Raw genomic sequence first — 280,939 nt, forward strand, 5'->3', positions numbered from 1 at the left:
GTTGGCAAGGTGATGTCTCTCTAATAGTGCCCACTGTGGTCTAAATACAAGATTGAACTTATAGAGAGCTGCTCTCAGAACACACCTAGAGATAAAACAAAATAAAAAAATTCCTTCCAGTAGCACCTTAAAGACCAACTAAGTTAGTTCTTGGTATGAGCTTTCGTGTGCATGCACACTTCTTCAGATACACTTCAGAAGTGTGCATGCACACGAAAGCTCATACCAAGAACTAACTTAGTTGGTCTTTAAGGTCCTACTGGAAGGAATTTTTTTATTTTGTTTTGACTATGGCAGACCAACACGGCTACCTATCTGTAACCAACACCTAGAGATAGATACTTTTTATTATCTTCCTAGAGAGCTTGGGTTGCTCTGAATCTGCTTTGGTGGATCGGTGGATTTGGTTGCAGGTGCATATTCTAAAACTTTATCCCGGCGTGTATAATCCCTGCTCCCGTACCTGTTCACGTCTTAGGCCCTATCTGCAGAATACATGGAGAGCAGTATGGCTTTCCCCCAAGACTTCTGGGAAATGTAGTTTGTTAAGGAAGCTGAGCGCTTTTAGGAGACCCCTGTTTCCCTCCCAGAGCTACCTGCGGGGTGGGGGTGGGGAGCAGGGCCATTGAGGGATGTAGCCTGGGGAGAGTTCTGAGAACAGCAAAAGAGGTGGAGGGCCACATTTGGCCCCCAGGAGCCTCAGGTTCCCCTCCCCTAGTGCATAGATCATCTCTCTGACTTCTAGCAGAGCTGGTCAAAGACTGTGCCTTCAGGTCTGTTCTCAAATTGCTGAAGTGTTTCCTGAAACTGGATTAAAGCTGGTGTCCAAAGTACAAATATCCTAATGATTTTTATTTATTAATGATGATGTGTAATTATTCAGTGAATTGCATCCATTATCAAAGAAAATACAGTTCCAGTGCATTCTTTTCTTCTGAGCTGAATTTCTTTGTTGTTGCTGTTTTTCGGGCTGAATGAACAACTACTTTGGCGATGGGATAAACAACTCCACAACAGTGCAGTTGCTACTAAAGTAGATGTCCTAATTTACAGTATTTATAGTTTTAGTCATTAGATGTGGAACATGGACTTCGACAGAGAGCCAGAAGGTTTATATGGTAGCGTGGCCGAGCGGTCTAAGGCGCTGGATTAAGGCTCCAGTCTCTTCGGGGGCGTGGGTTCGAATCCCACCGCTGCCAGCAAAATTCGTTTTATATTTTTGAGAGTTGATGTCACCCTTCCCCATAAAATATCACTTGCGTATAGTTTGCTCTCATCTTTTAAATTACAGCTGTATGAAGGTAGTAATTAATTAATTAGTCGTTACTGAGTCAGTTGTCAGCATTTGAAACAAATCTTTGCTGGCACTAGGTTTTAGCTAAAGCAAATGAAATCAGGGAATTTACTCTTGCACAGGCCGCAACACATTATTAAATGAATGCTTAATTAAATTAATAACTTACTCTTGCTGTGTGTAAAATAAAATTTCACGTTGTTTCTGCCCGGTTTCGAACCGGGGACCTTTCGCGTGTTAGGCGAACGTGATAACCACTACACTACAGAAACCTACACGCCCCCTCGCTTTCCTCAATGCTACCTAAACCTAATCGCAGTACTTTTTTTTTTTTTTTTAGGAAAGTTAAGGATTTCACACAGTATTTAGATATGACGATGCTGAAAACTGAGCGCCTCGTGACTTTTAAAAGAAAGTTAAAGTCATTTTGTGGGTTCAGAATGCCGTTATCATATAATTTAGAAAATCTAGAAAATTGGGAATTAGATGCAGGGCCACGCAAATACTTCCACGACAGTCACTTTCTTTGTCCGGCAGCAACAAACTCCAGCTTTGTACCCAAAAAACTATGTTATGAACTACGTGCTAAAAAGGAAACAAACCCTTAGATCTGCATTTGTCTTGGTCTTCCTCTTGTTTCATTCAGGGTGCCCAACCCTTGGTCTAAGTGGCGGGGGGGCCCTTCTTAGTTTTTCCCACGGCAATCACAAAGTTTCCCCGGTCAGAGACATTACACAATCCACATCGTAACTTGACCCTTTTCTGAAACGAAGGTTTTCTCTTGAAAAAACACATAATCTGCTGCAAACAAAGGTGGTTTGTAACATGCACCACTTATTTTTAAAAAAAAAAAAATTACGACATGCGCGCACCCGAAGACATATTTTCGAGGGAAACATACTTTTAAAATTCGGAAATTAAAATTGCGTACCAGAAAAAAACGGGCTCGTCCGGGATTTGAACCCGGGACCTCTCGCACCCAAAGCGAGAATCATACCCCTAGACCAACGAGCCGCCCCGTAGAAAGTTGGGCGCAGTAAAGTATTTGAACCTCGCAGGTGACTTTCTGTACTGACTTTCTGTACACATTATTCACCTCCTTGTTTTGCTGTTTTTTAATATTCGCGTTGTGCTACTACCTCTATGTTTTTACTTTCCTCTTCCTATATTTATTCCCCCCGCTCTTCAAATCAGTTACCGGTAATTGATGGGAGTGCGGAATGGAAGTTCAGTTTGGTATAATATGTCCTCTCTGGATACTTAAAAGTTCTCGTATTACAGCTTTGCCCAATAAATTAATATACAGTATGTACATCAATCATAACTGCAGAAATGCTACCTAAGGCAGCACTTCTGCTGACGCTTATATGGAAGTAACACATGAGCAGACTTGCAATGGACTGAACTGTTTAGTCTGGTATCTATAAACAGCTCCTTAGCCTGAAAAAAAGGGGTGGTAATTTATATAAATCAGGCAACGCATTTATTTTAATATCTGAGCCGGAAATTTCAGGATATGTTAATTTGAGATTGGGTGGTAACAAAATCCTAAAATCACTAGTTAAGACATTTTAAAATAATCGACGTAACATTGTCGATTTAAATAAAACATTTAATGCACAATTGCAAAGGAGATTTCAATGTACCAATGCAGGAAAAGGATTGCCGTGTTCATGGCGATTTATATAAGTGGGAGAAAATGTAAGGCCCCAGCGAGATTTGAACTCGCGACCCCTGGTTTACAAGACCAGTGCTCTAACCCCTGAGCTATGGAGCCTACATGTTAAACATGGTGCTGTTTCCTGTAGACAAAGCTCCTTGCCGCTTGCGTGCTGCTGTTCCTGCCTTAATGAGCAATGCTAATTTATGCTTCCACCGACGCTGAATCGTGCTCGCTGGCTAATACAGGCGAGCTCCGCAGTGGAATTCGCCCCGGAAACCCTGCAGGCGGCCCTTCTCATGATCGCTGCAGGCAACAGCTGCAAAAGGCAGCGAAATAGCAAAACAGGCTCGCCTTCGCGGCGGGGAGGAGGGAAGTGGGGAGATTGTGAATGAACAGTGCCACCTGCCGACCAGAACGTGTAATTACAAGCGTCTGGTTCTGGAGCGCAAGCCGGCGTGTGTGACGTCAGGCAGGCCACACTCTGCTTAAATCTCTTTTTATACAGGGCTCCCCTGCCTCCCGCCGTTTGGTCAAACTCATGCTGGTAGCTTCGAGAACACCGCCCAGCCATCTTGTCCTCTGTCGTCCCCTTCTCCTTGTGCCCTCCATCATTCCCAACATCAGGGTCTTTTCCAGGGAGTCTTCTCTTCTGATGAGGTGGCCAAAGTATTGGAGCCTCAGCTTCAGGATCTGTCCTTCCAGTGAGCACTCAGGGCTGATTTCCTTCAGAATGGAGAGGTTTGATCATCTTGCAGTCCATGGGACTCTCAAGAGTCTCCTCCAGCACCATAATTCAAAAGCATCCATTCTTCAGCAATCACCCTTTTTTATGGTCCAGCTCTCACTTCCATACATCACTACTGGGAAAACCATAGCTTTAACTATATGGACCTTTGTTGGCAAGGTGATGTCTCTGCTTTTTAAGATGCTGTCTAGGTTTGTCATTGCTTTCCTCCCAAGAAGCAGGTGTTTTTTAATTTTGTGACTGCCGTCACCATCTGCAGTAATCATGGCGTGCTCTGTTCCATGGGGTCATGAAAAGTCGGACACGACTAAATGACTAAACAGCAACTACCTATATTTATATTCAAAGTTAGTAGGGAGGGTCCCAAATTTTGTCCTCGCTCGGGGCAACCATATTACCAAAGTTTGCCCCTAATAGGTAGATCTTTGGCCTGAACCAGCAATGTGTTCCTTGAGCTGGCCTTGACTCTCAGTCTGGGGGAAAGGGGCCCTAAAGTTTTGTTTTGTTGTGTCTTCTGGAAACCTGAGGTTTTTCCCTAGTCAGCAGATACCTCCTGATATAGAAAAATCTATATTTGAGACCTTAGAATTCCTATAACACCTCCCTCCTATACTGATAGTTCCATTCTGGCTACATGCTGATGCGTATGAATCAAGTCCATCAAAGGATCAATTTACTATAAATATTATTGATTGGTAGCATAGCCTTAGTATTCTCTGCTCTGGTAACCTCCGAGTTAGACTACTGCCATGCTTTATACGGGGGCTGCCTTTGAAGACAGGTTTGGAAATGGCAGTTTGTGCAAAATACAGCTTCCTTGACTGCCTCAACTTCCCAAAATTCCTTCCTTGGCTGCTGGGGACATCTTTTCTCATCAAGTTCCCAGTCAATCTGTTCCAGGTGCTGGTGCTTACCTTTAAACTCCTTCATGGCTTGGGTCCAGAGTCATGGACAGGTGGCCTATCTCCATCATTTCCCCTGCACTGAGATCATCTTCAAACGCACTCCTTGGTTTGACTCTGACTATACACCATCTCACATGGTACACTATAGCTTTAAAGCACATCCAAAGCACATCCGCCCCCCCCCTCAAATACTCCTGGAAACTGTCGTTTCCCCTGAGCTATAGTTCCCAGCAAATAATAATAATAATTATTATTATTATTATTATTATTATTATTATTATAATAGAAAAAATCAGTTACAGAAAATAATGAGAAAAAGAGAGGAAAGGGCAAAAAAAAGTAAAAATAAAAATATAATAAGAAAAACTAAATAATGTGGTCCACTAAATATAATCAGTTACACTACCATACATTATTATATAGATATATAAGTACTATCATTATCCTAATGCATATATGATTATTAATAACCTACTATATTCTGTATACGTAAACTTGTTCCAAATGTCAATGCTCAGTTCCCTTCACCCTTAACATATTTCAGTTTCCAGGATTCTTGGGGGGCAAATGTACTTTATGTTGTGCACACAGCCTTAGTTCCCATGTATTGTAACTAAGACATCTACAGAGAGATTTCTCCACTTGGGGAACTTCCTGCCTCTGGAGTAGTTGGATGTGAAAAGGAGCAATGAAGGAACTTAGCATACCAAAGCACTGTGTATTTCCACTCAGACCAATTTGTGCCCAATGCTTTCTAATGTAGGCCATATTTTAATTAGAAGCTGTCCTCGCATCCTAATAGGCTTTCCCTAGCCTGAAAGGTAGCATTTGTTTGTTCATTTGTTTTAAACTGTTTTTAATGTTGCATTTTGAAATAGATGCAACCTGTTCTGAAACCTTATGGTGAAGGTCAGGGTAATAAATCAATTAAATAAATTAAAAAGAAATAATGCGCAGCCAAGTAGGGGCAGGAAGGGGCAGCTCCCCCCCCCTCGACAAAAATCAATAAAAATATATAGCTAACGGAGGTTCTGCCCCCCGCTAACAAAAAGCCTGCCTGCCCCTAACAAAAATTCTTGCTATGCCCATGATGCGTACAAGATTGAATATCAGCCTTTGAACAACAATCTGTCTTCTTCTGAGGAAGAAGACATGATGATATCAGGACCATATGGGTGGGAAATGGCTAATGGCTGGCTGTAATGATACCAAATGCATTGATGTCAGTAATTTTAAAAAAGATTACTTCATCCTCCCCCCCCCCCAGTCAAGGGGAAAGTCCAGAGACGTTTGCTTCAGAGAAAAGATCAATACACACTTATGGTGTCTCTGTACTAACCAATTTATTTACAAATGTACAAATTGAGCAAGGAGGATTACAGAGGCACAGAAGCAAGTACACAGGAGAGCAGTTCTAGGTTCACAGCTGCATCAGGGCCATACAACCCCGCTCCCCCCAAAATAAGCTCAACCTCATAGCAAATCTGTCAGTCAAACTGTCTTTCAAGTCTCCTTGCCCTTGCTCAAGCTAAACAAACTAGTTCCATCCTGCAAATAGATGGAATTTGTAGGCACATTCCAAGGTCATATTTAGATAATGAGCAACTTAAGCACCCATTGAACGCTTCCAACAATGGCTAAGCCTAGGCAGAGAGCTTGAATGTATGAAGGCAAAGACAGAAAGAGAGAGGGAGGGATTGGGCCATATCCACAGGTACTGTTTGCAAAGGCCTTTCAACAATCAGCAAGTTTCAAAACGCTCGTCATCATGCGGTCAAACTCCGTGCTGCAGAATTTTAAAAAGTAGGTATAGAAAACCAAATGATGTATGTATGATGCAAACCATTTGAGTCTTCCCAGATGAGACAATGCATATCTCTAGAAACAGTTTTCAGAGTTATGCTATGTCAATGGTCTGCCTCCAACAAAGAATTCTGGGGGTTCTAGTTTGGTGAGGGCATCGATGAGTCTCTGGTAGGGACCCTTCACATCTCTCGCAGTGAAGGAGGAATGACTTGGGTCAGTTAAATCTGTGCAGTGACTCACAGTCAAACTTTGGTTCCCAAAGGCCTCTGGCTCCTGAATGCCAAAAATCCAGACGTAAATGCTCCAGTTTTTGAACATTTTTCGGAACCTGAATGTCCAACGCGACTTTCGATTGAGTGCAAGAAACTCTTGCAACCAATCGGAAGCCACACCTCAGTTGCCGAACGTTTCAGAAGTCGAACAGTCTTCCGGAACGGATTACGTTCGACAACCGAGGTTTGACTGTATGTTGATAGTCAAACCGATCCAATGCAGAGTAAAGAAATGACGAAACCTGACACAAAGTCATAGTGTAAAATTTGAATCCAAAACATTAATGTTTCCACGTAATGTCAGGGAGAGAAACAGGAGGATGTTTTGCCCGTTGTAGCCAATACAGTACCCATTCTGCATTAATTAATGGTGATTAAAAGGGTTGTTTGTTAAACCACTCCGGAAACTGTCACTCTGTGAGGGGAATTAACGTCTCCTAAAGCGCCCTTAACAAAGTACAGCTCCCAGAATGCTTTGGGGGGAAGCCATGACAGTTTAAAGAGAAGAGTTTTGGATTTGATATCCCGCTTTATCACTACCCGAAGGAGTCTCCAAGCGGCTAACATTCTCCTTTCCCTTCCTCCCCCACAACAAACACTCTGTGAGGTGAGTGGGGCTGAGAGACTTCAGAGAAGTGTGACTAGCCCAAGGTCACCCAGCAGCTGCATGTGGAGGAGCGGAGACGCGAACCCGGTTCACCAGATTATGAGTCTACCGCTCTTAACCACTACACTACACTGGCTCTCTGAAGGCATTTCCCACCCCCAAAGCACTTTTCCTGCAGCCATCACAAGGTTATGTGACTACGAGGCCCTCCTTGGTGGTGGCCCCCAGGGACGGACGCCTTGGCATTGAAAGCAAGCGGGCTATGGTTTTCATTGCGCGCAAATAATGTAGCTGCCCACCATCTTGGAACGAAGCACCCTGCTGCTCTCAGGAGCAAAGTTTAATGTAGGTGACAGTGGAGCAAACGGAGAAGAGGGGGAACACCCTCTCCGTAAAGGCGACGTTGAAGGTGAAAATGTGCTGCATGTTGTCAGCGTTGTAGAAGGACACCTCTTCCCCTTCGTAGTCCAAGTAAACCCTCACTTTGTGGAGTCTCTCGGGCATGAAAATTGGGGTGCGCTTGGGGACTGTGACTGCCCAGTACCGCCCTCCCGTTTGCTGCAATGCCCAGATACCCTCTTCAGGGCTAAACTGGGTCAAGCCTTTCCTGCGCACCGACTCCTTGGCCACCCCAAAGGCCCAGCCGTCGGCAGACCCCACCTCCACCTCCCAGTAATGCCTCCCCGACTTGAAACCCTCAGTGGACAGGACGCGGGAGTTGGTGTCGAAGCGCTTGGGGTTGTCAGGTAGATCTTGCTTTCGGCAGCCCATCCTCACGCCCTTGAGGTCCGCCGAGAGGATGAGGAGGTGGTTGGCCGTCTCTGGGTCCAGGAGCAGCTCCTCTAGGAGGCAGGATAAGAGCGTTAAGTCAACCCCCCGCGGGAAGAACAGAGAAAATTAACAGGAAGGCCATATACTGGCCTCGGCCCAGTATACCTGAAGGAGCATCTCCACCCCCATCATTCAGCCTGGACACTGAGGTCCAGCGCCGAGGGCCTTCTGGCGGTTCCGTCACTGTGAGAAGCCAAGTTTAAGGGAACCAGGCAGAGGGCCTTCTCGGTAGTGGCACCCGCCCTGTGGAACGCCCTCCCATCAGATGTCAAGGAAATAAACAACTGTCTGACTTTTAGAAGACATCTGAAGGCAGTCCTGTTTAGGGAAGTTTTTAATATTTTAATATTTAATGCTGTACTGTTTTTAACACTCGATTGGGAGTCGCCCTGAGTGGCTGGGGAAACTCAGCCAGATGGGCGGGGTATAAATTATTATTATTATTATTATTATTATTATTATTATTATTATTATGTATTGAAGTTCTCACTCTGGCCACCAGGAGTATCATGTATATAGTTTTCACTCAGGTCCACGTGAGTTACTTTAGGTGGGAAACCCTGGGTTGTTGTTGCTACAGTGTTGACAGCCGGCTGCCTATAAAAGCAGGCCGGCTGAGCTGTTTGCTGTGCAGTTCTGTTCCTTTTTTAAAAAATCTTTTTTTAATTTTAAAATAATTCAGCATTAATACACACATATTGCGAATATACAAGCATACAAACATACATTTCATACAATCCTTAAAAATATTCAAACATACCTACATTCTGTTCCAGCTTACAAATAAAGAGCTGCTTTGGAGAAATCGCTGCGTCGTCTGCTATGTCTACCCACTATTTAACAATTATTATCTGGGCAAACATTAATTATACAAAGGAGGTTGAAAGATATAGGCAGTGCTTTCTTCTGCGGGGACGCAGGGGTAAATTTTGTGAATTTCTGTACTTTTGTCCATTAACTGTATTTATTTTTCCCAGTTTGAGCTATAAAATGGTGATTTTTTTTGAGTCAAAATGAGAGTACCCCTAAACATTTTTTAAAGAAAAAAAAAGGCACTGGATAAAGGAGAGGAATTCCTTCAGGAACTTCCCCTGGTTGCTATCTGCCTACCAGTTCTCAGGCAAAGGGGATTAAGGAGGCAGAGGAAATATTTAGAGATTTTAGAAGAGCCAAGATGCTTTTGGATTGCTCTCCTGTACTATTTTAGACATGTGGTCTATATATTTATGTATGTTTATCTTATGCAATTATCAACATTTATTCTATATTTGAGACCTTAGAATTCCTATGACAGGTTTCACAATTTGGACATCCAATGCTCTTTTTAAACGTGTTGGAGTTTTTTTGTTTTTATTTTAATTATGTATTTTGTGCTTGTTTCTTGTGATTTTATCTTGTGAACTGCCCTGAGACCTGCGGGTATAGGGCAGTAGACAAATTTAAATAATAATGTTTTAGATAGGTTGTGCTGGGATGAAACACAGAGACATGAGATAAGTAAATTAGGATCACAGCATACATTGAATGCACATTCAACGTACGTTTAAACCACAGGACTCTCCCTCCCTAAAAATTCAGAGAACTTAAGAGCGCTGAGAATTATAGCTCGGGGTGTGGGTGTGTGTAAACTGCACTTCCCATGATTCTTTGGGTAAAGCCACACAATTTAAATAGGAGTTGAATGTGCTTTAAATGTATGGTGTGGGCATTTCTGTCCTAGGTTCTTCATACAGCTCAAGCATTCTCACTTTGCTCCTCTCTTAATTAGGCTGGGAAACCAAGCGCTATATTATATAATCCCTGACAGGTGGCCATTCAGCTTCTGATTCGAGTGTCCACCACTTTCCCAATACACTTCTGCCCAAAGCCAGTGCAGCAACCATGAGCTTTTGAGCCATGACTGTATTCAGTGACATTACTGAAAACAGAGAATACAGGAGACACGCAGAGTTTTTATTACATGCCTTGAAAAACAACCCTTGAAACTCATTTCTGGATATACGTATTAACACACACAACGTCTGCTTTGAACATTCAGGTGTACGATCTGGTTCTTCAGAAAATCTAGCTAATTACCAGCACTTACCTTTCTCACCTTTCCCCAATTCATCCCGCAGGTGATCTGAAAGAAGAGGAAGCCCATTAATGAAAATCAGGGCTAACTAGGAACGGCAGAAAGAGATTCTGTCCAAACACCATATACGTACATATTATACAATACAGTACCCACTATTTTTCATTGGGTACACAGGTTTTTTTTGCAGTGTGTGTGTGTAATTTAACTTCTCTTGCAATTACAATCAGCTCCCTGGATATGCATATACACTGGTACCTCCGGTTGCGAACGGGATCCGTTCCAGAGGCCCGTTCGCAACATGAGCAGAACGCAACCTGCGTCTGTGCGTGCGCGGGTAGCGATTCACCGCTTCTGCGCATGCACATGACGTCATTTTGCGTGTCTGCGCATGTGCGAGCAGCGAAAGTAACCCTTTCCGGTACTTCCGGGTCGCCGCAGGATGCAACCTGCAAACGCGCAACCTGAAGCAAACGTAACATGAGGTATGACTGTACGCAAACACACACACACACACACACAGACCCATACAAGAGAATGGAAACTGTTAGTAACCTCTGTGTCATAAACAAATACCAGTCTTTCCCAAGCCGGCGCCTTCCAGTGGCTGATGGGAGTTGTAGTCCAAATTATCTGGAGGGCATCAGCTTGATGAAGGCTGGCACAGACCAACTTGTTCCATGTTCCAGATCTGCTGGTTACAGCTCTCTGCATCAGCTGATTGTCGGGGCTTGCAAAATCACATGCACAGGGCTTCGTAGGGGCTGCTGAACATGTTACCTGCAACCTCCCCGCCCCCAACCCTGCTGTCTCTTTACCTGCCCCATACCTGATGCCAGGTGTAGGGCAGGTGGGCGTGGCTAGGCCAAAACAACCTCACTGGCCAAATGATGGGACCAGGAAGCCCGATTTAAGACCAGAGGCCACAGGTTCTCCACCCCTGTAGTACAGCAGGGCATGGAGGCAGCTGCTCCCCCCCCCCGTTATTGCCCCCTCCCTCTGAATATGGAGGCTGCTCCTTACAGCCACCATGATTAATAGCCTTTGGTAGAGGCAGCAAATCCCACCCCTGTCCGGTGCAAAAGAAGAATACACAGCAGGCACCCCACAAACTGCTGGCTACCAGGAGAATTTGTCTAAACCCTTTCGGAAAATCCAGCTAGCACAGAGGCCATCACTGCACTACAACAATGCATCCCATTAGTCCAGGGGGAGTCAACCTTTTTATACCTACCGCCCACTAATGCATCTTTCTTGGTGGTAAAATTTCCTTACCGCCCACCAGTGCTCAATGGAAGGAGGATTCCGCTTGTGCCGCAGAACCCCGAAACGCCCACTACTGGGCGGTATAGACCAGGCTGACAACCCCTGCGTTAGTCAATTAAGAAAGCAGTTCTTTCAGGCTGTCTTCTGTAAAATCAATAATGCAAATTGTTATCGAGGCTGAAAGAGACTACTGCTCTGTGCTGGGCCATGGCATGCCACAAGGCAACGCTTCCGCTTTCAGATGCTAAAATACCTAGAATGGATTTGAACGGAGAGGTGTTGCTTCTCTTTACCTTTGAATTTCTTTAGCACTCCCTTGAGGACCACGGTCTTCAGAGAGAAATTGCAGGTGTGGCCCTTCATGTCAGAAGAAACGGGAACCGGCCTCTGACATTTAAGGTCATCGCTCCTGACATGTTGCGAAAATTAGAAGAGTTACCGTACTGAGAGTTACGACAGACAAAAGAGAAAAGCTTTGCCTCCCAGTTTAAGAGGGTTTTGTTTTGTTTTTTTACATATGAGGCTTCAAGGGTTGAACTTCACCCCGGTGGCTTCGCTGCTGCACAAATAAACAAGAAAATAACTCTTCCTTCTCCCTAGCCCTCCCCACACTCCCTATTTCTGTCTGAGAGCTGCCAGTCTGGCTGCCTATGTAGGTGATGGAAAGCTGAGATTGGGAGGGTGGGATCATATTCACACTCAAAGTGGTTATAAGGAGCCTGGGATTTGTAATGACCCGAGAGAGTCATCTGGGCTGCAGCCTGCAGAATATGGCTCTGAGACTCTGCTGCCCTGAATGGCTGGCACTGACCTTTCAGTTGGTTCATGAACACAGAACAAAGAGGGGGTGAAATTGCAGCTCCGTACCTGATCAGGGCACTTGTCACATCCTGGAAGAGAAAGAAGAAGAGGAGGAGTTTTGATTTGATATCCCGCTTTGTCACTACCCAAAGGAGTCTCCAAGCGGCTAACAATCTCTTTTCCCTTCCTCCCCCACAACAAACACTCTGTGAGGTGAGTGGGGCTGAGAGACTTCAGAGAAGTGTGACTGGCCCAAGGTCACCCAGCAGCTGCATGTGGAGGAGCGGAGACGCGAACCCGGTTCACCAGATTACGAGACTACCGCTCTTAACCACTACACCACACGGGAAACAGGAGAGGGGAGGGAAAGAGGGTTGGGGGAAGAGCAGTCATCTAGCACATTGCATTTCATTCCATTTTTGAATCAGAACCGTCGAGTTGGAAGGGACCCAGAGGGCCATCTAGTCCAACCCCCTGCAATTGCTTCCCCTTTATTCACATAAATTCCAGAGGCAATGGGTGGGATTCACCTAACCAGTCACGTCAGCAGAACCCCACACAATTTCTGCTCTCGCAAGAGAAGAAGAAGAGTTTGAATTTAAGATCCCGCTTTGTCACTACCCGAAGGAGTCTCCAAGCGGCTAACATTCTCCTTTCCCTCTCCCCCCCCCACAACAAACACTCTGTGAGGTGAGTGAGGCTGAGAGACTTCAGAGAAGTGTGACTAGCCCAAGGTCACCCAGCAGCTGCATGTGGAGGAGCAGGGAAGTGAACCCGGTTCACCAGATTACGAGACTACCGCTCTTAACTACTACACCACACTGGCTCTGAGGGCTTCCCCCATCTTCTCACCCCACCCAGCAATCAACTTGAGCGGGGGGGGGGGGCATTAGGGTGGGTATTGGTAGCAGGTCAGCAGTAACTCTGAATTTAACCCTTTCAAAGAAACAGCAGCTCGGGCCTAGTGAGCCCAGCAATTCTTCCCCGTGGATCTTGCCCCGATGGGGCAGTTGCGGGGATGGAAGGTCCTTGCCTTCCCACAGCTCTCTAAGCCTCCTCCTCCTCCCCATGGTCTTTCCCAAGCAACCTGAGACTCCGACGCCTTGTCTGTCTTTGCTCCACCCTCTTCATACCTCTTTGGGCTCTGGGAGACCAGGGGAGAGGGCAGCTGGTTACAGCAGGAGGGGGAGACTCCCTGGCACCCTCAGCAGCCTCTTGGTCCCCCTCCTCTCCAGCCTCCGCCTCTCTCTCTGGGCTGCTCTCTGCCACAGCCTCTTCCTGCTCACTAAACCCTGGTGTTTTCCCCCCAGTAAATTTTTCCAAATATTTTAAACACAATACAGCTTAACAATATTATTCTCCTTTCAATCTATATCTTATCCGAATTAACTTCCCTCTGCCCCTCTTCTGGCTTCTCTACATTGCTCTTAAGTGTGATTGCTATATATACCGTATTTTTCGCCCTATAAGGCACACTGGCCCATAGGACGCACCTCGTTTTTTGGGGGGGAAATGAATAAAAAAAATTATTCCCCCCCCCCGCCGCGGGGCTGGGGCTGGGGAAGCCCGAGCCCGACCACCCCCCCGACCCCAGCCCACAGAACAGGCTGCCGCCTCAAGCCTTGCGCGCCCAGCGGGACCTCCCGCTGGGCGCACAAGGCTTGCGGACAGCAGCCCGAAGCACGGGGAGTGCTCTGCAGCCCGCCCCTTGCTTCGGGCTGCTAGCTGCTGCCCCAAGCCTGGCGCGCGAGGCTTGCAGACACCTGCCCGAAGCATGGGGCGTCCTCCGGAGGGCGCCCTGTGCTTCGCGCTGCAGACTGCTGTCCGCAAGCCTTGCGAGCCCGTGGGAATGCCCGCCGGGCGTGCAAGGCTTGCGGATAGCTTCCTGAAGCGTGGAGAGCGACAGGGGTCGGTGCGCACCGACGCCTCTCGCTCTCCAGGCTTCAGCGAAAGCCTGCATTCGCCCCATAGGACGCACACACATTTCCCCTTCATTTTTGGAGGGGAAAAAGTGCGTCCTATAGGGCAAAAAATACGGTACATTCTATAAATGTCTATAATTCCTTAATAAATTTTTGTATTCTCCTTTAGACATACATTCCTTATTATATTACAGCATTACATCTTGTGGTCTAACCAAATGTTTACAATAAACGTTATGAGTTTTATTTCAGTCCTGTGAGTATCTTTATTTATGTACAGTTTTCTCTAAGTATACCATAAATTTGGACCATTCTTTTTGGAAGTTCTCATCATCCTGCTGTCGGATTCTTCCAGTTAGCCTTGCTATTTCCGCATACTCCAATACAGTGGTACCTCGGGTTAAGTACTTAATTCATTCCAGAGGTCCGTTCTTAACCTGAAACTGTTCTTAACCTGAGGTACCACTTTAGCTAATGGGGCCTCCCGCTGCTGCTGGGCGCGATTTCTGTTCTCATCCTGAAGCAAAGTTATTAACCTGAGGTACTATTTCTGGGTTAGCGGAGTCTGTAACCTGAAGCGTATGTAACCTGAAGCGTATGTAACCTGAGGTACCACTGTACTTTTTGTTGCCATTCTTCAATTGTTGGAATATCCCTGCTCGCTAAACCCTGTTACCTCTTTAGCTTCCGACACCTCCTCCTCCTCCTCCCGGTCTGCTCCCTCTGGCCACTCATCGTCGTCCCACCACCAATCCCCGGGCTCTGAGCCTTCTTCCCCTGGGGGTTCCCATGAGGGTCCCCCAGCTGCTGCCTCCCACCACTCCTCAGCATCCAGCCAGTCCTTGACACCCTGGAACAGCATGCAGGGGGAAGAGAGGAGGAGTGTGTAGAACCAAACTGTGAATATTTGTTCCTTAAGGCCTGTAAAAGCCATCTTGGTAGTCAAGATAACCCCAAGACTAATTAGTACTTTCTGCAAGAATGAGCTCACTATGTTTATCCGTTTGCTTTGATCTATGCTAATTGGCCTGCTTTGATGCCACACTTATCTCTGTTGTCTTGGCACACTTGGCTATTGGCCTAGGAAGAGGAGACAGAGTTCGATGCCTGCCACCTGTGGACCGAGGGGAGATTCTGGCCAAACTGACGTATGGCGTTTTTGTCAGTTTCCATTTCTTTGTACAGAAAGTATTGATCTGATATGCAGATATTTTTCCTATTCTGATTCGTTCTGATTATAAGTTCTTTTAAGTGTAAGTTTTATTGTTTTTCGCTGTAACTGGATTTTTATGGGCAGTGCCAATCCTGATTGTACTGGATTTGTGACCATTTATGCTCATTTGCCTTCAGTAGAAAGTAAAGCTCTGCTAGATGAAGTACAATTGCCTGTGGTCTGTTTTTTGGAAACTCTGCTACATGTTTACGATTTTTCCTGCTCCCCCTTCATGGGCGACAGTATTCTGTACAGGTAATGCATAAAATGTTTGCCCGGGAGTCGAGAGTCATGACAGACACTTGCTGTTTCTGTGTTTGCCCCAGCAGCGTAACTTCTGCATACGCCAACCAGGGTGTGTGGGGTGAGCTGTGGGGTGGAGCTGCGGCCTGCTCAAAGCACTGGATCCCAGCATTGGAGAGGGGCATCACTCTGGCACTTCTGGCATCTTTCTTTGGTATCCCTGCATCAAACCACTTGCACAGGTGTTATGTATTCAGTGGTCTGTGTTTGCCTGAGCTTGAGTCTGGACCAGGCATCCCCAACCTTCGGCCCTCCAGATGTTTTGGACTACAATTCCCATCATCCCTGACCACTGGTCCTGCTAGCTAGGGATCATGGGAGTTGTAGGCCAAAACATCTGGAGGGCCACAGGTTAGGGGTGCCTGGTCTGGACTAAGGATTCTGAGCCCCTGCATTCTGATTCGATACATGATATCCAATCACAGTACGTATCAGGATTTGGGCCTATGCCATTGGCCCTCAAACTCTGAGTCATGATTCGCAGCTTGGAAGTTTAGATAGCCAATCACGTTGGGAGTGGGAGTGGCCCAGGCCTTCAGAAATGTATATAAGAAGTTGCTTTGCCCCTGTTGTCCAGTTCTGTTAGTTCAACAAAGGTTCTTGCTGTTATCACTGTGTCTTGCCTCGTGGGAACCCACCTACACTTCAACAGGCACCTCCTTTGGGCCTGTGGATCAGGGCAAGGGTCATTCCATCTGGCAAACCTAAGCGCTTGTCCTGACGGAAGGATTGCCTTAGTGTAGGACATTCTAGTTTTCTAGTTGCCACTCCATCCTGCTGCATCTACCGCCATATAGATGCAGGAGTCACAAATGCTTTTTAAAAGGGTTCTTCTGCTGCAGTTCCAGACAGCTGACTTCTGTGTATAGCGCCAGCTGTCTGGAAAAAGGCTGGAAGCCCGCAGAGCATAGCTGTCAACTTACAGATTTGAAAATAAGGGACCAGCGGTCAAAATAAGGGACTTTAGTCAACCAGCTCCCGATCCAAAGGCAGAAAGCCCAGCCAGCCCAGCAGCCAAACGAAGCCTCAAGTGGTGGTTCCCACAGCGCAGCAAAGGCAAAGGGGGTGCAGCAAGGAAAACAAGGAAAACCACTGTCACCTCTCCGCTGGGAAGCGCTGAGCAAAGGCGAGTCCCCAGGCAACGCGGCTGACTTGATAGGCACAAGGCATGCAAGCTCCATCCCCCAGTCGATCTTAGACTCCTTATTGGGTGGCTGGCAGGGAGGGAGGGAGAGGAGCTGCTTCCTTTGAAACCCGGGAAATTTAAGGGACATCATCAATAAGGGACAGCAGTGGGACACGGCGCCAGGATAAGGGAGTTTCCCGCCAAATAAGGGACTGTTGACAGCTATGCCAGAGAGAGAGTGTTCAAGTGTTTAGTCCACAGCCACAACACCGCCACCAATGCTCATACCAGAATTGTCCACCATTTGTGGAGTGGTGGTTCGGATTTGATAGGTAGAAGACAGGGTGCAGCAGCAGAAGAGAAACAGCAACTCTATTGGAAAAGGGGTGGGATGCCGGCAAAAATTAGAGAAAAGACAAAAATGCTTTTTGACTGTATATGTTTAAAATGTTGAAAGTTAATAAAAGAGCGTGTGTCTGTGTGTGCAGTGGTATTTCTCATGATCGCAATCCTTAGTACAGTATGCTATGTATAGAAAGAGACCACAGCCATCTGGGCTACAGCCATCTTCAGCGAGGAATTCTGCAGCCTTTAAATAGGTCAAAGAAACTGCCTGGCATGGGAACATTAGGTGCAACATGAGAACGGTGGCAAACAGAAAAATCAAGGCTTAAAAATCAACACCACAGAGCACAGCTTTTCTGCAAAGCAATTTTCAAGTGATGGGGGTGAGGGGGAGTATTTTTCTCCAACAATACAGAAATCAGAAAATATTGTTTCTGAATCAAAAGAAACTCAGTCCTGTTTTAATTCAATTTGTTGCAGATGTCAGGGCGACTGACATTCTTCCTAACTCCCTGGCTCCTCTGCTTTTGACAGCTGCTCAATCCGCAGATGTTAGCAAGTAATAATGCTTCACTTTGTGCTGTAAAAAGCTTCGCTTGCAACTCTCAGCACCCTTAATGAAGAGTTGTTAGGAGATCCTTACCTCCATGACCTACAATTTCCAGAGTGGCTTAACAATCAATCCTTCTCCCCAGGGAACTCTGGGAATTGTAGTCTGTGAGGGGAATAGCAGTCTCCTAACGACTCTTAGCACCCATAACAGACTATAGCTCCCAGAATTCTTTGGGGGGAAGCTATGACTGTTTGAGATGTGGGTGGCGCTGTGGTGTAAACCACTGAGCCTTGGGCTTGCTGATCGGAAGGTCGACGGTTTGAATCCACCCAATGGGGGTGAGCGCCCATTGTTTGGTCCCAGCTCCTGCCAACCTAGCATTTTGAAAGCACACCGGTGCAAGTAGATAAATAGGTACCGCTGCAGTGGGAAGGTAAATGGCGTTTCCATGCGCTGCTCTGGGTTCACCAGGAGCGGCTTAGTCATGCTGGCCACATAACCCGGAAAAACTGTCTGCGGACAAACATCGGCTCCCTCGGCCAGTAAAGCGAGATGAGCGCCACAACCCCAGAGTCGTTTGCGACTGGACTTTACTCTTTACCTTTATACGACTGTTTGAAGTGGTATCATGGTGCTTTAAAAGTATGGCATGAATGTGGCCTAGGAGACCACCCTAAATGTCAATATTCTGGTCAAATCCAGCACTGCCAAGGCAGAGATAACATGACTTTTACTTTCCTTGAGGAAAGCACATTCCTGAGGCGAGGTTTCTAAGTACTTGATGAAGAAAGTACAACAGGTCTTGCAAGTTCTGCAAGTGTGTACACATCAAGACATCAATCGTGGTGCAGTGTGTCAGATAATTTATAGGTGACGCTGGTGATAATAGGCTTGGCTTTGCACAGAGGTTCTGGGATGCATGCGTAATTTTTTTTGGAAAGTCTTACCTTGAGGAAATCAAGCACTGGCTCTTGGATTTTGTCTTCCAGGTCAGCAATGAGTTTGTTGAGGAGAGAAATCTCCTTGGAGAGCTCGGTGATGTTTTCGTTCTGCCTCTTGGTGATGCCCTTCTCCATCTTGTCCAGCTGACCCAGAAGAAGCTGCTCTTGTTCATGCAGAAACTGGCGCATCCCTTCAAATTCAGAGAGGACCTTCTGTCTCTCAGTCTCTATAGTTTTCTTAAAGAAACAAAAACAAGATTGCCAGTTAACAGAAGGGCTGACACCATCAAACGGTCTCAAAACACAACTTTGGCCAACTAATGTCAGAATGGTGTCAATAAAAGGGCCCTTCAGAATGGTGGTTTTGAGGTTTTTGGTTTGGCCGCTTGCCTCTTATAGATTCTAACCTCATCTACACAGGATCACAGGTTTGTAAGGGACCCCTGGGTGTCATCCAGACTGACCCCCTAAAACCTGTAACCTTACCGTTACTCTGCCTTTAAAAAGAGCCTCTCCTTAAATTACAAGTGAGGGCATCTACTGTCGTGTTTTGGGATGACAGCCAGACCTACACTTTCCAATACATGCTGCCATCACTTTCCTTATTGCAAAAAGCATTATGGGATGTGGGCTAGTTGCTTACAAGCTCCAAATCCACTTTAATCATGTAACCTGAATTTGCCGGTATGTGATTTGAATCCTGCCCCTCAAAAGGGAAGCATCCAGGAAGCATCTTTTCGCTTCCACAAAGGCTGTAGATGGAGAGTAATGATAAATAAGTACAAACAATAGATGGCAGCAGAGGATAAGGAACAGAGTTATAATTTGCAAAAATTACAAGGGACACTCCTAACCTTTCACCTAGTTTGTCATCTGCACTATAAATTTGTGCTCTGAGTCTGTTATGAGTTGAAACTGCTTTAAGCAGCCACGTAAGCAAGGTGTCTGCCCATGAAGTCAATTGGCACACAGAACAGAGGTCTTTGGCTGTGAACCTGTTGCTGTGGAACTTATTCAGATACCCCTTGTATTCTACTGTCATGTAACCCAAGTGAGAGCTGGACCATAAAGAAGGCTGATCGCCGAAGAATTGATGCTTTTGAATTCTGGTGCTGGAGGAGACTCTTGAGAGTCCCATGGACTGCAAGAAGATCAAACCTATCCATTCCGAAGGAAATCAGCCCTGAGTGCTCACTGGAAGGACAGATCCTGAAGCTGAGGCTCCAATACTTTGGCCACCTCATGAGAAGAGAAGACTCCCTGGAAAAGACCCTGATGTTGGGAAAGATGGAGGACAAGATGGTTGGATAATGTTCTCGAAGCTACCAGCATGAGTTTGACCAAACTGCGGGAGGCCGTGGAAGACAGGAGTGCCTGGCGTGCTCTGGTCCATGGGGTCACGAAGAGTCGGACACGACTAAACGACTAAACAACAACAACCCAGAAGCAATGTTAATGCACATTTATATTCTCTCTTCTGAGTGAGGATGTAGCCAAAGACCTCTGTTCTCTGTGTAGCAATGACTGACTGCAGGATTTCAAATTCAAAATTTTCAAATTCAAATTCAAATTCTTGTCATGCTCTGCGCCTTCAAGAGGAGCTAGATGGGCAGACATGTGCAGTGCATGATAATGCTTATCTCTGCTTTACCAGCTCCACACTTCATCACAATATTAAGCTGTTATGAAAGGCAAAAGAGCAGGGCGCCCCCCATTCAACCCTTTTCAGCTCTGTTATATTATACCCCCTCATCTGAGTCAATGCTGTACCCATTTGCCAGCTTGCAAGTCACAACTGATACCCACCAAAAGGTCTTGACTTTTCTTGTCGTCCTGTGTTTTGAATTCCAGAAGCTCCTGTCTCTCTTTCTTCAAGAAATCCAAACGGGCCTGAATTTGTTCCTAAGATCCAAAAAACATAAAATTGATTATTTTTTTTAAAAAAGTTCCTGCATTTTTCGTGTACTTTGGGATCTGTTCCACAGGAGAAAGTCCAATCCATACCTGGAGCCGCCAAACATAACTGATAACAGAGAGATGAAGCAAAAGGCAGCCCTGTTTAGGGAAGCTTTTAATATTTAATGCTGTATTGTTTTTAACACTTGATTGGCTGGGGAAACTCAGCCAGATGGGAGGGGTATAATTAATATATTATTATTATTATTATTATTATTATTATTATTATTATTATTATTATTATTATTATGAGAGTTGGTGCCATCACATATTTTTTGCTGCATCAGGCTGCAGTTCACCATCGGTATAAAAATGGCACACGTTTTGCATGCAAAATATTACAAGTTTAACATCCAGCTGGTAGGGGTGGGAAAGACCTGCTCTCTGAGAAAGACTCTGGCTATATATATATATATATATATATATATATGGCCATAAAAACAGTACCAACTGTTATGTTGTGGGTGAACATATCAGACACAGCGATTCTTCAAAGCAGCTCTTTATTTGTAAGCTGGAACAGAAGTGAACAGCAAACAGTTCAGCCGGCCTGCTTTTATAGGCAGCCGGCTGTCAACATTGTAGCAACAACAACCCAGGGTTTCCCGCTTAAAGTAACTGATGTGGACCTGAGTGAAAACTACATAGACGATACTCCTTTTGGCCAGGGTGAGAACATAATACATAACACCAACCTAGACGGACCAATGGTCTGTCTCAGTTTAAGGCAGGGTCCAATGCTACTAATGAGAAGGAGGTGCATTAAGTGAAAATCCAGGCACAGAAATCTTGGTGGGACAGTGATGCAGAAGGCTTAACCTCCGGAATTGCTGCTTCTCGAGCAACCACGGCATTCTGTTTATTTACTGCATTTTTATCCCAGCTTTCTTCCAGGGGGCTCAAGCTGCTCTGAAATAATTCCACCCACCTTATCCTTATAAAACAGCCCTGTGAAATAGAGTAGGCCGAGAGATTGTGATAAGTCACCCATTTGGGGTCCATGGTGATTGAGGAATTGAACCAGGATATCTCCAGTCTGATAAAAGTGGGAAATCCTATTGGCAAGAGGAACGCCAGGTTATGCAGAATTAATTGGACCCGCCCCCCCAGGACCACGCCATCCCTGACAGCAACTTGTATATTTGCAGAGATTTGAGTAGGTGTGGGTGTGTGCGCTCCAATACTTTGGCCAAGGCTCAATACTTTGGCCACCTAATGAGAAGAGAAGACTCCCTGGAAAAGACCCTGATGTTGGGAAAGATGGAGGGCACAAGGAGAAGGGGACGGCGGAGGACGAGATGGTTGGACAGTGTTCTCGAAGCTACCAGCATGAGTTTGACCAAATAGCGGGAGGCAGTGGAAGACAGGAGGGCCTGGCATGCTCTGGTCCATGGGGTCACAAAGAGTCGGACACGACTAAACGACTAAACAACAACAAGAAGTGTGTGCGCGCACACACACACACACGCAGGGCCAGATTTAGGTTTGATGAGACACTAAGCTACTGAAGCTAATGGGGCCCTTTATATGCCCAGCTGTCCTTTGTCAACAACAAATTGCCACCGTTTTTTGTGTTGAATATATGCTATCTGGTAATTGATGGACCTAATAGGTATCTAAAGCCATTTGCCATGTTGCCATGCAACCAGTCCGTGCAGAATGTAGGCACCCTATATCTAGAAATGAGCAATCCAGTGATATTTTAGGGAGCAGGCTAGCAGGTGGGGCCCATCACTTACATAATAGGAGACAACACAACCCTGTTGATGTATGTAGGTTTTATTTTATTGGTTTTTTTATCTTATATTTTGGAAATGTAAATCCAGTGGTGTTTTTTTTCTTTAATTTTTTTTTGGGGGGGCCCCCAAGAGAGTGGGGCCCTAAACTATAGCTTGTTTAGCTTATATGTCAATCCAGCAGTGTGTGTGTGAGAGAGAGAGTGTGTGTGTGGAGTTGCAATTGGCAGTGCCCATTAGGGTTGCCAGGTGTTTCAAGCCAGCGATCCTGCCTCCACTCAGAAGCTGAAAGCAGAGAAAAGCGATGCTTTTGCCTTGCTATTCCACCTGGCAGGACTAATGCCCACATGACAAGGATTTATTACACCTCCAATGTTTAATTTCTAAAATTAGATGCTTCTGGACTCAGATTTGGCTCAAAGCTGCAGTCTCAGACTTGGAGGAAGGGGAAACAATTCTCACGTAGGCCACTGTCACAATGATGATTGACAAGGGAGATGCAGTCCACAGTTGGCTCTGTGTTATTTCACATGCTTAATGCTGATGGATACCGAACACAGGTTATGAGTTTCAAACCTAGTGATCCCTGACTTGGATGAAGTCCTGCTTTCCGTTTTAATGCCCTGACCTACAATAGACATCAAGGAGTATTAAAAGGAGGGTCATCTTCTCACTGTGCTCAGGCATGGAGAAATGATGACTAATGTGCAGCCATGTTGCTTCCAGACTGACTGCATTTTGCAGGAAATGTAGGTTTGCACAGTTAAAGCGGTCTGCCAGCCTTGTGCAACTAACCTACTTTAAAAAAAAAAAAAGCAGACTTTTTGCAGTTAGGAAAGTGATGGGGAAATGCATTGAAAAAATGTGGGATGAACCTTAAATGTACACCTGCACAAGCAAGATGAATTGTCATTGTTGGTACCACCTTTCCTGCAAATAAATCAGAACAAACGCTCAGTAAAGATCAGACCTAGTCTAACCTCTATGGAAGCCTCAATAAACAGGTCATTTAGAGGAGCCCTAAATGTCAATTTGCCCTGCTATCTGCACGCCCTGACAGATCCCTGTTCCTTAGTACCTCCCAGCTTGGCTCCCATTCAGAGCTGGGCCAGGAGGCTTAGCCTTGGTATGTTTCCATTGCCCGTGCTAAGTGATGGCCCATATGGACAAGCTCCCTACATTCCTATTAGAAAGCGATACCTGGAACTAACCAGTGATTCATGCATGGAGCGGTAGCTGTTCTAGCTAAATTAACCTGAAGGCCTAAATATACATTGCCCAGGAGATCTGTGACTTGATCGCCCAATGTTTGTTTCTTCTTTACATTAATGCAATTAGCCAGGGGACTCCAAAAATGATCAGAGCAATGGCACAGTGGCGTTGGGACTGGTGTGTTATTCCTGCTTCCACACAGTTTTTCAGCGGTGGCTGTGGAATGCCCTCCCCTAGTGAGCTGTGCCTGTCTCCTTTGTTAACTTTCAGGAGGAATTTGAAAACATTCCTGTTTTCCCAGGCATCTGGCGGTCCAGCATACCTGAAGGAGCGTCTCCACCTCCATCGTTCTGCCTGGACACTGAGGTCCAGCGCCGAGGGCCTTCTGGCGGTTCCCTCGCTGCAAGAAGTCAAGTTACAGGGAACCAGGCAGAGGGCCTTCTCAGTAGTGGCACCAGCTCTGTGGAACGCCCTCCCACCAGATGTCAAAGAGAAAAATAACTACCAAACTTTTAGAAGAGATCTAAAGGCAGCCCTGTTTAGGGAAGCTTTTAATGTTTAATAGGTTTTTGTATTTTAGTGTTTTGTTGGAAGCCGCCCAGAGTGGCTGGGGGGACCCAGCCAGATGGGCGGGGTATAAATAATTTATTATTATTATTATTATTATTATTATTATTATTATTATTATTATTATTTAAGAATACTGTTCCTGGCAACCCCAAGGCTATTGGACAGAAGGAAGTTTTTTACTGTGACTGCTTGTTGGGTTTTTTTTAATTTAAATTGTTTTTGGAATGTTTTAATCTGTTTTGGAATGTTTTCCTTTGTTTTCCTTTTCTTTCTGTCTTATTTTTTCTTTTTTAAAATTTTAGTTTGACAAAGTAATAATCATACATAAATAGGAATAAAAATGTGCACCCCACCACTGGGACCATTCCATTGTAACTATCCAACCTCCCAAAATTTCAACACCTCTTGTGATGGTTTGACTCCTTTCCGTTTTAGAAGTACAAATTCTACAAACACATTCCATATCTCCTCAAACTCGTTTCTCCTGCATGTTCCCCATCTTACCTTAATGGCACATAATGTATCGTTAATGGCTATATCCCACAGCTCTTTATACAATTTTTCCATTTTATTTTCTGCTTGCCCCTTCCACTTCCTAGCTATAATAATTCGTGCAGCTGTCAATAAGGGGTTTGGTGTTTTTTTTTAATGTGTATCTGCTTGCCACCCTTGGGGAGGAAAGATAGGAAATAAATTCAATTCAAAAAAACAAATCACTGATCTATTCTTTGTTTATTACATTTACGTCCAACCTTCCTTCAAACAAAACTAAAAGTGGCATAGCTTTATTTTGTTTCATTTAGGTCTCGCTTTCTTCCAAAAAGCTCATATTGGCATGTGGTTTTACACAAAAACACATACACCCCCTTCAGGTTGCAACAGTAATTTGGCAGCAACAGATGGAGTGCTGCTGCTGTCAGTTCCTGCATGTGGGCTTCCCATAGGCAGAGGGAAAATTCTGGTCGAACAGAATGCAGACCAGAATGACCCACCAGGGTTCCTCTCATGTTTGTTTTAAACTCACAACAACCATGTAAGGTAGGTACGACTGAATGGGGGCTGTCCCAAGGTCACCCAGTAAACACTGTGGCCGAAAGGGGATTTGAACCCACAACTCATCAGCCCTATTCCAACACCTGGCTTTAACCTAGGGATGGGGAACCTGGTGTCATTGGACTACAACTCCCATCCTCCATGACCACTGGCCATGCTGTCTGGGGCTGATGGGAGTTGTAGCCCATCCCTGCTCTAAGCACCGGATCACATTAACCCTGGGGTTCCCCTGTAACTTCCCACGACAGAACAACGTAGCTTCAACAAGATTGCTATGTTATGTGCAGTCAGACCATAGCCCCGATTTGAATCACTGCCCTTCGCTGAAACTGCTTTCAAACACCCTTGGGTACCTATGTAAATTGGGAACCCTTCCTGGCAGCTGTATTAAAAATAAGAATAAAAAAGGAGACCCAGCTGCAGATTCCCACAAAATAATAATAATAATAATAATAATAATAATAATAATAATAATAATAATATATTTATACCCCGCCCATCTGGCTGAGTCTCCCCAGCCACTCTGGGCGGCTCCCAATCAAGTGTTAAAAACAATACAGCATTAAATATTAAAAACTTCCCTAAACAGATGTCTTCCCTAAACAGCTGCTTATTTCCTTCACATCTGAAGGGAGGGCGTTCCACAGGGTGGGCGCCACTACCAAGAAGGCCCTCTGTCTGGTTCGCTTGTAACCTCACTTCTCGAAGTGAGGGAACTGTCAGAAGGCCCTCGGAGCTGAGCAATGGGGGTGGAGACACTCCTTCAGGTATACAGGACTGAGGCCGTTTAGGGCTTTAAAGGTCAGCACCAACACTTTGAATTGTGCTCAGAAACGTACTGGGAGCCAATGCAGATCTCTCAGGACCGGTGTTATGTGGTCCCCAGTGCAAAGACCACTTGTGTAAAGGGACGTTGGTGGAGGACCCGTAGCTCAAGACAGATCGACTTGCCCCAAAATCTTCCAGGGCCAATGGACCAGCCTTTCTAAGCCTGCAGCCATCCCTCCTTCATCAGCTGGAAATTCTATTTTAAGTAGCTATTGGCACTGCACAGCCAAAGAGCAAGCTGGGCTCCTGCTCCCCAGTGAAACAGTGTCAGCCTGTGACCTTATTCCCACTTTGGGAACTCTCCCTCCCAGAAATAGATCGGGAATTTGGTTACTTGCTTAACCTTTTCCTGCCTGACAAGGACAAGCTGCACAGGTGCAACTTATGCCTGCCCTCTAAAGGGAAATTCAAGCTGCAATCTATGCACCCTTACCTGGGAATCAGTCCCATTGAGCTCAGTGGGGCTAACTAGGGAGCAGAGATATCTAAGCAGGCATTGTTATGCATGGCTATTCTAAGAAGCCACATCCAGACTAGGGATGGATTCATCTGTCCATTTTTCTGTCAGCTTCTGTCAGCTTTTTTTTTTCTATTCCCAAGACCTGCCCTCCACAATTCCACATCAGTTTGTGCATTTTTGTAAACATACGAAACATACGTCCTTATAAAAACTCAGCATTTCAGTGCAAATTTCCCCCTACCGACACAACTTCGTATGCACTTTTGAATAAAATACACATCTCTTCTACAATGCATTCCTGTATACTATTTTCACTGATATATGCACTTGTATGCACACTTTACTCTAGTATGTGCATATCTGTACACATTACGTGACTGGAGAACTGCACTGCAAAATTTGGAGACATGCAAATTTGGGAAGATTGCTGTGTCTGAGTTGCGTACTGCTTTGGAAAGTGCAAATTAGGTTTGCTCATAAATGCAAATGGAATCAAATTCTCTATGTTCATCTTTAAGACCTGCAGCTTTCAGCTTTTGAGATCAGTTTCTATCCTGTGCCTTTAACCAAAGTCCGACATGGAGCTTTTACAATTTAAATAATATTTGTATCCTGCCCTTCCAGGGGCATCAGGGGGAGAGAGAGAGAATTCTGCCTGGGTCCTATCTAGCCATATGGTAATGGGGGCAGGAGGGGGGGAATATTTTTTGGCTGGAGGGCCAGATCATAAACTCCTGGACCCCTTGTGGGCCAAATCTGACAGGTGGGTGGGCTCTTATGTGATGATGACAACATCCTGAGGGGGCTCAGAGAGACAAGCGCCAACGCCTCCTGCTCTCGTTCTAGGCCTCCTGGAAAAGCGAAAACCAAAGGCAGTTGAACCTTGAGATCCAAGGGTCTGTCATCCCTTCCCCTCTGCTCTCCTCCACTCCCCTTCCACAAATTCTGGAGAGAACTTTCCTCTCAGCTTTAAGGGTTGTCTTCTTAGCAGCAAACAATGTCCGTCTAAAGGCCTGTGAGCAATCCAGCTAAGGGCCACTCCCACCACACCTGCGCAGAACTACCAGCGCATCAGATCTCTTACCTTGTATTCCTGGGCGGCTTCCTCTATGGGCACCACGGTGTGCGGCCTGTGGTCCCGAGACCGGTCGCACACCACGCAGATGGTCTTCTGGTCGTCCTTGCAGTAGAGCTTGAGGGCCTCCTTGTGCTTCTCGCAGAGCCCGTCCTCCTCCAGGCCCTTGCCGCCATGCATGATGAACTGGCTGATGATCTCCGACATGTTGGCCAACTGTCTGTTGGGCCTGAAGCTCTTCTCCTTGAAAACCTCCCTGCACTGAGGGCAGGGGAAATTGCTCTCCAGGCTCTTCCAGCTCTTGGCGATGCAGGAGCGGCAGAAGTTGTGGCCGCACTCGATGGAGACGGGGTCCTTGAAGTACTCCAGGCAGACCGAGCAAGTGGCTTCATCCTGAAGGTTACCTGGCAGGAAGACGGCAGCCATGGCTCCTTCCTGGCCGGCTGGAGTGCCGTCGCCGCTTCCTCCTCCACCACCGTCTTCTTCTCCTTTAACTGCATACAGGGAACGAATGCTTGGCACGAAACACAAGGCGGGCCTTCCCGAGCCAGAAACCAGCTGGTGCCCCGAGGTCATCTCAGGAGTTTCTGGTTTCTTAAATTGGCAACAAGTCAAGACCGGGAAGTGAAGTGTTTAGGCCTGTTCAGAGTTTCAAGAGGAGAGAGAAAAGGAGCAGCAGAAGGCCTCGTTTGGGCTTCCCGTGCCCACGTGACGGGTGGCATTTCGTTTGCCTCAGCAGGGTTGGGGATAATGATTCATTTCTAACATTAGAGCTGAGGAGGCTCCACCGTGCCAGAATAGTTATTCCTTTGCATCTGGACACTGTCCCCAATAGTCTCAGCTGTATAAGGGGGTGTTATTGGGTTGTTGTTTTTGTTTTTAATCGCAACTATTTTGTGTTTTTATATTGTGATTTTATCTTGTGAACAGCCCCGGGATCTGCGGGTATAGGACAGTATACAAATTTAATAAATCATCATCAGAAGCCTGGTTCTAAATAGCCATGTGGGAAAGGCATTCTGTAGAAACTCAAATCGGTAGCTGTATTGGTCTGCTGAAGTCAAAACAAAATTAAAAAATTGCTTCCAGTAGCACCTTAGAAACCAACTAAGTTAGTTATTGGGTATGAGCTTTCGTGTGCATGCACACTTCTTCAGATACACTGAAACAAAAGTCACCAGACCCTCATATATAGTGAGAGGGTGGGCAGGAGTGTTACTCAGAAGGGTGGTGGGAATGGGTGATTGGCTGATAGGTGTGGTAAACCTGTTGACGACTGTTAACGACTGCAATGGTCTTACAGGAAAAAGCAAGGGGTGAGAGGGCTAAAAATAGCTTTATCATGTATAATGAGATAAGAATCCAGTGTCTCTATTCAGACCAGGTCTCTCCATGGTTTTAAGTTTGGTAATAAGTTGCAATTCAGCAACTTCTTTTTCCTATAAGACCAATTGCAGTCGTTAACAGTCGTCAACAGGTTTACCACACCTATCAGCCAGATGGTTGGACAGTGTTCTCGAAGCTACAAACATGAGTCTGACCAAACTGCGGGAGGCAGTGGAAGACAGGAGTGCCTGGCGTGCTCTGGTCCATGGGGTCATGAAGAGTCGGACACGACTAAACGACTAAACAACAACATCAGCCAATCACCCATTCCCACCACCCTTCTGAGTAAGACCCCTCCCCATCCTCTCACTATATATAAGGGTCTGGTGACTTCTGTTTCAGTGTATCTGAAGAAGTGTGCATGCACACGAAAGCTCGTGCCAATAACTAACTTAGTTGGTCTCTAAGGTGCTACTGGAAGGTATTTTTTTTATTTTGTAGAAACTCAGGTGCACAGCTTCTATTACTGCTCCCCATGTTTCGGGGGTGATTTTTGGTAATTGTAAACTGAGTTCAATATTATAATTTTGTGATGCCTTAGAGCAGGCTTGCCCAAATTTGGACCTTCAGCTGTTTTTGGACTACAATTCCCATGATTCTGGACCACTGGTTCTGCTGGTTCTGACCACTGGTTCTGGACCACTGGTTCTGATGACAGGACTTGTAGTCCAAAAACAGCTGGAGACCCAAGTTTGGGAAAGCCTGCCTAGAGGTAGGGAGCACTGGAGGGTGGTGTCTGAAAATTGGACACGTTCATTCAGAGCGCATAGAATCACCACAATCATAATCTCATGGCATCTTGTTTTTTTCAATAGCGATTCAATGAGTAATGACTAGCACTCTGCACTGACTGGAAATGAAAGCGGAGGCAAGTCTAGCAAGAAAGAATTGCAGCGGTCTAAAGAAAGGGTTACTAGGAATGTGTCAGGATCTACAGTAATCTGGGTGCAGCTGCCCCAGGTGATAAAACTACTGAGCTGCAGGCAGTGGTCTTTCCAGTGAATAGCCCTTCTAATCTGGCACTTCTCTGACTCTGCCCATCCAAGTTCATTACTGGCTCTTCCTGGGCAGAAAGGAGTACAAAATGTTAGCATTTCACTCCTCCGTTGCTGGATGTGTGATCGTTACATCACATTTCTGTTTACTTTCTAGGATTGGAAGGTGTGAGAACGGAAGTCAATCTTATCTCTCTTCCACTGTACTGTGCTTTTGTATTTTTCTTTCTCTCTGTCTCTTGGAGAAGAAGTGAGAGAACACCATGATTGCTTTGTCCTGTATACAGTCATACCTCATGTTAAGTTTGCTTCATGTTACGTTCTTTCAGGTTACGTCCCGCAGCGACCCGGAAGTACCGGAAAGGTTTACTTCCAGGTTTCACCACTCGCGCATGTGCACAAGCGCCAAATTGCACCACACACCTGCACAGATACAGCGCTTAAGGTTGCACTCTTTTCATGTTGCTAACGGGCCTCTGGAATGGATCCGGTTCGCAACCAGAGGTACCACTGTATATTACTTAATAAATCACTTAGAATGCTACACTCATGCTCCACGATCGTTTCTGCTATACTCTGCTGATTGAGCATGCACGTCTTTTGATATGTGTTGCTGGTGCGCACCAGGACTGATTTGTGAACATCCCAGGGCTGCGCTTCATCAGGAAGACGCCCAGAGAGGTCTGTTTCATTCTGGGGGCTGAATGTGCCCCCCCAGGCATGTTCCGACATCCTGTTACAGTTTACCAACAAAGGACTTTATCCCTCAAGCCCTGACATGCTCCTACCTGGGAGCAAACCTTATTAAATTTGAGGGGGCTTACTTCTGAGTAGGCACATGCAGGATCTCCACAAAAGTTCACCTTTTCTAAAAGGGCTTATTAAGAATATGGTGCTGGGGAAAGTGCTGTTTATAGGGTGCCGCAGGGATCCATCTCCATTCCCACACTGTTGTTGTTGTTGTTGTTGTTGTTGTTGTTGTTGTTGTTGTTGTTGTTGTTATTATTATTATTATTATTATTATTATTATTATTATTTATATCCCGCCCTCCCCAGCCACATCCAGCCATTTCATGCTACCTGGAGAACCAGGCTTGGTTTTTATCAGTACAGTGGTGCCTCGCAAGACGAAAATAATCCGTTACGCGAGTCTCTTCGTCTAGTGGTTTTTTCGTCTTGCGAAGCATCCCTATTAGCGGCTTAGCGCTATTAGCGGCTTAGAAAAAGGGGGGGGGGGAGGGAAAAAACTCGCAAGACTCGCAAGCCCATAGGGAAATTCGTCTTGCGAAGCGCCTCGAAAAACGGAAAACTCTTTCGTCTTGCGCGTTTTTCGTCTTGGGAGGCATTTGTCTTGCGGGGCACCACTGTAGGTGAATGACACGCAGCCAGCTCTACCTATTTTCATCTATTTCGAAGAACGGGTTGGAACTCCTTCAGCAGTGCCATGTGCAAATATGGCACTGAATGCAGGCCCAAAAGCTGGAGGAGGGAGGCCTGAGAAGTTAGAATTGTGTGCACATTTCCTGTTAAGCAACAAACTCACATCTTGGTTGCACCTTTCACCAGCTGCAGCTTGTACTCAGTTGCTCCCCTTCCTACGAATCACAGTTGGAAAGGACCATGAGGATATAGTCCAAGCCCTTGCAATGCAGGGATCTTTTGCCCAATGTGGGGCTTGAACCCACAGCCCGCCCTGAGGTGAAAAGCCTCACGGCCCACCAGCTGAGCTATCACTCAACCCTTAGTAAATCTACACTGGATGACCATAAAATGTGTTACAAGGGGCTCCCCTTGAACCAGGTGGAGATTTCCAGTACAACTACTACATCAACGTCTGAGGTTAGCAGAATGAGTATTATTCCTATGCTAAGATATCTCCACTGGTCACACGTTTGTTTCCAAGTACAATCCAAAGCACTGAACTTTGAAGCCCACCATGTTGTGTGTTCCTCTCCCATCCAGATGGCCCAATGAGAAGGTGCCACAGCTGGGCTAGAAGTGGCAGAGCGACAAGAGTCTGCACAAGGGGTTGGGACAGCGAAGAGAGAAGTGAACAAGTGACAAGAGCACCTCCACGTTCAGGTATATCCTCTGAAGAAACATCTGCTATTACATTGGCCAGCAAGGTAGGAATCAAGGGCCAGTGTGGAAGTATCAGCACCAGCAGGGGATGTGGGTGGCGCTGTGGTCTAAACCACTGAGTCTCTTGGGCTTGCCGATCCAAAGGCTGGCGGTTTGAATCCCCGCGACGGGGTGAGGTCCCATTGCTCTCCCAGCTCCTGCCAACCCAGCAGTTCAAAAGCACGCCAGAGCAAGTAGATAAATAGGTACCACTGCGGTGGGAAGGTTAATGGCGTTTCTGTGTGCTCTAGTTTCCGTCACGGTGTCCCATTGCGCCAGAAGCGGTTTAGTCCTGCTGGCCACATGACCCGGAAATGTGGCCAGCAGTTTGTGGACAAACGCCGGCTCCCTTGGCCTGAAAGCGAGATGAGCGCCGCAACCCGATAGTCGCCTTTGACTGGACCTAACCATCCTGGAGTCCTTTACCTTTACCAGCAATGGACACACATTGAGGTAGGAGGTCATGTTACAGATGAGTCCCCTGTTGTCTGAGGGCACTACAGCCTGGCAGAGGTGGAGGGTTTATTTTGGAAGGCTACACCAGAGCCTTTCTGAACTCCAGGGACATTAGAATTACTGAGGAAAAGCTAGGGAGGGCAAAATTAGGCATTGTAAAACTTCCATTCCATATATACTGAGGTAAAAGTTCCTTGGTGGTACTTTTGTTCTCGAATGGCTTAGTTGTTGAACAAATTGGGTGCCTTGGGTGCTCAGACCAGGCAGAGATTTGTAGTGTTACCCACAGAACCAACAGCAGGGTGAGTGGGCAGGCAAGCAAAGCAAATAGCATCCCTAACCTGACGCTGAGGTGTAAATGCAGATTTTTCACAATGGAACTTAGCTCCTTGGGCTACTCATCACATACAGATGTGACACAAACCTTTCTGGAATGGAACAACTTTAACTGCAAAGAGAGCATCACACAGCTTAACGCTTCCCCATCCCTCCCACTGCCCCCCCAAACTCTACCTACTGTTGGATCCCTGCTCATTAGAGGAAGAAGACATACGAAGGAACAATGTAATTTGTGAAAACTAGGCCTTTCACCATAGGGGAAATCTGGGTTTATAAACATGTGCGCTGCTTTGCTGTAACAAGCAGGCTGGGAAAGCCCACGGAGAATGGAAGTCCAACGGACTGTGATTTCTTTCCAACTCTTAAACGACACAGAAGTCATTACAGTGGTACCTTGGTTCTTGAACTTAATCCATTCCTGGAGTCCATTCATCTCCCAAAACTGTTCGAAAACCAAGCCGTGGCTTCTGATTGGCTGCAGGAGCTTCCTGCACTCAATCGGAAGCCGCGTCGGATGTTCGGCTTCCGAAAAACGTTCACAAACTGGAACACTCACTTCTGGGTTTGCGGCATTTGGGAGCCAATTTGTTCGACAACTAAGCCATTCGAGAACGAAAGTACCACCAAGGAACTTTTATCTCAGTATATATGGAATGGAAGTTTTACAATGCCTAATTTTGCCCTCTACTCTCCTGATGCTCAGTAGGGGGAGGATGGAATAAGGATTGCTGAAATGCCTTTTTTATTTCTTTTTTTTTTAGAGCCACATATACACATCAAGCTACTTTGGATCATTTTCACACCGTTTTCCTGTTACTGGGAAGGCAACTTTATTAAAACAGGCTTATTTTTTCCTGTGGTATACAAAAAAAAAGCATGGCACTTCTTTCAAACTGGATCCCATTCACTCTAAAATCATGCTGTGTCCAGTTAAGTGCCATGTTCACAAAGGGAAACACCCATTCAGAAAAGATATTCCAAAAGCTGAGAGTGTGAAATGCTTTGAAGAACACCACATGTTTGGTGTGGCTTTTTAAAAAAATGTAGCCACCTCAACTACTGTCCTAAGATTCTTTGCACAATGTTTAGACGCTATGTATTTGTCACCTTCAGGAAAATTGGAACACCCGGTTTAGCATTGTTGTGTGGAGGATTTGTACCATATCAGTAATGCAGGAGTGAAAATGGGCTTCAGAATGAACCAGTGGGAGGAAAGAGATCAATCTGCCCTAGAGAATGGATTAAAAGCTATCCACAAACAGATCTGCCACATCTGAGGATGCCCAATTCAGGATCATCACCTCTGTGCTAGGGTCACCCGCAGAGGAAGCAAAAATTTTCTGGATGAAGTGTTCCATTTTGAGCAAACCCTTTCAACGAAATACAAATCAGCTGCTAAGTATTAAAGCTAAAATGCAGTTGCTTTTAAAGGAAAATAAATAAATAAAAAATGTGTTAAATATGAACCAGCTGAAAATGCAGTTAAAATTTCCATTTTTAATATCTGCAAGTTCCCCATTCCCCACAAACTGAACAAGCTTGAACCTACCACTAGGAAGAGGAGTCTTGACAATCCTTTCTATAATGAAGGATGTCCTAACAGCGATACTATTTTTCAAGGCCTACAAGTCTTCTTCATTCACAGTCCTTGTGCTATTCCATAGGGCAACATCGTAAGGCCTTGGTGCGAGGAGAACAGTTCCGCCACCTCCTCCTATTCTCCCAAAGATCACACAGAGGTAAAACACACAAACTTTCTTGCTCCCAAAGAGCTTGGTTCTCCGCTTTGGCCAGTTAGACATCTCTCCCCCCCCCCCCTTACACTGGGTTCCATGGAAAGAAGTTAAAATCATGGACTCAGGATATCCATCTCATGGACCCCGGCTGGGTATTTCACTCCCATGTGCCTCAAAAATACAGAATGTGCGGGGAACCCCACCACCCACAGCAAGGGGTGGGTACGCGCCCCATTAAAAGAGGCCGGTGGGAACGTGAATATGGGGCTGTCGGTGTCCGCATCCGTAAAGGTCACACACTCCCCCACGTAGTCCAGGGACACGCGGATCCTCCTTGGGGGCTTGCTCAGGGACAGGGCGGTCACAGGGGATGTGAGAGCCCAGTGTTGGCCCTTCCACAACCCCACGGCCCAGATCCCCTCCTCTGGGCTGAACCCCATCATGCCCTTCTTCTTTGACGGGTCTCGGGTGACCCCGACGGCCCAGAATTCCCCATCGCCCACTTCCAACTCCCAGAAGTATCTCCCAGAGGTAAACCCATCACAGCCCAGAACCAAAGCTCTGGAATCCAATCTTTTGGGTGCGTCGGGGACGTAGTCTAAGGCGGGAAGCCTCTCCTGGAGTTCTTCGCATCCTGCGTTCCTTCGGTCCAGTGGTAGAAAAGCACTTGGTACATCCGGATAGAGAGCAGCATCTGCTGTAGGCATAAGGCAAGCCGTTTTCAGTCTGAGGAAGTGAGGGGTGGGACCATCCCACAAACAAGATTTGTTCCACAATGTAGAGGTGCCCCATGCCTCCCACTTGGTGCACACCTCTCCATTTTTACTACATCTCTATTGCTATAATGGCTAGATCTGATAGGAGCTGAAGTCCTAAACATCTGGCGGGCAGACAAAGAGCACAGGGTTCAGGCCCACCACTATGAAAACTCACCTTTATTGTTCAGTGTTTTCACAGTCTCTCCTTTCTCCACGACAGATGTCACATTATCTAGAGAAAGAAAAGGTAGTTTTTCCTCCCAGCAAAATGTCTCTTAAAGAAATAACTTAGCCTCCTACAATTCAGAAAGTAACTTGCCCGAGGCCACGGAGCGGCCTTCTTAGATGACTCTTTCATCCTGGGTTTCTCATGTTAGAAGTCAGTGCGCTTAAACATCATTTCCAGATGATAGTTACTAACGTGGATGCAGCTTGCTTTAAGGCAGCCTTTCTCAACCTGTGGGTCCCCAGATGTTGTTGAACTACAACTCCCATCACCCCTAGCTAGCAAGGTCAGAGCTCAGGGATGATGGGAGTTGTAGTCCAACAACTGGGGACCCACAGGTTGAGAACTGCTGCTTTAAGAGATGGAATGGAATTTAGTGGCTACGTGATTCCCGCATCCTGCTTCTGCAAAACAGTCTGCCATCATTGAACCTTCCCTTTCTCTCTTTTGTTAGCTTCCCATTAAACACAACTTGCAGTCCTTTCCTATCGTTTTCTGCCATCACTGATTTCCGGGACTGATAGCACAACGCCTCAGCAAGAATACAGAGCTCCCATTTTGCCATAACAACTCAGGGTACAAATATTGTAGAGAAGAACCTCAATTTATAAAGCAGTTTGTCTTTGCTGCAAGCAACCCATACCAAAACCAAGTTAAATGCTAAGCTGTAGCAACTGCAGGTATGGAGTGAGATCCAAAGGCTGAAACAGTGGTTCAGCTTAGGGCCACGCAATGAATTCATGACTTTTAGTTCACAGTTAAGTGCCCTTAGCTCCTGGTGAAACCCCATCTTTCCTTGTGCCTCTACAAAATCCAGAGCCACATTCCCTCCCAAAGTTATGTGAGGACTTCTATCTGAACTGGATTTCAATGCACAGTGTCAATTTTTAAAAATGAAAAGCGGAAGACACTTATTAGAATTTAGGTTATTTTCAGATGGTAAAGAGCCAGGCGTTAGAAGTTCCGCATTCTCTTCAGCCTTTTTTTCCTGTACCTTGGAATCTATTTAGAGTTTCCTTCAGAAGCTTCCCTTTCCGTGAGAAGTTCTCCAGCCTCTCTTCGAGCTTAGGAGAAGCTTCTTCGGATGGCTGGAAATGCCCTGCTGCACATCTGCATTTTGAAAGCAAAAAGAGAAAATGCCTAGTGTAAACAGTCCAATGTACAGGATGGTTTTTTCTGGCCACGTGACACTTTTACTGGTTCGAGGAAACGAAGCAGACCTATTATTAAGTAATATATCTCACTGAATCAAATGATAACAGTGTGAAATTTTGCAATTCCAGATCTCTCTTTTACCATTGTCTTTGGTCTCAACATTTGCAAAGGACCGTTTCAAATTTGCAATGAGGCAAATGCCTCAAACAGCAGATTTTGGGTGCTGTGAATGGAGCAGAGCAGGGGACAAACCTCCTTCACACCAGAGAGTTCTCCTGCGCAAGCTCTGCCATGGCTGCCAACTGAATCAGTGAGGCTTGTGCTGGATAATATTATGACGGGCTGTGCTCCATTTTAATATATGTGTGTGTCATTTGTATTTCCCACTTCAGGTACCAACATGCCATGAGCTGGTCTGGGGACTGAAGGGATGCAGTTTTATGTGACAAGCTACCGTGTGAAGCCGCCCCCGCTTCCCAAGCTTTGTTCCTGCTCCGTCACTGATCATATAGGGAACCTGTGGCTGCCCAGATGCTGTTGAGCGGCAACTCCCTTCATCCCACTGGCCACACAAGCAGAGGCAGAGAGAAGCTGGAATCCCACAGCCATGTGGAGGGCCACAGATTCCCTACCGGTGACAAATAGAGCTGCTTCCGGTTGCAAATGTTCCTAGGGTTGGCTGAGCGGCCGTTTTGAGTCCCTGGAAGCAGAGGAATCTAAATGCTGCCTTGAATACTGCTCTACTGCCCTGGTGCTTGTAAGCTGGAGGAGCAACAGGCGCACCACTTTCCTTGGTCTGCAAGCTAGCAGCAATTTGAGGACTAGGAATGGCATTTTTGAGGTTTTGGGGGGGATGGGGAGACACAATAAATCGCCACGTACCTGCTCATTGTTTTTTTAATGTCCTAGAGAGAGAGAAAGAGAGAGAGAGAAAGGAGCTAAGTCCCACAATGCTTTGCACTAGGAGTGAGTCATAAGCTAAAAGGGGAGCCTGCCTCTGCACCCCCCATCTCAGGCTGCAGAGGACTTCCGAGAGTGCTATCAAAGGCAGGAGGGGTGGAAGCTTTGTTCTAGCCTCTGCTGCTTCACAAGGCAGGGGGTAAGTAGCCTGCCCCCCCAGTTGCCCTCAGGCTCTTACCTGAGATCCTAGAGGTGGAACATCTGGTGTTAGCTCCAAGACAGGAGAGGTGGGGGGTGCTCTGGTTACACACGGGAGCCTTCGCGGCACGGTGGTCTCCCTGGTGCTGCAACTGTTTCTCTGAGGAGAAGGGCTGCCCTAGTTTTTAGCAGCCTTCTCCTCCCCGAACTGTCCTCCCACCCCGTCCTGCCGGTGAACAGGCTGGCTTCTCGCCCCCACCGGGGCCTGCCCACCGGCTGCCTTTTGCCTGGAGCCGCTGGCTCCTTCCCTCAGCCATGCCACCCACACGACCTCTAAGTGCGCTGCTGTCCCGACAGGCACACCGCGTCGCCGCTGGAGAGGGGGTGCACCTCGGCAGAGGCAACGGCGCCCCGCTCCCAGGAGCACAGGCCCCGGCAGAGCCTCCGCAATCTCCCCAACCCGCGATCACTGCGTCGCACTCTTCACCATCACCTGTAGTGACTCTCTGCACGCCACAGGTTACCTAAAATCGTCTCCTTCTTGCTTGTGATCAGAGAGCTGGTTTCAAAGTAATTAAAGGAGAAAAAAAAAGATTCTGTGCCAAGGGATCAAGTGTGCAGGAGCTGCTGCTCGTTTTTTTAAAAAAAAACCAGCCTCACATCCTTGGAATAGCTACAAATGACGTTCACCGCAGAGTGGACCACAGGAAGACCCTAAGGAGATCCCAGAAAATGCAGGCTTTTTTTGCAGGCACACACACTCCACAAGCCCCTTTTGTTTTCCTCCAAACGAGTAAGTAAATAAACCCCGCTCGCTGGCCGTAAAAACACAAGCGGCGTCCCTCCCCCGGTATCCCCGCGGCATGCAGTCATCAGCATTATTCCAGAGACTGAAAGCTCAGAGTGACGTTTGTTCCAGTCCCACAGCCACAGCAGTGCCCCGAGTCCCCAAAACACCCTTAAGAGAGAGAACCCATAGGAACAGGACTGTACGTACTAGAGGTCTGCATGGCAGCCATACCCGTTGTGTCCCGACATGAACCTGAAGGAATGAGGTCATCCAGGCCAGCTTCTCAACAGCCTTCAGGTCAGGCTGAGGGACCTGGAAGTACATCTGCCAACAGCAGAGTGCTCTGGTGTCATAGCCTTCCGCAAGGGGAGGAGCTACAGCGTCCCAGCCGTCCTTTGCAAAAGCCAAAGGGCGCTCTAAAAGAAGGCGAGTCGAGATCAGAGGGACGCTCCCCCCCCCTCGGAATGGCCGTTTCGCAGCTCTCCATAAGCTGGAACCATGGAACTCCTCCTTCCCCCTCCCACCTGGCTTTGGTTCCTAAGGAACAGCCTTGCCACCTGCACAGGGGGGACTATCGCAGCTGATGGGGGTCCACGTAGAGACCCCGAATCCAGTATAACAGCACATATGCCGCTGCCTCCAGGAGGCCCGTGCCCCGCCAGCACCCTGTACACAAAACAGTTTGCTGCCCGTTCCAGCAGGGAGAAGGTCTAAGCTCTGCCCGGCCCAAACTCCTGCGGTGGCAAGGAAGCGGCAACTCCCGTTTTTAGATACTTGCGGGCTCTCTAGAGCTCCAGTGCCGGGGCCCCCCAATGGTAACCCACTGCTAGTCTCCGCTCCAGGCCAGAGAAAGAGGTCTCTGTTGTTTGCAAAATCTCACCTGCAAAAATTCGGCTGCTGGTTGCTTACACTTCACCTCCATCTCGGCGATCACATCGCCGAGACGGGAAAGCTCTTCCGAGAGTTTGGTAACCATTTCGTCCTTCCGCTTCTCTATCTCTTTATCGAGCTCTTCTAGCTGGGCGAGCAGGTGCTGCTCCTCATCTTTGAGAAACTGGTGGAGGCGCTCAAATTCAGATATGATCTCCTGTCTCTCTGCTTGGACTGTTTCCTGTAATGACCACAGGTAAAATGGGGAGTTAATAGAGCCCTTTGTGGGTGTACAAGAAAAAGATCGTCATTACAGCCCTAAGAACACAGCAACCAAACAAGACTGTATTACGAACCAGCACAAGGGACAGTGCAGACGCAGAAGATATGAGGCCAAAATAGACTATGACAAGGAAGGCAAAATAAAAATGATGGGGGAGTAGCTGGGGATGGGGGGGGCAGGGGCAGGAGGCATTATCTAAAACCAGCAGGCGTCTGCAACACTTCCCTCCCTTCTCCCTACCACTACCCCATCATCCCCTGGAACGGCCTCCATCTCCCTCCAGGTGGACCTGGAGGGGTTAAAGGAATGTTCTGTTGTATAGCATCTGCAACCCAGCTTCTTCAGTCCCTGGACTTGGCAAAATAGCCAGCCTGGTTGGAGGATAAGGCTGCAAGAGGAGGCTGCAGCAGAAACAGGAAAATGCTCAGCACCCCGCCTGAGGACTGTTATCCAGGACAAACATCCCACTTGTCCACCGTATGGGACCCAACCATGGATAGCTTGCTCTGCAGGATGAAATCAAAATATTTATTTAGGACCATCAGCTAGAGATTACACAACAAGCCACTAAAAGAGACAAACATCAAGAACTAAAAAATGACCGCCTCTTCAGGCAAACACTCAAATATAAAAAGTTTTGGGTTTTTTTACAAGAGAAACAACTTATCTACATTTTTTTTTAATGGGAAGCAAGGTATTGTGTTATTCCTGAGCTTGGCCACATTTTGTGATGTGGGTTTTCTAGAAAAGTTTCTGTTGGGGGGGGGGAATCCTATGCAAATTAGGCCGATTTACACAGTGTAATTTGCTAATTACACAAGATAGTTAGCACTGCCTTTTATGAATCTCTAGAAAAAAATGGGATTTGGGGGCGGGGAGTAATACAGCCAAACAACAACAACCACCCCTCAAGACCCAATGCCTCTCTTCCTGATCACCAATGGCAACAGGTACCTACCATGTAATCCTGAATTTTCCTCTCTCCAGTCAGCTTCTGGCTCCACAGCGTGTTCTTCTCCTGCTTCAGGATCTCTAGTTGTGCCAGAACCCTCTCCTGAGAAAACAGAAGTGGCTTGAGATGGATGGGAGGGAATCAGAGGTATCAAGAGCACAGGAGTTTGTTTTAGTATAGATGTATAAATATAGTTCAGTTGGGCAAGAGGCTTGTTTGCCTTTGGAGAGCGTAAAATATGGTTTGAAGCTCAACATAAAAAAAAAAAAAACGAAGATCATGGCCACTGGTCCCATCACTTCCTGGCAAATCGAAGGGGAAGAAATGGAGGCAGTGAGAGATTTTACTTTCTTGGGTTCCATGATCACTGCAGATGGTGACAGCAGTCATGAAATTAAAAGACGCCTGCTCCTTGAGAGAAAGGCGATGGCAAACCTAGACAGCATCTTAAAAAGCAGAGACATCACCTTGCCAACAAAGGTCCGTATAGCTAAAGCTATGGTTTTCCCAATAGTGATGTATGGAAGTGAGAGCTGGACCATAAAGAAGGCTGATCGCCGAAGAATTGATGCTTTTGAATTATGGTGCTGGAGGAGACTCTTGAGAGTCCCATGGACTGCAAGAAGATCAAACACATCCATTCTGAAGGAAATCAGCCCTGAGTGCTCACTGGAAGGACAGATCATGAAGCTGAGGCTCCAATACTTTGGCCACCTCATGAGAAGAGAAAACTCCCTGGAAAAGACCCTGATGCTGGGAAAGATGGAGGGCAAAAAGAGAAGGGGACGATAGAGGACAAGATGGTTGGACAGTGTTCTCGAAGCTACCAGCATGAGTTTGACCAAACTGCGGGAGGCAGTGGAAGACAGGAGTGCCTGGCGTGCTCTGGTCCATGGGGTCACGAAGAGTCGGACACGACTAAACGACTAAACAACAACAACAACAACTCTGTCATGAGAAAGAGAAGGCAACCTGCACCCAGAAGCCTTTTCCCAATCTGAAGAACAAGGAGGTTGGGTTTCTTCAATAGCCCCATACGGTTGTGTGCGCTCCATAGCAAGAAAAAAGAAATCAAATCCACATGCTGAATGCATTGCATTGTTAACACTTCTGCTGGGAAGAGAAATACTGACGCCCTACTCCTTTCCTTACAACTAGGAGTCCTGCCTGGCATCTCTGTGGCATCCCATAATTTATAACCGGTCATGTATTTTCATACTTATCTTTTCAACCACAAGGCTAAAAGAACAAGGTTCTTTAAAATAACCTCAATATGCTGATTCTGCAGGTATTAAAACCTAGATGTGCATGTTGAGACCTAAATCAACACTAACAATATACTTGGGCTCTTAGAGGCCAACAAGTTCTCCTTAGATGGCCCAGCTATCACTTAAAATTGGGTGGGGCAGTTTTTCGGTATCTGGGACACAGAATTTTCTGTTGGAATTTGGCAGCTGGAGAGCAGGGGCACACGAAGATGAAGCTATTACGTATTGAATAATTTGTGGTGTTAAAATTATTGAGCGTGAAGAAGCCGACAGCAAAAAAGAGTTATCGGAAGCTCACTAATGTGAATTCCCCGAAGCACAAACTAAGAAACTCAACACTGTGGCAAGAACACCACCTTTTCTCAACTCAGTATGATAAATGGCACAAAAGGAAATATGAGAAGAGCTCTCAAAAAAAGATGGGGGGGGGAATCAGTAGAATTTATTTTCAAGCAAGAAAGCATAGCAAAAAAAATAAGTTAGAAAAGTTTGTTTTTCTGAGTCCACTTCTTGTAGATGTTACTGTTCCAATTCATAAGTAATCCAAGCCCCAAGGTCTATAAACAGGGAATATGACACAAAGAGGGGAAAGTTACTATTCAGAAACCTCCATCAGTTGACAGGCCATTGTCACTGAACTGGACCTTAAGAATAAGAAACAAGGAACTGGTAACTTGACACTATCATGAATACAAAAGAATCAGGCTGAATGGTTTCTAATCCTCTATTGATAAATGCACTGACATCATTTTTTTCAGAGGTTGCTAGGCACCAAGATTTGGAAACCTGTTTTCAACATAAAGCTAAAGATCCACAGTTCTTCCAGCTGATTTGATGTCCTGTAGAAACCAGAGATGCCAAAATAAGCTAGAAATCTGATGACTAAAGAGCCCTCCACACACCCTCTAACCCAATTATTTCTCCATCCTACAGCCAAGCATTTTCTCAGAAGATCACAGCTTGGAATTCTACATAGACTCACAACTAATGCAATCAGTATTGCAAGAAAAGACCCAAGCCAACAATATTTGAACATAATTTTCACTCAAGATACAAAAGTAACCAGAAAGTTGGAAGTTTAAAGGTCTATGAAGCATAATTCTTTATCCAGAATAAACTTGTCTTATAAGAAGGAAATTTAATTTCCAAACATGGCTTAGTAAGTGATACTTCTGGCATCAGGCATAAAACAGCCAGAGAACAATGAAAACTATTATTTTACTTCTGTTATTACTTTATTGTACAAAAGTGCCCTGCTATTAAAAGATGAGGAAAGATAAAAAAAGAAAGTAGCGAGTACAGAATATAAATTGGCCATTCTAAAGCATCACTCCAGCGTTCTCTGAACCCATGAGTGATGCAGTCAATCAATAAAACCTTATGTTCATTACAGCAACCAAAAAAACCAGTGATGTTAAATTATTGCAGCAAAATGTTTTCCTACAGCCAAAGAAACATAGCTTTCAACCTTCCCTTTTTTGTGGGAAATCCCCTTATTGCAGCACCATTTCGCGCTGCTTCCCACTATCCCGGATTGTTAGATATCCCGTAGACTGTCCCCAGGACAGGTGAGGCTGCTGGTCCCTTATTTTCAAATCCGAAAGTTGACAGCTATGCTGCTGGTCCCTTATTTTCGAGGCTGCTGATCCCTTATTTTCAAATCTGAAAGTTGACTGCTATGCAAAGAAGTCGGAGGTATAAACATTTTGCTAGAGAATTCAATAACCCCTCCCGTGTGCTGTTTTGTTTGTGCTAACCACGGCACTGCCCTAATTACGGATTTTGGGTGGAGCTGAACGGGCCCCCAGGACTACCCTGCTCCTGCTTGCTTTGCTTGCCCCTGATTTCTTGTTTCCCCCTTCCCTCCCTTACCCTGTAGTCCCGGGCTGCCCTCTCGACGTGGAAGACGGCGTGGGCCCGGTGCTCCTGGGACCGATCGCAGTGCGCGCAGATGGGCGCCTGGTCCTCCTCGCAGAAGAACTGCAGCACGTCCCGGTGCTTCTCGCACAGCTTCCCTCCGGCGCCCTCTCCGCCTCCTCCTGCCGACAACCTTCTGGGCAGCGGGGGCGACGTCGCCAAGTCTGCCGCCGATGCTGCTGCAGCAGCCGCGGGCGCGACGGGCGACGGCGGGGTGGGCGGCGTCAGCGACAGCAGCAGCGGCGGGGGCGGCGGAGGCGCTGCTGTCGCTGCCGCCAGTGGCGGTGGCGCCGGTGCCGGTGCGCATACCGGCGCGGGAGACACCGCGGGGGCCACTGTCATCGGCTGGTGCTGCTGGGGCAGCGGCGGCGGCGGCGCTACCACCACGGGCGGCGCCGGCAGCGGGACCGGCCCTCCGGGCCCGGAGTCGAGCCTCTGCCTCTTGGGCCTGTCGGCCACCAGGCTGGCCAGGAGCGGCGGCGGCTTGATGGGCCTGAGGTTCCTCTTGCGGGCGGTGGCGCCGCATTCCAGGCAGGAGATGTTGATCTTGGGCTCGCCCAGGCGCTGCCCGATGCAGGCCGTGCAGAAGTTGTGGCCGCACGGCAGGCACACCGGGTCCGGGCAGTAGACGCGGCACAGCGAGCACCACGTCTCGCTGGGGCAGCGCGGGCCCGCCGGGATCTCGGCCGGGGTCGTGCCGGGCGGAGGCGAGTCCGGCGGTGACGGCGGAGACAGGACGGACGGCAGCGGAGGCAAGAGCGGCGGCGGCGGCGGCGCCAGCGGGCCGCCCACCGCCAGGCCCGGGTGCTGAGCGCCCCTCAGGCGGCTGCGGAGGAGCCGCTGCTGGAGCTGCTGCTCCGCCGACATCCCGCCGCCGCTCATGACGCCAGCCCAGCCCAGCTCCAGCCTGCCTGCCTGCCTGCCCGCGAGGACGCCGACGACGCGCCTGCCCCCCCTTCCTTCCGGCGGACGCGCGACCCGATTGGCTGAGCCGACAGGCGCTGAGCGGAAGCGAGGGGGAAGCCGGGAGACGTTACGGCCGTAACCCTTCGCGCGCTGGGCTCCAGGCGGCAAAGCGGGAAAAGGCAACGGCCCGCTGGAGAAGCTGGAGCAGCGCGCGCGCCGACGTCACTTGGGCCTCCAACTCCCATCAGCCCCAGGCCAGGATGGCGAATGCTCGGGGATGATGGGAGTTGTAGTCTTTCTTTTTCCCCCCAATTTTTTTATTGGTTTTCACATTATAAACAAACAAACACATAAGACAAACAAACATAAATCATAGCCTTATTGAAAAGTACACTTATTAACATTGTTAAGTGGCTTCCTCGCTTTCCCTTGGTTGAATTTCATTGCATATCCTTTTAACCGTTTTCCAAATCACAGTTCTTATAAAATTTAACTTAAACATTAACATCCTTGAATCTTCACATTATGAAATTAAACATATTAATTCATCCCTTAACATAAATAAAATCCTAAGCCAATTAAGTATCTGCAAGCTGTTTTCAATTAATTTAACTTAACATATTTAACTAGGTAATCATTAAATTTAATCATCAATGGTTCCTCTTCATCCTGGAGAAGAGTGACTAGTGGGGTGCCACAGGGTTATTCAACATCTTTATCAACGACTTGGATGATGGACTCAAGGGCATCCTGATCAAATTTGCAGATGACACCAAACTGGTAGGGGTGGCTAACACCCCAGAGGACAGGATCACACTTCAAAACGACCTTGACAGATTAGAGAACTGGGCCAAAACAAACAAGATGAATTTTAACAGGGAGAAATGTAAAGTATTGCAAAAAAATGAGAGGCACAAATACAAGATGGGTGACACCTGGCTTGAGCAGTACATGGGAAAAGTTGACCACAAACTTGACATGAGCCAACAGTGTGACGCAGCAGCTAAGAAAGCCAGTGCAATTCTGGGCTGCATCAATAGGAGTATAGCATCTAGATCAAGGGAAGTAATAGTGCCACTGTATTCTGCTCTGGTCAGACCTCACCTGGAGTACTGTGTCCAGTTCTGGGCACCACAGTTCAAGAAGGACACTGACAAACTGGAACGTGTCCAGAGGAGGGCAACCAAAATGGTCAAAGGCCTGGAAACAATGCCTTATGAGGAACGGCTAAGGGAGCTGGGCATGTTTAGCCTGGAGAAGAGGAGGTTAAGGGGTGATATGATAGCCATGTTCAAATATATAAAAGGATGTCACATAGAGGAGGGAGAAAGGTTGTTTTCTGCTGCTCCAGAGAAGCGGACACGGAGCAATGGCTCCAAACTACAAGAAAGAAGATTCCACCTAAACCAGGGGTCTGCAACCCGCAGCTCCGGAGCCGCATGTGGCTCTTTTACACCTTTGCCGCGGCTCCGGGGCAGATACTAGCGAGGGGAGGAGGCACATTGTGCGCCCCGACACTCCCCACTGTGGCGGGCGCTGTACTGGCTGTGACGTCGCATGGGGGTGGTGCGTGCGTTAGTCACGCACCGTCCCGACGTCACCTTCCCGCCCGCCCACTACATTGTAAAGGGCATGTACGCTGGTCACTGTTTTGAAGGGGAGTGAAGAACACACACACAAAAAAGGTAACTTGTTAATTTAACGTTTATTTATATGAGGAGGAGTAATTCTGAGGGGTCAAACAAAGAAATAATAAAAAGTGACAAAAAAGTTATTTTTATAATGACGAGTTTTGCAGCTCCCAGTTTTTTTTTCTTCGGAAACGGGTCCAAGTGGCTCTTTTTGTCTTAAAGGTTGCAGACCCCTGACCTAAACATTAGGAAGAACTTCCTGACAGTAAGAGCTGTTCGACAGTGGAATTTGCTGCCAAGGAGTGTGGTGGAGTCTCCTTCTTTGGAGGTCTTTAAGCAGAGGCTTGACAACCATATGTCAGGAGTGCTCTGATGGTGTTTCCTGCTTGGCAGGGGGTTGGACTCGATGGCCCTTGTGGTCTCAAAACCCAGAGGCAAAGTAGAGACTGTTTTATGAGAATTAGGCTTCAGAAAATAGCGATTGTCCCTGGCAAATGAGGACACTTGGACCACATGAGATTGGCACACACTGTCAGGAACAGATCAGGATCAACTCTTAGTATACACTATCAGCCTCCATTCTTAACTGAACTTTAGCCAGAGGCTTTAATGTTAAGTCAGCAAAACTGGCAGTAGAATTGGACTTGGACCTGGGAGACTCAAGGTCAACTCCTTGGCCAGCCACATACTCTCTGGATGCTCCATAGTAGTGCAACTGTTATTGAGCCATTTGCAGTTGCTCAAGCTAGAGTCAAGGTCTACATTTTTAATTCATCCCATATTTTACCAGCAATTCTCAAAGATCAGTATACGGATAAAAGATTTAATGTCTTTTGTTTATTGCATTCACAATTCTCCAGACAATCCTTTCAAATTTGTGTAGTGCTGGTGAATAGGGTTTAGAATCCGAAGCATGACCCAGGACACAGAAATGGCCAGTCATATCCTTGGGTATGATCTTCCAAAGGAACCACTAATGATCATGGTTGGATTATTTTAGAGGTGTAATACTGGAGGAAGACCTGAAAATTGTAGTTCATTTAATAAAGACAGCTAGGAAACACTGAAAAAATCCCAGATCATGTTCTATTGACATGGTTTTCTTAGGTATGGGAAATGGCTTAAGCAGACAAACAATAAGGGTAAGAGAAGGCCAGTTGAAGGCGGAGATTGTGAATAGAGCTTGTTTATCAAGTATAGGAATGATAAAAGTCAAGAACCGATCAATCCACATGTACAGTAATATCTCGGGTTGAAGTAGCTTCAGGTTAAGCATTTTTGGGTTGTGCTCCGCAGCGACCCGGAAGTAACAGAGCGCATTACTTCTGGGTTTTGCCACTCGCGCATGCGCAGACGCTCAAAATGACATCACGCACATGCGCGGAAGCGGCAAAACGCGACCCGCGCACACGCGCAGTTGCGTGTTACGTTCTACTCAGGATGTGAACAGGGCTCCAGAACGGATCCCGTTCGCATCCAGAGGTACCACTGTATTATTAGGGAATATATAACAGAACACTTTGACAAACTGAAATTATATTTTTTTAAAGACAATTATTCTTTATTTTAATTAACTAAAAGGAAAAAAAGATGAATAATTATGTATTTGTGCAATGTATTTATTCTCACATTGAGATAATTTACTTCAACATGACTTAAAATGTGTTATTTACCTCCTCTTACTCTCCTCTTACTCTCTTTTTCTCTGAATTGAAAAGCCCCAAATGCTGAACCTTTTTTTCATAGGGAAGTGGCCTACATATGATAATCACACATTATGACGCACACATCAGAACAATTTCACAGCAGAGATCACTGTAGTAAACCTGTGGCCCTCGAGATGTTGCTGAACTACAACTCCCACAGCCTCAGCCACCATGGCCAAAGATCAGGGATGAGGGGAGCTGTTGTCCAGCAACATTTGGAGGGACACACTGGTCCCCCCCCCCACCCCCACTCTGGTCTAGTTGATAAGTAGATTGAGGAAAGGTGTAGTGAGGTTCTTTAAAAGCTATTACACAGGGCTTTTTTTCAGCTGGAATACACCTATTACACAAGAAACAACAAAAAAAACACCACAAGAATCTTCTCTGTTCACAAAAGGAATTTTAATGCAATGACACAACAGTTTTCTGGATCAAAATATATGCAAATCTGTTGAACCTTAACAAAAAAGAAACACATCTTCCAAAAGTGCAGATGTGTCAGCGTGGGAGCCATTTATAAATCACTTAACAGTGCAATCCTATACATGATTACTAAGAAGCAAGTCTTATGCTCGAGAGGAGTTACTCCCAGGTAAGTGCGTAAGAAGTGGAGCCATAATCCAGCAAATCCCCCTTAATCCTGTTTTGTCGCAGTGAAAACAAAGGACCTAAAAACAACCTAAAAGCAAAGACTCTGGTTCATCTGGTTTATGGATTGAAGCTGTGGCTGCTTTGGTAAACCTGAACTAGGCCAGATTAGCCACTGTGCTGTTCTCACAAGGAATCCCGATGGTGGGAATGGATATTTCCAAATTCTGTTGTGGAAAATCTACAAATTCCTGGGATTCTGGAAAGCCATAACCATTTAACTATGCAGTGAAAATATAGCCAAGGACTACTCCGTACATCCCTCCTTACTTTTCTGGGTTCATCCATCAAGGTAGGGAACTCCTACTGCATTTTAATCTTGGCATCTTTCAAGTCTTCATTCTATTTCAATGCTGTATGTTATCAATTTTGAACATAACTAAGATGCCAGGATGTCCCGCACACATCCAGACCAAGGGGGACAAGTGACTGGGATTTCAGTAATTAGCAAAGCACTCATTTACATAAGCTCCTAAGGTGCAAGCGTTATACATACCACTTTCCGCTAACTAGCTGCCAAGAAAGGAGATTCCGACGAAACATTGGAAAGAACTTTCTGGCAGGAAGAGTTGTTTGACAGTGGAAGAGACTCCCAGAAGAGATGGTGAACTCTCCTTCCCTGGAGGCTATTAAGCAGAGTTTGGGTGGTCATTGTGTCTTGAATGATTGAGTTGACATTCCTGCATTGCAACCCTACAATTCTATGATCCTCAGTGTGCCAGTGACATGGAAAAAGGGAAAGCCTTCCTTTTTAAGAAACAAATAACAATAAAATAAATGGGGTAGGATAAGTACTCATACACTGAAGTGGTACAGCAGCATCTATTTCATAAACTGGTAATAAGAAGCATGTGAAAGGTCATCCGATGGTGTTGACATGGGAGAAGCAGGTGTTGCATTGGTCAGCACTGGTGGTGCCTCGCAAGACGAAATTAATCCGTTCCGCGAGTCTCTTCGCCTTGCGGTTTTTTCGTCTTGCGAAGCACGGCTATTAGCGGCTTAGTGGCTATTAGCGGCTTAGCGGCTATTAACGGCTTAGCGGCTTTAAGAAAAAGGAAACAAACTCGCAAGAACTCGCAAGACGTTTCGTCTTGCGAAGCAAGCCCATAGGGAAATTCGTCTTGCGGAACGACTAAAAAAACAGAAAACTCTTTCGTCTTGCGAGTTTTTCGTCTTGCGAGTTTTTCGTCTTGCGAGGTACCACTGTAAGTCAAACACAGCCACGTTCCTTAGAGCAGGTATCTTCAACCTTTTCAGTCCCCGGACCCATTTTTCACTGCAACATACATTTGGGGACCCACTTCTTAATCTTTAACTGTATATTGGCATGGAGGTAGTGCTCCTTTTGTGACCCACCTTAGATAGAGCCGCAACCCGCCAGCTGAAGACCAGCGCCACAGAGCACACTTCTGTTAGCCATAAGCTTGCTAAGCAAAGCATCTTGTTTTCCAAGTGACAGAAGTACTGCTGCCTGAGAGTTGGGAGGGAAAGCATTCCTGCAGCACAGACAGTGCCCTGAGGGAAGATGTCTGGATTGCAGGGAACAAACAAGTGTGTATTTCATAAACTCCTATACATATGCAAGGTCTGGTTTATGACCGGACTAAACTATGGTTTATTAAACCGTGGCTGAGCGTTATGTGTGAACCCTACAGAAAGCCTTAATAGTGTGTTTACTGTCAACAAACCACAATCTAAAAGCAGAGCTTGCTGCTGGCTTATGAAACTCGGGTTGTTTTGACTATGGCTTCCTACTGAATGTGAACCCAGCACACTCTTCCTTAACTGTGAACTGTTTGGCCATTCCACCCCAGACACTCACCAAGCTTCAAAGGAATGAGGCAAGAGCAACTAGCAAACAAACCAAACTCTGGAGAAACAAGCCAGGGTTTGTCTGTCTATGAGGCAACTTGCAATTAACTCATGGCTTGTTAAGCAAACCATAGCTTAAATCCAGAGTGGGAACCTGTGGCCCTTGAGATGTCGGACTTTGACTCCTATCAGCCCCAGCCAACAAGATCAGTGGGGAGGATGGTGAGAATGCAAGTTAAGTAGAAATATGAAGGCTAGCTGAGATAATACAATATAAAAGTGTATAGAAATGTATTTATAATATTCAGCCTGCACTTAAATGTTTCTTATGATGCAAAATGCTCTTTCTCCCTCTCTAGAATTATGTGAACTTATAAGTTGTTTTCTTTTAAATTAAAATGGTTTGGGGACAGGAAGGAACTTGCTCCTTTACTTATTTAAAAAACCGGATTTTGAGCCTAACTTTTAAGCTGTGAATAGAAGGAGCTTGCGCTCATGGAAGGTGCAACTCTTCTTCCACAAATGAAGGCTCCTTCTCTTCATGGAGTTAAATGAAAATTCTTTGCCAATTTCTGTGTTTCTGTACAAAATTATGAATGGAATGGAATTGCAGAAAGAAGCTGGACCAACATATCGCAGAGGCTGTTTTCAGGGGCACATTCTAAGCTCTGTAGTTAGGCCCCACAATTTAAAGAAAGGACAAATTCTCTCCCCACAGAAATTAGCTGACTGGAAAATAAAAAGGAGGGACATATAACCAGCGTCAAAAAATGCCACCCAACCCCTTTCATAATGCACAAATACCTGGATTTTCTCCGGGGCTTCATCTAGGGTCAGACGAGTCTCGGCTAAAGTGAAAGCCCGGTACTCATTCCCGCAGAGTCCCAAAGCCCAGACGCCTTCATTGGGGCAAGTGACAACAGGTCCCTTCCTTATCACAGACTCTTTGACAACGCCAAGGGCCCAGTTTTGCCCATTACCCACCTCCACCTCCCAGTAATGTACCCCTGAGGAGAATCTCTCACTGCCCAGGAGAATCAGAGTGGAGTCAAATCTCTCAGGGTTGTTGGGCAGTGGCTGAACCATGTCTCCACGTTTCACGCTTTTCCTGTCTTCGCTCACCACAAGGAGGGGATGAGCTGTGTCGGGGTCGAGAGTAACGCTTACTGAGGAGAAACAGACAAACGGAACACAATCAGAAGAGCTTGACAAAAAGGAAAGACATGTTTTTACAATCAGATCCCGGAAAGCCCAATGCAAGCTAGAGCAGGGTCTCAAAAGAAATAAAAGGAAACAGAAGAATTAAAATTTAGACCACTTGATCTAATTGTTTTGGCTGCTCATTTAACTGTTTTAATGGTTACACTTTTTAATGAGCTTGTTTGATTATGGGTGTTTTTAAGAAATTTTGATGGATTGTTTTAAATGTGCATTTTAATTACAGTGGTACCTCGGGTTACATACGCTTCAGGTTACAAACTCCGCTAACCCAGAAATAGTACCTCGGGTTAAGAACTTTGCTTCAGGATGAGAACACAAATCGTGCTCCGGCGGCGTGGCGGCAACGGGAGGCCCCATTAACTAAAGTGGTGCTTCAGGTTAAGAACAGTTTCAGGTTAAGAATGGACCTCCGGAACGAATTAAGTACCGTATTTTTCCTTCTATAACACGCAGATTTTTTCTCCTAAAAAGGAAGGGGAAATGTCTGTGCGTGTTATTGAGCGAATGTGTGGTCCCTGGAGCCAAATGGCGCGAGGGGAGGCAAAAAAAATCAGGCAAAAATCAAATCGCGCGTCTCGGAGAAGGGAAACCTGAAAAGAGGAAGCGGCTGCTTTCCTGCATTCTGCCTCAGGGTCTTACTGCCCACCCACCTCTGTTTCCTTGCTGTGTTTGCTCAAACGGAACAAAGAGCAGGGAAAGCCCCTCCCCTCCAGGCAAGCAGAGGGGAAAGCAGAGTGTCGTCTCTGTGCTCTGTGCTGCTGAAAACATGCAGAAGGGAGAGAGAGAGCGCGCGAGCTGGCTGGCTTGGGTGGGTAGGTGAGGGAAAACTTTTGCCTTCCTTTCCTCCCTCCCGTTATACCCCTCTCCTGCATTCTTAGCCAGCTGCTTCTCTGCACACCCCTCTCGTGCTCCTTGTCCGTTCTGTGTTTTTCCTTCCCTCCCCACTTAAAATGTGGTTAAAAAGCATGGATCCACATGGATCCTCAGGATCTTTGCATTGGGTCAGCCCAAATTCACCATCAGATCACATAGCATGTCCATGGCTACAGCCTGCCCCCCAAAAATCACGCACCCACTGTTGCCTGGGGCTGCAATGGTGCAAAAATGTGGTTAAAAAGCATGGATCCACATGGATCCTCAGGATCTTTGCATTGGGTCAGCCCAAATTCACCATCAGATCACATAGCATGTCCATGGCTACAGCCTGCCCCCCAAAAATCACGCACCCACTGTTGTCTGGGGCTGCAATGGTGCAAAAACGTGGTTACAAAACATGGATCCACATGGATCCTCAGGATCTTTGCATTGGGTCAGCCCAAATTCACCATCAGAGCACATAGCATGTCCATGGCTACAGCCTGCCTCCCAAAAATCACGCACCCACTGTTGCCTGGGGCTGCAATGGTGCAAAAACGTGGTTACAAAGCATGGATCCACAGGGATTCTCAGGATTTTTGCACTGGGTCACCCCAAATTCACCATCAGATCACATGTCTGTGGCCACAGCATGAAGCACAAAAATGATACATCCACTGTTTCATTCAGAATGTTTTTTCCCTTGTTTTCTTCCTCTAAAAACGATGTGCGTGTTATGGTCAGGTGCGTGTTATAGAGCGAAAAATACGGTAGTTAACCCGAGGTACCACTGTACCTGTGGATATTTTGAGTTTGATTTCATACTTGTAAACTGCTTAAGCCAGTCTGGCTTGTTAGAGGTATTATCAATCAATCAATCAATCAATCAATCAAGATGGAAAGAACAAAGTTGTTACTTTGTCAAGAGTGCTACAGTCTGGGCCCCAGTCTCCACTGACCTGAATGGCTACCAGTTCCATACAATAAGAAGCTGGTAAAAGCCCTGTGTCAGTTTGATGCAGCGGGGAACTGGCTATTTCCAGGCCATTAAAGAGTGCCAGACTGTTGTAATGGTTAGAGAAGGGTTTCCGAAACTTGGGTCTCCAGCTATTTTTGGACTACAATTCCCATCAGCCCACTGACCATGTTAGCTAGGGATGATGGGAGTTGTAGTCCAAAAACAGCTGGAGACCCAAGTTTGGGAAACACTGGTAGAGAATGGCTTGGGTGGGTGTTCCCTTCAAATATTGCTGGACTACAACTCCCAGCATCCCTGGCTGTTGGCCACGCTGGCTGAGACTGATGGGAGCTGGAGTCCAGGAACATCCTGAGGGCAACACATTCCCCTGTCTTGTATTAACCAGTGTTAGATTAGGACTGAGAAGGCTTTGGTTCAAATCCTTGCTCAGCTATGAAGCTGAGAAGAGTTTGGGCCAGCATATCTAGACCAATATTGTCTACTAGTACCAGCAATCAGGCCAAGAGCTTTTGCAACATTTGTTACCTGATCTTTTAACGGGGCCTTTTCTGTGGTGGCTTTCCAGTTAAAATGTTCTTCCTGGAGAAGCACTCTTGGCACCATCAATGTCTGATTAACTTTTGATTTTTAACTGGGAAGATGGTTGGCATTTCCTGTACTCATCCTTTAAGTAGGGTGGGTACGATTTGTCCTTTGAAATGTATTTCAGCTTTTGTTTTTGTTATTGCTGTTTTAATGCCTGGTTTGTTATTTCTATTTTTACTGGGCAAGTCGCCCTGAGACACTCTAGTGCAAAAATGTGACCAACGAATAATAATTAGCAATATTAATAACTGGAGGTGCCTAGGACTGAATTTGACATGTACAGCATCCCATAAGTGAAGCATTTGTCTGGAAAATGATCTTCTGCCCAACTGCAGTCTCCTTTAATGGGATTGTGGCAGCAGCAATAGCAATGGGGAAGCCTAAGAATACAAAGCCTCACTTTCTCCTACTCTAAAGTGGAAAGACCACTTATTTGAGGGGGGGGCTAGGAAAAATCTCAGGGATCCCCAGATACATACTACACCCCCAAACTCCAGGTCCTAAGTCATGGACAAGAGCAACAATTTCCTATGTTTACTTTCCCTCACAATAAGGACTTGGGCTGTGTGTTGTCATGGCGACAGATTCCTTCCACCCTCTGAAGGCAAGGAAAGAAGGGGGGGGAGCAAAGAGGGTTAGGTGACTGAAGCTGTTCAAGGCCCTTCCCTTTTCCTGTGAAATTATTGCTGTACAGGATGAAGCCATAAATACCACCATGCGAAGCCATTTCTCAGAGTTGGACAAGAGGCCCCAAATCAACATTGCTCTCAGCTTCTTAGAAAGTGACAATCGCGGTTTATTTCCAAAAAACCACAACTTACTCCTTTTAGCTGATGCTTCCATTGTCCTTGCTTTTGCCAATTCAGATATCATTGTCTCTAGAAAGAGAGAAGGGTTTAAGAATCAGGAATATTTACTCTTGCTACTAAATAAAGGTGAAGCATTAGATATGATCTCAGTAAGGAGGTGAGGAAAAGGCTGGTGGTGCAAGAGATGGAATTATTTTATGTAATGTCACTTCAGTGGGGAAACTGAGTAGGCTGTGAGAGCTACAAAATCTGGTACTTAAGAGTGGTGCTTAAGCATGCCTATTGCCATAGTTCTTTTTCAAGTTTCTAGCCCTCATGGATGCAAGACAACTGCTTCAGGGGAAATATGCAGTAGTGCTCTGGTGAAAAGTCAGAAACAACAAAGCAGGTGAATCAGCAGAAGGTGACCTGCCACAGAATGCTGATGGACATGCTCTAGCTACTGAGAGGAAAAAGGTGTATCACAGAATGTATTCTATAGGTAAAGGTAAAGGTAAAGGGACCCCTGACCATTAGGTCTAGTCGTGACCGACTCTGGGGTTGCGGTGCTCATCTCGCTTTATTGGCTGAGGGAGTCGGCGTACAGCTTCTGGGTCATGTGGCCAGCATGACTAAGCCGCTTCTGGTGAACCAGAGCAGCGCACGGAAACGCCGTTGACCTTCCCACCGGAGCGGTACCTATTTATCTACTTGCACTGGCATGCTTTCAAACTGCTAGGTTGGCAGGAGTAGGGACCGAACAACAGGAGCTCACCCCATCGTGGGGATTCGAACCGCCAACCATCTGATCAGCAAGTCCTAGGCTCTGTGGTTTAACCCACAGTGCCACCCGCATCCGTTAAATAATGTGCATCGGTGTAGCTGCTATAAGCGGAGTGATAGGTGAACTGGCCAAGGGGGAAAGCTTGTGTATGCCCCAAAACAAGAGGTCTTCTGTGTTATATGAGCTGTAAAAGCGGGGAAAGGTGCGAGTAATAAGCATGGTACTTAGGAAACACAGTGCTGAAGTGCTCTGCACAGCCCTTTCATGGCTCTTGCCTAAAAACTCCATTTCTGTTCTTCTTCTCCACCCACCTCTTCACTGCTCTTACTCCTACCACATTACTTGCTTTCAACCAATCATATATTTAAAGGTAAAGGGACCCCTGACCATTAGGTCCAGTCGTGGCCGACTCTGGGGTTGCGGTGTTCATCTCACTTTATTGGCCAAGGGAGCCAGCGTACAGCTTCCGGGTCATGTGGCCAGCATGACTAAGCCACTTCTGGCGAACCAGAGCAGCCCACGGAAATGCCATTTACCTTCCCGCTGGAGCGGTACCTATTTATCTATTGCACTTTGACGTGCTTTCAAACTGCTAGGTTGGCAGGAGCAGGGGCCGAACAACGGGAGCTCACCCCATCCCGGGGATTCGAACCGCCAACCTTCTCATCGGCAAGTCCTAGGCTCTGTGGTTTAACCCACAGTGCCACCCGCGTCCCTAATCATATATTTACTGGACATAAAATTGGTACTTTCCCCCCCAAGCAGAACCCACATTGCTCATGTCCACATGTCTGTGCACTGCATTGTTGGATCTGACGACAAAAGGAAGTTGTATCCCACATAGCACTAAGTTAAAGTCACTTAGAAGTATACTTGCTCCACTGGTGAAATCTTTCGCACCAGCAGAATGCACAAGCAGGTTGCTGTTAACTGTGTTGCAGAACAGATCATGCAATTTGCACAATTTGCACTAGTGGACAGAGAACATTAGATGCGGCCCACAGTACGGAAATTCAGCCCAAAGTTTGGAGATTCTTGTGTATTTTACACGGTCCTAAGCTATCATTTGTCCTTCTCTGTACCTCGACATTTCTCCAGTGCCTCCTTGATAACAATATTTTTCAGACTGAAATGCCCAAGCTTCTTTTCCAGCTCAGTCGGAGAGGAAGCAATTTCTGCCATCTGTGAAATCTGTCCTTCTTTACATCTAGAATGGGAAACATGAAAGCGTTACATTGTGGTCCCAGCATTTTCCATACTCTCAGAGCATTTAAGAGCTGCAAGCCCCCTTTCCCAAACTGCAATGTTGTGATGTTACAGAATGTTCGTAAACATTCTAACTTCTGCTGGGAAAGTTCCACCGCTTAGGGAATGTGGAAAGCTTGTTTTGATGTAGGACCTCTATGCCACAAAAGGGTAAGCTTTGCACATACGGCCCTGGGACAGGAAGAGGAGAAAATGTGGAATTACTGTGTTTGGAGGGCCAAAGAGGCAGGGATAAGCTAGGTTTTGATTAGAATGGATTTGAGGAAAGCTTTCTCAGTTTTTCCCACGCCGATAAAAAGTGAGATTTGCAAAAGTGTTACCTACCTGCTCAAAATGTTCCTGATGTCCTTGAGGCAAGGGAAGAAAAGAAAAAGAAGATCATTCTCACATTTATTATGTCATAAATATTGGCTGAAAGGCTTAGAAATTAGGGAGCAAATGGAAAGAGCACGACTCCAAAAATATTTGTTATAGAATAAGTATTTAAAATCCACTTCTGCCACAAGAGTCACTGGGTATTCTTGTTAAGACCTCGGAGTTTCAGTCTCCTGGCCAAATAAAAAGGGACTTAACTTGCAAGGTTGTAAAGCTGAATGAGGAACTTGTGGGCATTAAATGAAAATGCAGGGCAGGGGAAAGGAAGCGCTTCTTCACACAGCTCATAGAAAACAATGGTACTCCCTTAAGATTACCAGATTTTTTTCAAAGAATTTTTTTTAAAAAGAAGCAATATCTTCTCTTCTATATTCTCCTCTGTCGCGCGGCCTTCCTCTAGGCCCCGGCCTGCTCTCTTGAAGCGCTAGCTGCCATGGAGTAGGCTCGGGTCAGGCCGGGGCTTGGTCAAGTGCCCTTGCCCTCCTGATACCTCTCCTCAGCGGTGGTGGTGGCAGCAAGGTCAGGGCTCCCCTCTTTTTTCTCCTTCCTCTTTCTCTCTCTTCCTTCTCCTCTCCTCCTTCTCCCTGCGTCGGCTCCGGGGTTTTCCTGGCCCCAGAGCACCACTGGACAGTCAGCCAGGTGGCAAGGCGCTCTCGCTCCCAGCTCAATTTGGGTTGCGGGGGTGTATGTCAGCGGTTCCCCCCATTGATGCGCCGGACATCCCCAGTCCCCTCTTGGCAGCAGCAGTCTCAGCACCCTGGAGCCAGCCTGGTAGCGCAGTTGGCTCTGGCTGGCTTCAGGAGTTGCCTGCTGCCGTGGTGCCCGCCATTTCGCCTCACCGGAAGTCCCCATATGATGTGTCTTGTGCCGTTGAACCAATCACACAACATTCATTCCCTACTAATAAATCTACAACACTTAAAATATAAACCCGGGGACATTAAATTAAATCCGGGACATTCCGGGGACGGATTTTGTCCGGGGACAGATTTATAAATCCAGGGACTGTCCCCGGGAAACAGGGACATCCAATAACCATATACTCCCTCCCACAGGGCAGAGTGATGGAGTTAAAAGAAGATTAGACAAATCTACGGAGAACAAGGCTACCAATGCCTACCAGCCTACTGCCAGAGGCATCATGGCCCTGGGTGCCAATTGCTGGGAGTTGCAGGTGTGCAGAGTTGCGCTGATGTCTGGCACTGAACAACAGCCTCCCATGACTACTTTCTGGAGGTAGGAGTGGAAACACTTAAGCACATTGCCCAAAATGCTGACCTCCCCGAGAGTCAGTGGTTCCCAACCTTTTTTTGGCCATGCCCAACCTAGGCATCTCTAAAATCCTGATTGCCCACCCTCGCCCCCCGGTGACATATAATTCTTATTATTCAAAAAGTGAACTCCTATTCACATGGAGGAAGCCTAAAAGGCCATTAACTTGGTCTAAACAAGCTCAAATTGCCCCCCTTAAAAATCAAATTTCCCCCCTTAAAAATGGAATATGCACAAATAGCGAAGCTGACCGGGGAAACCCGAAACCAGCGTGATCAAGCTTTCCAAAAAGAAGGGAGTAAATTTATACAATATTTGAAAGAAAATTGCAAACAATTAACAACACTATCAGGATTGACTTAAGAAGACTTGTAATGTTTATGATTTATACCTTTTTATGTTTATTTAAAATGTAAAAAATTGAAATGGATGAAATGTAAGGAGGAAGAGGTACAAATGCAATGAAATAGATAGGAATTATGGTAGCCACAAGGCTGGGGGGGGGGGGAGTCGACCAGCTCAAACGAGCAAAAATTTATTGTGAGCAATATGGATGTGTTTATATATTATGAAATGGAAACTTAATAAAATATTATTAAAAAATCAAAATCAAATTGCCCCCTTGTGGCGTGTGTGTCTCATGTTGGGAACCACGGCTCTAGAAGGATACCATGGTCAGCAGTATCCAAAAACCATTGAGCGATCAAGGAGAATGAGCAGGAATTTGTTTCAAAATGGGAGGTTTTCAAAGAATATTTTAAAAATAAATATAGTAGTTAAATTCTGTTGCAGCATTCGAGGAACTTCAGTAATAGTTGCAAGGTAGATTTAAGAAATTAGATATATTAAGAAAAAGTTTAATATGATAAAAGTGTGTGTTGGCAATAAGTAATATGAAATCGAAATATGGAATAGACGGGAGGTTATGTCTTTAGTGTTAAGACCAATATATGCTTTATTGTTTGTTAAGAAAATTATGTCTATGGTTATTCTTCTGTGTAATTTGGTATTTGTGTTTTTTTCTTTTTCCTGCTGTATCAATAAAATTTTTAAAAAAGAAATATATAAAAAAGGAGAACGAGCAGGGTTGCACTCCTCAAATCCCTCTCCTAGCAAATGTCACAAACCAAGGAAGTTTCAGTGCATGCAACACAAATAAAAAAAGGTATGGCACCTCTTTTCTTTTCGGGTGGCTGTTTCTGCACTTTTGGCTTTAGCGCTGAAACCCAGGAGAGGCAAAAAGCCCTCCAGAGAATCTCACCTGCAGGAATTCACTGGCAGGCTGTTGGCACTTGTTCTCAACTTCGCTGATCAAGGCATCGAGGCGATCAATCTCCCCTGAGAACCTGCCGGATTCCACGTCTCTCCTGTGCACGATCTCCTTGTCAAACTTCTTCAGCATGATAACCAGGAAGCGTTCAATTTTTTCCATGAACTCGTGGATCTGATTAAATTCAGACTCCACCTTCTGCTTCTCACTTTGTACATCATCCTGTAAGGAGCAGGAGAAGGGCCAGCTGGAATGGTGAAACAGCACAAGGAAGCGGACATACAAATATCCCTGATGTTCTCACATTGGTACCCTAACCAGGGTTGGGTACTTGCTCAAAGGAATATAACGTAAGGCAGTTTCCATTGTTTCAGAGAGTCAGACTATTGGTTAGACTAGTAGTAATAATAATAATAATAATAATAATAATGATAATAATAATAATAATAATTTATTATTTGTACCCCGCCCATCTGGCTGGGCTTCCCCAGCCACTCTGGGCGGCTTCCAAAAAATATTAAAATACAGTGGTGCCTCGCAAGACGAAAAGAATCCGTTCCGCGAGTCTCTTCGTCTAGCGGTTTTTTCGTCTTGTGAAGCAAGCCCATTGATGGCTTAGCGGCTTAGCGCTATTAGCAGCTTACCAGCTTTTAGGCTTAGCGGATAAGCGGCTTAGCGGCTTAGAAAAAGGGGAGGAAAGGGGGGGAAACCGCAGGAACTGGCAAGACATTTTCGTCTTGCGAAGCAAGCCCATAGGAAATTCGTTTTGCGAAGCACCTCCAAAACGGAAAACCCTTTCGTCTAGCGGGTTTTCCGTCTTGCGAGGCATTCGTCTTGCGGGGCACCACTGTACTGTAATACATCAAACATTAAAAGCTTCCCTAAGCAGGGCTGCCTTCAGGTGTCTTCTAAAAGTCTGGTAGTTGTTGTTCTCTTTGACATCTGGTGGGAGGGCATTCCACAGGGCGGGCGCCACTACCGAGAAGGCCCTCTGCCTGGTTCCCTCTAACTCGGCTTCTCACAGTGAGGGAACTGCCAGAAGGCCCTCGGTGCTGTACCTCAGTGTCTGGGCAGAATGATGGGGGTGGAGATATACTGGACCGAGGCCGTTTAGGGCTTTAAAGGTCAGCACCAACACTTTGAATTGTGCTCGGAAACGTACTGGGAGCCAATGTAGGTCTTTCAATGTAGCTCAACATTGTCCACACTGACCAGCAGTTGGGTCTCTGGCATTTCAGCCAGGGGACATACTGGAGATGAAAGACCTTCTGTACCACTGGGCTAAGTGTACCAAGTCGCTGGAGATGACAGGTTCAGTCTAACTGAATCATAGGTACAAACAGACTGAAGAAATAATGGTTCACGACATGTAAGAGAAATTTGATCCAGTTTATTAAGGCACCTGCCTCCTTCAACACCAGAAGAAACAGTCTTCTCTTTCTCCAGTGATGTGGTGCAGAGCTTTTCCCCCAGTGCTTTTTTCACCACACGGGGGGAAAAAAAACCTGTTTCATAAGTTCGTTCATAACAATGAATGCGTGCCATTTGCAAATACAAACATTAGGCAACCTGGGAAGTTTCAAAGTTTTCAGCTTTGTTTACTAAACACAGCTGAAACAGACTTGCAAAGTTAGACCACTCTCTTGGGTTTTCCACAGTGAACTGAAAATCTTCTGATGCAAATTATCCTAATTTGCAATTCAAAACTTTCTAGAAAACACAGTTTCAATCCAATTTCCTGGTCCTTCTTGTAGAGAAGCTCTCACCTGATCAGCCTGCCTTCTGCACTCCAGGTCTTCTTTTAATTCCTTCAGCTTCTCCCTCCGTTCTGTCAGAACTTTCACATGGGCGGCAACTTGTTTCTGACAAAAAATAAATCTGAAAGTAATGTACATACCCTTTTTCTCATGTATGTTGTGATAAGTCACTTAGCTTTCTGCTTAGCCAACTTACTTCCCCCTAGCGCAGAGTACTCCAGCCATTTTTTAAATTATGGGATGGCTTCAGCATACTCGGGAATCAAAAGTCTTGTGTCTCTTGTAGGGAATGTATACTTTTGGGGGGCATTCTGCAATTTCCATTTTAGGAAGATCATTCTAAATGCTATTCAAATGATGGCCTATAAGCCATAACGCATGTCATGTACAGTTGTGCCTTGCTTTTCGAACAGTTTAGTTCTCAAACGTTTTGGCTCCCGAACATTGCAAACCTGGAAGTGACTGTTCCGGTTCGTGAACTATTTTTGGAAGCCTAACGTCCGACGGGGTTTCTAATTAGCTGCAGGAGTTTCCTGCAGCCAATCAGAACCCATGCTTTGGTTTCCAAACGTTTTGAAAGTCGACAGGACTTCCAGAATGGATTCCATTGGACTTCCAAGGTACAACTGTATTTGCTTGTTGTGTTTGATTCTCCAGCTGTCACTGATCTGCCCCAAACTCCAAACAAATTTCAGGCTTATCACTAGTCAATTATTTTCAAAATGGATTAATTTTTGAAAAGAATTCCAGCTCAGCTTTCCACCAGATAAGGCTGTACAGTGGTACCTCGGGTTACATACGCTTCAGGTTACAGACTCCGCTAACCCAGAAATAGTGCTTCAGGTTAAGAACTTTGCTTCAGGATGAGAACAGAAATCACACAGCGGCAGCAGGAGGCCCCATTAGCTAAAGTGGTGCTTCAGGTTAAGAACAGTTTCAGGTTAAGGATGGACCTCCGGAACAAATTAAGTACTTAACCTGAGGTACCACTGTATAGAAAGTTTATAAAAGGGGGGGGGGGAGAGATGTAAGAAATCAAACAGTGTAATCAGCTGTTTTAACACACCAAAACAACCCATACTAACTGTGCGCTTTAAGTCTCAGAACTGACGTATGTACACCAGATGAAGAAGAAATAGGACAAAACAGCAAGAAACAAACTGGGAAGTGAAGTTGTCTTTGGTCTGAAATGTTCTGTTCCTTGATCCCTTTCAGAGGATCTGTCAAAGACTGGGAAGACTGAATGTTACAGAGGGAGCTGTGCATCCTGTCTAGAGAATCTTCCACCCCCTCCATGTTTTTCAGTTGGAAGGGACCCATGTTAAGGAAATGGTTTGTTATGTGTAAGCTGGACATAAAAGGATTTATCTCTTCCCCTCACCCCCCCCTCCCCAAGTGAAGCTACGGGGAGTATGAAACTGCAGCTGGTGATCTCTCTTATCTTGTACCAGGGTGATTCATCACATCCTTGGATAAGTGAGTCTCCCACTCTCATTCCTCTGAACACAGAACTGGGAGAAAGGTGATGATTTGCCTTCGCAAATGCAAAACACTGAACAAGACTGTTACCAGGGGAAAGAGGGGACTGGAAATTGCTTGCTGTGAGAGAGACCTGAGACAAATCTGAGTCACAGAGACTCAAGAGTAAACAGCTAGCCCAGCCGCGGTTCTCAAAGCTTTTTCACTGGACCACGCTTGCAGAATAAAAATTTCCTTACACCACACCTAATTTTCTATTTGGTAAGAAACATACAGGGAAACAAAAAAGAAACAACTCCTAGCAGTGCTTGATTTGTATCACAGAGCACAACTAGTTTATAATATAATCACATGACAGAAGTCAGAAGATAGAAGTCAGCGCTCAGGAAAACAAATCCAGAAACGAAGAACGACAAAGAATCTAATAGCAGCTTAAAGCAGGTTTGGGGAAACTTTGGCCCTCCAGATGTTGCGGAACTACAGCTCCCATCTCCCCTAGCCATAGATTGCCATTCTGCAACATCTGGAGGGTCAAAGGTTCCCAAAACCTGCCTTAATTATTTCACAAGCTTTCGTGGACCACGTCACCAGATGGCCAGAGAGAAATTCTCACGTGTCCTGTGTGGGGACGAGTGAGGGATTGTGAGGTCGGACCTGACCAAGCAGGCCCAGGCCGTAGTTTTCAAGAAGTCATGAATGTTATTAATTTGGTCATCTTTCAGGCACCCAAGACCCTTCCTGGTTTTTCTGCAACACATCCAAGCATGCTCCCCACCCCGGAAACTTTACTTCTACCTGAATATCCTTCCCATCTAGCTGTGGCTGGCACAGCTTGGGTGCTCCAGTAAGAACAAAAAAACATACTAAGCAGAAGCCTCAAGGCTGCCGGCGCCTGGTGTGCATGACTAAGCAGAGGATCGCCATAGAAACCATGAGTTGGAAGGGACCCTGAGGACAATCTAGCCCAGTGGAGTCCAAACTTTTTTCAAAGAGGGCCAGATTTGATGAAGTGAAGGGCCGTGTGAGGGCCAACTAAAGTTGTTGACCTTATTTTTAGGGTTGAAGTTGCTTTTTTTAGGATTTAAGTTGTTGAGGGTTTTTTAGGATTTTACCCCAGGAAATAAACTGCCACGGGGAGGGGGGGGTGGATTGAACCAACCAAGGGGCCAGATTAGGCCCCCGAAATGGACTTTGGACATGCCTGATCTAGCCCAACCCCCTGGCCATAACGGAATAATCATTGAATTTTAATATTTTGTTGGAAGCCGCCCAGAGTGGATGGGGAAACCCAGCCAGATGAGCAGGGTATATTATTATTATTATATTACACTGGTACCTCGGGTTACAAACGCTTCAGGTTACAAACTCTGCTAACCCGGGTTAAGAACTTTGCTTCAAGGTGAGAACAGACATTGCGTGGCGGTGGCAGCGGGAGGCCCCATTAGCTAAAGTGGTACCTCAGGTTAAGAAGAGTTTCAGGTTAAGAGGTTCCACTGTAAATCCATTCTCATTTGGAAGGTATTTTTGAAAAGTATTGCAAAGTATCAAAAAGCGCATTCCGTGTGCATGTATTTTATATCCTTTAATAAGGATAATAATAATTTATTACTTATACCCGCCCATTCTTAACCTGAAGTACCACTGTATTATTATTATGGGGAACAGGGCGGTGGGCTGCTTTTGCCTCCCCATTTCTCCCTCCAATTAAGTTCTTAACCTGAGGCACCACTGTATTATTATTATTATTATTATGGGGAACAGGGCGGTGGGCTGCTTTTGCCTCCCCATTTCTCCCTCCAATTAAGTTCTTAACCCGAGGCACCACTGTATTATTATTATTATTCTGGGGAACAGGGCGGTGGGCTGCTTTTGCCTCCCCATTTTTGCCTCCAATTAAGTTCTTAACCCGAGGCACCACTGTATTATTATTATTATTATTATTCTGGGGAACAGGGCGGTGGGCTGCTTCTGCCGCCCCCCAGCCGGCCGTCACCTTGTAGTCCTGCGCCGCCTCCTCGATGGGGAGCATGGGGTGGGCTTTGTGGGCCCGGGACTCCCTGCAGATGACGCAGACGGGCGTCTCGTCCTCCTCGCAGAAGAGCTTGAGGGGCTCCTGGTGCTTTTCGCACAGCCGCTGGCCGGCCAGCGTGGCGGCCGCGTCCAGCCGCAGCCGCTTGGCCACCTCCACCACGTTGCCCAGCTCCCGGTTGGGCCTGAAGCTCCTCTTGCGCGACCAGCGGCGGCACTGCGGGCACGAGGTGGTCTCGGCGTCCGCCTTGCCCCAGCACTGCGCGATGCACGCCTGGCAGAAGTTGTGGCCGCACTCGATGGACACGGGCTCCTTGAAGTAGCTCAGGCAGATGGAGCAGGTGATCTCCCGCTGCAGAGTTTCCAGGGGGCTCTCGGTGGCCATGGCTGCCCGGCGATGGCAGGAGGAGGAGGAGGAGGAGGAGGAGAAAGGGGGCGGCCCGTGGGGGGGGGGAAGGCTGGGGAGGCTCCACGTGGCTTCCTGCCGGAGCCGCATTGGCTGCGCGGGGGCCGGAGACCCGGGCAAAACATTGCGCAAGGAGGGGGCGGGGAGGGGAAAAGGACTCCTCCACCCCCACCCACCGCCGCACTCGGATGCTGGACCACAACTCCCAGCATCCCTGAGCATCGGCCGTGCTGAGCAGGGGCTGATGGGAGCTGGAGTTCAGCAAATGCACTTTAAAAATGCGCAATTTTCCAAAAATGTGTGCTAACGTTACGCCTCTGCAGTGCCGGATTTACGTATCAGCTAAACAAGCTATATAGCTTAGAGCCCCACTCTCTTGAGAGACCACAAAAAAATTAAAGGGAAAAAAACCTGGATGTACATTTCCAAAATATAAGATAAAAAACAAATGAAATAAAACCTGCATACAGCAGCAGTGTTTTGTATTGTGTAGGCTCCTAGGATGTAAGTGATGGGCCCCACCTGCTAGCCTGCTCCCTAAAATATCACTGGTTTGCTCATTCATATATACAGGTGAAACTCGGAAAATGAGAATATCGTGGAAAAGTTCGTTTATTTCAGTAATTCAGCTTAAAAGGTTAATTTGGGGCTTTCATCAGCTGTATGCCATGATCATCACAATTATAACAAATAAAAGCTTGACATATCTCGCTTTGCATGTCTCGTATATTAGGTAAAAGGTAAAGGTACCCCTGCCCGTACGGGCCAGTCTTGACAGACTCTGGGGTTGTGCGCCCATCTCACTTAAGAGGCCAGGGGCCAGCGCTGTCCGGAGACGCTTCCGGGTCACGTGGCCAGCGTGACATTGCTGCTCTGGTGAGCCAGAGCCGCACACAGAAACGCCGTTTACCTTCCCGCTGGTAAGCAGTCCCTATTTATCTACTTGCACCCGGAGGTGCTTTCGAACTGCTAGGTTGGCAGGCGCTGGGACCGAGCAGCGGGAGCGCACCCCGCCGCAGGGATTCGAACCGCCGACCTTTCGATCGGCAAGTCCTAGGCGCTGAGGCTTTAACCCACAGCGCCACCTGCGTCGTATATTAGTTTCACCTTTTAAGTTGAATTACTGAAATAAATGAACTTTTCCACGATATTCTAATTTTCTGAGCTTCACCTGTATAGGGTGCCTGCATTCTGCATGGACTGGTTGCGTGGCAACATGTGCAAATGGCTTTAGATACCTATTAGGTCCATAAATTACCACATAGCCTATATCCAACACAAAGGACAGCTGGACATATAAAGAGCCCCAATACCTTCATTAGCTTAGGGCCTCATCAAACCTAAATCCGGCCCTGTTCCTCCTCTGCGAAATTGCTTTGAACTGACTGAGGCTGCTCAAGAGTCTATCAAAGCTCATGTTCTTATAGTCAGTGCTGTTTTTCTGGGGGGGGGGGCGCATAACCCTAAACGTTTTCTGAATCCTTGTACTTTTGTCCATTTACTGTCTTTATTTCCCCCAATTTGAACTATAACATGGTGAGTTCCTTGAATCAAAAAGAGAGTACCCCCTAAACATTTTTTAAGAAAAAAAAGCACTGCTTATAGATTACAAAGACATGACTTTTAAGTTTATTGATTGCTTTGCAAATCGGTCCGTAGAGCATGGGGCTCTTGGAATCATCACAGAATAGACTCATAGAATTGTAGAGTTGGAAGGGGTCCCCTAGGTCATTTAGTCCAACCCCCTGCCATGCAGGGATGTCTTAATCTCAGGGTTGTGGGTTCAAGCCCCAATACTGGACAGAAGATTCCTGCATTTTAGGGGGTTGGACTAGAGCTACAGTTCCCTGTGAAGAGAGTTCGATTGTTAAACCACTCTGAGAATCATAGCTCAGTAAGGGGAATAGGGGCCTCGGAACAACTCTCAGCACCCTTAACAAACTGCAGCCCCCAGAATGTTTTTTGCGGGGGGGAGCCATGATGGTTTAAAGTGGTAACACATGTGCTTTAAATGTATGGTGTGAATGTGGTCCAAGAAGCTGTAACCATGTTGTTCCAGTGCTCTGTCTGGAGCTGAAGAGCACCAGCCTTAGCCCAGGAGCAAGCGATCAATGTTGCTTGAAGAGCTTGGTCTACTCATGAGGCATAGCCCTCTACTCCTCCAGAGACCTTGGCCTTCAGGCAGGGACTCTGGCATCAGGCAGTGGAATGGGCTGGCGCCCATAGTAGCTGCTGCTCTTTGGGGCTTGGAAGTGGCTCAGTTTCCACCTCTAATTCTGAGCCAGCGCCGTCTCTGTGTAGAAGGCTGGAGCGCAGCGACCCCAGAAGGCCCTTGTGGCGTTTGCCTCCTAGGTGGGTCATAAGGAAAGGGTTACTGTAAATGTGTGTGAAGATGATTGGCCAGGGGAAACTGATGGGAGCAGTTAGAGTGAGAGGTAGAGTTGTGTGAAAGTCAGCTGAGGGTTGGGAGTTGGAGAAGGAAGAGGGAGGAATAGTCTGTGGGTTGGTGGAGTTGTGCTGTGAGAGAGTGAGAAGAATTGTTAGGTGGAGTCAGATAGTTAGTTGGGATAATCAGTTTGAAGTTAAAACAAAATAAAAAAAATTCCTTCCAGTAGCACCTTAAAGACCAACTAAGTTAGTTCTTGGTATGAGCTTTCGTGTGCATGCACACTTCTTCAGATACACTGAAACAGAAGTCACCAGACCCTTCTATATAGTGAGAAGGTGGGGAGGGGTATTACTCAGAAGGGTGGTGGGATTGGGTGATTGGCAGATAGCTGTGATGAGCCTGTTGACGACTCTTAACGACTGCAATAGGTTTTACAGGAAAAAGCAAGGGGTGAGAAGGTGAAAAATGGCTTTTTCATGTATAATGAGATAAGAATCCAATGTCTTTGTTCAGACCAGGTCTCTCCATGGTTTTAAGTTTGGTAATAAGTTGCAATTCAGCAGCTTCTCTTTCCAGTCTATTTCTGAAATTCCTTTGTAATAGAACAGCTACTTTGAGATCTTGTATAGAATGTCCTGGGAGATTGAAGTGTTCTCCTACTGGTTTCTCTGTCTTGTGGTTCCTGATGTCAGATTTATGTCCGTTTATTCTTTGGCGTAAGGTTTGGCCTGTTTGTCCAATATAGAGAGCTGAAGGACACTGTTGGCATTTGATGGCATACACAATGTTAGACGATGAGCAATTAAATAGTCCCGAGATGGTATGTGTGATGTTGTTGGGGCCAGTAATGGTGTTGTCCGGGTGTATGTGGCAGCAAAGTTGGCATCTGGGTTTATTGCAGGCTCTGGTGCCAGTGTCCGTGTTAAGTCTGGTTGTAGTATTATTGTGGGTTAGGAGTTGTTTAAAGTTTGAAGTTTGAAGTTGTTAGGAAGTTTGAAGTTGTTAGGAACATTGGAGCAATAAAGAAACTAGGATTAAGAAACTGCCAAGAAAAATTAACTGAAACCATAAACATGTTCATGCTTATAAAAATAAACTTGATTATTTGTTAATGTTAACAACTGTCTGGACTCCGTTGTGTACCCGTGAAAAGCAGGTTGGTGGCAGCGAAGAAAGCAATTACAGTGGTGGCACAGGGTCAATAGACCGTCAAACGTCCGGGGACCCTGTGTGATCGCCACAGCCCTCGATCTGTCTCACTCTCCCCAGACCACCTGTTCCTCCGTAATGTTCACTCCTCTGAAGACAATTCCTCCAGCGGGGGCATGACAATAGGATTGCACCCATTACTTCCTCTTTCCTCTACCTTCCCAGTCTTCGCCAAAGAATAATAAAAGATTCGATCTCATTAGCTGCACGTGGTATTTTATTGGTGTCCTCGTTTATTTACCTCACAACAATAATGGACGAGAGACCAGTATTTATTCTCATTTTACACAATGACACAAACCATTCAAAACCTGTTCCTGGGGGTCAAAGTAAAGGCATGCTTTGCAGAAGAAAGTGTGGGGCAGGGCAGGGCTTCAGCCAGTCAGAGTCGAAAGTATTCTGTTCCTTCATTACTACTTCATTTGACTTTATTATTTTTATCCCGCTCGTCTGTCTGTGGGCATAGGAGGCGGTTTACACAATTAAATACATTGAAACATCGTCATGAACAACAACAACAACACATCTTTAATGCAGCAACATAGGAAAACCAAGCAGCCAACTATTCTCCACTTATTGTGTCTTTGGTGAAGGTAGTTTCAGAGAAGGGCTATATAGTTCATTGGCAAAGCAGCTGCTTTGCACTTCCAGATAAAGCTGGGAATGTTCCCTGTGTCTGAAACTCAGGAGAGTAGCTGCCTGTCCGTGTTGACAATACTGAGCTGTGTTAGTCAGGCTCAGCCTTGGTTGGCAAACTGAAGTTCTTGCTACAACAGTGACTTTTGTGATAAGAACTGGTGCTGTGTTGAGTGATTGGACAAAGACTCTCTCTGCAGCCACACACACACACACACACAAACAAACAAACAAACGGCAACCTCCTAATTTATTGAAGCCAAGTGTTTTGAACCTACTCTAGCCTGAACATTACTTTGGCACCATCCGTGTATAATGCCGCATGCAAAAAAATTGCACCCTTGCGATCTCCGTGAATTAAATCTGGAGCAAGGAGCACCACCAAGGGATGGTGCTGTGCTTGGCAACCAATTGTGTGGACTAATCATAACCGTTCATCAGCATGCATTGGAAGGGCAGGTCTACTCCAGCTTTTACCCCTCCTGATTTCAAGTACAATGCAGTGGACTTGAACAGCAGCATTAAGAAGGAACTAATCTGCCTTAAGTGATCTTGAGTGAGGGACCCATCAGCCATCGAGTGTCAGCTGGGCAAGCAGTACCTTAAAAAAGGGGAAAACTCTCTCACCAGAGAATGAAGCCGATGGGAAAATGAAGACAGAGTCCTTTGTGTCAGCATTAAGAAATTCCACCTGTCCCCTTTCATAGTCCAGAAATACTCGGATTCTCCTAGGGGTGCAGAGGGGGGACAGAGGTGTCACGGGGGTAGTGAGAGCCTGGTATTGACCAAAATCCCCTTGCAAGGCCCAGATCCCTTCCTCCGGGGTCAGCTTGAGCTCTATCTTCCTCCTCACAGAGGCCCGGGCTACCCCCACAGCCCAAATGCCCCCATCCTCCACGTTGACTTCCCAGTAATGTCTCCCGGAATTGAATCCTTCGCAGCCCAGCACGCAGCAAGAGGACTTGAATCGCTTAGGGTTATGGGGCACATCTGTCCTGGTGACGTCCCATCTCGCGCTTTTTCGATCCTCAGAGATTATGATTTGGGGGTTTGCTGTGTCTGTGTCAAGGGTTATGTTGACTGCAGAGAGAGAGAGAGAGAGAGAGAGAGAGAGAGAGAGAGAATATGCTGGGATAAAGGAATAGTTTATATTTTTGTCAGCTAATTCCAAATTGGATTTGGATTTGATATCCCGCTTTATCACTACCCGAAGGAGTCTCAAAGCGGCTCACAATCTCCTTTCCCTTCCTCCCCCACAACAAACACTCTGTGAGGTGAGTGGGGCTGAGAGACTTCAGAGAAGTGTGACCGGCCCAAGGTCACCCAGCAGCTGCATGTGGAGGAGCGGAGACACGAACCCAGTTCACCAGATTACGAGTCCACCGCTCTGAACCACTACACCACACTGGCTGTAGTTTAGGAGCCTGTGGTACAGAGCTCATTTTACAAATGAGATGTGTTCTTTCAGAAGCCCCCCACCCCTGCCCATTCCTCTGTTTAAGCTGTTTTTGATATGGAACCTGCTGGTGAAAGGCAGGAAATAAATTTAATGATGTTGACAATGGTGATGATGAGGCACCTCAAGATTTACCGTATTTTTCGCCCTATAGGACGCACTTTCCCCCCTCCAAAAATGAAGGGGAAATCTGGGTGCGTCCTATGGGGCGAATGCAGGCTTTCACTGAAGCTTGGATAGCGAGAGGGGTCAGTGCGCACCGACCCCTCTCGCTCTCCAGGCTTCAGGAAGACATCCGCAGCCTAGGCAGCCCTGTGGGAGTTCCCACAGGGCTGTCTAGGCTGCGGATAGCAGCCTGCTTCCCGGAGTGCCGGGTGCGCTGAAAGCAGAGCACCCGGCGCTTCGGGAACACATCCGCAGAGTGGGGAGCCCTGCAGGAGTTCCCCACAGGGCTCCCCTCGCTGCGGATAGTAGCCTGCCGCCCGGTGCGCAGGGCGCCCTGAAGCAGAGTGCCCCTCGCGCCGGGCAGACATCCGCAGCGTGGGGAGCCCTGCTGGAGTTCCCCGCAGGGCTCCCCACACTGCGGATAGCAGCCTGCCACGCGGCGAGCAGGGCGCAGTGAAGCAGAGAGCCCCTCGCGCTGGGCAGACATCCGCAGCGTGGGGAGCCCTGCTGGAGTTTCCCGCAGGGCTCCCCACACTGCGGATAGCAGCCTGCCGCCCGGCGAGCAGGGCGCACTGAAGCAGAGCACCCTGCGTGCCGGGCAGGCATCGGCCAGCCCCACAAGCTTGGAGGACAGCAGGGAGGCACAGCACCGCCATCCCGCTGTTCCTCGCCCTGGTTCAGTTTCGCCCTGGTTTTTTGGGGGGGGAAATAAAGGAAATTTCCCCCCTTTATTTCCCCCCAAAAAACTAGGTGCGTCCTATGGGATGGAGCGTCCTATGGGACGAAAAATACGGTATCTGTCGCAATCAAACTGATCCAGTTAAGTTCAGACCTCTCCGTATCAACTATGTCTTTCCAGAACCAAACATGAATGAACTAACTTATCTCACAAATGTTTTCACCAGTTGCTTACCCCATTCTGTCCCCAGTTCTGATGGCAGAGTGTCTAAGGGATGAGAGGAGACATGCATGATTTTCAAACAGCAATCAATTTCTAATTTCATTTATATATTCTCAGAAAAGTGGGTTCCATTACCCTCTCTCACTCTCCTTGCTGCAAGTAGGTATATTTTCTGCTGCAAATACTTAGCGGGTAGTTGAAAGGGAATGGACAGGATTGCCAGAAAAAGTGAAATTAAGGGAGACCAAATAATAAACTCAGTCGTATCTTCCAAAAGCTCAGAAAGGGAAGCTTTTAATGTTTGACAGATGACTGTATTTTAATATTTTGTTGGAAGCCACCCAGTGGCTGGGGAAACCCAGCCAGACAGGCAGGGTATAAATAATAAATTATTATTATTAAAGGATCTAAAAATATATATGCATGCAGAATGCACTTTTTGACACTTTGCAATACTTTTCAAGAATACCTTCCATACGAGAATGGATTTACAGTGGTACCTCTGGTTACGAACTTAATTCATTCCGGAGGTCCGTTCTTAACCTGAAACTGTTCTTAACCTGAAGTACCACTTTAAGCAAATGGGGCCTCCTGCTGCCACCGCACAATTTCTGTTCTCATCCTGAGGTAAAGTTCTTAACCCGAGGTACTATTTCTGGGTTAGCGGAGTCTGTAACCTGAAGCGTCCGTAACCCAAGATGTATGTAACCCGAGGTACCACTGTATATTTTTCCGATCATTTGCTCCAGTAGCAAACTCAGCTGACTAGAGCTGACAGAACTACAACCAAAATAAGGTGACTAATAATAATAATAATAATAATAATAATAATAATAATAATAAATTATTTATTATTTATACCCCGCCCATCTGGCTGGGTTTTCCCAGCCACTCTGGGCGGCTTCCAGAAGAATATTAAAATACAATGATTCATCAAATGTTAAAAGCTTCCCTAAACATAGGGGAGACATCAACAAGCTCAGGAGGAAATCCAACGTTTCAGGGGATAGTGAGAGGGGGCAGGTGAACTAATGGGGCACTCCCACCAAAAAAAAAAAAAAAAAAAACAGCCCAGGGGGGAATTGTACTCATGAAAGCTGAATGTCTTTTTTTTTTTTGTGATGGACAGAAAACGGGGGGTGGGGGGTGGGCAGTCTGGAGTATTCTGGAAGACAGCATGGCTGGCAGGAATCCTGAACAGGAGCACTTCGCATTGAACCCTTTAGCCCAAAGTTCTACTTGCAACTTTTAAAGCAGGTCATCAGTACCTTTGAAGTTATTCAGGATATCTGTGAGCACACTGTTTTTCTCAGATAATTCACCGAGTCTTTTTTCCACCTTGGATGGCATCTCTTCAGGTGGCTGAAAGGGTTCCTTGTCAAACCTTGGAAAAAGAAATGCGTCAGTTTCCCACCGTTCTGCAGATGCCCGATTAAGGCTGCGTGACACTTGGTTTTTTACAGGCAAAAGTTGTACTTAAATCTGCTGGCCCAAGATTCAGCCCTGGAAGCTGATGCTGTGATAAAACAGGTGAAATAGTAGCATGTGTCCCTCAGAGGTGGAACTGTACAGTATGAGTACATTTAGCTCTTTGGGAGAAGCAGTGAGATGACTGCAGTTTCTCTGTAAGAGCATCCTATTTTCTGATAAGTGATACTGCAGGATTTTGTAGCTGGGGAAATGTTTTTCTTCAGTGCATTCATTGGTCTTATGACTCTTCTGTTAAATGTGATTTTGCAAAATAGACTAAATCCCACATTTTGCTTGTTATTTTTGCTATGCCAGGAAAAGCATATCCTGGGCTCCCCAGAACAGTCTTTTGTGAAGCTGTTAAGAGCACAGTGCCTTTGTCCATTTTTTTAAAAGCCATCCTGGAATAACTCTCACACAAGGTAAAAGGACCCCTGGACGGTTAGGTCCAGTCAAAGACGACTATTGGGTTGTGGCGCTCATCTCGCTTTCAGGCCAAGAGAGCCGGCATTTGTCCACAGATAACTTTCTAGGTCATGTGGCCAGCAGGATTAAACTGCTTCTGCCGCAACGGGACACTGTTATGGAAACCAGAGCTCACAGAAACGCCGTTTACCTTCCCACCACAGCGGTACCTATTTATCTACTTGCACTGGCATGCTTTCGAACTGTTAGGTTGGCAGGAGCTGGGACAGAGCAACAGGAGCTCATCCTGTCGCAGGGATTCCAACCGCCAACCTTCTGATCGGCAAGCCCAAGAGGCTCAGTGGTACAGACCACAGCACCACCCGTGTCACAGTAATACCAAAGAGTATCCCAAGAGTATCCCAAGTGTGATTGTATGAATATGGAAGAAATAGAAAGCCCATCTCAGCTTGGAGACTGGGAGGAGCTGCTAACAAAAGTGGGAAGAGCCAGAGGTCCACATGTACAAAAGACCCGGCCCAGCTCATGGCATCTTGACCACAAACTTGACATGAGCCAACAGTGTGACACGGCAGCTAAAAAAGCCAATGCAATTCTGGGCTGCATCAATAGGAGTATAGTATCTAGATCAAGGGAAGTAATAGTGCCACTGTATTCTGCTCTGGTCAGACCTCACCTGGAGTACTGTGTCCAGTTCTGGGCACCACAGTTCAAGAAGGACACTGACAAAGTGGAACGTGTCCAGAGGAGGGCAACCAAAATGGTCAAAGGCCTGGAAACGATGCCTTATGAGGAACGGCTAAGGGAGCTGGGCATGTTTAGCCTGGAGAAGAGGAGGTTAAGGGGTGATATGATAGCCATGTTCAAATATATAAAAGGATGTCACATAGAGGAGGGAGAAAGGTTGTTTTCTGCTGCTCCAGAGAAGCGGACACGGAGCAATGGTTCCAAACTACAAGAAAGAAGATTCCACCTAAACATTAGGAAGAACTTCCTGACAGTAAGAGCTGTTCGACAGTGGAATTTGCTGCCAAGGAGTGTGGTGGAGTCTCCTTCTTTGGAGGTCTTTAAGCAGAGGCTTGACAACCATATGTCAGGAGTGCTCTGATGGTGTTTCCTGCTTGGCAGGGGGTTGGACTCGATGGCCCTTGTGGTCTCTTCCAACTCTATGATTCTATGATTCTATCTTCACTTAAAGGGTCACAGCTAGCAATCGCGGGATAGAACTCTGCCTTAGATTCTGGATAATCCTTCACATTCAGAGTTGACAGTGCTGGTTAGATCAGGGATGGTGGAACATGTTGTTCTGCAGATGGTGCTGGACTACAACTCCCATCATCCCTGACAGGTACACAGGCTGGGCCTGATGGGAGCTGGTGTCCAACAACACCTGGTTCCCCATCTCTGGGCAAGATGATCTGTCACAGTATACCACAGTTTTAGTATTTTGAAAAAGCAAACCATCTGCAAACCGGAATGAAGCAGGACAATCTTAAGGGCATATATTTATGCACGTGTATGCCTTCAGTGGGTGTCAGTGCCACATACCTGCCCAAGGTTCTCCTGATATCCTAGAGAGAGAGAGAAGAGGAGCGTAGGTGGATAGGAAAGAGAAAGACAGGAACTCTGCATCAACATGAGCATAACAGGAGATTCTCATTATAGCCACTTATATCTGAGAAACAGAGACAGCGTAGTTTAGAAACTGCACAGCTTCTAATCGTCGGGAGAAGAAAGCAGGGCAGTGGGGAAATGAGTTAATTGGAATGAAATTATGCATTCATCTGCTGAGACAGGGAGGCAGGCATTACTGAGCAAGCCATTTCAACCGCAGTAGAAAGATATATCTAACAACAGTGTTTGCTATTTATGTAGCTCTTTTCTGGTCTGCATACACTTAGCTGGACCCTGTGTATTACTTACTGGGCAATAAGTATAAGGATTCAGTTATGTTAAGGACAGTTTTAGGCTTATTCTTCAGCTTGATGTGTCCTTTTTTCAATTTTACCCCACCCAACAACCACCTCATCTCACCTGCAAGAATTCGCTGTCTGGCTGTGTACACTTCTCTTCTATCTCATCTATCAGGGCACTGAGAGAGACAATCTCATCAGAAAACTTTCCCCCATGTTCTTTCTGATGCTTCATAATCTCCTTCTCCAGCTCATTCAGCTGAAGCAGCAGGAGTTTTTCTTGCTCCTCCAGAAAGTGATGCACCAGCTCAAATTCAGACATCAATTTCTGCCTCTCGGCTTCTGTTTGCTTCTGTAACATAGGGAGGAAAGAGGGAGAAAGATGGGTCAGGGCATTGGGAAGATCAGCAAAAACCAATCAAATAAGCAGAAATTAATCTGAAATACTGGAACTCTTTTGGAAAAGCAAAATATGCTAAGTTTTGATTTTAAAATTCAGCAGCACAACATGACGGAGCCTTAGATATCTGAAGATGGCTATCATATCTCCTCTCAGTCTCCTCTTTTCCAGCCTAAACATACCCAACTCCCTCAACTGTTCCTCATAAGGCCTGGTTTCTAGACCCTTGATCCTCTTGGTTGTCCCTCCTCTGCACATGTTCCAGCTTGTCAACATCCCTTTTAAATTGTGGTACCCAGAACTGGACACTCTGCTCAAGGTGTGGTCTGACCAAGGCAGAACAGAGATTACTTCCCTTGATCTGGACATAATACTTCTGTTGATGCAGCATAGAAAAGCATTAGCTGTTTGTTTGTTTGTTTGTTTGTTTGTTTGTTTGTTTGTTTTGCTGTTGCATCACACTGTTGACTCATGTTCAGCATGTGGTCTACTAAGACCCCTAGATCCTTTTCACATGTACTACTGGCAAGCCAGGTGTCCCCCCCATCTTATATTTGTGCAGCTGGTTCTTTCTGCCTAAGTTTAAAACCTTAAATTTGTCCCTATTCAAATTCATTGGGTTAGTTAAGGTCATCTTGAACCCTGATTCTGTCTTCCATAGCATTAACTACCCCTCTGAGTTTGGTGCCATCTGCATTTAAGGCAGCGGATTGCACAAATCAAAATGCAAGTATAATCAAAGCAACAAAACAAAAAGCTAAAATTCAGAAGCAAGTAGAACATCAGAGAACCTGCCTGCGAGAAAAGATGGGTGTTTTGTTTGATCCAGCAAGGCTCTTCTTATATAGTGAAATGTTGCCATGGGAAAAGAGCTGCATTTGGAACACTACAAGGTCTATATATCCTCCCTGTTCCCAGGTGACTCCAACCACTGATAGTCTTAAAGGTAAAGGGACCCCTGACCATTAGGTCCAGTCGTGACCGACTCTGGGGTTGCGGCACTCATCTTACTTTATTGGCTGAGGGAGCCGGCGTACAGCTTCCGGGTCATGTGGCCAGCATGACTAAGCCACTCCTGGCGAACCTGAGCAGCGCACGGAAATGCCGTTTACCTTCCCACCGGAGTGGTACCTATTTATCTACTTGCACTTTTGACGTGCTTTCGAACTGCTAGGTTGGCAGGAGCAGGGACCAAACAACGGGAGCTCACCCCGTCGCGGGGATTCAAACCGCCAACCTTCTGATCGGCAAGTGCTAGGCTCTGTGGTTTAACCCACAGCGCCATCCACGTCCCACTGATAGTCTTACCCTATGTGAATTTTATTAGCCCACTTTTAAAGCCTTCCAAGCTGGTGGTCATCACTGTTTCCTTGGTCTGCTCATTAAAGCCCTGCATTATATCTTCAAGACCCAGGATGTAAAAGCACATTAAATAAAGATAAACTGTGAAGAGATCCAAGATTTAGAACCTCAAAGCCAAAGTGAGAGCATTTGGGTCAAAATTAAGGGAGAGAAGAATAACAGGGACCTCATTGTGGGAGTTTACTATAGATCCCCAAGCCAAACGGAGGACATAGATGATGCCTTCCTGGAACAGATGGCCAAGCATGCAAAAGGAAGGGAGATAGTAGTAATGGGGGACTTCAATTACCCGGATATTTGCTGGATGTCAAACTCAGCCAAGAGCATAAGGTCAAACAGATTCCTCACTGGCCTTGCAGACAACTTCATTGTCCAGAAAGTGGGAGAAGCAACAAGAGGAACAGCCATTTTAGATCTGGTCCTAACCAATGTTGATGACCTGGTTAGTGGGGTAGAAGTGGAAGGATCATTAGGCGCGAGTGATCATGCTCTTCTGAAGTTTACTATACAGCGGAAAGGAGCAGCCAAGCATACTAGGACTCAATTTCTTGACTTTAAGAAAGCCGACTTCATAAAACTTAGGGAAGTGCTGGGTGAGATCCCATGGACAGTAATACTAAAGGGAAAGGGAGTTCATGATGGCTGGGAGTTTGTTAAGAGGGAGATAGTAAAAGCACAACTTCAGGCAATACCAATGAGACGGAAACATGGAAGGTGCCTAAAGAAGCCAGGGTGGCTATCTAAAGAACTTTTAACTGAGTTAAGATTAAAAAAGGATGTGTACAAAAAATGGAAAAGGGGGGAAACCACCAAAGAGGAATTCAAACAAATAGCCAGCTCGTGTAGACACAAAGTCAGAAAAGCTAAAGCACAGAATGAACTCAGGCTTGCTAGAGAGGTTAAAAGCAACAAAAAAGGCTTTTATGGGTATGTTCGTAGCAAAAGGAAGAACAAAGAAACAGTGGGGTCACTCAGAGGAGAAGATGGTGAAATGCAAACAGGGGACACAGAAAGGGCTGAACTCCTCAATGCCTTCTTTGCCTCAGTCTTCTCCGATAAAGAAAAAAATGCCCAACCTGAAGAATTTGGAGCAAATGATTCAGCAGAGGAAACACAGCCCAGAATAACTAAGGAGATAGTACAAGAATACTTGGCTAGTTTAGATGTATTCAAGTCTCCAGGGCCAGATGAACTGCATCCAAGAGTATTAAAAGAACTGGCAGATGTGATCTCAGAACCACTGGCAGTCATCTTTGAGAATTCCTGGAGAACAGGCGAAGTCCCGGCAGACTGGAGGAGGGCAAATGTTGTCCCTATTTTCAAAAAGGGGAAAAGAGAGGACCCAAATAATTACCGCCCAGTCAGTCTGACATCAATACCAGGGAAGATTCTGGAGCAGATCATTAAGCAAACAGTCTGTGAGCACCTAGAAAGAAATACTGTGATCACCAATAGTCAGCATGGATTTCTGAAAAATAAGTCGTGTCAAACTAACCTGATCTCGTTTTTTGACAGAATTACAAGCCTGGTAGATGAAGGGAACGCAGTGGATGTAGTCTACCTTGATTTCAGCAAGGCATTTGACAAGGTGCCCCATGATATTCTTGTAAAGAAGCTGGTAAAATGCAGACTTGACTATGCTACCACTCAGTGGATTTGTAACTGGCTGACTGACCGAACCCAAAGGGTGCTCATCAATGGTTCCTCTTCATCCTGGAGAAGAGTGACTAGTGGGGTGCCACAGGGTTCTGTCTTGGGCCCGGTCTTATTCAACATCTTTATCAATGACTTGGATGATGGACTCAAGGACATCCTGATCAAATTTGCAGATGACACCTAACTGGGAGGGGTGGCAAACACCCCAGAGGACAGGATCACACTTCAAAACGACCTTGACAGATTAGAGAACTGGGCCAAAACAAACAAGATGAATTTTAACAGGGAGAAATGTAAAGTATTGCACTTGGGCAAAAAAAATGAGAGGCACAAATACAAGATGGGTGACACCTGGCTTGAGAGCAGTACATGTGAAAAGGATCTAGGAGTCTTCGTTGACCGCAAACTTGACATGAGCCAACAGTGTGACGCGGCAGCTAAAAAAGCCAATGCAATTCTGGGCTGCATCAATAGGACTATAGTATCTAGATCAAGGGAAGTAATAGTGCCACTGTATTCTGCTCTGGTCAGACCTCACCTGGAGTACTGTGTCCAGTTCTGGGCACCACAGTTCAAGAAGGACACTGACAAACTGGAACGTGTCCAGAGGAGGGCAACCAAAATGGTCAAAGGCCTGGAAACAATGCCTTATGAGGAACGGCTAAGGGAGCTGGGCATGTTTAGCCTGCAGAAGAGGAGGTTAAGGGGTGATATGATAGCCATGTTCAAATATATAAAAGGATGTCACATAGAGGAGGGAGAAAGGTTGTTTTCTGCTGCTCCAGAGAAACGGACACGGAGCAATGGTTCCAAACTACAAGAAAGAAGATTCCACCTAAACATTAGGAAGAACTTCCTGACAGTAAGAGCTGTTTGACAGTGGAATTTGCTGCCAAGGAGTGTGGTGGAGTCTCCTTCTTTGGAGGTCTTTAAGCAGAGGCTTGACAACCATATGTCAGGAGTGCTCTGATGGTGTTTCCTGCTTGGCAGGGGGTTGGACTCGATGGCCCTTGTGGTCTCTTCCAACTCTATGATTCTATGATTCTATGATTCTATGATTCTAATGCCCACATTCCTTGCTAGGCTATACCACAGGATTCTATACTGACCAGATATTCCTGGTGTCTATTTTCTCCAGCCAGTTTTAACCCCAGGAGCTTCTCTTTCTCTTCCTTTAAGCTCTGCAGACGGCTCTGGATTTCTTTCTAAACAAAGAGAAACTTATTTTGAAATAGTGTTATCGTTAGTAACAAATGCCCCTGCTGCCTCACATACAAGCAACGGGTTACATCCAATTCAACCTATAGTGAGACACACAAAAATACTGATATTCCATAATCAACACGGGAACAAAAGAAACCCACGCAAAGTATTGGAAGACACAAGATCTACCCACCCTGGAAGAATGGCAGATGAAAGTAATGGACTATATGGAACTGGCGGAAATGACTGGCAGAATCCGAGACCAGGGAGAAGAGATGGTGGAAGAAGATTGGAAGAAATTTAAAGATTATTTACAGAAACACTGTAAAATTATTGAATGTTAAAATGACGTTGGAATGAAACAAAGCGGTTTTAGTAATAAGGTTAAATAGGAATATGTAAAAATGGATTAAGAAATAAGATAAAACAAAGAGGGTAAGGATTTGCTGAATTAATTATCTGAACTGGAATACAAAAAAAGGAGGTGTGAGGAAGTCATGAAAATAAGTAAAAGAATTGTAAGATATAGAAAGAGGGACTTATTTTTAACTGTTTTTATTTTTTCTGTAATTCGTATTTTTTGTTTTTATCATTTCTGTAATCTTTTTCTCATTGAAATTTTAATAAATATTATTTTTTAAAAAAGAAAGAAACCCTCTCAGATTATGGAGCAGTGGAAATAAAATATTATGGCATGAACCCAGCATTTTATTTCTCCAACTTCAAACATACTTTCAACGTCACACATAGTTTCAAAGGCAAGAAGGGGGGGAAACCAAGCAACAAGATTCTTCAGACGAGAAGGAACAATGCTACTGCTGCTGCTAATAGCACTAATAATATTGGTAGGTTGGTCTCAATGTCATCGTCATCAACAACATAATGTTGCATTATTATTATCAGCGTTTTCACTATTAGGATAATAACGGCTTCCTTCCTTTGAGTTTCAGTGTTTGTGCAAGGTTCTACCGCAACAAGAATGGGCCTGTCTGTAGCTTGGTGGTAGAGCATCTGCCTTGCAAGCAGAAGGACCCAAGTTCAATCTCCAATGTCTCCAGGTAGAATCATACAAATCTAAAGTTGGAATGGACCCCAAAGGTCATCTATTCCAGGAATCACAAGTAAAGCATTCATGACGGATGGCCATCCATGGTAAAGTTGGTTGAGACTAGGGCTGCCATATGTCTGCAGAACTGATGTTTGGGGGAATTTCCGAAAGGCGGTGCACTGTCCTGGATCTTAGAGAATGCAATTTGGAAGGGGGTGGGGAGCTATTGGGTTGTTGTTTTTATTTTTATTATGTATTTGATTTAGTACAGTGGTACCTCGGGTTACTCCTGTCAACCTAGTAGTTCGAAAGCATGTCACAGTGCAAGTAGATAAATAGGTACCGCTCTGGCGGGAAGGTAAATGGCGTTTCCGTGTGCTGCTCTGGTTCGCCAGAAGCGGCTTAGTCATGCTGGCCACATGACCCGGAAGCTGTACACCGGCTTCCTTGGCCAATAAAGCGAGATGAGCGCCGCAACCCCAGAGTCAGCCACGACTGGACCTAATGGTGAGGGGTCCCTTTACCTTTACCTACCCCGGGTTAAATACTTAATTCATTCTGGAGGTCCGTTCTTAACCTGAAACTGTTCTTAACCTGAAGCACCACTTTAGCTAATAGAGCCTCCTGCTGCTGCCGCGCCGCCGGAGCACGATTTCTGTTCTCATCCTGAAGCAAAGTTCTTAATCCGAGGTAATATTTCTGGGTTAGCGGAGTCTGTAACCTGAAGCGTATGTAACCTGAAGCGTATGTAACCCGAGATACCACTGTATCTTGATTTTATTCTGTGAACTGCCCTGAGACCCCCGGGTATTGGGCGGTATATAAATTCAACTAAGACTAACAATAATAATAAAATTGTGGGTTTTTGGCATTTTTTTAAAAAATTAACAACTTGGGAGTCAACAGCTCAGGGTGCCCTGGTTCTTACTTTTTGAAATATGGCAGCCCTAGGCGAGACTCCTTCCTGAAATCCTGGGGAATCATTGTCATTATACCAAGCAAAATGGACCAATGCTTCTGACTTGGTGGGAGCAGGGCCGGATTTAGGTTTGATGAGGCCCTAAGCTACTGAAGGTAATGGGGCCCTTTATATGTCCGGCTGTCCTTTGTCAACAACAAATTGTCGCTTTTTTTGTGTTGAATATATGCTAAAGGGTAATTGATGGACCTAATAGGTATCTAAAGCCATTTGCACATGTTGCCATGCAACCAGTCCATGCAGAATGTAGGCACCCCATATCTAGAAATGAGCAAACCAGTGATATTTTAGGGAGCAGGCTAGCAGGCGGGGCCCATGACTGAAGGAGCATCTCCATCCCCATCGTTTTGCCCAGACACTGAGGTCCAATGCCGAGGGCCTTGTGGCAGTTCCCTCACTGCGAGAAGCAAAGCTACAGAGAAACAGGCAGAGGGCCTTCTCGGAAGTGGCGCCGGACCTGTGGAACGCCCTCCCATCAGATGTCAAGGAGATAAACAACTACCTGAAGGCAGCCCTGTTCAGGGAAGTTTTTAATGTGTGACGTTTTGTTGTATTTTTAATCTTTGTTGGAAGCCGCCCAGAGTAGCTGGGGAAACCCAGCCAGATGGGTGGGGTACAAATAATAAATTATTATTATTATTACATCCTAGGAACCTACAGAACACAAAACACTGTTGCTGTATGTAGGTTTTATTTCATTTATTTTTTATCTTATATTTTGGAAATGTACATCCAGTTTTTTCCCCCTTTGAAATTTTTTGGGGGGCCCCAAGAGAGTGGGGCCCTAAACTACAGCTTGTTTAGCTTATACGTAAATCCGGCACTGGGTGTGAGCCACCTTCCTATATTCCACCATTCTGAGGAAGGGGTGCCTCAAGGGCGCCAAATTATTATTATTATTATTATTATTATTATTATTATTATTTATTTGTACCCCGCCCATCTGGCTGGGTTTCCCCAGCCACTCTGGGTGGCTTCCAACAAAGATTAAAAATACATTAAAATGTCAAACATTAAAAACTTCCCTGAATGGGGCTGCCTTCAGATGTCTTCTAAATGTCAGGTAGTTGTTTATCTCTTTGACATCTGGTGGGAGGGCATTCCACAGGGCGGGCGCCACCACCGAGAAGGCCCCTCTGCCTGGTTCCCAGTCAAGTGCGCGCGCGCGCGTCCTCCACTATTCACCTTATAATCCTGGGCTGCTTCCTCCACGGGGAACACAGCGTGGCTCCTGTGCGCTCGGGACTCCCGGCAGATGCAGCAGATGAGCTCTTCCTCCTCGCTGCAAAAGAGCTTCAGCGCCTCGCGGTGCTTCTGGCACAGCTGCCTCCCGCCGCCGCCGCCCGGCTCCTCCTGCTCGGCGCGGGAGCCCAGCCTCTTGGCGATCTCCACCACGTTGCCCAGCTCTCGGTTGGGCCTGAAATTCCTCTGCAGGGACACCACCCGGCACTGAGGGCACGAGAAGTCGCTGCTGCGCTCTTTCCAGCACTGCGCGATGCACGACCTGCAGAAGCTGTGGCCGCAAGGGATGGAGACCGGGTCGCGGAAGTACTCCAGGCAGATGGAGCAAGTGGCTTCTTTGTGCAGGCTCTCCACCGGGTTCTCCATGACGGCGGCGGCAAGAGCAAGAAACGGCAGCGGTGCCCGGTCCTCCGGGCTCAGCGGCGCTCCGGAGCTCAGGCGGAGAGGCCGAGCCAGGGAGAGGATTAGGACCGAGGGAGCGTAACTCTCTGCGCGCCCAAGAAGCGCACGCTCCGCCAACCTGGCGCCCTGCAGACGTTTCGGACTACAATACCCATCAGCCCCTGCCAGCGTGCACGCTGGCAGGGGCTGATGGGTACTGTAGTCCGAAACGTCTGCGGGGCACCAGGTTGGGGAAGGCTGCGTTATGGGAAATGGCTGGTTTCCAGCCCAGTCCTCTCTATGCGTCTCCTGAAAAGTGGGTGGCTACCCCCCCCCCACTTTTGTGTTTTTTTGATTTTCAGTCTCAATCGAATTAGATAAAAAGGAGAGAATGCCAACAATAACAACAAATCTGCGCTTCTGCCCTCCACCAACCTGGTCTCCTGAAGCTGTTTCGGACTACAATACCATACCCAACAACAAATTGTTGTTATTGCCGGATTTACAGATAAGCTGAAGAAGCTATAGCTCTTTAGGGCCCCACTCTCTTGGGGGCCCCCAGAAAAATTAAAGGGGAAAAAACTGGATGTACATTTCCAAAATATAAGATAAAAAACAAATAAAATAAAACCTACATATAGCAACAGTGTTTTGTGTTGTGTAGGCTCCTATTTGTTATGTGCAAATGGCTTTAGATACCTATTAGGTCCATAAATTGCCATATAGTATATATTCAACACAAAAAACAGTGACAATTTGTTGTTGACAAAGGGCAGCTGGACATATAAAGGGGCCCCATTACCGTCAGTAGCTTAGGGCCTCATCAAACCTAAATCCTGCCCTGACAACCATCATTACCCCCCCAACCCTAGGACAATAGTGTCTCATACCAAATGCAAACAAACAATGAAAAAGACTATGATTTGAAAGCGGGTACGCCATATGTAGGTTTCCTTGGTTTGTTTGGTTATTTGTTTGGTTCGTATCACAAAAAATAACTTCAGTAAAAACTAATTTTAAAATACACACACAAACAAACGATAGCAACAGGTACAGAGGCATCACCAAAAAGGGAAATATTACTGAAGTAATCCCAGTTGTGGGTCGTTGGATGTACAGTAGTCAGGTGGTAGTGTCATTCCACAATGGCTGTCGATGGTTCCTAGCCACGGTGGCTGTTTTCTGCCTCCACAGTTGGAGGCAGCAATGGCCACTCTGACCTACCCACAGTACAGCAGACCAAGCAGATCTTAAAGCTCTTTCAAGAAGAGTCCAGGAGTGCCATCTGGCAGAAAATATGAGGAGCAGGGGGAGGGGGTTGCCATATTTCAAAAAGTGAAAATCTGGGCACAAAAGTTGGCAAAGCTGTTCAGCTTCTTTTGCAAAATCTTAACACACCAATTTTGTGGTATGGGGGATGCCATAGCCCTGGCCGCAAATTTTTGAGGGGGGGCAAGTCTAGTGCAGCCCAGCACTCCTCTCTGGGCAGAAGTTTTTAAATTTCCTTTATCTCTTTTCTTCTACTTTTTAGTTTAAAAAGTTTTTGGTGTGCGCTTGTGTCTGCAAGCTATTTTTATTTATTTTAATTGAAGCTTGAAAACATACACAAAGAAAACACAGTATACGGAAATAAACATAAAATACCAAGCATGTTTATTTCTGTATACTGTGTTCTCTTTGTGTTTTCAAGCTTTAATTAAAACAAATAAAAATAGCTTGCAGACACAAGCGCAAACCAAAAATGTTGATCAGAAAGCTCTGGAAGCTCCTTACTGAAACATTAAAAGCGGACTCCACTGCTGTTTGGGGCCTTCCTTCGGTATTAAGCCTTAATTTGTTTTGGCAGAAGAAAACTTGGACTCAACGTCAATCCGATTTCCTCATTACAGTTCGCAGGAATTTACTGTCTCCAAGGCAGCCTGGTGTCATCTCAGCCAATCCGGGAGCTGGAGCCAGTTAATGACACGTCCAAGCGAGTAGAGGAAAGTGAAACTTAACTTCTGACTAGAGAATCATGGATGCAAGCGCTCTCTTAGGAAACCTGAGCAAGGAAGCTTCCTGCTCCATCTGCCTGGAGTATTTCAAAGAGCCGGTGTCTGTACATTGTGGGCACAACTTCTGCCAGGCCTGCATCACTCAGTGCTGGTGGGGGCAGGAGACTGGCGTGTCTTGCCCCCAGTGTGGGGAAAGCAGCCACCAAAAGAGCTTCAGAGAGAACCAGCATCTGGCGAGAATCGTAGAAATTGTCAAATGCTTGAATCTGGAAGCTGCCAAAGCACTGGAAGAGGGGAGAGTGTGTGAGAAGCACTTGGAACACCTCAAGGTCTTCTGCAAAGACGACAAGATGCCCATCTGCTTGGTCTGCACTATTTCCAACGAGCATCAACATCACACTGTCGTTCCGATAGAAGAAGCTGTTCAGGATTACAAGGTACAGTGGTACCTCGGGTTACAGACGCTTCAGGTTACAGACTCCGCTAACCCAGAAATAGTACCTCGGGTTAAGAACTTTACCTCAGGATGAGAACAGAAATCGTGTGCTGGCAACGGGAGGCCCCATTAGCTAAAGTGGTACCTCAGGTTAAGAACAGTTACAGGTTAAGAACGGACCTCCAGAACGAATTAAGTTCTTAACCCAAGGTACCACTGAAAGGGGTGTAGCTCAGGCGGGGTGGAGTATCTGGACTGCTTGCAGAACATCCATGGTTCAATCCCTGGTATCTCTAGGGGAGACAGGGGATGTTTCCTGCCTCTGGGGAACTGCTACGGGTTGGTTGGTGTAAACCAGCCTTTCTCTACCTTGTTGTTGGACTAAAACTCCCATCATCCCTGACCACTGGTCCCGCTAGCTAGGGATGATGGGAGTTATAGTCCAACAGCATATGAAGGGCCTAAGGTTAAGGAATGCTCGTGTGAACAATACAGAGCTAGATGGGCTTTGTATAAGGTAGCTTCTTACACGTATTCAACTCAGTTTTACTCAGGGTAGACCCCTTGAAATTAATGAACATGACTATGGTTACATTCACAAAAGGTAAAGTAAAGGACCCCTGACAGTTATGTCCAGTCGTGGCTGACTCTGGGGTTGTGGCGCTCATCTCACTTTATTAGCCAAGGGAGCTGGCGTACATGCATGTGGCCAGCATGACTAAGTGGCTTCTGGCGTACCAGAGCAGCACACAGAAACGCCGTTTACCTTCCCGCCAGAGCGGTACCTATTTATCTACTTGCACTTTGATGTGCTTTCAACAGCTAGGTTGGCAGGAGCTGGGACCGTGCAACAGGAGCTCACCCCATTGCAGGCATTCGAACCGCTGACCTTCTGATTGGCAAGCCCAAGGCTCAGTGGTTTAGACCACAGCGCCACCCGCACATTCATACCACACATTTAAAGTGCTATGACACCGCTTTAAGCAGTCACACCTTCCCCTGAAGAATTCTAGGAGACGTAGTTTGTTGAGGGTGCTGAAAAGTGTTAGGAGATCCCCCATTTCCCTCACAGAGCTACAATCCCCAGAGCACTCTGTGAAGGGGGACTGATTCTTCAGCTGCTCTGGGAAGTGTAGTTCTGCGAGGGTAGCTCTCAGTGCCTTTAACAAACTACAGCTCCCATAATTCTTTCAGGGAAGCCTTGACTGTTTAAAGTGATAACAGCAATTTAAATACATGCCATGAATGTGGTTTAAGTTATTCAAGTGAGTTGACTCTTGCCATATGTAGAACTGGCAGCAAGCACGTTATCCCTTTTGCTGATTATTTCAAGTGAGAATTATGTGACTTAAGCCCCACACAGGTTGCTCAGACTCTCATAAGTTACCTCCCTCTTGTTGTTAATTAAATTTGTATTTCACCCTTCATCCATAGATCTCAGGGCAGTTCACAACATAAAAACACAAAATACATAATAATATTTAATAATAATAATAATAATAATAATAATAATAATAATAATAAAGCACTTTCCCCTTCCTATCTTACTACAGTGGTACCTCGGGTTACATACGCTTCAGGTTACATACATAGGCTTCAGGTTACAGACTCCGCTAACCCAGAAATAGTGCTTCAGGTTAAGAACTTTGCTTCAGGATGAGAACAGAAATCGTGCTCCGGCGGTGCGGCAGCAGCAGGAGGCCCCATTAGCTAAAGTGGTGCTTCAGGTTAAGAACAGTTTCAGGTTAAGAACGGACCTCCGGAACGAATTAAGTACTTAACCCGAGGTACCACTGTATAGGTAAGGTTCCCCACCCCACCCCCATGCCCCACAAGCCTGCTAATAATTTCTCTGTTGAAAAGGAACACTTCCAGATGCAACTGAAGATCTGGAAGCAAAAGACCGAGGAACTCCAGGCCCTGAAATTAGCTGAAGTGAGAAGACGCTTGAAACGTCTGGTAAGTCAGCAGTTCTCAGACGTAACACCTGATTGGAGTTTAAAACATGTGGAGGCCTGCCAGGTGGATGAAAGCAGTCCAAGTTGCCCATTTCCCCCTTCTACCAGGCTTCTGTGCCTTTAACAGGTGCATAACAAACAAAATATTAGCAAGTGGTGCTTTTCCACTATGGATGCTGAGTGATGGGGAAAGCTGGTTGTTCAGGTGTTGATGCCACAACTCTATACCGTAACATTTCCTGTTGACCTTCCCTGCCTTCCTTTTGACCTGCTCTTTGCAGGAAAGGTTAGACTCCGAAGGGAAGAAGATTGTGTCTGAATTTGAGCAGCTCTATCAGTTTCTAGAGGATCAAGAAGAATTCCTGCTGGCCAGGCTAGAACAGCTACAGAAGGAAGTAATAATGGAGGAGAAGACCACCACATCAGAGATTTCCAACCTTCGTGACCTCGTCCGCGATGTGGAAGAGAGATGTAAGCAGCCTGTGAGTGAATTCCTCCAGGTAAGGAGAGCAGGGATCCTTCCTCTGGGGCCTTGGGGCTACTAAATCTAGACAGGCATGGGGTAATCTAGATCTAGCATGTTTATTTGGAGGACAGCTCCTGCTTGTTTTCACGACCTAACTCACTGCCATGTACAGGGCTGGAAAGGATCTGATGATCTAGAATGGAGCAGTGAACCTGGCTTTTTTTGGTCTTCACATGTGGCTTAGTGTTCTCGCTTGAATTTCCTGGAGGGAGCCAATTCAAGGGCTAGTCACACAACACTGGCAAATCAGGGGCGTAGCAGCGAAACTGCTAGCACATCTGCAAAGCTAAGCAGGGTCCGGTATGGTTTCAGATTGGATGGGGCACCAAGTGCTGAGATTTCCTGCATTGCAGGGAGTTGGACTAGGTGACCCTTGGGGTTCCTTCCAATTCTACGATTCTTAGAGTTTCAATTGAGGGACCGAAAGCATCTTGCGGTTGAAGGATCTCTCTCTGCAGATTTGATGTGTAGCAGCAGCACCTTCATGGGACCGTGGGTGGTGCTGTGGGTTAAACCACAGGGCCTAGGACTTGCTGATCGAAAGGTCGGCGGTTCAAATCCCCACATGGCGGGGTGAGCTCCCGTCGTTCGGTCCCAGCTCCTGCCCACCTAGTAGTTCGAAAGCACCCCTAAGTGCAAATAGATAAATAGGGACCGCTTTCTAGCGGGAAGGTAAACGGCGTTTCTGTGTGCGGCGCTGGTGCTGGCTCGCCAGATGCAGCTTCGTCACGCTGGCCACGTGACCCGGAAGTGTCTTTGGACAGCGACGGGCAGGGGTACCTTTACCTTTACCTTTTAGCAGCACCTTCAGGCTCTTCCTGTACATTTGTAAGAAAAGCAAGTATTACAAAAACACCATAAACTTTCTAGATCAGGAATAGGGGATCTGTCCAGTGGGCTGGATCATTATTTTCCCCACACCCCTGGAGGCTGCATGAAAAGTAGGTGGGGCTGCCCCACTTATCAATCACCTTGCATCAGAGTGATGTCAGAGTTTGGCCAGCTGATGAACGTGTCAAAGAGAGAGAGATGGTTAGGACCTGTTGTTATTTCTTTTATCTCTTTATTGTTTGAACAGATGAAAACCTTTTATTTCTTTACTTTTCAAAATAAAAAAAAGCCTTTGGGGGAAATAGCAAAAGGAAGATGGGAGGAAAAGGACTGACAGGGCAGAAGGAACGACTGCAAACAAATGACCTTACAAGTATTTAAAGTGTGTTTTCACCTGGGAATAAATATTGAGACGTTTAAGCAGAGAAAAGATGCAAGCATTGCCCCTCTGCTTCAGGCAAAGTAACCGGAGAGAAGCTGCAAACAAGAGAAGTTAAGAGTAAAAACACTTAAAATCAGAGAATTGTAGAGCTGGAAGGGACCATGCGGGTCATTTTTGTTAGAATTCTTGCTCCATGACTGCAGTCATGGGATTGTTGTCTATCACATGACAGTATATGTTTTGACTCCACAGAGTGGGAAGTGACAGAGACAGGATGTTTGTGTGACTGTGTTCTGTGAAGTGGGACTATTGTCCTTTGTTCTTTTTCTCTTTGCTGTCTGATGCTAGAGAGAGAGGGAGCCACGTTGCAGTGCTCCGTGTGTGTTTATATGTAAATAAAGTAGATTAGCCAAAATGCTGAGTTGCTGAGGTCTGTCACACAAGGTGCGCAAACGCCGCAGATCCCTGAGTGTGCCGATGTCGGTTGGCATAGGTCGCTGTGATGTTCGGGCTGAAGAAAGCTTTTGAAGCTCCCGAACGATCGACCAGGAGGGAGGGAACATGCCAGTCGGGCAAGTGTCTCTGCCAGGGTCCTACTCAAGTGTAGGCTGAGCTCCAGACAATATTGCCCAACCCCCTGCAATGCAGGAATATGGAACTTTAACAATGTGGAACAATGAGCAATGTATGTCTGATTAGCATAATCTCACTTTGTGTTCTCTCTCCCATCTCTAGGATCTCAAAAACACCTTGAGCAGGTACGGTTCTCTCATGAGTTCAGACCAGTACTAGAGACAGGCCTGAGGGTTGCAGGATCTGTGCTGGGGTGCAAGAGTCTCATTGACGCTGCTTCCTTCTCCAAGGGTGGCCTTGATCCACTTTACACACAATCACTGGTTCGGGGGTGGGGGTGGGGAATACGCTTATTCTGGGAATCACTAACTCCCAAGTTGGAGGCACAGGCAAAGAACATGGGTTTGAGAATTCTCAAGTCCGTGGTTAAGGAGAGCCTTTCCCCCTTCCAGATGCGAGGATCAGAAGACTCAGAAACCAGTGGGTTGCTCTCAAGATCTGGAGAAGAGGCTGGATGCATTTTCCGAGAAAAGGATGCATCTGGAAAAGATCTTAAAGAAATTCAAAGGTGCCAAGGTGGGGGTGGAAGGGAAGGGAGGAATTATTATTACTAGAAATAGTAAAATAGTAATTTTTAACATTCGTTTGTCACTATATATATATACACATATATAGGTAAAGGGACGCCTGACCATTAGGTCCAGTCGTGGCTGACTCTGGGGTTGTGGCGCTCATCTCGCTTTGTTGGCCGAGGGAGCCGGCATACAGCTTCCGGGTCATGTGGCCAGCATGACTAAGCCGCTTCTGGCGAACCAGAGCAGTGCATGGAAACGCCGTTTACCTTCCCGCCTGAGCGGTACCTATTCACCTACTTGCACTTTGACGTGCTTTCAAACTGCTAGGTTGGAGCAGGGACCGAGCAATGGGAGCTCATCCCGTCACGGGGATTCGAACCGCCGACCTTCTGATCAGCAAGTCCTAGGCTCTGTGGTTTAACTCACAGCGCCACCCGTGTCCCATATATCTCCCGGATTATTGCAGAGGGCGATTTAGGGGACTGTGACTGGTTCACCTGCCCTGGGTGCCAAGCCAAGAGGGTGTTGCAGGAGGCGCCACAACAAGGAAGCAGGGAGGGAGGGGATTTTGGTGCTGCACAGGGTGCGCTGAAATTTGAAAGCCCAAAGTGCGCCACTGAAATTGGGTTCCCAGCTGGTGATCAGGAGTGGCCAGCATGATGGAGCAATGCTGTGGTACCACCCTTTTGATGGCAGTATTGCTGCTTCATACCTGGACAGCGCAGTGATGAGTCAGGGGAGTGGAGAGGTTGGTGCTATGTGGGCACGCTGGCAGAGCCAACCTGGCAGGGTATTTGTCCATCCCATACTTCTCTATGCATTTCCCCAGTACTTTCCTAACTGCAAAAAGTCTTTTCTTTTTTAAAAAATGTGAATTTGGAGCACCAGGGCAATAGATCCACTTTATGTATTTTGTGTTTTTCATGTTATTATTTAATGTAAACTGCCCTGAGGTCTATGGGATATAGGGCAGCATGCAAATTTAATTAATAATAATAATAATAAATAATTTTGTAAAGCTAAATTTTCCGTATGCTCTTGAATCCCTCCTGCAAAATATGAACAATCTGAAGTTAATAAACAGCTCTTGCTGATCTACTTCAAAATACGCTGAACTCTACCAGTGCCCTGTCTACCTGCTGCCCACCCCTGCTCTAGATCATGTTTCTCTTTGGCACACACACCAGAGCTCCTCATATAAATTGAAGGGGGAAGAGTTCCTTGAATGTATAATTCTGAAAATCACTGGCCCAAGCGCATCAGCTTTGTGGAATCTAATCTCCATTTTTCTCCTCTCTTCCACTAGCTGCTGTGTCAGTTGAACTGGAGAGCATATCTTTGTCCAAAGAGGAACTAGGAGTCCGGAAAGGCAGGACAAGATTATTTGAGTTGCCTTATGCCGAAGTGAAAAAAAGAGGCACAAGAGGTGAGTAGTTTTTGTGCTCAGTAGCGGTTGCACACTTTCTGGGTATGTTGCAGCAGTAGGGACAGGGAAGATTTTTAATTCAGTTATCAGGGAAAGGCAAATCTACATAATTAGCACTTTCTGGAATTCTTCTTCTTTTTCTTTGGCGATCACTCGTAGCCGAGTAAGATTGTCTTCCATAAACATGGTTTTAACAATGAGTCCGTAAGTGACTGTGGAGGCCAATTCTGGATCCACATGTCCTTCCACAGTGGGGACATTGGTTTCTGGGCAGGAGTTGATCACGGTGTGGATTTGCCAAGCATGCCTTCCTCTTAGCACGCTTCTCCCTTGTGTCCTGAGTCGAGTGTCTTCAAAGCCCATGACACCTTTGGTGTCTCCAATTGGAACACTTGCAGGCAAGTGTTTCCCAATTGTTGGTGTTTATACTACATTTTTAAAAATTTGCCTTGAGACAGTCTTTAAACCTCTTTTGTTGACCACCAGCATGACGCTTTCCATTTTTAAGTTTGGAATAGAGTATTTGCTTTGGAAGACGATAATCAGGCATCTGCACAACAAGCCCAGTTCAACGAAGTTGATGTTGAAGAATCATTGCTTCGACACTGGTGATCTTTGCTTCTTCCAGTACACTGGTATCAGTTTGTCTGTCTTCTCAAGTGATGTGTAATTTTTTTCGGACAAATTGAAACACCCACCCTTTGAAACTCCTTCTTCTTTTAATGTTGCAGTGTGGTTCTCCATAGCAGCAAATAATGTGTCACAAAAATACGTATATTGGGGGAAAGCATGGATCAAAATACAATATTAGAGAAAATAACATACACAAATGCATTGTAATAGGGAACCAGTTCTGTCTGTAACATGTTGTTGTTGTTTAGTCGTTTAGTTGTGTCCGACTCTTCGTGACCCCATGGACCAGAGCCCGCCAGGCACTTCTGTCTTCTACTGCCTCCTGCAGTTTGGTCAAACTCATGCTGGTAGCTTCGATAAAACTATCCAACCATCTCGTCCTCTGTCGTCCCCTTCTCTTTGTGCCCTCAATCTTCCCCAACATCAGGGTCTTTTCCAGGGAGGTCTGTAACATACACTCTCTCTTTTTCCTCCCTCCCTTCAAAGTGAACGTGACGCTGGATGGAGACACCGCAAACCCCTTCCTCGTCCTCTCGGCGGATCAGAAGAGTGTGAGACTCGGAGATGCATGGCAGGATGTAGCTGACAACCCCGAGAGATTTGATCCTTACCCCTGTGTGCTGGGCTGCGAGGGACTCACGTCGGGGAGGCATTATTGGGAAGTCGAAGTGGCCAGTGGGAAGCACTGGGCCGTGGGCTTTGCAAAAGAATCTGTTAAAAGGAAAGGGCAGATCACCCCTAGCCCTGAGGAGCAGATATGGGCTCTACAACAAAGTGGGGATCTCCTTGAAGCTCTAACCTATCCTCCGACTATCTTGCCATCGGGCAACTGCCCCAGGAGAGTCTGGGTATTTCTGGACTATGAAGAGGAACGAGTGGCGTTTTTTGATGCCGATACATCAGTGTTAATCTACGTTTTCTCACCAGCAATGTTTAGTCAGGAGAGAATCTTCCCTTGGCTCTGGGTCTGGCCTGGAACCGAGCTGAGGATTTAGCAGCGAGTTTTGATGTTAGTGTATTGGCTAACTGCAGCGAGGCTGAATAACACACACACACACAAATATCACTTGTCTAGGTTTGGGTAGCTATCTTCTCTATGGCATAGGAAGAGTGGCTTTACAGGCCATGTCCCACTTGCAAGGCAAGGATCCTGTTGTGAAACAAATCCCAAATTTCCTTCCGCAAGAACCCACATTTTGTGCCAATAAAAAACAAACCACTAGCAAATTGTATTGTGCTTATTAGTTCTAAATTACACAAACTTTGTGCTGATTTCAACTCTTTTAAACACAGCCAATGTTAGAAGAATACATACATCGTATAAGGTCGAGATAGCCAAGATGGTGCCATCTAGATGTTGCTAGACTACAACTCCCATCATCCCTGACCCCTGGCAGAGGCTGATGGGAGTTGTAGTGCAACAACATCTGGAGGTTTCATATTAAAGGAGCGGCACCGTTAGGCCTGGACTGCTGGGCACATCCCCTGCCCCTCGCTGCAGATGGCTGGCGCCATCAGACAGCACCCACAAAACCTTCCTTTAAAAAACAACAACAGTCTTTCACCATGAGCTCAATGCAGCCAGAGCAAAGCTCTCCACCCATTTAATTCTGCAGGGTGCCTCTGGGCCCCACATGAAGAAGACCGGCAGGTGCCTGTAAAAAGATGTGAGGATGTCACAGATGTCACAGAGACTGCTGCTGCTGATGGCTGGCTGGCTGGCAAGGAAAAAATGAGGGAGGACCAAGCAAGCAGGCAGTGTGAGAAATACACCTTCCCCTCTTTCTAATTTTTCTGGGGTGGGGAGGACCCCATATCTCCCCTCCCCTACTTTTTACCAGGGTTCTTTCCCTTACACATGGCCTGCTAACTGGGTGGATGGAGGAAAGAGTGAGCAAACTGGACTGTGGCTGTGTGTAGAAATTGGTGGTGGAATGACAGACTCCCTCAAGAACTTGGAAATGGATGCTATTGAAGCGCAAAATATTTTCACGGCGTTCTGATTTTATTCAGAATAAACAATATGAATCAATGCAATATGTGCAAGGATAACTATGCTCAACATACAAATAGAAAGGCAGAGTGAGACCTGTTTTCATTCAAGTTTGGGTGTATTTTATCTTAATCCAGTTTGCCTTCCTGCGCAATGAACAGCTTGATCTGCAGCCGTGAGAAGCTTTTCATAGCATGGAGGTGAGCAGAAGCCAATTATTTTCTTATGCCTGCAGGTTAAGCTGCTTTTAAAACCCTTCTTGAAAGGTAGAGATTGATTGATCGACTGGCCAGTTAGGAAATGGAAAAATAAAATGATCTGCTGCCAGGCTGATCGTGGGAAAATGAAAAATTGGGGCTGATCCACGTTAACTCTGGACCTAGTTGTTCCATTTTTAGTTTGGTCCAGCGTTGGCCATTCCCACGGGTACTTTTTGCATTTGGTTTTTACTTGGGGAAAGACCCCTGAAAACCTGTGTTTTCCCATTCATTCTTCCTAGTTCTAAATAGTCTGCTTTTTGGGTTGTCTCCATCTCCACCCACCTTTGGCAATGGCGTTGAGCAGACACTCTTATTCCACACACAGACACACCCCACACTGTGGCTACCCTTGTATTACATTCAAACGTCTTGTCCTGCACACAAAACACTCCACTTTCGGTGATGTAGTGGGGGCCGAGGCTGTGGACTGATTACGTTTTTGCACAAAAACTTGGTTTTGGGCAACCCTGCTACTTCGAGTTCTACAGGTCTCACAGCATTAACGCCCCATAAAGTCTTGCTTCTCCCATAACCACAGGCTTGGATTGCAGCAGAAATCAAGCATGTCTGTCTATCACGGGCTTCAGCCTGCCTCCTCCTAGCTTCCAACTCTTACAACAGTCTTTAGTCCTTCTAAAATACCAGCCAGGTGAGTAGGGGGGCCCACCATTTGTCCTCTGGCACAGAGCCACTTCCTTTGTTATTTTAAGGACTCTTACTTAAGCCACAAGGGACGTGGGTGGCGTTGTCGGTTAAACCACAGAGCCTAGGACTTGCCGATCAGGTCAGTGGTTCGAATCCCTGCAACGGGTTGAGCTCCTGTTGCTTGGTCCCTGCTCCTGCCAACCTAGCAGTTCAAAAGCACGTCAAAGTGCAAGTAGATAAATAGGTACCGCTCCGGCGAGAAGGTGAACAGCGTTTCCATGTGCTGCTCTGGTTCGCCAGAAGCGGCTTAGTCATTCTGGCCACATGACCTGAAAGCTGTATGCCGGCTCCCTCAGCCAATAAAGCGAGATGAGCGCCGCAACCCCAGAGTCAGCCACGACTAGACCTAACAGTTAGGGGTCCCTTTACCCGTTACCTTTACTTAAGAGTCACTACCACACCACGAAGCTAGCCCGGCTATGCCAGCAATGTAATCCTCGCTGGATCCCACTGAATCCAGGAATTGGAAGGGACTCAGGCCCCATACAGCCTAACACACACGCACACTCAACTCACAATAGTATTTATATATACCAGGCATAGGCAAACTCCGGCCCTCCAGATGTTTGGGACTACCATTCTCATCATCCCTAGCTAACAGAACCAGTGGTCAGGGATGATGGGAATTGTAGTCCCAAATATCTGGAGGGCCGGAGTTTGCCTATGCCTGATATATACCCTGCCTTTTTCCTGATAGGACTCATGGCAGGTTACATATAAAAATGAGAACTGCTAAAACCTCTTTTGAACTTGTGTTACCCTGCAAAGGATAGTGGGATGAGAACGATGACCCTTCAGCCAAAAGAAGAGAAACTCAGCATGTGGAAAAAATTCAAATTTATTGCTGAAGAGTAAATCTAGAGACCACAGTGGATATCTCCGAAAAGCTGGAACCCCCAAACAAAGGGTTGTTGTTTAGTTTAGTCATTTAGTCGTGTCCGACTCTTCATGACCCCATGGACCAGAGCATGCCAGGCACTCCTGTCTTCCACTGCCTCCCGCAGTTTGGTCAAACTCATGCTGGTAGCTTCGAGAACACTGTCCAACCATCTCGTCCTCTGTCATCCCCTTCTCCTTGTGCCCTCCATCTTTCCCAACATCAGGATCTTTTCCAGGGAGTCTTCTCATGAGGTGGCCAAAGTATTGGAGCCTCAGCTTCAGGATCTGTCCTTCCAGTGAGCACTCAGGGCTGATTTCCTTAAGAATGGATAGGTTTGATCTCCTTGCAGTCCATGGGACTCTCAAGAGTCTCTTCCAGCGCCAGAATTCAAAAGCATCAATTCTTCGGCGATCAGCTTTCTTTATGGTCCAGCTCTCATTTCCATACATCACTACTGGGAAAACCATGGCTTTAACTATACGGACCTTTGTTGGCAAGGTGATCTCTCTGCTTTTTAAGATGCTGTCTAGGTACACACAGCTTTAATAATATTACAGGAAGGAATGCAACTGTGACAGAAACTTAAACCATCCTCACTGGCTGCCTCTATGCATTCTCAACACATGCTCCTATGTACTACGGAAAGCCATAGCAACAGATATCTTTAAGCAAAGTTATCAATTTGTCCCATGCAGAATATTGCACTTCTCTGCCAGTGTTATCTTGCTACATGAAGAATGTCTGAGTGTACAATGAAATTATTGTTCTGATGGTTTTGAAGCCAGCCCCCAGTCTTCTGACGAAGGTCAGTCAGCCCTTGGCACGCTTTACTTAAGCTGATTAGAAAATGAGAGGCAACAAGACGGAAATGCATTTTCAGTGGTATACTATCTCGATATTCACCGGTGGTCCTGAATAGTGTGCTATGGGGATTGTTGCCTCATAAAACGGTGAGGTGTTGCAGGTCCCTTTACAAGTGCCTCTGCCTCTTCCATGACGGTTGTCGTGAGCTGCTTGGAGCAGAATTTGGAAAAGCACCATAGAAATAAACTAGATCTACACCATAAATACTTTTGTCCAGGCATGCATTCTCTGTCTTGGATCTGGCTCTCAAGAGCAGCAAACACTGTGCTATTCTCATGTTAATAACTTGCAGAAGTCCAGATGTCCATAAACGTAAGACAAACTTTATGAAACTGTTTCAAAATAAATAAATAATAATAAATGGGTCATCTCTGTTTAAAGGAATTCATAGCTTCTCTATTGCTGAATCATTCTCCTACCCCAAGGCCTGTTCCAGGCTCATCTGATTCACTTAAAGTGATAGTACCCTCACAGGTGTGGGGGAAATTGGTTTCTTAATGAGCTAGGAGCTCACCTTAATTTATTCCCCTACATTTATACCCCACCTTTCTTCCATTATAAAGCCTAAGGTGACATATCTCCAAGAGATCTCCCATCCAAGTTCTTAATAGACTCAGGTCTGATTGCTAAAGCAAATAAAATAAATAATAAAATAAAATAAGTTTTCCTGCATAGAGAAAGCTAGGTATTAGAGGAGATTTGCAGCCTAGTGTTCTTCATGATGTACGAGAGAAATGTTGGGTTTTTTTCTCCTGAACCAGTGCATGGGCGTAGCCGGGGGGGGGGCAGCTGTGCCCCACCCAGATTAAGAAAACAATAAAAATACTTAACTAGCTGACCAATCGCATCGGTTCTGCCCCCCCCGCACAAAAAACCTTGCTGCGCCCATGAACCAGTGTGGCGTAGTGGTTAGAGTGTTGGACTAGGACCTAGAGAGATCAGGGTTCAAATCTCTACTCGGCCAGTCACTGACTCGCAGCCTAACCTACCTCACAGGGTTGCTGTGGGAATTAAATAAGGGAGGGGGGAAGCATGTATGCCACCTTCAGCTCCTTGGAGGAAAAAAAGATGGTATATTTAAAAATGGAATAAATAAATAAAATAATTCATTTGGCAGGGCTAGAGGAATAATACAGCGATCGAGCAGTGTATGTTGCTGCTGCTGTGCAGATCTACACATGAGCCTGGGTAGAAGCAGCCAACTGATGGTGATTTGCATGTTCCGTTACTCTTAACTGTTCGAGCCCCTCTCTGCGCAGCAGTAAATAAAAATCTCCTTTCTCTAGAGAAGCAATCGAGTGCACCAAAGAAAATTCAAGTGTCGTGCAAACTACCCTTGCAGCCATTTCAAATGTTCTGTTACAGAATTGCCTGCACTAGAATTGCACGCTGCTTTTGATGTTCTGACTTGCCTCCTCGCAAAAACTATTGCAAGCCAGGGAGTTCCTGCGAGTTACAGCCCCACAATGCTGCCCTTTGCAATGTAATGAACGAATAGAAAAAGAACCTACCCAGTTGGCGCTGACAGAAAACCCCATACATAAGCCCCAAAATGGAAAGCGAGCGATGTCCCAACCAAAGAATGGCAACTTAAGTTGACAAAATATTCAAAACTTGCAAACTTAGCATATAGAAGAAGAGAACAAGAAGAACATAGTTCTAGTTACAGGTAGGTAGCTGTATTGGTCAGCCGTAGTCAAAACAAAATAAAAAAAATTCCTTCCAGTAGCACCTTAGCGACCAACTAAGTTTGTTATTGGTATGAGCTTTCGTGTGCATGCACACTTCTTCAGATACCTTCAGATATCTCACACCAATAACAAACTTATTTGGTCTCTAAGGTGCTACTGGAAGGAATTTTTTTATTTTGTTTCAAGAAGAACATAGGTTTAAAGAAGATTGGAAAATGTTTATTGAATACATGGGAAATAACTGTACAGCTGAAAACGCTGGCAGCATTAAGATAAATTCAATAGTGTAAACAAGTTTTGATGGATGCAATAATGGAATACTGAATGGTATAGCTTTTATAAAATGTGCAGGGATTTATGATTTGTAAAATGAACCACGGAAAGAAGAAGGGAAGCCATTGATATCTTAAGGATGATGCAAAATGAGTCTTTTAAATTGGAAAAAAGAAAATTTAATAAAAATTATTCACACACACACACACACACAAACTATAGATAGATAATTTATGCAAATTGATTTTCTCTGGTGTTAAAGATCTGACTGGGACAAACCTTGTTATGTTGAGCTCGTAATTTGCACAATTTGTATACGATGTCTGTTTGAGAATGTGTGGTTTGCTATGCCTAATAAAGGATATATTTGATTTGATAGATGATAGATGATAGATAGATATATATATAGATACACACACACACACATGTATATAACAAAACTCCACACCTACACTAAATAATAATAATAATAATAATAATAATAATAATAATTTATTATTTATACCCCGCCCATCTGGCTGGGCCTCCCCAGCCACTCTGGGCGGCTTCCATAAAAACCAAAAATACAGTAAAATATCACACGTTAAAAATATAAGCCTCACCACCCCACCCCACCCCACCCCTCCTCTCCTCCCTCTTTTTCTCCAACTTTATACTGTACTCAACACTAAGGGCTCACAACAAATGTAACCGATTTGTAAGAAAGACTGCACAACATGAAAAAAAGAGACAAGGCATGGACTTTTGCAAACCAAGAAAATCTTTAATGAAAATATTTTTTTAAAATAAATAAATAAATAAATGCTGCCCCTTTGCACAACAGCCAATCGGATTGGAGAAGGAAGTTGCTCCCTTTGATGCTGCAGGCAGGGGTCCAGGCAAAGACTCACAACTTGGCTCCCCCCTCCCTGCGCTTGCAGGCGCAGCCCGGCATGGATGCAGAAGAGGAGGAGGACCCTATGCGAGGCCTGCAAAAGGCTGCCCTTTGCTCCATCTGCCTGGAGTATTTCCAAGACCCGGTGTCCATAGAGTGCGGGCACAACTTCTGCCAGGCCTGCATCGCCCAGTGCTGCGACGACGCCCGGACCCGCTTCTCCTGCCCTCACTGCCGCAGGAGGTCTTGCAAGAAAGATTTCAGGCCTAACCGGGAACTGGCGGAGATGGTGGAGATCGCCAAGCGGTTCAAGAGCCAGGTGGAAGAAGCGCCGGCAGAGAGGATGGGCAGGTGCCCGAAGCACCGCGAGCCTCTGAAACTCTTCTGCCAAGATGACCAGAGCCTGATCTGCGTGGTCTGCGACAGGTCCAAGGAGCACAAAACTCATGCAGTGCTCCCTGCCAAGGAGGCAGCCCTGGACTATAAGGTAAGAAGGCAGTTGATAGCATCTTTTTTTCCCTTCAAAATATTTATTAAGAGTTTAAAGATTACAAAAAAAGAAAAAGAATTAAACAAATCAATATAATACAATACAAAAACAAAAACAAAAAGACTACATAAAACATTGAATTAACAAAACCAAACAAGAACAATTAAAAACACTTCCAATATTTTCAATCTTAGCTTTCATTCACTTGTTTCATTGACTTCCTCACGCCTCCCTTTTTGTATTCCACTTCAATTAACTGTTTCAGCAATTCCTTTCCATCTTCCTCTGTTTTCTGTCCTGTAATTAATCTTAACATGTTCTAACCTTGTTTTTTCCCTTTAATACATTAACAATCCATCTATACCTAGTTCCTTATCACATTTCGGCAGTTGATATAATCTTTATTGTCATTGTCCCAAGCAGAACAATGAAATTGAAAAACCTACATAAAACATTCAAAACCCCTAAAAACTCTGAAACCCCATTTTAAAATGCACTATACTATAGAGACCCTTCTATACTTATAGAGACCCAGGTATCTTGCTTTTATATGTATTTAAATATTTTCCAATATTTTTTTTCAATCAACAACATTTTTTCCATTCATCTTAACACCAAATTCATCTTGTCTGACTTCCCCCCCTCACCCCCACGTTTCCAAGTTTCACATTTATTTTCCCTTGCATAAACAACAAAGAAATAAACAACTACCTGACATTTAGAAGACACCTGAAGGGAAGTTTTTAATGTGTGACATCTTAATGTATTTTTAATCTTTGTTGGAAACCGCCCAGAGTGGCTGGGGAAGCCCAGCCAGATGGGTGGGGTACAAATAATAAATTATTTTTATTATTGCATATAATTACTTTTATCCAATTCATTTCCAGTTCTTATTTTTAGCTTAATTATCAAAATACTACATAAATGCTCCTGGCTGGATTTAGGTTTAATGAGGCCCTAAGCTACTGAAGGGAATGGGGCCCTTTATATGTCCAGCTGCCCTTTGTCAACAACAAATGGTGGTACCTCTGGTTACGTACTTAATTCATTCTGGAGGTCTGTTCTTAACCTGAAACTGTTCTTAACCTGAAGCAGTACTTTAGCTAATGGGGCTTCCCGCTGCTGCTGCACGATTTCTGTTCCCATCCTGAAGGAAAGTTCTTAACCCGAGGTACTATTTCTGGGTTAGCGGAGTCTGTAACCCGAAGCGTATGTAACCTGAAGCGTATGTAACCCGAGGTACCACTGTATGCTATCTGGTAATTTATGGACCTAATAGGTATCTAAAGCCATTTGTACATGTTGCCATGCAACCAGTCTGTGCAGAATGTAGGCACCCCATATCTAGAAATGAGCAAACCAGTGATATTTTAGGGAGCAGGCTAGCAGGCGGGGCCCATGACTTACATCCTAGGAGCCTACACAACACAAAACAAAACACTGTTGCTGTATGTAGGTTTTATTTTATTTGTTTTTCATCTTATATTTTGGAAATGTACATCCAGGTTTTTCTTTCTTTAATTTTTGGGGGGGCTCCCAAGAGAGCGGGGCCCTAAGCTATAGGTTGTTTAGCTTATACGTAAATCTGGCACAAAATGCTGCATCAATCCTGCTAATGTTTTAACACATTTACAGTGTTCCTTAACATACTCTTCCCCCCGAGTCTTGCTTACATTTCTTGTCGTCTTGATGCCTGATTTTCACAGTAAGTTTTGCCATTTTGCTCTTATCATCTTGATTATCCATTCTTTCTTTGTTGGTACGCCTTCTTCTTTCCACTTTTGGGCAAATAACATTCTAGCAGCCATGGTAAGGTAAAGGTAAAGGGACCCCTGACCATTAGGTCCAGTCGTGGCCGACTCTGGGGTTGCGGCATTCATTTCGCTTTACTGGCCGAGGGAGCCGGCGTACAGCTTCCGGGTCATGTGGCCAGCATGACTAAGCCGCTTCTGGCGAAGTAGAGCAGTGCACGGAAACGCCGTTTACCTTCCCGCCGGAGCGGTACCTATTTATCTACTTGCACTTTGATGTGCTTTCAAACTGCTAGGTTGGCAGGAGCCAGGGACCGAGCAATGGGCGCTCACCCCGTTGCGGGGATTTGAACTGCTGACCTTCTGATCGACAAGTCCTAGGCTCTGTGGCTTAACCCACAGCGCTACCCGCATCCCTAGCAGCCATGGTAGCGTACATAAACAGTCTCTTTAGATTCCTTGGTATTTATTCCCTTGTCCGTGACCAGAGGTTTCAATTATATTTGTACTGGCAGCTAACATCCCTGACTGTGACCGTGTTGGTGGCGAATTGGATTGTGCCCATGCTATATATTTAAACCATACCCACCCACACCCAAATCCCGGGGACTGTGGTTTGCACTTTAAGGAGCTACAAACCACTGTCCTTAAGGTCTAGGGACAGGATGTGATGTAAATGCATGGTTTGTACACGGTTACTGCTAGAAAATGCACGCAGCAGAAATACAATGGGATTTAGTATGAAAAGAGTCGATTCCACAGAGAAAGTCCAAAACAATACGCTCGTTTTCATGTCACTTTTAATTTGTATACCGCTTTTCTATGTTACTGTACACTAGGTGGTTTGCAGCAAAAAAACTACACAACAAAGAACACCTTATAATAATATGATCCCATGCAAAAAAAATCATAATAAAGCATAACTTTAAAATGGAACAACATTCAATGCCCTTTTTCAATGTGTTGCAGGGGGGGCAGTTAATTGGGTTTTTGTTTTTATTTTGTGACTTTACGTTGTAACTGCCCTGAGAGCTGTGGGTATAGGGCGGTATACAAATTTAATGATAATATCAAATAAAGTAATATTCAATAATCTATTCGAATATAATGGCACACAATAACATTAACTCTTCAAACATCGGCAAGTGATAATTAAGCAGAAATTCCTTCTTAACAATTGCGATAAATAATGAGCAAACTATGATCAATGAAAATAACTGCAAGGCACAACGCAGAAAACACCGCAATACATACAAAACCATGCAAAAGGAACAATTTGAGAAACAAAAGACACACAACTTTTAAAACTATTTTTTAAAAATCCCTAGACTCTTCTCCCGTCCCAGCTGTTTCTGGGAGAGGCTAATTAATTGCTCAGCTGGGCTTGAATGAGCTTGGAGTGGGTGAGGCTTTTCCCCTCTGCTTTGCACTTCCTCACTGAGAAAGTTGACTTCTGAATTATTTTAGAGTCTCTCTGTAGGTTTTCTTTTGGTGGGACTTTTCTAAACAACTTCCAGCCCAGGAGCACTGTGGACATAAGCCAGTTTGAGTTCGTCTGTCCTTTTAGTGAAGCAGTTGCTCGTGAAGAATTCGGCAATAACTTGGGGTGTGTGCCTTTAAAGCATGCATGTTCCCTCTAAAAACTCTTGACCGTTGTACAGTGGTACCTCGGGTTACATACGCTTCAGGTTACAGACGCTTCAGGTTACAGACTCCGCTAACCCAGAAATAGTGCTTCAGGTTAAGAACTTTGCTTCAGGATGAGAACAGAAATCATGCTCCTGCGGCATGGCAGCAGCAGGAGGCTCCATTAGCTAAAGTGGTGCTTCAGGTTAAGAACAGTTTCAGGTTAAGTACGGACCTCCGGAACAAAATAAGTACTTAACCCGAGGTACCACTGTAGTTTATTAAGAGCTGAAGCTCTGAGGGAAGGAGTGTGCTTCAGATGTACAGCGTCTGCATCCTTTCCCTCAAAGAATTCTGGGTAGTGTAGTTTACCAATCACAGAGTTACAGTTTCCAGCAGCCTTAAACAAACTATAGAACCCAGAATTTTGAAGGAATGAAAATGCTTTGAATGTGCTTTAAAGGTGTATACAGTCAGCAGACTGCAAGTGCATAAGCCACTTACCACTAATAGTAATACAGATTGGTGGGGGATTTACTTTTTAAAATAAAACATTCATACTGTTGTTAATTGTATGAATAGCATCTGATTTTTCTGTCCTATCAAAAATAAGTATTTTTCCTTCCCCAGGAACAAATTCAGACTGAATCACAGAGTCTTAAGCAAGAGAGAGAGAAACTGGAGGAGCTTAAACAGGCCGGTAAAAGGACAACTGAAGAAAATCTTGTAAGTTCGTCTTTTAATTAGCGCTAACCCAAACTTTGTGGGGCGGGGGTTGTGAGAACCATCTTGAAAGTTATTTGTGGAATGAATAATATCCACTGGGAGGATTGACGATGATTTTCATTTTCTTCCTGCGTTTGTTCACAAACTGCTCTGGGACTAAGTGATTTCTTAATTATGGTACTTCTGACCCTGCAGTCTCTTGTGATGTGTAGGAGTCCTTATTTACCAGTGCGGCCTATTCTGACTGCTGTTGCAACATACAAATGATCATATCTTATACACACAAGTATTTGGTGCCAAAAAAACCCACCCCATCCCTCATTCTGTACCTTGAACAACATTAGAAATATGTAAGAAAATCTGGCATTTATGTAGCATTTTTCCTAAATGGCTCACATACATTATTACAGTATTTCTGTCCACATAGCAATACAGTGGTTCCTTGGTTCTCAAACTTAATCTGTTCTGGAAGTTCATTCCAAAACCAAAGCGTTCCAAAACCAAGGCTCTCTTTCCCATAGAAAGTAATGCAAAACGGATTAATCCGTTTCAGACTTTTTTTAAAAAAGCAATTTAACATGAATTTTACTATTTAAGGAGACCATTGATCCATAAAATGAAAGCAATAATCAATGTACTGTACAGTGGTACCTTGGGTTACATACACTTCAGGTTACAGATTCCGCTAACCCAGAAATATTACCTTGGGTTAAGAACTTTGCTTCAGGATGAGAACATAAATCGGGAAGCGGTGGCGGCGCGGCGGCAGCAGGAGGCCCCATTAGCTAAAGTGGTGCTTCAGGTTAAGAACAGTTTCAGGTTAAGAACAGACCTCCAGAACGAATTAAGTTCTTAACCCGAGGTACCACTATACGTGTATGTGACATGAAGTATTTTATATAGGGGCACATTCAAAAGGCCGTATACAGTCCATTCTATCCAGGCCTAAGTGTTTACAGGATTGCATTGTTAGTACTTTACCCTTCCTCCTTTACCCTTTAATTACAGGAAAAGTTGGGTGCTGAAAGAAGGAGAGTGGCATCTGCATTTGAGCTGCTGCATCAATTTCTTGAAGAACTGGAACAGCCCATTCTGGATCAGCTGAATGAGCTGGAGCTGGAGATTAAGAACGGGCAGGAGGAAAACGTTGCCAAGTACTCTAAGGCAGTTTCTGTCCTTGAGGACCTGATCAATGAGATGGAGGAGAAGTGTAGGCAGCCAGATAAAGAATTCCTGCAGGTGAGAACATGAATTTGTCAAGAGATTTTGACTGAAGACTAAAATATGTGGAGTCCTGCAAGTCCCGGATTCGGCGGCGATAATAGAATCCGTGGGTTATTTTATAGGCAGAGAATTTTGTGAAGCCTTAAAGGCTGAACAAATATATTTGGGCATAAGCTTTTGCAGACTTCATCAGAGGCCTGAAGTGAAATCTTAGTTAGCAGGTATATAAATGAGAAAATTGGAAGTGAAATGGCATTGAGGTGCAAAATTTACAGTCAGTGATAATGAGACCTTAAATATGTTAAATGGACTAATAATAATAATAATAATATTTATACCGCACCCATCCACTCTGGGCGGCTCCCAATCGAGTGTAAAAACAATACACTTTAAACAATACACTTTAAAACCTTTACAGCAGCAGATTGGGGGTAATTGCTGAACTATTGTTTTGCCACCTGAAGTTAGAGAGCCTTTCACAAGAAGTCATAGATAGCACAGATACAGGTTAGCACTGGAAAGCTAATAACACATATTGTGTGATAGCAAACCTTTGCCTTGATTAAATTCACAAGTGATGATATTGAACTTCTTGAAGAATTCTAATTAAACTGTTTCACGTTGTCTTTAAGATGCTACAAGATACTGTTTCAGTTCAAAATTTGGTCGTCTGAGAGTTAGTATTATATGGCAGCATTGCCAAGTATATACTAGCCACTGCTGCTAACATGGCTCTGGTTAATAGATTGCTAGGTTCTCTGTTTCAGGAGTATGCAAAAAGTAAACATAGCCATATTGGTCCATAAAAAGACCTGACAAAATGAATTTCCTTCCTGGAGGGCCTTGGTATAACCCTAAACCCATTTAGCACTTATCAGAGAGCCTCATTTGCACGTCTCCAACTACATTGCGGGTGGCGTCGCAGGTGGCGCTGTGGGTTAAACCACAGAGCCTAGGACTTGCTGATCAGAAGGTCGGTGGTTCGAATCCCCGAGACGGGGTGAGCTTCCGTTGCTCGGTCCCTGCTCCTGCCAACCTAGCAGTTCGAAAGCACGTCAAAGTGCAAGTAGATAAATAGGTACCACCCCGGCGGGAAGGTAAACGGCGTTTCTGTGCGCTGCTCTGGTTTGCCAGAAGTGGCTTAGTCATGCTGGCCACATGACCCAGAAGCTGTACACCGGCTCCCTCGGCTAATAAAGCGAGATGAGCACCGCAACCCCAGAGTTGGTCACGACTGGACCTAATGGTCAGGGGTCCCTTTACCTTTACCTTTAACTACCTTTCACGTTTCATCTTGGAAGGTTTCTTCCATATTCATGGCTTCACCACCGGCCATTCCCTTCTCACGCTTCCTCCTTGCTATGTTTTGCCATCTAACCCGATGAAGAGTTCTGGAGACCTTGAAAGCTTGCATGGTACCATGTGATGTTTGGGTTAGCCTGATAAAGGGGTTGCTTAAATAATGGATTTGGTATCCTCAACATGTCTGCTCTTAAGATCAGCTGAAGGAAGCAGAATGGCCTTGGAAAGGATTCTATGTCCATAATGTGAATTTCATTTTCCTCTACTTTTTCACCCTTCTAGAATGTCAAGGACACCTTGAGCAGGTATGTATGCGGTCCTTTCCATCTCCTCCTTCTGTAAAGGGGCTGAGGACTGACTTCATATGTGCATGTCCTGGGATAGCTCAGTTGGTAGAAGAGCGTGAGACTCTTAATCCCTGAGTTCAAGCCCCGCATCGGGCAGAAAGATTCCTGCATTGCGGGGATGATCCTCCCTCCCAGCTCTGAAACACTATAATTCTAGGTCCCATCATCTGAGCACTGAATGCAAGATAACTTACAGCGAAATGTGTGCATTGGCTCCGCTGAAAACAAAAGGAGCTGGTTGGATGTTGGTTGGTAAAGACTTGAAATGGTGGCGAATCAGCGAAGATCAGGCTGGAGTTGGGGCACAGCGTGAAATGATCCTAAAGGTTGCTTACAATAGATGGTGATACTTATGCACAAACCCACAGAATCTAGCAGTCCTGAGTCCCCTGGCTGATGGATGGTGGAAGAATAGGCTCCTCTTTGGCTCTGCAGTCCCAGAGTTGAGTAGATTTCCGGCAGGATGGGAATTAAGCTCTCTGCAGCAACTTCTTTTCTGACCAGTGATTGGAGCAAGGCTGGTCATCTCTTTGCTGTGGTGTTCTTCAGCTTTCAGTTCCGCAGTGCCAGAAGAAGTTTAAATAAACAGGATGTGTGAAGTAAGGGCTTATCCACACTTTCCAGGCTCAGGTCTCTGCTTGAAAGCTCTGGGTCCAAGCATTTTTCTTTTTTTGTCCTGGAGTTTCCTCTATGAAAACCGCTCTTTAGCTCTCAGTTGGAGCAAATGTCAATTTGGGCTTTCCTTGGATTGCTATTTGTTCCAAGTGAACTTTAAAGAGTGGGTTTTCTTTTTTCAAATAGATTTTTCTTGGGGTTTAAGAAGAAAAATACAAAGATTACTATTGAATATCTTTTTTGTCCAAACTAAAACATTAATCTAAAGGCTAAAAAGAGAAAGGAAATAGGAGAAAGGAAATAAGAGAGAGAGAGAGAAAGGATGATATAGAGAAAAAGGAATAGGAAATGATTTAAAAGAGTGAAAGAGAAGTTGAGAAGCTAAAAAACCGTTATTGAAGGTTTTTAACACACTGAGCTCTAAAATCCAAACACGTTTATAAAAAGATAATTAAACGCATTACAGTGGTACCTCGGGTTACATACGCTTCAGGTTACAGACTCTGCTAACCCAGAAATATTACCTTGGGTTAAGAACTTTGCTTCAGGATGAGAACAGAAATTGTGCTCCATTGGCGCAGCAGAAGCAGGAGGCCCCATTAGCTAAAGTGGTGCTTCAGGTTAAGAACAGTTTCAGGTTAAGTATGGACCTCCGGAATGAATTAAGTACTTAACCTGAGGTACCATTGTATAGCGAAGAAGAATAAAGAGAGGGAAAATATAAAATAGAATACTCATGATCCTTACAAAACACAATTATATTAAAAATATAAAGAGAAAAAAGAACAAAGGAGACATAATTAAGATAATAGAAAATAATAGAAAAATACATAAAAAGAAGCCCTAAAGGGCAGTTTTTTTGTGGGGAAAGCTGTGGAACAAAAAAGAAAAAAGGTTGTTCAGACATGGAGCTTTAAAGCTCAGTATGTGCCTGGAAAGAGCAGAGGAAAGTTGAGTGTGGATGAGCCCTAAGAGTCAATGCAGAGAGCAGAAAAGGGAAGAAATGTGGGAGATGACAAGAACAGATCAGAGGAACCAATCAAGACAGTAGAAACGGGATTGATGGTAAGAAGTCCGATCAAAAGAGCATTGCATGCCAGAAAGCATTTTGATAAGGTGCAGCAAGGGAAGCCTATAGAAAACCTAGTTCCTAGGCTGTGTCTGCTCCTTAATCCCAAGTTATCTTGCCACAGAATGCCTTCCAGAATAATTTCAGTGAGTTTTCCTCTTGCCTAGGTCTAAGAAGAGACCATTTCCTTTGGAGGAGGTTCCTCCAGATGTAAGAGAGAAACTCAGGGCATTTTCTCAGAAAAACATTTCCCTAGCGGAAACCCTGAAAAGAGTCAAAGGTAAAGGACAATTGGCCAAAGTCCTGTTTCTCCATGATTTCTTGCTGTGGCCTTTCCAACTTTCTTACTGGGTTTTTCTCCTGACGGTCCTACACTTTTCCTCCTTCAGTGTATTTGGAATGTATCTGGTTTTGTCAGTGGGGAGAATAATAAATAATAATAATAATAATAATAATAATAATAATAATAATAATAATAATTTATTTATACCCCGCCCATCTGGTTGGGCTGAGAGAAGTATGCATAAAAGACTCTCCTAAACCTATACTTGAGTATCAATATTAAACAGTACAGATAAATCTGTTTTACATCAGGAACCTTAGGCAAAGGGAGAATAATATTTTTGCACATTGATTCTGCCTCTCAGTCCCTGGTATTCGACACGTAGGATTCTAGACTCTCCTTCTGTCTCTGAACTTCAACTTCTTTCTCCAATATTTAGTATGAAATTGGAAGCCTTATGTCATATTATTTCCCCCCCTTTTTTCTAGAGTCTTTGTTACTTGAACTCCAAGAGAAAGAAGATGATAAGAAGTCTTTAGAAATAGGTGTGTAGAAAAACAATCAGAAAACGATAATATTAATTATATAAAAACAAAATAGAATTTGTGTGGTGGCCCATGGAATAAAAAAACCAATAAAACCAAAGTAAAATGGTATAAAAATGCTTCATCTAAAGGAAGAACTTCCCCCATGTAATCTGGCCGAAAAAAGGGTTATAGGGTTGCATACAGCTAGCTTTTGTTCAGTCACACGGGCATTAATTTCAATGGATCAACTCTGAGTAAAAGTAAGTTGGATGCAGCCCTACAGCAGCACACATTTGGGGCTCTGAAATTGCTAAGCAAGGATAAATTTCTGTGGCATGGAAGGAACTTTGCAGGAAATATAAATACATTCTTATGGCATGTGCTGTTGTGAAAAGCAGTACTGTGGGAGCAGGGCCAGGCCAGAGGAGTCCCTGAACAAGCTGCCCTCTGCCCCTTTGTGCTGCCTTGGTAGATCTTCCATCAAGGACATTAAGATAGTGGCTGCATCTGCATCTATTTTGCCTGGTCCTCCTCTGCTGGGTGTTGCTGCCTTTTCCTGTTGCTGCACATGGATGCCTCCCTTCTCCCCAGCTTACAGGCCCTCCAAGTGCCCCTGTTTTCCAGGGACAATCCTGGATTTACAAAAGCCATCCCAGTTTCTGATTTGATCCTGAAATGTCCCACTTTTCCCTGCTTTTATCGGAGAAATGTTGGAGGGTTATCCAACCCCCGAGCCATCTGAAGACAGCCCTGTATAGGGAGGGTTTTTAAAAAAATGTTTAGTGTTTTTATATATGTTGGAAGCCACCCAGAGTGGCTGGGGTAACCCAGTCAGATGGGCGGGGAATAATAATAATAATAATAATAATACAGTCATACCTCAGGATACAGAGGTATGCGTTACAGTCATACCTCAGGATACAGGTTGCGTTTTTTCGGGTTACGGACAGCCGAAACCTGGAAGTACCGGAACACAAGTGCCAAATCGCACTTTGTGCATGCGCAGCTGCGGGTTGCGAATGTTCATCCCGCACAGATCACATTCGCAACCCAAGCGTCCACTGTAATAGGATAGGATGTCCCTATTTTCATCAGAGAAATGTTGGCGGGTATGAACAGGGGCACTCAACAAAGCTCAAGTACATGATGTTGGGGCCCGTGGCATTAAAAACAAGATGGCTGCCACCCCAGCTACTTTGCTCGCCACTCTGACTGATATATCTTCAAAGTATAAACACAAAGCAGGGTCAGGGGCTTGGCGAAGAGTTGCAAAGGCCAGGCAGAGAGGTTTGTAGGCCTGCATTTGGGGCCTGGGCCTGTGGTTCCCCACCCCTGCCACATGGTTCCTAGCTTTGAATGGCCAGTGGGTGCAGTCAGATTAAATGTGGCTCCTGTCAGTCTTGTGTCTGCCAGGCCCAAAAGACTGCAGGGTTCAGTGAACCCCAGGATGAGCTGCGATGGGTGACGGCAGCGGAAAGCATTGTGAAATATTGGCCGTACAGAGAAGGCTGCGCAGGTGCGCGAGGCCTTGGCTGATAAGGCATTGTTTCCTGGCCCAGCGAGTGCTGACGCCACAAGACTGGGAGAGGTGCCAAAGTGACGTTTGTTTTGACATTTATTGTGGGTAAACAAAGAGTTCTGGGTCAGGAATCTTTTAGGTTTAAAGTAGGTGGGCTGCAGGGAGCATTGCAAGATGTCATTTGTAACATACTGTGATGTGTGACTAGATTTTCTGGTTGTAGCCAACTAAATCACTGCATTTACAGAACAGTTGCCACGAACGCAACAGAGCTTCCCTTTACCCTTTGACACACACCCCAACCTGCTCTGAGTTTTCACCAACACAACAGAGCAGATTTTGGGGTGCTGTGAGGGGTGGAGAGAGACAGGAAGTTCTGCTGCACTCACAGAAGTCATTCTGTGCACACAGTGATAACAGCTGCATGGAAGGAACCCTTTTTGCTTCCCTAGTTGCCTTGATTCTTTATCCACAGTCCATTTGCTGAGCCTTCAGTTCATTCCAGTTGCAATATTGAGCTGGTCTCTCTTACCTGTTTAGCCTCACCCACTGCAGTTCTGAATCCCGATTCTTTTCCGCCCAATGGTGGATTGGCCAGGGAGGTTAGCTGAGACTGGAAGCCACTGTGTTGAACCCAAAGGGGAACTGTTCCGGAAGTTTTGCTTACGCCATCTTGGTAGTCAGGACAACCCACAACTAATCTGTAGTCGCTGTAGCAATGAGCCCATATATTCACTTGCATTGATATGAGCTAATAGACTTGCTTTGATTCGTTACCCTTATCCGGGAAGCTTGGGGTGCTGGGCTCTGAGCCCAGAAAAGGGGAACAATCTGTAAAACTTGGGTATTTGCCACCTATGCCCTCATCTGGGCAGACGAAGCGTTGGGAAGTCCTAGACAAAGTGTATAAAGAATGTTTGCTTGGGTGCAGACAAGCCATCTCCTTGCTGTGGTGTCTACCCCAAATGTCTAACGGCTAGGAGACCTGACAGACTTTAAATTTACACCTTTCTTTAATAAAGCACTGGGACTGAACATACAGAGGGATAACTCAGTTGGTAGAGCATGAGACTCTTAATCTCAGGGTCGTAGGATCGAGCCTCACATTGGGCAAAAAATTACTGCGTTGCAGGGGGTTGGACTAGATGGCCCTTGTGATCTCTTCCAACTCTGTAAATTGTAATTGTATTTTCTCACTCTGTCGTTTTTGGCATCCTTCGGTATACCTCAGGGGTCAGCAAACTTTTTCAGCAGGGGGCCGGTCCACTGCCCATCAGACCTTGTGGGGGACCAGACTATATTTTAAAAAATAATAATGAACGAATTCCTATGCCCCTCAAATAACCCAGAGATGCATTTTAAATAAAAGCACACATTCTACTCATGTGAAAACATCAGGCAGGCCCCACAAATAACCCAGAGGTGCATTTTAAATAAAAGGGAACATTCTACTCATGTAAAAACACACTGATTCCCGGACTGTTTGCGGGCCAGATTTAGAAGGAGATTGAGCTGGATCCGGCCCCCGGGCCTTAGTTTGCCTACCCATAGTATACCTTCACCCAACCGCTCCCATGAGCACTCCTTTGGGCTAGTGGTTCAGAACAGTCACCGTAAGGCTCATGTGCCGCCTTGAGGTAAACAGGAGATGTTAGTGGCAGGCCTTAACCCTCTGTTCCTCTCTTCTCTATTTGCAGCCAGTGTGACCCTGGATCCGGGCACAGCGGGCCCGTACCTCATCCTTTCTGACGACGGGAAAAGTGTTTGGTTGGGCGACACCCGTCAGAAGCGTCCCAGCTCTCGGGGCCGGTTTAACGTGTACCCCTGTGTGCTGGGCTGTGAAGGGTTTGCCTCGGGGAAGCACTCCTGGGTGGTTGAGGTAGAGTCAGGCGGGAGTTGGGCTGTGGGTGTAGCTCAAGAGTCTGTGAAAAGGAAGAAGAAACTCAACTTCCGGCCTGAACAGGGGGTCTGGGCTTTGGAGCATTTGGGAGCCAATCATTACAGAGCTTTGACATCCCCTCCAACCCCGCTGCCCCTAAGAAAGGCCTACAAAAGAATCCAAGTGCATCTAGACTACGAAGCAGGTCAGGTGACCTTTTTTGATGCAGAGAATGAAGACTTGATCTTCGCCTTCCCATCCAGCCGCTTTGCAGGGGATATAATTCATCCCTGGATGTGGGTGGGGCTCCGATCCCGGCTCAGACTGTGTCCCTAACTTTACATGCACTTTGGAGTAACGGGAGTTGATGTTGTTTGGCCTATGAGCGGAGAAAAAGCATCTTAGGCTCATTCACTTCCTTGCAGATTTGTATTGCAAATCTGTATTTTTCCAGGCATTTATAAGACACTGGTGAGAGACTCCAGTTTCAATGTGAACACAGCTTGTGTTTCAGCTACTGGAAAAATTGCACGAGAATTTACTGGCCATCTGAAAAGCTATAAAATTATTGGAATTTTCTGTTAGGCGCAGAATAGGATAATGTTACCCACACAGGAAGGGAACAGGGTGGTGATGGGTGTTGTTTTTTGTGTGGATTATACTACACATTCCCATGTATTCTGGGCCAGCCTTTGCCAGCATGAAACCCTCCATATATCAGCTGCCGGGGGCTTATGGGAATTGTAGTCCAAAGCGTATGGAGGGAGGCTGGTTGATGAAGGCTGCTTGGAATACTTAGTATTGCTAGCTTGGCTGGGAACAGTGGCGGTCCTGCAACTAGCCTGCACCAGAGGGACAGCATTTGTATTTTAATGCAGCCCCAGACTAAAGTAGATCTTCTTGCTGTTAAAAAATAGTGCATACAAAATTTGGGGGAAAGCAAATGGGAAAGGGACAGCACCACATCCCATCTAGGGAATAAATTACTAGATGTAAGATACTGAGCCATGAGGATGAAATAGCTCACTAAGGTCCTTCATAGTGGCCTGTACTCCCAGTTTGCTTCTGCGTGAGATTCGGCGAAGAGTTTAAACCTCAGGTGTAATGCAGCGACAGTAACGTAGCATGGACCTTCTGAAAGATGTTCTGTTTGGTTGGATTTAGCACATTGAGGGAGATTTGTAGGGTTCTTTACAATTGAGGGGTTTGAGGAGAACGGAAGCAGGGCAGCCGGGTAGGGTTTCTTCAACCAAATCTTTACCGTGTCCTGTTAAAGTGAATTAACAATTCATAACAGAAAATAAATGGTTATAACGTTCTTGTCAGTAGCGTGTATGTGTCCATAGAAGGTATTAAGAGAAAAGTGTGGGTTATGGTCAAATGGAAAAGGGAGCCGGGATTTATTTTTATGGGAGGGGCTTATTTCAGTGTTGGAACTGGTGGGAATTTTGGCTTCTCCAGCATTCACGTACATTGCAAGGAAGCATGAAGTTTGCTTTACTCAGAGTAGACACGTGAGAATCCAAGCCCATGTCCCATTTCAGACTTCTCTTGCTGTTCAGACTTCTTGTTGAATGCAGTTGCAAATTGGTCCTCAAGTGTGCAGCTTATAAAACCATACAGTTGTGAGCCATACCCAGCTGTACTGCGGTAGTTAAAACGCCTGGCGTTGTATCCAATGTATCATACTCAAGAGTAGGCTCGTTGAAACGAATGGACATAACTAACAAGGCACATGGATTTCAATAGGTCTGTTCTTAGCTGGATGCAGTGCAAGAGCGCTGAGCTCAAAAGTTCAGAGAGCTCAGGCCAGGAGCTTGGTCCTTCCGCAAGCTGCTATCCCTCAACCTTTCTAAAAGAGGAATACTGAATTACTGAAATAATGTAGATGAAGCACCTTCACCCTAGAAAGGTACCCTAGAACAGGCACCCCTAAACTTGGCCCTCCAGCTGTTTGGGGACTACAACTCCCATCATCCCTAGCTTACAGGACCAGTGGTCAGGGATGATGGGAATTGTAGTCCCAAAACAGCTGGAGGGCCGAGTTTGGGGATGGCTGCCCTAGAAATAGTAACTGCTAGCAGGGGGGCATTGTTAGGGGTTGGCCAAGAGGCTCTGAGCCTCATGTAAATCGTGCCAAGCCTTTGATCTGTCCCTGCCCCCTTTTTTGTAGAATAAAAGTCTTGCTTCCAACACAGCTAGATGCTTTGAGAAGCTCTCAGCAATATTTCTGTTCACGCTTTTTTTAAAAAGCCACTTAAATGCAGGGTGGGGAAGTTGTCGCTTTCCACATATCATAGGGTCAGAAGGGGCACCCAAAGGTGCTCAGGTCCAGCCCCCTGCAACGCAGAAATCACAGTTAAAGAATCCCTCACAGATGGCCATCCAACCTCTGCTTAAAAATCTCGAAGGCAACTCCTCAACCTTCTGAGGGAGCCCGCTCCACTTTTGAACAACTGTTACTGTCAGAAAGCTTATTCCTAATGATTGGTCAGAATTCCTTTCTTGCCACATGGACCCATTGCTTTGGGTCCTAACCTCTGGAGCAGGAGAAGGCTTGCTTCATCATCAGTGTGACAGCCCTTCAGATATTTGACAACCACATACCATGTTGTTGGACTCCCAACTCAACATCGGCCCTAGCCACCGTGGCAAATGAGCAGGGGTGATGAAAGTTACAGGCCTGCCAACGTTTTGAGGGCCACAAATTTCCCATCCCTGCTTGAAAAAGCTTGCTGTACCCCAATACCATATCTCTAAACGTGTGCTTTTGTAAGGACACAACTCTTGTGTTTTAAAACTGACTGATGAACAGGGTTGCTGTAGTCCAGTTCTTAAGAGCAAGGAAAGGTGTACGAAAATATTTTAAACTATTTAAAAAAATTTATTAAGCAGAGTAATACAAGAACAAAAAGTTTGGCTTACTTTACTAACTGTGCCAGAGAAGATTTTTTAAAAACCTTGCACGCTGTTCTGGGGGTGCCCCTGACCCTTGGGGTGTGTTGGGGGGAAAGCTTCCTTGCGCTAGCCGTTCCTTGTGCTGGTGTCTGCCAGTGAACAGGTTAGTTGAATCCAGCTATATATATAAAGGTAAAGGGACCCCTGACCATTAGGTCCAGTCGTGACCAACTCTGGGGTCGCGGCACTCATCTCGCTTTATTGACCGAGGGAGCCGGCGTACAGCTTCCGGGTTATGTGGCCAGCATGATTAAGTCGCTTATGACAAACCAGAGCAGCGCACAGAAATGCCGTTTACCTTCCCGCTCGAGTGGTACCTATTTATCTACTTGCACTCTGACATGCTTTTGAACTGCTAGGTTGGCAGGAGCAGGGACCAAGCAATGGGAACTCACCCCCGTCGCAGGGATTCGAACCACCAACCTTCTGATCAGCAAGCCCTAGGCTCTGTGGTTTAACCCACAGCGCCACCCATGTCCCGTGGCTGTATATATAGATAAAAATACACACACATTCTACAGGAATTATTAAGTGATGACCATGGTCTCTTGGGGCGGGTGGGCAGTTATTTGTTTCCTACTTTCCAAGTCATAGAACCAGAGTTGGAAGGGACCCAAAGGTCATCTAGTCATCCCTTGGTTTTATTTCATGACCGAGTAACAAAACATAGCCATTCATTTCTTTTGTTTAAAAGTACAGTTCCTCTTCCTTGTTAGACTACTGTACTCCTCCTCTCTTAAGATACAAGACAATGGAAGGTGGCAATTAGATGCTGGTTGGAGCATGTCCCGTCCCATAAGCAACTGCCTAGCACTGCCAACATCAAACAGAGGAACCACAGAGAAAAGGAGCTCATTCCAGTGTAAAAACAGCGTAAAAACTCTTTTGGTTTCTGTGTACCTCCTGGGGTCTGAAGGTCAACCTTCCTTCTCTTCCCCCACCACCAGGAAATTTCAAAGGCTGAGTTGGCATCCAAACTAAGTGATGCCACGGCTAACCTGCCCCATGGACTTCAGTGGGACTAAAGTGTGGCTAATTTAAGTTTAGTTCCAGTCCCACTGTTCTACTACAGTTCTCTTGAATTGAGTGGGAGCCTCCACACCAATCCTTCACCATGCACTCCTTGAGTGTTGAGGGTTCAGTGGGTCCCTGAACTGTGAAAATGCCTCTCATCTGCCTGGCTGGAGGAGATGGGCATGGGCTGCATGTATGTAAAAACCTCTGACTTTTGCATTCCTGCAACGTAGCCGCCTGCACCAATGCCAGAGGGCACACCTGTGGCTCCACCCACTCTTTCCTCTGGCTCCACCCACCACTAGCATGGGGTTCCTGACAGACTCCCCAGGAGGGAGCATAACCCTTGGGCTAAAAGAAAAATATGATTCCCCACCTCTAGAGTATATTCTGCACTCGCACAAGGACACAGGCTAGCGCACCGATTTCAGCCACATTCCATTTTTTAAAAGCACCACATGCCCAAGTTTCTAGTCCTTAAGACAGCAACGACAGACACTGCTCACACGTTTCCAGAAGGCAGAAGGGCTGAGCAAGATTTCCAAGGGCCAGAGGGCATAAGCCTCTGCGTTCTGCATCTCTGCCCTTTTCTACGACCTGCAAAATAGAACAAGTTATACTAGAAGAGTTCGGATTTGATATCCCACTTTATTACTACCCTAAGGAGTCTCAAAGCAGCTAACAATCTCCTTTCCCTTCCTCCCCCACAACAGTGGGGTGAGTGGGGCTGAGAGACTTCACAGAAGTGTGACTAGCCCAAGGTCACCCAGCAGCTGCATGTGGAGGAGCGGGGAAGTGAACCCAGTTCCCCAGATTACGAGTCCACCGCTCTTAACCAAGTCACTCATAAGGTACCCAATGCCGCAGAACTCTGCTTTCCTCGGCGAAGGATCGCAGCTGCCTCAGTGCAGAAACTTTGGTTTTTCCAGCACACAGAGTTGCTTCAGAGTCCCTCCGTGCAAACCTCTTTCAGAAGAAAGCCAGATGACGGCCTCCATAACTTACAGAAGCAGTTCCTTGCGGAAAGCGGCCTTCAGGAAGACTCAACTTCCTGCTCAGCTGGAGCGCCGACGTTCGCGTCCGGGTTTTTGGCGGCGCTTTTGAAGTGGACCCTCCGGTGGCTGACCAGGTGCGAGCTCTGGTTGAACCTCTTCCCGCACTCTGGGCACTCGTAGGGCTTCTCGCCCGTGTGGATCCTCTGGTGCTTGTTCAAGTCCGAGTTGCGGATGAAACTCCTGCCGCACTCGAGGCACTTGAAGGGCCTGTCCCCCGTGTGCATGCGCTGGTGCGCCAGCAGAGCCGAGCTGTAGCTGAAGGTCTTGCCGCACAGCAGGCACTTGTAGCGCCGGTCTTCCTGGTGGGACTTGCGGTGGACCAGCAGCTGGTGGGTCATGCGGAAGCTGGCGGGGCAGTCGGGGCAAGCGTGCAGCTTCTCTGTGTGCGTCTTCTGGTGGGAGATGAGGTGGGACTTGTGGCCGAAGCGCCGGTCGCACTCGGGGCAGATGTAGGGCTTCTCGCCCGTGTGCGTCCTCTGGTGGGCCGAGAGGTTGGAGCTGGTGCTGAAGCACTTGCCGCAGTCCCGGCATGCGTAAGGCTTCTCGCCAGTGTGCGTCCTCTCGTGGGCGCGCAGCTGCGAGCTCTGCCGGAAGCCCCTGCCGCAGATGGCGCACTTGTAGGGCTTCTCCCCCGTGTGGATGCGCCAGTGCTTGATGAGCACCGAGCCTTCGCTGAAGCACCTGCCGCAGTCCGAGCAGACGTAGGACTTCTCCCCGGTGTGCGTCCGGCGGTGCACGATGAGCGCCGAGCTGGTGTTGAAGCTCTTCCCGCAGTCGGTGCATTTGTACGGCTTCTCCCCGGTGTGGAGCCTCCGGTGGGTCAGCAGGCTGGAGCTGTGGCGGAAGCTTTTCTCGCACACGTCGCATTTGAACGGCCGGTCGTTCGCGCGCATCCTCGGGGGGCCTTTCTCGTAGTCGAAACAAAGGTCTCCCGCAAATGTGTCCCGGCAGGTTTCCAGGCCCCTCTTATGGGCTTCAGGCTGCTCGGGATCGGGAAAGTCCTCGCTCCCTTCCGATAACGTCTCGTGCAATTGTTCAGCATCCACTCGCCCGGGAGGTTCCTCCTCATTTTCTCTCTTGATCCAATCTTCGCCGGCTGGAAGAAAGATTGCAATCAGTCATTCCCTCTCCACAATGCGGCCACAAGCTACGGGGAGTGTAGCTGAAGAGCAGGAAAGGGTGTTACAAACCGGGAAAGATAGTGAACTTTCAAGGAGGACTTGAGAGGTCAAGATTGTGCTGAGATGCGCAACTCTATGGCCACTAGGAAATAAAGTGGTACCTCAGGTTAAGAACTTAATTTGTTCCGGAGGTCCATTCTTAACCTGAAACTGTTCTTAACCTGAGGTACCACTTTAGCTAATGGGGCCTCCTGCCGCTGCCGCATGATTTCTGCTCTCATCCTGAAGCAAAGTTCTTAACCTGAAGCACTATTTCTGGGTTAGCGGAGTCTGTAACTTGAAGCATCTGTAACCTGAAGCATATGTAACCTGAGGTACCACTGTAGTCAGATTTGACCTGTATAAAAAACCCTCTCTTGCACAGAAACTTTTGTTTTTCCTTGCACCTCGGTTTCTAGATACACTATTAAATCTCCCATCTTGCCTTTCCTCCACCACAGCAAATCATCATCCACCACAAGTGGGGTGGGAAACCTCCGGTTTGCAGGCCATATTTGGCCTGCCAGGCCTTCCCATAAAAACGTCTGCCAATCCCTGCAAAGCCCAGGCTTGAACTGCCTGCCTACCAGCTGATGGGCAGCCAGTGCAAGCCTGCTCGGTTCGGCTGTGCACATGAGCTCCTCGCGGGGAACTCATGCACACATCCCATCCCTACAGAAGCCGACATGAACTTCCCACCTACCAGCTGATGGACAGGGAGTTCAAGCTTTCAAAGCACCTCACAGAGCTCTCTGCAAGCTTTTTGTGGTGTTTTGAAGTCACTACAGTGGTACCTCGGGTTAAGTACTTAATTCGTTCTGGAGGTCCGTTCTTAACCTGAAGCACCACTTTAGCTAATGGGGCCTCCTGCTGCCGCCGTGCCGCCGGAGCACAATTTCTGTTCTCATCCTGAAGCAAAGTTCTTAACCCGAGGTACTATTTCTGGGTTAGCGGAGTCTGTAACCTGAAGAGTATGTATCCTGAAGCGTATGTAACCCAAGGTGCCACTGTATCTTCTTGCATCCCCTGAACTGAGTTAAGGGAGTCAATGGCAGGGAAACAACAAGAGGGCCAGTTGAGAAAGGGGGGGGGGGGAGGGGAAAGGGAAAGGGATGGGGCAGGAGGATACTGAGCGGAAGCAGAGGGCTCTGCTTCGGTTAATTATACTTTTGACCTAACTACACTTTCCAGATGTACACTCAGCATCACTAGTGTGATGCATATTGTGATTTGCTTTTCATTTTTAAGAGACCCAGATAATATTTTTTTCAAGTGGACTCTCCAGTTCCTAATGAGAAGCCTGACAAGTGTCCCACGCTGATGTTCTAGTGTGAATTCCCAATGAAGTGCCGTCTGCTCTCGAGGCACTCAAAAGGCCTGTCTCCAGCAAGCATCCTCAGATAACCAGCTGCAAGCTTCTTGACTACAAGGTTGTTTTCCTGACTGGCCCCTTAAGTCCTTAAATGAAAGCCTGGTGCAACTGAATGCGTGTGAAATCTCGCCACTTAAGGACCCAAAACAGACTCTCCCCAGTGTGCCCTTTTGGATGAAAAAGGGAATCTTAAAACAGTTTACTTACAACCCCCATTTTGGAAACTTCTTACTTGCCGACACATTTAGTTCAGACGCTCACTGTGCCACTTTTTGTTCTGCCTGATGAGGAGCTTTGCGTTACTCAGAAAGCTTGCCCGCTTTTGATTAGTCCAATAGCCTCCTTGCCTATTTTCTGGTTTTAGGCGACAATCCTATACCCACCTGGGAACAAGCCCCAATGAACTAAGTTGGACTTACTTCTGAGCAGACACGTCTAAGGCTGCGCTGTCAGAGGCACATGCTCCAAACTGCCTTGTCCCTTGAAAATCACTACTGGGATCAGCGTACTTCTTCTAATGTGATAAATAATAAGGCTGGGTATTTGTTATCCTAACACATCTATAGGTGAAGCAAGGATTCTAACCCAGGTACACATCACCAAAGGCACAGCCACGGAAGGATCCTTAAAGGTAAAGGTAAAGGTACCCCTGCCCATACGGGCCAGTCTTGACAGACTCTGGGGTTGTGCGCCCATCTCACTTAAGAGGCCAGGGGCCAGCGCTGTCCGGAGACACTTCCGGGTCACGTGGCCAGCGTGACATCGCTGCTCTGGCGAGCCAGAGTCGCACACGGAAACGCCGTTTACCTTCCCGCTGGTAAGCGGTCCCTATTTATCTACTTGCACCCGGAGGTGCTTTCGAACTGCTAAGTTGGCAGGCGCTGGGACCGAGCAGCGGGAGTGCACCCCGCCGCAGGGATTCGAACCGCCGACCTTTCGATCGGCAAGTCCTAGGCGCTGAGGCTTTAACCCATAATAAGGCTGGGTATTTGTTATCCTAACACATCTATAGGTGAAGCAAGGATTCTAACCCAGGTACACATCACCAAAGGCACAGCCACGGAAGGATCCTTAGTCCAAATTAATTGCAAGCATGGGTCTAGAGATTAGGCACAGATAAACTCAAAATTAAAGTAAGAACATCTCAACAGCGTGGTCACAGGAGGCGTTCCTGGGGCATCAAAAGACCAGCAAAGGGTGGGCAAGGAAAGTTGTCAAATGGGAGGGAAATGACGTGCATTTTAAGTCTCCCGGTAGAGGTTTTAAGATGCGGGGTTCTGTATTTGCCCTTGATGTGAAATCTGCAACCCTTGGCCGGCCCTGCTGCCTCAAGAGTCGCCTGCAAAAATATTCCAGCAACAACCGGATTACCATCAGATTTCTTTTTGGCCGGGGGGGGGGCACCCACAAACTTGCCTCAGGCACTTACCGGGGTCCATTCCTATATGTATATATGTATATATGCGTCTGCCTGGGTTTTATCCCGGGGAGAAGCAGGGGTGCAGCGCAGCGGAGCGAACACCCAACCCGGAGCCAGACTGTGACCGCATTCCTGTGGCCTTTTGTACGGCCCCCGCTAAGCACCATGGGATATGTAGTCCTGGTGGGCAAAGAGGGGGCCCCACGCATCGCTCTCGAGGCATTCTGGGAATTGAAGTTCGGCTCGGACTGGACTCTTCCCCCGGCTCGTCGCTTTGCAGACTCGTTGGAAAGTGGTGCTTAATTGAAACGGGTGGGGGAAATGTGGGGAGAAGATCCAACACTTTTGTAGGGAGCAGACCTGCACCTGAACTCACTTTCCCGTGGGCCCTGAGTGTGAGTGCTGCTGGGTGTTCGAGATGCACTCTGCACATGCTTAAAGGGCACTATTCCCTATGGATCGCATGCTCCAAGCCTGCGTGGTTACGCATATGCTCCGATCGTGGGATCGGGCAAATAATGCAAAAACCTGGTGGAAACCGACTGAAACAAGAGCTGGAAAAACTGAGATGGCATGCAAAAGAAAAATGCAAAAATGGGGGACAGGGAGAGCGCCCCTCTTTATCACCTCCTCTTCACTTAGCAAAAGACACACACACACAAAAAAAAACCGTACATATGATTTGCAGATGGGAAAACATAGGCACGTGAACGTTCTTGTATGAGCTCCATAGTGAAAAATAATAATAGCAATTTAGGATCGGAAAGCTGGGTGTTTTGCGTTTCCTTCCAATTGTAAACTCCCCTTGCATGTATAGATTTAAGAAACGCGTTTTCGGGGGAGTGGTGTTTTTGCAGCTGTCACAACTGCCGAGGCCACTGGTCATTTGGGGGATTTGTTCCTAAGGAAATACAGCAAGAATGGAAGAACTTAAAAAGCAAAAGTCTGCGCCCAACGTGGGGCTCGAACCCACGACCCTGAGATTAAGAGTCTCATGCTCTACCGACTGAGCTAGCCGGGCGGCTGGTTCTTTCGGCTGTAAATAGTCTAGTTAATATGCAATTATTGCCGTCTCGGAACTTTTCCAATATAGAATTAAATATGTCGCTCACTGCGAATCATATAGTCAATACTAGCTTAGCATATTACTCTAGTGTACAGGAATCGAGCCATGCCTCAAATATGCACATGACACAGTGCCAACGTGTTGTTTGGTGGTTTAAAAATAAAAATTAAACGAATAGCCTCTCATAGAAAACAGTAAAGCCCCTTTTCTCAAATCATCCCAAATTCTTTTCCGTTGTTTTTATCATGTACTCACAATTTATTAACTATTAGCAGTGCTTTTTTTCTTTAAAAAATCTTTAGGGGTACTCTCATTTTGACTCAAGAAAATCATAATTTTACAGTTCAAATCAGGAAAAATAAATACAGTAAATGTGCAAAAGTACAAAGATTCACAAAATGTTTAGGGGTATGCGTCCCTCCAGAAAAAGCACTATTAGATTTCTCACTGCCGCTACAAACGCCGCCTTATTCTGAAGATTTGCACCTTTAAGGATGTGACGTACGCATATTCCCGTTGTGTGTACCCAGATGAATATTTTTGCGGAAAAAGCTATTTATAAAGTGGGCAGTGTTAACAACTGCAAAAAAAAAAAGACAAAGAGATCTTTTGGAAAAAAAACCGATTGCTGTTTCTGCCCGGTTTCGAACCGGGGACCTTTCGCGTGTGAGGCGAACGTGATAACCACTACACTACAGAAACCAGCTGGCTACCAACTTTTCATATACAGTACAATACTCTCAAAATAGAAAGAAAGGCTGCACAAAAGCGGTTTTGAAATTTTTGCTGCTGCATATCTTTCCATGGGAACAAAGCTGATCAGTAGAAGGGCTTCATAATGTTCTGAACAAAAACATAAGTTAAAGCATCAGTGCCTGAGATCTTATGTTGCATTGCAATTTTACACATGGGGAGGTCATTTTGTCATTACCAGTGGTAATTCACACAGAGAAAAAAGTGTTGATAACACAGACATCCAGGCATTTGTAAGTCAATTAACACATGTAGCGAAATAAAAACACATTGTGAATTTGCATACTGGGATAATATTTAATAAGATGAAATGGTCTGTAGCCCATGTTTAAGGTTACAGAAGACTCTTTGTTATTATGTCCCTAAGAACAGTGTTATTTTAGGGATGGAGAATGGAAAGCTCAGCACAAAATCAGAAGCCGTCAAAGAGAATCAATTGCCTGAATTCACTGGACATCACTGGTTTGAAAAAGCCATAGTGGGATTGCATGGTGAATTATGTCCATTGGTGGCAGGGTTTAATGGGGTGGGCAGGTAGAGGAAGGAAGGAGAAAGCTGATGCTGGAAGTGATACTATTTTTCTGGTGGAGTCTTAGTCGATGGCAGTATAGTTTATAGTGCAGTGTAGTTCTGTCACATTCTGTCCCTATTGCAGGCTGGACTGATGCAGAGCAGCTTAAACATTACAAGTCAGGGGTTGGCTTAAATCTGCAGCCACAACTCCCCCAACACAAAGCACTCATCTGGTTGCATGCAACAAAGGCCTACTCTACTCAAGCTGTCCACTTAAAAAGCCTCTCCCATGCTGCATCCTGCATTCTGACAGCCTTGTTTTTGTAAATTTGAAAACTCAGCAAAAATTAACTATTTCACATGAAACAAGAGCCTGCTCTTTCTGGCATGCGACTCCTTTCCTTGCTGGTAAAATCTTTGGCATTTTGCATCTGCTGCCGCGTCATCACCGCTCAGCTACCCTGAAATACTCGATTTTCTTTCCTTCCTTCCTTCCTTGCAACTCTTGCGGCCATAATCGCAAGCCTGGTGCACTTTTCATCCCTACTCAGGAAATTCCTTCTGGAAATATGCATTCAAGTCCATCCCAGGAGCCCAGCTGGTGCCCAGCCCCAATCTACGGGTCCTTCTGGGCCCAAGCAGCCCAAGCCTTTCCTGGGACCAGAAACCCGCCCGGCGGCTCTTTCAGCCACTTCCCCTCCAAGGCCGGCTGCAGCCCCGCCTCGCCGCCCATCTCACAGAGGCGGCACCCTCGGCGACCATAGACACAACGTAGAGCGGCCCCCGGTTTCCGGCGCATTTCCTCGAAGGAATAGGGCCTTCCTGTTTAGCGGCCGCGGGGGCTTCGCGGCTCTCTGACCCTGGAGCTCCTTAAGTAAAACAAGTGCTGCGAGCCAGCCGGGCCCCCGCTTGAGCCCAGAGGATTCGGCTGAGGGTAGAAAGGCCCCACTCCCCCGCCTCCGCCAGCCACCGCCTCCCCGGCCCCTCCCACGCCGCATCATAGAAACCCCTGTGGGTTGCTAGAGCGGCGCCGTAGCCCCCGCCCTTGTCTTCCGGCGCCGAGGCGCACTTAACCGCCATAGAGACGCGGGCGGCGGCGGTGGCGGCGGAGCCTCGGCGTGGCCAGTTGGGCGGCGGGAGTGGAGCGCGTGCCGAGGCGGCTTCTTGTTTCAGGGCTGGGCGGGGGGAGCCTCGGGCGGTTGTACCTGGGACCAGGTGAGCGGGGGGGGGAGGGGGGTTCCCCTCGGGCGGCGCCCCCACAACTGAGGCGCCGTGAGGAGAAGGGCTCAGCAGTGCCGAGGGCAGCGGCCTTGTGAGCGGGAGGAAGGCGCCTCCCTTCAAGGGGGGCGGCGAGGGAAGTGTGTGGGGCGACTGGGAAGAGCTCGGGGTCCCCATGGCGGCGGCGGCGGCGGCGGGGCCCGCAAGTAGCGGCTCCCGGGCCGCCCCCAACCCGGTGGCGACCCTCCACGAGGAGGCGGTGTGCGCCATCTGCCTGGACTACTTCATCGACCCGGTGTCCATCGGCTGCGGCCACAACTTCTGCCGCGTGTGCATCACTCAGCTGTGGGGCTCGGGCTCGGAGGAAGGGGACGACGCGGGCGCCTCCGGCTCGGACGGAGGGTACGGGCCCGGCTCCGACGCGGGCGCGGACGACGGAGGGGTCGACGACCTGGGGCCGGAGGAGGACGCCGACCCCGACGAAGACGACCTGGAGGACAACGAGTACTTGGATGATGGCGGGGACATGGAAGAGGAGGAGGAGGAGGCCGTGTCTCGGGAGGAGGAGTTCGACGACGAAGAGGACGACGTGTGGGATGATGAAGACGAGAGAGCGTACTGGGCCCAGCGCCCCGGCTCCGACGACATGTGGGACGATGACATGGGGAACGACTTGCTGTTTGACAGCTACGACGACGACGAGGTTATGGATGAGGAAGAGGAGCCAGAGGATGAGTATACTGTGCCCCCGACTCCGCCGACCCCCCAGATGCGCCCGGCTTTCAGCTGCCCCCAGTGCCGCAAGGTTTTCCCTCGCCGCAGCTTCCGCCCCAACCTCCAGCTGGCCAATATGGTCCAGATCATCCGCCAGATGCACCCGCAGCCGTTCAACTCCGTGGCAGTGTCCACGGAGGCCGTGGAACTGGCGGCGGCAGGGGATTCATCCGGATCGCCGTCTGTGTTAGCGGCGGGACGAGCTCTGAGTGCTGAGCGAACCCTGTGCGAGAAGCACCAGGAGCCCCTCAAGCTTTTCTGTGAGGCAGATGAAGAGCCCATCTGTGTTGTGTGCAGAGAATCGCGGGCCCATAAGCACCACAGCGTCATGCCGCTGGAAGAGGTTGTGCAAGAATACAAGGTATGGAGGAGGCTGGGGTCAATGTGAATGTTAGGACTGAACAAAAGATTACAGTCTGAACCTCTAGTATGTGCCCTCTTGCTTAGGGGAACATCTGTTGTGTGTATCTTGCTACTAGCAAAGAGGCAAGGGGCATAGCCCTGTGCTAGAACTTATGCAAAACATCCCAGGTTCAAATCCTAACATTTCTAGTGAAAGCCTTTTATGTAGCAAAGCTAGGATAGTCCACTGACTGAGTTGCTTCTTGTCAGAGTTGACAGTATTGGACTAGATGGACTTAGCTAGATGGACTTAGGGTGTGTCTGTTTAAGGCAGCCTTCTATTCATAAAATCTTTTATTTTGGGATTAGGACTTTAGGAGTTTTCTTCTGTAACAATTGCAGTCAGTTGATCTGTATGATAATTGCTGATATGCAGTAAGAAACAATAGCAAGGGATAAAAGCTCTATTGTTTAACTTCTGTTACTCTTCAAAGCATTTCATTTGTATTTTGTGCCTAACATCCAGTTATATAACTAGAAAACCTGTATGAAGAATGCATGAATTTTATGTTTCACTTTATGCACACCAGTGGCACAAACTTCAGTATGCCACTTGTGAGTGGCATGCAGATGTGTGTTGAACTTTTTTTTTTAATGCTTCTTTTTAGTTTTATTACTACTACTAGAATCTAAATTTTGCACTTTGTTTTTTATATATATATATATTTGGGGACGCAGGTGGCGCTGTGGGTTAAAGCCTCAGCGCCTAGGACTTGCCGATCGAAAGGTCAGCAGTTCGAATCCCTGCGGCGGGGTGCGCTCCCGCTGCTCGGTCCCAGCGCCTGCCAACCTAGCAGTTCGAAAGCACCTCCGGGTGCAAGTAGATAAATAGGGACCGCTTACCGGCGGGAAGGTAAACGGCGTTTCCGTCTGCGGCTCTGGCTCGCCAGAGCAGCGATGTCACGCTGGCCACGTGACCCGGAAGTGTCTCCGGACAGCGCTGGCCCCTGGCCTCTTAAGTGAGATGGGTGCACAACCCCAGAGTCTGTCAAGACTGGCCCGTACGGGCAGGGGTACCTTTACCTTTACCTTTATATTTATTTAGATTTTTAAATACAAATTCAGAAATAATAAACAGTATAACATATATCATAACATAGTTTCATAACTTCTTTGGACTCCCTCGCGTCTCCCGCTCCCACTTACATCATTGTAAATTTTGCCAGCAATTTATCATCTTGTTTAGATTCTTGTATCCCATTCATTTGAATACAATCTAATAATTCTCCAAAAGGTTTATATTTTCCTCAATCTCACTTATCATCCTAATTCCACCTAATTTGGTGGTGCTCAATTATTTATGATCTAGCATCCTCCTTAACATTCAACCAAATTACAGTATTTTTGTAAATAAATCTTAAATTTCTTCCAATCTTCTTCAGCTCTCTCCTCTCCCAGGTCTCGGATTCTGCCGGTCATCTCAGCCAATTCCATATAGTCTATCAGTTGCATCTGCCATTCTTCCAGTGTGGGTAGATCTTGGGTTTTCCAATGCTTAGCGATGAGTATCCTTGCTGCCGTTGTTGCATACAGGAAAAAAGTTCTGTCCTTCTTTATCACCCTCTGGCCGACAATACCCAGGAGGAAGGCCTCTGGTTTCTTGGGGAAAGTATACTTAAATACCTTTTTCAACTCATTATATATCATTTCCCAGAAGGCCTTCACTCTAGGGCACGTCCACCAGAGGTGAAAGAATGTTCCTTCATTTCCTTTACATTTCCAGCATTTGTTATCAGACAAATGGTATATTTTGGCAAGTTTAACTGGGGTCATGTACCATCTATATATCATTTTCATTACATTTTCCTTCAAAGCATTACATGCAGTGAAGTTCAACCCAGTGGTCCACAACCTTTCCCAGTCCTCAAACATAATGTTATACCCAATATCCTGTGCCCACTTTATCATAGCCGATTTAACCATTTCATCTTGTGTGTTCCATTTTAACAGCAAGTTATACATTTTTGAAAGTACCTTGGTCTTAGGTTCTAACAGTTCTGTTTCCAATTTTGATTTCTCCACCTGGAACCCTAACTTTTTGTCATTTTTAAATACTTCTTTAATCTGAGCGTAGTGTAACCAGTCTCACACTTTATCCTTCATTTTCTCCAAACTCTGCAATTTCCAATTGTCTCCATCTTTTTCTAGTATTTCCCCATATTTTGGCCATTTGGCCTCCATATTGGGTCTTTTTCGGGCCTTAGCTTCCAGAGGTGATAGCCACCTTGGAGTTTTATTTTCCAATAAGTCTTTATATTTTGTCCAGACATTAAACACTGCTTTTCTGACAATATGGTTCTTAAAGGCCTTATTGATCTTAACCTTGTCATATCATAAGTATGCATGCCAACCAAAAGCATTGTTGAAACCTTCCAGATCCAGTACGTCAGTGTCTTCGAGAAGTAGCCAGTCTTTTAGCCAGCAGAAAGCTGCGGCCTCATAGTACAACTTTAGGTCTGGCAGGGCAAAGCCCCCTCTTTCTTTCGCATCAGTTAGTATCTTAAACTTAATTCTGGGCTTTTTGCCCTGCCAGACAAACTTAGATATATCTCTCTGCCACTTCCGGAAGCACTCCGTCTTGTCCACAATCTGTAGTGTTTGGAACAAAAACAACATTTTTGGCAATACATTCATCTTGATAGCAGCAATTCGGCCTAACAAAGAAAGTTTCAATTTTGTCCAACTGTCTAATTTCTGACCAACATTTTTCATAATTGTCCTTAAATAGATTCAGATTTTTTGCTGTTATGTTTACCCCTAGGTACTTTACTTTTTTAACCACATTTAATTCTGTCTCTCTCTGAAACCGTTCTGACTCTGTATCTGTCAAATTTTTTCCCAATACCTTGGTTTTCTGTTTGTTTAATTTAAATCCCGCCACCCGACCAAAGTCTTGAATCAATTGTAATACTCTTTTCGTACTAGATTCTGGCTCCTGCAAGGTCAAAACTAGGTCATCTGCAAAAGCTTTAAGTTTATATTGTTTCGCTCCGACCTGAATTCCTTCCACCAACCGGTCCCCTCTAATCATATTCAAGAGCACCTCCAGAACCGAAATAAATAGCAGAGGGGAAATAGGGCAGCCTTGTCGTGTTCCTTTTTCAATTTTAAACTCTTCTGTAACCACATTGTTAACTATCAGTTTAGCCTTTTGTTCTGAATATATTGCATCAATCCCATTCTCAAAACCCCGTCCCACTCCCATTTCTTTTAAATTTCCCTTCATAAATTTCCAGGAAATATTGTCAAAGGCCTTCTCCGCATCTATAAAAATTAACACTGCTTTTGTATTTATGTCTGTTTTGCACTTTGATTTCCCTCTATGAACACTGATGTGGAGTACAGAAAGCTCAATCTCCTTCAAGATGATGTATTTGTATGCACTTCTTCATGCAGACCCTGAGGGGCAGAACAGAGGAATGAGAGATACATTAAGCAAATATTTTCTATTGGACGCTATCTGATTTCAAATCCTTTATTTTTAAAAAGGCAATAAACTTTTCTAGTTTAACCCCCCCCCCCCCCCCCCGAATCCTTAACCTATAGGGCTAGAAAGTTGTGCTCCCTTTTCTAAACAATAGCTGAGATTTTCAGGATTTGTGGAAGCGGTTGTGTGGAGGCTACAACTGTTTATACCAGTTGCATCCAAGTGTGACAAGTAGGTGGCCAGAAAGCAATGATCTGAAAAGTGGAGGCATGATATACACTTTTTTTAAAAAAGGGAAAATGTGTTTGAGTAACAAGAAGTTTATTCCCAAGCTCTTACTCCAGGCATAGGCAAATTCCGGCCGTCCAGATGTTTGGGACTACAATTCCCATCATTCCCAGCTAACAGGACCAGTGGTAGTTTGCCTATGCCTGTCCTACTCCTTATGTATGAACAGGAAGCTCTGTAAAATGTAATTGCACCATTTATTCTATTTGCAGTGTCTTTAGAATTCAGACACTGAAGCAACTTGAATGGCTGTTTCTCCAAGGTTCTAGTATTTTATTTTTCAGGCCAAACTTCAAGGTCACTTGGATCCACTAAAGAAGAAACTAGAGACTGTTATGAAGCAGAAGTCGGTCGAACAGGAGAAAATAGCAGACCTCAGGGTAAGTGACAAGCTTATTTTATCCTCCTGCAAACCACTTGAAGAGAAGAGAGAGCTTGGTTTTTTTCAGATAATGGATGCACATGTTGCAGCAGGTGGAATCTTGGAAGAGGCATTTTCTTACACGAGAGAAAGGGGGAATGTCTTAATATGGTACTTCCCATCCCCATTTTTTCTAAGTTACATTTCGTATTTTTTTAAAAATGTTTCCCATTGATCAATGTTTGTGGATTGGTTTCATTGTTTCTATGGATAGTACTGAGACTCCGTGCCTATAATGTGAATTCTGTAGCTTATAAAGGGGCTTAAGTAAAGGGTAAAGGCTGGCAGGAGCAGGGACCGAACAACGGGAGCTCATCCCGTCACAGGGATTCAAACTGCCGACCTTCTGATCGAAAGTCCTAGGCTCTGTGGTTTAACCCACAGCTCCACCCGCGTCCCTCATAAAGGGGCTTACCTGCTAAGAAAAGAGGTGCATAATTCCACTGTGCTTCGCCATGAAACCTTTGCTCCAGCCACCTTCATGCTGGCTTTCCTCACCCTTACCTATCCTCCCGCAGAACAAGATGAAGCTCGATATGAAAGACTTTGAGGCGGACTTTGAGCGGCTGCACCAGTTCCTCATTGGGGAGCAGGCGCTGATGCTGCACCAACTGGAGGACCGCTACGAGGTGCTTCTTGCCAGCCAGAGTAACAACGTCTCCCACCTCGAGGAGCAAGCTGCTGCCCTCAGCCGCCTCATTGCAGAAGCGGAGGACAAGAGCAAGCAGGATGGCTTGCAGATGATCAAGGTGAATGGATCCCTTTTCTACTAGCCTGGCTTCAGGGTGACCAGTGGCCAAGAATCTGCCCGGCTGTGGTGCCACAGTGATAGTGGTACAGTAGTAGAAATCCTGGACACAAAGAGTTTAGTGTAGGATTGTGTGTGTTTTTTAAGTGTGAGTTTGCTATATGGAATCCGAGTAGCTCTAATTCAGGGGTCAACAAACTTTTTCAGCAGGGGGCCAGTCCACTGTCCCTCAGACCTTGTCAGGGGCCGGACTATATCTTGGGGGGGGGGGGAATGAACGAATTCCTATGCCCCACAAATAACCCAGAGATGCATTTTAAATCAAAGGACACATTCTACTCATGTAAAAACACACTGATTCCCAGACCATCCGCGGGCCGGCTTTAGAAGGCGATTGGGCCGGATCCGGCCCCGGGACTTTGTTTGCCTACCCATGCTCTAATTCCATGAGACAGACTTGTCTTCGACGATTCCAATGCAGGGGTGGAGAATCTGTGGCCTTTTATATGTTGCTTGAGTACAACTCCCATCATTTCTGAACTATTGGCCATGCTGGCAGACTGATGGAGTCCAGTGATGTCTGGAAGATAACACTAAAGTCTAGAATGTAAGACAACCACCACCAATAAGGCCACCCTGTGCAGGAAACAATAATGTTGAAGATTTGGAGATTCTGAGGGTGTTGACTTCATAAATTCCCTGGGCAAATAATCATTATATTCAGTCCTCCTAGGGGTTACGTCTGAACATTCAGCCCTTCCTTGTACTAAGAAGTCACTGCTGCATGCTAAGTAGGACTGGAAGAGATCAAATCTTCATCTTAAGTGGCTACAGACTCTTAAATTTTGTTTCCCCCACATTTGCCTGTCTTCTTGACTTTTTTTTCTCTTCTTTTTTTTCTAGGATTTCAAAGGCACTTTAGTCAGGTTGGTTGATCTTGGTTTTTGCTTTCAATTTCTCCTTGATGGTTACCCTGTGTGTATCTGAAAGGCCTTGAGATACTAGGTTGTTTTACATATGCTCATTTGATCAAATTCCATGAACGATAAGAGATCTGCTGCTTCCACTGTCCATAAATCTCTGGCACTGGTGTCTCAAGGCCATCTTAAGGTAGCCTCTGCTTTTTGAGCCGAGGCTCTTTTTGCCATCAACTGCCCACCCCCAGGGAAAAATACATTTGAGGGAATAATCTAAAGACACATCATGCATCAACTTTGCTGAAGCAAAGCAGGCTTGGGGCTGGTTAGCCTTTGGAATTGCTGCAGTATTTCGGTGCATGGTGGCATAGTTGCTACTGCTTCATAAAATCCAGATCCACATAAAACGTTTTTCACAGAGTCTAATTGAAGCAGTGTTCGAAACTCCCATTGTTCTAATCTCATTTTGCGATGGGGAATTTCATTAGTTTGAGCAGTTTCTGAGCTGCGGGTGCAGTACTGCACCTAAGATTCCAGATTAAAACTGCAGAGTGGAAGGAAAGGAGGACCTTATTCTGCCTCCCCACTTCCAGGTACTCTCTGAAGGTTGGAGAAGAGACCCTCTTAAGAATATTGGGGGCGGGGGCGGGGGAAGGACTAGATCATGTGAAAAACGAACATCATATTTTAGCTGCATTTTCAGCTTTGTATTGTTATAAAACAGTGCACCTAGACATTCCGTTGTTGCATCCATAACTGAGGTTTAATGTACCATTTAGCTCCTAGCTTTCATATCTCAGTTTCTAACACTGAATTGAAGTCTATAATTGTGTTTGACTCTCCCAAATCAAGGGAAGGCAGAGTAACTTGAAAGGCTAAATGTTTAGAGTGGGTATTCAGAAGCTTTGTTAAAACACATAGTAACGTCTTAACCAGCAATTTCTCCTTTGAGTCAACAGACAGGTGTTTGTGTAAGCTATCAAAAATGACATTTCCCGGCACCACTAAAAATTTGTTTTATTTATTCGTTTCATAAAATTTCTTTACTGCTTGTGTTTTTTATTTTTAAAAAACCCTCAAAGGAGTTTACAAAAAGAATAAAACAGTAAGATTATCATTAAAAAAAAATTGTTTACACAGCTATTTAAAATATGTGCTAAACTAAAAACATGAGAAAAATCCATCTGTGGTAGGCTTGTCTGAACAAAAATGTTTCTAAGAAGGAGCTGAAAAGGAATACACAGGGGAGGCCACCTGCCTGCTATCAAACTGCTGGAAATAAGGCCCTATGAACTGGTGTATGTTCTCAAAGTCACTCAGTACTTTACAGGTGGATGAAAAGAAATCATTACATTTATTTTTAAAAAATCAGTTTTTTTAAATCAGTTTTTTATTTAACTTGGATTTTTAAAATAAACTGCTTTTGGAGGAAAAAATCTTTCTAAAGATAGTTTTCTATTTAAGTTACATTATAGTCCAAAGGCCATCAGGAAATAAGGATTTGTTTTAAGTTTTTCATGTGTGCTGAAACTCAATCTAAGTTTTTTTTAAAAAAATAAATAAAAATGTTTAACCACATTAGTCAACAAACGTGGGTACAGTGGTGCCTCGCAAGACGAAATTAATCCGTTCCATGAGGCTCTTCGTATAGCGGTTTTTTCGTCTTGCGAAGCAAGCCCATTGACAGCTTAGCGGATTAGCGCTATTAGCAGTTTAGCGGCTTTTAGCGGATCAGCTGATAAGCGGCTTAGCGGCTTGGGAAAAGGGGGGGGGAACCCGCAGGAACTCGCAAGACATTTCGTCTTGCGAAGCAAGCCCATAGGGAAATTCGTTTTGCGAAGCGCCTCCAAAACGGAAAACCCTTTCGTCTAGCGGGTTTTCCGTCTTGCGAGGCGTTCGTCTTGCGGGGCACCACTGTACATATGTTATAATGTTATTCCTTTAGTTAAACAACAACAACAATTTATTGTTTATACCCAGCCCATCTGGCTGGGTTAAATTAGTTAAATAAATTTAGTTAAATAAATGATTATTTTTCTCCTTCCAATAAAGTACAGCCGAAAAGTCTGAATATAAACAGTTAACTTATTAAACCTCATAATACTTTCATAATTATCTATGTATTTCTAATAGTATAACCAAATCAGTAATTTTTGATATACCGTATTTTTCCTTCTATAACACGCAGATTTTTTCTCCTAAAAAGGAAGGAGAAATGTCTGTGCGTGTTATTGAGCGAATGTGTGGTCCCTGGAGCCAATTGGTGCGAGGGGAGGCAAAAAAAAGCAGGCAAAAATCAAATCCCGCGTCTCCTAGAAGGGAAACATGAAAAGAGGAAGCGGCTGCTTTCCGGCATTCTGCCTCAGGGTCTTACTGCCCACCCACCTCTGTTTCCTTGCTGTGTTTGCTCAAACGGAACAAAGAGCAGGGAAAGCCCCTCCCCTCCAGGCAAGTGGAGGGGAAAGAAGAGTGTCTCCGTGCTGCTGAAAACATGCAGAAGGGAGAGAGAGAGAAAGAGAGAGCGAGCGAGCGAGCGGGCTGGCTGGCTTGGGTGGGTAGGTGAGGGAAAACTTTTGCCTTCCTTTCCTCCCTATACCCCTCTCCTGCATTCTTAGCCAGCTGCTTCTCTGCACACCCCTCTCATGCTCCTTGTCCCTTCTGTGTTTTTCCTTCCCTCCCCACTTAAAATGTGGTTAAAAAGCATGGATCCACATGGGTCCTCAGGATCTTTGCATTGGGTCAGCCCAAATTCACCATCAGATCACATAGCATGTCCATGGCTACAGCCTGCCCCCCCAAAATCACGCACCCACTGTTGCCTGGGGCTGCAATGGTGCAAAAATGTGGTTAAAAAGCATGGATCCGCATGGATCCTCAGGATCTTTGCATTGGGTCAGCCCAAATTCACCATCAGATCACATGTCTGTGGCCACAGCATGAAGCACAAAAATGATACATCCACTGTTTCATTCAGAATGTTTTTTCCCTTGTTTTCCTCCTCTAAAAACGATGTGCGTGTTATGGTCAGGTGCATGTTATAGAGCGAAAAATACGGTAACTGTAAAAACTACTCTGAAAATGTATTATTCCAAAAATGAAACCTTCATCTCGTTGTAAATATTAAGATTATACCAGCAGGAATGCCTTTCTGTAAAAAAAAGGATTTAGATCAAGTCTTACTGACTAGTGATTTAAATCATGATTTAAATCAAACCCACCCTGGTACTTTGCCTAACAGTCTGGCTCCCCGAGACCTGAGGTTCCCCTCCCCTGACCTCCAAGACAGTGTGCCCCTGAATACCAGTTGCTAGGAGCTTCATTCAGGTTCTGCTTGTGGACCTTCCCGGGACATCTGATGGTCCACTGTGATGTCCAGTGTCAGGGAAGAGTAAGAAGTTTCCAGTTTCTCAGAGGGAGAAAGCATTCCCCAAGGGGGGAAGGAGAGCAGTGAATCTAATAGAAGACAACAACAGGGAGGGACCGGCTGTTCACAGGAAAGGGAAGGGTTCAGTTCTAGCTCAGATTCGGAGGAGGGGAGATACAAGCCAGCTCTAGCCAGGAGGTTAGAAAAAAGAGCGGGAAAGCAAAAGGAAAGGCGCATTCGACATTTTGAGAGTGGCTGGTCACGGAGAAGCAGAGCTCAGAAGGTATCTGAAATAAGTGACTTGAGGAATAATATTTAATAACCGTTTATAATACTGTTTTGTTAATACGCAATAAAAGTTATAAAAGAACAAGAAGCGTTTGTGTGGGGATCTGAAGAGGACGACGACCAGTCCTGACATCCAGATGCTGGACTAGATGGGCCTTTGGTCTGATCCAGAAGGGCTCTTCTTATGTTCCCATTTTTTTTACTGCAAAACTGTTAACAAGTTCACGAATCTATGGATCAATATTTGAGCTCGTTACGGAGAGCACAGCGTACGAGGAGTAAGCTTGGAATCTTGGCAGAATTCATTGAACCTTGTTCTTGAAGGTGAGGACCAAAAAGTGTGAAAAGCCACCTTGTCGTCTCACCTCTTTGTTAGCTTAATCTCCTCGCTTCTGTTCCCTCTCAGTGTGCAGTGTTCTTGTGTTAAAAGCAAAGGACTGAAGTGGACTGTTAGGTGCTACTGCAGCAATATGGAGGAGGCTGGACGAGCTGAGCTAGGAATAGCCCCGTGTCCCATTGTGGTGTGGGCGGTCGTGTTCCTTTCTCCTGACCCAATGCTTTCTCCCCTGGTTGCCAAGCCCACCCTTAACATAGTTGTGCTCTAAATTATCAACTTGCCAGGTGTGAGAACATTACGTTCCAGGATCCAGAGATGGTGCCAGTGGATGCAGGAAAGAAATTTCGAAACTACTTCCTTATAGACGTCTTAATGAAGAAGATGGGGAAGATCTTCTGCCAAGTCCCTCAAGGTAAAAGGCTCCTGGCTCCTCTGTGCTGCTGTGTCTCCTGCTCCTGTAGTCAATTGAAGCAACTGCTCCTTAAGGGATGTGGAGGGATTTTCCTTTGCCTCATGTAGGGCTGCTGTCTATCCCACGCTATATGGAGGTTAGGAATTGGCTTTTGTGCAGTTGCCTTAACAAATTGCAGGAAGCATCTCATTCTGGAGAGATACCCTTGCCTAGAGGGGCTTATAGACTGTTGAGCGGGGAGAAAAGAGGGAGGCTGGGAATGATCAGCGGCCTGTGTGAATAGGGGAATAACTGTTTGTGGTGTAAGTGGGAGGCTCAGAACGAGGTTCTGGGAAAGATGTACTGAAGTACATACTTTAGATCTTTTTAATTGGCATGTTTGACCGTTTTGGTGTTTGCGCTGAAATTCTGGTTCTGCTGTGCTGTTTGGCCGTAGTGATAAACATTCATTCATTCTGGTTGGGATAGCTGGGATAGCAGGCTTGTTGGGTTTTGAATGTCTTATTGAGATTTTTCAATTTCGTTCTGTATGGGACAATGACAATAAAAAGTATTGTATCATATCGTATTGTATTCAGATGCACTGAAGAGAGGGGAAAGTTCTGGTGAAAAGGGGTGAAGGTGGCTGTTGCAAGGCATAAAGCTTTGTAATGGGAGTTTGGAGGTGGGAATGGAAGAGGGGGGCGGGATAATAGTGTGGGAGAGAGGTAGAGCAGTGGCAAGCTTCAAAAGAAAAGGCTTTTGCAGTATAGCTCAGTTGGCAGAGCAGGAGACTCTTACCCTCAGGGTTGTGAGTTTGAGCCCCACGTTGGGCAAAATATTCCTTCATTGGACTAGATGACCCCCCCCCCATCCCCTCCAACTCTGCAGTTCTATGAAAAGACAAAAGCATTGAGATTGTATTTTGGAGCTACTACATCACAATGGTAAAGAGACTGAACTGAAAACCAGGAAGTTTCGCCATGACCATTAGCTCACTGGGTAGTCTGAGACATATGACTATTCCATAAGCTTCTGTCCTGTATCTGCTATCATATCGGTGCTGATTCACCATCTTTATGGTTAAAGCTTTGGGAACACCAATATAGATAGGAGCTTCTTTCCACTCATCATCAGAATTTCATATCAGAGTTGGCCTGAGTGGGAAGCTGACCACTAGGCTGGTGTGCTAGGGCTATGTCTTTATTGATTTCCCCTCCTTCTCATTCTGTATGAACTGGTGAAATTCTAGAGCTTGGAAAACCACTTTTTATGCTGTGGTTCTGTCTGCTCTCATAAGACATCCCTTAAAGTAAAAAGGTAAAGGTAAAGGACCCCTGGACAGTTAAGTCGAGTCAAAGGCGACTATGGGGTTGCGGTGCTCATCTCGCTTTCAGGCCAAGGTCCACTGACAGCTTTCCGGGTCATGTGGCCAGCATGACTAAACCGCTTCTGGCACAGTGCGACACCGTGACGGAAACCAGAGTGCACGAAACGCTGTTTACCTTCCCGCTGCAGCAGTGCCTATTTCAGTGTTTTTCAACCACTGTTCCGCGGCACACTAGTGTGCCGCAAGATGTTGCCTGGTGTGCCGTGGGAAAAATTTAAAAATTTGAAAGATTTAAAAATAAAGTATTTTATAATTTTTCATATTTCTGTTTATAAAATACTTTCTTTGTGTTTATTTGATTCCTATTCAAGAGAATTACTTTATATATAGTCAATATAGGCACAGAGTTAATTTTTTTAACATTTTCTAATGGTGGTGTGCCTCATGATTTTTTTCATGAAACAAGTGTGCCTTTGCCCAAAAAAGGTTGAAAAACACTGGCCTATTTAACTACTTGCACTGGTGTACTTTCGAACTGCTAGGTTGACAGGAGCTGGGACAGAGCAATGAAAGCTCACCCCGTTGCAGGGAATCAAACTGCTGACCTTCTGATCAGCAAGCTCAAGAGGCTCAGTGATTTAGACCACAGCGCCACCTGCCTCCCTAAAACATCCATTATGTTGTATGGGAATGAGCAGAGGCCAATCTGTCGTGTAAAATATGCCAAGGCCGAAGTAGCTGTCTTCACGGGCATGTTGCATGTGTGTAATTGAGCAAATGAAAGATTTTAATTTTGTATAGGGTGTAAATCTTGAGCTGCCACTTGACCACTCCTGTATTAAAGACTTCCTGTGTATTTGCATAATAAATTAAAACGGTTATTACCATCCCCGTGAGCTAGAAACTGCTGAATTAAAACCAACTGTGGGAGTTGTCCTGTTCTGTGAGAGGTGGTCACTGCCATGCCAGATGGTTCCATTCAACTCTTAAGAATAACTTTGCTATTAACCTGCCCTGAGCCATTTGAATAAGGCAGGCTGTGAATCGGAGGAATTCCATGCTTGGAACCTACTAAATGTATAAGGAACCAAATGCGCAACCTCCTTTTTTTAGCGTTTTGTTTTCTTGATATCTCTCTCTCTCTCTCTCCTGCAGCTGAATTGATTCTGGACCCCGAGACGGCCCACCCGCGCCTGACCGTTTCCTCGGACTGCCTCGGCGTCCGGCTCGGAGAGCGCTGGCGGGACCTGCCCGACAGCCCCAAGCGCTTTGACTCCGACTACTGCGTTCTGGCCTTGCAGGGTTTCACCTACGGCCGCCACTACTGGGAAGTGGAGGTGGGGGGCCGGCGGGGGTGGGCTGTGGGGGTGGCCCGCGAATCGGCCCGGCGCAAAGAGAAGTCCGCCGGCAGCGGCTCCCACCAGAAACGCGAGATCTGGTGCGTGGGGACCAATGGCAAGAAGTACCAGGCTCTGACGACCACTGAGCAGACCTCCCTTTCCCCATCTGAGAAGCTCCGCCGCTTCTGCGTCTTCCTGGACTATGAACGGGGCCAGCTGAGCTTCTACAATGCCGAGAGCATGGGCCATATCCATACCTTCAACGCCTCGTTCCGCGAGCGCATCTTCCCCTTCTTCCGCATTCTTTCTAAGGGGACCCGCATCAAAATCTGCAATTGATACGGTCGCTGCTGTTTCTCTTGCACGTAGCTAAATGCAACCCCCCCTCCCTAGCGATAAATCCTCCTGTCACAGCCGATTGACCCTGACAAGATCCCTGGTCTGTTTCAGTGTTGGGCCTTGGAGGATTCCTTACCTTGCTGTCTTCTTGTGGGTTCGCTCTGAGCAGGGATTCCCACCCCCACTTCCATACATCTATTATTGCACAGATAACCTTTTTTTTGGTGCTCGGCCAGATAAATTTGTAATTCTTTCCTTTGGCTCATTTCCATCCTAGCAAGAATCTCTTTCTCTTCCCCCGTGGGGTTCTCTTTCCTCCTGTCCTCCAGGATCTCTGGGACCTGGATATCTCTGGCAAATTGAGGCTCATTTGGCATGCGGTTCTCATGGTGGCTGAGTAGTCGGAGGTTCATCTTTGACATTCCAAAGACACTTGAACTGTCTTATGCCAGGCACTCAGGTCTTGTGGATTGTGTTAACTTTTGGTGCCCAGACAAGATAAGCTAGTCCCAACATGTTCTTGGAGCTGTATCCGGTCCATGCTATGAATCAGTTTGTTCTCCCCCCCCCCCCTGCCTTGCTGTCCCAAGGCACCAGTCACCTCCTGAAACCACTTAATAGTGGTGAGTACATCTAAATCCAACTCTACACAGAATTGTCCCGCCTGGTTTCCTGTTCGGGTATGGTTCCTTCTTCAACTTCCTCAGTGTCTTGTCTCCTGATGATCTCCTGTTTTGCATCTTCCAGTGTTTACACACACATCGGATTTCATTTTATTTTTAAGAAACGCATAGGAGCCAGTTTTGCCCCTCTGTTCCAGGTGTGGTTTGGATGCCCCTGTCTGTCCCTCTTTCCTTTATGTTATCCCCATCTCTTTTACCTGGAGGGAGGTATTCATCAATACTACTAGTGAGATAGAAAGATAGATGTAACTGCCATTTTGGAGGTGGGGGTGGAGAAATGACAGGTCCAAGGGTTGTTGTTATTTTCTGGGGCACAATTGGAGTGCTGTGGCTCTTGGGATGAATGTAATCCCACTAGGAGCTTTGGTGACCAGACTTCATCACTGCTGCCTCACACACCCCTCACCCTTGTAGGACTTAATTAACTTATTTTTAATTGCTTTTTCCTGTCACGCCCCAGGATCTGCAGTGTGGAGTCTCTTCTCTCCTGACTGCAAGACACTGGAGGCCTTAGCTGTGCCAGCTGTTATGTGTTGGTTCCCCTGTCCCCTCGATTCTTTTTGGCATTACAGAGCTCCTTTTGAACTATTTTTCGCTATATATGTAAAAAAGACTTACAATGGAGATCTAGTTTTTTGGGAAAAGTTGAGTAAATAAATACAATTCTACAAGTGAACTCTTGTGTTTGTGGTCTGTTCAAATATTGAAAATGGATGGGGGGAAATGGCATGGTGTAGTGTGTTCTTTTTCTTAGGGCTGCCATACAAGCTCTGGGTCTTCCTAAGAAAAGCGCGGGGTATCCTGGTTTTTACTTTTTGAAATATGGCAACACTTCTCTCTCTCTCTCTCTCTCTCCACACACACACACACACACACACACACACACACACACACACACAGAGGGAGGGAGGGAGGAAGTGTAGTACCTCGCGTTAAGTACTTCATTCCGGAGGTCCATTCTTATCCTGAAACTGTTCATAACCTGAAGCACCACTTTAGCTAATGGGGCCTCCTGCTGCCGCTGTGCCAACGGAGCACGATTTCTGTTCTCATCCTGAAGCAAACTTCTTAACCCGAGCTACTATTTCTGGGTTAGCGGAGTCTGTAACCTGAAGCGTATGTAACCTGAGGTACCCCTGTATAGGGAAGATGGGAAACTGCCTTATGGTAAGTCAGGCTGCTGCACTATATTGTCTCCCAGGGTCTCCCAGCCTTATCTGGAACTGGGACCTGCTTGTATGGAAAACATGTATTCCTTTCTAGCTGTCAGTAGATACCTGGGCCGAGTGCTGTTAGCCCTAGCCACATCATTGGCATTGTCGCCATGGATGCAGGAAGGATCTGGGGAAGAGGTTCTTCTGTTTCCTTCTTCCAAGCTAGTGATCTGACAGGCACTGTGTGTGTATAGATATGGTTGCTGGATTGGGCTAGGAAATCCCCAAATGTATGCCAATAACCGGAGTGCATTTTTACTTGTCCCCCTCTCAAAAAACAACAAAAAAACATTTCTAAAGTTTTAAATCACTCTGATGCCACAGTGACTACAGAACTCTCATGTTAGTGAGGGAGATTTCAGAAAATATCTGAGGTCCAACACTGAGGGCCTTCTGGCAGTTCCCTCACTGCGAGAAGCAAAGCTACAGGGAACCAGGCAAAGGGCCTTCTCGGTAGTGGCACCCGCCCTGTGGAACGCCCTCCCATCAGATGTCAAAGAGATAAACAACTACCTGACATTTAGAAGACATCTGAAGGCAGCCCTGTTTAGGGAAGCTTTTAATGTGTGACTTTTTAATGTATTTTTAATCTTTGTTGGAAGCCGCCCAGAGTGGCTGGGGAAACCCTACAAGATTGGTGGGGTACAAATAATATTTTTTTTATTATTACAGTGGTACCTCAGGTTACATACGCTTCAGGTTACAGACTCTGCTAACCTAGAAATAGTACCTCCTCGGGTTAAGAACTTTTCTTCAGGATGAGAACAGAAATCGTGCTCCGGCGGCAGCGGGAGGCCCCATTAGCTAAAGTGGTGTTTCAGGTTAAGAACAGTTTCAGGTTAAGAACGGACCTCCGGAACGAATTAAGTACTTAACCTGAGGTACCACTGTATTATATCTACAATTGCCGTATTAAAGCGTTTACATTCTGCCTGACAATAACCCTCAAAGACAGCTGACATTGCAGAAATTAATACATAAGAGAGACCTGGTTCTTTTTTTTTAAGGCCCAGTAATGACCACAGAAGCTGAGCCCAAAACTCTTCTGCCTTGCGGGATATCTTCGGGAGACACACAAATCTGGAGTGAAGCCCCTAAGGCTGGTGTCTTGTATGCTTCCTTTTGGCAACTGCTGCAGCCAAGCTGGTGCTAAACATCTTGCTGTGCCCCCTTGGAGCACAGCAGCAAGGCTGAGGGAAGGGTCTGGTCTTATCTAGGCAGCCCAGGACTTCCATACACACTGCCCAGGCTTGCACCACGGAGAGGTCTCGTTGCTGCCAAAAACAACACAGGAGGCCACTTCTACAAGTCCCCCTGCACCACCTCCAACAAAACTGTTCTGGGTTTTTCCCAACCCCCAAACCAGATTTGGGGAGGGTGTGCAGGGAAGAGAAGTTCCATTGTGCAAATGGAGCAACTTCATCCTATCCTTTCTTAGGTCTCGGCAGTGTTCAGAACCATGACAGGATGATTGATTTACATAAGGCAACGTGATACTGACCATTTTATATCAGTCTGTCATAATCCCAAAGCATGGACTTTGTTTCACTGCAGCTCTGCATTGAATTAATGGTTGCATTGAGTTTTCTGCCACAACTCTGAAGATCTCTTGGCTAGTTAGGGTCTCCACCAGCAGTTACTACCAGTGGCAATTTGGCATGTTCCACCCGTGTGTTTCCTAACTTAACACTAAATCTCATTTGCTGTTATGTTGTTGACCCTCTTTGGCAGGGGTCAGCAAACTTTTTCAGCAGGGGGCTGGTCCACTGTCCCTCAGACCTTGTGGGGGGCCAGACTATATTTTTTTTTTGGGGGGGGGAGAATGAATTCCTATGCCCCACAAATAAACCAAAGATGTATTTTAAATCAAAGGACACATTCTCATGTAAAAACACACTGATTTCCATACCATCTGTGGGCCAGATTTAGAAGGCTATTGGGCCGGATCCAGCCCCCAGGCCTTAGTTTGCCAACCCATGCTCTTTGGAAACACACGGGGGTTTTTTAGCAGCAGGGGGAATAAATCACTGAGCTTCCTGCAGTCTTCCCAACCTCCTTTAACAGTTTTCCTTTATTCTGATTTCTTGCTTCTGATATATTTAAAGGAGGTTGCTTTGGTTTTTGTTTTTTTTAAAAAAACATACTGGGCAATAATACACTTCCTTTTTGCAAAGGAAGCTCTCTTATCCTGCACAAGTTGCACATACCAGCATCCTCTTGGGGTTCCAGTTTCCCGATCCATTGCAGAAACCTGAGCTCTTTGTTTCAAAATAACCTCAAATTTGACTCAATGGAGTCTCCCTTGGAAACCAACTTTTTCTAAGCAACACTACTTTCACAATGTCTATATGCAGTCTCTGCGAAGGTAATTGAAATCATCCATCATTTTCTCTTTCACTTGCCTGTGACCTGTCATCCTCAAAACCACCACTGGTACTTTAAATCATAGGCGCCAGGGTGGGTTAGGGGTTAGCTATTATGCACCTTTCCCTAAATTGCTTCTGTCGTGGTATTTGCATCCGGTGATCTTATGATGCATTTGTCACTGGTTTTTGAATACTGGACCCAGTATGAGCATCATACCCTTCCTTTTAAGATTTTTATATCCAAGAAAAACTGTATTCATGTTCTTTAAGACCCATGCTGATGCTTCTGTGATTGGCTGCAAAATGTTTAATGCAGTACAGAAGCAGCTGGGTTTGAACAGGGCTTTTGTAACAAGGTATTTTAAAACAAAACAAACCATGCAAGTTGTCTTGAGTTGCACGGGCTTTCAAGAAATAAGCTTGGAATCTCTTGTCCGAGACAGGCATGTTGACATCCGAGACAGCTGTTACCCTCAAGGCAAAGGTAGGTAACCTTTTTCAGTCCAAGGGCCAAATGAACATGTGGCTGATGTATGTATACATGCACAAAAACACATGCAGCCTCCCAATACATACACACCAAGCAGACCTGCACTTGCAGGCATAACACACTCGGGCCGGAAGACAGGGCTTACAAAGTCCTCCCCAGTGGTTGGGCTGTGGGGTGGGGAACAGGGTGGATAAAAATCAATGATTTATATATTTTTAAAATCGGATTTTTAAAATAAAATGCTTTTGGAGGAAAAATCTTTCTAAAGATAGTTTTCTATTCAAGTTACATTATAGTCCAAAGGCCATCGGATTTGTTTTAGTTTTTCATATGTGCTAAAACTCAGTCTGGGTTGGTGTTTTTTTTTAAAAAAACTGTTTAACCACATCAGTTAACAAACATGGATACATATGCTATAATGTTATTGCTTTAGTTAAATAAATTGTTAAGGAAATGATTATTTTTCTACTTCCAATAAAGTTATGCAAATATAAACAGTCAACTTATTAAACCGCACAGTAATTTCATAATTATCTGTATTTCCAATAGTTTAACCAAATCAGTAATGTTTGATGTAACTGTAAATACTCTGAAAATTTATTATTCCAAAAATGAAGTCTTTCTGTAAAAAAAATGATTTAAATCAAGTCTTACTGATGTTTTAAATTGTGATTTAAATCAATTTGATTTAAATTCACCCTGGTGGGGAATATGCTGCTTTTTACTCTTCATCTCTAAAGAGTGCTGTAGAGGATTTTTTCACCCCATCTCAGCACTGAGATCTGACTGAGGTTTTCAGGGATCTTTGGTCTACTTGCAGTTTCTGGGTTGCCCCTGGCGCACAGGTTTGTCATTCCTGATCTAAGGGGACAAGGCGTTTTATTCCTGGTTGAAGCAATGGCAGCTTCCATCAGCTGAGTGTTAATTCAGCACTGGGTTGGGAGAGATGCCTGTAAAAAACAGGTAAGTGAATAGCGACTCTCATTTTCCAGGTATATCTTTGGGGTGGGGGGGAGAAGCAGGACACAGTGATAACGTTCAGCACAAAAAGTTTATTGTTTCTGTTTTGTACATAATTATATGTCTGTGCCTTGTGGTCAACTTCACTCTCTCATCTGGTCCCGATGGTGACCTGCCAGACGCGCACAAGATTATCCGTGTAGCCGGCAAACAGAGTCTGATGGAACAGAGAGGGAGAAACAGTGTTAGGAAGCGACTGGGCGACAGCTTTTTGACAAGGCAGCAACAATCACTTTGCATGAACCAACTGTTGGATAGAAAGTCAATGGGAGACTTTGCTGAGAAGCCAGGTTCCTCAGGATGCAGCAGAAGGGTGGGGGGGGGGGGAGAAGAGGCAGGGCTACCCCACATTGGCACAGCAATTTCTGGAACCTCCTCTGCTTGAGCTTTGGACAACTGTTCATTAGATGCACATGTAACCAAGATCATTTTACCAATCGCATTCTCCTTTAGTGTCCTATCTGTTTAGGTACCTCCTGACCCCAGGCTTCCAGAGTCTTCCTTAGTGATCTGCAAGCTGCTCTGACATTTGCTTATGGCTGAATAGCAGGGTAAAAATGCCTTGAATGAATGAACAGCAGATTGTGACAAACCCAAGGTGTCCACTTTTTATTGTATTGGGGGATGAGAAGTATCCAGCCCACAGGAAGACCAGAAGGGATAAAATTTGATCACTTTCCGCTCTGTTAAATGAGAAATGAAAAATTTGCCAGGGGGGAAACTCGCTCCTGAATATTCCCGCCTTGCCACGTCAGCTGTCATTCCCTCAAACTCCACAACTTGCATACTTTAATCAGGCAGTGCCTAATGTCACTGGGGCAGAATAAGGGAAGACAGCCACCAAAAGCATGGCTTCAGGACCATTCCCCTCATCTTCACATCTTAAGACAATACACCGTTTATCTGTCAGTTCAAATAATGGGCAGTCTTCTTGGGCAGTGTATCTATGTATTTTATACATAACAAAACTCAAAGACGAGTGTCGGTGTCAAATTTTTAGGAGCCCAGGAAACCAGGATTAGCTGCAGCACTGCTAAAACCTCTTCCCTTGGTTGCCCTTCAAGTGCTGATCAGGAGACACTGTCAGCTACTGTTAGGGTGAAAAGTTCTGGTTCCTCAAGAAAACCCAAACATGCCACAAGCCTTGTATGGCAAAGGTGGAAGCTCAAAAATGCAGACTTTGACAAATCCCGCTTTCCCAGTTCTTCCCTGGCTGGAGGAGGCAGCAGCTCTTTTTAACTTCCTGCACGGCCCTCTGGGCATCTCGCACAGCCTGCTGCGAAATGCTGTTTTATAGGAACAAGGACTGCTGGTTTTAATCTCCTGAATACAGATTTTAGCTGAAGGAGTGATATTTTTAATGTAAATAAGTTTATAGGGGATTTTTAATTACATCCGCTTATTTATGTGGTTGCGGCAGTTGTTTTGGTTAGCTTTGCTGTCTGGTCTTTGACCACAATGAAGAATGATTGATTGCACAGCCCGGTTCTTACCTGTCCGTCAGCAGACCAGGCCAATGAGGTGCACTGGGGTGGCTCCGCCTTGCTGCTGGTGCTGATCACTTCCTGCTTGAGCTCATCCACAATGATCTTGCCTTCCAGGTCCTGATGTTAAGAAAGCAGGGGTTAGATGGTCAAATGGGAGTTGCCGACTTCGAGACCGAACATTTTGTTCAATTTCCACCTATTTGCATGCTGTATGAAGTTTGGGCAACAGGCTCAGAAACAGCCTCTGGTTTTCCGCACGGAAGCAAAATCAGACGGCATAGTGTGTTTCATCACAGCACGTCAGTCCCCTCACTCTCAAGCCTGAAGTCACCACTCACAATGCGTTCCCTTCCATTGCCACTGGTAGCTGTTGCTCCTTCTCTGCTTCACAGAATTGTAGATTTGGGTGGGTCCTAACAGTCATCTAGAGTAGACCAACCCCCTGATTATCATCACTGCTACTATCTGCCTGCTTGCCAAGTACCAGATCTCTTACCAGAAAGGCTAGTTCTTCATAAGTAAGAATGTCTGTATCCTCTACCACCGTGGCAGTTCAGATTTTAACTTGGAATAAAAGTATGCAGACACATTCAGCCACAATTAGATTTGCATCTTCTGTTCAAAAATGAGAAGGCTGTGTGTTGCAGTTGCAGGGAGCAGGAGACATCCAGGCAACTGAATCTTCTGCACACTGACATTAAGAGAAAGGCCCCTTGCTCTTTAGACGGCAGAATGAGAAAACCACATTTAGCCTTGAAACAGTAATTATCTGCCAAAGAAAGGCACATTCCGCAGCCCATACAAATTAATTTGTGTACAATGCTTTGCATAACTTAACTTTGTTTTTACCATATAAGGAGCTATGCCAGCCTGACCCCTGAACGTCCTGCTCTGGCCTGCTAAAATCTCAGAAGCTGAAATTATAAATTCAAGGAACTTCAGCTGCAGCCTAACATGACTCTCCCAGGACTGCCAAGGAAGAAATGTCAAGGGAACACCAACTTAATTCTGACAGGGAAAACAAGACTCAGGCTGGAAGAAGAGTTAATCTCCTCTGTTCTTCCCAAACCTTCAACAGCCAACATCAAGCTCTTAACTTACCCATATCTTGATGCTGGGTCCAGTGGCTGCACACAGCCAGTAGCGGTTGGGGCTGAAGCATAAGGCGTTGATGATGTCTCCACCATCCAGGGTGTACAGGTGCTTGCCTTCATTCAAGTCCCACAGCATAGCCTGGCCGTCCTGCGGTGGAAGAAAGCAGACATTAGATTTAAAGCCCCCAAGTCCAGAATGATTTTGCAAAGGAAAAGGGCAGTAGGCTGTGAATCTTAATGCGTCCGAGTCTCCCCATTCCTCCCAGCATCTACTCAAGGCCCTTAAAAAGCTGTGGCATTTAACTTATTAATTCATGCACCTTCTGTCCCTCAAACAGAAATTGTCAAGGGTGGGGGGGGGGAGGAGGAACCATTCTCCAAAGCAACATATCTCCCACCCAATGTTTGACAGCTCAGAAACAGCCTCTGAGTATCCGCATGGTAGTAAGTCAGATGGCATGTGTAAGTTTCATCACAGCAGTCAGGATTCTCTGACTAGATCTCGACAGGATGGCAAAGTGCTAAATGTCACTAAGCAGGCAAGAGCACTGAGCAAAGCAGAAGAAAAGGGGCAGCAGCTTATAGGGCATCTTGCTCACATACTCCATTTAAAAGTATGATTTCATGTAGATCAAGCATCCCGGAAAACCTCCCCAAAAATGAGATCTCCTCCTTCCTTGAAGGTTTTAAAGCAGAGGATGGTTGAAGCCTCTGGCAACGCAGAGGGGTTGGAATAGATAACCCTTGAGATCCCTTCCAATTCTACAATTCTAAATCAGCCTGCGAAGCTTCCTCTGCTCCTAGATTGCTGTTAATGAGAAAGTTATTTCTGCAGTCTATTCTGAGGATTTGTCCACAATACAAACTCCAGAACTGTTTTTTAACAGTTTTGATGCCACACTCCCTATGTTATCAGCAGAAGGGACAGCGTTCCTTGGGCTGGAAAAAAGCCCCCCTGATCGATACTTAGAAGAGCTGAGGAAGCCGTGCCTCGTTTCTGTAACTGCCACCTGCTACGCAGAGACACCCATTTCTACATCACAAAGAGGACCATGCTTAGCAGATAAATGGCAGAGGCAAGTGTGGCCTGAGGAGGATCCCGAGGACCATATTTGGCCCCCAAGCCTGAGGTTCTCCATCGATTCAGGGAAACGGCATAGCCCAGTGGTACAGCACCTGCTCTCATGGAGAAGCTCCTAGACTCAGTCCCCAGTATCTTCCAGCTAGGGCCGAAAAAGAACCACTGCATGAAGAGCTGCTGCCACTCAGCATACATGACACTGAGCGAGACAGACCAACCGTCTGACTCTGTCTAAGGCAGCTCCCTGTGTTCCTGTTGTAGTAGCTGTGCAGGTAAGACTGACCGACCCTCAGCTCTAACTCCCCTCTGTCAGCAACTAGAAGGCTGGTGAAAAGGAAGAATGCATTTCATTTCGGAGCTATAATCCTGGATTTCCTTACTGGAAATGGAAGAGGGCTTCTCCCTCCCTCCATGACAAGCATGGATATGCCCCTAGCAGACTAATAACTTATTTTTACAAGTCTAGGTTAGATGCTTCTAGCGAAAACACGAAACCCATGAGCTTGAGCTAAGCAAAATCCGGTTCACAGCAACTGCCCATGTTTCCTTCTGTCTCTCTCTCTCCCTAATAAACAACACACCTGGGCAATTTATAGTGGCAGACCTCCCGATTTACCAGATAAGCAGAAGTGTAGAGAAAGAAGAAAAGTAGTTCCTCTCCACCCCCTCTGGTTTATTATTTATTAACACTGTTTTTTATTAAAAGTATCTAAAGCAATGTATAACACAGAATTGATAAAATGCAATGAAGAAAATAAATCAATGCAAAACCATACTTCATGAATTCATACACAATCCTATTAGATGGTTGCGTGTGGAGGTAACATGACTTACTGGGCAAAGTTTGTCTGAACAAGTAAGCTTTAGGCACATGGCTATACATTTGAACAGGTTCAACCTCCTGAGGGGAGACTTGCCACAGAGACTTACCTTGCCACCTGAAGCACACAGAGAGCCGTCAGGTGAGACTGTCACTGTGTTCAAGTAGCCAGTGTGCCCAATGTGGTTGGTCTTCAGCTTGCAGTTAGCCAAGTTCCACACCTGCAAGATGGGGAGAGTACAGACTCAAAACTGATTCGCTGGTGCTGTTAATCTCAAGGTGAGCTCTTGCTGTGTGATCAAATTCCTGATCCAGTGATTGTTGAAAAGCGTCTCACCCCCTTGCGTAATTTACAGCCTGCCTAACAAAACCGGTGCCTGTCTAATAGAAGTATAACTGAACGTCCGATACATAATAAAACGTGGCTGTTTGATGCAGGCCTATTTAGTGAAAAGAGCAGTCCTCCAATATATCTCCTCTCTTTGCAAGACTGACTTAACAGAATTCTACTCTTGCTCCAATCGGGGCACCAACAAAGAGACTGTATTACTCACTGAGTCACCTATGCTAAGAGGATAAGAGAACACCCTACTGTTTACAAGCTGCTGCAAATCTGATGGACCCCGTGGCCCCAATTCTCCCTCCAATCCCCCCTCCCGCACCTCCCCAACTCATTGGCTTGGCTTCAGGACTTTTGCTTTGCTAGATGACTAGAGAGGTGGTGAGATTCCAGCGCACTCCAAAGTCCTGCCCCTCCTTACCAGAAGATCTGAAGGGCTGGTTCCAGATTATCAAAAGAGAGGACAGGAAATAGAATGCTTGTGCATCATTTAGACACTTCCAGGAGGAGGCCCTAGACAGAGATTTGAGGATTAAGGCTGATCCTCAACTCACCTTCACGAGCTTGTCCCAGCCACAGGAGACAATGATGGGGTTGCTGCTGTTGGGGGAGAAGCGCACACAGGACACCCACTCTGAGTGGCTCTCGTCCTGAGTGGAGAAAAAAGAAGGTATGACAGCTCTCAGTACAAGCTGGTAACAGGATGTTACAGAGAAACAACCATTCTGAAAAACTGAAGCACATGTGTCACCTCCGAGTTCTATCTCCTTATCAATAAGGAAACTTGAGCACATCTAACTGCATTTGCACATGTATTCCCCATTCCCTCCATCCTTCCCTGCCTTCTGTTGTCTCCACATCCTGTCAAAATTTATAGCTTGTAAGCTCCTTGGGGCAGACTTCATTTTTCTCTCCCTTTATGAACTGTTATAAAGTGTCATGAGCATTGGCAGAGGTTAACATTTGAGCAATTAAAGCCCTTAACAACTTGGGATCAGGGTACACAAGAGATCTCCTCACCCAATATATATCCTGGGCTGGCAACTGTGCTCTGCAGAAGGGGCACTGCTAAGAGGACTGCCTGCCCCACTAGCATGCTTAGTTTGCACTAGAAATCAAGCATTTAGTGTTGCAGCTCCAGTCCTCTAGAAGGATGAGGAGAGGCTGGAAGGGTAGGATCAAAATGTTACTTCTATGTAAAACGCAGGGTATGCCCTCAGACCCAAGCAGGATCCAACCCACCCTTTCTCCACAAACATGAATTGAGCAGTGCAAGTTTTCCCTTTTCTGAGCACCTGCAGCAACTGTCTGGAGGAACAGCAACTAAAGGCACATCAAGGCTTTTGTACATTTGGTGCTTCATTTAAATGATATCATGGTGTTGCTTTTAAAATACTGTTTATTGTATTTTATTTATTTTATATTCGTAACCCACACAGAGGACACAGTTGATTGGGTGATGTATATTTAAAAAATCTAAAACAAAGGGGTGTGAACTTTAGTGGTATTCAATGCCCAGATCTGGGAGGGAGGAGAGGCTAACCTGTACAGTGTACTTGCAGACTCCCAAAGTGTTCCAGAGCTTGATGGTTTTGTCCCTGGAACCTGAGACGATCTGGCGGTTGTCAGAAGAGAAAGCCACACTCAGCACATCCTTGGTGTGGCCCACAAAACGCCGGGTGGTGGTGCCTCTGAAAGGGAGATGTCATTTCATTACAAACCCAGTGCAACACAGGAAAGAAAAAGCCCCTCAGACCAAATCTCGTTTTTCCCTGCCTTGCCATGCTACCTCCTGTAATCCCCTTCCCCTGCAAAGACCCTCCCCTTCTGGTCTTGATCTCCTCCTAGGGCCCATAAGGTTAATTTTGGAAGAGGATCTCCTGCTTCAATGGAACTTTTCCGGGAGTTGAGACAGGACCACGTCCCTCACTCCAATTTCAGTAGCCAATGAGTCCTAAAGAGAGGGAAGCAGAGCTTCTCCTACCACCTTGTGCAGCCCTCATAGGGTGAGCAACTAACAAACCAGCAACAAGAGGTTTTCCCTTTGATCTACACTGAACAGAGTCCATAACCCTCCCCAAACTTTGGGAAATGAAAGGGGCATGAAGGATCTGAGAATTTCTCAGCACCCTCACTGCGGAACCATGACAAGGGCAACCTGAAATGTCCTGTATAGGGAAATGTGCAATTCCAAAAAGCTGCCAGAAACAGGTGTCCCCTTCCAACTGATTTCCCCTTCCCCTCCCCTTTCCAATAAAACAGAAAGCTTCCACTTTCTCAGTCTCTTGTAGTGTCCCATCATAATTGCAGGACGTATCATCAAACCCCAGTGGAGTCTGTAGATATTGTGTCAGATCTAATCATCGGGACAGGAGGAAGCAAGCACAAAACCCTGATCCCAAAGCAACCAGTGATAAAAACAGGAAACCGTACTAGGAATAAAAACCTAGAAGAAAGGGGGGAACCACGGGAGAACTGGGCAGAGTGAAACATAATCAGTCTGCTGAGGACAATCGTTTTCAATCAACACAGACCCTGTTTCCCCAATCTACACTCACGTGGTAAGATCCCAGAGGCGCAGGGTGCCATCCCATGAGCCAGAGAGGGCAAACTGCCCATCTGAGGAGATAACCACATCGCTGACGAAGTGGGAGTGGCCCCGAAGGGCTCTCTGGGGGATCCCGTAGTTGGTTTCATCCCGAGTCAGCTTCCACATGATGATCGTCTTGTCTGCAAGAGGAAAAAGATAGCAAATGGTTCTTCCACAGATTTTCTCAAAACTGAGATAGATATTACTTGAGGGGCGGGAGGCATCTCATTCCTTTACTACTCATTCCCTGAATCAGGCTGCTGCAGTCCACTGCGGCCAAGTTCCTAGTGAGGGAGTAGTCATGCCTGGACTGTACCACTTCAGACTGGAGGTGGGGACTTGCTTAGTTGAATGCGCCACCTTGCCAAATACTTTCCTGCACACAGAAAGCTAGCATTGCAGGGAGATGGCTAGGTTAGAATACTTCTCCCCAACATCTAGTTTTCCATGTGAAGGGAAATGGATGGCTGGCAGAGCACTCAAGTTATACCAGCCCCCACTTGCATTCTGAAGTGTTACAATCCAGACTCTGCTTTACCATCTCAGTGACTAGCCAAGGCTTTCTGCAAACTCTTAAGATGCCCTCACTTGAAACCACATGAAAAAAAGATGCAGTTCCTAACCACAATTCCCTTGGAGAGAAAAGTCCTCTCAGACCAGAGACTGCCTTCAAATACACACAATTATGACCCAGCTTTTACAGCTTTAACAGGAATTAACTGTAGGTCTCAGCATCTAGATCCAAATACGAGGTATCCTTTGTAAAAACCCAGTACTAACCCCTTTTAGACATCCACCTGTGCACTAATATCACAGAGAAAGCTATTCTCAATTGCTCACCAGAGATGTGGACTCCTCTGGCTTCAGCAGTTGCTATAAAAGTTGGTATTGGCTCACATCACCAAATAGGTTGCTTGCTCCTTCTCTGGCATAATCTAGGCTCAGAAAGCAACCACCCTATGAACAATGTGATAAGGATATAATGCCTGGTATAGCAGTTAGAGCAGAGGATGTCCACGAGGTGCCAACCAACAGGACCAACCATCAGGGATCATGGGAGCTGTAGTCCAAGAACATCTACAGAGCACCACTTTGGCTTACCCCGCCCCCGGGTTAGCATGTCAGACTAGGACCAGAGAGACCTCGGGGTTCAAATCCCCACTAAGCAACAAAGCTCACAGGGCCAGTGACAAAACTGCTTAGTGACAAAACCTGCCTTACAAGGTGTGACACTAAACTGGATGCCACACACACCAACTTGAGGGTGTTGTTGAAGATGGGGTATAAATTAACAATACAGAAATTAAAGCCTGAAATCAGTCCCTCCTAAGCTAGAGCTGCTAATTAATGGGGGAAATTCATTGCCCTTCCCCTCTAACCCACAAGTATGAATGACCAGCTGTAGAGCCTCATTATTCCTGAATTGCAGGCTTGCTCCTGGCCACTTTTGGTTGGCTTTGAAGGCCGAAAGCTCCCTTTCGGGAACAGATCCTCTCCTGCCCCATCATAATTGCAGGACATGTCTTCAGACCTCAAGATCAGCAGACAAATGTCAAATTTAATCATCAGGGCTGGGAAGAAAGAGAAGCAGGTGGGCCTTGCTACATACACCTCATTTTCTGCCTGAATATGCTGAGACGGCGTACAGCATAACGCTCTTAAATCTCAGGGTTGTGGGTTCGAGCCCCACACTGGACAAAAGATTCTTGCATTGCAGGGGGTTGGACTAGATGACCCTCGTGGTCCCTTCCCACTCATATGATTCTGTGGCTGGCCCCTTGCTATTCATTTGATTTCCTATTCTCCTTATCGCCCCCTCCCAAAAAACCCTTGGGGCCTGGGAGCCTCCCCAAACCCTTACCCTGTCCAGCACGTGATTGTCTCTCTCCTTATGCCCCATTCCCACTTACACGTAGATGGGGCTGCATGGTCGCGTCCTTCTCTCCCCCCCCCCTCCGCCCCGCATCACACGGTGGTCTCTCCCACCCCGTTCCACGCTTCCCTCCCCGCGTCCCCCGCGCCGCCTCGCGAGTTGGTCTCTCCCGGCCCTCCGTTACCGCGTGAGGCGGAGAGGATCATGTCTGGGAACTGAGGGGTGGTGGCGATCTGGGTCACCCATCCGTTGTGGCCCTTCAGGGTGCCACGCAGGGTCATCTGCTCCGTCATGGCGGCGGCTGAGAAGGCTCGAGCTCCCGCGGCAGGCGGAGGATGGAGGCGGATTCACCGGCGGCCCTTAGCCCGGACCTGCCAGCTCGCTGAGGCCCAGGGAGAGAAAGGAAGCGGCAGCCTCTTCCGGAAGCGGAAATAGCCTCTCCCGGCGCCCTCTCGCGGCGCCGGCGCCGACGTACAGCAACATGGCGACCCCCACGTCAACCGTACGAACGACCCGGCGGAGCGCCTTGCGCTGGGCCGCGCTTCCTCAGCCTCGCGGAGGCAAATTGCGACGCGCAATGCTGCGAATCCATAAGTACGAAATGCGGCGGCATGCTTCTTAGAAAAGACTCTTTACCGCAGCCTCTTCCCCACCAGCAGCCAACATGGCGGCGCCCTGGCGTTTCACATCTCGCGATATCTTGCGACGAGACTCCTCCGTCCGCGCGTGCGGCGTGAGCATGGTGGTCGCTAATGGGCAGATATGCTAGTGGGAGACTCATTCCGAGCTCTTCGTTGCTCCGTGAACTGGCCCATCTCCAACTGATTAGCGGGGAGCGGTTCTTCCTTGATATGCCGCCTTTCTGCCAAGGCGGGTTACCAGAATATTAATAATAATATATTATTATTTATACCCCGCCCATCTGGCTGGGTTGCCCCAGCCGCTCTGGGTGGCTTCCAACACATATAAACACAAACGTGCGGTACAAAATTGCGGCACTAGTTCTCTTCCTCTCTTAGGTACGCGCAGATCTTTTTTTTTCCAGGAGGGTTACATGGATCTGTTACATCAAGCAGACTCCTGGACCAACAAAATAATTACGGTGCCATTAGCTGCAGTCATAACTTAAGCTAAAGCCCACCTTTTCGCATGAAGTATTAACTTGGTTTGTTTCTGAACTGCTTGTTTGCAATTCCACCCCACCCCACTCCACACACAAATGTGCAATAAATCTTTATTCAGACATTTATAAGCTGCGCTTCCGTAGAAAATATAGCAAGGTGGTGTACAACACAATTCAACCTTATTGTCCATGCAGTGGTACCTCAGGTTAAGTACTTACGGTAATTTGTTCCGGAGGTCTGTTTTTAACCTGAAACTGTTCTTAACCTGAAGCATCACTTTAGCCTATGGGGCCTCCTGCTGCCGCCGCGCCACTGGAGCACGATTTCTGTTCTCATCCTGAAGCAAAGTTCTTAACCTGAAGCACTATTTCTGGATTGGCGGAGTCTGTAACCTGAAGCGTATGTAACCCGAGGTACCACTGTATTCCTCTCATAGAGCTAAAATTCCCACAGTTCCCTGGGAAAAGGGAAGGATTGTTAAGCCACACTAGGAATTGTAGCACGGTGATGGAGTCTCCTACCAATTCCTTGACACTCTTAACAAACTGCAACTCCCAGGATTCTTTATGGGAAACCATGGCTGTTTAAAGTGGTATGATGATGCAGATGGTGCCTCTGTTTGGCATATAATCATGACAAAAAAACCCAGTTACATATTTTTATCTCTGAAATCAAATACAAGGTTGGGATCCAGAAGTGAGACGTGGGAGTCTTGTGTTGTTGGGAACCTCATGGGGAATGCCACACGTGTATTTTTGATTGCATATGTTCCAGAAATCTTAAGTATACTTATTAGGAAGCAGGTCCCAATTATCTCAGTGGGACTAACAAGGAAGGTAATATGTTTAAGGTCACCCTGGGTATGTCTAAGATCACACTACTTGCCTGCTGCTTTTGTGGCAAGGAATAGGAACCAACAGCCGAGTCTCAACCAAAGACAATATTCTGCTCATTTAAAGCAGCCTTGTAAATAAGACCACAAAAGTTACGGCAGTACTTGTTTTTCCTAACTGGTTATGGGACTAAATAGCCTGACAGCCCCTCCCTCCGTGGCTGGTATGAAAACAGGGCAATCAATAAAAATATTCTCTTTTTTAAAATCAAATGGATAAGTGGAGAGAGGGAAGGATCCATCCCTCTGTTGCTCTCACTGCCATCCTTCCCACTGTGTTTCCATGTTGACTGTAGACTTGAGGGGAAAATCAATCTGCTAGTCCCCTGCCAACTTCTTCATTCTCCTGCGTGAAAATCCATGTTGCATATGCACGTTGCTAAATACAAAGCTAGTTTAGCATTCCCAGGAGATCCATTAAAATCATAATTATAATTCCACAGAAGTCTTAGGAAGATGACATTCATTTCCATGATAAATGCCTTGATGTACTACAGCCATCACCAACTTTGTACTCTCCAGATGTTTTTGGACCCTTAACTATTGAGAGCTGTAGTCCAAAACATCTGGAATCAGAGTTGGAATGGTCCATGAGGATCATCTAGTCCAGCCCCCTGCAATGTAGGAATTTTTCACCCAACATGGGGCTCAAAACCCACAACCCTGGGATTAAGTGTCTTTTCTCAAACCGACTGAGCTATCCAGCTGGAGCACCAGGTTTGTGAAAGCTGATGTTGTTGGCATCCATATATCTTGAGACGCAATGGAGTGTGCCTCCGGGGGTGAAGTCAAACGGCTGCACAAGCAGCACCAAAGTGACCTTTCCAGGGCGCAAGCTTGAGCAGTGTGTATGGAGGTCCTGAGCTGCTCAGGTGACAAGACCCCCCCCCCCTTTGCTGATGTGGTCGAAAGGAAACCACAGCAATACGTTTGGCACCAGCTTGGCTGCAGGAGTTGCTGGAAGGAGGGGTACAAAATGCCATCCAACCATCTTAAGGACTCTAGATTTGTGTCGGGTTTACTCCTTAGCCTTTTCTTCTCCTGAAAATATCCTGCAAGGCAGTGGAAGTTTAGCATCATCCTTCTCCTAGATGGGCAGTCTTCCCAGGTTGATGAGCCCCATCTGCTCCTCACTTCTCTGTACAGGGTGTGCAGAAACTGCCTTCTTGACCAATTGGACCCACTTAATATCCTTTATTGATGGAATCATAGCTCCTTCTTTCAAAGCTAGATACAACAGCCGGTTGACACCCATCTCCCCCTTCTTTTCCACCCTTTCCCCAATTGCTAACTTGCATCTGCTGATTTTTCCATGAAATATTGATGATGGGGATTTAATGATTATAGCCTGTTTTTCTATTAAAACCACCATCATCGCGACCTATAGTGAAAAGCAACAGAAATGCAATGTAAAAATGTTGAAATCACATATTTAATATAATATCAAGAGCAGCACTAATATTTTCTGGTTGCTAAGTCTCCTGTTGCTGGGTCCCTGCTCCTGCCAACCTAGTAGTTCGAAAGCATGTCAAAGTGCAAGTAGATAAATAGGTACCGCTCTGGCAGGAAGGTAAACGGCATTTCCGTGTGCTGCTCTGGTTCGCCAGAAGCGGCTTAGTCATGCTGGCCACATGAGCTGGAAGCTGTACGCCGGCTCCCTCGGGCAGTAAAGCGAGATGAGCGCCGCAACCCCAGAGTCGGCCACAACTGGACCTAATGGTCAGGGGTCCCGTTACCTTTAAGTCTCATGCTACCCTCCAGTACAGCAGAGTTTCTCGGCATCTGGCTCAGATTTCCCAAAGGATCACTCCACAGTGTTGTTTTCCCTTTGGCAACTGGCTGGAGGTTATGACTTGAACCAATACACAGTCCCTGTTCTTGAGAACCTAAATGCTCTACATTTTTGCACACAAATCTATGCATGTTGCTGCTGTAGATGCTGTTGAGCTGCTGTGAGAATAAACTCTGCCTGCAATCCTATACACTCAGTAAGTTCAATTTATAGCCTGAAGGTCTTAGCAGTAGCAGTAATTGCAGGCAATAACTCCCACTGAGACTAGAGTGACTCAGACCCAAGAATGATGTGTCAGCAGATTCCTTTTGACTGCCATGGCTTTCATACCAGTCATGCTTTCCCAATCAGCCACAGTAGCTCAGAGAAGGGATACAGCTGGGTTTCTGTAGTGTAGTGGTTATCACGTTCGCCTCACACGCGAAAGGTCCCCGGTTCGAAACCGGGCAGAAACAGCCTTACATACATTTTTTTGCCTTTACATTAATAGAGACTGCAGATCAAGACTTCATTGAAGTTGATAAGTTAAAAAGAGTCTGTTTTATCTCCCACCTCCTATTTGTAAATTCATTAACCAACAAAATAAGTCTGTTTTGTTTCAAAGTAGGATTTTGTGCTGATACTGAGAAATTAAATGCTTGTGGCTTGAAAGCCCATTAAATTTTGGAGAAGTTCAGAGAAAACTGAATAAAGTGTGTGACTTGATTTTTTAAAATTTTTATTAAAAAGACACATAAAATCATACAAACTTTAACCTGTAGGTTTATTGCTTGTTCACAATCAAGTCTGAATACTGGCAGGTATGTCCATTCATTCAAGTGATCACTCATTGTTTCAGACATCCATACTCTAACAGTACTATTCATATTTTGTAAGTCCCATTTACTCAATGCAGATAAAACTTCATTGAAATCAATAGGTTCAATCAAAAGGTAGTTGTGGAGGACTGTGCTGAAAGGCTGCAGTCTTATGCACACTTACCTGGGAGTAAGCTCCACTGGATACATGGGACATTGTGTGTGTGTGTGTGTGTGTGTGTGTGTGTGTTTTCTGTGCGTTATTCATTAAACTCTGGTCTAGAATGGGAATGGGGAATATGGGATTCTCCAGATGTTGCTGGACAACCCCCGCAAAAAAAAATTCATTTATGAATCACTAGCTTCAGCTTCTGGGTCACCCTGGAGTGCAGCCCTGCATGCAGCACATTGCAGTAATCCAGTCCAGAGATTTCCAGTGCATTGACAACAGTAGTCAGACTATCGCTGTTCACAAACAGCCATAGCTATCTTACCTACCCAAACTGGTAAAATATACCCTTAGCCACTGAGGCCACCTTGCAATAAAGATGGGTCTGGGTGAAACCCCAGACGACAACTCTCTTCAATCCCTCAACGTTGGCCATGCTGGTTGGGGCTGATGGGGATCTATTTTATTTTATTAGATTTATATGCCACCCTTAATCATAAGATTTCAGGGCAGTTCACAGAATATAGGATAAACAAGTAAATGTTGGAGTCAAACAACATATGGTGGACAACAAGTACCCCATCAGTAATTTTCAAGCTCAAAAAAGGTGGTGTCTCTCCCCCCCCCTCCACTATTTTCTTTCCAGGACACGAAGGCACAAATTATATGTGGTTTAAGCCTCCACATCTCAGTAACCTGCAGAGCTGCTGCCAGCCAGTGTCCATAACATGGAGCTATAAAGACCAGTGGCCCAACTAAGTATAAGGCAGTTTATCTTTTTGGCCTGGAAATGTGATGCTCCTTCTAAAATCCTGCCATAAGGCTGGATGCTTTATGGTTCACATGCGTATTAATATTTTTGATTTCTGGCTATTGCAGATGCATGTTTTCTGGAAGCCACTCTTGAGAGACTTGCCACTCTTGCATTATAACATTTGAAATAAACAATAAATCCGTTGCACTCGGTGGGACCTTCTTCGAATATGTGCAGGATAGCGCTGTTGGTAGTTTTCATGCAGCATTTGCCCAGTAATTAACGTGTCGGGACGGAATGCCAAATACAAAAGGGCTACCAATTAAGTATGCATGAAGCTCCATCATCGCGGAATCAAATTTCAGGAGCTCTCATACAGCTCGGCGACTACCTGCTCTAAACGTTAGCTGAATGTTACCTTCGTCCGTTCCCTATTAGGGGCCTCCTGTGCTTCCTCGCACCTGGAAAGTGGGGGATGAGTACCCCCCAAAAAAAGACCCCAACCAGCACATTTAAGAAACAAATGATTAGATACGAGATAGCTAAAAAAACCACCCCGCATCTATCTATCTATCTATCTATCTATCTATCTATCTATCTATCTATCTATCTATCTATCTATCTATCTATCTCTCTCTATCTCTCTCTCTTTTCTCCCGCCCCCCGCCCGCCCCGCGGTGGTAATATCGAAGCTAGGCATGTAGTCGGCGGCTTCGAAAGCGGACCTGAGTGAAAACTGTCACTATTAAGGTCCTCTCCAACGGTGTGACAGAAGGAAGGCGGGGGTGGGGTGGGGGAGAAGAGACGGACATATGCAAATTTGTTCTTTTACGTCAGCCTCACCACACTATATATACCCTGATGCCCGGCTTATTTCTCAGTGGCGCTCCGGACAGCTGGCAGCGCGCTGCCTTCGCGGGAGGGTGGAAGGATGGGTCGCGGAAGGCGGCCGGGATCCCGGCAGGGAAAGCGTCAAGGGACTCGGCAGGGAAGGCGTCAAGCAACCCGGCAGGGAATCCGACAGGGAAGCCCCGTACTTCACACCGAGGCGGAAGGCTCGAGCGCCCCTCCGCCTGCAACTATTTCCGAACCGTCCACTTCCGAATCCTCGGGGAGAGGAAAGAAGCGCCTTTCCGGCCCTTTGTCTCAGCTTATCCTGAAGGCTTTCGAGGGCTCCAGCTCGCGGAAAGGCGTGTCGCTGGCAGCCCTGAAGAAATTCCTCAGGGAAGGAGGCTACAACCTGAACAGGAACAAAAATAGCCACCTCAAACGGGAGCTGCATAAACTGGTATCGAATGGGGTCTTGATCCGCTTAACCGGCAGCGGCGCTTCGGGATCCTTCAAGCATGGCGGGAAAACCCTGCCGAAGAAATCTGCCAAGCCTGAGGCGAGGAAAGTGAAGAAAACGGCGGCTGCCCACAAAAGGCCGGCGTCGGGTAGCAGGGAGCCGAGGAAGAAGTCGCCGAAGAAACAGCCGGCCGTTTCTAAACCAAAAGGTGTCCGAAGTAGTAGAAAGACAGCCGTCCCTGGCAGGAGACGGCAGCTCGACAAGCATTCAACGGTGAAAGGTTCTTAAATACAGAGAAAACCCGGCAGTTTACTTTAATATCTTTAAAAAGGCTCTTTTAAGAGCCACTCAAGACTCGCTGAAAGAGCTGCTGCATTTCCAGATTAAAAGCGCGCTGCTTAAAGACCTGAAGTCCTTTGCCTATTAATACTGCTCATCTGACATCTGGTTTTCTCGCCTCGGTAGTTTTAGATTAGGTGTAATCGAAAGGCTAAATAGGATGGTGGTAATAAAAACCGAGAGAGCTGTGGTGTGGAAACTCGGGACCTTTGGAGGCTTTTCTTCGTGGAAAGTTCGATGAGGTTTAATAAAGACGGTCAGGTATTAAGAGCCAGGATGGTGTGGCTGATGGTCTGTCTGACCATATAGACCTATCACCATCTCAGCCTAGCCCACCAGACAGGGTTGTTGCATGGATAAAACACTGAAAGTTCGGGCTAATCCAGTATTAATCCATAAAAATACCTTTCTTGTTTATTTCATTACTTATTTTTGCACATTCTACCAAATAAAAAAAAAAAAAGCAGAGAGCCACAATCCAATTTATGCGTGTTAAACTAAAGACTGGGTTACAGAGATGCTTCAGCTTAATTCAGTTTTAACAAAATATTGATTTGTACCTTTAAATATATATTAATCCAAATCTCAGCACAACATTGTAAAAAGAAGCATGGGCACAGCTAGGATTTATGTTGGGGCGAGGCAGGACACTCACTGTCTAGTAGATTCAGAATGAAATGTCTGAACGACAGTTGTTTTAAATTACGTTCTTTTGACCCCAAGTGCTCAGAAAATTCTGTAATAATAATAATAATAATAATAATAATAAATTTTATTTATATCCCGCCCTCCCCAGCCGAAGCCGGGCTCAGGGCAGCTAACAATACTTTTAGTTAAGTATTTTTATTTACTTGCTTGGTTTGGAGGGGGGCAACTGTCCCCCCTGCCCTCCCTGGCTACACCCATGAAATGAAGACACACTGGCTTTATTTCTGACAACCAAAAAAATCCTCTCCAAACCACAGCCTTTTGAAAATGGTCATTTCCAATATCAGTAGACAAAAGTTAAAAAAAAAGTAATTAGAGAAGTGGGGAGGAGACTAAGTTATTAGCCCTGTACTTTTGTTCCAAATATTATATAATTACCGTAACTACAAGGTTTAGCTCAGCTGGTAGAGCATGAGATTCTTGATTTTTGGGTAATAGGTTCGAGCCCCACGTAGGGGAAGATTCCTGCATCGCAGGGGGGTTGGAATGGATGACCCTCATGATCCCTTCTAACTCTACAATATCCATAAAATAAAATCTGAAACACATGCAGCAGCAGAATCCTATACATACAGGCAAAGATTTCAATGGAACTTCCAAGCAAGTGGGTGTACAATTGCAGCTTAAAGGGACTTTTCACTCATCAGTTATGGGAAATGAGTCTTCAACACTATTTCTGTTCCAGCTCTTAGAAAGATTTGGATTGGTGCTGAAAAGAGCCTCTGGGTTTTCTGACACCATGCAGAAAAATGTCTTCATTGTCCTTTGACAGGGACACGACCGGATTTTACTGTTGCACTGGAAGATCCAGCAGCTTCAACCACTGCTTGTGTTCATCATCTTTTCAGTTTTGTTGACGGTAGCAAAGCTTGAACATCACTCTGCACAATGGCGACTCCTTCTACCAGTTTCTGCAGCTCCTCATTATTCTGCACAACAAGATGGATGTGGTTAGGATAATTCACTGCTTTTAGCCAGCCAGCTCCAGGATTTCAGCACTGAGATATTCCAGGACTGCAGCCAGATAGACAGGGGCTCCTGCTCCAATTTGCTTTGCATTCTTCCCTTTCTGAAGCAGCCTGTGTACTCAAAACCACTGGAAACTGCAACCTTGCCCTTGTGGACTGAGTCCTTGTCTTGACTCTCATCTCCCCCCTAGCCGTGCCACAAGCAGATACAATTCTTCTTTCCATCCTGCTCTACAGCAAAAGCACCATGTGAATGTTATGGCTTCAAAGTGCCTCATTCATTGACTGAAGTGGGACAGGGAGGGAATAAGCCTGCCTAAATCTGATTGGTCAAGGCCTGTAAACCAATAAGGAACGAGATTCTGATATCTCCAATAAGGAAAAAAGGGCACATTATTCTCAGTGAGAACTATCAAGTCTGTGTTCATATATTTATAAAGTCATTTGCACTGTGTACTGCTTTTCATTTTAAAAAAAACCAAAGCAGATTACAATAACCATGCACATATACAATTTAAAAAAACCCCTAGAAATTTAAAAACAAGAGATCTTCAGCTATTGTATACCTGAAGGAGCGTCTCCACCCCCATTATTCAGCCCGGACACTGAGGTCCAGCGTTGATGGCCTTCTGACAGTTCCCTCATTGCAAGAAGTGAGGTTACAGGGAACCAGACAGAGGGCCTTCTCAGTAGTGGCACCTGCCCTGTGGAACGCCCTCCCATCAAATGTCAAGGAAATAAGCAGCTATCCTGTTTTTAAAAGACATCTGAAGGCAGCCCTGTTTAGAGAAGTTTTTAATATTTAATGCTGTATTGTTTTTAACACTCGATTGGGAGCTGCCCAGAGTGGCTGGGGAAACTCAGCCAGATAGGTGGGGTATAAATAATAAAATTATTATATTATATTATATTATTATATTATAATATTATTACTATTGCAGAAATATATTTTCTTAATTGTCTGCAGAAGCTTGGTGGGATAAAAAAGTTTTCAGCATATGTTTAAAGGTTAAATCAGAAGGTGCTTGCTGAATCTCTGTTGGAAGAGTATCCCACAGGAAGGGGCAATGTTTCAAGTCACTCAGTTTTGTGTAACTATGAGGTTAGCCTTGCCAACTTGTGGAATGACCAATGATGCTCCAGCAGGTCATCTTGGTGATCAAGCTGGGATATAAGGTGTCAGTCAGGCGGTGGTGTCTAAGGTATCCCTGTTCAGGGCTTTGTAAATTGATATAAGGACCCTGAGCCTGGCTTGTAGTGGATGTGTCACATGTTGTCAGGTATGTGCCTTCATCATCAGCCTAGCTGCTGCCTTCTGCAACCTGCTGGAGCTTCTGAACCGGGTCCAAGGGCAGCCCAATGTAGAGCATGTTGCAGTAATCCAGCCACAATGTTGTCAACACATGGAATACAGTGGGGTACAATATTATTATTATTATTTCATTTTTTAAAACAATATTCTTGTACACTCATATAATTTCCAATTTCTACACTTCTGGGATTACTTAGATCCCTTGACACACCCCACCCCGGTTTCCAAGTACAGTTTTCTAATCCATTTTATCTCCTTTTTTACCTTAACTCGTATTACAAATGTTACAACAATCCTGCTAACGTTTTTTAGTATCTACAGTGGTCTTTAAGATATTCTATAAACTTTTCCTACTCTTGACTAACATTTTTATCATCTTGGTGCCTGATCTTCACGGTCATCTTTGCCATTTCAGCGTAGGTGAAATAATCATCATCATCATTCTGTGATCAGGCTAAGAACCACTATTGATAAGAACCAATGCAAGTTTCATGTACAAGATACAAGTAGTTTAGCCTACATTTCCAGGCAAAACCTATTTTGGGTTTTACAAACAGATGCATACAGCACAGATTTTCCTCTTTCCACGGTCTCCGATACAGCCTTTTGATCAGTAATTCCAACCACTTAAAATGGCAGAAAGAAAAGAGAAACTGAAATTATCAGGGAGTGAGAACAACTCCCCCTATGAGGAAAAGGTACCACTTTTGAGCCTTTGTAGTTTGGGGGGGGGGGAGGGAGCAAAGGGAAGCATGAATCATAGAGCAGGGGTTGTCAACTTTTTTGGACCAATGGACACACTTTAAATTTTGACTGTGTGCTGGAGGCGTCTGTCACCAAATAGTTGCATGGGGAGCATGACATATCACAAAATTAGAGTCACCCACAGCAGCTACCTTAGGCTTACTATGGGAATTGTCCTAATTGTGACACTCATACAATATTGATTTTATTGATTTATTTTATTAAATTTATATACCATGCTTTTCTTCCAAGGAGCTCACAGTGGTGTATGTGGTCCCCGTCCCCAAATTTCATCCTCCCCACAACCCTGTAAGGTTGGTTTAGCTAAGAGACATTGACTGGCCCAAGGTTGCCCAGTGAGCTTCATGACTGAGTGTTGATCCAAACCATGGTCTCCCAGGTCTTTGTCTGACACGCTAACCCACGGGTAGGCAAACTAAAGCCCGGGACCAGGATCCGGCCCAATCGCCTTCTAAAGCCAGCCCGCGGACTGTCCAGGAATCAGCATGTTTTTACATGAGTAGAATGTGTTGTTTTATTTAAAATGCATCTCTGAGTTATTTGTGGGACATAGGAATTCGTTCATTCCCCCCCAAAAAATATAGTCCAGCCCCCCACAAGGTCTGAGGGACAGTGGACCGGCCCCCTGCTGAAAAAGTTTGCTGACCCCTGCTCTAGCCATTACACTACAATGGCAGAAATGTGCACACACTGATAGCAACAGGGAGCGTTCCTCAGTATCAGGGAAAATAGTCACCTCTCTCATTTCACCACACTCACTTAGAAGTTACCTGTGCTATTGCAACCAGCCAATACAGTTGCCGGCACCTATAGTACACAGGGCAAAAAGGATGTGTTGGAAGGATTCGCAGCAAATCCCTGAAACTCAGGAACCCTTAAACACTGTTATAGTTCATTGTTTTAAAACAAGCAATCAGTGGATGTGTTCCCTCCATTTCCTTGCCGCAAGCAGCTACCATTATTAAACCTGTGGCGTGTTTAACAGTGGGGGGCAGAGGGGCCTTCATTGCAATAATAAAAGCACGGATACTGAGTACTGATAGATGGTACTGAAATGGCAACCTAGAGGCCACTAAGCTTTTAGGGCCAGTGTGCCCATTTGGAGTATCAGGAGAGCGCAACGGGCGGCAGCCACAAAATGGCTGCTGTGGAGCGTGTGGCATAGCACAAAATGGCTGCCACTTCTGAAAGAGGAGGAGGAGGGGGGGGGAGACAGGACTGCAAAATGATGTGGGCTAACCCTAGGTCTGCCACCCGCCCCTAGAAAAACATAGTTGTCTTTTTTCGGGGGGTGGAGCCGGAAATGTGAAAGGAAGGGTTTTGCACGGGCCTTGTCTATGCAGTGGAGAGTGAGGGCGGGGGAGAGGGAGGGATATTTTCATTTGTTGTTGTTGTTTAGTCGTTTAGTCGTGTCCGACTCTTCATGACCCCGTGGACCAGAGCACGCCAGGCACTCCTGTCTTCCACTGCCTCCCGCAGTTTGGTCAGACTCATGCTGGTAGCTTCACGAACACTATCCAACCATCTCGTCCTCTGTCGTCCCCTTCTCCTTGTGCCCTCCATCTTTCCCAATATTTTCATACCCTCCAACATTTCTCTGATGAAAATAGGGACTATATTATTATTATTATTATTATTATTATTATTATTATTATTATTATTATTATTTTCTTCCTGCCCATCTGACTGTGTTGGTCCAGCCGCTCTGGGCAGCTTCTAACATATATAAAAATAAAATAAAAGAAAAAAAATTCCTTCCAGTAGTGTAGCACCCTGCTTGTGGTTAACGCTTAGCTGGAATGAAATATTCAACGCAGCAATAGAGAAATTAAAATAATAATTTATTTGTCAGACAAATAAATATGAGGCACAGTGGTATATGGTTACCAAGCTCTGGCCTGGCCTCCTGCCATTATGGCCAGCACTTATATTTCCTTAATCCAGCCCCCTTGCTCCTCCTTTGGCTGCCTCTGTCCAATCAGCCTGGTTGAAATTCCTATTGGCTGTTTGCTAGAACCAATCACAAAAGATACACCCATTTCCTTTTGCCTTTTATGGGAAATAAAAGCTATATTTATAATTGGCAAACAAGTAGCCATTAACCTCTACAAGGCACCTTAATTACCAAATCACCTTTGCCCCCTTAATTCTAAAATAGAGCAGATGGCTAAAACAGATGGTGGCTAATTCTATTTTAAACAGGTATCAAAGATCTTTTGTACGCATCATCAATGAAAGATCTCCTTCATTGGAGGTTCCTTTAAACAAAAACCTGACAACCATCTGTCTGTGCTCTGATGGTGCTTTCCTGCCCGACAGGGGGGCTGGGCTGATGGCTGACTTAATTTCAGGATAGTTACAACTCTTATAACTATATGAAATAAGAATCCAACATTTCTTAAATCCTTTGCATAATTATATTTAAGCCAATATATTTAATACATAACATATATAATTTTTTTATAAGCAAAGACGTTTTCAAAGTAAGAAAAAACTTAAAAGCACTTTCTTTCCCTATTTCCATTAGCTCTTGCCCTTAGGAAAATGTGGCTCAAGTCTCTAACGGGAGGCACAATAATTCTTACTATTTACCAACTTAATTGTAGCTTAATTGTACTCTGCAACATGCAAGGTCAGTGACCTCGCTCTCAGCCTTTTATGACCGCAATAAACCAGAGGGCCTCTCTGGCCAAGAGGATGAACATCTGCCAAAATCTTAGCCAGCCTAGTTCCTGCCTGGCATGAAACATTTGTGAATTTGAACTCATTTTTAAGATACAACCTTGATCAAAAACTATAAGCTTGATAAAAATGCAGGCTTATGATTAGATACCTCATTAGCACCTTAAAGACCAAATAAGTTAGTTCTAGGTATGAGCTTTCGTGTGCATGCACACTTCTTCAGATACAGATACAGATTCATGCACACTTCTTCGTGCATGCACACGAAAGCTCATACCTAGAACTAACTTAGTTGGTCTTTAAGGTGCTACTGGAAGGAATTTTTTTTCTTTTATTTTGTTTTGACTATGGCAGACCAACACGGCTACCTACCTGTAACTGGATATATAAAAATAGAACATTAAACATATTTTTAAAAAATCTTCCTTATACAGTGCTTCCTTCAAATGTCTTCTAAAGGTTGTATAGTTACTTAATGCCTTGGCGGTCACTTAGCTCCATACCATCCAACATTTCTCTGATGAAAATAGGGACGTCCTTCCCTGCCCTCCAATATCCAGCAGGCGAAAATAGGGACGTCCTAAGGAAAAGCGGGACATTCTGGGATCAAATCAGAAACCAGGATGGCTTCTGTAAATCCGGGACTGTCCCTGGGAAATAGGGACACTTGGAGGGTCTGCAGGCATCTGTGGGGCTGCAGTGAGAACAGGGAGCTGGACTATATATGGACCTTTGGCCTGGTCCAGGCGGCTCTTCAGAAGTGGCCATGGCTTTGAATCGAAACCTATGAATAGATAAAATACTCTGGCTCATAAGACAGTAAAACCACTCTTGCAGGCTGTTTGGGCTTATTAGTTATCTTTATTGAATTTTACACAGTTCTAAAAAGGAAACACATCTATATTAGCAAAACGCAACCTTTCTAAGGCCTTTTCTGCCTTGGACTTTGGTACTGCTATCTCCTTCGTCTAGCTCTGCGCTTGGGCCTTCGGGGGGGAAACGCAGCTTTCCCCTTGGAGTTTTGTTCTTTGGCAGAGGAAACATCTCTGCTCCTACAGAATCTTGTTTTCTTTGCACTGGGTGTTTCCTTGCTGTAGGGCTTCCCCACACCTTTCGGAGAGGCTGTGCTGTTGCTCTTAGAAGACCTTGACCTTTCCGAAGTGCTTTTGCTGCTAGCCCTTTTCGATTTCTCCGCAGAGGCAGGCCTGCTCCTGGTGGTCTTCAAAGCAGATGCAGCACTCCTGCTGGAACAGCGCTGATCTTCGGCTTTGCTATCCGAGTTGTCAGACGTGCTAGAAGCAGCTTTTTGGGCAAGCCTCTGCGACCTCCGGGCAGTGCCATTTTTCCTGGGGCATCGTCTTCTCCTGTTGGGGATTCGGAGTTTCTGGCGAGCCTCTCCCGTCTTATCCGCAGAGCTCTTGGCTCCCTCCACTTCTCCTTTCGTTTTTGTGCCAGTGCGTGCGCCATACCTTCGCCCAACTCGGACTTTCCTTGCCCCTGCAGCCCTTTTGGGGTTTTCAAATATTTTGCTGGCCTTGCTCTGGTGCTTCCTGATGACGAAAAACTTTGAGCCATCGCTGTGAGTCATGCGCACCACAGCGCCTTTCAACACCAGGGCGTGCATTTTCCTCTGAGTTCTGGGGCTTTGCCTCCTCACATTGTAGCCCTTGGTGCTGAGGACTTCCTTCAGCTCTGTGAGCGTGAGGCCGTTCGACGCACTTGCGGCAATCGCTTGGACAACGAGCCCTGAGATATTAGGGAGGGACTTGATGGTCTTACCAGGATTCAAGCTTCTCCTCCTTTGCATTGACCTCGTAATTATTGACGACTTTTCGGGGAAACGAGTTTCTCCTCTCTTGACTCGGCCTGGCCTCTTTCTCCTAGGAAGTGGGGCCTGTGTTCCTCCAGGCGTCATAACCTCAATCATTGTCACTTCTTGTGGGGTTGCTGCCCTTCTTTGGGACTCTGTTACTCACTGCATGGAGCCTCTGATGAGACTGACTTGTGTGACTCCTGTACAAAGTATTTATAGATGGAACGGAATCAATCCCAGCCTGCTTCTGTTCCCAACAGCCAATCACTTTCCTCCGTTTTGTTCTTGAGAACTCACCTTTCACAAACTCGCCTCACCTGCTCCATCCCCCTCGTCCTATTAAAAAAAAGTAGAGCTGGCATGGAAATTTAGCAGGTTATACTTTCCCCCACTTCCTGCCAACCTAGCAGTTTGAAAGCACGTCAAAGTGCAAGTAGATAAATAGGTACCGCTCCGGCGGGAAGGTAAACGGTGTTTCCGTGTACTGCTCTGGTTCGCCAGAAGCGGCTTAGTCATGCTGGCCACATGACCCGGAAGCTGTATGCCGGCTCCCTCGGCCAGTAAAGCGAGATGAGCGCCGCAACCCCAGAGTCGGTCACGACTGGAGCTAATGGTCAGGGGTCCCTTTACCTTTACCTACTTTCCCCCACTAGACATCTCCATGTCAGGAAAAGCCTTTTTCTTTTCTTTTCAATACTAGATTGCTACTTCGTAAAACCACAAAAAGCAAGAGCACCTACTTTATTATTAGTTTGGGCTAACAGTTGGAGCTGATGAGAGGCACTCCACACCAGAGAGGCCACCAGAGCTTCAAGAAACAGCCCTGCTGGCCTTTTCCCTTAACAATGGCCTTGCCTGCCTGCCTGCCGCTCAAAGGAGGTGTGGTGTGAATGGGAAGGGAAGATAAAGAGCCTCCATTTCCCAGCAGCTCACATTCTCCAGAGCAGGTTTTTTACAAATGTTCCATCCCAGTGTTGCCTTCTGAAACAGGGCTAGGAAACCAGTAGCACTCCCAAATGTTGTTGGAACTCCATCAGTCCCAGCCGGCAGAGACAATGATTGGAGTGATGGGAGCTTTTGGCCAACAGTATCTGGAGGGCCACAGGTTCCCTCAAGGTGCTGTAAAGGAAATATAAGCCCTGTTAAGTTGGCCAAGACAAGGGGAAGGCTTGTGTGAGATACAACATTTTGACCGATGGTCCTGATGCTGATCTGCATGAGTAGGTCCATCTCTTCTTCATGGGATCTTTGCATATGCATGTAGTAGACACAGAAGAGCAGAATCAACTAATGGAGGTCAGGAATGGGACTAGCAGGTACAACCCCTAACCCACATTTACTATTCCGTTTGGTCCATTGATCAGGGTGACAAGACGATGATAATCAAAATAAAAAGGGCGAGGTTGATAATCGTATTTAAAAAGGGAGTACACCTATGGGATTTGGGAAACACCTGCCTTATTCCTGTAAGTAATTGTGTCATCACAATGTTGCTCTGTGATGCAACCATGTGACCAGGCTTCCTACAGAACTATCACATGGTTCAGTAACTGGTCAGCTCTGAGCTGCAGAAGCCTTGCTTAGCAGTGTTGCCCAACTTTGGGTCCCCAGCTGTTTTCGGACTACAACTCCCACCATCCCTAGCTAGCAAGACCAGTGGTCAGGGATGATGGGAATTGTATTCCGAAAACAACTGGAGACCAAAGGTTGGGAAACACTGCTCACTTAGTTAGGCTTTGGGTGTGGTTAGGAGGACTCGATAAGGGTTATGAAAAGGGAGAGGGATTTCTTCCTCAGGGAAAAACAAAAAACTTTTGGATCAGGGTGGAGTTCAGTCTCTGGCAACTCCGCCTTAAAAGAATCATGGCCAGAAGACCACTGGAGAGCTGCCGTGCAGAATATATTGAACTAGATGGTTAAAATGTCTGACACGGTAGAAGGCTTCTAATGTTAAAAGAACATAAAAAGAACCTCCCAGATCAGACTGGAAGCCTAATCTCACTAGTCAAGCATCCTGTTTTCTCTGTGGCCCTTCAGATCCCTGTGGAAGCCCACAAGCAACAGTCCACTCTCCATTTGTGAATCACAGAAGCTAATATTCAGAAGCTTATGTTCTTGTAGCACAGCCATTGCAGCTAGTAGCCACTCATAGTTTATCCTGCATGCATGTGGCTAATCCCTTTTGAAACATATCAGATCCCCCAAGTCCAGACCCGCTATTTCCCAGGGATTAGCCACATGCTCCCTGATTTAGAGAAAAAGTCCCGGTTTCTGACTTGATCCCGGAATGTTCCACTTTTCCTTAGGATGTCCCTATTTTCATTGGAGAAATGTTGGAGGGTATGAGTTGTCTGAAGGCAATCCTGTATAGGGATTTGTTTTTTTAAAAGTTTATTTTTTTTATTATGTTTTTATATATGTTGGGAGCTGCCCAGAGTGACCAGGGCAACCCAGTAAGGTGTGTGGGGTATAAATAGCAAACTTATCATTATGGAATGGGACGTCCCTATTTTCATTGGAGAAATGTTGGAGGGTATGAGCTGTCCAAGCTGGCCATTGCTGCATCTTACAGAAGTGAAATCGAGAGTTTAGCTCTGTGCTGTACTTCCTTTAGTGTCAGTTACAGGTAGGTAGCCGTGTTGGTCTGCCATAGTCAAAACAAAATAAAAAAATTCCTTCCAGTAGCGCCTTAAAGACCAACTAAGTTAGTTCTTGGTATGAGCTTTCGTGTGCATGCACACTTCTTCAGATACACTGAAACAGAAGTCACCAGACCCTTCTATATAGTGAGAAGGTGGGGAGGGGTATTACTCAGAAGGGTGGTGGGATTGGGTGATTGGCAGATAGCTACAGTGTACTTCCTTTCGTCTTTCTCGAATCTGACAATAATCAGCTTAATCAAATTACTTTGCATTCTAGAATGATGCAAGAAAGATCACTTCAGGTTCTAGTATGATTGGAGAGGGAGAGAAAAAATATCTCTGTCGCTTTTCTCCACATCATGTATAATTTGATATACCTCTGTCATGTCCCCGCTTCTTTTCCCTTAAAGTAAGAAGACCCAAGCATTGTAACTTTTCCTCACAGAAGACACTCTAGCCCTGTGATCCTTTTATTTATGCTTTTCCCGCTTTTCTTCTGTTAATCTTTGTCTCAGGGCTGATCCACACTTGGGTCTGAGAGTTTTTTCCCACCTCTATCTTTCCCTGAGAGAACCTGCCGTTTACTGCTGAATCGGAGAGGGGGGAGGGATCAATCTAGTTTTCTGCAGATTGACATTAATTCTGATTCATCAGCAAACCAGGGGTTTTCCCAGGGAAAGCAGCAGGATGAAATAAAAAGCTCTGGGACCCAGGCCTAGAAACCACCAGACAAACGCAAGAAATAGAGGGCAACAAAACCTGAGAGACTTTCATGGTGGACAGGTGGCCATTCGTCCCACAAACAAGTGAAAACTCTGCAGAGAAGCAGTACCTGCCGCTTTCCGTAATATTGGGCTACTTCAACATCTTCCTTTATATTGACATCAGGAACTTTCAGACTCTCTCTACCTCAGTGCTTACATGATCTTTACTGTTATTATTTAGATCTGAACTATGCCTTCAGGTTGTGTAAAGAAGCGGGGAGGGGGGATGTTCCATTCGTTATTTTTTATTTTCAATACTCAACAATTAATAGTTTTTATAATAATAAAAACCCCGACGGAATATCAGCCAGGAATCTGACAGCAGCATTTTTGACCAGTTGAAGTTTCTGTGATGATAATGATGATGATGATGATGATGATGATGATAAACAGTCCATCTGACTGGGCTGCCCCAGCCACTCTAGGTGGCTTCCAACAAAATGTTCAAACACAAAGAACCTAAAACATTAAAAACCTCCCTGTACAAGGCTGCCTTCAGATGTCTTCTAAAAGTCAGAAATAATAATAATACAGTGGTACCTCGGGTTACATACGCTTTAGGTTACATACGCTTCAGGTTACAGACTCCGCTAAACCAGAAATATTACCTCGGGTTAAGAACTTTGCTTCAGGATGAGAACAGAAATCGTGTGGTGGCAGCGGGAGGCCCCATTAGCTAAAGTGGTGCTTCAGTTTAAGAACAGTTTCAGGTTAAGAGCGGACCTCCGGAACCAATTAAGTTCTTAACCCGAGGTACCACTGTAATAATAATCTTCAAGGGCAAACCCATGTACTCTTGGTGGTCTGAAGATCTCTCTGCCCTTTCCATGCTTGACTGCATAGTGTATAATCATCACTCTAATACCTACTTGGATATATGGACTGCCCATATAATTTTTGTAAGAGTTACATCATTGATCAATGTAACACAAAGCAATTAATGTTCACGTCAGGCTCAATGGTATATTATTTTGCTGAAAAGTCAACTGACGACATTTCTTTCTCTCTCTTCTATTTGTAAAAAGAAAAAAGAAAAGCTACAATGGGTACAACATGTGTTGGAACCGGTTGTACGTCTCATTGTCCTTTTTAATTGTTGTACGCCACTTCCTGGGCCCCGTGGAGGCGTAAGTGATACTGGCACAAAGAATTGCTTTTGTGGAGCAGCTTGCTGGTTCGTTGCCAGCATCTTGGTTTCATCGATGGGACCGAAACTGAAGTTCTCTCTTGTGTTTTAAATATGAAAGCCTTCAGAGGTTGGGAGTGGAAATGATGAGGGAGGCGTGCAACCCTGGCATTTGGGGCACTTTTGGGAACAGACAGTGAGTGAGCAGTTAGACAGACCTAAAGACAGCTTGTGAACAGCTCTCTGTGTCTCTGGGAGTCTGGTGCGAGACAGCAGATCATCTACAAGGTAAGACCCCTTATTCTCTCCCTGTACATTTGTATATAAAGTGCCTCAAGTCTCCAGTGCTTTCTCTTCTAAAGGAACCCCAACTCCAGGCAGCAAAGTTTCTGGAACTTCTTACCACCTGAGTGTGCAACAATATCATTTCTCAATATGTGGTAAGGTAAAGGGACCCCTGACCATTAGGTCCAGTCGTGACCGACTCTGGGATTGTGGCACTCATCTCGCTTTATTGGCCGAGGGAGCCGGCGTACAGCTTCCGGGTCATGTGGCCGGCATGACTAAGCGACTTCTGGCAAACCAGAGCAACACACGGAAATGCCGTTTACCTTCCCACCGGAGCGGTACCTATTTATCTACTTGCACTTTTTTGCTTTCAAACTGCTAGGTTGGCAGGAGCAGGGACTGAGCAACGGGAGCTCACCCCATCACGGGGATTCAAACCGCTGACCTTCTGATTGGCAAGTCCTAGGCTCTGTGGTTTAGACCACAGTGCCACCCACGTTCCCAATATGTGGTACAGCAGCTAAAAGAAATACCTTCTCTTCCTAAATTAAGTCTTTCCTGGGGGCTTGCAATGTTTCCTGAACTTGCATCAGCTAAATCTTATAGAATTCAAAAAGAAACTGCCACTTACTAGCTCCCCTATAAGCCACTCAGAGAGTGCTATAGAACAGGCTCTACAGGTTGTTTTGCAATCTAGGAAAGGGTTAGATGTGTCCCCACATCCTTGTTAGAAGACTTGCCACATCCTTGTTAGAAGACTTGCCACATCCTTGTTAGATCATTTAAAAGCCCTCAGCAAAGTGAGCTCCAGTCATTAACCACAGAGAAGTCCTACCAGCTACCTGGAATAGTCAGGGCACTGTCAGCGCAAATAAAAATATGTTTCTTTCTGGAAAACAAGGTAAGCCATTACGATGCGGGTATAAGTGTTGATTGCCGGAATAATTGTTTGTGAAATGCAAAGCATCATCTATTGAACATCTTATACAGGATCATGTGATGCTAGGAATATTTCATGTGTTTTATTTCATTGCGGAATGGGTTACGTGGCTTCAAAGTCTGTGAATGGTGATGGTTGAAATACAAAGACTAACAGCATACCAGAATTTGGCTTTTTGAACATTGTGAGCATTTCTCATTCACAAATCTTGTGGCCCAGCACAATTACCTTTACTTTCTGCATGTTGTTGTTGTTTAGTCGTTTAGTCGTGTCCGACTCTTTGTGACCCCATGGACCAGAGCACGCCAGGCACTCCTGTCTTCCACTGCCTCCCGCAGTTTGGTCAAACTCATGCTGGTAGCTTCAAGAACACTGTCCAACCATCTCGTCCTCTGTCATCCCCTTCTCCCGGGTGCCCTCCATCTTTCCCAACATCAGGGTCTTTTCTAGGGAGTCTTCTCTTCTCATGAGGTGGCCAAAGTATTGGAGTCTCAGCTTCAGGATCTGTCCTTCCAGTGACCACTCAGGGCTGATTTCCTCAAGAATGGATGCATTTGATCTTCTTGCAGTCCATGGGATTCTCAAGAGTCTCCTCCAGCACCAGAATTCAAAAGCATCAATTCTTCGGCGATCTGCCTTCTTTATGGTCCAGCTTTCACTTCCATAACATCACTACTGGGAAAACCATAGCTTTAACTATACGGACCTTTGTTGGCAAGGTGATGTCTCTGCTTTTTAAGATGCTGTCTAGGTTTTTTCATAAACATGTCTAAATTTCATCGAAAATAAAAATTAAAGGTTTCAAAACACATGTCAGGATGTGATGATCTGCCACCTGAATGCTATGCTGATTGAAAATGTGAGACTGATTTATCACCTTATATTGTGATCCCTGATGATTAAAGCAAGTCTCGACTTGCCAAACTGGGTACTTTTGGCCTTTTTATTGCCCCCAAATTAAAAGTGTCCACAGCTGGAAATACTACACCCACTCTAGTTTTCAGCTCCCCCCTTGATCTCCAAGAAAGTGTGATACAAAACTGAATAAATTGTGGAAGTGCTGCAATTCTGTGAGTTGTTGTGCAAGGGCTAGCGGAAAACATGTGGTGTGACCTAATGCATGTATTCTACTAGCAAGCTTCATTATGGAAGGCCTTAAAAAGAAAACAGAAAGAAGAGGCTGTGTGTTGGCTCATGCACCACTCGGAAACTGAATGCCTTGCGAGTCGAACGTTTTGGCTCCCGAACGCCGCAAACCTGGAAGTGAGTGTTCCGGTTGCGAACGTTCTTTTGGAACCTGAACGTCCGACGCGGCTTACATGGCTTCTGATTGGCTGCAGGAGACGCAGGAGACTTCCAGAACAGATTCCGTTCGACTTTGTGAGGTACGACTGTACAAAATAAAATATCCATATTGAGACATTTCTCCGAATATCTAGACTTCCCAGCTTCCCTTCCATGGGTCCTATTATCAGTGTAGTCCTGATCCCAATCTCCCACTCATAGTGGGATTAACAGCTGGACAAAGTGTTACTTTTGGTTTTTAATACTGTCCCCCCCCCCCAAAATTCCATGAGTATGAAATATATAATTGCCGTACAAACCTATAGAGATATATAGTTAAATGCATCATATCTAATAGCTCCATAATTACTGCTTTGTTTCTTTTGTGTTGATTCCAATGTAACAAAAACAGTAACAAATTTTCCCCTAAAAGTTTCTATTGATTGTATTTTTTTAAAAAACAAATTTGTTTTTATTTCTCTGCGGCCACCCTCAGTGAGAAGGAAGAGGTCCTGGCAGCTATGTCTTTTTCTCTGGTCTCTTGGCTGAGCTTCCAGAACTTTCCAATGAGAAGCAGTGTTCAGCCGACGCTCAAAGGTAATGGCTACAACTGCTGCTATTTGTTTTATCTCAGAACCCGTTGGATATCATAAGGCAAGACTGGAAGGGTCCAGAGGCTACTTAGCCGGACCTACATTTGTAGATTCGGGCCACCATCCAAGTCAGTCAGGCTTGGCTTAAACCCAATGTGTTCTTTGGCAGGTCGGGTAATGTTATGTACTGAGTTGAATAGGATCCAAAATGCAGCAGTCTGATTGGTCCTAGAACAATAGGATCCAAAATGCAGCAGTTTGATTGGTCCTAGAACAATGCAGCAGTATGATTGGTCTGCAGGAACCACCCAATCCAGCTCCAGATGGAAGTGAACCCACAACCTGATTGGCCTACAGGAGAATTCCAGAATTAGCCAATCATGTGCAGCCCATTGTGTAAATAATGTATATAAAGCAGATACTTTGGGGGAACTTTCATTCCTCCTCCCACTATGAGCTGAATAAAGAGCATGAAATAAAAATTATATGATAAAAAAAGAAAATAAAAAGAAAAAAAGAAATCTACTCTCGACTCCGAGTATACGGTATTTCAGGTAATATAGAGGAAATTACCTGGCAAGGATGCTCTGAGGGCAAACACAGCAAAGACTGCAAAGCTCTCTGCAAAATACTGAACATCCTTATAAAGGACACAGAAGTACCACCATCACCTCCCCATTGCATCCTAGTTTATTATTGTTATTACATTTATATCCCATCTTTTCCTCACAGCCGCTCTGTGAGGTGCATTAGGCTGAGTGACGGACCCAAGTTCACCCAGTGTGCTTTATGGCCAAGTGGGGATTTGAACCCTGGCCTCCCAGGTCCTAGTCCAAGACCCTGACCACTACTCCATGCTGGTTCTATTTATGGAAGCATCTTGTTCTTGGTTTCCTTATCTTTCCCCCTTTGTGCCTCCCTAGGATTCTATTGTATCCTGTGGCTAATGCTGTGCTTTCTGGCTGAGCAGAAAGGTGGTGGGAAAGTGCTGGCTTCACTACCAAAGGGATGCTACCAAGGTAAACGATGAGTAAAATAAGACTGTGGGGCAAGTGTTGGAATAATAATAATAATAATAATAATAATAATAATAATAATAATATTGCAACTTTCTAAAAGTCATTCTGGCTGAATTGAGAAATACTGCCAGAAAATCCCAGTGCATTCAAAGCTGGCAATGTTGCAAGGCACTTTGGGGCTTTGTTAGGGTTGCCATATTTCAAAAAGGTGAGAATTTGGGCACAAAAGTTTTTGAGCTTCTTTTGACAAAGTTGAGCTTTTGTGTGTGTGCAAAATATCAAAAATAATAAAAGTGAAGTTTTTGAGCTATTTTAAAGGAAATTCACCAAAATCTAGGCTTCCGACATCGGTTGCCATATGTCCGGATTTTCCCAGACATTTCAGCGATTTCTACCTGGACACTGTTCTGACTGCCATGTCCAGGAAATTCCAGATGTATGACAGCCCTAGCTGTGTTAAATTCAGAGGTGGGGATACAGCTACCCTCCACAAGCCCCATCAACCCCAGCCAGCATGTAGTTCAGCAGCACTCGAGGGTCTCAGGTTCAGCATCTCTGGTGAAATTGCTGAAAGGACCATCATAGAAATGCTCTCTTGTGCAATTCTCTGAGCGGCAAGAGACTCCAGGGGTGCCTGTGCTTACCCAGGCAGGGTTCAGTTTTCTTAGAATGAAGATCAAAAGAGAATGTGGTGTCTTTAAGATTTATGGTTTTATTTGCACATATATACACAACTTGAGCATAAGATGGAGGGGCTCAAAGAATCAGCACTCTACTGGTCTTGTCTGTGTATTTGGTTCCCAGGGAGATCCCCAAGCCATAACTCTGGGTCCAGTGCAGAACAAGACAAGCTTCTAGCCAAAACTCTCATGCACAAATTAAGTCCCCATTTTGAAGTGCTGTGTTTGTGTGTGTGTGTGTGTGTGTGTGTGTGTGTGTGTGTGTGCGCACACACACACACACACACACACACACACACACTACATCTGCCAAAGAAAGGAAAGATGATGGCTTACCCAGGAAGAGAGATGGACTTGTTGGAGCAAAGTTCCATGTTGCTTAGCTTGTATACACACTATGCATTAAAGCACATTTCCCTTTCACCCCCTTAAAGAATAATGAAAAGTGTAATTTGCTGAGGGTGCTGGAAATTATAGTGCTGTGATGGGGCAAACTACCATTCCCAGAATTCCCAGTATACCTGAAGGAGCATCTCCACCCCCATCATTCACCAGACACTGAGGTCCAGATCCGATGGTCTTCTGGCAGTTCCCTCCCTGCGAGAAGTGAGGGTACAGGGAACCAGGCAGAGAGCCTTCTCAGTAGTTAGTGGCACCCGCCCTGTGGAACGCCCTCCCATCAGATGTCAAAGAAATAAACAACTATCTGACGTTTAGAAGACACCTGAAGGCAGCCCTGTTTTTAGGGAAGTTTTTAATGACTGATGTTTTAATGTATTTTTAATCTTTTGTTGGAAGCTGCCCAGAGTGGCTGGGAAACCCAGCCAGATGCGTGGGGTACAAATTATAAATTATTATTATTATTAGAGGCAGGATATGCTTTAAATGTACATTAAATATATGGTGTGTACACAGCCAGGGCAAGCATTAGGCTTGGCCCAACCCTCTTCTGCAAGGACTTGGTTGGGCCCATAACACTTTGATGTTCTGTCTCCCCCCAGTTGCAGCTAAAGTGACCTTTAACCCGGACACTGCCCACCCAGCACTTGTTGTGTCTACAGACCGGAAGACTGTGACATCGGAAGGTGTGGAGCACCCCGTGCCTCCCAACCCCAAGAGGTTCACTAAAAGCCCTGCCGTGTTGGGCTCTCCAGGGTTTAAATCAGGGAAACATTGCTGGGAAGTGGTGTATAGAAACCAGAGGGAATGGGCGGTCGGGGTAGCGCGGGAGTCTGTGAAAAGGGATGTCTACCTCTCCCTTACCCCAGAGGAGGGGATTGTGCAGGAAGGTCTCTGGTGGCTTCGGCGTCGGCAAAGCGACCCCCAACCACCTCCCCAAGGCTCTGGAACCATCGGGGTTCTTCTGGATTGCGATCAAGACACCGTGACTTTTTACATGGCTGGTAAAGTCATTAAGAAAGATGTTCCCCGCAACGGAGAGGTCGTTTATCCTTTCTTCTATGTTGGTGGAGGTGTTTCACTCCGCCTGAACGACTTAAAAGAGTGAGTGGAGAATTGCCCGCCAGCGCCACGCCATGCATTTTTAAGGATTTAAGAGTGTCTGGCTTCATGTGGTAAAGACGCAGGAACAACAATACACATGTGGTGGGGTTGTGAGGAGATTAAGAAATTTTGGAGAGTAATACATGAGGAATTAAAGAAAATGTTGAAAATCCCAATTGTTAAAAAACCAGAGGCATATCTCCTAGGTCTGATAGGGAAAGATATACTACAAGTGAAAAAAAAGAATTTTCCTATATACAACTACAGCAGCTAGGGTAGTGATTGCTTCTAAATGGAAATCTCAAATCTTGCCCTCAAAAGGGGAGTGGATTTGCAAATTAAATGAATATTTAGAACTGGCAAAGCTAACATCAATTATAAGATATCAGTCAAATAAAAAATTTAAAAAGGAATGGAAATGTTTCGAAGATTACATGCTAAAATATTGTTCTAAGAAAGATGTGCTGATATGCCTAGAATAAAAAATGTAAAGTATATGTATGAATCAGAAAAGAAAAGAGATAAGAGATGTACAAAGAATGATATATTTGGAGAAATCAAAGATAAATGTGGAGATAGAGATTTAAAGAAGTCGAATTGCGGCAGAGGGAAGCTGCGGGTGGGTGGGGGGAAGTACTAGGTAATAAGTATGTAATGTTTGTTTTCAAGGGTTTTGGAATTGTATCTTTTCCATTTTCTTCTTCTTCTAATTCCTCAACCCCAACCTTTCAGATTCAAATGTTGTAGAGATGAAGGTGGCCTGAGAAACAGGCATCGTTTTTGGTACCCTGTTCACCAGGAACGGGGAATTTTCTTGGCACAGTGGGCCAGATCCTGATCTTCCACTACAACCATCACTGCTGACCAACTTTGACAGGTGAATGGAGCCACCCATCTATCAATCATCTGACATCATGATGCCAGCAGGTGACTGATAGGTGGGCGGTCCCACCCACCTGTCAAAAGTCGCCTTGCATCCTTTGGAGGGAGGCTTCTGTTTAGCTAGCGCATTCCCCTCAGGGAAATACCTGGCAGGATTCAACGTTTTGCTCATCAGCAGATGAGGGGAGAGTTCAGTCCTTGCAGGGGCCTCAGTAGGATTTAACCTCCACTCATCAGCCAATGAGTGGAGGATTAAAGTCTTCTGCTTTCCCTGTGTGTGTCAGTTCCCTATAGGGAGCTGGCAGGCACAGCCAATGCAGGACTGAGTCCCATCCATCAGCTGACATCACACAATGACAGGTAGGTGTGGTTTTAGAGAAAGAGCCTCACAGGCCACAATGGACCCTTCAGCAGGCCAAGACCAAAGATTCCTCACCACTGCCATAAGTCATCTCTCATAAACAGGTTTGCAGAGGGTTTCTTTGTGTATTGCTTCAGATACCTGCCAAAACTGTTTAACCCCTGAGACCAAAAGGACCATGCCTCTCTCTCATTCCACCTTCAGCTCTTAAAACTGCTGTCCATTTCCAACCTAGAGTAATCATTATGCAAAGTAAGGCCATGTTTCTGGACAATCAGTTACAGAAGAAGAATTTCCTGCATGGTTCAGCTTTCATTAATATGGAAATTTAAGGGGGGAATTTCACTAGGTTCATGTGAAAGTGAAAGAAACCTGAATATGCTCCATTCCAGAAAAGGAGGTGACATAGTAAGCTGGACCGTACATTAAGTGTATGTCTGCATTTTATATCCTGTTTGCTGTTTATTTAGGTAGAAACCATGGCAGGGAGGAATTGAATTGTGATAGGGACTGGACCGAAGGGCAGTTTCGTCCTTTCTCTCCAGCTCCTCTCCTGATGAATATCGTAAAACACACACAGCCAGCTACTATTAACTCTCAGATTGATGCCAAATAATCAGATTGGGGTGCAAAATATATGCTATACCAGGGAGCCATGCAGCTTGTTAGAAATGCTAAGGGTGAAGCAGTATATAAATGGCTTAATAAATAAATATGAGTCCTGTCTTTCTTTGCACTTGTTATCCAAAGTCTGTTCAAAGGAGGGTTATATGAGATGCTAGGAGTAGTACCTCTGGTGGGGACAGGTTCTGCTCCTTCTGTGGAGCAATATGCAAATATACGTACAGTGGTACCTCAGGTTACAAACACCTTGGGTTACAAACACTTCAGGTTACAGACTCTGCTAACCTGGAAGTAGTACTTCAGGTTACAAACTTTGTCCCAGGATGAGAATGGAAATCACGCGCCAGGGGCAACGGGAGGCCCCATTAGCTAAAATGGTACCTCAGGTTAAGAACAGTTTCAGGTTAAGAACGGACCTCCAGAACGAATTAACTTCGTAACCAGAGGTACCACTGTACAGTTATTTAAGGTGGAGCTTGATGCATTGAGCAAAAGCCAGGCATTTTTATGAACAAAATGCCCTTCAGAATTCCTTCCCTGTACTTAACTAGAGCATGAGACACTTAATCTCGGGGTCATCGGTTAGAGCCCCACCTTGGGCAAAAAATTCCTGCGTTGCAGGGGGTTAGACTAGATGACCCCTGTGGTCCCTTCCAACTCTAGGATTTCATGATTTCATGGACATAAAAACAAACTACTTATGCTGCGGTTTCTGTAAACATTTTGGGAGTAGACTATTGACTGCTGGTGATAAGCTGCGGATGACGTGAGCTTGAAACTTGGCCTTCCCATTTTGTCTGTCCATCTGTGGGCAGCTGATAAGACAGAGACAGATGGGGAACCTTAGAAGAATAACGTAACAGTCATCAGACACGGAGATTTGGGGCTGGGTTCCTTACAAATAGAGGTCCCCCTCTCTTTCTCCATCTCACATTAGCTTGGCTTGAGGGCCATCGAACGTGGAGATGACTGACAGATGCCAGCTGACTGATAAGAACGTTTGGAACCTCTTTCATCTTTTCATTGATTGCTCGAGTCCAGCTGTGATATTGTAAGGAAAAAAAGGGCCTTCTAACTTAGGGGAGATTCGAGAGGAAAAGAATCACTCAGAATTCTTTGGTTTTCAGGAGATGGAAGCTGAAGGCAACCTGGGATATCAGTGACAAATATTCTTCACATGTAAGGTAAAAGAAAGTGCTATAGCATGATTTTGCAGCCAGTCAGCTCTAAACCAACGAAAGAGCACTTCTGACAAATTTGCTATGGACCACAAAATATGTAGCTAATCCCTGAAACCATATATGTACTGCAGTGACTAACATGAAAGAGTTATTTAAAAGTTTTGAAGTGAAATGTTTCGGTTTCTGCCTTCTTGGCTGCTTTGATGTGAACCCTTTTCACACCAGAGCAGCTAAAAAAAGAGGGGAACTGAAATGTTTTGTTTTAAACCTTTAATATATCTGTTTTGTTAGACCCTTTAATGACATGATTAGATAGATGGATGGATGGATGGATGGATAGATAGATAGATAGATAGATAGATAGATGATAGATAGATAGATAGATAGATAGATAGATAGATAGATGATAGAGATAGATAGATATGGTAGATACAGTAGATGATAAGATATGTAAATATTTTATTTCTGTAGTACTTCAATTATTGACGGGAGAGCTTTGTATAAAACTAATACTGTACAGTAGATAGTAAACATCCTAAGTTAAACACTCTTAAATCTCATTGATTACAGTGGAACTCAGTGGAACTGACAGCACCACTACAGACAGATATGTGTTCAAAGTCCCATCGAATTCAGCAGAGGAGCAAGGCTTGCTCTGTGGTTAAAGGATTTCAACTTTAAAAGGGCTTTTGACTTTGGATGGCTAGAAAACACATCTTTAAAAATAAATAATGGCTTGATGGTAGATAGAAGGGAAGGGAAGAGCTCAGATGGTTAGAGTGTGGTGCCAAGGTTGCATCCTGTGGAGTAACAGGATCCAAAGGACTGGGAGAATGACAAATGCCTTTAGGAATAACAGTAGCCAACACATTTTTCTTGTGGTTTTACCAACTATGGGCACTTCCAGAATGTGACAGTTTTGTGGGTGGGAGTCAATCACATTCTGGCAAGTTCAGATTGTGCAGTTAAAGTGGATTGGGCACTCTTGTAATAATAATAAAAGATAATACTGTTTGTGCCAGAACAACATACTGGTAACAATTGTGTTGTGTACTGAAGTTCTCACCCTGGGCCAGCAGGGGGACACTGTAGATAGTTTTCACTCAGGTCCACATATGCAAATAAGGGATTGAAAGTGACATTCAGTGACTGGATAGTTACAGAAAGTGGTTACTGTTGTGTTGAAGTGGAGCTCTATATAAGCAGGCTGGCTGAACCCTTCAGTTCAGTTCTGTTCTGGCCTGTGAATAAACAAGAGCTGCTTGAAGAATCGCTGATATGTTCACCCACAACTTAACAAATTGCTTGACGTGATGTCATAAAGACAAATTAGGGCAAATGCTGACGTTAACAGATTGACTGGAAGTGGCATCTATGACAGGCAGAAATCCAGCCGGTTCCAACTTTCCCCATACAGGAACATAAGAAGTTTCTTTTTACTGAATCGGACCCAAGACTGGTCCATTCTAGGCCAGTTTTGCCTATGGTTACTAGAGGAGGCTCTCCTCTCGGACAGGGAACCTCTTCCCAGCTCTACCTGGAGATACTGGGAATTGAACCTGCGACGTCCTGCATGACAAGGCAGATGCTCTACCACTGAGCCACAACAGCCCATTCCTTCATTACCTCTCCAGGCAGGGGGAACCTGCATGCATAATTTCTGCATGTCAGTTAAAGGCGCAGAGTTTCATTCTGGAGATGGGCCATCGTTCTCCCCTGCCTGCCTCCTCCTCCAAAAAAAAAAAAAAAAAAAAAAAAAGGGAAAGGAAAAGGAAAAGGAAAGACTTAAAGGTAGTAAGAAGTGTGAAAGAGATGTGACTGTTCTACTGTATACATTCATCCCCGATTTGCCTCTGGCAAACAGAGGCTGTGTGTGCACACTACCAGTTTTCTTAATCTGGTTCAAAGCTGGTTAATGCATCAAAACACAGTATCTCCTAAGAAACGACAGGATAGATGAGGATTGGGGCAAATGTTGTGCTTCATGCTGCTTCTCAGACCAGTGCCTTGGATGCAGAGCAGGGGTGCAATATTCCTAAAAGTGACAATCAGGACAAAGTTGTTCAGCTTTTTTGGGGAGATGTTGACTGTTTTGGGGCTTTTATTTGATTTTTAAAGCATTTTTATTTTTTAAAAAACTATCTTGCTATACATTCGGGTTTTCCACCTTTGTATGGCAGCCCTAATGCAGAGTAAACACAGCCAGATGTCTTTCTTATTTCAAAATCCTGTTTGACTGCAGGTGTCGGTGAGGCAAAGCAAATGGGAAGAGAGTCCTCTTGCAAATAATAATAATAATAATAATAATAATAATAATAATAATAAGTTATTTATACCCCGCCTATCTGGCTGGATTTCCCCAGCCACTCTGGGCGGCTTCCAACAGAACACTAAAATACAATAACCAATTAAACATTAAAAGCTTCCCTAAACAGGGCTGCCTACAGATGTCTTCTAAAAGTCTGGTAGTTATTTTTCTCTTTGACATCTGGTGGGAGGGCGTTCCACAGGGCGGGTGCCACTACCGAGAAGGCCCTCTGCCTGGTTCCCTGTAACTTGGCTTCTCGCAGTGAGGGAACCGCCAGAAGGCCCTCGGCGCTGGACCTCAGTGTCTGGGCTGAATGATGGAGGTGGAGACGCTCCTTCAAGTATACTGGACTGCAAACCATCACAAAAGCCTATTGCAGCAGTCGCCGACCTGGTGCCCCCTGGGTGCTTTAGACTGCGACTGCCATCAGCCCCAGCATGCGAGCTGGATGGGACTGATGGCAGTAGTTGCTCAAAACATCTGGAGGTAACCAAATTAGCAAAGGCTGATAATTGGAAGAGCACCAAGGGCCAGATAGAGAGGCATGGAGGGCCATATTCAGCTCCTGGGGGGTCTGAGGCTCCCATTCCTTAAGCTAATCTCAAAGTAACATCTTCCTAGCATCTTCTTGTGGTCATCATGGACCATTCCGCAGGCATGCACCTTAAGTTACAAAACTTTATGAAAACAGAGAAAGAGGATTGGGTATCATAATCAGTTTGTAAATCTCTCTCTCTCTCTCTCTCTCTCTCTCTCTCTCTCTCTCTCTCTCTCTCTTTCTCTTTCTCTTTCTCTTTCTCTTTCTCTTTCTGTCTCTCTTTCTTTCTCTCTTTATCTTGCTTTATCCCCCGGAGGCCAGAAAAGAAAGAAAATGGAGGCGCCCATCTTCTCTTGTGACCCAGAAATGCGTTCCTTTCTGTTCATTCTCACCATTTTCTTTGTTATTCCACCTATAAATAATGTGGACCCTGGTAAGACTTTCACTAGTACCTCTCATAGAAATGTTATTGTTCGTGGCTAAAGTGTCTTATTTTTCTCTGAAGGGAGATAATAATAATAATAATAATAATAATAATCTACCAGCAGCCTAGATACCAGCTTCTCATACGTACCCAAAAGTACCGTGAAATTGTAAGTTGTTGTGGCATACTTAGGTCCATCTAGCTCAGGAACCAGCTGTGGTCAAACCCAGGTCTCAAGGAAGATTATTTAACGTCACAACCATGCCATACATTTAGAGCAGTCTGATAGCTTTTTATTTATTTCATAAACTATACTGATTGATTATAAGAAAAGAAAACCTCAAAGTGGTTTAAAGAAACAGTTGTTGCTGCTGGGTTTTTTATGCTTCTTTTGAATAGATTCCAGGAAGACTTTGAATTATCCCACTATTTCTGTTTGTTCTCAATTCAGCAACAGGCCTTGCTCCCCTTATTTCCATCGAAGGCTATCAGGACAGGGGGATCCGAATAGTTTGCCGATCCAGTGGTTGGTACCCAAAGCCTGAGATCCTATGGAGAGGTCCCAATGGGAGGCACTTCCCTTCACTGGGACAAAAAATTTCCATGGAGGGCAATGGGTTGTTTGAGGTGCAGAATGACATCATCCTAACAGGAAGTTCAAATCATAGCCTAACCTGTGTGGTCCGGAACAGCTTCCTCAACCAGGAAAAGGAATCAACTATTCATATAGCAGGTAAGCTGTCCAGAATTCTTGATAACAGTGCTGTATTTTGGGGTTGTGGCTCTGTACAAACGATGCCTTCAAAATATATTCTTTCCTTCAAAGAATTCTGGGAAATGTAGTTGGTTAAGGGTCAGGGCTAAACTACAGTGCCCAGAATCCTTTGAGGGAAAGGATGTACTTTGAATGTGCTTTGAAGGTATAAAGGTAAAGGTAAAGGGACCCCTGACCATTGGGTCCAGTCGCAGATGACTCTGGGGTTGCGACACTCATCTCGCTTTATTGGCCGAGGGAGCCGGCGTACAGTTTCCGGGTCATGTGGCCAGCATGACTAAGCCACTTTTGGCAAACCAGAGCAGCGCATGGAAACGCCGTTTACCTTCCCACTGGAGTGGTACCTATTTATCTACTTGCACTTTGACGTGCTTTCAAACTGCTAGGTTGGCAGGAGCAGGGACCGAGCAACGGGAGCTCACCCCGTCGCGGGGATTTGAACCGCCGACCTTCTGATTGGCAAGCCCTAGGCTCTGTGGTTTAACCCACAGCGTTTTAAATTCTCAAGTGATGTGCAGTGAACGAGTGAGGGGAGAAGCCTGAAGTCAACCAACGTTGACACCAACGTATTCTAAAGAGAAGGAACTCGAGAAGAGAACCAGTGAGAACTTCTAGCAGGCTCACTTCCCAACTAGGTCACTAGAGACAGTGGCAGATTAAATTCGCTGTTGAAATGTGCACCAAGATGATTTCATAGGACTGTAGAATTGTAGAGTTGGAAGGACCTTGATGGTCATCTAGTCCAGGGGTAGGCAATCTAAGTGGCCGGATGTGGCCCAATTGCCTTCTCAGTCCAGCCCACAGACAGTCCAGGAATCAACATGTTTTTACATGAGTAGAATGTGTCCTTTTATTTAAAATGCATCTCTGGGTTATTTGTGGGGCATAGGAATTCGTTCAGTTTCCCCCAAAAAATATAGTCTGGCCCACCACATGGTCTGAAGGACAGTGGACTGGCCCGCGGCTGAAAAAGGTTGCTGACCCCTGATCTAGTTCCCCATCCAGGTTGAAACCATACTGGAACCTGCTGAGCCTTGCAAATGTGCTAGCAATTTTATTGCTGCACCCCTTTCTCAGCTCCATGTTACATTTTCATCAGCAGGGAGAGAGAGCGAGAGCGAGAGAGAGAGAGAGAGAGAGAGAGAGATATGGGGAAGACACAGGGACCCCATTTTATTTATTGCCTTTCAGTCGGGTGATTCTCAAAGTGGCTTTCATAATAAACTACCCCTTCCTCTGCAAACTCACAACAGTCCTTAAACCCCTGGCTGACGAAAGTTCTGGGACATATTGCCATTCAGTTCCAGACAGCATCACCCTTGCATATATATATGTACTGGGATGCCATGCTGGATGAAGCAAGTGTTATGTCCGAGTATATTTCAGCAGGGATAGGAAGAAGTGCTATATTATAATATGTTAGATTAAAATCACTTTTGATTCAGGATCTGGGCAATGGTGAGCTCCTACTGCGGCAGCAGGAACTCGTTTGAAGCTCCTCTCAGGATCAGGAATTTCCTGCAGAACAGGAGGCTTATTAAAAGTTCAGTGCTTGAAGGATAGGGAGGGCAAAATTCAGGGCCTCAAGTGTGCAGAACCAGCATGCAGCTCAGAAGGCTATAAAAACCCCTGCAGCGTGATCAGAAGGGGGAGAATGCAATAGCGGGGGGGAGGGGGGGAGGGAGAGGCACTGCCAAATCATTGGCATCTGTTTTTCTTTTATTTGATTCAGAAACCAAGTTTATAACATCGTTGGTAATTTGCTTTGTTTTCAGATCACTTCTTCCCAAAGATCTCTCAGTGGATAGCTGGTTTGTGTGTCTCCCTCTTGGCTCTTCTCGGTTTCATTCTCCTCCTCCTTTACCTGTTTAATATAAACAGTGAGTACCTAGGAAGCTGCGTCATAAAGGTAAAGGTAAAGGGACCCCTGACCATTAGGTCCAGTCGTGACCGACTCTGGGGTTGCGGTGCTCATCTCGCTTTATTGGCCAAGGGAGCCGGCATACAGCTTCTGGGTCATGTGGCTGACATGACTAAGCCGCTTCTGGCGAACCAGAGCAGCGCACGGAAACGCCGTTTACCTTCCCGCCGGAGCGGTACCTATTTATCTACTTGCACTTTGACATGCTTTCGAACTGCTAGGTTGGCAAGAGCAGGGACCGAACAACTGGAGCTCACCCCGTCACGGGGTTTCAAACCACCGACCTTCTGATCAGCAAGTCCTAGGCTCTGTGGTTTACCCCACAGCACCACCAGTGTGTATATGGTGTCATTTTGTGCTTTTGATACCAGGTGGCACTGTGTAGCATCTTCTAGCTCAGTCTGTAGATCAGCAGACTCTTAACCTCAGGGTTGTGGGTGCAGGGGTTTAGACTATATCAGTGTTTCCCACATTTGGGTCTCCAGCTGTTTTTGGACTACAACTCCCATCATCCCTAGCTAGCAGGACCAGTGGTCAGGGATGATGGGAATTGTAGTTCAAAAACAGCTGGAGACCCAAATGTGGGAAACACTGGACTAGATGATCCTTTTGATACTTTTCTACTCTGCAATTCTGTGATTCTAAATACATGGGAGGAAGTCAGAAGTTACAGTTCTGTTCTTATTAGAGAGAGGCTTACAAAATTCTTTTCTAGTCTCGGGACAGGTGTGTATTCACAGGTCTCCTGGAGAGCCAGTGTGGTGTAGTGGTTAAGAGCGATAGACTCGTAATCTGGGGAACCGGGTTTGTGTCTCCGCTCCTCCACATGCAGCTGCTGGGTGACCTTGGGCCAGTCACACTTCTCTGAAGTCTCTCAGCCCCACTCACCTCACAGAGTGTTTGTTGTAGGGCAGGAAGGGAAAGGATGTTAGCTGCTTTGAGACTCCTTCGGGTAGTGATAAAGCGGGATATCAAATCCAAACTCTTCTTCATCTTCTCTTCTTCCTCCAGACAATCTGTTTATTCAGCATTCGTCCTGATTTGTTTGCACAGAGGTTATGCTGAGGTTAGATTTGGAAGAAGCGGCTATCCTTTTCATTATTCATTCATTCATTCAGAAGAAGAAGAGTTTGGATTTGATATCCTGCCTTTCACTCCCTTTCACTCACTGTGATTTGTGCTCACAATGCTATTGGGGCAGTTACATGAGACCCCACTTCAGGACAATTGGCATCTGCAACTGTTTCAGAGCAGACATTCTGCTTTGTTTACAGTCGGGGCATCTAGACAAGGGATGGGGAAACGTCTGACCCACAGGCCAGATTTGCCCCACCAGACCTCCCCATTTGTCTTCCAAACAATGCCCACGGCCCCACAACTGTCATCATATGTGAGTTGAAGTGTGAGACAGGTAGAGAGATGTGGCTGGATTTAACTCCCTGTCAGTTATCTGATGATAACTGCTTGGTCGGAGCGCACAAGAGTTCTATTGGTGTTTCGCAACTTTGACCTGTTGCAGGACCTTAGCCAGACCCAGTTGAATATAGCAGAGCATACGCAGACTTCCGGAAGCAATCAGTTGCAGGCAGGTAGGATGAAGCAGGAACAAGACGCTGCTGCTAGTAACTTGGTTACTTATAGGTGTTTATTATTTGCAGCAGACTCACAAGTTACTATATACGGTACAAGATACAGATACGGATCTTAAACTCTCACTCTTAACAAACTCCAAACGAATCTCTAAGGTCCCATATCTCTAGGCAGAATAACTCCCTCTGCTCAGTCTTCTTGGCCTTCGGCCAACTCTTAATTGCCTTGTGTGAAGCTGCACGTAGGCAAAATCCCAACAAGTTCCCCACTGGGAACTCCCTCGCTGACCCAAACCCAGTAGATAGCAGGAGTCAATGGGGCATGCAGTCCTACTTACTCTTTCTCCCCCCCCCCATCCCCACAGACGAACTTTTACAGGTGGGTGGCAGTGGTGGGAGATAAAGATCAGGTCTGCTGGGCCAAGAATACTTCCCACCTCTGATCTAGGCTAGGATTGTCTTCTTTGACTGAAGGTGGTCTCAGGGCCAGCCTACATAGCTCTGGCCCTAAGTGCTGGGTTTGTTTGTTGAAAAGCAGCCCATGCAGGGTCCCCAGAATGAGAAGCTGTGGCTTTAACTCTTGGCCCCCACAGTGGGCCTAATCCAGATTGTGCATCCAGACTTACAATTTGTATTGCCAAAAAAGAAGAGGTCCCATCTGCTTCAGTCTTGCTCTTAATTAATCATGATACTACAGGAAAATCAGCACACCTTATTCAGACCAGAAACAACGGGTGGCTAGATTGTACACTCAAATGTTTACAGCAGTTATAATTATTTCTTCTTTCCTTTCTCTTCTAGGAAAGCTTTCTGCAGAACTGAGTAAGTCATTCTGCCTCTTTTGAGAAGAAAAAGACATTTAGGTCACAGTCCTGTGCAGAGACAGGCAGTCTTAAGTCCATTAATTTAATAATCTTAACCATGCCTGAGAGTACAATTCTTGTTGTTTACTCAGACGCATATCCCACTGGTTTCACTTAGCTTTACTCCCCAGTAATTGTGCATAGAATTGCACTGACTCTGTATTGGACTGTGGCCTTAAAAAAAAAAAAAGGGGGGGAGACTATTTTAGTAAAATTAGGTTGTTGTTTTTAAGTAGACGTGAAAGTTTTGTTCAGTTCAAGCCAATAGCAAAACTGATGGCTGAAACAACACATGCAGCTTGAGTGGGTAAAAATAATTGATTCAGAATTTCCACTGTAAAAGGTATTTCAAAAACCTTTCCCCAGTTTAGAATAAGGTTTGTTAGGTAGCAAAACTGCCAACTCTACACTAACAGTGGCACCCACCCTGTGGAACGCCCTCCCACCAGATGTCAAAGAGAACAACAACTATCAAACTTTTAGAAGACATCTGAAGGCAGCCCTGTTTAGGGAAGCTTTTAATGTTTGATGTATTACTGTATTTTAATACAGTATTTGGTTGGAAGCTGCCCAGAGTGGCTGGGTAAGCCCAGCCAGATGGGTGGGGTATAAATAACAAATTATTATTATACCATTATTATTATTATTATTATTATTATTATTATTATTATTATTATTACAGGACACTGGGTGTTTTCTCTCCATGTTTCCAAGAACAGGTGAAATTCATCAAATCGGTTCCTTTTTTTAAAAAAGTTTGAATTATAGGAGGGGGCTCTCCCCATGCACATATTCAACATCGTTTTCCCTATAGAATCCTTGGAACTGTGGTTTGTTTAATGGTGCTGGGAATTGAAGCTCTTGAGGGAACTACAGTTCCCAGAACTGCCACAAAGCACAGACACTCTCTGTACAATGTCCAATGGCCTACTCTGAGGCAAAATAACCCAGGATAGTCTAGAAGGGCCCATATCATTTAATGGCACCAAAAACTATTCAGAACAGGCTTCAGAGGAGGTCAGCACACCAGAAGATAAGGCAGTCAGTACATCTCCTTCAGATGGTACCTTGTCTTGTGCCAGGCCTACATAGCTGTCAGCACTGAAATAGTATTGGTGTTTTTTATGCGTAAAGCACCCAGAGATCAAGATTTTCCATATCAATGTTAATTTGTCATTGTGTGGTTGCTTTTAGGTTGGAGGAACTTGGTGATGCCAATCAAAAAAGGTAAACGGCTCTCCTGTTTTCGTATGCGTGTCACAATGCATTATTTCAGGCATGAAATCTGTCGCCACTCCCTGATGCTGAATTTTTGACATTAATTGAGGACGCAATAAAACTACCATGGTGCGGTTGAGTGGGGTGGGGAAGGAGAACCTGTGAGGTGACAATCTTTCGCGTGGTGAGATTTAGGACTCACCATGTGATGGGAATCTGGTGTTATCCATTCGGGTCACGTTTTTTTATAGTGACTTCAGAAGATTCTCAACGGTTACGGGAATCTTTGTTTGTTTGTTTATCAAGATTTATATACCACTTGATTTGTTTGTTTTTAAAGAACAAGAAAACCTCTAAGCGTTTTACAAACCTTGATATCCTCCATTAATTGTTACTGGTGCCACAGAATACCTGTTCTGCATCTGAAATAAATAGATATTTTAGTGTGGTGGCACCTGTTGATACCCCTGTACTCTTTTCGGCACCTGCCAAAAACATTTTTGCTTCGACAAGCCTACTCAGGTATTGGAATGCTGGTGTGTTTTTAGTTTGCTGCTGGTTTCAATTTTTTGAATGCTCAGATAAGTTTTGACTAAAGATTTTATTGTTTCCTTCTTTTCGTCAACCCGAGGGAATTTTATTTTTATTTTTTTACAATCAAGCAGTGTATCAACCATATGAAATGAATGAACCAATTTAAGGAAACACTGCTGCTGTGGAGAAATTTCAAATCTCTAGGGGGGAAAGGCGATTCTTCCACTTGACTGCCAGATAGTATTACCGGTGCATAAAGTTGACGCGTGAGCATCTACTCTTGGGTGAATTCTTTTAATTCAAACTTGCAGCAGAGTTTCTTCTTACAGAAAATCTTTATTATTTACACAAATTTACACTGGTCAAATAAAACAACATAATTCCTTCTGCTCTATCCATCCGACTCTGAGATTCAATTGCTCATTTTCAACTTTGTTCATTTACACACTGACTCTGACCTTTAATGACCACATGCCCTTAATAGAGGCTCCTGTTACGAGATTTTTCTGTTGCCTAGCAACCTGTTCAAGACCAATTCTTTCTAGAATATTCCAATAAGTCAAGAAGGCAGCAGGCAGATAGCACGTGCCAGTGCAACTGGTTACGCTGGCCCTCAGCCGCAACACTGTCTGGTTAACACTGATATTGCCTTCCTTCCTTCCGTGACCTCTTTCCTTCTCATCTTCTCCACCCTGCAGCAAATGTAACCCTGGATCCGGACACAGCGAACAACGAGCTCATCCTGTCTGCGGACCGGAAGACCGTCATACAAGGCTTCACGTGGCACAGCCTGCCTGACAGCCCCCTGAGATTCAGCCTCGAGCGCTGCGTTTTGGGAAGCGAGGGCTTTTCCTCAGGAAGGCATTACTGGGAAGTCGAGGTGGGCGAGGAGGGGTACTGGGCCGTGGGGCTGGCAAAGGGTTCCGTGAGGAGGAAGGTGTGCCTCAGCCTTGACCCCAGCGAAGGGATCTGGGCTGTGGAGAAGTGCCGGGTTCAGTACCAAGCTCTCACCGTCCCCGAGACGCCCCTGTCTTTGCGCAAGAGACCCAGGAAACTTGGGATTTTCTTGGACTATGAGACAGCGCAAGTGGCGTTTCATGACGTCAACCACAAGACACCCATCTTCACTTTCCCCTCCGCTGCTTTCGACGGGGAGGTGGTCTTCCCTTTCCTGCAGGTCGGGGTGGGATGCTGGCTTCGACTGTGCCCCTGAGACCTTCCTTTTGTGAGGCTTAATGGGCAAGCAAGGCATGACGCAGCGGACTTGGAAGGCACCTCAAAAGTCATCTCTGCTTATGCACTGTGGATGGGGTGTGTGCATCTATCGTGTTATGTTTTCCTGCGCTTTTAAGTATTTTGTGGGGAGCAGCCTAGAGCAGGGGTAGGCAAACGAAGGCCCGGGGGCCGGATGCAGCCCAATCGCCTTCTCAATCCGGCCTGTGGACGGTCCCAGAATCAGCGTGTTTTTACCTGAGTAGAATATGTCCTTTTACAGTGGTGCCCCGCAAGACGAACGCCTTACAAGACGGAAAATCCGCTAGATGAAAGGGTTTTCCGTTTTGGAGGCGCTTCGCAAAACAAATTTCCCTATGGGCTTGCTTCGCAAGACGAAAATGTCTTGCGAGTTCCTGCGGGTTTTTTCCCTTCCCCCCCTTTTCCTAAGCCGCTTATCAGCTGATCCACTGATAAGCCGCTTATCAGCTGATCCGCTAAAAGCTGCTAAACCGCTAATCCGCTAAGGTGTCAATGGGCTTGCTTCGCAAGACAAAAAAACCGCTATACGAAGAGCCTCACGGAACGGATTAATTTCGTCTTGCGAGGCACCACTGTATTTAAAATGCATCTCTGGGTTATTTGTGGGGCATAGGAATTCGTTCATCCCCCCCCCCCCCAAAAAAAAAAATATAGTCCGGCCCACCACATGGTCTGAAGGACGGTGGACCGGCCCACTGCTGACAAAGGTTGCTGACCCCTGGCTTAGAGTGTCTGGGGCAACCCAGCCAGGTGGGAGTCATATAAGTTAAATCACCACCATCATCAAATTTCAGCAGGAAAAGCATGGGCAGCTGGCAAACTGCTATCCCTTCGCAGAGGTGCAAATGGACAGGACGAAGGTTACAAGGCGTCCTTGAGCATGAAAAAAGCAGGCAATCAAAACCAGAGGATGACCCTCGCTCTGTGATGCCACCATCAGCAGCTAGTTTGACAGCTAAGAGTGGCAATATCAGAGGAAGCGTTAACTAAGGAAGCGTTGCTCTGATTATATGCCACTGCCTTCAAATGCGATAGCCAAGGAAGAATATTTGTGGGTCGGCCTCCCCTTGAATTGCATGCAGGTAAAAGCATTGAAGAGCACCTTTGGTGTTTACCAATTCAAATCTCCTCCACTGACTGGATTCACTATGTGTGGGTAGTTTTCATTTTTAAGCAATTTGTCCAACCGTCCTCCAAACACAAGACGTACTGAGAGTCATAAGAGAACTGGAGTAATGAGATGGCGGACAGTGATACTGTAGCATTCTTGATTTGCCTAAAGTGATTATGTCCAAGATTTTAGTGAAAGGTGTGTCGTTATTCTTGAATATTTGTTTAAATGAACATAAATAAAAGCCTCTTCAGTGCTAAGGTGAGATCTACTCGGTATGCATGGTTCTGTGTTCCATTAATTACAGTGCTGTGGGTTAAACCACAGAGCCTAGGACTTGCTGATCAGAAGGTTGGCGGTTCAAATCCCCGCGACAGGGTAAGCTCCCGTTGCTCGGTCCCTGCTCCTGCCAACCTAGCAGTTTGAAAGCACATCAAAGTGCAAGTAGATAAATAGGTACCGCTCCGGCGGGAAGGTAAACGGCGTTTCCGTGCGCTGCTCTGGTCACCAGAAGCGGCTTAGTCATGCTGGCCACATGACACGGAAGGTGTACGCTGGCTCCGTCAGCCAATAAAGCGAGATGAGTGCCACAACCCCAGAGTCGTCTGCGACTGGACCTAATGGTCAGGGGTCCCTTTACCTTTACGCCTACATTGGAAGAATCTAACCATGGGCACACCCACACTGCTGCTTTCCCCTGGGAAAACCCGCTGTTTGCCACCAAATTGCAGCAAACATCCATCAAGTTTCCTCTGGATTGGCATTTGTGAGTTATAGACTGAACCACTCAAGGAAAGAGAGAACGGCAAGGGTTTTAAATGGGGCATGAACTGAAACAGCCTCCAAATGAAAAGGAGCCGATTGCAGAAGGTTGCAGAATGGCTTTTTAAGTTGACCAATATTGTATTTATAGAGTAAAGGACAGCAACATATTTAAGGAGATGTCAGCATTTATTAAGTTTTGGCAAACAGGTACAGGGTAGAGCAAATAATTCTGACAACCCAGTACCTAAACGTTTCCTGTCACCTGTGCTTTTTCATTCCAGCATTCTATATAAAAAAGTAAAAGTAAAAAAGAATTCTTAAAATACTTACGCAAATTTGGATAAACTTTTACTCTACTTTTTTAAAAAAGTCTGCAATTTTAAAAAAATATATTTTCCCAGAATGTAAAAATTTGCAAGGTACGTTAACAAGGCATCCTAAACAGATATCAATTGAAAACCAAGGTGATCTCCTGTATCCCTGTATTTACCATGTTAAAATTACAAAGCACCCCTTTTCTTATAAATTTTCATCGTCTTTCTTGGTTTCAGCTTAGCTTGGATAAATTGACTGCACTCAACCGTTAACTACTGGCTTTATCTTGCAATACTGCTTTCATTTGGGTACAAATATCCAAATGCAAAATACCTGTACACACACCTCATATCGATTTTGTACCTACACACACACACACTTTCAATTCCCATTTTTCACAGCAATATGCCCACAAGCTGGATCTCCATTCTTGTCTGATCACCATTCCGTGTATTTCTGAGAGGCTGTAGTTTAAAAGAGATGTACCACTTGCAGCTGATATGAGGGGTACAAATGTTGTACTTTGGAATCTGTAGCCAAATGAGAGGAAATATAGCCGGGAGAGACGAAGATGTTGCTAAAGGATACTAGAAGCTATATCTACGAAGTAGTTTTAAATGGTGTATGCATTTGGGTCTCCCACATTCTGTAAGCCTAGGCTCCAGTTTCCATTCAGAATCTATAGTAACCTGATAAGGGAATTAAGGCAAGTCAAAAGCAGCTGTTGTATTAACCGCGTTGAAGCTCAGTATTGTGTGTTACAGCCAGAGAGAGTTATGTTGACACTGCTTCATTGTTGGAAGGGCCAAAGACCCAAGTCCAAAAGAAGAACAGATATAATTTAACACAGGCGGAGCACAGTGTTCATGTCCCCAACTCGGAAGAAAGGAAATATTTTTGACACAAATTTGACACTAAAGAGAACAAGGCGATTGTTTTCTTCCGCATCAAAAAACCCCACCGTTCCTCCTTCATAGTCCAAACGGATCTGAATCTTTTGAGGGTGTTTACTTGGGTTCAGAATGGTCGGGGGCGACGTTAAGGTTTTGTACTGACCGTTGTTAAAACCCACAGCCATGATTCCCTCCTCAGGGACGATATTCAGATGTCCTTTCCTCTTCACAGATTCTTTGGCCACACCCACAGCCCAGAAAGTTCCCTTGCTCACATCCACTGTCCAATGATGCTTCCCTGAGGTGAATCCTTGACAGCCAAGTACGCAGCGGGTGGGGTCAAATCGTCGGGTGCTGTAGGGAAGCTCCTGGCGGACAGAGCCCCATGCAACAGCTTTCTGACCATCAAACACAACAAATCGAGGGTGAGCCGTCAAGGGGTCCAGTGTCACGTTCTCTGCAAGAGATCAAATGCAATGGTCAGGCATAGAGCCAAGCTCCACGAACCTTTCCCAAAGACCAATGTATAAAACAAGTAACTGTTCATCTGCTGCAGATGGTTGTTTCTGAAGGCGGCCTATTTATTGAGTATTCCTCCTGATCTGAGACTCGCGCATCAGTCTCAGCTAGCATGGCTGGGAACGAGGAGAGTTGTGGTCCAACAATATAAAGAAAACCACAGGTTGCCTCTTTTCTTTTTTAAAATACAAAAAGGCATAAATCCATCTTTACTGTGAGATATCCAGAATCTGTGGGGACTTACCATTTATCCACTTTTGTTCATCCAAAGTCTCTAGAGGAAGAAAAGGAGGATAAGCATATGCAAACTTCTGTGATTTGTTAATGTGTTATATTTAGCAACAAATGAACTTTGTATATTAATACACCATTAATTCACATGCACCATTCTAAAGCCTTAGGAGTATTATCACTTTGGAAATCTACAGCTACCCAATTGCACTTCTAAATTCTCTCTCCTTTGTAGGCATCAAGCCTTGGAGCACACATTTACAGCAATGATACTATTATTATTATTATTATTATTATTATTATTATTATTATTAGCAGATAGCAAGTAAACTATCAAGCTCACAATATTGTAGCCCTATCAACCATGTACAGAGTTTTATATCATTGGGATGGATCCAGGCCATCATGCACTAAGATCCTTGAAATCAAAGAGACAGGTTAGTCATCACAATCTAATCCCAACAATTTCAACCACTAAAGAATGACCAAGTTATTCTGAATCCAGCGCCCGTATTTTAATGGTGGGTATTGTACAAAGGCGAAATGTGATTGGGACAAGTGTTCACTGATCGCCTGGAAAAAGAGCTAAATAAGAACAACAGTAAAATTTCCACCTCAACAATCAGCTTCAGAAACCCATTTAGTACCTCTGAATTTCCTGAGTTTGCCCTGCAGTGAAGCACTCTCTTTGGAGAATTCCTGAAGCATTGTACTGAGCTCCGAAGAATCAGGTGGAGTAGGAAACTGAAATTTGCCCCTCTTGCACCTAGAGGTTTGACAAATAGGAAACCTCATGAAAAGAAATCTTTATTCACTTGCAGCTTCTCAGAACATCAGGCGCAGAATGCATCTACATAGTGTAAACAGCTGGCCAAACTGACGGAAGGTGAACTAGCACCTTGGCCAATGGATTTGCAACTTTGGGGGTGGGGTTGGGGGTGCGCTAGGGGTGCATGCTAGTGAAAATTCTACTCTAGATAGAAGGGGAAGGATGCAAGAAGCATCCCAGTGGATCAGACCAACGGCCTATGTAGTTCAAGCCGAAAGATGGAAAGTGAGCGAGATCCCAAGTAAGGAAGGTTGGCAACTTAAGATGATAGAATTTGTGGAAGCAGCAGGTTTAATTTATAGAATAAGAGAGCAAGAAGAATCTTTATTCAAAGAGAATCCCCCCCTTGAATATTTAGAAAATAACTGTACAATTGAAAACGCTGGTAGTATTTAGATAAATTCAACAGCACGGTAAATATTTGGAGGATGCAAAATGGAGAAACGATTAGATTGGTTATAGTAAAATATGCAGGAATGATAGGTAAGTAAAATGAACCATGAAAAGCGAAGGAGGTTAAGTCCATTGTTTCATGGCATGATGTAAAATGTTTATTTTGAGATGTACAAACGGGGGGGGGGGGGGAAATGTTGTATATATTAAAAAGGCAGCATTCCCTCCTAAGCAGATGATTTGGAGAAGGCTGCCACCGGGACCATGAGCACAACCACGCTCTCCCACTCAGACATACTGCTTTTGATCTTGGCATGCAAGCAGAACATTACTAGAATTGCCTTCTGTGAAGGGTGGAGAAATGGCAACAGGAAGAACGGCCTCATACCTGTTGAAGATACTTCCAATATCCTAGCGAGCAAAAAAGAGGAGACAAGACAGAGAGGTTAGGTCGCCCAGTCCAACACCCGTCATATTTGGAATTAATTTCTACAGGGGTTCATCTTATACCCTGCCTTCCTTACATCCTAAAACTCGAAACAGCATTCGTATGTTTCCCTGGTGGCCCCTAATCCAGGCACTGACCAGGCCTAGACATGCCCAGCCGTCAAAAGGTTGCTGCATCAAATACCTACTATCTTCCCAGCTCATTTTGCTTTCAACCCTCAAAGCATTCATTTCAGTTTGGCAGCATTAACAAACCAATTCATTTAGTCTCTTTGTGGAGGCATAGAACAATACCTACTACCTTGCGGGATTTCTTTGGGAGAAGAGAAACCTAAGGAATAAATCAGGGGTCAGCAAGGTTTACCTCGCCTGGACCGGTTCACTCCAGCGGAGATCCCTCCCTTGGTGAGATTACGCTCGTGCATGAGCCTGCGATTTCTGCGCAGACGGAATTTCTGGCGCCACAGAAGCGAGTCCCTGCGCCGCACCAGTTTAGCACAGCGTGCGGGGACTCACCGAGCGGGCGGCTCAGTGGCAGCTCATAGGCCAGTTAAACAACCCCCGTAGGCCGCTTGTGGCCCATGGGCCTTAGGTTGCCTACCCCTGGAGTAAACTCTACACAAATCAGAGTCCCTAACATACTTTGCATGCCTCCTTCTGGCAACTCCTGCAGCCAAGCAGGTGCCAAACGTATTGCTCTGCTTTTCTTTCAACTGCATCAGTGAGGCCGAGAGTGGGGGAATCTTGTCGTCTGGGCAGCCCAGGGCCTTCATACACACTGCCCAGTTTGACTTCACCCCCAGAGACGCACTCCATTGTCTCTCGAGACAGATGGATGCCAAAAAACAACACAGCGCAGGCTAAGATCTTGCTCTGCTGAGGGGGAAGAAGGCCCTTCTTTGGACACACAACACCAGCAGAAACTCAGGTCGACTTTTCCCCCAGGTTCAAAATACTGGGCTTCCAGAGATCAGGAAAGGTGTTAACCCTGCAAAGATGCACCACTGGAGGAATGCAGCGAGAGGAGCGAGAAGGCCAAATGAGGAGGAGGATGCAACCAAATAGGAAATAACTAGGAACAAGAGAGACAGTGTGGTGTAGTGGTTAAGAGTGGTAGACTTGTAATCTGGTGAACCAGGTTCGCTTCCCCGCTCCTCCACATGCAGCTGCTGGGTGACCTTGGGCCAGTCACACTTCTCTGAAGTTTCTCAGCCTTACTCACCTCACAGAGTGTTTGTTGTGGGGGAGGAAGGGAAAGGAGAATGTTAGCTGCTTTGAGACTCCTTCGGGTAGTGATAAAGCGGGATATCAAATCCAAATTCTTCTTCCAAACAAAGGATAGCTGTCCTGTGCCATATCAGGCCATTGGTCCATCCAGCTCAGTACTGTCTACTCTGATTGGCAGCAGCTCTCTGAGATTTCAGGCAAAGCTTCCCCTCAGCACAGTCCTACCTCGAGATGCCAGGGGCTGAACCCAAGACTTTCTTCTGATGTGCTATCACTGTGCTACGGCCCTTATATAATGGCATTTAATAATAATAATAATAATAATAATAATAATAATAATAATAATAATGGTATTTATACCCTGCTCCCCCCATCCAGGGCTGGGCTCAGGGCGGCTAACAACCAATAATAAAAACAAGTTGAATGAATACAGCTTAAAAACAAGATTAAAATACAACATTAAAACATTGAAATGCAGCCTCATCACAGGAGGAAAAAAGAAAGAGGGGGAGGGAATCAAATTGACTCCAAGCCAAAGGCCAGGCAGAACAACTCTGTCTTACAGGCCCTGCGGAAAGAAATCAGATCCTGCAGGGCCCTGGTCTCATGAGACAGAGCGTTCCACCAGGCCGGAGCCAGAGTTGAAAAGGCCCTGGCTCTGGTTGAGGCTAATTTAACTTCCTTAGGGTCCGGGACCTCTAGGGTATTGCTATTTATGGGCCTTGAGGCTCTCCGTGGGGCATACCGGGCGAGGCGGTCCCATAGGTACGAGGGTCCTAGGCTGTGAAGGGCTTTAAAGGTCAAAAGCAGCACCTTAAATCTGACCCTGTACTCCACCGGGAGCCAGTGCAGCTTGAAAAGCACTGGGTGAATATGCTCCCATGGCAGAGACTCTGTGAGGAGCCTCACTGCAGCATTCTGCACCCGCTGGAGTTTCTGGGACAGCTTCAAGGGCAGCCCCGCGTAGAGCGAATTACAGTAGTTTATTATTTGCATTACCTGCATCAGCCCACCTGGCGGCTCCTGTCCCTTCTGCTCCAGCTCGCCAATTAGGGTGCTGATATGGGAAATCTCCTCGGAAAATTTAGCTGCATGCTCTTCCTTCTTCTTCTCAATCTCTATCTCCAGCTTCTGCAGCTGGGTTAAAAGGAGCTGCTCTTCTTTCTCTAGAAATTGGCGGAGCTGCTGACATTCCAACACAAGCTTCTGCCTCTCTGCTTCAGTTTCTGCCTAATTGGGACAGGTGCAAAGTGGGGGGGGGGGACACTGGTTTATTTTATTTGTACCCACCCATAGGAAAGCACCTTGACACATGAAACACCATTTCGTGTGTTCCAACGGTAAAGGTAAAGGTAAAGGGACCCCTCACCATTAGGCCCAGTCGTGGCCGACTCTGGGGTTGTGGCACTCATCTTGCTTTATTGGCCAAGGGAGCCGGCGTACAGCTGGCCAGCATGTGGCAGCATGACTAAGCCACTTCTGGCGAACCAGAGCAGCACATGAAAACGCCGTTTACCTTCCCGCCAGGTACCTTCCCTATTTATCTACTTGCACTAATGTGCTTTCGAACTGCTAGGTTGGCAGGAGCAGGGACCAAGCAACGGGAGCTCACCCCGTTGCGGGGATTCGAACCGACCTTCTGATTGGCAAGTTCTAGGCTCTGTGGTTTAACCCACAGCGAATGTCTCTGCGAGAGGCACGGGTGTCCTTTGGCCCGCCAGAAGTTGCTGAACTACAACTCCCAACATCCCTGGCTGCTGGTTGATGGAAAGTGTAGCTCAGCAACATCTACAGGGCTAAAAGGTCCCTCCATGTGCTTTGTAATGTCAAAATCCAGCAATTCCCCAGGCTGCTTCCATTGCATATAATGCAAAATGGTGTTGCACCGAGTCGTTGTAGATGTGTGTTGCCGTGTCTTCTTCTGCAGAAAGAGAAGCTGACCTTGAACTGGTGTTGTGAAACACCAGCTAAAATTGAAACTCAGCAACAAATTATAATTAGATGCTCTTGTAAAGTCGCTACTTTCAGAATCCAGCTGCCAAGGGCTAGTTCACAGGTGCATGAAGCAAGCTCATAACACTTTGGGGGGCAATAGGTGTCAACTTAATGCACCAGGTGGAAAGGTTTGTTTTTATAAAACACAGAACCACGTTGGAACATATAACTCTAATGTCTGAGGTTAAAGTTTAGCCCAGGGTTTCCCAAAGTTGGGTCTCCAGCCGTTTCTGGACTACAATACCCATCATCCCTGATCACTGGTCCTGCTGCCTAGGGATGATGGGAGATGTAGCCCAAAAACAGCTGGAGATCCAAGTTTGGGAAATCCCCATTCAGTTGAAATTTTGAAGATGCTCAGTCATGTGAGGTGACAAAGGTACTGAAAGTTTTGCTCATCTTTCAGCGGTCAGTAAGTTTTGGATTATGGAATCTCTGAACATGATGAGCTAGTTATATGGATGTCACGATAAGAAGAATCGTGAGCCGATGTATTAATGTTAGGATTGCTTCGTCAAAGCAAATTGAGAATCGGCATTATCCAGATGAAATGTACATGTCTCCAAGTATGCATATTACAAAAATATAGGGAAAGTTATTTAGTGAGCATGAACAAGCTTTAACGTGGATAAAAGTTGTGGGGATGTTTAGAAACCATAACATAGTATAGGCTCTGAGACTAATTTATGGGACAGTGACATATTTTCAGATAAGGTTCTCAGGCACTATATAAATATGCTCTGAAGTTCAAGCAAATCAGTTTCCTACCACCAGCAGCTCGCTTGCCTGCACCCAGGGCCAGATTTAGGTTTGATGAGGCCCTAAACTACTGGAGGTAATGGGGCCCTTTATATGTCCAGTTGTCCTTTGTCAACAACAAATTGTCGCTGTTTTTTGTGTTGAACATATGCTATATGGTAATTTATGGACCTAATAGGTATCTAAAGCCATTTGCACATAACAAAATATGTATTTTATCAAAGTAATTGTTGAACTTATCTTATATTTTGGAAATGTACATAAAAGTTTTTTTTCCCCAGGGACCCCAAGAGAGTGGGGCTCTGAGCTACAGCTTGTTTAGCTTATATATAATAATAATAATAATAATAATAATAATAATAATAATAATAATAATTTATTATTATACCCCGCCCATCTGGCTGGGCCTCCCCAGCCACTCTGGGCAGCTTCCATGGAAACCAAAAATACAGTAAAATATCACACGTTAAAAACTTCCCTGAACAGGGCTGCCTTAAGATGTCTTCTGAATGTCAGGTAGTTGTTATATAAATCCGGCACGGCCTGCACCTATGCTGGCAGCACCCTGCAAGACCTGGAAAGACCTGGGAACTTAGAAAGAAGCTCTCCTGTTTTGAATTACTGAAATCTTAAGAATCTAGACTTTGTAACAAGAAAAGTTTTAAGTACTATTATTGCTCACCTTAGGCTATCTATATGTCTTGTGAGAGTATATATATGCATGTATTATTAAAAGTAGCAATAATAATAATAATAATAATAATAATAATAATAATAATAATAATATTATTTGTACCCCACCCATCTGGCTGGGTTTCCTCAGCCACTCTGGGCGGCTTCCAGCACATACAAAAACATAAAATGTCAAACTGAAAAGATTCGCTCCTGTATACAAATTGATTAATTGCTGTTATACAAAAGCTGAACTGAACCTACATCAATTCTAGGTGTACACTTTACTGAAGTAGATCCAAACAGATAGAGGTGATAAACTGATAGTCCTGGGCTCCTAAAAACTGGCACTCTACATGGATAACACACGCAGAGCTGAAATTCCCAACACACAGAAATGTAGAAACACCATATACAAATTAAAAACCAAGTGAAGATGTAATGGTGTTGCTAACTCCTAACTTCCAATTGTGCTTGCACTTACCAGCAGATCCTGGCTTGGCTTCTCTGCATCTAATTTAAATGATAAAATCTTGTCTCTCTCTTCTTTCAGAGTTTGCAAGCAGTGATGTATTTTCTCCTAAGACAGACATGAATAACACAGTTTTTGAGCCATTCACCATGTCCTCCTCAAATAAGGAGCTACACATGCAAGAGAGAATTATTTAAGCTCAGCACTGTAACAACATCTGAATACCATCAGATTGCAAATTTGCATCTGTGCTGTATAACTAATCTAAAACTGCTCCTCCGGCGTATTTCACACACAATCTTCCAGCCTCCACCCACTCGCTGAGATACACAGATGCTGTTCATTTTTCTGTACTTGTGGTGCTCAAGCACCAGACAGGTTTTAAAGTTTCTTTCTTCATCTGAATTCCCATTAATCAGAAACTGAAAAAGCTTGCAGTAGCCAAGAGATAAGCAGTGCCTCCACTTTGTATGACAGATTACACCAACCCTTCATTTATCTCTTTGCATTTATAGCCCTCATTTTGCCACCCTCGAGGTATCCTAAATAAAACAATTGTAGCAGGTTTCTAGAAGACATCTGTTGCTATGTCTATTGCTCCCAAGAGAACCCAAATAAAGGGTGACCTATAAATACTGGTAAAGAAAAGAAAAATCTGGCCAAGAGAAGGACAAATAAAATAACAATACTGTCTGAAAAGAGAACAGAAATGAACCCTTTCTTTTCCTAATGCATTGATTGTGCTTGTTGCTTTGGTGGCAATATTTTGCGAGAGACACCCAGGGATAAGCATCAAGGAATTATGGAGGTTTGTTGAAACAAACTTAGTTGGTCTCTAAGGCACTACTGGACAATTATTATTATTTTTTTAATATGTTGAAATCAAGTTTGGCCTCTTCGAGTCTAGCCTATACAGTGGTATCTTGGGTTACAGACGCTTCAAGTTACAGACTCCGCTAACCCAGAAGTAGTACCTCGGGTTAAGAACTTTGCTTCAGGAGAACAGAAATCGCAGGACGGCAGCGGGAGGCCCCATTAGCTAAAGTGGTGCTTCAGGTTAAGAACAGTTTCAGGTGAAGAACGGACCTCCGGAACAAATTAAGTTCTTAACCCGAGGTACCACTGTATCAGGAATGGGAAAATCTGTGGACCGCCAGAATAACAGAATTGTAGAGTTGGCAGAAACCCCGAGGATCATCTAGTCAAATCTCCTGCAATGCAGGAATATGCAGCTGTCCCATATGGGCAGGCATAGGCAATCTCCGGCCCTCCAGATGTTTGGGACTACCATTCCCATCATCCCTAGCTAACAGCGATGATGGGAATTGTAGTCCCAAACATCTGGAGGGCCAGAGTTTGCCTATGCCTGCATATGGGGATCAAACCTGAGACCTTGGTGTAATCAGCACTGTGCTCTAACCAACTGTAGCTCCCTTAGAATCATAGAATTGGATGGGACCTCAAGGGTCATCCAGTCCAACCCCTTGCAGTGCAGGAATCTCAGCTAAGGCACTCATGACAGATGGCCATCCAACCTCTGCTTGAAAACCACCATCATCCCTGGCCACTGGACGTGCTAGCTGCGGATGATGGGAGTTGCAGTTCAAGCACACCTGGAAAGTCACAGGGTCCTGTCCCCCCAATCCCAGGCCTATAGGTCTTTAATGACACCCTCTCTGTGAAATTAGGCAAAAATTAAAAAGCTGCACCAAGAAAGTGACGATTTGGGAGGGGCTTGTTCAGGGAGTTGCAAAGCTTGATCCCCTTGATTTAATACAGGCATGGCCAAACTCGGCCCTCCAGCTGTTTTGGGACTACAACTCCCATCATCCCTAGCTAACAGGACCAGTGGTCAGGGATGATGGGAACTGTAATCCCAAAATAGCTGGAGGGCCAAGTTTGGCCATGCCTAATTTAACACAACCTTGGGTCCCCAGCTGTTGCTAGACTACAATTTCCATCATCCCCAGCTAGCAGGACCAGTGGTCAGGGATGATGGGAGTTGTAGTCCAACAAGGGTTGGGGACCAGAGTTTGACCGTTTAACATTAGCCGTTTGCAGGAGTGCTATCTTACTGAAGTACGTCGCACCTTCCAAAGAGACAGGCGGCAGATGACCCCAAATTTCCCAAAGATCTTATAGTTTAAAATAAGACAGTGAGGAAACAAGAGCCGCAGGATTGATGGAGAAAGGTAAGAAGACCTCTGTTCTCTGCAGACAGAGGATCCAGACAGCAGGTTAAGGGGGAATAACCCTGCAGAGACCCTGGAGCGCTACTGTCAGACTGGGCAGATAATATAGTGCTAGACAAACTAACCTGGCAATAAGTTGTTTCATATGTACCAATACATGAATCCTGGTTGCTTTCCAGTTCTTCTAAGATGTCCCCACCCCCAAGAACCCCCACTGATTTGGAGTTTGTTCCCGACGAAAGAAGAATGGAGGATGAAGTTGATGGACTATGCAGAATTAGATAAATTAACAGGAAGGATTCAAAACCTGCGGGATCAGAGATTCTTAGAGGACGGGAGTAAATATATGAACTATTTGAAAAGTAATTGTGATGAACAGATCACACTAGTAGGACTGCAAGAAGTTTTGTAAGGTGGATTATTTGAAATATTACAAGAAAGACTATGAAAAGAATTATTAGTTAAGGACAACTAAATGCAATATAGAAATTAAGAAATGCAGAATAAGTGATAAAGAACGGAAAATCATCAGAGGTGTTGACGGAAGTCTAAAATATTGTATAAGATGAGAAGATATGTTGTATGACTGTTGGAACTGATAGTTAAAAAATCAATAAAAACGTATTAAAAATAAGATTTGGAGTTTGTTCCATTGTTTCTTTTTTTAAAAAAATAAGATTTTATTAAAGCTGTTTCTTAATACAATAAGGTAAAACAAACTACTGTACATCAAAACAGAAACTGAAAGTGAAAGTAGAATCCTCTTCCTGTTTGGCAGTGGAACAGACTCCCATGAGAAGTGGTGGGCTCTCCTTCCTTGGAGGTTTTAAAGCAGAGTTTGGATGGTCATCTGTCATGGATGCTTCAGCTGAGATCCCTGCGTCTCAGGGGGTTGGACTAGATGACCCTTGGGGTCCCTTCCAACTTCAAAATTGCATGATGCTATGAAAAGTAGCTCTTTCCCTTTGTCTCACACAGAAAGTGCTGGACGCTCCCAGCTCTCACCTAGCGAGGTCTTCCCTTCCCTGCTCCTTCGTGTGTGTGCGCAATCCTTAGACCCCCAATAACGGCTTCCCTTTCCTTCCTGTGCTCTCGGCTGTTAACTGACCCTCCCCTTGAGAATCAAACCTCATTGTTTTTAGCAATTACGAAAAACGTGATTGAAAATCTCTTTCCCCCCACCCCCAAATACGAGCCCCATTCTCAGCCACTCACGTTACCTGGTAAACCTGAGCGGCCTCCTCTATAGGAATCACGCTGTGATATTTATGCAGCTTGGACCGGTCACAAACCACGCAGATGGACGTTTGATCGTATTCGCAGAAGAGCTTCAGTGGCTCCTGGTGTTTCTTGCAGAGCGCCTGTTCTCCCGACTCCTTGGCTCGCCGCTTGCTGAACTGCATGGCCAGCTCAACGATATTCCACAGGTGCCTGTTTGGCCGCAGGTTCTGCCAAGGGAAGGGTTTTCTGCATTGCGGACAGGAGAACACGTTGGCAATGGAGCCTTCACAGCACTGGGCAATGCAGTCCCGGCAGAAGTTGTGGCCGCAGTCGATGACCATCATCGGGTTCTGGTAATAATCCAGGCAGATGGAACAGGTGGCTTCATCCTGGAGGCTTTTCTCTGGGTTCGGCGCAGCCATTGGCGTCTTCTAGCTGCAACGCAGAGGAACAAAGTTTAGTTTTGCTTACAGAGAGGGGTGTGTCTCCTTTTTGCAATCAGGAAGTGGTTGCCTCACGGGGAACTAGATTGCAAGGGAGGGAGGGATGGAGTGTTTGAAGGTGGTTTTAACTATTAGAGGGACAAACATATGCTCTGAATAGTTTCCCCGAAACAATATTTGTTTGGGGAAGCGCTAGGGACGCGGGTGGCGCTAGGGACGCGGGTGGCGCTGTGGGTAAAACCTCAGTGCCTAGGACTTGCTGATCGTATGGTCGGCGGTTCGAATCCCCGCGGCGGGGTGAGCTCCCGTCATTCGGTCCCAGCTCCTGCCCACCTAGCAGTTCGAAAGCACGTCAAAGTGCAAGTAGATAAATAGGTACCGCTTTATAGTGGGAAGGTAAACGGCGTTTCCGTGTGCTGCGCTGGTGCTGGCTCGCCAGAGCAGCTTCGTCACGCTGGCCACGTGACCCGGAAGTGTCTCCGGACAGCGCTGGCCCCCGGCCTCTTAAGTGAGATGGGCGCACAACCCTAGAGTCGGCCACGACTGGCCCGCACGGGCAGGGGTACCTTTACCTTTACCTTATCCTGACATGCAGAATGTTGACATGTGCTTTAATCTGGTTTTTTACTTACTGTTGATTTAATTTTTTTAAAAAATGCTTTAAATAATTGCTTTTACATATTTTTACTGTTTATTTCATTACGCTATTCTTTTTGTAAGCCGCTTACAAGTTTTATTACAGTAAATAACTGTAAAATAAATGCAGAATCTCACTGCATTCAACAGGTTGGCCATACTGATGAAGGACCCGCTATTAAAGATTTATTCAAGAAACCTGATCCTATTAAGTGTGTACAGGGTTGCAGCCCAATGTCCCCCATCATACTGTATGCTATTTAAAGGTGAAGGATGGGTGTTTATGCAAGGGGGGGGGGAGTTTCTACAGATTTCCTACAACATCGGCATAAAAACATACAACAAACTGTTATGCAACATCAGCATAGAACTGTTGGCCCACCTCTCTTTAATCCAAATTTAACTTTTATGGTGGAAATCTGATGTTGCTTAAAACATTGCTGCCAATAACCCAGGTGCAATATCTGAATATTCTCATTTGCAATGCAAAGCCGCCATCCCAAAGTACCCAAAGTCATTAATACTAAAGCCATCTGCACATGGTTCAAGGCAGGTTATAAATGTGTCAGAGCTGTCTCTAAGGCCTCGTCCACACTGAGCAGTTTTCCTCTTGTCCTGCTCCTTTGCCAGGGAACTGCCCCCCAGCAAGCTTGAATTACCATTTGAGCACTAAAGAATTATTTTCCTGGGCTTTGGGGGCGGGGTAGAAGAGGCTAGATGACTCCTAAATCTCCTGGCAGAGATGCTTTCATAAAGTGGAACGAAGATGGTTCCTTTTCCTTATTTGTTCCAAACTACTGGGCTGACGAAGTTATTGCCAATGGCTGAGCCTGCCTTAATTACTTTGACTCTGTCTTGCAAAAGCAGCATTTACACGAAGCAAAAACTACAAAAATGCCTAAAGCCCGATCAGGCAACATTATTATTCATTTGGTTTATTTGTGGCCCAATACAATAAATTTCTTGTCGTACACCCCGTACATTTAAAGCACACACAGTGCCTATTTCTTTCCCCCCAAAATAATGGTGGGAAATGTAGTTAAAGAAATTGTGAGGGGTAAACTATAGTTCCCATGATTCTATTTTTTTGGGGGGGGGGGATATACTTTAAATGCATGGTGCATTTGCAGTCTATAGTTTTTCTACAGAGATATTGCTTCAGTGGAGTAAAAAACCACACAATGTGTATCCCTAAGGAAAGCCTCTCTCTCCCCGCACCACAGCTAACTGTTTTATTAATTTTTAGTACTTTTTGACCCCACCTTCCTCCAAGGGGCACAAGGTGACAAAACATGCTTCCTTCCTCCATCCCTCCCTCCATTTTAACCTCACAACAGTCCTGCGAGGTAAGTGAGGCTGAAAGACTGTGATGGCTCCAAACCGTGACCAGCCAGGTGCCTGTGGGAAGCTCGAAAGCTGGACCTGAATCTTCAAACACGGTTTCTCTGGACGCCCACGATTTCTAGAGCTGTGCCAGAGGGAGAAAAACTTTTCTCCATGGCATTAACAATTTTAAATGCCCATTCTTTCATGTCACCTTTTCTCTGCACTAAAAAACCCCTTTTCCTTGTTAGGGGAGTCGCTCCTCCATCCCCTTGATCTTTTCCGAACCTTTCCCCAGCGCTCTAACCACTATGCCACACTGCCACCACGCTGTTTAAATTGGAAAAGCAAAACCTCTTAAGCAGACCACGCTTCGGACCTCCCGGGGTTTCTCCCATGGCTTTTCAGCTGCCCCATCTCCACCCATGTCGCCTGCAGCTCTCTCTCCACCTACCTTGCTCTGCTCCCCTCTAGCTCTCGCCAGCTAAAATGCAGCGTCCGACCCCCGGGAATCATCAGCCAACCTGCAAGGCAACAGCCCGGCCCGGCCCGGCCTAAGGCGAGAGCCCAGCAGCGGCCTAACTCCGCCCCGCACAGCGCTCCCGATGGGAGATCTCTGCCGGCTGCGTCAGCTCTCCATTAAGGCACCCATCTGGATTATAACAAACCAACAGAAAAAGGGAGCGGGGCCTTTAAAAAACTGGAAATAAGGAAATGAGTTGGGTTTGCTGCCACAAGGCAGCTCCCAAGGGTGGTCTCTTCCAACTACCCCCAGGTGGTTTCTTTAAGGGAGAAGAAAGCAGACAGCTGTTTTCTGATGATTATTATTTTAAAATCGGTGTTGCTTGCAGCAATTTTATGCCCACTGCTTTGCAAGGTTCTCCTGAAATAATTTAAATAAATAAATGTGTGTAAGAGGCATGGGGGGGGGGGGATGTTCAGGTGCATTTTACCCAACCCTGGATATACAATGCTGGCAAATACTGGACTATTCTTTTCCTGCCTGCCAGGAAACACTTAAAGGCATAGGAGCTTGGAAGGGTGCGGAATGAATTGTAGTGCCCTTGGGGCTCTGGGTATTTAGCAAAAAAAGAAAAAGACCATGCCAGAGTCCAGAAGGGGGAGCTTGACAGTTGCAGCAGGTCTGGTTTCCCTCAGGTCCTAGTGCAACACTAACCACTATACCACACTGCTTCTCAATCTTCTTCTCAAGGAAATGAAGGAATCCTCTTGATTTTGTTAAAGCCAAACAACCACTGCATTTCGGATTTGCACCGCAATCCCAAAACACAGTTGCAGAGAGGACTCGCACGAAGCAGATGCTTAGAAACAGCTTGCAGGTTTGTTCTCTGCAGAAACTTGCACACCCATTCAACATGCTGGCTCCAGAGCGCATTTAGAAACCCTTTTCAAGGTTAGCACACGTGCTTGTTTCTATATATGGATTATGGCGATTATAAAATTGTAAAACTCAGTAAAACTTTTAAAAAATAAAAGTGTTTACCATCACGAAAGAATGGCCAGGCTGCACATGTAATGCAATCAGTGACCATTATCAGGTATCCTGGGAGACAGGATTTCCGCTGTAAATGACCTTCTGTAATGTATATATGATGGTTTTTTTTGGGGGGGGGGGGTCTTGGGCTACAGGGTGGCCAATTTCAAAAGTTATTGTTCAGGGTTCTCCCTGTTGGGAGGGACCCTGTTGCAACAGTTCCTTAAATAAAGATCAGGTTTACTAGCCGCTTTGCTTCTCAAAGTACTCTGTTATTTTTCTCCTGCCGATAGGGAAACCCTCTATATGGGCTCCTGAAATACCCCAGAAAGGAAAGAGCAGTTTTTTTATAGCAATAGTAGAAAACACAAAGTTTGAAAGGCCTGGGAGAAGGGGAATGTGTTTGCCTTAAAGATGTATAACGAAGCTGCTAAGCAACCCTTGCATTTTCTTTCCTTCACCACCACCAGAATGAGGGCTAGATGTTTAAAACAGAAAGTGTTTGGGCTGCATCTTGCAAGAGAGGAGTATTAAATGAAGCCTGGCCAGCAGCTGTGACCCAATAAAGCGATTTCATACTTTTGAGTTAATTAGTAATCTGCTAACTAGGGTCAAAAGTAGCAAGAGGCTATCCACCATTTCCCGCGCCAGTGCCTCAACGTAGAGGTACTCCTTCCTCTTCTCCCAGACTTTCTGCCTGGGAAGAAACGAAACGCCCGATTGCAGGAACACGAAAGCGAAAGTGAGCTTGCCTCCAGCTCTCGGAAAACAGCTGCTGCTGCTTCTTGGGCGATCATGGCTACCGCAGATCCAGCAAAACACCTTCAGGACGAAGTCACTTGTTCCATTTGTCTGGATTACTTCAAGGATCCAGTTATGATCACGGAGTGCCAGCACGACTTTTGCCGAGCCTGCATCACAAAGTATTGGAAAAGATCGGGAGCTTCCATTTGCTGCCCGGATTGCAGAAGAGCAGCTTCCTGGCAAAGCCTGAAACCCAACCGGCGCCTGGCGAACATGGTGGAAGCGGCTAAGCAGCTCCGACTGCAGCTGGAGCAAAGTCCAGGAAGGGAGAAAATGTGCAGGGAGCACAAGAAGCCTCTGAGTCTGTTCTGCACAACAGAAAATACCCTTATTTGCATGTTCTGCGAGAGATCCAAGGCTCACAGAAACCACCGTGTTATTTCCCCAGAAAGAGCTGCTGCAGATTACAAGGTAATGACGGTGAATTTTAGCAAAGAATGCAGTTCATGTGTATACCTGGTGCAGTTGTGATATCTCTAATCTAACCACGATATAGAACAGAGACAGGGAACTTGTGGTCCTCCAGGTCTTTTGAGCCCAGCTCCCATTAAACCCAGGCAAGGGTGATGGGAGTTGTAGGGTAGCAGCACCTTGAGGGTCACAGGTGAGTAGCCTCCCCAGGTATAGAAGAAGGTGAACACCTCACTTAGTGTATTTCTCCTCCCCTTTTCAGAGCTGGTGTTTTAAATCTACAATCAGGGTTAGCTTCAAACCACACTGTGCCAATCCTCTTTGAAGCGTGATAGTGGTTCACAGAGCTCTCTGCAAAGGTTGATCTTTGGTACTTCCGGAGACCAACCCTTCGTCCCCAGTAACGGGCAGCCTCCCACACCATCTTGTGGGCCATCCTCTTTTAAGTGTGGCAGCCATTTTGTGACTGGGCTTTACAGTATTGTAATTTCCCCACAAAATTCCAAGTTCCAAATCCAAAATTCCAATTCAAAATTCCCCCGAAGTTTGGCAATTCCTGTCTTAAGCAGCCACAGCTGTTTCTGTCTTGGGGTCTTCCTTGTGCATAGTATTTATAGTGAAATGGTTGCCTTTCTGTTTTCTGGATTTTTTCACCGGTTGCCACATGAAGTGCTTTTTTTTTTTTTTTTGATGCAAAAAAATTATAAAAATCCAGATTCTGTAAAAGAACCTGGATGGATCCCCAGTATTGTGTGGCATGTCTTTTAAGCACCATCCTGCTTTTTGTGTGGAGGGTGTGAGAGTTGGTGGGTTGGTGGTGTGATAGGAATTTTGAGGTCTTAGATATATGTTAAATGTTCATAAGTGTACCAACCAAGCACATACATACATCAGCACAGGAAGACGGACCTGGAACCATTTTGATTCCCAAACTGTCCCAAACTGACCAAATGTTTTCTCTGCAAGGTCAAAGGAAAATGGAAAAGCCTCCCCATTGTCTTTTCCTTCACAAATCCTGTCTTAAGGGTATGCCTGTGTTTGAATAGGGTGTGAGCCTGTGACCTGGCCCAGGAACTAAGTATTTATCATTACAAAAGACTAGTCAGGCTCCCCAGGAAATCCAATCAAGTAACCTGCCAGACAGGAGATAAACAAGGACAGGAGAAAAACAACATTCAAATTTCTGTTTTAAGACCGCCTTTTCTGTGATGTATATATGATGTTTCTGGGGGTGGTCTTGATCTACAGGGTGGGAATTTCAAAAGTCTTTATAAGGCCTTGCACGCCATTTTTCGGGGTTCCTCTCCCTCTCCTGCGGGTGAGGGGAGCACCCTGTTGCAACAGTTCAATAAAGATCAAGCTTACTAGCTGCTTTGCTTCTCAATATTCTCTGGTTGGCCTCTGTTACTCTCTCCTACCAATAGGGAACCTATGTAAGGACTCTATATGGGCTCTTGGATATCCCATAAGGGAAAAGGGAAAATTTTGTTTACAATAGTGGGCATGTTTTGTTTTGGCCACTTCCCTGGGACCTGTGCCAAGCTGTGCCACTGTAGCAGCTGATGGAAGTTGAGAGCCCAACAACTTCTGGTCAGCTGCGGGCTCCCCCTGTCCCGTCCTATAAACATTTTAAAGTCTGCTTGTAAATAAAACATTCTCAGTCCGCAGAAACTTTAAATCTACCGTTATCATCCATTGTCTGTCCTTAGGGTGTACTACTTGGACATCTAAAGGAACTGAAAAAAGAAAGAAGCAAGGTTCTGTCGGTTAAATCAAATGGTGAGAAGCCGTGCCAGGAGCTATTGGTAAGAATTGGCATAACTCAGGGGTCAGCAAACTTTTTCAGCAGGGGGCCGGTCCACTGTCCCTCAGACCTTGTGGGTGGCTGGACTATATTGGAGGGGGGGTGAACAAATTCCTATGCCCCACAAATAACCCAGAGATGCATTTTAAATAAAAGCACACATTCTACTCATGTAAAAACACCAGGTAGGCCCCGCAAATAGCCCAGAGGTGCATTTTAAATAAAAGGACACATTCTACTCATGTAAAAATACGCTGATTCCCGGACCATCTGTGAGCAGGATTTAGAAGGCGATTGGGGTGGATCCGGCCCCCGAGCCTTAGTTTGCCTACCTATGTGCATAACTCCTCCTTTTAAGGTCTGTCTACAGTGAGCTGATCTCCACTGGCAACGTTATCATTTGAGAGCAAGGATCTGTGTACATTGGGAGTGTGATTTGATAAGGATCCACATTCTCCTGATGTATTCTCCTAATGTATTTTACATTACTGTAGTATCTAGGAAGGGGAAAGGACTAGATACAGTAAGTACCTTGATATTGTTGTGATCATGAAGTTGGAATATATTTGAGGCTGCTTTCAAGTCAAGTTTTATGGGTGAAACAGATTTTCTGGATCCATTTCACTTGTGATTTAGGCCTGGGTTTGGCACTGAAACCAACTTTTCCAAGTGCCCCCTCATTCTGAAGCATGGAGGGCGACAGAGGAATGGCTTTTTTGCTGGTGGCCCCCGATTTGTGGACTAGGTTTGCATGGTGCCTATGTTAATACATTTTTGTACCATGTGATAACGACTTTTTTTTTTACTCACTCTTCACCAGCAGGTACCAGGTTGTTTTAAAACAATTTAAAATTCATGATTGCAAACAGTTTAAAAATTACAGTCACAGGAGTTGAAATATTTTAATGTTATCCTGTATCCCATTTTAGTTTCTGTTCAATGAATGGCTGGTGTGTTCATTTTACACCCTCCTTATATGTTTTCTTAACATTTGATGTGAACACCTGACTTTAATCAATTTAATTCCAAGTACGTGCAGTGCTTTTTTTCCAGGGGGTACGCAGTACCTGCACATCTTTTTGTTGTTGTTAAAAAGTGTGACACTTGCTATAACAATTTCATGGTGAGTACCAGCACCTATTTTTCTAGGGGGAAAACCCACTGAGTACGTGATATGTATTCCAATGTGATATTAGGATCTGGATTGGGCAATCTATTAGAACATCCCATTGTCATTTGTATCTATCCCTTGTAGAAAGAGGCAGAAACCAAGAGGGGGGAGATTGTGGCTGAATTCCAACAACAGCGGCAGTTTTTGGAGGAACAAGAGCAGCGCCAGCTGGCCAGGTTGGAAGACATAAAAAGGGAAATTGAGAAGAGAAGAAATGATTATGCAAACAAATTTGAGGATGAAATATCCTACATCAGCGATCTGATTGGTGATATAGAAAAGAAGGGCACTCAATCAGCAGATGAATTCTTGGAGGTAGGTCTAGTATTCTGAACCAGAATGTATTCATGACAGAAATATCCTGCATCAGTGACTTGATTGGTGAGATGGCAGGTAAGGGTGGCCATTCAGCAAAATAATTTTTGGAGCTGGGATTCTAATCCAGTATTGATTCATAGCCAGCACAAATTGGTTGGCAGAGGCAGCTGGCCAGCAGCTCACTGCATGTGTGGTAAGTAATGGTTTAATAAGAAAAATGGCCACCGATGGTTGATTTTTATTTTTTTTTGCAAGTAAGTTCTCATTGAGTATGCATCCCTCATCATTCTCATAATGAGTTGGAGTTGCAACGGGGGCGAAATGGCGCCACTTTCAAAGTCCCAGCTCTCTTGAACAACGGCAAAGGGTAGAACGACTGTAGTGTTGGATTGAATCCCATGTTTTTTGAAGCCAAAGAAGCTAGTGGACATGTGACTGTCAAGTTATTTTGTAATTGATTATCACTTTATTCCTACCCTTTATATACAAACTTAGAATGCAAATCCAGGTATGTAAAGCAGACTGAAATGAATGAGGTAATTGATGGAACGCTGAACTATGTAAATTCAGCCGTTTTCATCTTGGCACTGAAGACAAGGGGTTTCTATGACTGACAAGAGGCTTTGAGGACTGTTTTGTGACTGACATTCCTTGCCCTTCTATTATGCGATGGCACAGCTGTTCGGCAGCCATCATAGGATACAGTCAGGACGGAGGATACGACGGTTTCTGCTGGGAGTTCCTCTGCTCACCCTTGTCCAGTGCTCTACTGGCAAGGGTAGCAGGCAATATGCAGACTCTGAATCCCAGTGGAGTGTTAGTTTGGAGAACCAGCCACCCCTATCCCTTCCCGCGGTCACATCCATACAATGCATTTGAAAGTGCATGGCTCTGTCTAAAGAGCCCTAGGAACTGTAGCAGAGTTACAGTCTCAAGAACCCTAAACTAGCTTACAACAACAACAAATCTTTATTACGGCCATAGGCCCGCATAAGGGAGGGAGGGAGACAATTATTTAAAACCTAAACCCCCCCCCCCAAAAACTAAAAGGAATTAAAGCAGAAAATATATATAAAAGTCCATAAGAATCCAAAAGAAGCTAAGAAAGTCTAAAAGAAGGGTTAGGAACATTAGACAAGAGTGAAAGGTTATAAGACTATACCTATCTACAGAGCACTCTTAAAACGAGTGCTCGTTATATCTAGTTTGTGGCACAGGTCGTCATCCGGCAATTTTGAGCGCTGCCGTGCAGAATCTGGCAACGTATGTTGTAGCTGGGTTGGTACCTGAAAGCAGGGAGGTATAGAATTGTCCTGTGTGCCCTGGGCAGTGATGGGAAGATGAGGCTAGTATGAATGTCTATAATAAAGACACTGGAGAAGCACATGCTCTGTTGTTTCTGTTTGTCCACAGTCATGGGGCACTGCCTCTCCAGATAAGCAATCTTCCTGTATCCGCCTTCGAGGACAGCTGAGGGGAGGCCATGACATCGGCTAAAGGCCCTTCGGTGCTTAGGGACTTGGAGTTTCGCTAGATATGTCATAGGGGAGAAACTAGCTTCCAGTTTCCAGGATTCTTTGGTTGAAGCCGTGTGCTTTAATGTATAGTGTGCTTGTGACCACAGTTCTCCATTGTGAAGTCACGTGGGATAAGTTTACAATTGGAGATCCAAGTACGCTGGTGAAATTGACTCAGCTTTCTCCTGACCCTAGGAAGGGGGGTGGACAGAGGCAATTAAGAAAATGGCCATGCAATGGATCCTTCCTCACATTTGTGCAAAATTAGCAGGAAGCAGGCAAGGAAGCCTCACCCTTTCGCGAGTGGCCAAAGAGACATTTCTGTGCAAGGGGGAGAGACTAGGATGTGGAAGATGCCATTGTCAAATGTGTAGACCTGTAAGAAACATAATGATATCTGGAGGACTAAAACAGCTTCATGGAACACATCAGTTAGAAGGTGACGAAAGAACTGTAACAGGAGTAGGATGAAGTACAATTGTAAATCCACCTTCCTGCACGACAATCAGTGGGTTGAAGAAATCTGATAACAAGAACATTTTTGTCTTTCACACAGGCACAGCAACAGTGGGAAAGAGGCTCAAAACTGCTTCGTTCATCCATTTTGTTGTAACTACATACCACCCAATTAATTACATTCTACACAGTTCACAACTTAAAATCAATTAAAAGCAAATAAAATCAGATAAAACAATCGAGGCAGTAGCAGCCTAGCACAGAAATGAATACAAAGCCGCACGAAGCAGCGTAAAATCAATAAAAGGGCATTGAAACATAGCAAAGAGAGAAACAATAGTTCTAATATATATATATATATATATATAGAGAGAGAGAGAGAGAGAGAGAGAGAGAGAGATATGATAATATTATATATATAATTTTATTAGTTTAATAATAATTGTTGGCATCCAGCAAAGTCATACTCTGAGCGGACCCATTGAAACCAATGGCTTTGAGTATTATTAACATTGGATGTCACCTGTTAAATTGAAATCACACTGTGTGCAAAATGTAGCTAAATTGTCTTTGCTCTTTTCACTTCTAGGGTATTGGAAGCATACTGGACAGGTACCTGCTTTTGCTTTATAACAATGCTTGACTTACTTGGGGCCCCCTCTCCCCTCCCCAACTACCCTTTTAATGGCCTCTTAGCTACTGTTTTAAGGCTGCAGGGAACCACCATTGGGCTAAAATGGGTGAGTCAGTGGGGCAGGGCTTTGGGGTTTCAATAAGGGCCTTCCTGCCCTCAGTCCCATTTCCCCATAATTTTGAATACATCACCCTTTTATTTTATTGTGATGGGGTGATTCTTGCTTTGACTTCACTAGTAAATGAATCAGGATGAGTGCTCAGCCAATGCCCTCCAATCTCCTTTGAAGCAAATCGGCATGTATGTATGCTCAATAAGCAGGTAATCTAGAAATGGCCAAAGATTTCTGGAGAACTCAAAAGCTTGCTGAAGGGGCCACGGCTATAAGGCTCCTACACTTCAGCATTCACCGTTATGCCATTAACTATGAGGCCGAAATTAAACTTTTTACCATCATAGCACCCATATGCTATCAAGTGGTGGATGAAGCTGCAAGCAAGCCTTTGTGAAGCAAAAAAGGTGGCAGTTAAAATAAGGGACTGTACAACTAGATTGAGGGTGGCCCTTTGAATATCTCGCTTTATCCCACTAGATGCGAGACGGAGAAATTTCAGTTTCCAGCTACTCCTGCTTCTGCAGACATGAAGGAAAGGCTGAGGAAATTCTCCCAAGAAAGTGCATCTTTGACGAGTTCTCTGAGGAGAGTCAGAGGTTTGTAAAAGAGAACCCTAAATCGGATTGCAGGGATGAAACATGCGGTGCAGCACTGTCAGCAGCATTGTACCTTTAAGAGAAGCGTAGCAGGGTGATGCCAGCAGCCATAGATTTCCCCCCATGGTGCTCATTATTAGAAAAAGCAAGTGATTTTGTGCTAGTGTGGTTTGATGGGTTAGATTAAAGGTCTGACTAAGACCAGGGACAACTAGTGTCGAGTCTCCATTCAGGCATAAGACCCACTGAGCAACCTTGGACCACTCTGATTATAGATAGAACTACAGTGGTACCTCGGGTTAAGTACTTACCGTATTTTTTGCTCTATAAGACTCACTTTTTCCCTCCTAAAAAGTAAGGGGAAATGTGTGTGCGTCTTATGGAGCGAATGCAGGCTGCGCAGCTATCCCAGAAGCCAGAACAGCAAGAGGGATTGCTGCTTTCACTGTGCAGCGATCCCTCTTGCTGTTCTGGCTTCTGGGATTCAGAATATTTTTTTTCTTGTTTTTCTCCTCCCAAAACTAGGTGTGTCTTATGGTCTGGTGCGTCTTATAGAGCGAAAAATACGGTAATTCGTTCCGGAGGTCCGTTCTTAACCTGAAACTGTTCTTAACCTGAAGCACCACTTTAGCTAATGGGGCCTTCCACTGCTGCCGCGCCGCCGGAGCACGATTTCTGTTCTTATCCTGAAGCAAAGTTCTTAACCTGAGGGACTATTTCTGGGTTAGCGGAGTATGTAACCTGAAGCGTATGTAACCTGAGGTACCACTGTAATAGAATTGTAGAGTTGGAAGGACCATAAGGGTCATCTTGTCCAATCTCCTGCGCCAGGCCTCCACATCTGGACTGCAAGACAAGTTGGCTATGCCCTGCACATCTGCCCTGCACCCACCATCAGGAGAAGGGCAGGTAATGACCAGGCTCAGTCAAAAGGGGCTTTGTAAGCTAATCAGCAGTGCCTGAGACGCCCTGTGCAAAGAGCTCTGGAGGAAAAAAAAACCCTATCAGCTGATAGTTTGGTCTTGCAGAGAGCTTTGCTGAGCACCTTCAAGGCCTGGCGATTAGCTGAGAGTCTGGCCTAGTGAAGCCCCTTGCAAAGCTCTCTGTTAGACCCATGAAGTGGGGGGAGGGGGAGGAGGGTCACCTGACATCATTATGACATCGGGGTTGTCAAATCTGGCTTGTGATGGGATGGAGGAGAGAACAATCTGGCCAGTTCCCCATTCTTGTCTCTTGCTATCGAGTCCCATTATGCAAGTTGTGCACCTTAAGTATGGGGGAAAGGGCGTTCGCTCTTTGCTACCCAAAGTGTGTGGCATGTGCCCCATCTCTTCTTCCTGGCTACCCAGAATTCATCCTGTTTATCATTCTTGCCACTACAGCTGCCCTTGCTTTTAACAGAATCATTCATCATATCAGAGATGTTGTTCATTTGTCAGTTAGCCTTAGGAACATGAGTCATGCATTAGTCGATAATTATTGTAGTTAACAACAATGCTTCATTGCTGCGTGGTTAAACAGGCTTCAAGGTTCCTTTTGTTAGCCTTATGATGGACGTTCTACCTTGCTCTCTTTTCTCCTAGACGGTTCTGAGTCCACCTGCTCTCAGTCCAACACAGTCAAATCAAAATGGATAAGAGGTAAGCTGCTAGTTCCGGAGAGCAAAACAGGCCAGATGTTGGAGAGTTCCAGCATTTGATGTCCTGTCGTTTCTGTCTTTAGATATAAGCTGCTGCAGGGGGAGATCAAACTGGACTGAGGCCCCGGCAGCAGTGCTGAGGGGCGGAGGAAGCGAGTTAGTCCCTGCCCTGTCATTCTAGTCTAAACCAACTCCCCCCAGCAAATAAATAGCTTAAGGGGGACTTAGATTGGGGGAAATGGTGTTGTGGAAAAGGTTACATTAACCATTTTCCAGCTCAAGGGCCACATTCTCTTCAAGACAGCCTTCCTAAAAAATAAATAAATAATAAAAATCAATCTTTATTGGTTTATAAACTGCACACACACACAAAAACCCCAATAAAATAACACACAGCGCATAACTCACAAATAACAAAAATAAAATAAAACAGTACAATGCAAAGACACAAAAGATTTCAGCCGTTGACTTCCGACCTCCTTGATGTGGGTTCTTTGTTTCCTTGTTACTTTCCTTTATTTTTCAATAAATATAGCCTGTATTATATGCCTTATGCAGTTCCGAGAGTTATTCAAAGCATCTAAAGTTTTAAATATTGTCCATAAATCTCCCATTCCTTTTTAAACTTTTGGGTCGGTCAATCCCTGATCTTTTCCATCATTTTCACTAGTTCCATTTATTCAAGCGGTCATGTGGGTCATGTGGCCAGCATGACTAAGCCGCTTCTGGCGAACCAGAGCAGCGCACGGAAACGCTGTTTACCTTCCCGCCGGAGCGGTACCTATTTATCTACTTGCACTTTGCTGTGCTTTCGAACTGCTAGGTTGGCAGGATCAGAGACCGAGCAACGGGAGCTCACCCTGTTGTGGGGATTCGAACTGCCGACCTTCTGATTGGCAAGTTCTAGGCTTTGTGGTTTAACCCACAGCGCCACCCGTGTCCCTTGGTTGTATATATTGGCCTAATTGGTTCTGCATATCTCCCCTTCTAAAGAATGCATGCAATTGCGAGCTCAGTACACTACCTTACGGGAGTAACCAATTCTGTTAAGCCTTTGTCTTGCCCTGCTTCCTGTTCTCTTTCAGAAAATGTGGTGTTGGATCCAGAAACAGCCCATCCCCGGTATATTGTGTCTTCAGATGGAAAATCAGTACGGTGGGGAGATGTCCGCCAGGACTACCCCTACAACCCAAAGAGGTTTGAATATGCCCGCTGTGTGCTTGGAACGCAGGGATTCAGCTCTGGGAAACATTATTGGACGGTGGATGTCGAGGATGTTGACCATTGGGCTGTGGGCGTAGCCAGTGAGTCTGTGGAGAGGGATAGAGAAATTGATTTTGAACCTGACGAAGGGATCTGGGCGATGGGCTTTAGTTATGATCAGTACAAAGCTCTGACTTCACCTCCTACCATTTTGGAGCCAGAAGAGGATCCAGTAGAGATCCAAGTTTCTTTGAACTATGAAGCAGGAACTGTGGCTTTTTATGATGCTGAAGATAAGACCCGCCTCTTTATTTTCCAGTCAATTGATTTTGAAGGGGAGGAAGTTTTCCCCTTTTTCCGGATTGGAAATTCATCAGCTCCCCTCCAGCTGTGCTCTTAAAAGACATGGTTCTTGGCCTGTGCTTTGCTTTTGCTTTGCCTTGCCTTTGCCTGTGCTTTGCCTTGCCTGTGTACTCAGACGATTCCAGGTGTTAGTCCCAAAGAGCAGCGGATATCATTTCTGTGCACATTGTCTTTGGAAGTCTGCTTCCATCCCAGGCTGCTGTCCCACAGTCCCCTTCAACAAAGGACCAAAGTGTTTTGGTTTGACTGTGCAGATGATAGCTTTATAATTCAGTACAGCAAAGAAGCACTATAATATTGCAAATACTGTTGCTTTAATTTTGCACCCTCTTGGTGGTGCCAATGGGGAATTTCCTCCCAATGCAAGTAGCAGCTTCAGAGGGATTATCCTCGGGACCAAAGCAAAGGTGGAAAGGGTTAAATCCTCCACCGCATTTTGTGATTCTCATAATCATCAGCTTCTTCCCTCACTCAACATTTTGCAGTTTTAAAAACTTGCATGCTAAATGCAAGGCCATATTTTGTCTGGTTTTGATTCTTAGTTTATATTAACCACACTATTTATTAGCATGTAACTCCTCAGGTTTTTTTCTTTAGCTTTTTACGTTTAATAAGCCTGTGATTTGATGTCGTAATTGTCGCCATTGCAGTCTTTCACTCATTTCATTAATCCGTCAATAAAGTTATAAAAAATTCCTTTTAAACTTTGTTTTGACTCCACTAACTTTTTATGCTGCAGTTCTGTTATGATATGTTATTGCTTTTCTTAGAAGATTAAAGGCATCCTAAAAACTTTTTGTAAGTACCATACTGAACAAAAATGATACAGATAATGTTCATAGCATAATATTTTTTTTTAAAAAAACCACCATCCCATAAAAATAACAAAAATACGCTAACCAATTGACCAGACCTATGTTTCAAACCATCCCATCCTAACCCTTTTTCTTTTTTAAAAAAGAACCATACTGAACATTCATATTCATAGCGCAAGAATTAACTAAGAAACCCACCATCCCAGAAAAATAACAAAACCAAGCTAGCCAATTAACCAGGCCTATCATCACCTCACATCCTATGAAATGTCTGCAACTATAGGAACACCTTAGCATTGTGCCAGAAAAATGACAATGTTGGTACCAATATTTTGTTTTAAGATACATGTTTTCAAGATGGAGTATTTATTTTGTGTGAGGCTAACACGCTCTGGCGTTTGTTCCCAGACTTGGGTTTGTGTGTCAGAGTGTGTCCAGGACGTAAGATAAAGCACAGACGTGTCTTCTCTCTGTTCTGTTCTACTACTGGTACAGTGAAGGCCATAGTTGCTGTCACAACTGATAAAGAAGAGGGCTCTGAGCACTTGTCTATACAGCCGGGCTTTTGTTTATACATTGAGCTCAGAGCTCAAGTTAATGGATTTTAGTTAAGGAAAAATAGGGGTTTTGGTGCAGTTTCAAACTGCCTGCACAGTCAGTTTTGGGTTTTGGAAACCCATTCCTTCACTATGAGGGTCTGGCTTCCCCCTTAAAGGAAGCAGTGGATTCATAGGACATCAAAAAAGCCACCCTCTGTCTCTTGGTTCCAGTCTGTCATCCCCAGCTCACATGGTGTTCTCTGCAAGGATCATTCAAAGTTGAACCTGGCTTTGTCTATACCCACTAGCCCCTATCATGGAAGAGCCCCTTTGCCTGGGACTCTTGTCCTCTGATGGTTTCCTTGATGGGCCATCACTGGTCTTTGTCCCCTGCTAATGGCCCATCCAGCCAGCTCTGCAGATGTGGCTTGGCTCATTAGAATAATTAAATCCAGGAGATTTCAGTATTTGGCAAAGTTTAATCAAACCTTGCTTTGAATTATGGTGCTGGAGGAGACTCTTGAGAGTCCCATGGACTGCAAGAAGATCAAACCTATCCATTCTGAAGGAAATCAGCCCTGAGTGCTCACTGGAAGGACAGATCTTGATGTTGAGACTCCAATACTTTGGCCACCTCTTGAGAAGAGAAGACTCCCTGGAAAAGACCCCGATGTTGGGAAAGATGGAGGGCGCAAGGAGAAGGGGACGACAGAGGACGAGATGGTTGGATGGTGTTCTTGAAGCTACCAGCATGAGTTTGACCAAACTGCGGGAAACAGTGGAAGACAGGAGTGCCTGGCGTGCTCTGGTCCATGGGGTCACGAAGAGTTGGACACGACTAAACAACAACAAATCAAACCTTGATAATTTAGACTTCCTAAATCCAGGAATTATGAGGAGTCTGCTTCCCCCGCCTCAGTTCAAAACAGTATATTTCTGGGGGGCCACTAGGCGGCGCATTGGAAGATGGCTGACAATACCATCTCTCCGACCCACACGGGGTAATTAAGAGGCTGTTATGGGAGTAGGCAGCCTCCCTTGTTGCCCCAAGGAAATGGGGAACACTGCCCTTGCCTGCTGTGCCCATAAATCACCCCCTAATTCGAAAGAAGGGGGTGAAGGCCCTCGGCAGAATGCCCCCGTGTGGACCTCTGCTCTCCTGGACGCTGTCTCTGATTGTGCACTAGTTGCAGCAATTTGGAATAATTAATTACAAAAGAAGCAAATGCACATATTTCAAGTGAAGAAGGGGAGTGAAGTCTGCTAATTTAAGTGACCTCTGCGAAAGAAGACGACGGGCTGGAGAAACAGGAATATTTTACGATGAAGATACACCAAAGGCGGGGTATGTTGACAACGGGGCTGAATGGGGGGGGGGAACCTTTTTTACTTTCCTTCTATGTGATTTACAAGAACCCCTCCTCATTAGAATCGTCGGTTGAACTGACCCAAGCAGGATGATTAAGGTCTGTGTGGAGATAAACTTTAACCAAAAGTATGCTTTATGGAGACCGAGAAGCAATAAGAGCTTTTGGGAATGGTGCAGCAATTAATTCGGAGTCGCCATCTTGCCAAAGGATTTATAGCCGGGAGGAAGAATGGACTTGGTTTTCAGAGTGCATTCCTAGTGAATCTCCTCAGAGGTTTTGAGAAAAGAGGCAGATTGGTGAAGATTAATGACGCTAAGACTGTTTTGATGTATGGAAGTGATGTTATATGGAAAACGTCTGGATATGGCTACTGGATAAAAAAATAATAATAACCATGCAGGATTACAAACTGTTCTAACCAGCTTGCGGAGACTGTCAGAGGTCACAAAGAGAAAGGAAAAATATATGAAAATAACAACAAGAGATGTGGAAAAATAATAAGAAAGGACTGGATAGTACTGTGAACATCAAGGTTAGATTTGTGGACATTAAAACAGCAGTAAGAAGCAAGAAGTTGATTGGATCCCTTCGGAACTTGAGATATGGGTACCCCCAAAAAAATTTAAAATTCGGCTGTGTAATTTGGAATTTATGTAATTTGGTTTGATTTGATGTGATTGGTCGGTTAATAAAAATTATTCTTAAACAAAACAAAACAGTATATTTCTTTTTTATTGACATGTTTCAATGTTGTTCACTACACCTGGGAGTTTGGGGGCTAAAAAACAGTATATAAATAAAACATATCCTAATAAGACCCCAGACACCCACCGGTCCTGCTCCTCTAGTCAACTAGATCCTAAACTGATTAAGAAAGAGGAAGCAGAGAGCAGGAAAAAGGCAAACTCGGGTACCACTTCTTAAAATTTGGACTAGGGTGGGTTCCCATCCCCACGTGGCAGTGTTTTGCCATGGCTGCTCAGCCTAACCTACCCAACAGGGTTGTTGTGAGGGTTAAGGGGGGAAGCTGCTCTGCCTTTTGGCAAAGATCAAACGTACCGGTTTAATATCTGGCATGGCCTCTGTTCAGTGCTGGATTTATGTATAAGCTAAACAAGGTATAGTTTAGGGCCCCACTCTCCTGGGGGGGGGGGCGGGGAATTTAAAGGAAAAAACCCTGGATGTACATTTCCAAAATGCAAGATAAAAAACAAAGAAAATAAAACCTACATACAGCAACAGTGGCAAATGGCTTTAGATACCTATTAGTTCCATAAATTACCTTATATTCAACACAAAAAACAGTGACAAAGGACGGCTGGACATATAAAGGGCCCTATTACCTTCAGTAGCTTAGGGCTTCATCAAACCTAAATCCGGCCCTGCCTCTGTTAAACAATAAATACAATCTTTGACCTTTTACACTTAGGGTTGGCGGGTCATTGCTTATTATGCTATGTATATATTTTCGTGGTTTTATATTGTAAAGTCTTCGGAGGAAAGGCGGAGCAGAAATTGAATACATGCTGCCCTGCGCTCCTTAAGGGATGCAAATGTAAGAAAGACAAGTGATGCAATCAAACGCATTTAAGCACCACCATCAGGAATATCTTCATGGGTGTGAGCCATTTCCTGAAAAGTGAAAGTTTTCTGTCCCCTCGCGGCACTTTCCCCCTTCGCTTCAGCGCCACGCCCCCTTCAGACCTTTTGGCGTCTAGCTCTCCGCGTCGTGCTGCGTTTCCGCTTTCACTTTCGCCCGTCTCCTCCTCTCCCGTTCCTCCTCGGTTTGCAGGGATCCAGGCTGCGGGGACAGAAGGGATCCTCCCTCTTTGGACCCCAAACTGACCTCTACCGCGGCGAGGCGGGACTCTCTTTCTCCCGCGCTGCCCAGACCGCGCATTTTGCGCGCAAGGAGGCGCACCCATGGCCGCCGCTGCCGGGGACCCCTCCAAAACTCTCCAGGACGAAGCGACCTGTTCCATCTGCTTGGATTACTTCTGCGACCCGGTGATGATCATCGCTTGCGGGCACAGCTTTTGCCGAGCCTGCATCGCCCAGTGCCCGGAGGGGCCGAGCCGCGACCTCTCCTCTTGCCCCCAGTGCAGGATCGCTTTCCCCCGGGGCCACCTCCGGCTCAACAGGCACTTGGCGAATATGGCCGAAGCGATCCAGCGCCTCCGCCTGGACGAAGGGGAGCCCAAGAAGAAAGCGCCGAAGTTGTGCGGGAAGCACTACGAAGCCCTCCGGCTCTTCTGCCTAGAGGACCGCGCCTTCATCTGCTTGGTCTGCAGGGAATCCCGGGCGCACAAAGCGCACGTCGCCCTCCCCATCGACGAGGCTGCGCAGGATGCTAAGGTAAGCAAAATCGCCCCTCGTTTTGGGAGAATTTGGAGCACCAAGAGGATGGGAAAAGGGTGACTCAGGCATAGGCAACCTCAGCCCTCCAGATGTTTTGGGACTACAACTCCCATCATCCCTAGCTAACTGGACCAGTGGTCAGGGATGATGGGAATTGTAGTCCCCAAACATCTGGAAGGCTGAGGTTGCCTACGCCTGCTCCAGTTAATGTTGGTCTTCAGGTGCCACCATCCCCAAGATTTTATTTACAGTTTTACTTGTATACTACTCTGAGAGCTCTTTAGTGAAAAAGCGGCTTCTAAATCTTTTAATTAATAGTATAAGTGCTGAATGCCATTTTTTTTTCTTTTAGGATCATCTCCAAAGCTGTCTAACAACCTTGAAGAAGGAGAAAGATGATATTTTGAAGGGGAAATGGTGCAGTGAGAGAGAAATTCAGGAAATGAAGGTAGGCAGGCTCCCAGTTTGCCATCCACTGAACACAGCTGCCTCCTTTTTGTGCTCCCCAGATGTTCTGGACTGCAGCTCCTCTCAGGGCCATTAGAGGAATTGTTGTTGTTGGGGCATTCCATGTCAGTTCTGTTAGTTTCTGTTTCTCACTGAGCAGCTGCTTGCAGTCACAGGACTATGTTTTCATTCCACAGTCCAGATACTGTTGGATTCTCACGGGAAAGGGAGACGGATGTTACTGGTTTCTTGTTTCCTTTGTTCTTTGATTCCTTTGTTCTGCTGCTCTCTGCTTCTCATAGAGAGAACATGTATATTTCTTTGCTCTCTGCATAGCTTAGTAATAAAGTATAGCAATGTCGCCCATACCGATCTCATCCTTCCGCTGTGGCGTTCTTTTAATGCTCTGCTGGGCTCAAAGGAAGATGAGCCTTATCAGCTCGGATGACCGGAACTGAAAGTCCAATAAGTTCAACGCTGTCATGTCACCCACCATCTTGGATTTTGTTGAAACTTGGTATACACCCTTCCCTTATGGTTGAAAAAGCAACAACTCTTAATCCCCCCCCCCTGTATCTCAAATGGTTTTAATTTTATAGCACTTCATAGTTTCATGAAATCTGTGTTTCTGTCCCTCTTGAGATCCTTTGTATTATGTGCATTTTATTTTTTTTCTCCATAACCAATGATCAGATCTCTTTGAAATTTTACACAGAGATCAATAACATGATGAGGATTTCAGGGGGAAAATACACCAGCACTCAAAAGATTTTATAAATGCCTTAAAAAATGTATAAATGTAGCATTTTTGGTGGAAAAACTAGGTTTAGAAAACCTAAATTTTCAGCATTAGGGCACGATGCAATCGAAAGTTTTTGATGGTGAAAATTATTGCAAAGACATGCTCTTTCTCAACAAAGAATAAAATTTATGGGTCTCTTATGTCTTGTAACAATATTTTATGTTTTTTGGACATTGTGTGTGTGGGGGGGAATCACAACTGGGTACAACTTTCCTACAATAAAGGTAAAAGGACCCCTGACCATTAGGTCCAGTCGTGGCCGACTCTGGGGTTGCAGCGCTCATTTCGCTTTATTGGCCGAGGGAGCTGGCGTACAGCTTCCGGGTCATGTGGCCAGCATGACTAAGCCGCTTCTGGCGAAACCAGAGCAGCGTAAGAAAACGCCATTTACCTTCCCACCAGAGCAGTACCTATTTATCTACTTGCACTTTTTGTGGTGCTTTTGAACTGCTAGGTTAGCAGGAGCAGGAACTGAGGAACGGGAGCTCACCCCATCGCGGGGATTCGAACTGCCGACCTTCTGATCGGCAAGTCCTAGGCTCTGTGGTTTAACCCACAGCGCCACCCGCATCCCTTTTAAAAGAAAAAATTAATGAAACAAAGTCCATCTTAGAATCTAAAATAATATTGGTTATTACAGGGTTGTTGTTTTTTTCAAAAGTGCAGGCTTGTTTTTCAGTTTTGGGGTATTTAAAACTATGAAAAATTGCTATATCATGAAATCAATCTAAAAACCACAAATCACAGCTAAATGCAGATAGGTCCATACAACCATAAGCTGAAGTGTATCAGGGCACCTGCAAAATGCTTTTGTAACATTTAAGATATAGAGATGGATGAACACAGGATTTCAGAAGTGAATATGGTTACATTATAGATTTCTGGAGCGAAATCGAAGAAAATATTGGAGTGGGGACAGGTAAGCCCCGCCCCAAATAACTGATCACATGATGCAGTGCAACCCCCCCCCCCCATTTGAATGGCAATGCCCATCAACTTTTTTGAAAACCCTTAGGAGTTGACACCTCCTATGTATTGTGTTTTTAATATTCGATTGGGGGCCACCCCGGGTGGCTGGGGAAACCCAGCCAGATGGGCGGGATATAAACAATAAATAATAATAATTATTATTATTATTACTAGTAGTATAGTTTAATTGAAGGTGTCAGATCAGATAGTGGGACAAGGTTGGAAATACGTGGATTGCAAAACAGGAGGAAATAATGTTCTTGTCCAGGTCAGTAATAGCAAAGAAGTGGGTGAAAAGGTTATTGTCAAGAGAATGGTGGTGGGTTTGGGAATGAATCAGAAAGAGATGACCCCAAGCTGCCTGCTGGGAGTGTGAATGCTATTCTCACAGTGACCAAACAGATGCCTTTGGGAAGCCCCCCCCCCCAAAAAAAAAGCACTGGGGGGAAATGTCCACCCTACTGACCTTTGCATTAGGTTACACCTCCTGCTTGTTACGGTGGAATGAATAAGCCCTGATGAAACTAAGCACAACTGGCTCTTTACCCCTGTTTGTGCCTGTTTCCCTGGGGATGGAATCACAACAGCTCACTGAATTCGGTCTCTCTTGTCCTCTGCTCTTTGCAGAAACGCGTGGGAAGCCTCAGGAATCAAGCTGCGGGAAAGTGGGAACTGCTAGATGTGTGTGAAGAGATCATGAAGTCAATCGACAAAATAGCCAGTGAATTCGCAGAGCGCAGTTCTCATCTTGCCAAGCTGATTAAAGAGGGAGAGGAGATGTGTCTGCAGTCTGCCTTTGAACTCCTGCAGGTGAGATTGTACTAGAAGATGTGAAAGCCCAGGGAAATTTGGGGTGGGTGAACATTCCTTTCCCGAAGCCTGTTTTTTGTTGTTGTTCCCCTCCCCAACAAAAAAAGGGGGAAATTAAAAAAGCTTGGTCTGTGACGTGAAAAGGGTACAGCAGATTTGTTTCAGTCCAGACAAACCTTCATTTTTTTAAGATTTCATTATAAATTTGATGGCAAATATGAAGCAGAAACTGATATAAATAACACAGAAATATGAGGCTTTTGTGTTCTCTCACACACACCCCTTTTTGACAGTGGAGGAGCTGTAGGGTGGTAGTCAGTGCTAATCCTACTCAACGTAGACCCACTGGAATTAATGAACATGGTCAACTTAGGTTCGTTAATTTCAATGGGTCTGCTTTCGGTAGACGCTATTTGAATACAACCCGTAATAATGGTCTTATTTTTTACTGTAGTGTTGATGGTCTGACCTGTTTTCATTGTTCCGTCTTGAAAGGAAGGTGGGCTGTAAATATGCAAAATATGCATTAAGAGTTAGTACGTACTTGATGAACTGTAATAAACTTTGAAAAGTGGGGCTGATCAATTTATCTTTCCCCCCAGGCTATGGATCCCTTGCTGAGCAGGTAAGCCCCTGTTTAAAGAATCCTAAAATTGGAAAGGATCATCTTAGTCCCACCCCCCGCAATGCAGGAATATGCAGCTGTCCCATATGGGGATTGATCCTGCAACCTTGGAGTTATATCAGCACTCTGCTCACCAACTAAGCTATTTTTCAAGATTGGGACAGTCCTGCCATTAGGCAGATTAAGGCCACCATCTCAGGCAGCTGATTATGCCATGAAAGCGAAGCAATTGCTAGTTTATTTAACAGGAAAGGAATTGGGGAGTAATACAGGGCAGTGCTTTGTTTTAAATCATATATTCTTCCAGGTGCAACACAGAAATATATGGGAAACCCAAAGCTGATCTGAATAAAAAAGTTGAGTGGCTTAATGAAAAACTACAGCTGGTGCAGACCAAGTTGTGTGAGCTTTCAGGTAACAGATTATGTTTTAACTAGGAGAATAACAATCACATGAGTCAGTCAGACTCACCCCCAAAAGAGACAGAAGTTTCCACTGCAGAGTTATATATATGGGAGTCCTTCCTCATCTCACACAGTGCATATCAATACAGTGGTACCTCATGTTACAAACACTCCAGGTTACAGACTCTGCTAACCCGGAAGTAGTACCTCAGGTTAAGAACTTTACCTCAGGATGAGAACAGAAATTGGGCATCAGTGGCGTGGCAGCAATGGGAGGCCCCATTAGCTAAAGTGGTACCTCAGGTTAAGAACGGACCTCCGGAACGAATTAAGTACGTAACCAAAGGTACCACTGTATTGGCAGTTCACAAAGCCAGGTCTTGATCTGCGTCTGTAGTTAGTCCTGAAGTAATTAGAGCAGATCCTTATAAAAAGTCTGCAGAGTTATTCGGAGTGCTGGGTTGCAATAACAAGACAGCTTAACCAAAGCTACTACTCAATATTGGGAGACTCAAACTTTCTTTCTGAAACTGCTTTCCCTCATAGGGAATGAGGCAGTAAATATTAAACAAGTATCCCCTTAACTCCCAGCATGACCAGCTAAAATCTTACCTGCACGATTGGGACCACAGTTAAATATTTCAGCCTTTCTGGTTTCTCCCTCCAAAAATGAAGAGCATTCACACACACACACACACCACGGTGTATATAGAGTATACATCCAGTGTGAACTGTACATGGTATCTGAAAGTTTGTCTGAGTTTCCCTTCCACCTTTCTCTCCCCAGCACCTCCAAAACTGGCCAGTCCGAGAGCAGGTGAGTTTGCATCTATGCCGGAATGGGAAAAAAGCATTTAGTCTAGAACCTTCCGTGGGATATGAAAGCCAGGCCCCAGTGGCTGGTGTGGTTGGGCACTGTTGCTGAGCAGCAGGTGTCTGCTTTCAGATGGAGGGAAATTGGGAGATGCAGCCTCCCAGCCCTTTTGTTTGGCCTCATGTGCATGTTCAGACATTTGTGTTAGACTGAAATTAACTGATCAGAGAGGAATGGGGTGACTGTTGTGTTTTTGAATCCAGGAGGCGTGCCACAGCAACTCAATCAGCACAGATGTACTTCTGTTTTTGTCTATCCAGCACCTTCCGCAGGTAAAAAATGTAAAAAATGGCCTCATGTGCATGTTCAGACATTCGTGTTAGACTGAAATTAACTGATCAGAGAGGAATGGGGTGACTTGTGTTTTTGAATCCAGGAGGCGTGCCACAGCAACTCAGTCAGCACGGATGTACTTCTCTTTTTGTCTATATAGCACCTCCCGCAGGTAAAAAATGGGAGAGCATGGGGATAAATATTTGGGTGGCCAGTGGCTGATGGGAACCTAGCAACATCTGGAAGGTTTGCCATCCCTGAGTTCCAAGCTATTCAGCAAAATGAGACGGTCTCCTCGCGTGGCCCATCCTTTGACAAACTGCCTGCTGTACTACTAAATCTGGGCAGTTAACCCAATGACCTACATACGAGTAATGTACATTCTTGCCCTGAGCGTAACTCTTCTCCTCATTTACTTCTCCTCTTTTTCTTTCACCAGAACCTAGGGGTCTTTCCCTGACAGTTGACGGTAGTTTTTGACGATAAGTTTGCGGGTCTAACAACACTGGGTCGTCAAATGGGGCGAAATAAACAAATGCATGCCATGCCTCTCCTGCACCCTGGAAGAAAGGCAAAGACACAGCAGTTGTTCATCTGACAGTTAGCTTTAAGAACACGATTCATGCATTAGTCAGTAATTATTGTGAATGATCCTCGTAGTTTAATTAGCAACAAAGCTTCATTGGTGCATAATTAAACAGGCTGTAATATCTCTTTGGGATGTGGGTGGCGCTGTGGGTTAAACCACAGAGCCTAGGACTTGCTGATCAGAAGGTCAGTGGTTCGAATCCCCGCGATGGGGTGAGCTCCCGTTGCTCGGTCCCTGCTCCTGCCAACCTAGCTGTTTGAAAGCACGTCAAAGTGCAAGTAGATAAATAGGTACCGCTCCGGCGGGAAGGTAAACGGCCTTTCCGTGCGCTGCTCTGGTTCGCCAGAAGCGGCTTAGTCATGCTGGCCACATGACCCGGAAGATGTACGCCGGCTCCCTTGGCCAATAAAGCGAGATGAACGCCGCAACCCCAGAGTCGGCCACGACTGGACCTAATGGTCAGGGGTCCCTTTACCTTTAAGATCTCTTCTGTTAGCCTTACAGCAGACATTTTACCCTGTTCTCTTTTCTCCTCCTAGACTATTATATTCCCAAGAAGGGGAAATCAAAATGGATAAGAGGTAAGCTGCTAGTTCCGGAGAACAAAACAGGCCAGATGTTGGAGAGTTCCAGCATTTGATGTCCTGTCGTTTCTGTCTTCAGATATAAGCTGCTGCAGGGGGAGATCAAACTGGCCTGAGGCCTCGGCAGCAGTGCTGAGGGGCGGAGGAAGCGAGTTAGTCCCTGCCCTGTCATTCCAGTCTAAACCAACCCCCCCAGCAAGTAAATAGCTTAAGGGGGACTTAGATTGGGGAAAATTTTGTTGTGGAAAGGGTTACATTAACCATTTTCCAGCTCAAGGGCTACATTCTCTTCTAAAGAGCAATTAGTGCCAGCACCGTCCGTTAAGAGTTTGGGTGTAATCTTCGACACCTCCCTTTCCATGGAGGCGCAGATTGCAGCTATAACAAAGGCGGCATTTTTCCATCTCCGCCAAGCTAAGCAGTTGGCTCCTTACCTCTCTCGCCCTGACCTAGCCACTGTGATCCACGCGATGGTCACCTCCAAACTGGATTATTGTAACACGCTCTACGTGGGGCTGCCCTTGAAACTGACCCAGAAACTCCAGCGGGTGCAGAATGCTGCTGCGAGACTCCTTACGGGGTCCTCGCTGCGAGATCACATGCACCCGGTGCTATACCAGCTGCACTGGCTCCCGGTGGAGTACAGGATCAGGTTTAAGGTGCTGGTTTTAACCTTTAAAGCCTTATACGGCCTAGGACCCTCGTACCTACGGGAACGCCTCTCCTGGTACATCCCACAGAGAAACTTACGGTCTTCAAATAAAAACATCTTGAAGGTCCCAGGCCACAGAGAGGTTAGGCTGGCCTCAACTAGAGCCAGGGCTTTTTCGGCTGTGGCTCCAGTCTGGTGGAACACTCTGTCACAAGAGACTAGGGCCCTGCGGGACTTGACATCCTTCCGCAGGGCTTGCAAGACAGAACTGTTCCACCAGGCCTTTGGTCAGGGCACAGCCTGACTCCCTCCTTCGGCAATCTTCGCGGAGCTCTGGCCCAATGGTTGCCAGTGGTTTAATTTGAATTAATTTTATAAGGAATGATTTTAGAGTGTTGTGTTGTACTGTTGTACTGTTTTATTGTTATTAGCTGCCCTGAGCGCGGCTTCGGCTGGGGAGGGCGGGATATAAATAAAATTTATTATTATTATTATTATTATTATTATTATTAACAGAGGGCCACATGCCATGTTGTGGGGGGCCAAAGGCAAAAGTAGGTGAAGCAGCGAGTGTAAATTTCATCTTCGTTTCTGCACACACAGCCTCCAGCTTGCAACTCTCACCCTCCATGTGCCCCTGTATTCTCACCATGCAAATTTGGTTGTATGAATTGGCCTACTTTGGTTCTGCATTCCTCTCCTCCTACAGAATACGTGCAATTTGCGAGCACTACCTTACGGAAGTAACCGATTCTGTTAAGTGTTCATCTTGTTTGCTTTGTTTTACCACCCGTCTTCCTGTTGTGTTTCAGAAAACGTGGTGTTTGATCCGGAAACAGCCCATCCCCGATATATTGTGTCTCCAGATGGAAAAGAATTATGGTGGGGAAATGTCCGCCAGGACTACCCCTACAGTTCAATTCGGTTTGAATACGCCCGCTGTGTACTTGGAATGTGGGGATTCAGCTCAGGGAAACATTATTGGACAGTGGATGTCCAAAATGTTAACCATTGGGCTGTGGGCGTAGCCAGAGGGTCTGTGGAGAGGGATAGGGAAATTAATTTTGAACCTTATGAAGGGATCTGGGCAGTGGGCTTTAGACGCCATGATCGGTTCAAAGCTCTGACTTCACCTCCTACCTACTTGGACCCAGAAGAGGGCCCAGCACAGATCCAAGTTTCGTTGAACTATGAAGCAGGAACTGTGGCTTTTTATGATGCTGTAGATAACACCTACCTCTTTAATTTTGAGTCAGTTGATTTTGATGGGGAGGAAGTTTTTCCCTTTTTCCGGATTGTCGATTCATCAGCTCCCCTCCAGCTGTGCTCTTAAAACCCATGGTCCTTGGCCTGTGCCTTGCCTTGCCTCGCCTCGCCTCGCCTCGCCTCGCCTCGCCTCGCCTCGCCTCGCCTCGCCTCGCCTCGCCTCGCCTCTCAGATGAGTCCAGGTGTTAGTTCCAAAGAGAAGCAGATATCCCTTTGGAAATCTGTGCAGGCTTCAATTTCCATCCCAGGCTGCTGTCCCACATTCCCCTTCAACAAAGGACCATGGTGTTTTGGCTTGACTGTGCAGATGATTGCTTTATAATCCAGTGCAGAAAAGGAGCACTACAGTATTGCAAATAATGTTACTTTAATTTTGCACCCTCTCGGTGGTGCCAGTGGGGGATTTCCTCCCAGTGCAAATAGCAACTTCAAAGGAGGGATTATACTTGGGACCAAAGCAAAGGGTTAAATCTCCCACCACTTTTTTGGGGATTCGAATAATCATTAGCTTCTCCTCTCAGTATTTTGCAGCTTTGCAAACCTGCATTTTTAATGCTAAATAAACCAAATATTGTCTATTTTTGACCCTTAGTCTCCCCATATATTAACTCTATTTGTTAGCATAGAACTGTAGCTTTTTACTTTTAATGAACCTGTGATTTGCTGTCGCCATTGCAGTCTTTCAATCATTTCATTAATCTTTCAATAAAGTTTTTTTTTAAAAAAATCCTTTTAACCTTTGTTTTCTTAACTACTTTTTATGCTGCACTTCTGTTATGATAATTTTAGTTTATTCCATTGCTTTTCTTAAAAGATTCAAGGCATCCTAAAAACTTTTTTTAAAGTACTATACTGAACAAAAATGATGAAGATAATGTTCATAGTGTAAGAATTATTTTTTAAAAACCCACCATCCCAGCAAAATAACAAAACTAGGCTCACCAATTAACCAGGCCTATGTTAAAAACCTTCCCATCCTATCCCCTGAAATGCCTGTGAGTAAAGGAACATTTTAACATTCCGCAATGTTGGTTCCAATATTTCATTTTAAGATACATGTGTTTGAGGTGGAGTATTGTTTGGGGTTAGCCCAGGCCCGCAGGCATAGGCAAACTGCCTGCCAGATGTTTTGGGATTACAATTCCCATCATCCCTGACCACTAGTCCTGCTAGCTAGGGATGATGGGAGTTGTAGTCCCAAAACATCTGGCGGGCCGAGTTTGCCTATGCCTGGCCCAGGGTCCTGACCCCCCAGGTATTTTGTATGAGGTCCCATTCTCCTGTCCCTTCCTTTCGCTTTAAATTGTTTTTGAAAAAATATTATTTTGCATATTGGGCAGTTGAGCATGCTGAAAAATGCAATCCCAGTTAGATCCATGCTGGAAATGGAAGAGTGCTGTGAAACTTCTAGTGGAGTATTATATATCTTTTAGGCCAATCGAAAATCCTGTCACTATTTTGTATTAAGTATCTTATGTATATTACTTTCAATGTATTGTTACACATCACCTGAATCTGTGTGATTGGTGCGTAATTCATGGGGTTGCAGGCACACTAACCATGGTCTGCCCAGGGATGGACTTTGGTAATGTGGCACCCTCAGCAAGAATAAAATTTGATACCACCCACTAAGTATTACTTATTTTCACAATAATTCCTTATTGTTTTTGCAACCCTTTGGCTTGGTGTCCTGTGCGGGGGAACCACCCACACCTCCCTAAATCCTGTGTTCCCTTTTGTGGCAATCAGACACATGTTCATTCATTCATAGAAACAACAGCTTGTGTATATTAATCTGTGTGAGATTTCTAGAAACTGCGAGAAGCTAGGTTGTTTACAATAGAAAAGGGGCCGATTTATATGTGCCCAGCGATGGGATCTGGGCCTTCTCCTTTAATGGTGGCGATTACTGGGTGCACAACTCCACTAAGACTTTTCTGCCCATGAGCTTTGACCCTAGAGCAGTGGTGTCCTAACTTTTTTCAAAGAAGGCCAAAATTGATGAAGTGAAGGGCCATGAGGACTGACCAAAGGGCCAACCAAAGTTGTTGACCTTTTCCTAGGATTTAAGTTGTTGAGGTTTTTTTAGGATAATACCCAAGGAAATAAACTGCCACAAGAGCCGGATTAAACCGACTAGCGGGCCAGATGTGGGAGGGTGTTTCACAGGGCTGGCGCCACTACCGAGAAGGCCCTGTGCCTGGTTCCCTGTAAGCTTTGCTTCTCACAGTGAGGGAACCACCAGAAGGCGCTCGGTGCTGGACCTCAGCATCCGGGCAGAATGATGGGGGTGGAGACGCTCCTTCATTATTTATTATGATTCATTTATTATTATTATTATTCATTTATTATTATTATTATTCATTTATTATTATTATTATTATTATTATTATGCATTATTATTGCTGCTTTCAAGTACCGGCACAGCCCAGCATTGAAAGAGGCCGACTCCTTCCCTCTCCTGTTCCCTCCAGCTTCAGGAAAGCGGTCCCTCAAACTCATCACACTGCTTTGCTGTTCTCCTAATTTTTTTAGTTTTTATTTTAACTTTTGTACAGCATTTACAGTATTCCTGCTCTCCTAGTACGGAGAGTATTCACATGTCTCTGTAATCCTCAACCCGTTGAAGCGCTTGGCTGCCATTTTCCCCAACTGCACAGAAGCGTCAAGCCCCGCCCGCAGCCTGGGCCTATTAAGTCCTAAAGACAGAGGGGCACTTTTACGAAGTATCGCAGGGAATTGCCTGAAGTAAACTGCGTGACAGATTTTTAGGCAGACCGTTGTAGCTTTCAAGCGTCGCAAGTGTATAAGCAAAGGAATCGCTAGGAACTACATACACAGGGAAAACTTGCAAAATATCCCCAGCTCTCACCAAAAAAGCAACAACCCGCGAGCATCAATATTTTCATTAGAAAAACATTCGGGAAGGGTCGGATGAACAGAAAGCAGAGAGAGAGACACTATTTGCCCATTGTTCTACAATATAAATATATTCTAAATTAATCTGTTCCCCTCTCCCAGGACCCCACCCGCGCGCACTCGTTTCCCATTGGTTTAGAAATAGAATCCTTTTTTCTATTGGCCTGTTCACCTTCGACCAATCACAGCCCGCTCAAGAAACGAATAAAAGGCGCCTACTCGAAGCACCTGCATTCCTTTCGTTCTTTTGTCCAGATAGAAGTCGGGAGTTTCTGAAGATGTCGGGTCGCGGCAAGACAGGCGGGAAGGCACGAGCCAAGGCCAAGTCCCGCTCTTCCCGAGCCGGCCTGCAGTTTCCCGTGGGCAGAGTCCACCGCCTGCTGCGCAAGGGAAACTACGCCGAGCGCATCGGCGGCGGAGCGCCCGTTTATTTGGCCGCGGTGCTCGAGTACCTCAGCGCCGAGATCCTGGAGCTGGCCGGCAACGCAGCCAGGGACAACAAGAAGAGCCGCATCATCCCGCGCCACTTGCAGCTGGCCGTGCGCAACGATGAGGAGCTGAACAAGCTGCTGGGCGGGGTGACCATCGCGCAGGGCGGAGTCTTGCCCAACATCCACGCCGTCTTGCTGCCCAAGAAGACCGAAGCTCTGCATAGCGCGGCCGCCGCCAAGGCCGCGCCCAAGCCCCTCACCAAGGCCGCCAAGGGCACCAAGGCGCCCCTCAAGCCCAGCACCGCGCCCCTCGCGGTCCAGTGAGGCCAAAAGGCCAAATAGCCCGCACCACGCCCGGCCACAAAATAATCCAGACCCAAAGGCTCTTTTCAGAGCCACCCACAACGCTCCCAAAAGAACGGAAACACTGCCGCCAAAATAAAAGTAAACCTGCGCTCGCGCGCTCGCACTCTTCGCCCGTTGCTTCGAAAACGCCTTCCTATCATTTTACACCTTTCGTAAAAACACCTCGAGGCTGCTGCTCGTCACGAGCGGGAAGGCTGCAAACACATCCCGGCTTAACTTCGGTCCCATGGGAATGGAAATCGACCTTTTTGTGCCCATGATAGCCATTTCTCTGCACCCACAGCAGCACATCTATATAAGCACCGTGACCACCAAGGACTTGATGATCCCCTGCCTGGTGAAGCAGAGATACAGTCTGCAGCCAATAATTCTAGCAGCTATTCGCCTTTTTCTTTTGTAAACCAATTTATACCAAAAGACACTGATTCCATGGCTCTGCACTGTTTTCCACCTGCTACATAACGCTAGGACATTGGGGGATTTGCAAAAAGTTCTGAATAGTATTTTTAAAAAGTACCAGCAGCAGCAATGCCAAAGCATTCAACACACCCAGCCCCTTTCCTAGGATGATGAAACAGTGACAGCTTGGAGTGAAACGGGGGGCGGGTTATGGGGTGTAATAATTTTGAAAAACAATAAAATAATTGGCAAACGAGGGGATTGTGGGGAAATACAATATCAGTTCTGGTGCAAAAAAACATGTTGCGCAGGTGCAATATATTGCCCTGCTTCACCCTCTCCAGTGTTTCGAATCAGCATCCTATGAGAATCCAAAGATTCACCAAAGCAGAACGGACAAACTTATCACTTTCTAAAACAGGACCCATGTGTCTTATACTTGTCTGGTTTCATCTCTTCCCCACCCCTATTAAAACTTGATATTTCGTCTGAAATATGGCTGAGTGACATGCAGCTAGCCTGGCTAGTCTCTCTAGCAAGCCCTACTACAGAGGAATGGTAAAGTTTTCAAGTCCAATTCAGAGCCTTCAGGTACATCTGGGCTTCATATCTCAGCAGTATGAAGAATGGAAAGATCATGGGTAGGCAAACTAAGGCCCGGGGCGGATCTGGCACAATCGCCTTCTCAATCCGGCCCACGGAAGGTCCGGAAATCAGCCGTGTTTTTACATGAGTAGAATGTATGCTTTTATTTAAAATACATCTCTGGGTTATTTATGAGGCCTGCTTGGTGTTTGTACATGAGTAGACTGTGTGCTTTTATTTAAAATGCATTTCTGGGTTATTTGTGGGGCATAGGAATTCGTTCATCCCCCCCAAAAAATATAATCCGGTCCCCCCACAAGGTCTAAGGGACAGTGGACCAGCCCCCTGCTGAATAAGTTTGCTGACCCCTGGGAAAGATTATCTCCCCAGCAAAAGCAACTGCCATGAAAGTGGTAATCAAACTACTGGAACTGGCATCAAAAATGCCATTCTCCTTCCCTCATAGTCCTGATAAACACAGATTCTGCTGAACTATGTCCCCAAGGGCAGAAAATCGAGATCTTATTTCAGAGCCCAGATCCCCTATCAAGACCCACTGCAATGTCACCTATCTTTTTGACAGATTCACAGCAATACCCACAGCCCAGCGCCCATCCCGCGAAATTATTGTTACCTCCCAGTAATGCCTCCCTGAGGCAAACCCCTCACAGCACAGTGCACAGACAACAGAATCAAATTACATTTAGGTAGTTAGAGATCCATACTTCATGCACTTTCAATTTTCAAGCGGATGCACGCTAGTTGGATCCTTCGTCAGATTTGCTTGTGGAAGAACAGCGGAAATCCACATTAGAGGAAAGCCCAGGCTAGGAGCAGACTTGAGTAATACGGAGCCCAGCGCAAAGAAAAAAATATGCTTCCTAAATATTTATTTGGTGCCCTCCTCCCATCACTTTCTGTTATGAGTATGCTCTCAAGTGCACTACATAATAGTTGTGGCAACTCCATATCCTTTCTGATTGGGGCCTAACTTTAAGTAGATACTTGTATAAATATAGGGATTTATATAGCAATCCGTATTAATGCTAGTTCCACATCTCCCAGATGTAGCATTCTGTAGCAGGTGGAAAACAGAGCAGAGCACTGGAGCCAGCGTCTTTTTGTGCAAGTTGGAATACAAAATAAAAAGTTGGAAAGCTACTAAGTATTCCTGGCTACAGGCTGCAACTGCAAATTTAGGGGATTAGGTTGTTGCTTAGTGCCCGGTTGGGGTTACGCAATGCTTTTAACAGTACATGGGGTCCTAGTGCTCATACTGTGTTGTGGATTCCAGCAGAAAATAACTGCTATTGGCTCAACAAGCTGTAATAATGTGTAAGTGGGCAGCCAGATGAAAAGGTCTATTTCCATTCCCATGGGACAGAGGTTTGTAAATCAAGCAGGGATGTGTATATAGACTTCCCACTTATTACCTGCAGCAGCCTCAAGGTGTTTTTAAGGCGTAAAATGATAGGGAGAGTTCACCTGGGAGGCGTTTTTCGAAGCAGCGGGCGAAGTGTGCGAGCGCGCGAGCGCAGAGGTTTACTTTTATTTTGGCGGCAGTGTTTCCGTTCTTTTGGGAGCGTTGTGGGTGGCTCTGAAAAGAGCCTTTGGGTCTGGATTATTTTGTGGCCGGGCGTGGTGCGGGCTATTTGGCCTCACTGGACCGCGAGGGGCGCGGTGCTGGGCTTGAGGGGCGCCTTGGTGCCTTTGGCGGCCTTGGTGAGGGGCTTGGGCGCGGCCTTGGCGGCGGCCGCGCTATGCAGAGCTTCGGTCTTCTTGGGCAGCAAGACGGCGTGGATGTTGGGCAAGACTCCGCCCTGCGCGATGGTCACCCCGCCCAGCAGCTTGTTCAGCTCCTCATCGTTGCGCACGGCCAGCTGCAAGTGGCGCGGGATGATGCGGCTCTTCTTGTTGTCCCTGGCTGCGTTGCCGGCCAGCTCCAGGATCTCGGCGCTGAGGTACTCGAGCACCGCGGCCAAATAAACGGGCGCTCCGCCGCCGATGCGCTCGGCGTAGTTTCCCTTGCGCAGCAGCCGATGGACTCTGCCCACGGGGAACTGCAGGCCGGCTCGGGAAGAGCGGGACTTGGCCTTGGCTCGTGCCTTCCCGCCTGTCTTGCCGCGACCTGACATCTTCAAAAACGCCCAACTCGTATCTGGACGAGAGAACGAAAGGAATGCAGGTGCTTCGAGTAGGCGCCTTTTATTCGTTTCTTGAGCGGGCTGTGATTGGTCGAAGGTGAACAGGCCAATAGAAAAAAGGATTCTATTTCTAAACCAATGGGAAACGAGTGCGCGCGGGTGGGGCCCTGGGAGAGGGGAACAGAGTTAGAATATATTTATATTGTAGGAGGGCAAATAGTATTTCTCTCTGCTTTCGATTCATCCGACCCTTTGCGAATGTTTTTCTAATGGAAATTTTGGTTCTTGTGGCTCCCCCCCTTTTTTTTTTACCCACACGATGTTTGGTGAGAGCTGGGGATATTTTGCAAGTTTTCCCTGTGTACAGTATAGAGTTTTTGCCGATTCGTTTGCTTATACTGTACATTTCTGGGGCGGGAAAGCTACATATCATTGGGAACATATTAATTTAGAATATATTTAATGTAGACTGCCTCGTTGGCTGTTTTCACGTAGCAACCCAATCTTTTGAATTTTCTGTTCCTTCCTGTTGGCTTCCACGCACTCGACTTGGTTTGCAGTGATTTATAATCTCAGATAGGAGTTTATTATCTTTACTCCGATCAATCTCGTGTCCCCCGCGCTGTATGAATGGCAAATATACTTGCGTACCAAAGTGGAATCAGAAAAGGAAAGGAAAAAGAAAATAAAACCCGGAGGCAATTTATAACGTCGATTACCAATGCAAAGACGACTGAGCAAAACAAAAAAGGCTTCCCTAGCGAGATCATACTAGGGATGCATCATCTGGTGGTACTGTGAGTGGTATCGACTCGGGGATCGTGGATTCTTTGAAAATGAAGCTTTGCCATAGCTCTGCACGTTTCAGTGCATGATCCCACAATACATTTATTAGAAGAAACCAAAATGTCACAAAACAACGAACAAGTTGTCGTGGTCACGAAGCTCTTCGTTATGTAAGAACAGCAAAGGCCAAGGGAGAGGCGGGAAAGCTGCCTTGATGTCAGCCTTATGCACATACACAAACTCCGGTTTTGTTTACTAATCATCCTGATGATTAATACACGTTGGATTCTTAAAAAGTAGGTTCTGATTGGTCTGCAACTTAGGTTAGTAATTTAAGAATAAGTTAGTAACAAAGGTCAATGAATGCATATATTTAAGCCAGACTGTTCCCACTGAGTAAAGGTATCAAAGGGAGGTAGGGAATCTGCCAACAAAACCTCACGCGTTAATTTGGACATCCAGGAACAGAAGAAATATTTTTTTGTGGTGTCAAAAATGTTTACACAAAAAGTGGGATGACTGAAAGGTGAAAGGAAGCCAGGATGTTCTGTGGTTCTATAGTACTGTGCGGATTTGGCAATTGGTAAATGAAAAAGACTTGATAGTGGATAGCAATATGAATACAATAATAACTAGGGACAGTTTATGACGATGGCTAATATGCTGGAATTGTCTGGAAAATACAGTGGCGCTTCGATCACATCTCAGTCCGGTCCTAATGTGAAGTGAATGCAGAAATTCCTGAAATTGTTTTGCTGCAACTGTAAAACCTTTGACTGCTACAGAAATTAACAAAAGCCATGCTCAACCTGCCTCTCTGACATTCGTTGGCAATAACCGCCCTGAGATCTTATGATGAAGGGCAGTATATAAATCGAATGAATGACTGAATGAATGAATGAAATAACGTAGATTTGAAATCTTTCTCCAGGTTTCAGACTCTCAGTGAATTAACCAGGAACAATTTAAGGCTGCGCTTGTGAGAGAATCAAATCAAACGCACTATATACATACAGAGTAATCCTATTATTATTTCGATTTAATGGCCGCCTAATACAAACGCCCAGGATATTTCTGTGCACGTTTAAAGAAAACAATCAAATCTCAAAATGAAACAATACACCCAAAATATAACACAAAGGCAGTTCAGTATGATATTCCTATTTCCTCAGAAACCTGGAAGAAGTTGTATATCCTAGGTGTGTCCCGCTGTATTCAGTGTCTTACTCACAGGTAAGAGGGCACACAATCTGTAAATTCTTAACATCTGTAAATTTAAAGAAATGTAAGATAAATGTAGGTAGGACTGCAGCGGAAAAAAGCTCCTGCCAGAATATACGTCTTAGTTTTTTTAAGTTGCCATAAAGACTGCTGTGTTTGTGGCAACAGACGAGAACGTGGCTATGTATAAGATTATACATAGGAGTAATTACTGAAAATCAAAAGTTTCTAAAATAGAATTTAAGTTCATGAAAAGTAACCATGTCGGACAAGATTATATTTTTAAAGGAAATATTAAAATGAGTTATCTCCTCAGATGTTATTTGTTGGTAACCTTCTTTTGCCTATGTGAACGTCAAAACTGATTAAATTTACAACGTCTCCCAGAAGTGTCTTTTCGAACGGCACTTTTCCCTCAGGCAGGCGAGCGAGGTGCCGGGGAGGAAAAAAGGCGGGAAAATCTGAAGCGCTTGGCCGCCATTTCCCAAACTGCTCAGGAGCGTCAAGCCCCGCCCCCTTCTGCTTTCTCCTCCGCAGCCTGCGCATATTCAGTCTTGGAGTCTAGAGGGGCACTTTAACGAAGTATCGCAGGGAACTGTCTAACGTAAACTCCGTAACAGGTTTCTTGGAGGACCGTTATAGCTTTCACGCGCTGGAAATGTATAAGCAAAGGAGTCGGCTAGGAACTCAAAGCACAGGGGAAACTTGCAAAATATCCCCAGCTCTCACCAAACATCGTGTGGGTAAAAAAAAAAGGGGGGGGGAGCCACAAGAACCAAAATTTCCATTAGAAAAACATTCGCGAAGGGTCGGATGAATCGAAAGCAAAGAGAAATACTATTTGCCCTCCTACAATATAAATATCTTCTAACTCTGTTCCCCTCTCCCAGGGCCCCACCCGCGCGCACTCGTTTCCCATTGGTTTAGAAATAGAATCCTTTTTTCTATTGGCCTGTTCACCTTCGACCAATCACAGCCAGCTCAAGAAACGAATAAAAGGCGCCTACTCGAAACACCTGCATTCCTTTCGTTCTTTTGTCCAGATAGAAGTCGGGAGTTTCTGAAGATGTCGGGTCGCGGCAAGACAGGCGGGAAGGCACGAGCCAAGGCCAAGTCCCGCTCTTCCCGAGCCGGCCTGCAGTTCCCCGTGGGCAGAGTCCACCGCCTGCTGCGCAAGGGAAACTACGCCGAGCGCATCGGCGGCGGAGCGCCCGTTTACTTGGCCGCGGTGCTCGAGTACCTGAGTGCTGAGATTCTGGAGCTGGCCGGCAACGCAGCCAGGGACAACAAGAAGAGTCGGATCGTCCCGCGCCACTTGCAGCTGGCCGTGCGCAACGATGAGGAGTTAAATAAGTTGCTGGGCGGTGTGACCATCGCGCAGGGCGGAGTCTTGCCCAACATCCACGCCGTCTTGCTGCCCAAGAAGACCGAAGCTCTGCATAGCGCGGCCGCCGCCAAGGCCGCGCCCAAGCCCGTCACCAAGGCCCCCAAAGGGACCAAAATGGCCCTCAAGGCCAGCACCGCGCCCCTCGCGGTCCAGTGAGGAGCAAATGGCAAAAAGTCCTGCCGAGGGCGACCAAATACTAAGACCCAAAGGCTCTTTTCAGAGCCACCTACAACGCTCCGAAAAGAACGAAACCACTCGTAAATAAATTAAGCTGTTGGCTTGGAAAATTGGCCCGTTGATTTTTAAGACGCCTGGGAAGTGAGGTTTCAGGGTCATGTTAGGCCATTTAAAAAATCACTTTTAAGCTGACACTTAAATTCAATGTGAGCAGAAATCCCAACTTTTTATGTGACTCCAATTAGCAATTTTGGGGACCATGACAGCTAATTTGTGCTTGCATGCACAATGAATCCATATGAGCACCAGCACCCCATGTTTTAGGAAAAGGATTGCATAGCTCCAATGGGCCACTTACCTGATGATTTCCTATCCAGCTTTATGGTCGGATACAACCTGCAGCCAGTTATACTAGCAGCTTTCAAACTATTTTGTATACCAGCTTGCACCAAAAGCCACTGCCTCAGAATCATAAAATCAGAGTTGGAAGAGACCACAAGGGCCATCAAGTCCAACCCCCTGCCAAGCAGGAAACACAATCAGAGCCTCCAGGCCCTGCATTATTTTCCAACTGCTACATAATGCTAGTACACTTGGGGGATTTGCAAAGGATTCTGACTCACTTTGTAGCAGCAGCAAGGCCTCTCACCCCACCCTACCCCTTTCGCAGGTTGCTGAGACAAGTGACAGCTTGAAGTAAATGGGATTGTGGGGAAAGACAAGCTCTTCTGGTAACAGAAATACACAGGTTGAACAAGTGTTATGGATTTCCCAGCCCCCAGCCTCAGGTCACTGTTTTGGATCAGCATCCTGTGAGAATCCAAAGATTCACCAAAGCTGAACTGACAAACTCACCTCTGTCTAGGAGAAACCGTGTGTCTTATACAGGTTGAATCTTTTAAAAGAGGCCCCATGGAACAGGTGTATGTGGTATTCACGGGGCCTCTTTTAAAGGACTCACCATGTACTTGTCAGTGGTTTCATTTCTTCCTCACCCCTGGGGGGGGGGTCTAATAGCATAAAACAAAAGCTCAGAGAAATATTTCAGCACTTTATTAATTTTTAGCTTTGGAGGAAAATGTACAACTTTTGAGATTTACAAACAATCCTATGAAAACATTGCCCAGTAAACAGCTTAACTCTAAAACTTAACTAGACTGGCTAGCCTCTCTAGTAAGTCGGTTGCCAGTCCGTAGCCTTTAAGTACATAATTTCATCTGGGCTCCATATCTCAGCAGCATGAAGAATGGAAAGATTGTCTCCAGGCAGAGGGCCTTCTTGGTAGTGGCATCCTCCCTTTAGATGTCAAGGAAATAAACAACTACAGTACCTGACTTTTAGAAGACATCTGAAGGCAGCCCTGTTTTGGGAAGTTTTTAATGTCTGATGTTTTATTGTATTTTACTATTCTTCTGGGAGCTTTTCAGAGTGGCTGTGGAAATGCAGCCAGGTGGTTGGGGTATAAATAATAAAAATATTATTGTTGTTATTATTATTATTACTAGCAAAAGTACAATTTAGCCTTTGGGCATGCAGCCAGGGATCTTGAGCTGCTAACAGCTGTGTGGCTGGCAGAAACCCAAAAGGTCAAGCCTTTCTATACAGTAGTATGGAAATACTGCAAGAAATGCATATGTGGTTGCCACCTAGTGGCCAAAAAGCAGAAGCATCTCTTTGGAAAAGTTGAAACTGGGGTGTCAGAGCCTTGCCAGCACCAGACAGTACAAGCAGTTTTCAAAATTGCACCTGCAGTCCAGAATCAAGGGCTCCTTAAGAATCTCTAGGCAGATCGGACAGGTGGCCTCATTGTGGGATGTGGACCAGATCAGCTCTCACCAATCTAGTGAGCCCTCCAGATGTTTGGGGGCTGTAGCTCCCATCAGCTAAAGCCTCTGGAGGGCACTAGGTTGGCGAAAGCTGATCTAGTCCACATCCCATAGAGGCCAAGAGGTCCGGACGTAGACGGACTCCTAGCAATGGGCACTTCCTGACCTACACAATGGAGCTCTCACTGTCATTTTGTCTATAACCGTTTGCAAAGACCTTGCGCAGAGTTGCTTGCCGCACCTTTAAATACCCAAGACACCTAATCAGGACACAGGTGTGTCACCTGCCTGCTCTAAGGCAGAGTTAGAATCCCAGTGGCCACAGCCGGTAGCTTTCACTGTTGTTGTTGATCTGCAGCCATGAGCAGATGTTTCATCCTCATGCCATGAACAGCTTCATTTGCTGATTCCTGCACACTAGGCCGCTTTAAAGGGGCAGGAGCAGGCAGGTGTCTCTTACTGAACAGCAAACAATCCTAATAAACGAGGTGGTTGGCAAAAGACAGGGAAGAAGCGGCCTCTATGGCAAAACAGGGAATATATGCAAATATTCCCGTTATAATTGTATTTATAGAATTGTTTTGATTTCTACATTGTACTGAAACTATGTTATGTAGCTGTGTGGTGTAAAGTGCTCTGTGGTCTTCTGATGGAAGGGTTGTAAATAATAATGATAACAACAACAACAACAACAACAACAGATAAGAAAGTGAAGTTTATGTGTCTGAATTAGCTCCTCCACAGGCAAAAAACTCAACAGGTATGGCTTTCCCATCTCTGCATTACCATGTTGAAAAACAGCACCTTCTGTACAAGGGTTTTTAGCTCAAACCCAGATGAAAAGATAACCAAATGCAGCAACCCTATCTAGGTGTCAGCATAGCTTAGTCTGCCTCAGTTTCCGCCCCCAGAGTTTCATGGCTGAGTGGGGATTTGAACCCTGGTCTCCCAAGTCTAACTCTAACCACTACACCACACTGGCCTTCTGCCTTTTCCTCTTCCCATATTTTCTATACATCCATTTCAGCTTTCCCCTCGTACCCCCCCCCTTTTCATAATGATCATAAGGGGTGCCTCTTTAAGGGAGATGTGGGGCAGATGTTACTTTACCTCGATGGGATTTCAGTGCGGGGAGAGGTATAAATAGTCTGCCCCCTTAGTTCCAGACACCTGGGGGTCCCCAAAGGAATGGAGCCTTACGCAATGAGAGCGCACAACTTTGAGTACATTTTAATAAGGATAACTCTAAACATTTATAGAGCACACGCAGGTGGCGCTGTGGGTTAAAGCCTCAGCGCCTAGGGCTTGCCGATCGAAAGGTCGGCGGTTCGAATCCCTGCGGCGGGGTGCGCTCCTGCTGCTCGGTCCCAGCGCCTGCCAACCTAGCAGTTCGAAAGCACCTCCGGGTGCAAGTAGATAAATAGGGACCGCTTACCAGCGGGAAGGTAAACGGCGTTTCCGTGTGCGGCTCTGGCTCTGGCTCTGGCCAGAGCAGCGATGTCACGCTGGCCACGTGACCCGGAAGTGTCTCCGGACAGCGCTGGCCCCTGGCCTCTTAAGTGAGATGGGCGCACAACCCCAGAGTCTGTCAAGACTGGCCCGTACGGGCAGGGGTACCTTTACCTTTACCTTTTTACAGATTGTGGCGCTGTGGGTTAAACCACAGAGCCTAGGACTTGTCGATCAGAAGGTCGGCAGTTTGAATCCCTATGATGGGGTGAGCTCCTGTTCCTCGGTCCCTGCTCCTGCCAACCTAGCAGTTCGAAAGCACGTCAAAGTGCAAGTAGATAAATAGGTACCGCTCCAGCGGGAAGGTGAACGGCGTTTCCGTGCGCTGCTCTGGTTTGCCAGAAGCGGCTTAGTCATGCTGGCCACATGACCCGGAAGCTGTACGCCGGCTCCCTTGGCCAATAAAGTGAGATGAGCGCCGCAACCCCAGAGTCGGCCACGACTGGACCTAATGGTCAGGGGTCCCTTTACCTTTACCTTTACAGATTGCTGAAAACACACTGATAAGTTCTCTTAGCAATTCTTATGACACTGCGAGGTAGGTTGGAATATTAGGGTCCCCATGTTAATTTTTATGTGTGAAGGAGAGGGGGCTAAGGGAGGAGAAAATGAGTCAATTGAACTTCATTTTGACTTTAAATGTAATTGATAATGGTGAGGTAATACATCCTGGGTATATGTGAAGTTAATCTCATCCAACCCCTAATTAAACAGACTTGTTGCTGCCACACGGGCCTCTGCGATTGGTGGCACAGTGTCTACCTGTGGAAAAAAGTTTGACAGTTGCAGGTGAAGTTAGGAGCGAAGCCTTGACTCTACTTTGGGAATACTGAGGGGGGCATTGATTGCCACAGATTGGTTGCCCTCCCCCCTCTCTCCCTTCCCCCAATTTGCTTCCTCTTGTCAGCTTTATATAATTATAGGAATATTCATGCTGTACAGTGGTACCTTGGTTCTCAAACGCCTTGGTTCCCAAAGGCTGAAAACTCAGAAGTAAGTGTTCCGGTTTTCGAACGTTTTTTGGAAGCCGAACGTCTGATGTGGCTGTTGGCTATTGTTTTGGGGCGCTTGCACCAATCAGAAACTGCACCGTGGTTTTCAAACATTTCAGAAGTCAAACGGAATTCCGGAACAGATTAAGTTTGGCACTTTTGTTTTGCTATTTATTTTGCATTTTTGTTTTTGAGGCATTTTCAGTTAATTTGTTTTTGTGACTGTGTGGAACCCAGTTCAGCTACTGATTGATTGACTGATTGTGTGACTGTGGAAATGGATAAAAAAACCCCATCCAAACAAATACTATCATCAGTGCAGGTAATAATTTTTTATTTTTTAAATTTATATCATCTACAATACTGTCTTATTTATTTTATAGTACACTGCATTGGTTACTGCTTTTAATTTCTGGATCAATGGTCTCGTTAGATAGTAAAATTCATGTTAAATTGGTGTTTTAGGGGTTGTTTTTAAAAGTCTGGAATGGATTAATCCATTTTGCATTACTTTCTAGGGGAAAGCACGCCTTGTTTTTGGGACACTTTGGTTTTGGAGCGGACTTCCGGAACGTATTAAGTTTGGGAACCAAAGTACCACTGTACTTGTATTCAAACCTATCACATACATTCTTTTGCAATTCTTACAACAAGCCTGCAAGGTAGGTCAGTTTTATTATCTGCAAGCTGCAAATGGCGGAGAGGAGAGAGAGAGAGAGAGAGAGAGAGACACCCTTGTCTAGGATACCTGAGTGGACTCATTACAAGAGAGGAGAGGGCAACTCTCAAATTTGTAGCACAAGTGTTCAGCCATTATGCCACGATATCCCTTCCCTCTACATGAGAGCCAGCCAGGACCCACGTATTTCATAGCTGCCGTCAAAAAAGGTCATTTATTTTTATTTCATATGGGGACAGAAGAGATGGTCTCTTCTTATTTATTTATTTATTGAATTTATATACCGCCCTATACCCGGAGGTCTCACAGCAAAGATCACAATATATAAAATCAAAATAAAAACAATGACCCAATAACACCTGCCCAAAAAAGAGCCGCATCTTAAAAGGGTATATAGCATGTTGATCAGGTCAACAAAAGGAACAATTTTGGCTGGCGCCTAAAAGTGTATAATGAAGGCGCCAGGCGAACTTCCCTGGGGAGAGCCTTCCACAGACGAGGAGTCACTGCAGAGAAGGCCCCGTTCTTTCCAAGACCTGCCATGAGGGCTCCTTTAGGGGAAAGCAACAGATTCAGTCTAACTTCCCCCACTCTCTCCTTTCCATGTACGTGCTCAAAAGATCCCTGATCTCCCGCGCTCGGGGGTTGGCCGCATACACCGGCTGCCTCTCTGGCTGCTGGTAAGACCGCGAGACGGACCTCACCACTTCCTGCCAGCCTTCCTGGAGAGGCTCCCCTCTGGTCTCGCAAATGTTGTGCAGGATGCAGCAGGCCACGATGACCCGAGGGGCGTAGCGCTCCCTCACATCCAGGCGGGAGAGCAGGCACCGCCAGCGGCCCCGGAGGCGCTCGAAGGCAGACTCTGCCACCGTGTGGCAGCGGCCGAGGGCATCGTTGAACCGCTGCTGGCAGGCATCCAAATGCCCGCCGTACGGAGTCATCAGCCAGGCCAGCAGCGGGTAAGCGGGGTCTCCGAGGATCACCGGCTTCAGCTGCTCACCCCCCACGTCCACGGTCACGGCGGGACCAAAGGTGCCTTGGTTCATGGCGCGGAAGATGGGCGAACCGCGGAAAATCCGGGCTCCGGGAAGCTTCCCGGAGCGCCCCGCGTAGACGTCCGTGAACCTGCCTCTGTGGTCCACCAGTACTTGCAGGACCATGGAGTAGTAGCCTTTGCTGTTGATGTACTCGGTGGCTCTGTGCGCCGGGGCGATGATGGGGATGTGGGTGGCGTCGAGGACCCCGATGCAGTGAGGGAAGCCCTTGGCAGCGAAGCCTTCCATCACCTCCTGGGCACCGGCCAGGTGGACCACGTGGTGGTAGACGTCGTAGAGCGCTTGGCAGACTTCCATGACAATCCTGGAGACGGTGGAGCGGCCCACCCCAAAGCACTCGGCCACCGAGCGATAGCTATCTGGCGTGGCCAGCTTCCAGACGGCGATGGCCAGCTGCTTCTCGACGGTGATCGGAGCGCGCATGTTGGTGGTCTGCCGCTCGAGGACGGGCCTCAGCCGGTCGCACAGCTCCGTGAAGGTCCTCCGGCTCATGCGGAAGTTCTCTTGCCAGAGATGGTCATCCCAGTGGGGCAGAACCACCTTCTCCCACCATTCGGAGCGGCCCGGCTGCACCCAGAAGGCCCTCTCCATGATGTAGAGCTCGTCGATCAGGCCAGCTAGGACGGCCGGTGACTGGAAGAGGCACGAGCACATCATGGCCTTCAGAGACTCGATGCTCGATTCCACCACCGCCCGGAGGCGCACTGACGCGGCCGTCTCCACCATCTCCTCCAGCTCGGCCAGGTCGTTGTGCCCTCGCGGCAGAAGCTTCCGGCGTGTTGCCAGCCGTGCAAAGATGCGTGACTGGATCCCCGCGACGGTCGTGATGGCAGCCACAGCAGCTGTTGCGGCGGCGAGAGCAGCTGACGCCGTCTGATCGCCTTCTGGAGAAAAGGAAAGACAAAAGAGGTCGTTTCGGGAACACCAGGAAGGAGTTGCTTTGTACCAGGGCAGATTCCGGTGATGGAGCCCCATATCTGATAGGCAATGGGTCTCAGGAGCCTCAGTGGGGAAAAGCCTTGCACCACCTTCGGCCTGAGCAGGAGATGCCTGAGGCTGGAGGTGCAAGCCAAGTAGTCTCTCTCCAGCTGAGCTGCAGTCCTCCTTATTTCCAGAAAAGGGCATTACTTTCATTTTAGGTCAGGTGGGGCTGCTGAGTGGCATTTGTTTATTTATTTATAGAGAGCCAGCATGGTGTAGTGGTTAAGAGCGGTAGACTCGTAATCTGGGGAACCGGGTTCGCGTCTCCGCTCCTCCACATGCAGCTGCTAGGTGACCTTGGGCCAGTCACACTTCTCTGAAGTCTCTCAGCCCCACTCACCTCACAGAGTGTTTGTTGTGGGGGAGGAAGGGAAAGGAGAATGTTAGCCACTTTGAGACTCCTTCGGGTAGTGATAAAGCGGGATATCAAATCCAAACTCCTCTTATACTAAAGGCTGCCTATGGCTTCCAACTCAATAGAAATGGTCACCTCATTCTACAACTGGACCTTATCCTGCTGATATTAGGTGGGGCCTATAAAAGAAAGGGCTTTTTCACGCAGTGCATGGTTTTTTAAAAAAAGGATTTTCAGTTTTATACATTTCAATAATTTTACAATCCTTCTAACATTTCAAAACTTGACTTCCTTTCTGCGGTTCCTTAAATTTATTTTAAATATTTTCTGCATATCCAAATTAACTTAATTTACTCATCTATTTTAAATATATACTCTTATAAAACTGCGGGTTATTACAACAACCCTGCCAATGTTCTTACCTGTTTACAGTTCACTTGTAAATATCCAATAAACCATTTCCATTCTTTTATAAAAAGTTTATCTTGATTCTTTATTTTTCTATTTCTGCATAAGTTTTTGCACCCATTCTTCTTTCGCTGGGACTTCTGCTTCTTTCCAATTTTGGGGCAAGTAATGTTCTTGCCACTGCAGTCTCAGCACATGGTTAAACTGTGGAACTCTCTCCCACAGGACAGGACACCAACTCTCCTCTTCAACCAGGCCTTTGGCTGGTTCATATCTCACAGCCTTTTGAATCTGTTTGTGGGAGGCAGGGGGCCACTATTGTTTCCTTCTTTTTAATTACATTATTTACTTGAGCTTTTACTTTGTATTTTATCTATGAACCACCCAGAGATCTTGCGATGACGGGCGGTATATAAATCTAACAAACAAAATAATAATAATAATAATAATAATAATAATAATAATAATAATAATAATAATAATTTATTTATACCCCGCCCATCTGGCTGGGCTTCCCCAGCCACTCTGGGCAGCTTCCAAAAGAATATTAAAATACTGTGATACATCAAACATTAAAAGCTTCCCTAAACAGGGCTGCCTTCAGATGTCTTCTAAAAGCCTAAAATATGAATAAATAAACCTGGGTGACTCTAAACAAGGATTGGACAAATTCATGGAGGACAAAGGCTATCCAATGGCTATTAGCCACGATGCCTGTGCTCTATCTCCACAATTGGAGGCAACAAGGCTTCTTAACAATAAGAATTTTATTAATTATACCCCACCCATCTGGCTGGATTTCCCCAGCCACTCTGGGCAGCTCCCCACAGAATATTAAAAACATGATCAAAAATTAAAAACTTCCCTAAACAGGGTTACCTTCAGATGTCTTCTAAAAGTCAGACAGTTGTTTATTTCCTTGACATCTGATGGGAGGGGCGTTCCACAGGGCGGGCGCCACTACTGAGAAGGCCCTCTGCCTGGTTCCCTGTAACCACACTTGTCACAGTGAGGGAACTGCCAGAAGGCCCTTGGAGCTGGACCTCAGTGTCCGGGCTGAGTGATGGGAGCAAGGCTTCTTAATACCAGTTGAAAGAACCACAGGAGGGGAAAGGACTCTTGTGCTTGGATCCTGTTTGCGGGTTTCCCACAGGCATCTGGTTGGCCACTGTGAGAACAGGATGATGGACTAGATCCAGCAGACTATTCTTAAGTTCTTTCTTTGAGGTGCTTTCACCAACAGTTAAAGTCCCATCTATCTACCCTGAGTTTCCCTGGACTACTAATGTTGGTTCTGGATGTTTGCCGATTAGGATTTGGGCTTTTTTTTTTTTTTTGGATTTCACATGGCTTGTTTTTTAAAAAAATAAAATAAAAATAAAACAATGCAAAACAATTTTGTTACTGCTGCAAAGGAAAGGGCACATAGAATTTGCAAAAAAATAATAATTTGTTCAGGTTCCTATGATTCATTAGGCAAATATCTGTTTGTTTCGGTTCAGCTTATTCTGTTGCTGTGAGTCCTGGGGAAAAAGCATGTGGGCGCAAGGGGCATTGGGGTGACCAACACCCGCTGCATATATTTCAAGGAAGAAGTGGGGCTGGCCTGTGGAGGCCGTGAGACCAAATATTTGAATGCTTCCTCCTGTACAAGGAGAATTTCCACGTTTGAAACTTGCAATCATAGAAAAGGCCAGGCTACTTCTGTAGGTCCAGGATTTTGTTTTTGTTTGTTTTTTACATTGAATAGGATATAATTTTTTAAAAAGAGAGATTTCCTGCATGTAGTCGGAAATGCTGAAATACCTTTGTGTTTTGCCAGCCGTTGAGAGTAAAAACCGACCGTGACATGTTGGTTTAATCTCTCAAAAGCTGAAAAGATCCCAGAGTTTGCAGTGCAGGAGTTTGCACAAGCTAGGGCCCGACTGGAATGTCCTTGGAAGCCTGAGAAAGAAGTGGAAGCTGCCTTATTTATCAGTTTCGCATCCACACCCTTCACAGCAGCCCTTGAAGGCTCTTCCTGGTCACACATCAACATTCTCAAATCTAATAAACTAAAAAAACAAAAAACCCTTCCCTCTTTTAATTCTATGAACATGTTCCTAAGCATGCATCTGTTAAGTCTCTCAACAGCTTTGCAAGAGTTACAAATATAGACAAAAATGCTAGCTTATTCTCCTACTTTGTGAAATGAGAAACTTATTGTGGGCCAGAGGATACCCAGTTTAGATATACAGCTGTACCTTGGTTGACGAACGCCTTGTGAGTCAAACGTTTTGGCTCCCAAATGCCGCAAACCCGGAAGAGATTGTTCCAGTTTGTGAACGTTCTTTGGAACCCAAACGTCCGATGGGGCTTCTGATTGGCTGCAGGAGCTTCCTGCAGCCAATCGGAAACCGTGACTTGGTTTTGGAAGTCAAATAGACTTCGGAATGGATTCTGTTTGACTTCTGAGGTATGACTGTACTTCAGAAGGCAGCCTCTTAGGCACGCCAGACAGAAGGGACCCAAAGACCAGCAAGCACATTCACCTTTCACCTGATGAAATCAAACTTTTGACTCACACGGTTGCCACTGAAATACTCTTCTGCTTTGTTTTTCTGTCCAAGCCCTTACCTGAGCTGCTATTCCTTGGAGTCTCCTCTTTCTTAGGGTCCTGGGGGTCCAGGTTCGATGTTTCTTCTTCTCTCTCCATCCTTAACCTCACCTTAGACTTTAAAGAAAGGAAAACCTAATCAGGAAAGAGAAGCCAGAACAAAGGCAACCATTAGGAGCTGGCAGATTCCAACAAGGCCTGCCGCTCCTACTGCGCCAAGATGTTGCCTTTACAAGATGAGAAGCGCCAAAGATTATAATCATCCAAGCATGTGCTGAGCAGAGTAGATTCTGAAGCAGATTTCTGTAGGATCTGTAGGAGTTGGAAGGAGGGACGCAGGTGGCGCTGTGGGTTTAACCACAGAGCCTAGGACTTGCCGATCAGAAGGTCGGCGGTTCGAATCCCCACGACGGGGTGAGCTCCCGTTGCTCAGTCCCTGCTCCTGCCAACCTAGCAGTTCGAAAGCACGTCAAAGTGCAAGTAGATAAATAGGTACTGCTCCGGCGGGAAGGTAAACGGCGTTTCCGTGCACTGCTCTGGTTTGCCAGAAGCGGCTTAGTCATGCTGGCCACATGACCTGGAAGCTGTACGCCGGCTCCCTCGACCAGTAAAGCGAGATGAGCGCCGCAACCCCAGAGTCGGCCATGACTGGACCTAATGGTCAGGGGTCCCTTTACCTTTACCTTTAGAGTTGGAAGGGACCTCAAACGTCATCCAGTTGGTGGAGCATGAGACTTAATCTCAGGGTCGTGGGTTCGAGCAAAAGAATCCTGCAGTGCAGGGGGTTGGACTAGATGACCCCCGTGGTCCCTTTCAAACTCTACCATTCTAATGCAGGAATTACAGCTTGGTTTCCTGGTAGAGCTGGAAAAGCTCCAGAAAAACGCAGCCAAAATCGTCAAGAGGCTGGAGACACTCACATACACCGTATGACCATACTGAGCAGGGACAATGTCTGACATCCTTGGGCATCAGAGCGGATCCACCCAGTGCTCTGAACAGTGCCAGGCATTGTGGCTTATCCACCATTTTAATGCCCACCAGACCCCCCACAGCAACACCACATCCCCATCCGTACTGTACATTGAAAGCAGTATCATGGCTTAGGGCCATCGTACTTATGCGGCCGCCTCTCCTGGTATGCCCTGCAGAGGACCTTAAAGTCCATGAATAACCATAGTTTAGAGGTCCCGGGCCCTAAGGAAATTTGATTATCCTCCACCAGGGCCAGGGCCTTCTCAGTGATGGCTCCGACCTGGTGGAATGCTCTGTCCCATGAGACCAGGGCCCTGCAGGATTTAACTTCCTTCCGCAGGGTCTGTAAGACAGAACTATTCCACCTGGCTTTCAGTTTGAACCTGGCCTGATCTTTTGTTCCCCTTCCTTCCCCCCTCCCCTTTTTGTGAAGATTGCCCACTCTGGGTTCCCACAGTTGGTTCTCCCCTGGTCTCCTCACTGGCCCAAGTGGGACTAATTTAGGCAGCTAGCCCTGGTGATCTTCTAATGTTTATTGGATGTATTTCCCCCCTAAATTGATTTTTGATTTTATTGTTATTTACGCTTTATACCATATTTTATGCTGGTTTTTTGTAGCATCAATTAAGTGTTTTAAATTGGTTGTTAGCCGCCCTGAGCCCAGTTTCCTGAACCAGGAAGGGTGGGGTATAAATAAAAATATTATTATTATTATTATTATTATTATTATTATTATTATTATTATTCCGCTCAAAAAAGGTCATGGCTCCCCCCAAAGAATTCTGGGAAATGTAGTTCGTTAAAGGTGCCGAGGGTCGTTGCACGTCTCTGACTACCAGATGGGCCATTGGCCTAGTGAGGCAGGTAGGAGACCCCTATTCCACTCGCAGAGCTGCCATTCCCAGAGTTCCCTGGGGTTAAATAACACTATTCCCAGTTCCCAGCATTCTTTGGGGGGAAGCCATGGCCTTTAAAGTGGCATGACACTGGTTTAATGGTATAGTGCAGAAGATGTCTGTGTTGGACCCACTTCCAGGAAATTGTGCAGGCCGCTGCCGACTTAAAATAGCGACCCTTAAACAAGCTTCCTAGGAAGTGAGTCTTGCTGAACTCATTGGCACTTGCTCCAAAGGAAACATGCACAGGATTGGGCTGGGATTGGGGAAGGTGGCCATTGCTCTGTGGTGGAGGTAGTCTTAGGTTTAATCCCAGGCACCTCAGGAATTCAGGTAGCTAGCCTGAGAAGGCTTAGGACAGGCATCCCCAAACTCGGCCCGCCAGATGTTTTGGGACTACAACTCCCATCATCCCTAGCTAACAGGACCAGTGGTCAGGGATGATGGGAACTGTAGGGCCGAGTTTGGGGATGCCTGGCTTAAAAGGTAAAGGTAAAGGTACCCCTGCCCGTACGGGCCAGTCTTGACAGACTCTGGGGTTGTGCGCCCATCTCACTTAAGAGGCCAGGGGCCAGCGCTGTCCGGAGACACTTCCGGGTCACGTGGCCAGCGTGACATCGCTGCTCTGGCCAGAGCCAGAGCCAGAGCCAGAGCCGCACACGGAAACGCCATTTACCTTCCCGCTGGTAAGCGGTCCCTATTTATCTACTTGCACCCGGAGGTGCTTTCGAACTGCTAGGTTGGCAGGCGCTGGGACCGAGCAGTGGGAGCGCACCCCGCCGCAGGGATTCGAACCGCCGACCTTTCGATCGGCAAGCCCTAGGCGCTGAGGCTTTAACCCACAGCGCCACCTGCCTGGCTTAGGACCTGCCTATGGCAGGGATGGGGGTGGATAGCTGGGAGCAACATCGCCAACCATGCCTGGTCAGTAGCTACATTGCCTGTGGCTGATGGGATCTGGAGTCCCACACTGCCAGGAGAGCCACAGGTCTTCCTTTCCTGACTTGGGAGACTCGCCATTGGGTGGAGCTGCAGCCAATGCATGGCTAAATCAGAGGCAGTCAGTCTTCAGGTTTGTCTGGTAAAGGTAGAGGTAAAGGTACCCCTGCCCGTACGGGCCAGTCGTGTCCGACTCTAGGGTTGCGCGCTCATCTCACTTAAGAGACCGGGAGCCAGCGCTGTCCGGAGACACTTCCGGGTCACGTGGCCAGCGTGACGAAGCTACTCTGGCGAGCCAGCACCAGCGCAGCACACGGAAACGCCGTTTACCTTCCCGCTATAAAGTGGTACCTATTTCTCTACTTGCACTTTGACGTGCTTTTGAACTGCTAGGTGGGCAGGAGCTGGGACCGAAAGACGGGAGCTCACCCTGCCGCGGGGATTCGAACCGCCGACCATACGATCGGCAAGTCCTAGGCACTGAGGTTTTACCCACAGCGCCACCCGCGTCCAGTTTTGTCTGATATCCTATTTATTTTTACCTAGAATACCAAGAGCTTCCAACCAGGCAAAAGGCATACCTCCAGGGTGGGATTTTCCCAAAAGTGGGTTTCTGACTTTTTTTTTTACTACCACCCCCGTCATCCTTAGCTAGCAGGACCAGGGGTCAGGGATGATGGGAATTGTAATCCAGAAATAGCTGCAGACCCAAGTTTGGGAAACCTTGCTCTAGGGCAAGGACAGCCTGTGTGGTGATTTCCTAATACTTCAAACTACGACTCCCAGAAGCCGCAGCCTGCATTGCCAAAGGTCGGGGAGGATGGGAGCTATAACCCAAAACCACTTAAGGGCGCCGGTGGAGTTACCTTGTGTTTTTGAGCAGCAATAATTTATTTCCAGGGCCAGAAATGAATTGAGCCGTAGCTGAATTTCACGCGGAAGTCTATTCCTGATTAGGGAATTTTTTTTCTTCCATTTCAGGAATTTATGTTTAGGTGGAGAACATCATTTCTTCACTGCTGATGGGACGACCGAGCGCTGGAAGCCCTTGCCGATCTACTGCAAACCATCCAGATCTCAGCAGATCTCGAGCCACCTTCCGCCTACCGGATTCCCACTTGATTCAGCTCTGTCGGCGTTTTCCTTACCCCACCCTCCCGTTTGCATTTAGGGAGGCGCCAGGCTCCTTGATCGCAAGCTGCGGACCACAGGAATCATCTTGCTTGGTCGCTCCATCTGGGAGATAAAAAGATCTCAGATTCCCCCCCCCCCCCAGGATCGGATCGGCTCTCCGGGCAAAGTTGGGTTTCTAAAATCCGCCCCGCACGATTCCTCCGCCTTGTGAGCAGCAGAGGAGACTGGGATCTACTGGGATCCCCCACTTCCTGGAAGTCTCGCGGATTCTGCAATTGCACGCAGGAAACGCGCGTGCAGCGTGCAAGGAGAGAGACGAATCCGGGATCGGCAGCAAACCCTGCTCCGACGGCCACGGGACCGAAGAGATCCTCTTCCTGTGGCGGCTGCGCCTGAAGATCTATTACGTGTCAGCTCCCCTCAGGGTCCTAAAGCCTGCCTATTCCCGGGAGTTGTGATTCTGGGTCGGCTTCTTCACCAAGACTGTGCCTGCGATGCAGTTCTTGCTTCCCTTAGGCATCATGACTGTGCCCTGGCACCAGGGGGTGGCCCCGCCGTCGTGGGTGCCTGGGGCCGTGGGTGCCATGCATGACCGTGGCACTGAAATTTGTTGGGTGCCCGGGCCCCTTCATGGGGATTTTCCTGGGTGCCTGGTCACCCAGTTAGCTGGCACCTATGACCAAGAGAGGGTGGCGCTGTGGGTTAAACCACAGAGCCTAAGACTTGCCGATCAGAAGGTCGGCGGTTCGAATCCCCGTGACAGGGTGGGCTCCCGTTGCTCGGTCCCAGCTCCTTGCCAACCTAGCAGTTCGAAAGCACGTCAAAGTGCAAGTAGATAAATACCCACTCCAGCGGGAAGGTAAACGGCGTTTCCGTGTGCTGCTCTGGTTCGCCAGAAGTGGCTTAGTCATGCTGGCCACATGACCCGGAACCTGTACACCGGCTCCCTTGGCTGATAAAGCGAGATGAGCACTGCAACCCCAGAGTCAGTCATGACTGGACCTAATGGTCAGGGGTCCCTTTACCTTTATCTTTATGACCAGGAGAGTCAGGCTCCTTCAGACTTCATGCAGTTCCTCCAGACCCCGGGATTGCCATGGGTGTAGGGCACACAGGGTGATCAACTTGGTCAAGAATCAGCCTGCCCTGCTCAAACAGGTCAGGCATCAACAGCGGTGACCAGAGGGGGGGTGACTGCCAGGAGGAGCCCAGAGAGAAGAAACGCCATGGGGCATCTCCAGCGGCACAACTGGAAACCTTCATCTGCCCCACTTGCAACAAAACAGGTCTCTCCTACATCAGTCTCTACAGCCACAGCAGGCGCTGTGACTCTCCAGTGGTTTGACTTTACCCCCCCCCTCCCAAGGTACACTCTTCCATAGAATCATAAAATTGTAGGGATAGAAGACAACCGGAGGGTGATCTAATTCAACCCCCTGCAATGCCGGATTCTCAACTGAAGTACAGTGTTACCTTGGAAGTCGAACGGAGTCCATTCGATTTCCAAAACATTCAAAAACCAAGGCACGGCTTTCGATTGGCTGCAGGAAGTTGCGGAAATCACATCAGATGTTGGGGTTCTGAAGAATGTTCACAAACTGGAACACTCACTTCCGGGTTTGCGGCGTTTGGGAGCCAAAACGTTCGACTTGCCAAGCAACACGTGATATTCACAAGTGGCTTTCAACTGGCTGCTGTGCCTTCAACAGGAGTCTGATTGTAACAGGCGATAAATGTTTAGCTCTGAGACGAATTCTCCCACCAATCATCCCATCACTGTCTCATGGGGGACGAATTCTCCCCTACCTGTAGCCTTTGGGATGTTACTGGACTTCCAACCCCACCCACCTTAGGGATGATGGGTCTTGTAGTGCCATGTTCACCTGGCAGCCGTGGGGGATGTGAAGCTTTGTGTCTGAATTTCCAGTACAGAAATGCTTCTGCAGAAATACTTAGAAGGGAAATGATACCAAGGAAGGAGGGCGGGGTTGTTTGGGTCTGCATGGTTCATTGTATGGTCGGGCTACCTTTGAAGGTGACTCGGAAACTGCAATTAATCCAGAATGCGGCAGCTAGACTGGTGACTGGGAGTGCCCGCCGGGACCACATAACACCGGTTCTGAGAGATCTCCATTGGCTCCCAGTACGTTTCCGAGCACAATTCAAAGTGTTGCTGTTGACCTTTAAAGCCCTAAACGGCCTCGGTCCTGTATACCTGAAGGAGCGTCTCCACCCCCATTGTTCAGCCCGGACACTGAGATCCAGCGCAGAGGGCCTTCTGGCGGTTCCTTCATTGCGAGAAGTGAGGTTACAGGGAACCAGACAGAGGGCCTTATCGGTAGTGGCGCCCGCCCTGTGGAACATCCTCCCTTCAGATGTGAAGGAAATAAGCAGCTATCCTATCTTTAAAAGACATCTGAATACTCAGGGAAGTTTTTAATATTTAACGCTGTATTGTTTTTAACACTTGATTGGGAGCCGCCCAGAGTGGCTGGGGAAATTCATAATAAATTATTATTATTATAATATTATTATTTGAGCCCACCAATAATAATGTGGAGCCTGTTTGTTATAATGTGTCTAGGTAGGAACAGCTGGTTCTTGCATCCCAGAAAACAAAAGATGCTCCAGGCTATTCTCAAAGAAGAGGCGGGTTTCACCGCCGCCACCTCCAAACCCTTCTGCAAAGGACAAATCTACTACTTCTCTGACGTAGCACCACCCCTAACCAGAAGCTTGCAGAAAGGCCATGGGTAGGCAAACTAAGGCCCAGGGGCCGAATCCGGCCCAATCGCCTTCTCAATCCGGCTCGCGGACGGTCCGGGAATCAGCGTGTTTTTACATGAGTAAAATGTGTCCTTTTATTTTAAATGCATCTCTGGGTTATTTGTGGGGCATAGGAATTCGTTCTGCCCCCCCCCAAAAAAGATAGTCCGGCCCTCCACAAGGTCTGAGGGACAGTAGACCGGCCCCCTGCTGAAAAAATTTGCTGACCCCAGAGAAAGGCCATCCCAGAACCCGTTTTCTTGCCTTGTCCATCCTCCTTCTTGTCCGCAGCAACCTTGCTCAACCCTGCCTCCCAGTGTCATCTTCTTCTCGCCTCCCCATAGACTCATAAAAGCTGGAAGGCCAGGGGTCATCTAGCCCACCCCCTGCAATGCAGGAATCCTGCGCACAGCCATCCCTGGGTGGGCTCGAAACACCAACTTTCTGGTTAACATCCATTTGCACTGAACCATTGCGCTCTTATCCATTATCGTTTGCTTTTGTCTCCATCTTTCAGCCACTCTGCTCTTTATCCTTCCATCCTCTGGGCTCCCTTCCACCTCCCCAGTTCTAACACCGCCACCCCTCTTTTCAACACACACATACGTGGAGTTTTCTTCCAGCCAAATCCATTCTTCATTTCCTTCCCAAGCGATTTGTCAACAGTATGTTAACTATCACTTCCCCTTCTGCACTTAGAATACTTGACAACATTTCATGATGTTGCAGCAGCTTAGCCAATGGCTGCGTGTTATTTCAAATGCCAGCCTATTCTTTTAACCTATCCAAGTAAGTCATTTTCCAGCATGGGGCTTACAACTTCCTGCATACAGTAGAAGTGGAATAGAGGAACCATACATTGAAGATGTTGCCTGTAGGTTTATATATGTTGGCTCCCAACCACTCAGACAGATTGTGGGAGGGGGCTGTTTTGTCCCTGCTTTATTCTGTATTTTGTGTTCACCAAGAGGTGCATCTGAGATCCTTTGCTGTGAGTGGACCGCTACTGCAGTGGAGCGAAGCCGCGAGCCATGGCCGGAGACCGCTGACTTTCTTCCCTGAAATTCAGACTTTAATTAATCCGTGAGTAAAATGGAATTTGGACTTTAAAATTTCAACCTTTGAATTCGGTACGATCGGGGGATGTGCTAAAGGGAAGTCCGCACCCCCCTGCCTACAGAAGATTTAAAGCAAGGATCGGAGAACTAAGGTGGAGAGTTTTTTCTTTTTGGTGTTTTTTAAAAAGATAATATTTTCATGAATTTGACAGAAGAAGATTTGTGCTGGAGAGTAAGAGCGGAATTTTAGAAGTCTTTGTCTAAACCCCGCCCCCCCCCCCGACCCGGGAGTGTCCTGTATGTGAGCTGGAGAAAAAGGAACAAGGAGTTTGACAGCTGTCAAAGGAGCTGTCAAACGGGCAGTGAAAGTTAAAAATCTTATTATTTAACACCTTTCTGGACTAAATTTGTCATATTTGAATTAAATTGGTTGGGAACAAAGTAGTGAAATAACAAAGTTACAGACTGTTGGGAAAAACTATTAAGTAACCAGAATCCCCCTAGGGGAAACATTGAAACACTACAATGGCTGCAGATGGAAAATTACAGGCAGAGATAGAAAGAATGTTTTTTCGCGTGGGAAAGCTGCAGGAACAGACTACGGCTATGAGTAAACAACTTATAACCTTGAACTCTAAAATAAGTGACTCTGCTGAATGCACAATGGATTTGACCGGGAAAAAATCTACAGCTGAATTAGAAGAGACAACTTCGGAACAGGAGGAGAGGGAACAAGGGCCAGTACAGATGGAGAGTACCAACCAGAAGCCTACATTGTCAGAACATAAAGAAGACCACCTTTGGATTACAAATCTGCGAAAGATGCGAAAGAGGAGGGAGGAAGCCCCTGGAACACTTGGAATATTTGAATTTAAAAGAAGTAAGAAATAAGAAGTAAGAAATATGATTGGGGCTTCCTCCTTGAGTATGGAAGATTTGCTGACCTTTCGCAGCAGTTGGTACCTAGTACTTTGGATGGAAGAAAATCTGACGAGACTGAGCTAGAACTCCTTTGAGACCCGATGACCAACAAAGAGGGCTACCAACAAAATCGGCAGAGAGAGACTTACAGAGATTTAAAGGCCTCAGATGTGAGGAATCCAGGCTAAAAACTGTTTTTGTGGACATGGGGACATTGGGAAGGGACAGAAACCAGGGCGGGGGGGGGGGGGTAAAGAATTTTTTAAAAAAATGTTTATGACCTTTGTGTTTGACTATTATGACCTATTTTTAAGATAAAAGGGAAATTCGTGGAAGGAATTTGAGTCGACCTTAGAAAAGGATTTAATATTTATAAGAAAATTGGATAAATTTGGCTAAGTAATAAGAATTAAGTATTTCTTTAAAAATATATATACAAAATAATAATATGTAAAGGATGAGAGATATGAACTTGCTGAGCTAATTTAATTGAATTAGGATGTATGAAGGGGGGGTGGGGGGAGGTCAAGAACTGGGGTTAGGAATAAGGATATGAAACTTTATATGTGTTGTCTTTGTCCGTGTGTGTGTGTTTGTGTCTATAAAATGTGAAAACTTAATAATAATTTTATAAAAAAAAAAGAGAGATCCTTTGCAATGTCACAGAAGACGCTGCCACCAACTTTTCCCTATCCATGGTCTCCAGGCCATCCGTCATTGTAAAAATGTGCCTGGAGACAGACAGGTCCTGTAGAGAGAAGATGCGCCATGGTGCATTGGCAACAGCACAACCAGACGCCTTCATATGCCCCAGCTGCAACAAAAAATGTCTCTCCTGTATTGGCCTATACAGCCACAGCAGGTGCTGTGACTCTCCAACAGTTTGGCTTCACCCCAAAAGGCGTGCTTCTCCGTTGTCTTCTGAGACAGACAGATGCCGACAAAAACCCTTCACCCTAAGGTCCCAGATATGTGACATATATATATATATGCATGCGTGTGTGTTTGTGTGTATACATATAGAGAGAAATAAGATGGCACAAAATGGTTTTGTGTTGAGTGGCACGTGAGTCTCTGTGCTACAACATTTTTCTCCCACCCTTTATTTACCAGAACTAGTAATGTGGGGAAAGAAAGGAGGGGGGGGGAGAACCCCACCCTCCAACTTTTATCCCACCCCCCCTCTTCGTAATTACACAACTGGCCAGCCAAAATCATTAATTGAAAAAATGTTTTTTAAATTCCTGAAAAAGAAAACTACAACCCCTTACAAACGCAGCCCGGATGTCCCGCACGCTAACGGAACTACAGCCGAAGAGCGTCGCCACAGCCACACTGCTGCCACAGCCGTCTCAGGAGTCACCTCCGGTACCTCGCCCTCGCCATGGACCGCCTGGTGGACCCCAAGCGCAAGGGAGAAGCGTCTGCCGTGTGACCAGGCTGCCCGAGCCGGGGTAAACGGGCCTGCCGGGTTAAGGCCGGGGCCGCGGGAGCCTGGGCCTCTGCCTGCTTTCGCACGAGCGACTCTAGCAGTTCCGTCTGGCGGTTCATGAGCGCAATGATCTGCTCAGTGTCCATGCGGTCCCGCTCCCGCTCCTCCAGATCGGCCTTCGTGTACTCGCCCAGGGCTGCCAGGATCCGGTCGGTGGCTGCCTGCACCCTTCTGTCGGCCGCATGGGTGATTTCCAGCGCCAGATCCTGCCTGTTTTTCCTCTTTCGCTTCCGGATGTTGGCGAGGCGCTCTGCGGCGTATGACCTGGTGGGGTCAGGCAAGGGACTTGGGGAGGGGGTTATGGCCCCGTCTGAAAAGCACGAAAGAAAATTATGCTTACAACTCACTTCCTCGACAGCAAGTCCCATCGAACAAAGTGGGACTTTCTGAGTCAGCATGATTCGGATTTTCAGCGTTAACTTTAAGAAGCAGTGCATGAGTTTGCTTTCCCCCCCTCTTCCTCCTATTTTCCTTTTGTGTTGTGTCATTTTTTGGTGTAGATTGATTTTTTAAAAAAATGATCTGTAAGCTCTCTCTACCATGGGTTGGTTCAACTGAGCCACAGTGCAAAGGAAAGACCAATGTGTTGGTTCCTATCCATCCCTTGCGAGTCGGCTTCTTGGTACCTACCTGCCTGGTTGCTTGTGGCAAGAAAGAAAAATGCATCCTGGTAACTCAACAGGGAAGAGTTATGCTTTGGCCTGTGGGCCACAAATAACTAACATAGTTTTGTGTGGCCCGGCAAGCTCCTGCAGATGACCATGGGCGAGTGAAGTTTGCAGACCAACTTGCAAGGCTGTTCCCTCAAACAGCGTCCCTGTTGACATGAGACAAGCGCTTGCTGACAGTACTTTCTGGAAATGAATGACATTTCTGGAAACACTGAAGACGGATTTGTTTCGACACAATTCTCCACCTTGAAGAAACGGCCTTAGGTTGAACAATACAAAACGAAAACGTCAACTTGGTTTTTAAAAGCTTTTTTGTGTGTTTGTGTGTGTTCCGCTCCTTCTGTGGCCTGCCTGCCAATTGCCTTGAGACAGTATGTAAAAAGTGATTCATAAATTAATAAGGCTTCCTACTAACATAACTCCACCTATTAGAAGGGATTCTTCCTTACCCCAGGCGAGCATCTAATTTACATCCAGTCATTCAAATGATTAACCTCCTGAATTGGCAGTTCTTATCTGCTTTTTTTGTTCTGTTCTTACCTACTGTTGAGGCAGAGCTGCCCAGTTTATCGCAGGGAGGAGACAGCAGAGGTGGAGCTGGACTGCTGGCTTCTGCTGTTCCTGAAGAAAGACAGAACATTGATTAATTTCAGGAGCATAGCTGGCCTTCGTCCACAGCAACAGCCCTAGCCCCCCTCTGCTTCTGGTCTATCGTATCAAAAACCACAACGTATGCATATTGTTGTGCAGAATGGACTGAGGAAATGCTTGGGGGCAGATGTGTGAATGCAGAAAGCATAAGAATGAAATGATCATCATATACAAAACACACCGCAATCCCTTGCGCATTAACCCAGCCCTTGCATTTTGATTATCGAGTTCAAGAACGTAACAGTCTTGTCTTCAAGCACTATGCTGGGAGCTAAAGACAACCAAGACTTATGAAGGACCAGTTGAAGGAGATGTATGTTTAGCCTGGAAGAGAAGAAACAGGATATCCATCTTCAAATATCTCAAGGGCTGTCGCATGGAGGATGGAGCAAGCTTGTTTTGCTCCTGCTTTAGAGGGTAGAACCAAAACCAATGATTCAAGTTACAAGACAGGAGATTCTGACTAAACATCCCATAACTAAATAAGCTAAAAAGGTACACTACCCCTGGACAGTTAAGTCCATTCAAAGGCAATTATGGGGTTGCGGCGCTCATCTCGCTTTCAGGCGGAGGGAGCCGACGTTTGTCCGCAGACAGCTTTCCGGGTCATGTGGCCAGCAGGACTAAACCACTTCTGGTGCAATGAAACACCGTGACGGAAGCCAGAGCGCATGGAAATGCCATTTACCTTCCTGCTGCAGTGGTACCTATTTATCTACTTGCACTGGCGTGCTTTTGAACTGCTAGTTTGGCAGGAGCTGGGACAGAGCAACGGGAGCTCACTCCATCGTGGGGATTTGAACCGTCAACCTTCTGATCAGCACGCCCAAGAGGCTCAGTGGTTTAGACCACAGCACCACCTGCGTTCCTTTATAACTAAATAACTGCATGCGCTGATGCAAGAGGACTTGCTCCCTCTCGCCTCCTGCAGAGCATGTGCTTCATGCCCTCCCCAAATCTGCTCTGGAGGCTCGGAGGCAACCCCAGAACAGATTTAGGGAGCACAATGTGGGGGGTGGGAAGTCTCACTGCGCAAGCGGAAGTAGCTCTTCTCTTGCAAGGTTTTATCGCTACTTTGGATATGACTCACTGTCTGTAACGCTGGAGGTATTAAGGAGCCATTGTGGCAGGCAGTCACTGGTGTTTTTTTTAATCCTCCGCAAATTTCTCCAGTGAACCTGTCTAAGCTGGCCGGCTGTCACTACATCTCATGGTAAAAGGTAAAGGACCCCTGGACAGTTAAGTCCAGTGAAAGGCGACTATGGGGTTGCGGCGCTCATCTCGCTTTCAGGCCGAGGGAGCTGGCATTTGTCCGCAGACAGCTTTTCAGGTCATGTGGCCAGCAGGACTAAACCGCTTTTGGCGCAACAGGACACCATGACAGAAACCAGAGCGTACGGAAATGCTGTTTACCATCCCACCACAGCAATACCTATTTATCTACTTGCACTGGCGTGCTTTCGAACTGCTAGGTTGGAATTAGCTGGGACAGAGCAACGGGAGCTCACCCCGTCGTGGGGATTCGAACCGCCGACCTTCCGATCGGCAAGCCCAAGAGGCTCAGTGGTTTAGACCACAGTGCCACCCACGTCCCTGTACATTTCATGGTAGCTAATGTGCACCACCAGCAACACACTGGCCAAGCAGCAGTGCATTATGGGAGAGGGATGACAGCCAAGAGGCACAGTGACACAAAATCATCCGCTTGGATCTACATGCTTATAACAAGTGCAGCAAAGGAGAGGAGGATATATATACACACACACACCCTACTTTTCTTCAAGGAGCTCCAGGCAGCACATGGTTGTCACCCCACCTCTCAATTTTATCTTCGCAAAAACCTCGTGAGCTTCCTGGGGATTCGAACCCTGCCGTCTCCCATCACGGCCTGCCTTCCTAACCACTACCCCACAATGGCTCTCTGGAGTCCTGCGGCATGTTGAAGACCAAGTTATTCCACTTTTTTCGCAGGCTTTGGACTGTTTAACTAGATGTATGCTGCAAAAGCAGCAATTATGCCACGGTAAATGGATTTAGCCTTCCAAATGCCACAGTAGCTTTGACCTTTCACAGCAACAGCGGGTCACTTTTATTTACCCTTATGGTGCAAAAGTGCTTAGGAGAGAGAGACTTTCTGTTCCTCATCAGGCAATGGCTTTTCCACCTGTCTGTCCCCACCCAGCCTTACCAGACTATAACTTTGAGAACAGCAGCAGTAGCAGCAGCAGCAACAGCAGGGAAGTGAGGAGTGCAGGGATATTTTTTTAATACAGTTTTATGTTGTGCTTCTCAGTTTCTCAATTTGATCCTTTTACATGGTTTTTGTATGTTTTGTGGTATTTTGCTGTTACTTTTATTGATTGCAGATTGGTAATTCTTTATTGTGGTTGAACTGTTTAATTGCTATTTGCTAATGTTTAATTTTACTGTTTTACTATTAGATTCTGATGGATTGCTGAACATTGCTTTGTTTGATAGAAGTTGTTTATTTTAAAGTTATTGCGACTTTTATATTGGATCAGATTGTTACTATTAATGTTTGATGTTTTAATATGTTTTCATGTCTTGGAAGTTGACTAGAGTGGCTTGGGCAACCCAACCAGAGGGCAGGGTATAAATGAATTATTATTATTATTATTATTATTATTATTATTATTATTATTTATTTTGATAGACAAAGTTAACCATACTCGCAGAATCACAGAATTGCAGAGTTAGGAGCATTCCTGAGCAATGAAGGAATTTCAGCTATTAGCACCCAAAACTCAGTGTAGGAAAGGTTATTTTACATCTCTAATTTCAGCATTGGATATCAGCGCTTCTTGGGAGAAAGGCGGAACACACATTAAAGTCAATGTAGTGGTACAGGTGGTTAAAGTGTCAGACTAAGACCTGGGAGACCAGGCAGTATTTTTTTTTCTGGGGGTACTCAAGGGTAAAGCTAAAGGACCCCTGAACAGTTAATTTCCATCAAAGGTGACTATGGGGTTGCGGCACTCATCTCACTTTCAGGCCAAGCTAGCCGGCGTTTGTCCACAGACAGCTTTCCGGGTCATGTGGCCAGTAGGACTAAACAGCTTCTTGTGCAACAAGACACCATGATGGAAGCCAGAGTGCATGGAAATGCCGTTTACCTTCCTGCCGCAGCACTACCTATTTATCTACTTGCACTGGCGTGCTTTTGAACTGCTAGGTTGGCAGGAGCTGGGACAGAGCAATGGGAGCTCACTCCATCACGGGGATTTGAACCGTCAACCTTCCGATTGGTAAGCTCAAGAGGCTCAGTGGTTTAGACCACAGTGCCACTCGCGTCCCTGTACATCTCATGATAGCTAATGTGCACCACCAGCAACACACTGGCCAAGCAGCAGTGCATTATGGGTGAGGGATGAAAACCCTGTCGCAGGGATTTGAACTGCCAATCTTCCGATCGGGAAGCCCAAGAGGCTCAGCGGTTTAGACCACAGCACCGAACTAGCATCCTTTTCCCCTAGACAAAAAGAACTGGCTAAAAGTGTGGCATTTACTGCAACGACTTCATGGTGAGAACCGGCACTTTTTTTCCTACAAGAAAAGCACGGAGACCCGGGTTCAAATCCCCACTCTTCCATGAAGCTCAATGACCTTGACCTTGGACTACTCACAGGCTCTCAGCCTAACTGACCTCGCAGGGTTGTTGTGGGGGATTAAATGAGGTGGACAACCATGTACCCTACCTCGGCCTCCTTGGAAGAAAAGGCGGAATCTAAATGCAGGAAAATAAAACAAAAGACACTGTCTCCCAGGGATTGCTTTCTTTTTTAAAGGCTATTTCAAAAACCCATCCCACAGGGCTCTCCTCAGGACACCAAATGCTGCCACTGACCCGTGGGAGACGTCACAGGCATTTCGTCAGGGGCTTCCTCCTTTATGCACAGTACAGGGAAGCCGCCCCCCAGGCTGGGGACCTGGGGGGGCGACCGCGTCCTTAGAGCCAGCATCTCCTGGCTGCCCACTTTGGCCCCCTCCGCCGCAGCTTCTTCCTCAGTGGAGCACTGAGACATCGAGTCGGCGACAGACGCCCCGCGGCGGCTCAAGGCGGGCAGCACCTCCGGGGGCGGGACGTCCGCCTCGTTGGCCAATAGGTGATCGAGCTGGTCATAGAAGAGCCAGGCCAAATGTCCTTTCCCCGGGGAGTTGTTGGCCTTGGCTATGCGGTAGTCCCTCTTCAGAGTCTTGATCTTGGAGCGGCACTCTAGGGCAGAGCGCTTGTGGCCTCTCTGCGCCATCTTGCTGGCCACCACTTGGAAAGTCTCAATGTTCCGGTGGCTCCGCTGCAGCTCCTGCTGGATCTCCCGCTCGCGCCAAATGACCAGCAGGTCTATGATCTCGGGGTAGGTCCACGTGGTGCCGCGATACTGCCTGTAGGGCGCGATGGCTGGCTCAGGCGTTTCGGCACCTGGAAAGCCAAGTGGGAGGGAGGTGAAGCCAAGTGGGAGGGAGGTGAAGAGAGAGAGAAAGGTTAAATCAGAAAGAACAGGGTGGGGAGAAAACAGCTGAGAATGTTTAATTACTGGTATCTTTTTTTGCATGTGTGTCCTGAAGCATCACAATAATTTTTAAACTCTTGAAATAGAGGGAGGTGTCAACAAAAATAAGGACTGCACTAGATCTGACACTAAGAAGCTAGAAGGTTTTCAGCATTCCTCAAGTGGACTCTTCTGTACAGCCAGGTTTGAGGCACACAATGCACGGATCCCCTGGGATAGCTCAGTTGGGAGAGCATGAGACTGTTAATCTCAGGGTGGTGGGTTTGAGGCCCACATTGGCAAGAGATTCATGCATTGCATGGGGTTGGACTAGATGACCCTCGTGGTTTCTTCAAACTCCACAATTCTTTGATTCTTCTTTGATGCTTTGAATGAGGAGGGTGCATCTTCCTCAGTGCTGAGTGAGCACAACCTGCTCACTCAAACTCTGGGCAGACAGAGGGAGAATAGACTTCCTTGCAATGAGGTTGAGGGAACGTTCTTTCATATGTAGTGGACCTGTAAAATGGTAAAAGAGCATTGGGAAATAATTCATAATGAATTGAAAAAAAAATGTTTTAAAGTACAGTGGTACCTTGGGTTAAGTACTTAATTCGTTCCGGAGGTCCTTTCTTAACTTGAAACTGTTCTTAACCTGAAGCGCCACTTTAGCTAATGGGGCCTCGTGCCGCCAGACCACGATTTCTGTTCTCATCCTGAAGCAAAGTTCTTAACCCGAGGTACTATTTCTGGGTTAGTGGAGTCTGTAACCTGAAGCGTATGTAACCTGAAGCGTATGTAACCTGAGCTACCACTGTACTTTTTTAAAAAACAACACACCAGAGTCCTTTTTGTTGGGGATAATTCAGACGGAAATTCCCAGGTGTCAAAAATGGTTATTAATGTATGCCACTACTGCGGCTTGTGTTTTGTTAGCCCCAAAATGGAAATCGAGCAAAGTCCCAACTAAAGAAGAATGGCAACTTAAACTGATGGAATATGCGCAGCTTGCAGACCTAACATAAGAGAGCAAAGGGGACATAGGTTTAAAGATTGGAAAATGTTTATTGAATGTATGGGGAGAAATTGTGTACACTTGAAAACATTGGCAGCATTAACATAAATTCAACATTGTAAACAAGTTTTGGTGGATGTAATAATGGAATACCAAATGGTTTAGTTTACAGTGGTACCTCGGGTTAAGTACTTAATTCGTTTTGGAGGTCCGTTCTTAACCTGAAACTGTTCTTAACCTGAAGCACCACTTTAGCTAATGGGGCCTCCTGCTGCTGCCGCGCTGCCGGAGCACGATTTCTGTTCTCATCCTGAAGCAAAGTTCTTAACCTGAAGCACTATTTCTGGGTTAGCAAAGTCTGTAACCTGAAGCGTATGTAACCTGAGGTACCACTGTATGTAAAATAAACAGGGATTTATGATATGCAAAATGAACTATGGAAAGAGAAGAAGGGAAGCCACTGACATTTTAAGCTTGCTTAAATGAGTATTCTAAATTGCAAAGCAGAAGGTTTAATAAAAACTATAGTGAGAGAGAGTAGGCTTCCTGGTTAGAAGGCATGCGCTAGCCCTTCCAGGTGGAGTTGGCCCCTCACCTAACTTGCTTCCAGGCAGGATCCGCCTCCCTCTCACAGCTTGCTCACTTGGGATCCACGGCTCTTCCTCAGACTCAATCTTGCAGATCAGCTCTGGCTCGTCAGCAGGCAACCCTGCGCAGGAAGGAGCAGAAGAGCAGCAAGGCCCAGGTCAGTTGGCCGTTCCACCCATCATTGGCAAGGGAGATGTTCTCCATTGCTTCACCCCAGTCCACAATAAAATGAATTCCATCATTACTGGATGGAGGGAGGGAGGAAGGAAAGAAAGAAAGAAAGAAAGAAAGAAAGAAAGAAAGAAAGAAGGGAGCAGGATTTGGGGTTCTTACCCAGCAAGGCCATCGTTGCAAAGTTGTTCTGCATGACAACACCCCCAGCACAGGGCTCTTTGGTTCTGGTCCAAAACGGCTCCCTGATGAAGTCCCAGCACTGTTGGGCTCAAGAGTCACCACCATCCAGAGAAATACACGGGGCCAAATGTCTCCTCCCACGGTTTCGACCAAGGAACTGTGACATGTAGGGGGAAAGCAGAGGAAACAGTGAATCATTTGGGAGTACCCAATGCTGCAACAGTAGGACGCGGGTGGCGCTGTGGTCTAAACCACAGAGCCTAGGGCTTGCCGATCGGAAGGTCGGCGGTTCGAATCCCCGCGACGGGGTGAGCCATTTCTCTGTCCCTGCTCCTGCCCACCTAGCAGTTCGAAAGCACGTCAAGGTGCAAGTAGATAAATAGGTACCACTCCAGCGGGAAGGTAAACGGCGTTTCCATGTGCTGCTCTGGTTCATGCTGGCCACATGACCCAGAAAAACTGTCTGTGGACAAACGTCGGCTCCCTCGGCCAGTAGAGCACCGCAATCCCAGAGTCGTTCACAACTGGACTTAACTATCAGGGGTCCTTTACCTTTTACCTAATGCTGCAACATGGTTGAAGCCAAAGCCTGCTCAGCCTGTCTGTTGTGGTTTTTTCTGATTCTGCGCTTCTAACTCATTCAAGAATTTCTTGTTCTCTATCATGTCTTGGCCCTTTTCATTTTCCTGCTCCATATGCTTGGAATCACCTTCCAGGAAGCAGTGGTGAACTGCCCCCTCACTCCATATGTTCAAATCTGTCTTTAAAATTTGTCCTTTTTTTCTGGAGCCTTTGGCTCTGGATAGCTCGTTCTGTTATACCCGGTGTAACTGACTGTGAATCGGTGCCATTTTAAACTATTGATGTTTATCACATTGTTTATATTAGTTGCTTTAGACCAGTGGTTCTCAAACTATTTTCTCTGGGCCACACTTTCAGAATAAAAAATTGCTTGCATATACCACAAAATATTTTATTGATAAGAAATACATTGGGGAAGGGGATGCAACAACTTCTAGCGGCGTTTGATTTATAACATAGAACACAACTGCTTTATAATATGATCATGGGACAGCCAGAAAGTATAAAATGATGCAGCTACATAAGAACATGAATCATTCCCAAAATACAATATTGATTGTCCTTGAATCTTCCTGCCACACTTGCCATCTTCTCCTGGACTGACCATGGCTGATTATCAGTTAAACATCTGGCAAGTTCAGATGACAACCTTGAGCTAGGCTAAGAGCTTTGAGAACTTAAAGAAGGAAAGTCACTTGATCCTGCGACAGTCCACATATATATATTGGCCTATTCTAATCTCTTTTTCTTAATGGTGACTGCTCCTTCTCAGGCTGCACGGAAAAAGCATCTTGGCTCCAGAAGTTCATTCCGATTGTGCAGATAAAATATAACTGATAGATTTCTACAGAATGGGGCATTAGTGTGTGAAAACAATCCAGATCCAATGATCCCCAGTTGTGGCATCAGGTGACAGTCAGGTGGGTTGCCCCGCCCACTTGTCAAAGTTGGCCCACGAAGGGCAGGTTCTAGCCCCGCCAGAGCCAAAATGTAGCCCCAACCACCTGGCAAATAGATCCAGCGTCATTGTGGCTGAAGCCCAAGCTCAGAAATTAGGAGTTGGGCATCCAGCCTCCCCTCCACTAGACTCATCGGCCTGCCAGTCACACAAACACTCATGCGCTGCATATATATAAAATTCAGGCTACCATGCCAAAGGCAGAAACCAAAAGGGCTGCCAAGAGCCACTTAATTTGCCTGATGTGCTAATAATGTGCCATTATGTAGTTTGGCAGTCATTAGGTGGCTACAGGATTTAGTTGTGTCTGGGTGAAGTCAGGCATTTCCTGTTACTGCTCTTGTTGGAGAGAAACAACCAAGTTCTTGTCTAGCTTCCAGCAATTTTCCGGTGGAAGGGGATCCTAAGAGGTCCTCTAGCCCAACCCCGCTGCTCCATACAGGATCTACAATACAGGGATGCAACTACAGCACCCCTGAGAGGGCCACCAGGTTTCGGAAGCTGCTCTGAGCCTTCCGGGACACGCGACCCCAGCAATTTCAGGGTGGTTTTTTCCTCCTGGGTCTTGCGTCAAAAGCACCATTAAAACCTGCAAAACCAGTTTGAACAGAGATCCCAGCTGGTGGGGTTGGGGAAAGAGATCACACATATACGTTGAGCAACAACGATGGCTCGAAGGTGCCACCTCTGAATTTCAAAAGAGGTTATTTTCTGTGCTGAGAGCCTGTCTCTGTGGTTGATATTATTATTCCTTGCCCACCCTTCACCCTAAGGTCCTGGGAAATTGCAACACCAAACTGCAATATTTAAAACAGTTTTATCATCACAAAAATAAGGCAGGCGCTAAAAATGTACACCT

The 280,939-nt window shown here is 45.9% G+C and overlaps 16 protein-coding genes and 3 pseudogenes across 37 annotated transcripts in view; 9 read left to right on the forward strand and 10 right to left on the reverse strand.

Moving 5' to 3' along the window:
- Positions 1-5,933: 5,933 nt before the first annotated feature.
- Positions 5,934-28,490, reverse strand: LOC307208632 (E3 ubiquitin-protein ligase TRIM7-like). Of its 2 annotated transcripts, none has more exons than XM_079963453.1 (7): positions 27,567-28,490; positions 20,474-20,569; positions 18,674-18,904; positions 12,331-12,353; positions 11,757-11,869; positions 10,210-10,245; positions 5,934-8,134 (listed from the first exon to the last, which is right to left on the reverse strand). In XM_079963453.1, the coding sequence occupies exons 1-7, from the start codon at positions 28,131-28,133 to the stop codon at positions 7,620-7,622; spliced, it is 1,581 nt and encodes a 526-aa protein (XP_079819579.1). In that variant the 5' UTR covers positions 28,134-28,490; the 3' UTR covers positions 5,934-7,619. The 2 variants fall into 2 exon arrangements, with proteins under 2 accessions (XP_079819579.1, XP_079819578.1); XM_079963452.1 differs by having other exon boundaries at positions 11,757-11,872; positions 27,567-28,484.
- A 5,403-nt stretch (positions 28,491-33,893) lies between these two features.
- On the reverse strand, positions 33,894-65,789 carry LOC307210927 (uncharacterized protein). The gene is made up of 17 exons (XM_079967132.1): positions 65,235-65,789; positions 61,772-61,867; positions 59,997-60,227; positions 57,413-57,435; positions 56,905-57,029; positions 55,072-55,128; positions 51,262-51,776; positions 43,863-44,963; positions 40,729-40,824; positions 39,455-39,728; positions 39,290-39,351; positions 38,825-39,154; positions 37,868-37,987; positions 37,612-37,634; positions 36,569-36,684; positions 35,524-35,580; positions 33,894-35,287 (listed from the first exon to the last, which is right to left on the reverse strand). The coding sequence occupies exons 1-17, from the start codon at positions 65,763-65,765 to the stop codon at positions 34,704-34,706; spliced, it is 4,341 nt and encodes a 1,446-aa protein (XP_079823258.1). The 5' UTR covers positions 65,766-65,789; the 3' UTR covers positions 33,894-34,703.
- A 4,237-nt stretch (positions 65,790-70,026) lies between these two features.
- LOC307209117 (zinc finger protein RFP-like) lies at positions 70,027-84,632 on the reverse strand. The gene is made up of 7 exons (XM_079964216.1): positions 84,074-84,632; positions 80,768-80,863; positions 76,362-76,592; positions 75,876-75,898; positions 73,700-73,815; positions 72,444-72,476; positions 70,027-70,989 (listed from the first exon to the last, which is right to left on the reverse strand). Exons 1-7 carry the CDS (start codon positions 84,494-84,496, stop codon positions 70,478-70,480), a joined length of 1,434 nt encoding a protein of 477 aa, XP_079820342.1. The 5' UTR covers positions 84,497-84,632; the 3' UTR covers positions 70,027-70,477.
- A 1,619-nt stretch (positions 84,633-86,251) lies between these two features.
- On the forward strand, positions 86,252-116,061 carry LOC307210928 (uncharacterized protein). Its single transcript, XM_079967133.1, has 14 exons — positions 86,252-86,942; positions 88,805-88,900; positions 89,181-89,399; positions 91,374-91,396; positions 91,664-91,779; positions 93,093-93,212; positions 94,332-94,839; positions 101,314-101,872; positions 105,883-105,978; positions 106,987-107,217; positions 108,787-108,809; positions 110,703-110,815; positions 111,307-111,363; positions 114,562-116,061. Exons 1-14 carry the CDS (start codon positions 86,526-86,528, stop codon positions 115,077-115,079), a joined length of 3,096 nt encoding a protein of 1,031 aa, XP_079823259.1. The 5' UTR covers positions 86,252-86,525; the 3' UTR covers positions 115,080-116,061.
- Positions 116,062-117,606: 1,545 nt separating this feature from the next.
- LOC307208840 (uncharacterized protein) lies at positions 117,607-123,862 on the reverse strand. 2 transcript variants are annotated; one of them, XM_079963836.1, is made up of 2 exons: positions 123,732-123,862; positions 117,607-120,866 (listed from the first exon to the last, which is right to left on the reverse strand). In XM_079963836.1, exons 1-2 carry the CDS (start codon positions 123,739-123,741, stop codon positions 119,749-119,751), a joined length of 1,128 nt encoding a protein of 375 aa, XP_079819962.1. In that variant the 5' UTR covers positions 123,742-123,862; the 3' UTR covers positions 117,607-119,748. The 2 variants fall into 2 exon arrangements, with proteins under 2 accessions (XP_079819962.1, XP_079819963.1); XM_079963837.1 differs by lacking the exon at positions 123,732-123,862 and adding an exon at positions 122,535-122,899 and having other exon boundaries at positions 118,022-120,866.
- A 3,401-nt stretch (positions 123,863-127,263) lies between these two features.
- TRIM41 (tripartite motif containing 41) lies at positions 127,264-142,997 on the forward strand. Its single transcript, XM_079963055.1, has 6 exons — positions 127,264-128,407; positions 132,448-132,543; positions 133,103-133,333; positions 134,236-134,258; positions 138,523-138,650; positions 141,115-142,997. The coding sequence occupies exons 1-6, from the start codon at positions 127,448-127,450 to the stop codon at positions 141,636-141,638; spliced, it is 1,962 nt and encodes a 653-aa protein (XP_079819181.1). The 5' UTR covers positions 127,264-127,447; the 3' UTR covers positions 141,639-142,997.
- A 4,426-nt stretch (positions 142,998-147,423) lies between these two features.
- Positions 147,424-157,107, reverse strand: RACK1 (receptor for activated C kinase 1). Its single transcript, XM_079963958.1, has 8 exons — positions 156,881-157,107; positions 154,792-154,963; positions 153,777-153,924; positions 152,788-152,883; positions 152,004-152,114; positions 150,000-150,140; positions 148,905-149,015; positions 147,424-147,568 (listed from the first exon to the last, which is right to left on the reverse strand). Exons 1-8 carry the CDS (start codon positions 156,987-156,989, stop codon positions 147,503-147,505), a joined length of 954 nt encoding a protein of 317 aa, XP_079820084.1. The 5' UTR covers positions 156,990-157,107; the 3' UTR covers positions 147,424-147,502.
- Positions 157,108-163,097: 5,990 nt separating this feature from the next.
- Positions 163,098-163,917, forward strand: LOC307209026 (histone H1-like). The gene has a single exon (XM_079964111.1). The coding sequence runs from the start codon at positions 163,156-163,158 to the stop codon at positions 163,798-163,800; it is 645 nt and encodes a 214-aa protein (XP_079820237.1). The 5' UTR covers positions 163,098-163,155; the 3' UTR covers positions 163,801-163,917.
- A 7,210-nt stretch (positions 163,918-171,127) lies between these two features.
- On the reverse strand, positions 171,128-173,652 carry LOC307208910 (uncharacterized protein). Of its 4 annotated transcripts, none has more exons than XM_079963948.1 (2): positions 173,557-173,652; positions 171,128-172,435 (listed from the first exon to the last, which is right to left on the reverse strand). In XM_079963948.1, exon 2 carries the CDS (start codon positions 172,211-172,213, stop codon positions 171,242-171,244), a length of 972 nt encoding a protein of 323 aa, XP_079820074.1. In that variant the 5' UTR covers positions 172,214-172,435; positions 173,557-173,652; the 3' UTR covers positions 171,128-171,241. The 4 variants fall into 4 exon arrangements, with proteins under 4 accessions (XP_079820074.1, XP_079820073.1, XP_079820075.1 ...); XM_079963947.1 differs by having other exon boundaries at positions 173,434-173,566; XM_079963949.1 differs by lacking the exon at positions 173,557-173,652 and adding an exon at positions 173,440-173,537.
- A 3,062-nt stretch (positions 173,653-176,714) lies between these two features.
- On the forward strand, positions 176,715-184,894 carry LOC307209011 (vespryn-like). 4 transcript variants are annotated; one of them, XM_079964087.1, is made up of 5 exons: positions 176,715-176,919; positions 176,994-177,071; positions 179,640-179,740; positions 180,660-180,755; positions 182,443-184,894. In XM_079964087.1, the coding sequence occupies exons 2-5, from the start codon at positions 177,067-177,069 to the stop codon at positions 182,940-182,942; spliced, it is 702 nt and encodes a 233-aa protein (XP_079820213.1). In that variant the 5' UTR covers positions 176,715-176,919; positions 176,994-177,066; the 3' UTR covers positions 182,943-184,894. The 4 variants fall into 4 exon arrangements, with proteins under 4 accessions (XP_079820213.1, XP_079820212.1, XP_079820214.1 ...); XM_079964086.1 differs by having other exon boundaries at positions 176,724-176,919; positions 182,437-184,894; XM_079964088.1 differs by lacking the exon at positions 176,994-177,071 and having other exon boundaries at positions 176,734-176,919; positions 182,437-184,894.
- A 4,133-nt stretch (positions 184,895-189,027) lies between these two features.
- On the forward strand, positions 189,028-197,597 carry LOC307208877 (butyrophilin subfamily 3 member A3-like). The gene is made up of 6 exons (XM_079963899.1): positions 189,028-189,265; positions 189,708-189,989; positions 191,807-191,911; positions 194,343-194,363; positions 195,599-195,631; positions 196,855-197,597. Exons 1-6 carry the CDS (start codon positions 189,166-189,168, stop codon positions 197,367-197,369), a joined length of 1,056 nt encoding a protein of 351 aa, XP_079820025.1. The 5' UTR covers positions 189,028-189,165; the 3' UTR covers positions 197,370-197,597.
- A 1,856-nt stretch (positions 197,598-199,453) lies between these two features.
- Positions 199,454-215,382, reverse strand: LOC307208725 (zinc finger protein RFP-like). 5 transcript variants are annotated; one of them, XM_079963619.1, is made up of 8 exons: positions 215,358-215,382; positions 211,451-211,886; positions 208,051-208,146; positions 205,140-205,370; positions 202,855-202,877; positions 201,892-202,010; positions 201,258-201,287; positions 199,454-200,951 (listed from the first exon to the last, which is right to left on the reverse strand). In XM_079963619.1, exons 2-8 carry the CDS (start codon positions 211,871-211,873, stop codon positions 200,443-200,445), a joined length of 1,431 nt encoding a protein of 476 aa, XP_079819745.1. In that variant the 5' UTR covers positions 211,874-211,886; positions 215,358-215,382; the 3' UTR covers positions 199,454-200,442. The 5 variants fall into 5 exon arrangements, with proteins under 5 accessions (XP_079819745.1, XP_079819744.1, XP_079819741.1 ...); XM_079963618.1 differs by lacking the exon at positions 215,358-215,382 and adding an exon at positions 214,378-214,683; XM_079963615.1 differs by lacking the exon at positions 215,358-215,382 and adding an exon at positions 214,308-214,683.
- On the forward strand, positions 215,159-227,083 carry LOC307208701 (zinc finger protein RFP-like). The gene is made up of 8 exons (XM_079963578.1): positions 215,159-215,267; positions 216,107-216,563; positions 218,273-218,368; positions 219,623-219,853; positions 222,419-222,441; positions 223,056-223,174; positions 224,758-224,814; positions 225,899-227,083. The coding sequence occupies exons 2-8, from the start codon at positions 216,144-216,146 to the stop codon at positions 226,414-226,416; spliced, it is 1,464 nt and encodes a 487-aa protein (XP_079819704.1). The 5' UTR covers positions 215,159-215,267; positions 216,107-216,143; the 3' UTR covers positions 226,417-227,083.
- Positions 227,084-230,825: 3,742 nt separating this feature from the next.
- Positions 230,826-241,059, forward strand: LOC307208634 (E3 ubiquitin-protein ligase TRIM39-like). Of its 5 annotated transcripts, none has more exons than XR_013835204.1 (10): positions 230,827-231,458; positions 231,814-231,909; positions 234,307-234,489; positions 235,092-235,114; positions 235,422-235,528; positions 236,306-236,335; positions 236,596-236,664; positions 236,769-236,837; positions 237,105-237,835; positions 239,303-239,409. XR_013835204.1 is itself a non-coding variant. In XM_079963455.1 (10 exons), exons 1-10 carry the CDS (start codon positions 231,027-231,029, stop codon positions 239,821-239,823), a joined length of 1,572 nt encoding a protein of 523 aa, XP_079819581.1. In that variant the 5' UTR covers positions 230,832-231,026; the 3' UTR covers positions 239,824-241,059. The 5 variants fall into 5 exon arrangements, 3 of the variants coding, with proteins under 3 accessions (XP_079819581.1, XP_079819583.1, XP_079819582.1); XM_079963455.1 differs by having other exon boundaries at positions 230,832-231,458; positions 237,794-237,835; positions 239,303-241,059; XR_013835203.1 differs by lacking the exon at positions 236,596-236,664 and having other exon boundaries at positions 230,826-231,458.
- Positions 241,060-242,885: 1,826 nt separating this feature from the next.
- LOC307209069 (histone H2A pseudogene) lies at positions 242,886-243,539 on the forward strand (annotated as a pseudogene). The gene has a single exon. The product of its transcript is annotated as a histone H2A pseudogene (transcript).
- Positions 243,540-246,114: 2,575 nt separating this feature from the next.
- Positions 246,115-246,603, reverse strand: LOC307209070 (histone H2A pseudogene; annotated as a pseudogene). Its single transcript has one exon. The product of its transcript is annotated as a histone H2A pseudogene (transcript).
- Positions 246,604-249,658: 3,055 nt separating this feature from the next.
- On the forward strand, positions 249,659-250,281 carry LOC307209068 (histone H2A pseudogene; annotated as a pseudogene). The gene has a single exon. The product of its transcript is annotated as a histone H2A pseudogene (transcript).
- Positions 250,282-255,429: 5,148 nt separating this feature from the next.
- On the reverse strand, positions 255,430-265,010 carry LOC307208664 (uncharacterized protein). Of its 2 annotated transcripts, none has more exons than XM_079963514.1 (3): positions 264,490-265,010; positions 260,593-260,689; positions 255,430-257,116 (listed from the first exon to the last, which is right to left on the reverse strand). In XM_079963514.1, the coding sequence occupies exons 1-3, from the start codon at positions 264,547-264,549 to the stop codon at positions 255,750-255,752; spliced, it is 1,524 nt and encodes a 507-aa protein (XP_079819640.1). In that variant the 5' UTR covers positions 264,550-265,010; the 3' UTR covers positions 255,430-255,749. The 2 variants fall into 2 exon arrangements, with proteins under 2 accessions (XP_079819640.1, XP_079819641.1); XM_079963515.1 differs by having other exon boundaries at positions 264,249-265,008.
- Positions 265,011-270,478: 5,468 nt separating this feature from the next.
- LOC307208792 (uncharacterized protein) overlaps positions 270,479-280,939 on the reverse strand; it is a 13,268-nt gene continuing 2,807 nt past the window's right edge. The window contains exons 1-6 of one of the 2 annotated variants that reach the window (XM_079963760.1): positions 279,093-279,347; positions 278,520-278,697; positions 278,194-278,307; positions 275,941-276,513; positions 271,965-272,045; positions 270,479-271,063 (exon numbers count right to left, since the gene is read on the reverse strand). In XM_079963760.1, the coding sequence (XP_079819886.1) occupies positions 270,621-271,063; positions 271,965-272,045; positions 275,941-276,513; positions 278,194-278,307; positions 278,520-278,553 (1,245 nt within the window). In that variant the 5' untranslated portion in view covers positions 278,554-278,697; positions 279,093-279,347 and the 3' untranslated portion in view covers positions 270,479-270,620. Of the gene's footprint in view, positions 271,064-271,964; positions 272,046-275,940; positions 276,514-278,193; positions 278,308-278,519; positions 278,698-279,092; positions 279,348-280,939 lie in introns of those variants that run through there. The other variant, XM_079963759.1, reaches the window with a different exon arrangement.

The sequence above is a fragment of the Podarcis cretensis genome, assembly GCF_951804945.1.
Source record: "Podarcis cretensis genome assembly, chromosome: 2".
Lineage (NCBI taxonomy): Eukaryota > Metazoa > Chordata > Lepidosauria > Squamata > Lacertidae > Podarcis > Podarcis cretensis.

Bases quoted from the DNA above. Each gene is read 5' to 3' on its own strand.
- LOC307208632 (XM_079963452.1), bottom strand. From the start codon at position 28,133: ATGACCTCGGGGCACCAGCTGGTTTCTGGCTCGGGAAGGCCCGCCTTG. The intron at 20,570-27,566 runs GTAAGAGATCTG...TTTGGATCTTAG, and splicing joins AAGCCGCCCAGGAATACAAG to GAACAAATTCAGGCCCGTTT. The intron at 10,246-11,756 runs GTAAAGAGAAGC...CTCTTCTTTCAG, and splicing joins AGTGCTAAAGAAATTCAAAG to ATCACCTGCGGGATGAATTG.
- LOC307210927 (XM_079967132.1), bottom strand. From the start codon at position 65,765: ATGCGGCTCCGGCAGGAAGCCACGTGGAGCCTCCCCAGCCTTCCCCCC. The intron at 39,352-39,454 runs GCGGAGACTAGC...TTGCCACCGCAG, and splicing joins ACCTCTTTCTCTGGCCTGGA to GAGTTTGGGCCGGGCAGAGC. The intron at 35,288-35,523 runs GTGAGTTTTCAT...TTATGCCTACAG, and splicing joins GAAAACACTGAACAATAAAG to CAGATGCTGCTCTCTATCCG.
- LOC307209117 (XM_079964216.1), bottom strand. From the start codon at position 84,496: ATGGAGAACCCGGTGGAGAGCCTGCACAAAGAAGCCACTTGCTCCATC. The intron at 76,593-80,767 runs GTCAGTATAGAA...CCTATGTTACAG, and splicing joins ATAGACACCAGGAATATCTG to AAGCAAACAGAAGCCGAGAG. The intron at 70,990-72,443 runs GTAAGCAACTGG...CTCTCTCTGCAG, and splicing joins AGAACTGGGGACAGAATGGG to TCAACATAACCCTTGACACA.
- LOC307210928 (XM_079967133.1), top strand. From the start codon at position 86,526: ATGGATGCAAGCGCTCTCTTAGGAAACCTGAGCAAGGAAGCTTCCTGC. The intron at 107,218-108,786 runs GTGAGAACATGA...TCACCCTTCTAG, and splicing joins CAGATAAAGAATTCCTGCAG to AATGTCAAGGACACCTTGAG. The intron at 108,810-110,702 runs GTATGTATGCGG...CCTCTTGCCTAG, and splicing joins GTCAAGGACACCTTGAGCAG to GTCTAAGAAGAGACCATTTC.
- TRIM41 (XM_079963055.1), top strand. From the start codon at position 127,448: ATGGCGGCGGCGGCGGCGGCGGGGCCCGCAAGTAGCGGCTCCCGGGCC. The intron at 128,408-132,447 runs GTATGGAGGAGG...TTTATTTTTCAG, and splicing joins AGGTTGTGCAAGAATACAAG to GCCAAACTTCAAGGTCACTT. The intron at 138,651-141,114 runs GTAAAAGGCTCC...TCTCTCCTGCAG, and splicing joins CTTCTGCCAAGTCCCTCAAG to CTGAATTGATTCTGGACCCC.
- RACK1 (XM_079963958.1), bottom strand. From the start codon at position 156,989: ATGACGGAGCAGATGACCCTGCGTGGCACCCTGAAGGGCCACAACGGA. The intron at 152,884-153,776 runs GTTAGCCTCTCC...TTCTCCACTCAG, and splicing joins TCTGCAAGTACACTGTACAG to GACGAGAGCCACTCAGAGTG. The intron at 152,115-152,787 runs GTGAGTTGAGGA...CCCATCTTGCAG, and splicing joins GCTGGGACAAGCTCGTGAAG to GTGTGGAACTTGGCTAACTG.
- LOC307209026 (XM_079964111.1), top strand. From the start codon at position 163,156: ATGGGTCGCGGAAGGCGGCCGGGATCCCGGCAGGGAAAGCGTCAAGGG.
- LOC307208910 (XM_079963948.1), bottom strand. From the start codon at position 172,213: ATGATTGAGGTTATGACGCCTGGAGGAACACAGGCCCCACTTCCTAGG.
- LOC307209011 (XM_079964086.1), top strand. The intron at 179,741-180,659 runs GTAATGGCTACA...GTGCCTCCCTAG, and splicing joins TGTTCAGCCGACGCTCAAAG to GATTCTATTGTATCCTGTGG. The intron at 180,756-182,436 runs GTAAACGATGAG...GTCTCCCCCCAG, and splicing joins ACCAAAGGGATGCTACCAAG to TTGCAGCTAAAGTGACCTTT.
- LOC307208877 (XM_079963899.1), top strand. From the start codon at position 189,166: ATGGAGGCGCCCATCTTCTCTTGTGACCCAGAAATGCGTTCCTTTCTG. The intron at 194,364-195,598 runs GTAAGTCATTCT...GGTTGCTTTTAG, and splicing joins AAAGCTTTCTGCAGAACTGA to GTTGGAGGAACTTGGTGATG. The intron at 195,632-196,854 runs GTAAACGGCTCT...TCCACCCTGCAG, and splicing joins GGTGATGCCAATCAAAAAAG to CAAATGTAACCCTGGATCCG.
- LOC307208725 (XM_079963619.1), bottom strand. From the start codon at position 211,873: ATGGCTGCGCCGAACCCAGAGAAAAGCCTCCAGGATGAAGCCACCTGT. The intron at 208,147-211,450 runs GTAACGTGAGTG...TGTCTGTCTTAG, and splicing joins AGGCCGCTCAGGTTTACCAG to GAGAAAATACATCACTGCTT. The intron at 202,011-202,854 runs GTATGAGGCCGT...TCAAACCTCTAG, and splicing joins ATTGGAAGTATCTTCAACAG to GTGCAAGAGGGGCAAATTTC.
- LOC307208701 (XM_079963578.1), top strand. From the start codon at position 216,144: ATGGCTACCGCAGATCCAGCAAAACACCTTCAGGACGAAGTCACTTGT. The intron at 222,442-223,055 runs GTACCTGCTTTT...TTATCCCACTAG, and splicing joins ATTGGAAGCATACTGGACAG to ATGCGAGACGGAGAAATTTC. The intron at 224,815-225,898 runs GTAAGCTGCTAG...GTTCTCTTTCAG, and splicing joins CAAATCAAAATGGATAAGAG to AAAATGTGGTGTTGGATCCA.
- LOC307208634 (XM_079963455.1), top strand. From the start codon at position 231,027: ATGGCCGCCGCTGCCGGGGACCCCTCCAAAACTCTCCAGGACGAAGCG. The intron at 231,910-234,306 runs GTAGGCAGGCTC...TGCTCTTTGCAG, and splicing joins GAGAAATTCAGGAAATGAAG to AAACGCGTGGGAAGCCTCAG. The intron at 235,115-235,421 runs GTAAGCCCCTGT...ATATTCTTCCAG, and splicing joins ATGGATCCCTTGCTGAGCAG to GTGCAACACAGAAATATATG.
- LOC307208664 (XM_079963514.1), bottom strand. From the start codon at position 264,549: ATGCAAACGGGAGGGTGGGGTAAGGAAAACGCCGACAGAGCTGAATCA. The intron at 260,690-264,489 runs GTAGGCGGAAGG...CTTTCTTTAAAG, and splicing joins CTGAATCAAGTGGGAATCCG to TCTAAGGTGAGGTTAAGGAT. The intron at 257,117-260,592 runs GTAAGGGCTTGG...CCTTTTCTCCAG, and splicing joins TCCAAGGAATAGCAGCTCAG to AAGGCGATCAGACGGCGTCA.